This window comes from Vulpes vulpes, chromosome 16 (assembly GCF_048418805.1).
Source record: "Vulpes vulpes isolate BD-2025 chromosome 16, VulVul3, whole genome shotgun sequence".
Classification (NCBI taxonomy): domain Eukaryota; kingdom Metazoa; phylum Chordata; class Mammalia; order Carnivora; family Canidae; genus Vulpes; species Vulpes vulpes.
Window position 1 is genome coordinate 79,183,924 of NC_132795.1, and position 288,358 is coordinate 79,472,281.

The 288,358-nt window shown below is 39.1% G+C and overlaps 1 protein-coding gene across 1 annotated transcript; it reads right to left on the reverse strand.

Moving 5' to 3' along the window:
- Positions 1-40,993: 40,993 nt before the first annotated feature.
- Positions 40,994-208,877, reverse strand: FSHR (follicle stimulating hormone receptor). The gene is made up of 10 exons (XM_025992753.2): positions 208,574-208,877; positions 134,092-134,163; positions 92,481-92,555; positions 90,141-90,215; positions 67,250-67,321; positions 65,984-66,061; positions 61,123-61,191; positions 60,937-61,011; positions 49,038-49,223; positions 40,994-44,694 (listed from the first exon to the last, which is right to left on the reverse strand). The coding sequence occupies exons 1-10, from the start codon at positions 208,723-208,725 to the stop codon at positions 43,473-43,475; spliced, it is 2,076 nt and encodes a 691-aa protein (XP_025848538.1). The 5' UTR covers positions 208,726-208,877; the 3' UTR covers positions 40,994-43,472.
- Between the last annotated feature and the right edge of the window lie 79,481 nt (positions 208,878-288,358).

Genomic DNA, 288,358 nt, shown 5'->3' on the forward strand with positions numbered 1-288,358 from the left:
GAATGTGAATGAACTCTTTGGTAGTCTATTGCCCTCTCTTTTCTAATTTGTTTTTTCTTTTTATCCTTATTCACTTTATTTTGTCATTATTCATTCTCCTAGTTCACTTGGTTTTATTAAAGTGGAAGCTGATTTCGTTTATTTTTAATCTTTCTTTGTCCTTTTCGTAAACTAAAAGTATTTAAGACAATGATTATTCTTCTGACTACTGTGTTAATTTTCTTGTTGGTTCTGATATGCAGTGTAGTTTTTTTTTTTTTTAAATCATTTTCTACATGGTCTGAAATTTAAGTTTGTATTTTCACTTTGAAGCAAGAATTGTTTAAGAAAGATTTTTAAAAACTTCTCTTTTAGTGCATTGGAATCAGAAGATATTGTTTATACTACTTCTACCTTTGGAAATTTATTAACCTTTTGTAACTTAATGATCAACTTTATGGGTCTTAAGTACTTGACAAAAAGACATTATTTATATTGAGTGAATAGAAATTCTATGAGTATTTATATAAAATATCATACAATCCATCAGATTTACTTTATTAGATAAGTTTTTATAACCTTAATTTTCCTTCCTATGTTTGTTTATGGACTGAGATGAGAGTCTGGGACTGATGTGCTCTTTCTCCCCCTACTTCTTTTTAAAACTCCTAGAGATTTTGTTTTATGAGGATTACTCTAGAGCTCATAGATGTTCACATTATCTTCTTTGAGATTGCACCTTTGGCATAAGAAAAATACTATCTTGCCTCTTTGGATCTTTTTGGCCTGAGTCCAATTTTGTGTAATATTCAGGTTATGATTTTTTTTGGGGGGGTGGTATGAATTTGCCTAATTTGTCATTTTAACCTTTCTGAGAATATATATTCAGCATAGACTGCAACTACATGTTGTGATTTGATCTGAATCTTTCTTTCTTACTGTTGGCCTCTGTACTCTGAGTATAAGTTGTTCTTTGTCAATTTTTTTAAGCTTAAGTGATATCCTTTATCTTCAGCATCATTGTGTCTGTGCAACTTATCTTTCCTCTGTTGATGTTTATAATCACACATGGTCACAACATATAACATCATGTTCTGTTATCTTATACTCCTTTTTGTTTTTGTCTTACAATCCATTGAAGCAGTGGAGACTATGCCCCACTAGTTGTGTTATGATTTTTACAGTAATTTCTTGTTTGGATGAAGTTAAGCTTCTACTAAATTGCTTAAGAAAAGTTAACACAGGGGAGCCTGGGTGGCTCAGTTGGTTAAGCATCAGACTCTTGTTTTTGGCTCAGGTCGTGATCTCGGGGTCATGAGATTGAGTGCCACATCTGGCTGCTTGTTCAGTGTGGAGTCTGCTTGAGATTCTCTCTCCCTCTGCCACTCCCTCTCATTCACGTATGTGTCCTTCTGTGCTCTTCCCTACCTCCCTGCCCCCCAACTGAACACTGCTGTGAAGAAGTTTGAGGCCAGGTTGTTTTTACTTTTGAATTTGTGACTGTCTTTTTATGTAACTACCCCCAAAGTTTGCTGTGAAGTCCAGAATTTTTATTAGGATGTATCTTAGTATTGACTGTTAAGAGGCCCTTCTCTTTAGGATACAGTGTAAACTTTCGATAGATAGACTCAAACTTTTTAAGTATATCTTATTGTAGAAATAGACCACCCAAATGAGAACAAACAAAGACTATTTACTTGGAGCTTGCTCTAGAAGAAAGTTGACAACTTGAGTTTCACAGAGACTCAGAGTTGGACAGAGGAATGGGAAAGCTTTATGGTGCGGGGAGAGAAAGGGAAGCCCTCAGGTGTGCCCTGATTGGAAGAGGGTTTAGGCAGGAGGAAACTTAGGTGAACTAACAAGAAGCAGGCATCCTATGTGATGGGCTTGGGGAGCGTATTTGGCTTTCTTTGATGGTTTCTAAATGAGGCAAAAATTGAAGCTGAAAGTTATTAAGTCCTGGTTATTTTGGGCTAATTGCTAAGAGGGTTGTTACTTGTTTTCTGGGCTGCAGAGAGTGAATCAGTTGTATTTTAATGGATAGCCTGGATATTATCCATTTGTTAATGCACTCAATTTTTATTTTTAATTCTTTTAAACTTCCACTTTCTCTTTCATTTCTCATCTTTATATCTCATAAAGTGAGTTCACTGGCATCTTTTTTTTCCCTTTTCATTTTTGCCTTTATTTCTATGATAGCTTTACTTATTTAAAGATTTTATTTATTCATGACAGTCACAGAGAGAGGCAGAGACATAGGCAGAGGAAGAAGCAGGCTTTCTGTGGGGTGCTTGATGCAGGACTTGATCCCAAGACTCCAGGATCATGACCTGAGCCAAAGGCAGATGCTCAATCACTGAGGCACCCAGGTGCCCCTGATGGCTTTATTTTTATTTCTTGTACTTCATTCCTGAATGCTACCAGGCCATATTTAATCTTTTCCTTGTTCCATTTTTTTCCCCGAGCTCTTGTGTTGGTGCTTTGTGCTCCTGTTTAATAGGAGGAATTGCTTTATTAGGTGTTTTAGATTTCCATCAGTTTTTCTTCATGGCAACACGGTTCTGTATTCATTGCCACTTGCTTTTATTGATAATTTCTTTTTTTTTTAACTCTTACATTATCTTACTGTAGGTCCTATGCTTTTAAAAATACTCCACTTGAAAAGTGGCAAGTTATTCTGGACTAACTAAATATGTAAGAGAGGAGCCAAAGCTGATTTGGTTGACTTTTATGATCTAGGATTTTGTGTGTGAGCTAATTTAGACTTTATCCAATAAAGACAGTCTGATCTATGACTTTTTATTCTTTATTTACTATTATTTTTAGTGTAGAACTATTTTCTTGTGATGCCATAGACCTAGACTGAAAACATGATGTGATTCTTTACCAAAGCATCCTGTTTCTGGGGTCTCAAAGTTTAAATATCCCTATCCTTCCTATTACTAACACTTACTACACTAGTACTAGTTAGTTACTACAACATTTACATTGTAGTCTGTGTCCCTCACTGTACATTCCTCACTTGAAGAAATGTATGTTGTCTCACACCTCCTGGAAGTTGTAGCTGAGTCTTCCTCTTCAGAATCTTTTCTGTTCCTTCCTACATGGCCCCTTCTCAGTCAAAACTATTGTTTGAAGCTCTAGGATATTTTGGGGGTGGGGTGGGAGTGAGAGTAGGGACCTGAGGTTTAAACTGTCTCCTGGTTTTTCTGAAAATGGCCTTTATTTTTTGATTTGTTCTTGCCAGTTCTGGATAATTTTGTATCATTTCCAGGAAAAGAAGAGAGAAATATTGATTCTTTATCATCATGTTTAGATAATCATTTCAAGATTGCCCCTTAGGAGACACAGGAAAGCTGACAATCTGGAAGTGACTGGGGCTCTCCCTAGGCATGGCTGACTGAAAAGAAGGGAGCCCATCACTCCTGTGGCCAGATCAGTCCCCCTTTAGTGTGATCTGTGCTTCCTACTTGAGCTGGCATTTTTACATCAGAAGTCTTCATTTAAAAAAAAAAAAAGTCATCTTAACTATAAAGCCTTTAGGGAAAGAAGTTATTATTATTATTATTATTATTATTATTATTATTTACTGTCAATTGGCAGAAGATAGATTGTGAATCAGTGTTAGAGTTAGTATTTGGGGGAGAAATTGGGAAGTAAAGTTTAGACTTTGGTCATGCTTAATGGGTAGCATGTGCTAGAGAACATATTTAAAACTTCTTTTTCCCTTAAATCAACTTTTAAAAAAAATTCCAAATCTGGGCTTATAAGAAAGATTGTATGAGATTGTAATCACTGGGATGTGAATTTGTGTGTGTGAGATTTATTATTTTTTAAAAGAGGCCCCGAGAAGCCACGTGGCCCAGAAAAATGTATCCCTTAGGGACTTCTCTTTCTGCTTGACTTTGAGAGCTCAGCATTGAATCCCTTCAAGCCTGTTCGTTTAGTCTTCAAGATTTTTCTTTCTTTTTTTTATTTTAAAGATTTGATTTTTTTATTTTTTTAAAGATTTTATTTATTTATTCGTGAGAGACACAGAGAGAGAGAGAGGCAGAGACACAGGCAGAGGGAGAAGCAGGCTCCATGCAGGGAGCCTGACGTGGGACTCAATCCCGGGTCACGCCCTGGGCTGAAGGCAGCGCTAAACCACTGAGCCACCCGGGCTGCCCAGTCTTCAAGATTTCTGGAAGCGAGGTAGTGCACTAAGGATGAGTTCTAACCACCAGTTTTGAGGTGCCTATGAGCTATTCTTATTTGACACTCACAGTAGTCTTTTAAATACAAAATTTATGAGAATTTTCTGGCTCTACACCCGCTCTCCTCCCCAGTGACAGACCTGTTGATGATTGATAGTAGCTTTGGAGGTCAATACCATCTATTAAGTTAAAGCCTAAGATATGACAATGAGATTGAGGGATCTCATCAGTCCTGAACTTTTGAATACAACCTCTTTGCTAAGGTGATTGATCAGAGCTGGGGTCTTTGAGTAAGCCTCAGAGTGGGGGAAAGTGATCAATGTACCCAAAAAGGTAACATACTCAACCTTGATCTTCTCTTTTATGGGCTCAGTTTTTTCTTTTATTCTCTGTTGACATGTCTGAGCATTTTTCCTTCAATATTTAGAATTGGGAGGAAGGGAGTAAATAGACTACTTGGATCTTGAAACTTTGTGCAGTTTAGCTTTTATTCAGAGCTATGCACTCACTGCAAGGTGTGCTTAGGAATAAAATGGTATTCTGATTTTCATTCTGCATTCATTCCTTGTGAATACCTCCCTAGAACTTTGTTGGGAAAGGTGGGGATAATTAACAGAGCAAGAGTTAAGTCATTGTCTTGTCCCTGACCATTGTAACATCAGCATAGCATCTGGCACTCCCATTTTAACCTCTTTTTTTTTTTCCATTTTAACCTCTTAAAGTAACCTCACTGGGATGTTATAAAGACCAGGGTCATAGAAGACTGCAGGAATGGTGGGGGGTGGGGGGGGGGAATGCCCACTAGCTGGGAAAGAAAATGGTATAGTAGAACATGGGGCAGTGGACTAGAAGAGCCTATGTGTGAGGATGTGACTAGGGAGGGGCTTGGTGGTCACAGAATATTTTTGAAATTAATGAAAGCTCTCGTGAAAACATAAATGTGCTAGTTTAACAATATTGTTTCCAGTCCTTTAGTGCCTCCCATTGCTTACTGGGAGGATAAAATGTAATCTTTTTAGCCTTGTCTCCTGTCTTGTCATATCTCCACCCTCTTGTAGGCACAATGATATTTAACTCCTTAAGATAATCAAATCCTATATTAAGTCCAGGCCTTGGTATCACATGAACTATGCTGTTTTAGAATGTTTGACTCACTTGGCAAATACCTGCTTACCAGATAGTCCCCCTCCCCTTAAATTGTCACTATAGGGAAATGTACTTTTAAACCCACAAAACTCCGGTGTACAACTAATGTTAAGTTTCTTCGTTTCTATACCTCATCGATCTTAACGTCTTGTTTTGCCTAATGGCAGGAAAAGCTACAGTCTTGTTATGTTAGTCCATTAATCTAGTCACTTCTATGATTTTCTCTAATTGAAGAATTAGTCATTTCAGATACTTCCCCATTTTGGGGGCCACATTTAATTAGTAGGGGTGCTTGCAAGTTGTCACAGCATTTGGGAAAGCATCAAGTCCCTGATATTTAACCATGAGATCCCTGTTTCTGAGATAGCTTTTTGGCTTATCTCTGGTCATGGAATCTATACCTCTGGCTTCTGTCAAGGTGTACCATTTTGCTTGGCTGAGGGGCAAGTTCAAGAGAACTCACCATGTTTTCATACCAACCACTGCAGGGCAGTCTACTACCTGCCCTCTGCTTATATGAGGCTTTTTCTGGTCATGTGACATCCACAGGCATGCAGACTTTTTCTTTCACAGCTAACCCCTGGGAGTCAAATATGTAAATTGGTTCTTTAATTATTCTCATTTTGAAGAATTGTCATGGAATAATCTGATATTCTGCTTCCTTTAAGGTTTTGCTATTGATACTTAAGTCTGGGGTTTTAGAACTCAAATCCTTTTTTCTGAAGTTCAAACACTTGTCAATGAAAGTTTTGTTTTTTAACCTGGTTTGCTCTGACAGACTTAAAAGTCTATTTTGAAATTTAAAAACTGGGACGTCTGGGTGGCTCAGTGGTTGGGTGCCTGCCTTTGGCTCAGGTCGTGATCCCTGGATCTGGGATTGAGTTCTGCATTGGGCTCCCTGTGAGGAGCCTGCTTCTCCCTCTGCCTGTGTCTCTGCCTCTCTGTCTCTCTAATGAATAAATAAATAAATAAATCTTCAAAAAAATTCAAAAACTGAGAATGGACTACTTTATCTTAGTGTTCTTGCTATAAAAATTCTGTTGCTTTTTAAACTATTGAATGTCTCTGTCCAGGGGAGAGTCACAAATGAGATAGTAGACTATGAAGGGAAGTACTTTTTTGAGGGAATGAATCTACCATGGAAGCCTTCCTCAATGTCAGGACCAGATCAAGCCCCCACTGTTACAGGTTGAAATTACATGCTGAGGTGATGTGTATCTCTAATCACAGCAAGGTCCATGTGTGCCACCAAACTGAGTTTCATAAGAAATCTGGGACTGTCTGTCTTGTTCACCACTAAAACCTGAGCTCACAGCGTAAGACTTGGCAGAGAGTAAGTGTTGCACAAATTTTCATTAAACTGTTGAATAATCTGGAGTGAAGGAGGAGATAACTCTAACAGCAGGAGGGTTCTGGTATCAAGGGGTGGGGGTAGATAATGAATGGACAAATGTGGGAAATGGCTGCAAGTAGTTCTTCAAATAGTTGATTGGAGCAGTGATGCTTGAATATTGTTGTGGAACCCATTGGATCTTTGTGCTTTGACTAAATTTTAAGTAGACGTTGAGCTGGGAACCCATTCTGGGATAGTAGTAATATGAACATAATGAACAATGGGGAAAAACACCACCTCTGCATGTGGTTAGCACTATTTGCATCCACCTGGATGCTCTTTACATAATTCTTGCTTATCGCCTCTCCATATTCCCTAGACATGAACTGAATGTAGTTCTGACTCACTACAGAGGGGGGCTCTGTTACCATGGTGAGGACAGGGCTTTGTAAAGTTCTGTGCCTGTCTGTGCTGCACTGGGTTAGAGGTTCCCTACAGAACCAGCAGGCTTGCTTGAAGAAAACAAATAAGTTAAAAATAACAAGCGGGTAATTCACTTTCTCATTTTATCAGGTTGTCAGGAAATTTGTGTGTGTTGTATGCGTTTTTATAATTTGAAAAGCATTTCTGAATCTTTCTTGTCAGAATTGATTATTTTGGGACTTTGAAAGCAATACACTTAGAACAAAACCAAAAAATCCTGACTTGAAAGCAGATGGTGAGATTTCTTACTTGTTTGATTCTCAGGGAATCCTGGCACATTTTTGGCACTCCAGAAAGAGGGATAATGTCATTAGGGTCACTGTCTCAATTTATCTTCTCCAGAGAAGGACACAAGGAAACTGTAAGCAAGGCTTATCTAAATCTCTGCATGACCCAAGCACCAGAAGTTGGTAGAAGGCAATTAGCTTTGCAAATTGACATCAGTGGGGGAAAAAAAAAAACTTTTGTAAGATAGATTCATAGGCCAGAAGGAGACCTTTAAGGCCAGTGACCTAGCTTTCTTCTTTTACAGATGAGGAAACAGACCTAGAGTGAGTTGACTTGTTCAAGGTGACACCATTAACTACTGATAGAGCTGTGATATGATTACTTAAACCTCTGCTCAAACTTGTATTAGCCTACAAACCATATAAGGATATTAAAAATGTAGATGCTGATTCAGGAGATCAGAGACCTAGCCTGAGAATCTGCATTCTCAGATTGCACTTTTATGCACTTTGGTGATACGTTGACAGTCTTGTTTCCTGGGCAATACTGATTTCTTAGGTAGCAGGGACCTAATCCTAACCCATTCCGGACTACCTCTTTCAGACAATATGCTAGGTTAAGGCAAGGAAGAAGGTTCTAGATCAGTCATACACAAGCTCTCACTGGATCATGCTGAGACTGCTCACTAAATAGGGGATGTACTATAAGGTCAGGTTTATGGGCTCTGACTGTTTAGATCTTGCCTTCACCAGATCCTGTCACTGTTTTCTTCTCCCATGGGGCGGGGTCCTGGAAAGATGGGATACCTGTTACTTATGTAAAGAAAAATTGTGAAAGACTCACAATGGATTGTGTGAATCTCTGGAGTCTCCTCTCATTGTCTTTGAGCTGCCTTTTTTTTTTTTTAAATCTAAATTGTGGAACTCTTAAGTGTACTACAAATGATTCTTGTCTATAAAAATGCAAATGAAAAAAATGTAAATAATATGTATCTCATGGAATGCGACTATTGCCAGGTGGATATTGACCATATCTATCTGTAAATTCATTTCAGCATTCCTGATGGTCTATGTGTTTCTTTGAGTTCTCCTTTGAATTGATTGTAACATCATATTGTGTCACTAATAAGTATTTGACACATGCTTATTTTATCTGTGAACAAGAAGTATAGTTTTTATCCTTTCAAAATTATTGCTCTTAAAAAATCACTTAATTTAAATATCTTCTCCAAAAGTGGGGAGATTGAATCTGCTCTTTAATGTGGCAACTTGGGATTTTTATTTTCAACTGTTGTATAACATTTAGTGTCTTACCATCTTATGGAGCCTCAAGGATTCTAAGTTACTGAGGAGACAACTAAAAGAGAAGTAAATTTATCTAGGGACACACAACGAGGATGTGGAAGAGCAAGGACTTTTCCATTTCCTTATTACTACCTTTTGTTTGTGTGTTCACATGCCCCAGGTCTTCAGTATTGGCCTGATCTATGAAAAGGAGTCAAGGAAAATGAGAAAGGTTTGTGCCCTGTCATGGATCTGTTTGTATCTTCTATTGTCTACCTCAGGCCTGTCACCTGCAAAGATGTAGTGTCAACTAAATGTGTCTCTGAAGCTTAATGTCTCCATGCCACTGCCGATGAGCATGGCCGTGGTGACAGTGATAGCGATGATAAAATTTCTTGGAATGAGTACATGCTTTGGAGCCAGGTTGACCTGAGTGTCAATTCTTTTCTGTTATTTACGGGTTGTCCTACCCTTGACAGAATTGCTTATCCTTCCTGGAAATTTTTTTTAATCTGTAAAATGTAGCACAATTTCGTAGAATTATTGCAAGAAATTTGAGATAAGATGAAAAGCACAGTGTAGTTTTTAGCCGTTATTTATCAAATGTTCTTTTCCCTTCACTTTTGTCATAAAATATATTCATTTATATTCAACTCTGTTTACTCAGAAGAGCGTCAACTGCTCAATGACCTTTATTGGACACTTATTATGAATCCAGCCTTGTGGTGAGGACCATGGGACATACAGAAATGTAAACATTCCCATTCCTGCTTTCAATGAATGCACAGCCTAATTAAGGAGAGGGTAGTACCAGACCTCAGACAAATAGACCTCAGTGCGGTAAGGTTTGGAAAAGCAAGGCATCTATGAGCGCTAGGATGGGTGATTGTGGGCACATCATAAACAATGGTGAGGACATGTTAGTGGTGGGAAGGGACATGGTGATGGAAGGGAATTGATAAAACTAGAAAGAGAGGATGGTGCTGGGGGATAGTGGAGCACAGATGGGGGAAGCAGATCTGTGCTGGCCTGGAGAGGACCTTGGGTATTGAGCTAAGCTTGAAGGCTTAATAAACAAGTGACAGCCAGCCCCTGGAGGGTTTGAGCAGAGCAAAGAATGTGCTGTGCAAGTCTAGACTTTGCCTTCTGTAGCTTCTTCCATGGGCTCCCTTTGTTGCTCTTATTCTCCCCACACCACTTCTAGAAGACAGATGTCTTCATGCTACTCTGACACTTCATGCTACTCTGACACTGATTCAGAGGCTGCCTTTGAGGAATTAGGAGGAGGAGGCTGCTGTGAGAAGAAATGACAATTTAAATGCCCCATGGAGGCAGTCCCCTTAGATTTCAGGCACATTACATTTGCTTCTGAGTGTCTACTCTTCTGATTACTTTGAACAGGAAGATGTTATCTGTAATTCTTCATCATAAATCTGTTTAATTTTCTTTTTTTCCTCTGTAGGGACTCAATTTAATGAAAAGGTATAATTTTGACTGCTAAAAAATTGAGCTTCACTGCTCTAGTCAATATTTTTCATTACCATTGTCATTTTTAGAGAAGCCTCTTGATAATGAATTGCATATGAGCCCTTTATAAGGATTTTGACAAAATTCCATTGGAAATCAAGGTAATTTTGATGGGTCAGGGACCAGAAGCCATGGGCTTTGGGTAAAAGCCAATGAGGGCAAACTTTCCTAATATGGACACCTCATGGCCGAGGGCTAGTGTTGGTGTAGGATACGGTATAGTGGGCAGATCATCAGCGCTGTGTACGTGCATTCCTCGGCAAGTAAAGTGGCAGACATTGAGCCTGGAGCAACGGTAGATAGGAAACCTATACCTGAACCAGTTGTGAGGAGGAGATGCCAGGTCTTTTACAGAGATGAGATACAGAATGTAATTGATGTGTGATATTGATGTAAACAAAGCCAGGGTGACTATTAGCCCCTAGAGTGACCAACATGATAATGAAAAATAAAAATAACATACCTATGAGTATCTTGCATACACTAAATTTTTATTCTTATCCATGCTAAAAGGTCAATGTCAATAATCTGATTTATAAGGATAATGACAGATATGGGATTAAAATCCTAATCTTTCTGAGGCCAAAGGACGAGCTCTCCACAGCATGGCACTGCTCTCAAGGAAGACCCTTCTAATGGAAGAGCTCTTAGCTTGAGGTGAAACTATTCTTACCTTGGGATTCAGAGGAGTCCCAAGGAATGGTTTGTACTCTCCAATAATCTGTTTGTATGGGGAGCCAGGGAACTTCTGGAAAAGAATTTCTTGGGAGGAGGATGGGGAGGAATTGAGGGGAGGAAAAGGGAATGAATTAAGTCTTGTAAGCCAGGGTTGGAGTCCTTCAGCTGAAAGGGAGTGCTAGTTTTGAGTATAGTTAGCATGGACGCTCAGCCCATCCTCTCATCCAGTCCTGAAGATATCAGAAAGATAGGGCTAAAAGAAAAGACTGGCCGAGTAATGCCACCAAGGCCACCATATATCATTAGAGGCAAAAGACTTTCACTTTGGGACTTAGTTAGCAAAGTATATATAAAATTCAGGGAGTAGGATTTTTTCCCTGCTTTTTTAGGAAGCTAAGTTGGGACCACAGAGTATTTGGAGTGCCGGTAAATTCTACCAAGATGAGCAACCGTTCTTCTCACATCTGAACTGTCCATCTTGGCAGCGGAAAAAAGCCTTTGGTAGGTACCAGCAGGGACAGCAGGACCCTTGTCAAGGTAGAAATGCTAGATATTGGCAGAAAAAATTGAGAACAACTTTGAATTGGGGGAAAAAAATCTCTTCAGTGGATGTTTAGGTGTTGTATAGTGCCCCCTTCCGGATTGTTTGACTTTCTGAGGTGTGCATCTTTCATTGTCTTTGAACTTGTATGGTTTGAGCACTCTCCATGACCCATATGTGTCTGCCCTGATTCTCCATGATGGTGTAATATATTACTGGTTCCCTTATTAACAAAAATAAAAGTTTTCATACAGATATGTCTTCTATGGGTATGTGACTTATGTTTTTAACCTTAAAAAGTTACCCTTTAATAGCTTCAAATGTTTAGCAAACATACCCAAATATCACAGGTGATGGGTCAAACTTATTCGCATATGAGGGTCCTGGACTGCTAAAGGTGGGGGAAGGAAAGGTTGGACTTTGCTTCTTTGAATTTCTTCTCTGCCTTTTTGGATAATGTTCTCTCCCTTGCTGGGTAGATTTGAAAGGCTTTTGTGATACTTATTTTTATTTATTATTGGGATGGTTGGGTGGAGGATAAAGTGATGCTGGGAAGCAAGAGCCTTGGTGTGGAGCTGAGGGAAGAGTGTGTGTTTTTGAAAGGTTTTGGATTAGAGAGGCACTCTATGAACTGTAGGTATGAGGACAGTGGATGGGAAAGAAAAGGACCTTCAGGAGATCTATCCCCATCCACAGTATTTAATAAACTCAAGTAAAGTTACTTTGAAAACACATTATGGATTACTAGACCATGTCTCTTTAGCTGTGACCCCCTCTCTGAGTATTCCTCTGCATCAGTCATGGTGATATTGGCTATGGTAACACTTGGGATGACATGTCCGTGGTGTGCTTTAGTATAAATAGATTTTTTTAAACTAGGAAAATGAACCTGTTTACCATTCAAAGAGTGATAGTTTGGGGGTCTTGATTAAAACCTAGAAAACGATCCTATTTTCCTTTTAGCATTCCATTCATAATTAACCATTTTCCTCACATTTTAATAGTGCTCCTAGATGATGATGCCATGCAGCAGCAAATTCTGAATATTTGCTATTGCTTTAGGTCATCTAATTACTAATTTTACTGGCCACATCTTACTTGTTATGGATAAGATCTCCAATTTCAATATTGTTCTTTTCTTGGACTAACCAAGAATAAGTGACTAGGACCATTATTTTTTTCTTGGCAAATCTTCTAAGCTACAGAAAACATAACCTTGGTCTCAAAAGTTTCCAAGAGCGTTAGGAATGAGTGACTCAAAAAAGGAGTCCCTTCTCCATCTGAGCACCTCCCTTCCTGACTGCATACTGGGGACCAATTTTTATACTTTTGACAAATAACTATGGATCAAATTTGAGAAGAGATCCTGCTGGTCATCAGAAGCATCTCAAGGTTGGACCATCTCCACCTATCACATATGGCATTCCTACTGTAATAAACATCCTTTGGCTATAAGTAATTATGTGAATTTGGGTAATAATCTCCCTAGGTTTCATTTTACTAGTATGTAAAATGAATGGATGATTTCCAAACTATTTTGGAGCTTTTAATGGATTTGCGGCATAAACAATAGTGATGAAGATCTCCGCATAACTCCACAGTATACCAGAGCCCACTGCAAATCTGGCCATTGTCTTCAAACTTCTGTTTACTAGAATCAGATTAATTAACTTGATAGAGCAGTTCTTCCCACCTGAATACTTTGACTAATTATGGTTTCTCTGTAAAGAAGCCCCAACTGTTCAAATGTTGCCTGGGCCCTTAATGGAAATGTGGGTGCCCATGAAGGCCAAGACCAGTAGGCCGATGGAATGACCCCAGTTATTGGGACCAGCCGTTGGTGCAGGGTAGCACTGGTCACTGTCCCAGAAGTGATTCTGGAGGTAGTTTTGAAGTTCCACAGAACCCAAGTAAAAGATCAAGTAGGCATGGGTGCCTGGGATGGGAGAGAAGAGGCCATAGAGGGTTCAGGAAGAACACAAGCAAAGGGGATAGGCAAGATTCCTCCACTCCCTGTCTTGCTTAGGGACAGGATTGGCTGGAATCAATGATCCAGGACAATCCTGGCTTCCTCAAATGTTCTATTGCAGTCTCTTCAGGTCAGCTATACCCACCTGAAACCTGCGGGCAAGTCCAGATCTCAGTCACCTTGAATAGAATCACAACTTCTTTTTCTAAGCCCTCTGATGGTCACTGAACAATGGCACCGAGACATTGAGATGTGTAAATGTTGTTGGAAAACCAACACTTTCTGGTGATAAAAGAATTGTCTTTCATTTATTGTTCCATCATCTCCAACTCCCAAAAGGGCTTAGCCTTCCAAGAGCACTACATAATTGCCTGCCCCAGTAATAAAGAGGTTATATTCTCTTCCGTTGTGATAGCAACAGAACATTTTTGGAACTTCAGCTTCCCTCTGGCTTCTCCACTGCACTGTGTGTTGGGGGAGGAAGACTGGATCTGACTTTCTTTGCCCAGTTCCTAAAATTCCCCTGTACATTTGCTCCAAAAAAACATAGATGAAGGGTCAAAATCCTGTGCTAACTTGTTGACAGTAAAGTTTCTTTCTGGTTTTGCCTGGAAGCACTTGTAAACCACTTTCCGGGAGAATTAGGGTTTAGTTGCTCCAATTGTCTCAGGCTTTTAGAAACACTTGCCTCTCCCTTAAGTCTTACTTTCCCTGTTTGTTTCCTATATTGGTAGCACCTGCCCTTAATTCAGCTTGCCATTCATCTTTCTGCTGGTCTAACCTTCCAGAACACATTTGTACCATCTCTAGGCCCTTGGGATTCAGCATAAATTTCTTTTGCAATAGAAAGTGGGTGAGTAGGAGTTGGGAGGTGGTGGCCACTGTCCTTCTCTCTTCAGGTTTCTTTTTCTTTCAGGTCCCACCAGAGGAAACAGATACCAAATAACTTAGCATCCAAAATGTGGATGCTTGAGTTGTCAACTGATAATTATTGATAATTACATTTGGAAAGCAAGAACAAACCAGAGCCAGCCCAGGTGAACAGAGATGTATAGTCCCACGCCAGTGGACTAGGCACCTGTACTTGGGCCCTTGGGCTTTTTATTTTTTATTAAAAACTTTATTATTCATGAGAGACACACAGAGAGTGAAGCAGAGACACAGGCAGAGGGAGAAGGAGGCTCCCTGCGGGGAGCCCAACATGGGACTTGGTCCCAGGACCCTGGGATCACAACTTGAGCCAAAGGCAGATGCTGAACCACTGAGCCCCTTTGAGCTTTTTATATGCCATTCTGGCTGTATAGAATGTTCTCCCCCTACCCTCCCTGGTTAGCTCCTGTTCACTCATACTTTAAGTTTTAATCTCCAGTAATGACCTTTCTTTTCCCTGACTCCCAATGCTGAGTTAAATGCCCTGCTTCCGAAACTTCCCCTTTGCTGTCTAGGCCATCAATGCCATATTGTAACGTTCTGTTTACAGTGAGCTCTCTCCCTCATGAGTATGTACCCAGGACACAGGGATTGCACACTATTAACCTTGTTTCTTCAGCATAGCACATAGCTTGGTGGTTGCAGCTAAGTAAATATCCATTGAATATTCAATGAATGCTATGCTGATTTTTTTTTTTTCTCTCCTCTCACCCTTTTCTGGTTCCTTTGGTCTTTCATGTCTCCTATAGTATTTGCCTGTATTTAGTTTTGGCTTCTTTCTTTGGTATTCCCCTCCTTGCCTTTTGTACTTCGGTCAAGCTCATCCTACTCTTTTCTCTTCCCTTTCCTCAGCTCTCACTGTGTCCTGTGTAAGATGGCTCATTTTCTTCTTCTACCTTTTCCTCTCTTAAAATGTGCCAACAGTGAGTAAATGGCTCCTTCTCTGAAAATGCACCTCCATGGGGCACCTGGGTGGCTCAGTTGGTTGAATGTCTGACTCTTGATCTCAGCTCAGGTCTTGATCTCAGGGTTGAGCATTCAGGCCCTGCACTGAGTTCCACACTGCGTGTGGAGCCTACCGAAAAAAGCCAAAACAAAAAAAACCAAAACCCGTCCCAAGAATAAGGGTCCCCATGCTCTGTGACTGTGAAATAAAAGGAATGAGAGCCCAGACCTTGTCAGCTTGGAAGATCTCGGCTGCTATTTTGAGTTGGGGATAACTTACTGGTTTTAGGCATGTCTGTTGATGCATCTTTACCTCTGCTACTGTTCCGCTGCAGCCTGGTGTTTTTAATGCCAGTAAGTTTGAAGCAGGATTGCTGCCAGGAAGATTTCTGTTTGTAACACTAAATTTCTTTTGAATCTTCAGGCATTCTAGATTTGAGACGTAGGTAACATCGTTCCTGGCCTTCTTGGGCATCAATAGTCCCAGACCAAGGGAAAAGGAACTTGTGCGACACATTTCTTCCTTTAAAAAAAGATGAGGCTGGGTTGGAAGGAGGCTATTTTGTAGTAATTCAATTATTTTTGCCCTGTGCTTCTTTTTAGTTCCCACTTTCTAACTTAGTCATTCTCCCTGTGATTTGGGCAATTTTGCTCTTAGCACTTAAATGCTTCCTGCCTTAATTCAGAGTCACAAATCCTATATCTCTGTTAACCTCTGACTTACCTGAGCTTCTTTGCTACCTTATATACTTTAGTTCCAAAAACTAAGAGCTCATCCCTGGTGTACTGGGGCTGGCAGGCCGTGGTCCATGTGAACTAATCTTGTGCATCTCTTCTCAATTCTGCATTTGGTACGTGAAATCTACTCTAAGGGCTGCATTGATACCATGAAAATCCACACCTCGGCAAACTTAGAAGTCAAGGAGTATGTGCATGTGTACGCACATATGCACTTGCCTTGTTATTAAACATTTGCTAGCATTCCACTGACTAAGGCATCAAAATTCTGGCTCTGTGTTGTCCAAAATGGTAGTCACTGGCCATCTGTCGCTATTTTCTATTTAAATTAATTAAAATAAATAAGCTACTTAAAAATAAATGGAGAATTCATTTCTTCCTAGCCACATTTTAACACTCAATAATAACATAGTTTATTATAGTTTATCCAAAGTTTGGATTTTATAAATTAAAAGATTTTAGTAAATGATTTTTAAATAGGTCCCCAAGGGATCCCTGGGTGGCGCAGCGGTTTGGCGCCTGCCTTTGGCCCAGGGCGCGATCCTGGAGACCCGGGATCGAATCCCACATCAGGCTCCCGGTGCATGGAGCCTGCTTCTCCCTCCGCCTGTGTCTCTGCCTCTCTCTCTCTCTCTCTCTCTGTGACTATCATAAATAAATAAAAAATTAAAAAAAAAAATAAATAGGTCCCCAATTAAAACCTTTAATTAACCTCCAAATAACATGGTTTACAGTGACTACTGTATTGGTCAGTGTAGGTATAGAACATTCTCGGATAGCCTTGATTAGCTATTCTGTACCTGTCAGACATATGGGGTCATGGTTCAGCCTGAGGGAATAGGGTTAGAATCAAGTATTAATAGTCCCCACAGTAAATACCAACCCAAGGTACCTTACACTATAATTTGTAGGTTAGGGGTCAGGAAACTTTCTATAAAGGCCATATAGTACATAGTTCACTTTGTAGGCCATAGGGTCCCTATTGTAACTACTCATCTTGGCTGTTGCAGCACAAAAGCACTCATGCATAGAACAGACGTGCTCATTTTTTGGATGTACTACCAAAATTTTGTTTATAAAATAGGCAATAGGCCTGCTTTGGCCTACGGGCCATAGTTTGCCAATCTTTGATCTATCTAACCATCTAGTTTCATTCATGGAACTTTAAACATAAATTTGGAAAAACAAATATGGGTATATCTTAGAGTTTGGAAACTCTTTCTACTTTTAAAACTTTGTAAAATTTCAAACAGGTGGAACTGAAAAGAATAGTGAATCCCCATGTACCCATCCCTCAGTTTCAACAGTTATCAATACAAAGCACATTCTATCTTGAGGCCCTTTATAGACTCTTCTTTAATGAATGATAACATGCTGTGTTAAAATGGGGACCTCTTTATTTATTTATTTAGAAAGGTTTTATTTATTTATTCATGAGAGACAGAGAGAGAGAGAGAGAGAGAGAGAGAGAGGCAGGCAGAGGCACAGGCAGAGGGAGAAGCAGGCTCCATGCAGGGAGCCCGACATGGGACTCAGTCCCGGGTCTCCAGGATCAGGCCCCAGGCTGAAGGTGGTGCTAAACTGCTGAGCCACCAGGCTGCTTTTTTTTTTTTTTTTTTAAAGGTTTTAATTGGGGACCTATTTAAAAATCATTTACTAAAATCTTTTAATTTATAAAATCCAAACTTTGGATATTTCCAAAAATAATCTTACATTATCAGATTAGATACCTGTTTCCCAGGAGTCCCTGATGATCAGTTGTTCCTTTTGAAAGCCTCTCTGCCTCTGCATTGGGTGACCCTCCCCACCTTGGGAATGTGAGGTAGACAGAATCACAGCATGGACTTGCTTGGAATTAAAAACAAAACAGGCTGCATGGATGCTTCTGCTTCTGGGTATTCTCACAACCCATGGGCTGTTCTTGAACAAGCCCCCCAATCCTTGTCACCAGGTAGTGACACAGGCAGATTACAAGGCTCCTGAGAACTCAGGGACTGTTAAAATGCAGAACAGCCTCTCCACCCCTCCCTTTGCCTCCTTCCCCCTTCCCTCTCTACCCTGTCTTGTGCTAGGAGAGTTTCTCAAGGAAGGACTTTCTTTTGGTAAAGAGAATCCTAGCATCAAGATTAGAGTGGGAAAAGACCTTCATGAGCATGTTATTAAAATGCTAAAAACTGGGATCCCTGGGTGGCGCAGCGGTTTGGCGCCTGCCTTTGGCCCAGGGCACGATCCTGGAGACCTGGGATCGAATCCCACGTCGGGCTCCCGGTGCATGGAGCCTGCTTCTCCCTCTGCCTGTGTCTCTGCCTCTCTCTATCTCTCTGTGACTATCATAAAAAAAAAAAAAAAAAAAAAATATTTAAAATGCTAAAAACTAGTCAGCAATGATAAAGAAAAGGAGTTAGAGAAGTGAAGCTGTTTACTCAAGTCACACAGCAGGGTGACAGCAGGGTCTAGACGGTCTCCTGAATCCTAGTTATTCATTGGCAAGGAAGAGATGCCAGGGAGGGGAAGTCTGTTCCAAGCTGACCCTGTTTCTTTCCCCTTTCTGAGTTCTATTCATGTGGGACCTATCTTGCTTTTAACCAGCAACTGGTTGCCAGCTAAGGCATTTAGTTGATGACTACAGATGGTATTAACAGCTTTGGGGGGGGGGGGCGGAAACAGCTTTGGGGAGAAGTGGTTACAATACCAGAGGTATGGCCATAAAAACAACATGCTGATGCTAAGAAATGAGTGTGGCCTTTCCGTTTGTCCTTCCTTTTTGCTCTATCTTCCCACCTGCTGGCTCAAACCAAGCTTTCTGAATGGAAAACCTCCATCCCTCTTCCCACCACATATACTTAGATGCTGCCATAGCGACAGGTGCTGCCATACAGTTTTGTGCTACTGTGGCATAGGCTTCCTGCCCTCAACCTCTGTAACAGCTGTAGCTTTTAGCTGAAATAATGCTTAAGCTTGAACCCAAGTGCGTCCCTCTTTATCTGGACTTGCATTTGAGCAGAAAGTGAGTCCGTGACCGAACTGGGAAACTTGGTGAGGGAGTGATTCCTAGCATCCTATACAGTAAAAATATTCAGCAGATTATGACCTGTCACTGCTCAGAACCCTTCAAAGCCTTCCCATTTCCATTGGAATAGAAGACAGGCTCCTTTACCCGTCCTCAAGGCCCTGCGTGCTGGGCCCTGCCCACTTCTTCATTCTTCCCTCACACACATTTTTCTTTGAAATGGTGGCTTTTAGTTCCCAGGAGGAATTTTTTACACCTACTATTCCTCTGTCTAGAATACTATTCCTTTTGTTTTTTAACTGACTAGTATCTTCTATTTCAGCTCCATGTCACTTCCTCAGGAAAGCTTTCTATAGCAGATTCTAAATTAAGCCATTTTTGTTCAGCTATGTAATAGGAGTTCTCTTTTGTGTTTTTGCTGATGTAATAATTTTCTCGACCTAGACTGTCTGCTCCATGATGAGAAGGATCCAGTAAATATTAGCTAAGTATGTTTTTTTAATTGTTTCATATCTATCCATCTCACTGTAGTTCCCCCCATCCCAATCAGATTATAAACTCTTGGGGGCCCAAGATTTCTATTTCTTCTGTTTCCACCACAGGGCCTGGTACAGGGCACAGTCCACAGTTGGTCACCTGGGACCCTGTTTTTAAAGTACAGAGAAGGGACCTTGGGAATCACAGCTCAGGGAGAGGCTGTTTGTCTAATTTTATAGTTTTCCTACACAGAGTATAGTAGTCAAAAAAAAAAAAAAGATTTGATTTTTTAGAGCATTTTTTTTTTTTTAAGAGCAGCTACAACACAGCAAAACTTAGAAGTACAGAGTTTTCCATATGCCCATTTACCTGGCACTTGCACAGCCTCCCATCAACATCCTCCACCAGAGCAGTTCACTGGTTACGATCGATGAACCTAAACGGACACGTCATTATCACCGGAAGCCCATAGTTCCCGTTAGGGTTCATTCTTGGTGTTCTACATTGTGTGAATCTGGACAAATGTATAATCATTATAGTATCATACAGAGTAGTTTCAGTGCCCTAAAAATCCTGCATTCCATCTGTTCATTATCACTTCCCCCCCAAAACCCTTGTGACCACTGATCTTTTAAACTCTATCTGTAGTTTTGCCTTTTCTAGAATGTTACATAGTTGGAATCAAAGAGAATGTAGCCTTCTCATATTGGTTTCTTTCACTTGTTATCTGTGTAACGTTTTTAATATATATATATATTTAAAGAATTTATTTATTTATTCATGAGAGAGATTGAGAGAGAGAGACAGAGAGAGAGAGAGGTGCATAGGGAAAAGCAGGCTCCACGCAGGAAGCCCGATGTGGGACTTGATCCCAGGACTCCAGGATCACGCCCTGAGCCAAAGGCAGATGCTCAACCGCTGAGCCACCCAGATGTCCCTATTAAGGGATATATTTATATTCCTATATATATATTTAATATATATTTTTTAAAGCTGTAGTATCTCACTCAGCATTTTCTCAATGTATGTTTCATGGAAGGTCCCTGAGTCTCTATGTGAAAAAGTGATTCATGGTCAATTAGGTCGGAAAGCCTGAGTACCCTTTCCTGTTTTGGGAGAGGCAAGTCCACATTGGCATTATTAGCACTGTTTAACCCACTGTATGCCTCAAAGACTTTTCCAGTAAAAGCTATCTAGTCCTTGCCATAGGATGCCATAGGGCTCCATGAAGCCCTTTTGAAACCTAGTCCCTTATTTTACTCCCTCTTCTGTTTGATTCCTCCTCAGGGATGGTGGCTCACTATATTATCTTTACCTCTTCCAAGGGAAATAGTACCAGAAAACTCTTCATAAAGGAATATCTTAGCAGTACCACATGTTCTATGCCAAATTTAACTGTCCACCTGTTGCTGTGGTAACAACACAAACAGCCAAACACTAGATCACACAAACCAGCAGGCAGAACTAGTTTCTTTTAATAAATTCATGGTTGCCTTGGAAAAACTGGGCACACTGATGCTATGTTAATTTAACATCTTGAAGGAATTGTGAAATGATTAAATGCAGAGTCAGTGGCTAAATGGTTACCAGTGATTTATACTTTTGGGGTAGATTGATGTGTGTGTCTGTCCATATCACATGATCATTGGTCATTTGAATATATGTCAAATTAAGTGGAAACTGGCTAGTATCTACCAATGATGTGTAAGTATGATACTGTATTGATATTTCTGTTCAAGTTTGATAACTGGCTTATTCCCACTTCTCATCTAAAGTTGGGACTCCTATATTATGTATTGGCAGTTGCCCCAGGGGATGACATCTGTTGTGTTACACTCCTGAGCACATCTTTTTCCTTCTGTCTGTAATATCCTTCTCCAACTTGACTGAAAAATACTCCTCTCTCCAGAGCCAATCTAACTCTTTGTGGTGAAGCTTTGCTTGACTCCTAACCATCTTCTTCCTACAGAACTTGATCTGAGTTTGTTTTAACTCTCATCATTACACAAATCCTAGTCCTGTGAGGTTGTCCTTTGAGGATAATTACAGTGTCCTGTCTTCCTATCCCAGAAATCAGCTCCATGTCTGGCACATAGTAGGCATTCTGTAAACATTTGAATGAATGAATGAATGAATGAATGAATGAATCAAGTATGTAAGGCCTTAAGAATCAGCAGTTAATATTGAGAACATGAACAAACACAAACCTTGGTCATTATTTCTTAGGCTTAATAAGCATCAATTTGATGGACTACTACCTTCTACTAAGGACAATAAACATAATTTAGACTTTTAGGTTTCTACCTACATGAACAAAATAGGCCCCCACTACTAATTTGCCTCCTAATAACAAAAGCTAGTTATTTCACAGTTTTTTGCTATGGCAAGGTACATGTATGACTGTTGCCTAATTAACTCCATCTACCCTCAGTAGTTCAGAAGTTGTTTATTGATTTACAAAAAGAATTTTAAAGTAAAGCAAGAGTTTTAGGTGTAGGATAACAGTGTAAACATTTGCCTTTTCCTTTTCTGCCATCAAAAAATATGTAAAATTTCAAAATATGTAAAATTTCAAGTATTTCTGTTTATTAGAGATTACTTATAATGGGTGGCACAGGATAAAAAAACTAAAGATTTGAGATGACCGTGATTTAGTTTCACTGAGTTAAGGAGACAAGAGTGAAAAGTTTTTCTTTATGCCTTTCTTCTTCATTCCTATTTTTTTGTTTTTCCTCTTTTCCTACAATAATGTATAAGCCTCATCAGGGCAAGGCTGCTGTCTCTTTTGGTCCCTGCTATATTCTCAGTGCCTAGCAAATGACTGGTGTATAACCGCTTCTCAACGCATTTACATAGAAGGAATAATAGTTGCAAGGTGTCTTCAGAGTAGAAGAGAAGATAGGCCTGAATCAGTCTAGTGGCCTTGGTGAGAAGGAGAAAGGGAAAGGGATGATGAGCGATTAACACAGGTACAGAATTGACTGCCCCAGAAAGTAATGAGATGAGAACATATTAGGAGAGGAAGGAGTTAAAGTAGCGACAAAGTATGGAGCCTGATGAAATTAAATGGTGAACAAAGAGAAATGGAGTTTGGAGGGGAAGTTGCTGATCTGTTTTACGCATGTTGAATTTGAAATTCCAGTGGGAGATAATCAGTAGGCAGTTAAAAATGTGAAACTAGAGCTTAGAATAAAAACCAGGGATGGAGATAGAGATGTGATAGTCAAAGCTACAAATGTGATAGACAGTCAAGATAAAGTGAAAAGAATGTAAAGAGTAGGAGCCTCAAACTAAATCTCTTGGGGGACGCAGCCTTTAGGAGGCATGAGGTGAATAACAACTAGAGGTGTGCTCAGGTGGGCATACAACTAAGGGAGTGTATACAGTTCAAGGAATTGAAGGTAAGCAAGTGTTTTAGGAAGAACACTTGCTTAATGGTGCTAAAGGCTGCAGAAAAGGACTGGAAAAAGGTGATAGAATTTGGCATTTAAACTTAATATGAAGATAGTAGATTTTAAGGAACTGTGAGTGGGCGTAACATATCTCATATTTTTAAGCCTATAGTAGATATTCAATAAAATACTTGTTTCGAAGTAGAATTAGAATTCACCTCCTTTCCAGAAGTAGCTGTTTTTTTTGTTTTGTTTTGTTTTTGTTTTTTTGCTTGACGGGCACTCGGTCAATTCTCAGGAAGCTGCTAAGATTGTAGAGCTCCTTTAGTGAAGTAGAGTCTAGCACTCAGGTCTTCTCAAGTTACGGTTATCTACAGTTGTTCACCATGTGATTCATATGTAGCGTTCTTTTGATGTCTCTGTATGTCAAGATCTAGGCTGCTAAACTAGTCAGTTGGCAGGCTAGATCATTGCCTAATATGAGTCTGATATTGCCTTAATAAATGCCTTTATTGGCATTTACTGGAAAATTCCTTATTTCCTTTGTAAACTATTTCTTGAAGTTTGGAAATAACTGCAAGGGTGGGAGGTGGGTGTGGAAATAAGGCAAAAGGGGTGCAGAGAAAAATCAAAGATGGGCTGCGTAGCCTGCAGTTAGAGGATCTTACCACTAGATGGTGACTTTGTATTGGCCTGATAAACTGCCCATTCACACGGGGAGGCAGAAAGTCAACTAGAGATAGTTGAAAACCCACCACAATGAAACTGAGAAGCTTTTGTGACGTGAAATGACGTGGCCAATGAGCTTTGAAGTAATAAAAGTTGAGGAATTCCAGTGTCCTCCCAGTTCTGCACAGATGGCGATGAGTCGATAATAATTAAGCATCTGGTTGACAAGGGGCAATGTGGGGGAATGGGGAGAAGTTTGGGGAAGTACACAGCCTGCATTCTAGTTCACCTGTTGACCCTTGATGGTGGTATTTGACAAGTCACTTTTAGGGGACTCTTGCTTCACCTATAAAATGGGAGATGCTAATACCTAAGTTGTTAAAGGTGGATTCAGTTTTCTCCAAGATCTGTCCCTGTTTTATCAGTGAAGAGAAACAGAGGTTGAGGTTTAGTGTCCCTTGGAAAAGAGAAGAAAGAAGGGGCTAACGAATCTTGGTCACTATCTTTTTTTTTTTTTTTCAATTCCTAACTTAATTTTTGGTCAGGTAGATGGAGTCTTAGCAGATTTTTTTTTCTCATTGTGAAAACCCTGGGTATGATTTTTTGCCACGGGATAGAAAAGGGGACAGAGGTAAAGGCTGAGAGGCGACATGTTCTATAATGGCTTTGTGGTATATGTGTGTGTGCATGTGAGTCTACTTAGGTCTAGAGCCATACAGAGAAGGAGAAATAGGAAATGTTCAAAATTTCTGCCTATTATTATTGATTGCTCAGGACAGCCTTAGTTATTTTGAATCCTCACAACAACCTGTGGTGGTGGACTTGTGTCCCTGTTTTACATTTGAGGGATTTGTAAGTCTTGTGATGTTTGATATGTTAAAGAGGTATTTTCAATCTCCTCATTATTAAAATGATAGGATTTTTATTTTAGCCTTACTCAGAGGGCCTTGTAGGAGAACTACTTTGGCTGTTTATCCAGAAGTGATTAGGCTTTTAAGCTGATACTATTTCATTAGGAGAAAATCAAGTCTCTAGTAGGGCAAATTTCCAGAAGGCTCAAGTTGAGGCTGCTTTTCCGTTTTCCATAGGATACCTGCAAATGCTAAGTTGCCTTTGGCAGAGAAAAGGAGCTTGATTCTGTCCTCTTTTACCCGGAATTTCTATAATGTCTTCTTCAATGCAGAGTAATTAGTGTTCACCAAAAAGTCATTGAAGAAACTGGACTGTAGCCTTTCTGATACGAGAACCTATGAAAGACTCTTTATTCCAGCCATTGTCTACATCTTTTTATTGGAACAGAATACATAAAATTAGAGTAGACTAGGGTTTGATATAAGGGAGAGAAAGTAATTGATAGAGAGCTTTGGAAGATTGAAAAGGTAACTTAGAAGGTAGATCAGATGAAGGAGGGGACTATGTCCTGGGGCATATGCCTCTGCCACTGAGTCCTTTCAGGAGTTACTGCTTTTGTGCAGTTCTTGATCTCTAGTGCCCCTGGTGAACTTTGATTAAATTAAATGGGTTCTGAAATTCTCTTTTTTGGTTGGAAGATGTCAAGAAAGCTGTGTAGCCTGAGCTACGAGCTGGCAGGTAATCTGGCTCTGCACTCAGTTATTGATACCTTTGTCTTAGAGTGTATTTAAAATAATTGCTCCTGACAAAGTTCTTATTATATGGCCTTAATATACCTGGAATCCCATATGGCTCAGTCTTTGTATGATATTGGCTTTCTTTTCTGAACCCAACTATGGAGATGTCATAGGAAAAAAGATTGGTGGATCTGAACTATTTTCATGAACTGACAGAAAAACTAAGGAATACACCCCCACCTCTGCCACACACACACACCGGGGAAGATGAATGTGTTTGGCTGCCAACGTAGGGGAAATGACAAACTGAAGAGGAAGCCCAGCGACATGACATCCAAAAGATTGGCCAGCAGTGAGATTTCTAGTGTGTCCTTTTTGTTCCCCATGTTACTCTGGTGATCCATTGCCTGGCTTTGCGGGCAGGGAAGCAGCAGTACTAGACGTGGCAGGATGGTGTGAAGGCAGCTCCAGAGCCAAAGTGAGAAGCCAGTAGCTACCACACCTATATGCTCCCTGAACATTTCCACATCTTGCTTTCTTCTGTCCAGTGGGCTAAGTACTTATACCAAAAGACATCTGTGCTTAGGAGAACATGCCTGGAGATAAAGTAATGAGATGTTTCCTAGAGGTCAAGGGAATGCCTGGTGGTGGTAGGGATCAGGGAATGGTTGAATTTAGAGGGCAACCTTTGGGACTCTCTACCTTGAAGACCACCGTCCTTTCATTCATTTGGAGAATAAGCAAGGCCTAAGTTTTTGTTTTTTTTTTAAAAGATTTTATTTATTTATTCATGAGAGACATAGAGAGAGAGGCAGAGACACAGGCTCCCTGCATGGAGCCTGACGTGGGATTCGATCCCGGGTCTCCAGGATCATGCCCTGGGCCAAAGGCAGGCACTAAACCGCTGAGCCACCGGGGCTGCCCAAGCCTAAGTTTTTATAGCTGTTCCAGGTAGATATTCTTTGCAAAAGCAGTTGGTAGTCTTCAGGAAATAAAGGATGAGCTTAAAAGGAAAAATAGACATATGTGAAAAAGTTCTATGAGAGAAGTTTAACGAAATGAGCTAAACCAGAGGAAATAGAATGAATAATAATAATAAATATAGTAGGATATTAAAAAAATAAAGCAAGGAGAAGCAAATATGAATAGGAACCAATTGGAAATATTGAATACCTAAATATAATTGCTGAAATAAGGCACTCAGTGGATCGACTGCATATGATAAATGGATACAGCCAAAGGACCTAGAAACACAGAAGGACTAGAATAAGGAATTTTACCAGAAAGCATAGGAAATGGATGGACAGATGGCAGGTTGAGAGATCTGGAGGACTGATGTAAAAATTCCCCTCAACGGAATCACAGAAGTAGGGAAAAGACGCTTGAATGGGAGGCACATAGAGTGTTGAGCAGGAGAGATGACCTCAGACAGAGATTTCACAGTGGCAGTAAAGGATACGAGAAAGAGAAAATTCTAAAAGCCTTCAAAGATAAAAAAGCCTACCACCCGAAAGGTATGAGAAAATCAAATGATAGTCACACTTTATAGGATCATACTTATATATTGTATAGAATCCTATGTATATAATCAACAGCTATGCTAGTTAGGGGAAGTAGTAAATGAATATCTTCAAAGTGTCAAAGAAAAGACAGTAAAACTATATAAGGAGCAAAATTATTTAAATGTGAGATTGACTTACAGATACTTGGGGGCATATATATGTCTGTCTCCTTGTAATTGCTACCAAGATTTCACTGTGAAAGAACTTCTCAAAGATGTATTCTGGCTAGAAGTGAAATGACTCTGGGAGGAAGTAATTAAACCCAGGAAGAAGGGTAAGTAAGTAATGGGGACAAATACAGCATACACATTATTTTGGGTAAAAAAAAAAAAATGACTATGAAACAAAAATGACTAAATTTGAAATTAGGCCACAATGGATTCACCATTAAATCCCAAAGAATCATGGGATGCCTGGGTGGCTCAGTGGTTGGGCGTCTGCCTTTGGCTCACATCCCAGGATCGAGTCCCACATCAGGCTCCCTGCATGGAGCCTGCTTCTCCCTCTGCCTGTGTCTCTGCCTCTCTTTCTTTCTCTGTCTCTCATGAATGAATAAATAATATCTTTTAAAAAATCTCAAAGAATCAACCTCATGCAGACCAGTTCTCCAGCCACAAAGAAAATGACTTTTCCTTGGAACAAATTCCTAGAAGTAGAAATTCTGAGTTTTAGAATCTGTGCATCTTCAGTTAATAGAGCCAAATGAGTTCTCAAGTTCCACGAATCCCTACCAGTGATTCAGGTTTGGGAGTTTCATTGGAATTGCATTCAGTTTACGTACATTGATTGGGAAGCGGATTGAATGATATCTTTATAAAACGAAAGGTCTCATCGGAGAACATTTTATCTTGGGCTAGGTCTACTCTAAATAAGTTCTATAATCTTTGTGAAAGCCTTGCTGTTAAGTAGTTTGTAGGTTTGGTTGCTATTGTGAGGGTTTCTTCCCCTCTATTGTATTTTCTCATGGTTGCCAAAGGAACATAATCAGAATTCTTTGGTAGACTGTCAAAAAATTGAGATAATTTAATTTACATAAACTAAAATGCAAATCTTGTATGCTGTTTGGTTGGGTTTGATAATTGCTTATGTTTGTGTAACCACCACCCAAAACAAACTATCTGCATCACCGTAGAAAGTTCCCCTTTGCAAACAACACTCTACCCTGAGACCAGCACTTTGGGACTTCTGTCACCACACAGTAGTTTTGCCTGTTCTTGAACTTTATATAAATAAAATTGTACTTACTCCTTTGTGTCTGGCTTCATTCACCTCACGTAATGTTTTTGAGGTTTTTCAATGTGTGATAGTAGTAGTTTATTCATATTTATGGCTGAGTCATATTCCGTTGTTGAAATGTATACCTTTTGATGGAAATAGGGGTTTGGAAACATTTTTTTGTTTTTTATAAATAGGACTGCTATGTTCATTTCTTTTTCTGATGTATTTTACATTTCTTTTGTGTAAATACCTAGAAATGAAATTGCTGGGACATACGGTAGATGTGTTTGTACTTCCTCTCTTTGTTGGACTGTTTATCTTTTTCTTTTTTTGGAGATCTTTATGTATTTTGGATATGAATCCTCTGTCAGTTGTATGTATTGAGAATATTTTCCCCCAGCCTTTGATTTGCCTTTTAATTTTCTTAAGTATTTGAGCAGAAATATTTAATTTCAATCAAATCCAACCTACCAATTTTTTTTTTAAATGATTTGTGCTTTCGGGTCCTGACTACAAAGTCTTAGCTGATTCTAGCATCATAAAGATAATTTTCTATGTTTTATGTAAATAGCTTAATGTCTTAGCTTTTACAAGTTTAAAGTTATATTTCCATTTTTTTATTGCATTTCAGTGATTCTTAACTAATTTTTTTTCTCCATCTGAAGTTTCTCTTTTATACAAGACACAATGACTTAATACTCTGTGCAGTTTGACTGTCTTGCTATTGATTTTTAAGCAATTAAGAAACAGCTGTTTTTAAAAGAGTTAATAGTTGATTACATTGACTTCTGTTTCTGTGACTACCATCCTTTTTAGTACCCTCCCATTGCCGTATGACCTTCTCTTCACAGGTCTGGGATTGTCAACTCTCACAGTCATGGTATTCTGGAAAGTCGACTTTGCCCTCACACTTGAACAACATTGGCAGAAAATAGAGTTTGCATTTTGAAGTTACAGCTGAGTTTTACCAAGTACTGATTTCTGTTAATAATCACACCTTCCTGATTAATTTTCTGTGCCTGACATTCACACCAGGGCCCATACTGGAGCCTGGTTCTGAGTTGTAGCCCTGGCACTAGAGAAATCTGAGTCACGTGACATGGATTGGATTGTTCTGCAACACATCTTTGTTTGTTTCTTTTCCTTAAGGGTGTCTGAATTTGGCTAACTCACTGTCTGCAAAGCTCTAATGTTGCCCACCTAGCTACCTGGGTAAGCTTTTCACATGGACCCACCCCCCGTCCTCAGCACAGTGACTGTTCTTCCTCTACTGTATAAACCCTTGTGTGCCCATTCTCTAAGAGTAAAACAATGAGGAGTAACAGGAGATCAGCTAATTAAATCATGCTGAGTTAGACCCCTTTCCCAAGTATCTCTGTATATCAATTAAACTAATATTTGTGGTGTTTGGGTAGTTCTTGACATTTTTTCCCCCACACATTCCAACACCTATATCCTTTCCAGAATTAGGACCCTGCCCCTATTTCACAATTGCAGAAATTGAGAATCCTAGACATTAAGTGGTTTTCTGAAGGTCACAGAAAGTAGTGAAAAGTTCAACCTTCGAAATAGGTCTTTGGGCATGTTGTTCCTTGCTCTTTCCATCGTAATACATTTGACTGATAGGGTGAAGATTTTAGGTATTGCAGGATACTAGTAGGGATGTGATTCTGGATTATATCCAGAAAATTTATTTTTCTTAAAACTAGGAGTTTGTACCTTTTTTGACCAGCTTCACTCTTTTCTTCCAACTCTCACTCCCTGCCTCTGTCAGCCAGCCAATCTATTCTGTTTCTATGGGTTTGGCTCTTCTAGGTCTCTTATATAAGTGAGATCAGACAGTATTTGTCTTTCTGTCTGATTTCACTCAGCATAATACCTTTAAGATTCATCCATGTTGTCACAAATGACAGGATTGCCTGTTTCTTTCTTTCTTTCTTTTTTTTTTTTTGTGGCTGAATAATCTCTGTGGGTATGTATCAAATTTCTTTATCCGTTCATCGGTACACACTGAAGTTGTTTCCAAGTCTTGACTATTATAAATGCTGCAATGAATAACAGGGTGCATATATCTCTTTTATTTTCTTTGGATATATATCTAGAAGTGGGATTGCTGGATCATATGGCATTCTATTTTTAATTGCTGGATAGAATTCTGTTTTCCATAGTGGTGTACAATTTAGAGTCCCATCAACAGTGCACAGGGGTTCCCTTTCTTCACATCTTCTCCAGCACTTCTTTCCTTCCTTCCTTCCTCTCTTCCCCTCCATTTCCTCCCCCCTTCCCTTCCCCCCTTCCCTTCCTCCCCTGATTTCCCCCCCTTACCTTCCCCCACCCCCCTTCCCTTTGTGCCCCGGTTCTCTTCGCCCTCCCCCCTTCCCTTTCCTTCCTCCTTTCCCCCTTCCCTTTCCTTCCTTCCTGCCCCCCCTCCTCTGAGAACAGGCATTCTGACAGGTGTGAAGTAAAATTTCATCGTGGTTTTGATTTACATTTCCCTGATGATAAGTGATGTTGAACACCTTTTCATGTACCTATTAGCCATTTGAATGTCTTTTTTTGGAAAAATGTTCATTTAGCTCTTTTGCCCATTTTTAACTGGATTACTTGTTTTGATTGAGTTGTATGAGTTCTTTATATCATTTGGATATTAACCGCTTGTTGGATATGTGGTTTGCAAATATTTTCTCTCATTCAGTAGGTTGCCCTTTTATTTTGTTGATCATTATTTTTTTCTGTGGAGAAGGCTTTAGCTCTATAGTTCTACTTGTTTGTTTTTGCTTTGATTTCTTATGCTTTTGGTGGCATAGCCAAAAATTGCCAAGACCAATATCAAAGATGTCTTTCTCTGTTCTATGAGTTTTATGGTTTTAAGTCACATATTCAAGTCTTTTGTTTGTTTTAATTTTTGTGAGTGGTATAAAATAGGGGTCTAGTTTCTGTCTTTTATACACAAATATCTAATTTTTCCCGTACCATTTATTTAAGAGACTACCAAACTAAGTTATTCATGATTTCCTGGTAAATATTAGTTGACCATATGTACATTAGTTTTTTTTTTTCTGAACTCTTAATTCTCCCCCTTTGATTTATGTGTGAGTTTTGTTTTGCCAGTGCCACTGTTTTGATTACTATAGCTTTGTAATACATTTTGAAATCAGAAAGTTTGATGCCTCCAACTTTGTTCTTTTTCAGGGTTGCTTTGGCTATTCAGGTTTTTTGGTGATTACATACCAATGTTAGGATTATTTTTTCTATTTCTATTAAAAAATGCCATTTGAATCTTGATAAAGACTGCACTGAATCTATAGATGGCTTTGGGTAGTAGGGACATTTTAAAAACATAAAATTTCTAATCCATGACTGTGGAATATCATTCCACTTGTGTCTTTTTAAATTTTTCATCAGTGTTTTAAAGTTGTCAGTGTATAGACCTTTTACCATCTTGGTTAATTTTGTTCCTGAGTATTTAGTTGTTTTGGATACTATTGTAAATGGGATTGTTTTCTTTCTTTCTTTCTGGGAAAATTTGTTAGTATATAGAAATACAACTGACTTTTGTATGTTAATTTTTCTATTCTGTAGCTTCACTGAATTCATTGATTAAATCTTTTTTGGTGAAGTCTTTTTTTTTTTTTTTTAATTAATTTTTATTGGTGTTCAATTTACCAACATACAGAAAAACACCCAGTGCTCATCCCGTCAAGTGTCCACCTCAGTGCCCGTCACCCATTCCCCTCCAACACCCGCCCTCCTCCCCCTCCACCACCCCTAGTTCGTTTCCCCGAGTTAGGAGTCTTTATGTTCTGTCTCCCTTCCTGATATTTCTTTTGGTGAAGTCTTTAGGATTTTCTGTAAAATCATGCAAATAGCCAATTTTTCTTCTTCTTTTCCAGTTCTGAATCCTTTATTTTTCTTATCTGATTTCTGTGACTAAGGCATCCACTAGTATGCTTAACAGAAGTGGTAAGAGTGGGTGCACTTGTCTTTTTCTTGATCTTACAGGAAAAGCTTTCAACTTTTACCTATGGGTATGAGGTTACCTGTGGGGTTCTCCTGCATAGTCTTCATTATGTTGAGGTACATTTCTTCTATATCCAATTTGTTAATGTGTTTTTATCATGAATAAATGTTCAATTTTGACATATATATATTTTTTGCATCTGTTGAGATGAATATGAACTTTAATTTTCAATCTATTAATAGGGTGTATCACATTGTTGATCATGTTGAACCATTCTTGCATCCTGGGGATGAATCTCACTTGATCATGTTGTATAATCCTTTCAATATACAATTGAATGGAGTTTTATAGAATTTTGCTGATAATTTTTACATCTGTATTTATCAGGAATATTGTATCCTTATCTGAATTTGGCATCACAGTAATATTAGCCACATAAAATAAATTTGGGAGTGTTCCCTTTCTCAATTTTTTTTGGAAGAGTTAGGGATGACATTAGTTCTTTAAATGTTTGATACATTTCACCAGTGAAACCATCTGGTCATGGGTTTTTCTTTGCTGTGAGAAGCTTGTTGTTGTTATTTTTTAAAATATTTTATTTATTAGAGAGAGAGAGAGGGAGAGAGAGCACATGCAGGTGAAGGGGCAGAGGGAGAGAGAAGCAGGATCCCCACCGAGCAGGGAACCCAGGATGTCTGGATCATGACCTGAGCCAAAGGCAGACGCTTAATGGATTGAGCCACTCAGGTGCCCCTGTTGAGAGTTTTTTTTTTTTTTTAAAGATTTTTATTTATTTATTCATGAGAGATACAGAGAAAGAGAGGCAGAGACAACAGGCAGAGAGAGAAGCAGGCTCCATGGAGGGAGCCCGACGTGGGACTCAGTCCCAGAACTCCAGGATCACAACCTGGGCCAAAGGCAGACGCTAAACCACTGAGCCACCCAGGGATCCCTGTTGAGAGGTTTTTGATTGCTGATTCAATCTCTTATTCATCTATTTAGATTTTCTATTTTATCATGATTCAGTTTTGATAGGTTGTATGTTTATAGGAATTCATCCATTTCTTCTAGTTATCCAGTTTGTTGGCATCTAGTTGTTCATAATTGTGTTTTATGATCCTTTGTGTTTCTGTAGTATTAGTTGCAATGTCTTGTCTTGCATTTATAATTCATTTCTTTGAGTCCTCTCTTTTTCTGGCTTCTGAAGGTAGTCACTTTTGTCGATCTTTTCCAACTTTTGTTAGTCTTCTTAGTTGTTTTCCTGTTTCCTCTTTCATTGAATTGCTCTGGTCTTTAGTCACTTCCTTCTGCTAACTTTGGGCTTAATTCTTTGAGGTGTACAGTTAGGATGTTTGAGATTTTTCTTTTATCTTAATGTAGATATCAATATAAATGTTCCACTTAAGACTGCTTTTGCTGCATCCCATAAGTTTTGATATGTTCTATTTTGATTTGTTTAAAGATAATTTTTTAAAATTTCCATTTTGATTTTTTGATACATTGGTTGTTCAGGAGTATGTAGTTTAACTTCAACATATTTGTGAATTGTTTAGCTGTCTAGTTACTGATTTCTAGTTTCATACTATTGTCATTGGCAGAGATAGCTGATATAATTACTATCCTCTTGAATTTGTGGATACTTGTTTTGAGGCCTGACATCAAATTTATCCAAGAAAATAATCCACGTGTGTTTGAGAAGAATGTGTATTTTGGTACTGTTGGTTGGAATGTTCTGTATATGTCCAAGTCCATTTGCTCTAAGTTTTGTTCAAATCCACAATTTCCTTGTTGATTCTCTGTCTAGATGATGCATTCATTGTTTATTTTTAAAATATTATTTATTTTTTTAAGTAGGCTTCATACCCAGGGTGGAGCCCAGTCTGGGGCTTGAACTCACGACCCTGAGATCAATACCTGAGCTGAGATCAAGAGTTGGACGCTCAACTGATTGAGCCACCCAGGCACCCCAAGTATTAAAATTCTAATTTTTCTTTTTAGTTCTAATAGTATTGGCTTTATATATCCAGGTGCTCCAATGTAGGGTGCATAAATATAATTCCTCTTGACTATTATATAATGACCTTTTTTGGTCCCTTTTAACCATTTTTAGCTTAGTCTATTTTGTCTGCTATAGATATAGTCATGGACTTACTATTGCTATTTTGTTTTCTGACTCTAGTAGATCCTTTATTCCTTCTTGTCTTCCTTTGTGATTTGATGACTTTCGTGGTGATATGCTTTGAGTCCTTTTTCATAAGCTATTTTATCTACTCTAGGTTTTTCCTTTGTGGTTACCATGAGGCTAAAATAAAAGATCTTAAATTTATAACCTATTTTAAGCTGATAACCTGTGCTAGCACACAGAAATACTATTACTCACCCCCCTGCCAATTTTAGGTTACTGATTTTACCATTTATGTATTTTGTTTGTATTGTGTAGCCAATTACAAATTAATAGTTTAATACATGGGACATCTGGGTGGCTCAGCGGTTTAGCGCCTGCCTTCAGCCCAGGGCGTGAACCTGGAGTTCCAGGATTGAGTCCCACATCGGGCTCCCTGCATGGAGCCTGCTTCACCCTCCGCCTGTGTCTCTGGCCTGTGTCTCTGCCTCTCTCTCCCTCTCTGTCTCTCTCTCTCAATCTGTGTCTCTCATGAATAAATAAAATCTTAAAAAAATAGTTTAGTACATTTGTTTAACTTCTAAACTAATTGTTAAGTGAATTATGAGTCACCATTCTATTAGACAACCTAACTCTTTGTATTTGCCATTACCAGTGAGTTTTACACATACAGTCATAGATTTTTACAATGTTAATAAGCATCTTCTTATTACCAGTTGAAGAATGCCCTTTAGCATTTCTTGTAAGGCATGTCTAGTGGTGACGAACTCCTGTATGGATGGAATTGTATGTTCCCTTGTCAGTTTCCTGAACCAGTATCTATAAGAAAAAGATGAATCACCTACATATTTTTGTAATCCTGCTGCTTATCACAATGCCTGCTCCCTAGCAGATGCTAAATCAATTTATGTTGAATAAAAGAGCCATGTTTGAACTGCCTTTTTCATAGATGGAGTAGGCACATCAGAGAAGCAAATGGTGGGACAGCCTTTAAGGTAGAGAGCATAGCACATGCAAGGCATGACAGGCCTGAAAGACAAGGCATATTCCAGAAGGAAAGGTTTGAGAAAGGCAGTAAAATAGGGAGTCAGGGAGCAGTTTTCTGAAGGGGAAGACTTCAGAGGAATGGGGGCAGTCTTGGAAATTTTAAGGATTATGGCTGTATGTTGACAAAGTACATGAAAGTGTAAAGCACTGGGAATGAGTAAGTCAAAGCATTGTGAAGCTGCAGTCCAGCTGTGGGGGATCCATGAAGATGCTGAAGTCCCCGGGAAGGTGCAGGATTGAGGAAAGAAATGGAGACAGGTGCCAAGGGTTTATGATAAACATGGTGGAGGTCAGTTGAAGGGCAGAGAACAGGTCAGTGTGAATGTGTCCCAAGAAAAGATGATAATACTTGCCTGCCACCTGTGTAGGACCAGGATGATTTTTAGGTCTTTTCAATCCAACTGTTGCTCCCCACTGTGATAGCCCCCAAGTAAGGTCAAATCTAGTTAGAACGTAACAAGTAGGTAGTAGTGACTAAGAAGAGAGTCAACCATCGTTCTTCAGTATCCTTCTCGTCACAGCACATCAACACCCTGCAAACAGCAATCTTCAGGCTTTGTGATATACACACTGGGGGTGAAGTTTACCATGGGAAGGACAAGGCAGATCCTGATTATTTGGGCAGGAGGTTTTATAGCCCCAAGTATCAGCACGTTCAGTGCAGGCTTGGGTGGTCATGTCCCCTGGGCCTATGGACTCTGAGACTCCTTATCAGGGCTCTGCGACATGGCTACCGCAGGGTCAGAATAGGACCTCCCACTGTGGTATCAGGGCAGGGACGTAGTTGCCCAGATCTAGATCTATGGGCACCTCTACCCTAATGTTGCTTCATTTGTGAAATGACTGATTCTGGCAGAGAAAGGGGTCCAGGCCATGCAATGATTTTACTCTTCAAAAAAGGTGACTCTTCTATGGATAAACAAAAATACACATAAATTAAAGGTTATTTCTTTCTTGAGGAAATACCACTGAGTTTTGAAATGTGTTAACCACCTTGGCTCATGCCCAAATATGGCCCATGAGTTAGGGCTGTTTTGGGTTAGAGTATACTTCACGGACTTTATCTTCCCTGGTTTTTGCTGAGCTTAGCTGCATTCCTGTCAGGGTGACCATGTGCTTAGGACCAGGAGGAAAAATGATGTTACGGGGAATTAGTAAAATTCCTACTCATCTGAGTGCTGGGCTTTGCTTTGTGATTCCATTTTTCTCGTTTATTTGATTAAATTTATACCATCAAGGCTTCACCATGACCAATGATCACCAGCTTATGAAAATGCACTAGCTGTTCAGCTGCTGGTCCAGTCATACTGTTAGAGGTTTCTGGTAAAGGCTGCTGCCCTTTATTCATGTTAAGACTGGTGTTTGCAATATCTTTCCTTTTATGTAACTCTAGGAAGGGGATGTCTGGAGACTTGAATTCTAGTTTCACTCTGCCTTCTGTTACCTGGGTGACCCCGCATAGACCACTTAACCTCTGAATGGCAATTTCTTCCTTTACAACAAGAGAACCCTTCCTACTTTACAGGAATATTTTGAGGATCCAATGAGCCAATGCAAGTCAAAGTCTTCTAGAACATGTGAAGCCCGCTGAACTTTAAGAGATTATTATCACTGTGGTGTGAACCATTTATCATATCCTTCTCAAAGTGACAGCTCTACCGGAGAGCAGCTTTGCTATTGGGAGGGTGGAGAGATGATGGTAGAACAGGTGAAGGGGGGCTGGGGGAGCCAGGAGGATGAGGTGGAGCACATTGTTAGAGGAAATGAAAAGTGCCTGGAATTCAAGATTTTCTAGTATTCAGTACTAGGATAGGCAATTTATTTACATCAGCTCAGTTAATACTACAATCTTTCAGATATTTTTTCCTCTCACTCCGGCTTGACCTTTTCAGAAGTAAAGAAGACAGAGTAATCTGGCTCCCTCTACTTCTTGTCTGTGTCCCTTACTACATTCTCCCACCCTCTTTTCTCTGTTGCAGGCACACTGACCTTATATTTCTGGAACACAGCATGCTCACCCTAACCTTTTGCACTTGCTGCTCCCTCTGGAACACCCTTCCCTTGATACCTTCATATCTCATTTTCTACTTCTTTTCCTGTCTTTACTCAAAAGTCACTTTTTCGGGGAGGCCTTTAAATTACCTTCTGACATTTTATACCCTACCCTGCTTCCTTGATTTGTGTTTTGTCATTAGCACTCGTCACTGTCTAGGATTCAATATGTGTTATTTAGCTTGTATGTCCTCTTACCTCTGCTAGAATGTAAACTTAACAAGGGCAGAATTTTTGATTATTTACCACTGTGTTTTCAGTGACTTGCATGGTACTTGACTTACAGTAGGCACTTAATAAGTCTTAATGGATGGATGGATGGAAACAGAACTTGTGGGCATCTTCAAAGTTAGTTTTTTTTTTTATTTCCAGAAGTAGCCACAAGTGAAATAATTTATCCTTATACCAAATATTTACATAACTGCAAATGCTAACCATTATAGCTTTTGATTAGACTCTCTCCCACAAGTAATTTCACTCTTGAATTTTGACCTAACCTGTTTATAGAAATACATAGAAGACTAAAGCTGCCTTACAACCTCCAGATATCCTAGGAATACCTGGGCTTACCACACCAGCCAATGCTCCATCAGCTCAAGGTGGATAGAAGTTTTCCTGGGCCATTTCCTGAGGAAACAATACCTTCCCTTTTGGTATTTGGGAGCTTGGGCTGGAAGCATCCCATACTCTACTTGGAACAAATAGAGAGGAGAATTTTGTTGGGATTTCTGAAGGGATGTGTCTTATAAAAGTACTCCCATCACTTTATAGACAGAGGCAGTATATATATATATATTTTTAAGATTTCTTTATTAGAGAGCATGAGCACATGCGAGAGCAGGGTGGGTGGTGGTGGGGAGGAGTGGAGGGAGAGGGAGAGAAGCAGATTCCTTTTTTTTAGCACAGAGCCCAACTCAAGGTGCCATCCCATATGAATCTGAGATCATGACCTGAGCTGAAATCAAGAGTCAGATGCTCAACTGACTAAGCCATCTAGGTGCCCAAGGCAGTGTACTCTTAAAGGTATTTATCAAGTTTTCTTCTCCTCCTTTTCTTCTTCCCCTTTCTCCCCCTCTCTGGAAATCAGGAACATTTAGTCATCTGGGAGATAGATTTTTTTTTAAATATTTTTTTTGAGACAGGAACCCTGTGGTATGGCTTCTGTGAATGAAACTGAATGAAACAACTTAAAACCTTGTCTACCCAAACTTTATCTTCAAGTAACTCATTAATATCTGGGAAGTTTAAATGACCCTAGCTAATGACATGTGAGGGGAAAATCGCCTGAAATTTCACTAAAGGCAGAGCCAAAATGCTCTTTGTAGCTTATGTAGAATCACTAAAAATAAAATTACTTTATATTCTTCTTCTTTTGTGTTTGTTTATAAGGAGTGTTTCAAGATACAAGGGATTCTCTGTTAAGAAAAGGAAGCAAGAGTGTACAAATAGAGTGCTCTTAAAATTTGGGATTTAGTACATTTTTTGAGACCAATGTATACAAGGAGATCCCAGGGGCTGCAGATAATACTATTGGAGAGAATAGAATGTTAGGAAGACTTTGGGTCATGAAGAGGAGTGAGTTTTCCTTACGTTTTCTGATGTCTGAAATGAGGAGCCTTGAAGACCTTCAGAAATATTTTCTTATTGCCCATCCTTTAAACTAGGTCCTGGGGCTCTAGATCATGGTATGCAGGATCCTGGGAAGTCCAGAACATGACATAATGACCAGTGGGCCTTTCTACTGGGATCTAAGTCTGAGCACATTGTTTTCAGTTGAACTCTTTGCAGCAAGTTGAGATGGTTTAAAGACTGAGATGGGAAAGTTCTACCCTAAAAAGATACGACCCGAGCCTGGCCCCCTTCCACATTGCCCCTTTATTTAATTTGTCTTGGCTTTCTCTCTTCTCATGTCATCCCTCTTCCTGTCCTTGTACTTCTTTTTTTCTTCTAACTCTTTGTCCCTTTCATTTAACATATCTTGCCTTGAATGAATATTTCTTAGATAATGTTTGATTCCAGTGGCTTCCTTCAGATCTAAGCAACTTCTAGAGTTTGTTCCAGGGAAGACAGACTAACTTGGGTAGGAGGAGCTTGACTATGGACTATGGGTAGAGGGAGAGAGGAGTGAGGGTCGAGAACATAATACAGGAGATGTGAAGTTGTCCTGTGCTTCCTGACCTTAGCTTCATCTCATAGGCAAGGGTTTGGGTTAAATCGGGTTGTGGGATGAGATTGCCTACCCATCATTCTTTCCACTGAAGCTTCCCCCTTCCACTTTAGCTGGCAGGGCTGTACTTGCACTACAGACGCTAAAGGTGGCAGATTTCATTTTGCTATCTCTTTTGCTTCCAGGATGGTAATCTGGAATAATAGGTAGGAAGAGATGTTTGCTAAAGGTCTTTTGGGAGAAATTTTCATCCCTTTGAAAAGAGAGACAAAGAGAGGGAAAGACCTATCTTCATTTCTAGATTTGGTCTAAATGCATATGGCATCTGGAGTTGCTACAGTTTGCATTTGGTCTGCCTATGGCATCTGGAGTTGCTACAGTTGCTACAGTTTTGCTATCAAGGGAGAATCATGATTGAACACTGCGAGGATGGCAGAGAAAAACATAGAAAGATCCTGGATCCTTGAGACCACTGAGCTGCCCATCCAAGTCTGGAGCATCTTATGTAATTGGCTTTATTGTTTAAGCTATTTTTAGTTGGAATTTCTGCTACCTGAGCTAAAACCATTTAGATGAGAACTAGCAAGCACAACCTCGTGGTTGGGCTTTTATTTTATGCTAACTTTTAGTTTCTTTAATGTCACATATTAAACAGACAAAGCATTCTATTTACGTGGCTTTCTCCAATGCCGTTTACTATCCAGAAGCTGAAAGTTCATTCCTTGATTGTCTTTATAAACTTTCCTAATAAAATACTTAGTGAATCCAAAGCTTATGGCCATCACACTAGAGTAAAAAATTGGTTTCAGTAATCTTTTTCTGATTTTCTAATGAATGGTATATGATGCTGGATGACTAAAGGCAGAGTGTCCATTCTGATAAGATCTACAGAGTATTGGTGATGCAAGTACAGAAGAGCCTTTCTTCTTGTTTGATTACTCCTTCCATGCATCCCTTCCAGAAAAAAAGGTCTGAAAGGTTCTCCATGTTTAACACACACTGAGCTCTGTAATAAAATACAATTTTGCGTGCCATGCCCTCCCTCTCCCACCAGTACTGTTTCTGTATATAGCAAGTTAAAAATTGTATTAATCTGTGTGCCTGGTTCATCACTTCATTCTCCTCACTAAAAGCTTCTGGATGTACTCATTCAGCCTCTATACTGATCCCTCTGAGGAGGATTGTACATTGTCTGACTGCATCTTAGGCAGTGAAAGAGAATCTGGAGTGAAGATGGAGGGGAAGGTAATATGAGGGGTGAGCCAGGATGGGACTGAAGGAATTTGTGGTAGGTAAAAGTTTGAGAGAGCCATGGGAGCAGGTTCAGGTTGAGGTCAGAGCATGGGAGAGAAACTTAGGCAGGGCTGCCAGTCACCCAGTTTACACAAGGATGGCCAAATGAGTTATTGACAGTCAGTGTTCATTCTGAGAGATCAGTACCTGGGCTCTGACAGTTAATAATATTTTGAATATCACCTCTGGAATTATGGGAATTGAAAAATCATTGGGAGATACAGGTCCTCTGTGGTGTTAGAGGTTTGAAATAAAAATTTTATAAAAACAACCTGGGATAACATTTTAATTTCTTTTGGTGTGTGTGTGTGTGTGTGTGTGTGTGTGTGTGTGTGTATTTAAAATCTGAATTAGTACTCTGGGACTGAAGAATTACTCCAGGAAGCACAATCTAGAGGTGTTACCTATATAATCATTTTTTTTTATGGGAAAAGAGTGATTGAGACACTGGACTCCACTGGACTCCAACTGTTTTTATTCAAATACAGGAAATATAGGGTTTTTCCCCTTAAGACTTAAGAGTTTAAAGGACTAAATTTAGCACCCTATAAATATGTTTGCTTTTTTGAGAAAAATCTTATCTCTTACCAGGAAGTGTTGTAGTGATAGAGTGATGGAACAAAAGTCTTATGAGCTTCTCTTGTTGTGTATTTATCTCTAAACATATTCTTGCCTTTCAGAACCACTGTTAAACCAGTGTGTCATCCACAGCTATGTTGTGAAATAATTAATATTGTATCTAAGTTTAAATTTAGCTTCTACTTGCTTGTGATCCAAATTCAGAAACCTATTCCCTTTGGACAAAAACAAGGAAGAAATATAACTGCAGATGGAGCTGGGACAGCCTAATAGTGTGGCAAACTGGTATGCAGACCAGGGAGGAAAATGCTTTCTTTTCATATAGTACTAGACTAGTGTTCTCCAGCAGAAATATAACATGAGCCACAAACATGACCCCCGTATGTAATTTCAAATGTTCTAGTAGCCCTATTTAAAAAATGCAAAAAGAAATAGATGAAGTTAGTTTTAAATACATTTATCTCTATGTATCTGAAGTACTATTGTTCTAATTGGTAGTCAGTATTAAAAATTACTAAAAAACATCCGTTATTTTATTTTTTGGTACTATTTGAAATCCAGTTGCCTTTTGTACTTCTAGCATGTCTGAGTACGAGCTAGCCATATTTTCAGTGCTCAGTAGCCATGTGTAGTCAGGAGGTACTGTACTGACTACCATAGGTCTAGACTATTTCTAAAAAGATAATCATTCTATTTTTCACCTGATGTTCACAACAGATCAAAATGGTACATAGGCAGAGATGATTACTTTTTCTTCTAGCCCTATAAGGACCTCCTTGTTAATGTATCTGGGACCAACTTATGAAATGTTTGCCATAGGGCAAGAAGAGAAAGGATTGGCTTTAACATGGAAAGGGGATACTCAGAAGACTCAAAGCTTTGTGAAGTGGTCATGGCACAGTACTTGAAGATTTTTATGATTGGTATTTATGATCTAGGCTATCCAGATGGTGTCTTTCATGAAAATAGGTATGGAAAGTATAGTTATTTATCAGGAACAATATGGTATAATGGAATGTGTTCTAGATCAAGGGTCAGGAGAACTGGACACTAGTTCAGGTACTGGTCTGAAGGGAGAAAAGCCTGTTAGTATCCATTTTCTTACCTAATTCTTATAATAAGCCTAATGGGTGGGAATTACAACCAACTCCAGTTAACAGAGGAAGAAATGGAGCCTGGAGAGGTGGTGTCTTGACTTATCATAGATTTAGGATAAAATCTCAGTTCTGATTTTAAAGCTGCTATGTTCTTAATATTATAACCTATATGTATGGCATATAGTAGCTTTATCTTTTGTGAATTAGGGTTCACCTAAAGAAACAGAGCAGGCAGGCATGCATGCATGTGTGTGTGTGATAAATATCTGTTACAGGGAATTGACTAATTCAATTTTGGAGATTAGTTACGCAAATCCCTGTAAGGGTGTCATATCTACATTTGATGCTGGAGTCCACAGAAGAGGCAGTGATAAAGGGAAGATGACAAGCATGCTGGAAGCCACAGCATGAGCTGGAACACCATGAGATCAAACCGAGCTCCATTTCCATCTTGTTGCCTCTCACCTTGTTCATAAAAGAATTCTGCAGAAACTAGGGTTCTTCATCATGGAATGAAACACATATACTTGGCCCAGGAGTCAGAGAACCTGAAGGGGAGGATCCAGGGGAAGGTGGAGCCTTGCAGGTCCTGTAGCTGTTTCATAGCAGTGAGCTAAGTCAGCTGATCAGCAACAAAGTGTAAGAGTGACAAAATGGCTAGAGCTTCCCTTGATCACTTTTCCCAAGAATCTTCCCTGTGGCCCACCTTGATGGGAAACACATAAGGGAATTCTGGGTAATGTAGTTCAGTCTATTCAAGTTGACACATAACAAAGCCACCACATAGGTATTGGGTAAATATTTGTTAAATGAATGAATAAATATTGTGCTGCTTCCCTTGGAAGTTCTTTGGAAACCAGAACATCTAATGCCTCTTATAAGCCAAGCCATTTGGAATCAGTCACTTAATCCTTTGAGTCTGTTTGTCTATAAAACTCCCAAGAACAATCCCTGTTTTCCCTATTTAATAGGACTTATATAGAGATCAGTTGAGATGATCTGAACAAAAGCACTGTGAATGTTATAAAGCATAAAACACAGGTAATGTAGTATTATTTTAATTATGAATGTTGTTACTACTTGAGCTTCCTAATTGATCACATGGAGTAATAGTTCCTGAGCAATTTGCCTTTTAGGTGTACCAGGGAGATTAAATTGGATGAAGAATATAGAAGTACTCTGTCAGCTATGCCATAGCATATACTTCAAAGGTGAGACTTCAATTATCATTCAACACTGAGCTACATTTGCACATAATGTTTTAATTCTGGGCTAAATGGCTTAGAGGGACAAGCGTATAATTGGTAACCCTGGGAGCTGGAGGGCAGTGGCCATTTCTCAGATGGGAGTTGTGGGCAGTGGATAAAGTTTCTGTCCTATAAGTCTGAGCCTGGATTTCATAGCAGCCAAACTTGCTCAGCAAGATGAAGAAATCCCTGCGGAAGTTCTTAGTGAAGATGGCATAGAGGAAGGGGTTGGCACAGGAATTGATGGGATAGAACAGGACCAGGAGGATCTTTGACTTGGACACAGTGATGAGGGGCACCTTGAGGGAGGCAGAGATGGCAAAGAAGGAGATGGGTGCCATGCAGAGGAAGTCTGTGAAGATGAGCATGGCCATGCGCTTGGCAATCTTGGTATCACTAGAGGAGGACACGATGTTGGGGTTTCTCACTGTGAGGTAGATGTGAGCATAGCAGCCACAGATGACCACAAAGGCTAGGACATTGAGCACAAGGAGGGACATAACATATAGTTGTGACACGGGGCTGTCAATATCCATGGGCAGACAGATGCTCACCTTCATGTAGCTGCTGATGCCGAAGATGGGAAAGAGCGCAACTGCAAAAGCAAAGATCCAGCCGAGCAGCATGACCCCGGCAGCGTGGCGGAGCTGCACTTTGCACTCTAGCTGCATGGCATGGGTGATGGTGTGCCATCTTTCCAGTGTTATGGCTGTCAGAGTATAGACTGAGAGCTCACTGGCAAATACTGTGAAAAAGCCAGCAGCATCACAGCCTGCTCCAGTTTGCCAGTCAATGGCATAGTTGTGGTACTGGCTTTTGGTGTAGATATCAACTGATGCTATGAGCAGCAGGTAGATTCCAATGCAGAGATCGGCAAAGGCCAGGTTGCACATAAGGAACCGGGGGACTGTGAGTTTGTATTGGCTGGTAATCAGGATCACCAACACAATGATATTCCCTGTGATGGCCAGGATGCTAATAAACCATATCAAGACTCTGAGAATATCATGCCCCATGATATCTTCACATGGATTGAATGCATCTGGCTTAGGGGAGCAAGTCACATCAACCACTTCGTTGCATAAGTCATAGTCAAATTCACTGTACATGTCAAATCCTTTGGCGTAACTGGATTCCTCGTCTTCTGCCAAAGAGATTCTCTGACCCCTAGCCTGAGTCATATCCTCAATTTCTCGTCTTAAAATAGATTTGTTGCAAATCGGATGAAGCTCAGAGCTAGAAAAATACAAAAAAAGGAACAGAATCAGCATCCTGGGTCCGGAATGGCAAATACATCACTGTTTCTGTCCAGGGTAGAAATGATGGGGTTTCTTCCTGAAATTTTTTTTTTCTCTTCTCAGTCTGTCTGCCCTTGAGGCTAAGCTCAAGGGTTAATGGTGCTTACTGTAAATGAACAGAATGACATGTGTATATATTCCTAGAGTTGGATGGCCCACTGGGGAAACCATCTGGCCACAACCTGAATGTGGGAGGAAGGCGCCTGGGACTAGCTAAGCTTTGCTGTTAAGTGCAAATAATTTACAGACCTTATATCTACTCCACCCTTTGCCTTCCCCTTTTCTATTCAGCTATCTGTTAATATGCCTGAGTAGGATATAATGCTATTTCTCTACTCTCTACTCCACTTGCTGGAAGATCTGGACTGTTTTCTAACTGAAATGAGAACTTACTTGCTGCTTTTATCTACATGAAGCAGAGAAGCAGAGTCTATGGTCAGTTCCCAGCCAGGGCCTCTCAGACAGGTGGGATATCTGCTGATTAGCCCAAAAGGTTCCTCAGGATCCCCTTCTCTATTAGCTTACTTGCCAGGAGCCACACTAGGCCTCAGGTATATGTTGGCCTACAAGGTAAATCTGGATTTTGCATATTAAATAGTTACCTACTGAGTGCTGAGAGAGCAAACATAGGAATGCAAGGAAGAGTCTAATTCATTCTCAGATTATAACTCATTCCCTGGAGGAGCTTGGTCTTCTTGGGATCACTTTCCTATCTTGGTTTTTCCTTTAAACTCAAATGTACAAGAGGCCTAGTCAACAGAATAGAGGTATTTTTGGAAGGGATTTGAACAAAAGCCAAATGACAAATCTTCTACCCATATGGATGGTTAGTGCTTGTAAAGACAGGGGGTAATAGTTCTGTTTTGAAGCAAAGGCTAGAGGAAAAGAGATGTTTTACACTGAGTCTCTTCTGGATGGAAAAAATTTCACATAAACACAAACTTTCTCCCACTCTCCCTTCCTGAGAACCAAACCCACAGCAATGTTAAGTGACTTTTTATTTCTCTCAAACCCTAACATGATCTCATATAAGTAGGGAAATGAGTGTTAAATCCTTCAAAGAATTCCCCCTCCATAAAGATAGAGTAGTTGGGGGAGTAGAGGAGGTAAAGTTTGCATTTGATACTGAAGGAGGGGTCCTGGTTAAGTGTTATGACATAAGCGGACTAAACTTTTCCCCATCAACCTCTATGAGAAAAGCCTAGGGAGTGTGCTTTCCTTTCTTTATTCCCTTCTGGGAAGTGAATTGAATTGCCAGGAAGTCATTGTCTCTTGGCCAAAGGGTCTCTCTTTCTCTTTTTTAATCCTGGTGATGCCAAAGATAAGAAAGGATTTAATCCTGGATAATGTGCCATTATTCATTTTAGGGACTGGTTGGGCTTCTCATATCACTCACAGGTTGCATTAAAGGAGCAAAACAATAGTGTACATGTAATTGAAAAAGCCAGAAAAGTCTTTTGGTTTTTGTCCGAGATCTTACCAGAAAAGTGAGGCAAAGCTCAGAGATGGGCCCAGGGAGGACAGGACAATCACTGTGGTCCTTCATCTAACTTGTGACTCCTGAACCCTGTCACTGGATTAGTAGCAGCCCAATTGAAAGAATAGAAAGTAAGTAATCTGGTGCCTACAGATGACAATTCCGTTCAGTAAACTAGATCTGACTTAATCATCTAGAGATCGCTTCACTTCCTGGGGCTTAGTTGGCTTCTGTGAAGATTCTTAATGTTGATAATGCTGCTAACATATTTTAAATATTGATGCTTCCCTTTCCTGAAACAGAAATGACCCAACCACATGAATATAGAAAAGGTAAACAATGTATGTCTCTTAGAAAAGGATAGAAACAAAAATAGAAATGAGGGACAGTAGTCTTGCTTCTGCAATACTTTAGCAAATAATAAGCATCATAAAGAGTTGGGAATTCTTGAACCCAGATAAACCAATGAACGGATTCTTAGGATGTGTGTAGTAGAATGGCCCAGAGGCTGGGCTTTGGAAACGAAGCAGAAGGTTTGGATCTAAGTTTGGTTGGTGTTGGTCAAGTTATTTACTGTCTTTGAGCCTCTGTTTTTGCTTCTGTGAGGAGGGAATAAAAATACTATTGCCTTGGTGAGAATTATATGAAATAAAGTTGGGAAATATCATGGGGCCAGGCAGTGAGAACTCAGTGAATATGAGTAATACCAAGAAGATGACAGTGGTTACTTACTGAGTTTATGTTGGGGTCCAGGCCCTGAGTGGGTACTTAGATGTATATGCCACAGTGCACCAATTTAAAATCTAGTTGTAAAGGAAAGGCCTAAATAAAACTGGCATCACAAAATGAGCAAAATAACATTACAAGCTGAGGGTAGAACTCTCACAAAGAGCTATATGGTTCAAGGACAAATAAGGTGTGTTAATAAGGTCTTTTGGTGAAAGAAAGTCCAGGAGGGCTGTTGACCAAAACCTCACAGTCACAAGGACCTAACATTTACATCTTGGGCATTGTTGCCAAATGAGGATTGGAAGAACAATTGCATCATACAACTTTAAACTTGAATCTCATTACTAAACCACATCTACTAGGGTATACAATGAAATGACATCATTAAAAAAATCTTGTAGTTATCTCACGAATATCATAACTATTTTGTGCTTGTGAGTTTGTTAAATATAAAAACTCAATGCTCACTGCAATTTTTGTTACTCTGTTTTGGCATCTCTTCCTAGGAAAGGGTTAGACCTCTCCTTTGCTGTACCAGACAGGCCCTGATGGTAAATTACAATAGGGACCTAGCAAGGATGAGAGCCAGGTGGTCTGGGGGCAATCAAGGAAGGCTTCAAGTCATGGGACAATGTTAGACACACCTGGAAATTTCTGGTTAGGGGGAACCCTGAAGCTGCCTCTATGTAACCAGAGGGTGGCAAGACCAGAGGAATCTGAGCAATGTAGGTAGGTAACATATTCCTGTAGTGTGTTAGCACTGGGCCAGACAGCATATAACATGCAGTTCTTACAATGATCTTGACAACCTCGGAGATTGGTCCTGAAGGGCATTGAGTTCCAGGGTTTTCTTTGGTAAATTGGTATCTTTCTTGCCCTGGCTGGAATAACTTGTCTGGAATATAAAAGAGGCAAACCTTGCTCTTCCACCTTGTAATCATCAGGAAGAAATTCCTGGGCCCTTGAGCTAATGTGTGAGAAGTGTCCGATTCTGGATTGTTTCTCACTGATACATGGTATTTCTGAAAAGTAGCCCCTTGTCTGCAAATCTTTGGAATGGGTGTGAGTGTGGGCTTCTAGTTACTCTGAAAACATTTTAGGTATATACTGTTCTTTGTTTTGTTTTTATCTTGCTTTTGAGCAGGGGCTAAGTCTACATGGGCGGGTGAATGTGTGTGAAGGTTGTTCAATAGAAGAGACTGTAACATACAGTGAAATGACACAGGGAAGCTCTATGAGTGCTATGGTGCTATACAAGAGTGTGGCAAGGCATCATCTGAGTGTGAGTGAGTGGTATGGACTGTGTTAGTGAGCTCAGGGGAGGGTGCAGGCTTTGAGAACTCCTCCTACCCAGTGCATTCTACATGCCCTGGATCCTTTAAATGTCTGAAACATTGATATGCAATCTCCAAAAGAGTCCATCTCCACTTTCTCTCCAGATCCTCTCTGATTACCTCATCTTTTTTTGCCAGTTGCCTCCTGGGTTTTGTCTCTGTCTGCATTACCCTCTTTTCTGGGCTTCTTCAAATTTGACCAGCCTTGAAAGCCAAAGTGAACAGATGTCCCAATCTGAGTCCTCCCTGTGAGGTGCTAAGATCCAAAGATGGATTAAGGAGTCTTGGAGGGGTTGGGATGTATTGCGTATGTGCGCATCAGTGTCTGGCAGGGCATTTATGCTTCTCCCCTCCAAAATTGACTTGTATGGTCCCTGGAACATGTATAGGTGGCAGAGTGTGGGACTTGAAAAATAAATCCATAAGAAAAAAGGGAAAAATACTCATTAAGTATCAGCTATGAGTAAGGCACTATACTTGGTGTTTTTCATGTTGCCTCATTTAATATTTGGAAGATTATCTACCATTGTGGGTAGCCCTCTGCTGTGAGCCCATTTCAAGAAAATTGGAAACCCTTCACAATACTGAAGTTTTGATTTAGAATATGCCTATGGGCTTTTATCAGGGAGGTCTCTCTAAGTGGATTCACTTCAGGCCACAGATAAATAGAAGTTGCACACCAAGTTCTACATTGGAAAAATTCCCAAGCGGGGCTCAAGGGATGGACATAGGAAGACTCACATTTGCCGTCTCCAGTTTGCAAAGGCACAGCAATGGCTAGGGTAGGTGAGGTTGGCCTCCATGAGGGCGACAAACTTCTCCAGACTGGGAAGCTTTTTCAAGTTGTATGTTGACCTGGCCCGGAACTTCTTGAGATTTTCTAAGCCATAGCTAGGCAGGGAATGGATCCTGGTTCTTGAAATGTCTCTAGAAGTATAAAATGTAAATATAACTTGATTATTATGGACCTAAAATTTTCTGCTTGATTAGCAGGCAAAATGGCAGACACAGTAGTGAGATTCTTACATGGGCGAGGAGGGAGATACCAGTTGATCCAACATACCTCAGTCAGATCAATATGTAGCTACCAGGACATTTGGTTTCCTGGAGGCCTGGCCTTTGTGTTTGAATAGGAGGATGTAGATAACAGGCCTCTCAAGATACCTGGATATACTCTCATCCTGCCTGACCTGGGGCTTAACTTTAGCCATCTCTCCTTCTATGGTCTGTCTTGAAATAGGTATCCACTAATTTACATAGGCTCAAGAGATTAAAGCCATTTCCTCCCCACCATAAAGTCAGCTATAAAAATATTTGTGATGAGCTGGTGTAGAACCTGTGGCCAAATTTTAGAGAAGTAAGAAGGAAAAGCACCATAAGGGGAAGAAGAATCTGGTAGGCAGTAGAGGCACCCTTGGTACAAAGTCAAAGGTGATAGAGAGTGGTGGTAACGACAGCCAGACTAGCCCGTGTATGTACCCTGCTCCCCTACCTATTAGATTTGTGACCTTGGTAAAGTACTGTCATTTCTCCGTGTCTGTTTCCTCAGCCATTAAATAGGAATGGTAATAATCGTAGCTACCCCAGAGGGCTGTTGGGACAACTTAATGATTTCAAAGTACACAAGAAACCTCCCGGCCAATGGACAGCACTTAATGACTGGCAGCAATTCTCAGTAAACTTCTCTGTCTCTCGTACATAGTTATTCTTGCTTTGTAGGAGTCTCTGCCTGAGCAAAGCAGAGGGGATCTACATGAAGGGCCCCCCAAAGTGGACAATTTAATCAGGTCCATATCCCTGGAGGGCTCTGAAGTCCTATTCTTTCTGGCAACTGCACCAGTGACATTGGGTACTTTCTGGCAGCATGACTGGCAGCTGTAACTCCCCAAACAACCAAGACTAGCCAGTGGGAGGAAGGAGCTTTAAATGGTACCAGCTTAGACCTGTTGGGGCCAGCAGGTTAGTGAAGGAGTGCTTCTGATGGGGTGGTGGTAGCAAGTGATGACCAGGTTGGACTCATCTCAGGACCCTTGGATATACATGGCAAAGTAGAATCTTTTAATGTCTGCATTTCTTATAAGTCAAAGCATTGGGTACTCAGAGCAATGAAACTTGGGTGTATGAAAATATTTTTGCTATGCCATATGTTCTCACAGTCTGGTGAAAATTACATTCTCCAAACCTTGTTGTCATTGCATCATTCATTTGCTTTCTCAAAAATCCTTAATACTTCCTGTTATCCAATGAAACCCACCCCTATCGCTTCTCGGCCTTTTGGCTAAGATCAAGCGAAACTCACCCCTAACTGCTTCTCTATTTGTCACCTCCATTTCCCAATTAAACATAAAATAATGACACCAGTACCTGCTACTGACAGCTATTTTCTCATAATCCAATCTGATTTCTTCCCAACCCCTAGAGAAATACTCACCAAGGTCCTATCTTCATTCTAAGCTTCTCGATTTCTGTTATGTTTTACATGTAAAACATTCATTCTTCCTTGATGAGACTTTTTCATGGCATCACATTCTATTTAATTTTTTCTGACATCTTCTTTGACCTGTATTTTGTTATCCTTTCTCCTCTATCTTTCCTTTAAATATTGGAGTTTCTCCAACCTTAAGTCACTTCTGACTGTATATAATTTTCTCAGGTGATCTTACCCACGTCCTTGGTTTCAGATACCAGAGATAGGCTGATGGTTTCTGAATATATATCCCAGCTCAGATCCTACTTCTGAACCCCAGGCCCAGATAATCAGTTGTCCATCAGACCCCGCTATTTTGATGACTTTCAGATATTAAAACTGAATTTACTACCTTCTATGTGGGTATGTTCCTCCTTTTGTTTTTCCCATGTCAGCAAATGACTCCTCCATTTCCCCCTGTCGTTCAAGATGGAAATTGGAAGAAGTCCTTGATTCCTCCCTCTGCCTCAGTTGGACATTGGGTTTTTTTTGTCTTCTTAGGCCTGACTTTACATCTGTTTCAAATCAAATTACTCTTCCACCGCTTTAGTTTAAGTCACCTAGACAAAGTCAATATTCTCATAACTATTCTTGTGACCATGGCATTCCTCAGGGTTCTCCAGGGAAATAGAACCAATAGGATATAAAGAGATAGATTTGTTATGAGAATTGCCTCATGGGATTATGGAGACTGAGAAATTCTGTGACATGCCATCTGTAAGCCGGAGAATTCAGAAAGCTGGTGGTATAATTGAGTCCAAGTCCAAAGGCCTATGAACAGGGAGGCCACTGGTCTAAGTCCCAGTGTGGAAAGCCTCAAGAACCAGGAACTCCAATGTCTGATGGCCAGAGAAGATAGATTTTCCAGCTTCAGATGAAAGCAAGTGAATGTCTTTTCTCTGCCTTTTTGTTGTTTTGGGGCCCTCAACTGATTGAATGATGCCCACCCACATTGGGGAATGAGATCTTCCTTTAGTTAGTCTACTGATTCAAATGCTAATCTCTTCTGGAAACAGTCTCATAGGTAGATCCAGAAATGTTTGGGTACCTTGCTGTCTGGGCATCCCAAATCCCAGTCAAGTTGACAAATAAAAAAAAACATCACAACCATCTCTCTCTCTCCTTCTCTCTCCAATGTAATTTTTACACTGCAGATTGGCATTTTTACAAAATTATAACCGAATCAAATTGTGGCTTCCTGCTTAAAACTCTTCAATGATTGCCCTGGATGTGCTGTGTGGATCATTTGTCCGGTTTCTCTAACATCCGATCTGTGCCCTTCTCTATGCTCTGCACTGCAGGAGGGGTGGCCTCCACAGTTTCCATTTCCTAGATACCACCTTGTCAGTCAGCTTTCAGTTGGGTTCAGCAAATGAAACTGGTTGGAGACTGGAGGGTAAGAGGAGGAGTAAAAGTTAAGGTATTTCTCATCTGTCCTCCACAGTTTATCTAATGACTCCAACTGTCACTAGATCTGCTGAGGATCCAGCTTCTACTCAATTGGTCCTCAAGTCCTAGATTTAGGACTTGGTTGGTTACCTACCAATGCTCATCCCTGGACTGCTTATCCTCTGCTTGATATTTGCACAAATTTACATTTGAGAGGTAGTGGAGGTAATGGTTACCTTTATGTAATACCTATATATATTTCACTTAATCCTTTCCTTGTTAGTTCCAACAGATTTGGTAAACTTGGCATCTGTCATTCAAATACTTCTGTGTGCTTACTGATTTTTCTTTTTAAATATTTTATTTATTTATTCATGAGAGACACAGACAGAGAGAGAGGCAGAGACACGGGCAGAGGGAGAAGCAAGCTCCATGCAGGGAGCCCGACTCAGGACTCGATCCTGGGTCTCCAGGATCACACCCTGGACTGAAGGCGGCGCTAAACCGCTGGGCCACCGGGGCTGCCCTGCTTACTTATTTTTTGCTTGCTTATTCTATCACTACTGAGAGAAGTGCATTAAAATCTCCAACTATGTTTCTGGACTTGTATACTACTACTTTTAGTTTTGTCAGTTTTGTTATACATATTCATATATATGAAAAATTCTAGGTACATACAAATTGAGCAGTTTAAAATTTTCCTGGTGACTTGCATTATATCTAGTAATATTTGTCTCCTAACGCTTTGGATGCTGCTGCTTCACAGGTTTCCTCCCTGACCACCAACTGTTGGAGTATCTGTGAGCTCAGGGCCTAGACTTCTTTCCTCTGTTTTCACTTAATCTGTAGGTTTATTCATCTAGTCTTACAGCTTAAACACCATTTTCTGTTGATGGATCACTTATATTTATCCCTAGACTATCCTTCTCTCCCAAACTGCAGGTTCTTAAATTCAGCTGCCTCCTTAAAATCTCTATTTAGATGTCTAATGGGAAGGCCAAACTTTGGATATTAAAAATCAGACACCTGATTGTCCCCCTAAACCTGCTCCACTTGGCACTTTACCAGTTGTTAATGTAAAAACTTGAAAGGCATGTCTGGCCCCTCTCATACTTCGTATGCAAACCCTCAGCAGAGTATCTTGTCTTTATTTTCCACATATGTCTGGAACTTAACTTCTCACAACATTCATTGCTATCACCATGGGGTAAAAGGTGTGGTGTTCCAAGGTGTCTTTTCTAGTTACTTCCTAAGCATTACAATTTTCAGAGCTGGGGTTCCTGGAAATAAGAGTCTGATCCAAGAGCCTTTGTCCCTGTGCTAAGTCTTCATTCTCTACTGCTCAATGATCCAGCTGTCGTGGCCTGTTCTCCACTTACACTTCCCATTGTTCCAGAGCTTCTCAACATTCTTTTCTGCCCTAGAAAATCTCTTCTAATTTCTGTCTTCACACAATTGCTACACTGACCGTTTCTGCTACTGACACTCACTCTGGTCTCTGTGTCCAATTTCTTGTTTCAACTGGCTTTTCTCCCCCCAACCCCCTCACATGTGAAAGGAAGCAGACTACTCATTTTGTCTAAAACAGTTCAAGGCTCCATCTGAGGAATGAGATGAAGGCATAAAAAAAGTCCTTCAGGAACAATTTAAGCCAGGGCAATCATTACCTGCCATGAACATTTTTCATATTTTTAAAAGCAAGCAATATAAAACAGAGGACTATTTTTTCTAGTTACATTCCCCCCTTGAGTTCAGAATATAAAAAATTCACATTAAATTAAGATTTCTAAAAATAAACAAATTTTTATATCCCATGCTGTGCTCTCTTCTTATCTCAGAGACTGTGGTAGATTAAAGATGACTGCAAATTCTTTACACTCTTCCCATCCAGGGTCTACTTGCCTTCCCTTGAATTCAGGCTGCACTGTGATGTCTTTGGACTATAATAGAGTATGATGAAAGTGTTGCTTTACCAGCTCTGGACCTTGACTTTAAGAGCTCTGACAGCTTCTATATTGGTCTCACAGAGCCCTAAGCTGCCATGGAAGAACTCTGAATGCCCTGAGACAGCCATGCTGGGAAAAGTCTGAGCTGTGTGTAGGGGTCCCAGGGGATGAGACGATCTATGTGTGTGCATGTGTGTGTGTGTGTGTGTGTGTGTGTGTGTGTAGGAAGGGAGGGAGAGAGACAGAAATGAGCACAAATACACAGGGCATGTGAGTGAAGGGGACCACTTGGACATAGATCCCCAGTCACCTGAGCTGACATCATATGGATCAGTGACAAGCCACCCACATTTCTGAAACAAGATTATGAACAAAATGGAATGGTTGTTTTGAGCCACTAAGTTTTAGGACAGTTTTTATGCCATAATAGAGATCCCAGACTCCCACTGAAGTCTCTGTGATTCTATCCATCATTTTTTCCTTGACTGCCATTAAGAGTGCAATAGCATAATATATTCTGTATATTTTATGCCTTTCTCACCACTTACTTTGTTTTACATACTAGCTCTTGGTATTTGCATTTTATTTTCTCTTTGATGGAAGAGGGCTCCTTGCATTCTCAGCAGTGCCTTTCAGGTAGTAAGCACCCAGAAAATTGTTGCTTTGTTTGGAGAGACTCTGGGGAGTGACACTAAACAAGGGTGAGAAAGGAAAAGCTAGGTCACCCTGGCCAACTGTGATGTCCCCTGACTTCTGGCTGTTTCAAAGAATCTCCCACCTTGTGCTATCTCTTCCGTTGTTTTGTATTGCTTGACTCTTCATGTATGTTTATTTTGTCCGCTCAGATTTCAGATGCTCTGAGAGCTGGGATTATTTAAGATACTTTTGGTATTACACATTGTATCTAGCACAGGGCTGGGCTCAGGAAATCTATTTTGTAGATAGTGGTCTGTGGAGCAGAGATGCCTCGTTACCAGAATCCTAGTAGGAATGAGAGGCCAGAGCAAGTCTTACTGGAGAGCCATGCTAAAGGGAGAAGCATGCAAGGCAGACTGAGAGAGGAACTCTGGTTTTCAAGGTTGTTCAGCAAAACAGTGCTTCTGCAGCCGGCTATTACATGTGACTGAGAGTATCAAAGGCACCAAGGGAGGGAGCAACCTTGTGCTAAGTTTACAAGGAGATGGACACGTATGACAGAAGCAGGGGAGTAATATGTTGGGTGGATTGACCTGAATGCCTGGGGGTTAGATTGGGAAGGCTGCCTGGGAAGCTTTGGTGCCTTTCCTCCTGCTACTGTTGCGGAGCTAGCTTGTAGTGCAGATTCCTCCTTCTACAGCTACAAAATACATGAGCTGTTGTCATTAGCTAGAACTAGGTGGCTTCGCAGCTGTGAGGATAAGGCATCTTGTCAGAGTCCTGGGATCCAGATCTTCTGTTGGTGGATGTTGAAAGGAGGGAGTGGTTGGTGGGAGAGAAATGTAGAGTCACTCACAGTTCAGTAAAGCCAGTCTTCAGCAAAGTGGTTCCTGGGTGACAGGTAAGTAAAAGTCTTTATTAGAAGGGTTTACTTAGAGCTTGCTGGATACTTGCTGGAGTGAGTAAACCTAGGACCTGTCAACACTTCCAAGTTTGGGACTGGCAGGAAAATGTTTCTTTGGTACCTCCATGGATTAAGAAAAAACCAGAGAAATTTCTATCAGCAGGGACAAAGATAAGTGGATAGTGTTGAGTGTGGTTTGAGCCTTTACAAATATTCCCACTTTTGCTGTCTGTTCCCCTAAAATTCTCTCTGTCTCTACCTTTTTTCACTGGCTATGATCTTTCTGCACGGACTGGAAACCTAATGTTTGATTTCAATTTCTTCATAAAAGCACCTTTTCTACTTAGGATGCAAATACCTGGGAAGGAGGGATTGAAGTGTGGAGGTAACAAAGTAAGTCTTGAGAACCTTGAGCCTGGCACATAGTAGGTGCCTATAAATCCTTGTTAAGTGCCTTGGAAGTAGAAAGGATTGTAAGTAGGAAGGGAATGAAGTGACTATTGCAGGAAGTCAGGCATAAGCACTCTCTTCCCCACATACTGTCACTTCATCTGTTAAAGTCACTGTATCACATGACAAAGATTTATTGGGCATCTACTCTGTTATTATAGCCGCCTCAGGAAAATTTCTGCAGAGCATGTTGTTCTGGGCAGTAACATTTGTCCCTCGACCAGAATGATACTTGAGGGCAGGCACTGTTTACTTTTAAATCTCTCCATCCCTTACACCTAGCATAGTACCAGATACATAGTAGGTGCTCAATCGACATCTATTAAATGTAGGACATGTACGACCCAATATGCTCAGTGGATAGCTGAGAAGGTTTATTATTGATGTGGTTCTGGGGCTGGTGGGCTGGACAAGTGGGGAGGGCTAGTTGTGAGCTGGTGTTTTTAATCCTTCTCTTTCAGGCTGGTCTAATAACTTTCTTTTTTTAAAGATGTCACTTTGGTTAACATTTCAGCACATGCTATATTTGGCAGTAACTGGTTTTGAGAATTTAAGTCCTGAAAATACTAACAGGAGACATACTGGGATGATGGCTGGCACTAAAGAGATTTGGTCATCCTAAATTGTTTCAACATTGTTAGGGTTCCTGGTTTTGAGACAGAAAGCAAAAAGGAGACAGCTGTCAGTAATAAGGCACTGAGTCAGGAGAGGCAGGAGTTAAATTGCACTCTGTGCCCCATTTAATAAAGTATGTTATAGCCAGTGCCACAAATTTGATTTGAACAATTTCTATTTTTCCAGCAAAGATGTTATTACAGGTCAATCATTTCCATAAGTGAGAGCACATTTCTGGTGTATAGTACACTGACAGATGGCTAGAAGACCTCTCTTTCATGATCCCAGGCGGAATAAAAAGGCAATTTACTATCTATAGGACTGTGGGTACACTGGTAATGGAAGAGAATCATTCTTATACAAATAACTCCGTGTTTGAATCTGAACTATCAAATGAATCTGAGCTATAGCCAAATCAATTTGATAAACCATCAGAATATGATTGTACTGGCTCCAGCCTGCAAAGGCAATGCATTAAATTTTCCCCACAGGAAACAGTTACCCAAGGAAACAGCAATTGCTTGATTGCTTAAAACACACACACACGCACACACACGCACACACACACACACACGCCACAAAACTTGAGTGAATTCAGAATATCAGGTGAAAACTTAAGACGGCCACTGATGTTCAAGGTCGACTCCTGAGGGGGAAATGGATATGCTAGGCTTCGCCTCTGAAACTTAGTGGAGTGTGTGTATGTGTGTGTGTGCACGTGTGTACATGCCCCTGGCTTTGTCCACATCTATTTCTCTTTGTAGTGGAACATCTCACTCTTGTACCCTCAGGTGTTCAGTGATTCCCTGTTTTTCACTCAACTAAAAATTTTCGCCTTCAGTAAAGGAGTTATTGGTTTGGGTTCCCTTCCTTTAACTCTCTTGGAATCCTTTGCATGCATCTCCTGGGGGACAAAGGACTCAATCTATTGGGAAAGCAGGTTCACCATAGTCAGCTTGTGAGGAGATATCCTGGAGACAGGGTGAAGCTTCCCGATTCCCAGCACTGGCTTCTGGAGCAGTAACATCAGCTTTACCTGGCAAGTTATTAGAGATGCAGGCTCTCAGGCTCACTCTTGACCTGGTGAATCAAACTCTGGGGGTGGGGATCTGCATTCCAGGGTTTTATAAGCATGCTAGTGATTATGATGCATGATCAAACTTAGAACCACTCACAGCTGAGCTGCTTATGGCTGAGCTCTACTCTGGAATCGTCTTCTCTTGACGTATCCAAGATTTGCCTCCTCCCCAGGGAGGAGCTTGCAGCTCATGATTATTGATGAAGAAGACTGGCCAAGTGCCTTTACTTAATTTGGTAAAACTTTGAAGGGCCATCGTAATTTCACAGCTCCCATGGAATTAGCTGAGGCTTCTGTTTCAAATCCATTGCAGTTTGACTTCCCTCTTAGTCTGATGGTATTCCCAGCAAGTACTTCCCACATACTCCACTAGCACTCCCCAGTAAGCCTCCTGCATGCAAACATCCATATCACAGTCTTATTTGGGGGAATGGAACCCTGACTCAAGGCACCATCAAAGCCCTTGCCTGAGCAGCTAGCTACTGTGCACTAAGTGGTTTGCCCAATTTGTACTCCTCCTACTCATTAACCTGTAGCATCTGGGGTGGGCCAGTTCTCTGCACACACCAAAACCAGCAGCTCTCAGGTCAGTATTTGGCTGGGGTTGGCACCTCAAGTTGTAGAAGTAAGAAATGGAATAGACCATAGAATCCAAGTTCAGCAAGCAGAGACTTGTAAAGACATCTGCATACTAACCTGAAAGCCCCAGAAAGGGAAGTTTGATGTTAAGGTAATCAATCCTCTTGCCCCTAAAGGGAGAGGAAGAAGGCTAGCACACATTTTCAAAGTTATAGGCTAAGATCATGCACATACATGTATCCTCATGCATTGGGCTGAAAAGACGTGGGCAAGTATTATCACTCTCTACCCTTTTAAGTCATGGCAAGTGCTTCATAATTTCTTTAGTTTTTCTGTAAATGCTATTCACTTCATTCTGGCCAGATATGTTGCTTTGGTAAAAGGTTTGAAAAATGCACCTGTTACTTGAGGACTGCTTGTGGAGCTGCTTGTGAAGGTGACATCCGTCTTCCTGCTGGCATTTGTGGCAGGACTGGCTGGGGGATTTCATGTCCAAGTTCTCCATTAGACACTCAGATGAGACACATGGTGCAGTGCCGCAGCCTGGGGCCTGCTTGTGCACCTGTAGGAGATCTTCTTCTGTGCTCTGTGTACTTATTTACTGGTGTTCTGGGAGTCTGGTGCTCACAATTATTTTCCCTTTCTGTTTGAGTTCACAGCCAATTGTATAAGTTCTTGACATTTGATTAGACATATTTATGTGCTTTAGACAACATGATGTGGTGGGAGTACATGGAACGTAAGGCAGAAGACCTAGTTTCTGGTCCGGACTTTGCCACTTACAGTTCCAGTCTGATGTTCAGCAGGTCATTTTAAATTTCTAGCTCTGGTTTCCTGGATAAGGAGCTAGACTCATCAGATGCAGTCTAATTCAAATGTTCTTTGTATCAGGGTGATTAAGGTGCTATGATTTAATAGTACATCTGGCACAGGTAATATATGAAAACGTATCCCATCATAGGAACATTCAAGATCCTTAGGACTTTCAGGTAAAGGAAATTGATAAACTGCTATTGTGGTGGTCAAAGACATCAACAGCATTGTTTGTTTCTTCCCCCAATACTTGAAGATGAGGAAACATTAAGCATTAGACATTCTATTATGCCTGAGAACTACTTGGTACTTCATCATGACTTACTAGTTTAAGGTTTATATTTAATTATTGTCTGACTCCCTTAGGAGAATATAAGCTTCCTGTGAGGAGACCAAGGCTTAGAGAGGCAAAGGAATGGTTTAAAACCAAGATAGTCTGCTCTGGCCTCTCTACTTTGATCACACTGACATTTCCTTCTCTTGCACGTATTGGCCATCTCAAGGAAGGTATGCTAAAATAACCACTGAACTTTTCAAAGAGGCAAAATCCTACATATGGGTCAAATACATACTCTATCATCAATAATAACCATTTGTGGAGTTTCTCATCTACCGGACACGGTCTTGTTCTAGAGATACATTAGGTTTCAGCCTGAAGGAGAATACAAACTTTTGGGTGAAAAGGAGAAAGTGATGTTGACAGATGGGAGGGAAGGAGAGAAGTAACCACATTTGGGAGCCTATGTTGACTGCCAAATAGGACGTGCAGGCTAGTGGCTCTCAAATGCCTAAATTGACCTTGGGCAGGCCATAGAAAGATCATTTAGTAAAACTTCAGATTTTTTTTTCATATGTTTATTTCTTTGCTCACTATTTCTTCTTGCATCTGACGTCTTACTTTTTGGTTCCTTCCTTCCTACAGTACATTCATCAGTAGATGGGGAGTACATCTTGTTGAGAGCCCAAGAAAACACATTTTAAAAGAGTCGGAGATTGGGGTCCCTGCCACCAATCTAAAGGCTGCAGAGTTCAAGGGAAGAAGAATCACTGTTGGCTGTTGCCACACAGGGAAGAGGTGGCAGCAGGAATGACGCTAGTGGAAGGGCAGGGGCCCATGAAAAGAGAGTCTCTATCTCTTAGAGGGAGAGATAGAGATGAGGAAGCAGCACCAGGAGAAGAGGTGGTGCTGTGGGGCACCGCATGGAACCCAAAAGATCTGGATTGAGGCAAAAGGGATCCAGAAATAGTTGTGTGTGTATATCTTTCAGAGGAAGAAACTCCTGGACATCGAAGATGAGGAAGGAGAACTATGCTTTCCCTTCCAGGGAAGAAATGTATAGTGGCTAAGAGCTTGTGCTCTGAGTCAGACTAATCTAGTGTTAAGTGTAGGCTTCAAAATTTGCATGACCTTGGGTGAGTTAGTTAACCCCTCCCATGAAAGTCAGTTTTTCCTTCTCTAAAATGGGAACAATAGCTCCTACCACAGAGGTTTTATAAGGATTACATTTGAAAGTGCATCTTAAGCTTTTAAAACACTGTCTGGGGCTTGATAAGTGCTCATCAAACATTAGTTGCTGTTATATTATTGTAAGTCAGAGTGTAGGTGAGCCCAAAATTTTCCCTCTAAGTCTTTGTAGATGACACAAATAAAAATTGACCTTAATTGTCAGCCCTATATGGGAAGCTTCTCTGAATTGGAGAAAGTTGACTTCTAACTTGTACATGTTAATCTCCAGCACATGGAAACAGGGGAAGCTACTTACAGAATGACTGGTCCAGAGGCTCCGTGGAAAACATCATTAGGCAATTCTTCCAAATTATTGTTATCACTTAGATTCCTGGGGATGGAGTTGAAGAGAGAAGAAGGGAAACACAAAGCCACATAGATGTTACTGTTGTAAGAGCCATTTCCCTCTAAATGGCCTGGAAGAAGAGACAGGGCTACTTACAGCTCATCTAGTTGGGTTCCGTTGAATGCGCAGTTGTGTATTTCTTGAATGCCGTTCTTATTCAGCCATCTGAAATAAAAGGCCCATTAAAAAACCAATAATGTAAGATGCAAACAATACAGGGGTTTCATAATTGGAAGCACTGGGGCAAGGTCAGACATTGCAGGTTATTGGCATAAATAAAATGCCACCCGTAAGGCTCAGGGACAGGAGTCGGAGGGAGACTGATTTATCACTGTATAACCTCGTGTGATGTTTGAAGTTGGCGTTACATGCATGTGTTACCTATTCAGAGAAGAAACAAAATTAATTTAGAAAAGACCTACTTAGACCTAGCACCTGGCTCCTGTAAGGTCTTCGCACACATCATTAGTGTGCAGAGATGGTGCCATGGGGGGTGGGGGTGGGTTAAGACAAAGATCTTTCCCATCCTGAAAGACTGAAATCATACAATTATTGGACAAGCGTTTATAAGACAAAGGACATTCTGTATCCCCTTTCTGTAAGGCCTTAAGCCTCTCACCCATGCTTACCCGTAGCAGCAGGCCTGACTGTCATCAAAAAGTGATCTAATTAAGCTGTCAGACAACCTGAACATCTCCTGTGACCCGCAGGGACATGGTTATTGGAGGTTTGTGGAGGTGGCTCTGGGTTAAGCCAGAAAGGAAGAGAAATCAATTACAAAGACTCTGGGCTATGGCAGGGCGCAGTAGTGTGAGTGGGAACAGGAGGGGGCTCTGTGGCTGATGGGGGCTGGATGTGGAACAGTCAGCTTGATTGTGCAAAGGACAGTGAACAGGTTTGCCTGGGTAGGGGAGCCCAAGGGCACCTTGGGCCGACAGCTCTGCACTGCTGTGCTCCTGGGTGGATCTGAAAACAAAAATGAAATCTAAGGTCGGGAGAGCTTAGCCTGAAGAGCCTTTGACCACCTGCTCTTGATTTGCTGTCAGGTTCTTTTCCCTGTCAGGCTCAGTGGGTTTACAAATAACAGTGTTTGAAAAGCTGACCCAGAGAGTCTCCTGCACATTCAGGACTCTATTTCCCAGCTTGCAGTGGGTAGGTAGAAACACAATCACAGGATGTCAGCCGTATGTTTTTTTTCTTCTTCCTGAGAACCTGTTTACATAAAGCAATTCAGACAGGAACAAGGTAAATCTTTTTAAAACATTAGCAACCAGTTGGTGGGTTCTGATGGCCAGGAAGTGGCCACGCACCCCTGCATCGCACCTGCTTTGCAACTACCTGCTTGGAACCCCGCTGTCTAGCCTGCTGACAGCTTTGTCAGCCTTTGCCTGGTAGTAAGTTGCTGCAACAGCTGCTCCTAACCTGTGGGATGTAGATCACTGGGATTTTCAATCAAACACAGGGATCAGAAAGCTTTTCCTGTAAAGGGCCAGGTAGGACATCTTAGGTTTTGTGGGCCAAGAGGCAAAATGGAGAAAACTACATGGGTATTTTATATAGGTATTTATAAAACAATGTTGACAAATGTTTTGACCAAACTTAAAATACAATAATAGAGTACAATTTTTCTCTCTTTTTTTTTTTGGTAATAGAGGCTTACTGAAAAGAATGGATTTTTTTTTTCTTTTTTTGGGGGGTAGGATGCCATGTTGCTTAATTTAGGTTCATCGTTAGTGTTCCCCGTCATCAAAATGTTCATTTGTAAAAAACAGTATTAGTTCATAGGCTTGATTTAGCTAACCCTTCATCTAACACAATGGGTATGTAAATCCATGTGGGCTCCACCTGTGTTTCTGTAGAGGAGGTAGTTTTCTCTGTGCATATATTGCCTACAAATAGAGGTTACTATGATTAAATATTATACAGGTGAATTTAAAAGAATTACTGTTTTCGGAGTAGCCTTTGTCTCTATGTATTTTTCTCAATCAATAGATGCCATCATATGGTGAGGGCATAGAAGTTTTTGAAGTCAACAATGGATCATTACACAAAAAAAATCATGTCCGGAACTCTGGCCCTGGGGTTGATATTAAACTGTGGCACTCAAACCACTGACAAAGAGAAGCTGACATTTATTAAGTATACTCTTAGCCTCTTAAGAGACGTAGCGCTGGTTTTAAAACCTGATTGTTCATGACGATGACATCCACCATGATGATAAGGGCAACCTGGGCAAAGCATCAGCTAAAGGATCATGGTTTTCTTTAATCTTTAAGTGTTTGTGGCCTCAGAGGAGGCTCAGGAGGCTTTGAAGCAGTGAGGGTACTGGGGGAACCACCCTATTAAAGCTCACTGGGGCAGGCAAGAAAGATGGAAGCCAATTGAGGAAATGAGGAAATGCTCATGGAGTGAGCCTCTCCTATGTTTGGGATGTGGTGGGAACTGATATACATGGAAATTAATTTTTTTTTCTGAATTGAGGAAATTCTTTTGGCCATAGCTAGATGTTTTCCCCATTTAGACTCTGTAGTTGAAGGGCAGGGGTAGGAAAGGGCTCAGAGACCTCAACATGGTGTACTTTTTTATTGCTCATTTTCTTTTGAGTTACTTTTCAAGTATCTGATAATCCATTGTTATTGGGCTATTTAAAAAATTGTATGTGTGCATGTATATACATGTAAATGTCTGTATATATATGCTAAGTGTATTTTTAAAACGGGGATTCATGATTTTGAAAAATGTCAGTGCATGGAAAACTTCATCAGTCCTCAGTGCCATCTAGCCATGCTTCTTTTTTCTGAGCATTCTTGGATGTCCCTAGTGGGAGAAAGTGCCCCTGTATCCAGATGTTGCCCTCAAACTAAGACCAACTGAAGTCTTAAACTGTGTTAAGTATGAATTTTCCATTTCTATTTTCTATGGATTAAAGGTCATCTGAGGTCAAGAAAAATAGATTTTGTTCTCACAAAAGTGAATTTATCCTTTAGAGATGTGTCTGAGAAGTCCTGCTCTTAAGAAAGCTCTCCTCTCTGGGAGAGTATGTTCTGAATTCTGGAGAGCCACATTCTGAGCAGAAGTCAGGGAAGGGAAGCCATGATCTACATATTTCTTTTGTCGATCTGGCTTTGTGAGACTCTGCCTTAAGTTCTTATTTCCTCAGGTTCTTTGCCTACACTTGGGGAGAGGTAAGACCTTTTTAGGTCAGGATCCTTGCCTTTTGTCTTATGTTCTGGACAAAAAGAATGTCAAAATAGAAAACTGAGAATATTAGCCTACTCCCACTTGATGATATATTTTTATAAAATATTTTGTTAATACATTTGCCACATGATAACATTGAGTAACTTTGAATCGCTATTTTAAAAGCTGTTTAGAGCAAGATTTAAAGAAGCACAGATATCCAGGTATAACTGATGACATTTATCACTAGTCTCTTCCACCACATAGCCTGGCAATCCGTTCACGTTATTTGTGCTCTAACCCCACCAGGCTGATGTTACTCAGGTACTCCCTATTTCCCCCAGACTCCTTCTATCACTCTTCCTCCTTTCTTTTAATGTTCAGGGCCTTGATTGTTTCCCTTGCTTGCCCTTTTCCTGACTACATCCTACTGACCTATGAAAGCCCCATCTTAGACCTCCAGTCTTGGCTACCTTTCCCTCCTTTAACTCTTCCTTCAACACTCACATCACAGGCCAGTCAGAGTAAATTATTCCTTCTTCACTCTTAGGATAATTGCTTTTATTGTGCGCACTTTTCATTCCGTTTATATTTTAACTCATTTCTTTTGCTTTCCCTTTCTCTCACATTTCCCATGCCCCATCGACTCTTTCCAATACACATGCACATAAATTCTGAATATTATGTGTATTAAGTGGAAGGGTTAGGTATTACTCAGTTAAAATTTTTGTGCTAATACTGTGTACTCTGAATACATGCCTTTGATGTTTAAATTTTTTCCTTCATACTTGCAATTCCTCTGCTGGTCTCTTTGAAACATTTCCTATTGTTCTTTCTAATTAATTTACATCAAATACTGTGCTTAGCTTTAATCTTCAACATGTCCTCATCTCTCTACTGTTTCTCCCCCCGACTTCTTTTTTGTACTGCTGGGTAGTCTCTGAATGGTGTGACTGCTTTGGAAAGGGAAATTCTTCTTTGGCTGGAACTTACCTTTTGTACATAATGACATGTTATAAACACACACATTGGTACATATTTAAAGAGTGCAGGAGTTTGTTAAGTGGAAGAATAAAATGCTATCCTTACAGATGCACTGGCAGTTACCAGTTTCCCAAATGCTATCCTGTTTATCTAACTTCCATGGACCCCACAGATACCTGGGTACCCCCAAGCCCTCTATTTCCTGGCCATCTTGGGATGGCCGACTTGGGATGTGTCAACTGCCACGCAGGCCACCAGCACACAGGATTACAAAATAGTCCGTTAATAAGCACAGAGTGCATTTAAAAACATTCCCCAAACCCAAGCTTATTAAAAAACGTGATTTTTCCAAGAAAAGGAGAAGTCATCTCACACCCAGCAAGGGGCTGAGTAGGAGCTGTTAGGCATGGATATGAGGGGAATATCTTCTGAATTCAGCCTCCTTCTTGGTCTTTTTCTTTGGGCAACAAAAGCCTTGCCAGGCAATAACTAGCTTTATTGATGCGTGAGTTATTCTGTCCTTCAGAACAGATGTTGCATCACAGGAGACCATCATTCAAAGAGCAATTTTAAATACTTGAATCGCACCACAGAATCATAAATTATTAACATGACTCCATGTTGTGATTCTGAAATGTAAAGATGGGAAATGAGAGAAAAAATACTGAAGCGGAGAGAAATTTAAATGGTGAAATGCCAAAGTCACCCAAACACAAAAGGAGCATCCTGTTATGAGAAAGATGATTAAATGAGAAACCAAATGTTACTCCACTGGAGTTTTTTCTTTACTTACAAAATCATACTTTCAAAACTCAGCCCCATGAAAGAATTTCTTTCAACCGTGTGGATGTTTATATTATCTTGAATGTCTCTAGAAGAAAGTACAGACATATTAGGTATTTATGCCAGCTCCACACATGTGACCTTCCCACATTTAGTTTCCTGGGCACGGTGTGGTCTTTAGCTGAGGCAGCGTTTAAACAGTTATTGTTCTGAAAGATGATGAATTCAAAGTTAGGAAAACAAATGACATAATTTATCTTCAGTATATCAGTTCCTAAAAATGAAATTGCAGACAATTTCTTACATTCTCTTGTCTCTGAACATTTTATCTAATTTCACCATGTTAAGGTTCTGATAGAGAACCTTATTAATCCTTGCCTGTTCAATATGACAAAGCTGCTAAAGTTGACCTTTCACCTCCACACTGGACTTCATTCACCATATTTGGGGCTTCAGCTTCCTCCCATCTCAATCCCCTTCTCACAGCCGATTTACTCCTGTTCCCCATGAGTCACAAAAAGTTGTATCATGGATTTTTCTCGTCCGGAATGGAGGGATGGAGAAAGTCTCATTTATTTCGTTGTGTCCCTCATCCTCCCATCAAGCTTCCCTGCTGGGTCAGACTTAACAAGTACACTGTAGGTAGAAGTAGTAAACTGACTGGAACAACTTGAGAAATGTTGAGAGCTTCTTTTTCTCTCTGTTTCTCTCTCCCTTTTCTTCCCCCATTTCCTTAGCTCCTTATACCCCTTCCCTACTATTTCCTCTTGGGTCTGTTCAGATTCTTAGAATTTCACTATTGGAAGTAAACTTGGCACTACACATTGCCTTTTCCCCTCCTCTTTGAAAATACAGATGTCTCGAAAAAAAGGCAAATAGATTATCTTGCTAATCTTGCTAACAGTGTGAATTTGTCAGCTGGTTTCTTTATGTCTAGGGTAGTATGAGCATTCAGGAGAGAAGAGGTGAGGGGTAAGACTGGAGTGAAAGGAGGTAATTGTAGGGGGAAGTTATGTAAAGCACTTAGTGAAGAAAGGAGAGACCTTGATTTGCTTCAAGCTGGCTCTGTTGATGATGGTCTTATTGAGGAGACTGCTGACTGTCTCCAAACTGAGCTTAGCTGGCCTTCAGGTAAAACTAAACATGCTTCCTGTTTGCCATCCTACCTCTGCTCACTCAAAGAGACATATTTGGAGGATCTAGACTAAACAATGGATATTATAGGCCAGTGAGCAAGAGATCTACTGAGTAAGTCAACACTCAAGGAAAAACTTACAGTAGAACCTTTTGAAGAGATTGAATCTTGTGAACAGCTGGCAAGTGCTTAATACCTGTGTTGGATATTAACCTAGAGAGGGAGACAAAATGAGAATGAGGGAAAGATGAACCTGGTGATCTTAACAGTTGCTATGGTATAAGCTTTCCAAATTCAAAGTAACAATTTTGAGCTATTAGAAAAACCTTCCAGAAAATCCCATAATACACCTGACTCATGCTTTTTCTATTTTAAGCTTGTAACCAAGGTCTAGCAAGGTACTGATGCCTTAGAGAAAAGAAACTTAAACTTTAGGTACAATGCACTCTATATATGTCTATATCTATATATAAATTTTAAGATATGTTAACATGACCCAAAAGCAACTTGTAATTAGATAATAAAATGTTCCTAAATCATCTCTTGTTTCCCACCTTCTCATACTCTTTGGAGAATTGCCCCTTCCCCAATGCAACTGATTCTGTTGAGATCAGAGCATGAAGTTCCATGCTTTTGAACTCCAGTTTATACATATAAGCTAATCCTGGTCAATCAGATTATCTCTGGGTTAGAGCTGAATCCACTGATGCTATCACCCTTAAGAGATACTTTATAAATTTCTATAGCTGAAATCTATAATGGATCCTTCCCAAAGCCTGCTTCTTTTGGCCTGGGTTCCGCAGGAAGCAGAAACTGAGATGAAGCCTGGCCTGTAGGTGGTATTTTTGATAATAAGTTTAGAGAGTTTGTGACATCAGTAATGAAACAGGGTAGAAAGATAATCAATACAGATAAGTTGTTGAATTGGCCACTGCTACTGGTTATTGGTCCTTAATGCCAAAGACTTGATTTAGGAGACCTTTTTTCCGAAAAAAAAAAAAAAAAAAGATTTTTTTGTTTGTTTATTCATGAGAGAGACACAGAGAGAGAGGCAGAGACACAGGCAGAGGGAGAAGCAGGCCCCATGCAGGGAGTCTGATGTGGGACTCGATCCTGGGACTCTGGGATCACGCCCCAAGCCAAAAGCAGGTGCCAAACCACTGAGCGACCTAGGGATCCCAATTTAGGAGACTTTCAAAATGGATTTCAGAACTGTTGTCCTGAATGGGGAGAAAAGGAAGCATTTCTTTATGGACTTCTATTTCCTACTGGTCAAATGTGCTCCCATGGTGTTAATTCCCTACTTGTGGCTTGCATGCCCAGTGGGTGAGGAGACCCAGGATAGGAAATGAGAGGTCTACAAGGCCAGGCTAGGTGCTATCCAGTTGTACCTCCATTAAGCTGCTTGAAATTTGGGTGGAACTGGCTGTTACAGCAGTGGTAAGGGTTTTCAAGGCACATGAGAGTTGTTGACACTCTGATCCTCAGCATTTCCTTTTGTCTTGTGAGCTACTCAGAATACTTCTAATATCTCCTCATCACCATTCTTTTTTTTTTTTTAAGGTTGCCTTTTTAAAAAAATATTTATTTATCCACGAGAGACACAGAGAAAGAGAGGCAGAGACAGAAGGAGAAGCATGCAGGGAGCCGGACGTGGGACTCAATCCTGGGTCCCCAGGATCAGGCCCTGGGCCGAAGGTGGTGCTAAACCACTGAGCCACCCGGGCTGCCCCTGCTGAGCCACCCAGGCTGCCCTCATCACCATTCTTTTTTTCTATGTGGCTTACCTAAGCCAGAGTTGGTCTTGGCCACTTGAAATCTAAAGAATCTTCACTGGTACAGTCATCATTGTGCAAAATCATGTATCGTTTTGGGTTTATGATTCTAGAGTAGACTGTGGTATCTTTGCCTCCATATTCAGAGTCCATGAATTCTGCTCATGGCTTCTCTAATGGCTCTCAGATGTTTTGTTCCCTTTTGGTTCTCAATGATCCACATAGATTCCATCTTGGTCAATTCTTTTGATTACTCAACAGCCCTTGATATGGTCTTCTTCTGTTTTGATCAGTTCCTGTTCTTTTAATTTTACCTTTTCCAAAATATTATATCAATGCAATTATATATTATGCAACTTCCTGAACCTGGCTTCTTTCACAAAGTATAATGTGTTTGAGATTCTTCCATTATATTGTGTGTATCAGTAGTTAATTGCTTTTCTCTTTTATTGCTGAGTAGTATTCCAATGCATTATCCATTCACCAGTTGAAGGACATGTAGGTTTCCAGTTTTTGTGATAGTTTTAAAAAGCTGCTTTAAACATCTGTGGTGGTTGGTGGTGTGTGTGCACACATGCATGAATGTGTGCATGTAAAAGAGGGGGAGAGAGAGGTTTTTCTTTTTCTTGGATAAATACCTATGAGTAGGATTTCTAGGTTGTATGGTAAGTATATGTTTAACTTTACTAGAAACTGCCAAACTGTTTTCCAAAGTGGCTGCACCATTATGCATTGCCATCAGCAATGTATGAGAGTTCTAGTTGTTCCACGTCCTTTGGTTATGTTAAAAATACTCTTTGAATATAAAAGTAATACATGCTTATTGTGGGAATTATGGAAAACATGGAAACGTTTACAGAAGAAAGTAAAAGTCCCCTCTAGTTTGTCTACCCAGATATAGCGTCTGCTAATACTGGGTGTTTGATGTTTCTACCAAAACAAAGTTGCTTTCCATAATCTTTGGGATTCTACTCCAGCTACACAGAAACCTTGCCATAGATAAGTATATACTAGCTTGACACAACCCTATTCCACACTTGTTATTTAATCATACCCATTCTTCTGCTATTTTTAGATCTCATGTGTCTATGTACTATTGCCTTAATGAGATATCAAAGCAAGGACCATATTTAATATTCTCTGACAGTCTATACTATGTGCAGATTTAGAATGTAGTATGTGCTCATAAAATAATGAGCTAATTGGTTGATGTTTCTAAAACATTTCTTGAATCTGTCACCAAGAATGTATAAAAATCCTTATTCAGTTAATTTACTTGTCCGATATCACTGCTATCTGGAGTAATTAATCTTAAACAGAGGCAGGGAAGTCTGGAGGCCAGGAATCAGTACCAGAACCTATGTGCCAACTCTGTCATGAACTAGACACAACACATTTTATCTCTCCAGACTGGAAAGGATGTGGAGTGCATGAATATCAGGGTAGGCATTCTCTCAGACACCTTTGTGCCCTGCTTCACATCCTCTTGGTCCATCTTTTACTTTAGCCGTTACCATAGCAACTAGCTACCTACAGACTTAACTTGGCAGATACTGGTTGCAGCTATACTGATTGTCTCATTTTTCTGCCCTGGGCTTCTCTGCCACCTCTGAGTGCAACACTTAAAGGAATCTGTTCTACCATTCAGAGGCATGTACGAACCAGGAAGTGCAAGGGAGTTAATAATGCCCCATAGGGCAACTTTTGACCAGTGGTGAACTCCCCTCTTCCATTCTTTGGGCGAAGAATTCTGAAAATATTCTAAATGATACTTAAGAGAGACTCTAGCATGACTGAACCCCAATTTCCTGGTGATGATGAACCAATAATAAATTCCTGAATTGGCTTTCCCACTTTGTTTTCTTGTCCTTAGTCATCCAATCTCTTTCCTTGGGTTTGGGTATAAAAACAAAGTACTCATATATAAGTCCTTCCTCAGGCGTGTTTTAGAGCACCTGGGCTTAGACAAATACCAGCTTGCACTGAATCTCACATTTACATAGATTCCCTGATGGTTGCTATTACCCTTTACTCCAAATCTGTCTCCAGTTGCCGCCCAGCTTGCCCTGTTTCTCTTCCTTCCTTTACTGTAAAGTATCTAGAAAGAGTTCTCTGCATCTGTTGTCTTTCATTTTCTTGTATCCCATTTCTCTTCAACCTCCTCCAAGTTTTTTTCATGCCACATCTCTCCACCAAAACTACTTTGTCGTGTGCCAAATGCATCAATCCATAACTGATAAATCTAATGAGCGATTTAAATTCTCATTCTTTAAACATCTTTCAGGAGAATTGAATACTCTTTGCCAATCTCCCTTTCTGTTAGTTTCTAGCATTTCTCACTCTCCCTTGTTCTTCCTCTTACTCCTTTTTATTTTACTTTTTGACTCCTCCTCTTCGATCTTTACTCTGAGCCGTTTGTCTTTTTTCTTTATAATCTTGTTAGAAAATCTTATTTCCCATGGATTTAAGTACTATCAGTATGGTGACAATTCATAGGTTCATACTTGACTTCTGACAGCTATAGTTTATCTCCAATTAAAGTTTACTTTATATATTCTTCTAAATGTCTCATTTGACATAACAAACTAAATATGTTCCCTCACCCCTTCTGCCAAACTACTCCTCAATTCTTCCTCATAAATAGCCCTACTATCTGTCAATTGTTTATTACAAATGTGACAGTTAAACTTGATTTTCTTCACCCTCATTCCCCAATATCAATGCATCTCAAAGTCCTCTTCAATTTCATTTCCAAGAGATTTCTTGATTTCATACAGTTTCTTCCATCATTACCAATACCATTCTAGGACAAACCACCACTCTCTTTCCTTTAGATCTCTGCAATAGGCTCCTGCTTCCATACACATAGTCTTGTCCTTTTCTTTTTCTTTCTTTTAAAGATTTTATTTATTCATGAGAGGCAGAGGCATAGGCAGAGGGAGAAGCAGGCTCCCAGCAGGGGGGCCCAATATGGGACTCAATCCCAGGAACCCAGGATCATGACCTGAGTCAAAGACAGACACTCAACCACTGAGCCACCCAGGTGCCCTAGTCCTTTTCTAACCCATTCTTCATACAGCATCCAGAGCATTCTTTTTTTTTTTTTTTAATGTAAATCAGATTGCTTTAGTCTACTGCTTTTCTTTAGTTCATTTCCATTATAGAATTTATATTTCTTAGTACTTACTCTTGGACCTTATTTATTTCATTCCATCCTCCCAATACACTTTAGCACCAGTAGCTTTCATTCAGTTCCTCAGATATTCTAAATTCTTCCCTGTTTCCAGGAAGACCCTGTTCCCAGGCTCTATATGGGAGGCTCACCACCCACTCCTTACTTCGTCCCCCTCAACTGATACTTCAGGGGTCAGTTGCAAATGTCATTGTTTTAGTGAAGATCTCCCTGACTCCCAATTGAAATTAAGGCCCCTGATTTCTTCCCAGTATATTCATGTTGTCTTTAGCATTTTTTCTTTATAGCACCCATCAAAATTCTAAACTATACATTTTGTGTTTATTATCAGTTTCTTCAACTAGATTGTAAATGGCATGAATGCAAAAATCATATTTTTCCTGAAGATTCAATGTTGGCACAGTGGTTGGCACATATAATGTGCTTGATGTTTATCAGGCCATGTAATATGCTACGTGCTGTCAGAGATAAAAGAAATCATAAAAGAAATCATTCACTACCCGTGTTCATGACACCTAATGGATTTAACATTATATGGACAGCAACCTGGCTCACTCTCTTAATGAATGAGTATGACTTTTACAGTATTGAGTGAGGGAAGAATTTGATTGTCAATGAGAATGGTACATTATTTAATATCAATAGCGTGAGCTTCTGAAGCCACAATACTTAAGGGATATCTATAAATGTCTATAGTTGCACATTGAAATCCTTGGTTTTTATAGAAAATACACAGCAAAATGACTAAAATGATTCCAGTAGTGCTAGGTTTAAGACACTTAAGAAGATCTAGTGACCATCTAGTGAGATGGATTGTTGGTGATAGCTCCATAGCTAAGACTCTCCATAACCCCAAAATAACTCAGGAAATGGAGTTCGGATGAACACTTAGTTTTCAATTCATTTTTCCCCTTTGATCAATAAATTCATGTCTGATGGAGGCTGGAAGTGGGTAATCACCTAGGAGCTCTGTGTCTCAATGGGTTTGCTTTGGTCAAATGACTGTTTGCTGCAAAATTATTTTGATTCACTCAACTGTGGTTTATCTTGGAAAACAGGTAAGGGCCTGAGGGTAAAATGTCAGCAAATTTAAGTTCTGCAAAAGGATCTTCTAAAGAAAAGCTTACAGTTATCCCCTCTCAACAGCAAGTTTCACATTCTGAGCAGGCGTTAACACCTTTTATGCCAAACTGTTACTAATCTTTAGGTTACAGTAATGAAAATGGGCACTGTTTCTGTCAGGTTAAACTTAGTGAGGTCTCTTCTATTGCTGGGAACAATTCCCACTATGTGCTGCCATGTAACAAAATAATACACTTGCTTTTTAGTAGACATGCTGCCAAACAAGCACTGTAGTTGCCTTTTATGAACAAGTGACCTCACAGCTCTCAGATTCATTGTTGTAAACATCATTAATGCTTTTATTAATCTTTAAGAGTGCTGGTAAGTTGTTTCCTCTAACACTGTATATTTTCTTACTTGCATTCCTTTGGACCATATGCCTTCCTTCCATACAACCTCTGTCCCATCAAAGAGAGGACACCGAAGACCATCCCCTGGCTTCAGAGAGCTTGCAGGTGAATTGAATTCAGGCTAGTACAGATGAAATACTCAGACTGGTCTAGTGCTAAACTGTAGGTTATTTATTGTGCATCTTAAAAGTTCAGAGGAGGAGAGAACAATGTGGATTGAACAGTCAGGGAAGACTTCTTGTTGGAAGGAAAGAAAACTAGATTTCTGAGTGAGTATAGACCTTTATTGGCCTGAACAAGAGAAGTGAATGCAAGTAGCTTGACCACAGGAGGAGTATGGGGGAACAGAGGAAGATGAAACTGAAGGTGAAGGAGGAGGCAGTGTCTCAAGGACCTTTCCAACTACGTAGGGGAACGTGGACTTGATGGGTAAGTGACTGGAAGTCAATTTAAGGTGCTGAAAGGGGAAGTAAGACTTGAGGACTCTCTGAGCAGAGGTGGCCAATGTTTTCACTATCCCATAAAAATGGAGCTTAATAGTAGTGGTCAGAACAAACCCTATGCATAACTTACTGAACTGAGAAAAGTCAGGAAGGAAAAACCCTCTCCATCACACATGCTAACCAAGAATACAGTTCTTTATTCCACCTCAAATCCACTATGGCAGGGAATGATAGCAATTCTAAGGCTGTGCGAATCAGCTCTTTTAATTTGTGAACTGAGGCTGAAACAGAGTTCATGTCAGGGACTGGAGGGCCCATTGAGATGGTTTACGCAAATTGAATTTAGGAAGGGTATACTGTCGATTTTGTGTTCAGGTTGAGGGTCTTTAATTTTTGCCAAAGCCCATTTTCTAGAAGTTAAGGCTGAGTGTTTGAACTTGAACTCCTTTTTCTACCTTCTAATTGGTTTTCCAAGATAGAGAATTTGTTTGCACCTAATTTGAGTCTTACCCCTCCCTTTTATATTTTTAATTACATTCTTTAATCTCCTAGGTGAAATGAACTTCTTTCTCCTGACCACTCTGAGGGACGATAGTTATCCAATGATGGACAAGGAGAGTAGTCTGTGCTTAATATGTGTGAAGACTTCTTATCTTGAGCTCACTGATGCTGAGATTTCTACTAAATGCAGACCCTTACCAATTGGGAATTTGTATCTTTACATATGTCAGCACTGTATGAGATGCTAGCTAATGTGTACTCTGAATCACTAAATAAAGATTGGTTAGATGTAGAATCCCACCATCTTGGAGTTAGATGGCAGTGTGTAAGAAGTTGTGGTACAATGAAAAGGGATTTGTACTTAAGATTACATATCCTGGGCTTGCATGCCTTTCCTCTTACCAGCTGGATGATACTGAATACCTCACTTGATTTTTTAGAGCCTCAGTTTCTCTGTACAATGACTTTGTGTAAGAAATTACATGAGACAGAGAAAGCCTAGTTTCCTGCCTCTCCCATCTCATACCTTCGAAACCAGGTCCATTTAACTCATATTCAGCTTAAACTCACCTCAATGGAAAATAGACTCCTTATCAATAAGGGGGGAATTTAATGAGCCCAACTGCATGGTTTTAAAGAGCTCAGCCCTGTTAATGTGGCTGTATATTCTGTTTGACCTTAATAATCAGGCTCTGGTCCTATTCTTAGGGCATAGAGCAAAGGTTTTGAAACTAGCATCTCCAATGCTAGAGGATCTGGATTCAAGTCTTGCCTATAACACTTTTTAAGATGTGTGGCCTTAAGAGCATTAGCTGAAGTCTCTAGGACTCTGATCCTTCCTCTTGTACCCAGGGAAATGATAAGATATACCTACAGGAAAGTTTAGCACTGTGTTCAGGCACCATTCTTGGTCTTGCTCCAGCCTTGTATTCCAGTTGAATGGAGACCCTGCATGATTTCCAAGTTCCCCTAGGACCTGGACCATGTCTTGCTTTTTTCTAGTTCTCTTGGGTACTGAAATGCCATTTGCATGTCCAGCCAGATCAGTGTTGTCCCTGTGGGACAATGTTGTCCCTGTGGGATGTCCATGACTCTAGAGCAGGTTCATCTGTTATCTGCTGCCCAAGGCTCCTTGTGCTCTTTTTTTTTTTTTTTTTAATTTTTTTTTTTTTATTTATTTATGATAGTCACAGAGAGAGAGAGAGGCAGAGACACAGGCGGAGGGAGAAGCAGGCTCCATGCACCGGGAGCCCGACGTGGGACTCGATCCCGGGTCTCCAGGATCGCGCCCTGGGCCAAAGGCAGGCGCCAAACCACTGCGCCACCCAGGGATCCCTCCTTGTGCTCTTTTGCAACACCAGAAAGCCACAGCTAATTTCCCAGATTCTTCTTGCCCCCTTTCTCTAATTTCCTTTGGCTACTTATGGTAAATGTGCCTCAGTCAACCTTCTTGCCTTTCTGATTCAGTTTAGTTTCTGGGTCCTGATTATATTATTATCTAGAGGTTTGTTGGTCATCTCAAGGAAAATTACTGAGAAGAGTTGACAAAATTGAAGGCTTAGACATTTTTAACCAAAATACAAGTGATCCAAATTGGTTGCTATTTTCTGTGATAACAAATGACTTCAGAAATAATGATACAGAGCAGATAATTTTTTAAATTAGAGACATTTGATTTGTCTCTCTTAGGGAAAGGTGATGTATTAATAATGAGGAGGAAAACAATGCATTTGAAAGAAATCTATGATATGTAGAGACCATTTAGAAGAAAAGAATAGAAATAGTTAATTTATTATTGAAAGTAATGCCTGTCATCATTCATGAAAACTCTCATATTACACATTTAAAAAAATGGAAATACAACTTTCTAACCTGTTTGAGTTTTTTCATTGGATTTTGAGCACACTCACTGAAAGTATAAAACTGCAATATCTTCCAGGTAGTTCGTAGGAACATCTGATTGACATTAGGAAAGAAGATTTACTAGCTGAATTTCATAAACACATTAGTGTAAAAGTGTAGGGTTGAACCACTGAGTATGATGACTCAGGGAGTGTAGCTATAGACTTGTCTTCCATGCAATCTACTTATTTTCATGATATTTGTTATCAGATTTAACAGCCACTGCCGCTGTTTTTCCAATGTTAAACTAAAGATTAAAAAATAACGAAGTACATCCTATGACATTGCTTTCTCTCAAATATTTTTATTATAATTAGAGTAGATAGGCTTTCTGTGCCATATAAAATGTTACGCAATGAGACAAGATGTAAATATAAAAGAATGTCATTTATTCATCTTTGTTTCATGATCTAAAGTATTTTTTGTGTATATTTAGTAATGTACACGTCAAGGCAATAAGGATGTGTCCTTGCGTTTTATTTCCTCCCCGATGGGGTGAAGATTCAAGACCATATTGTCCAATGTATAGTGTATTTTGCTTGGGAAGAGAAGCCTGTAATTCTGAAGGGCTGTCAGGTGGAAATGGTAATAGATTTGTGTTGTGTTGCTCTACATAGGTACAGGATTAATAATAATAATGGTCAACATTTATTGAACATTTCCTATGCACCAGGCACCACACTAAGCACTTAACATCGATTGTTTTATTTATTCCTCTTTTCTACCTTAGGAAACAGGTATCATTACCATCCTCATATCAGAATGGAGGAGGCTCAGCTGATAGAGCTCCAGTAAGTTTCACAAAGCCGCACATAAGGAAGGCAGAGCTAAAGGTTGAATTCACATCTTTCTGACTCTAAAAGTTTGTGCTATTAACATTATCAGGCTTAGCATAATGACTGATAGTCATTCATTATGAAAGTTACCCACAGAGGAATGAATGGATTGTATCACTAAACACTTGGTTCTTTACCTCTGTAGAGGTGTCCAACTAAATGCCCGGAAGGGTTTCTTCATGAGTGGTGTGACTGTAATTTATAATAAATATTTCATGCTTGTCCCCCCTCCTTGTGCAGAACTTCTGGGTTGGTGAACATGTGGAGATTTGGGGAGAGTGGTGGGCATATAAGCCTTGAATCTTTTCCTTACCCTTGCCCTATGCATCTCCTGAGTTCTATTTCTTTCTAATAAGCTGGTAATCTAGTAAGAAAAATGTTTCTCTGAGTTTGATAAGCCACAAAGCAAGTTAGCTGAACCCAACGAGGGATCATTGTGTCTAGTGAAGTTTGGCTCACTTTCTGCTTCCATCTTTAGAGCTCTGAGGGTGCCCTCTTTAGATTACCACCTTGAGAGGTAGGGTAAGAGACTGAATAACTCTTCTGCAATTGTTTAGAATATGTTAGCCCCAGAATAAGATTCTTGCTCTCAGCTCAGCAATTGACCTTGACACATATCCATATCTGTATAGAAAGAAATCATGTGGTCTAGTGGCAAACTGAATCAAGGGAACTAAACTGAAGATAAATATTAGACAAAACAGGCCTGCATGTAAAAAATTAAAGTTTACGATGGGCTAATGTGCAGCTAGCTCTCACTGTTGATGTTATTTGTAGTTTTAATTTAGAGCTTTGTATCCGTGGTAAGGGCATATTTCAGTGTAAGAGGATATCCAAGCTGGTTTTGCCTGAGATACCAAGGGATGAGAGATGCTACATTCTGGTTGCTTGGTTCTTAACTTCTCATGAAAATTGAACAGGAAAATGCTGTAGAGATCTTACGAGAAGGGTTTCTGGGGATGATTGTGAATATACCCTTCCCAGCCCTCTCTATGAGGAACTGTGGACGTTGCCTGCTGCTTCACATAGGTTGAGAAAATGACTTGAAGACCATGTTGCAGGTTTCTTAGCAGTCTCCTCCTACTTGGGGGACATAGTGACCAGTTTCTGACTTGGGCCAAGTGAGAGGCTGGCTAAAGTAGCAATAGACCAGAGGACTGCTATTTGGGAAGTAACAGAAGTCCTAAGGGTGGGTTATGCAGTCACAGTTCTGACCCAGACTTCTCTCTTTCAGAGGACGGACTGGAAAAGATCTTTGCCTTATACTTATGTAGCACATACGATTGACAAAGCTAATGCATGTTATCTTGTTTGACCTGACAGTGAGTTTCTGAGATGAGCATAATTATGATTTTTGTCTTAGAGATAAGGGAGGCAGCGCTCACAGTGTAAAAAAGAGACAAGGGCAGCCCTGGTGGCTCAGCGGTTTAGCGCCACCTTCAGCCCATGGCCTGGTCCTGGAAACCCGAGATCGAGTCCCATGTCAGGCTCCCTGCATGGAGCCTGCTTCTCCCTCTGCCTGTGTCTCTGTCTCTCTGTCTGTCTGTCTCTCTCTCTCTCTCTGTGTCTCATGAATAAATAAACAAAATATTTTTTAAAAATTACAAGAAAAAGTCATCACTTAAAAACAAACAAACAAACAAACAAAAACAACCCTCCCCCAAGAAACCCCCAAAAGACCAAAAACACTCGTATTTCTAGATTCAAACCAGAAAGAATCATGGTTAAAACTTAGCAACTACCTTAAGTGTTAGGCAACGTTGTAAAGGCCTTCCTGTATTGAAGTCCTTTAGTCCTGCCCACACTCTAGAAAAAAAGGTAGTATTATTAGCTATATTCTATAGATAACTGAAACTTTCAAAAGTTGTTTCCTCGACTTGTCTGCTAGAAAGCAGAAGAAATGGCAGGTGAACATGGCATTCTGGCTCCTTTGCCTTTACTGTGATGTTCTTTCCATTATAGCACATTGGCTACATAAGGACTTTTAAAATCTAAAGATCTCTCTAGGTTAGATTCACTGCCAACAAAGCATCGCCAAATGAAAAGCTTTTGGGACCTTCTTAGATGCCAATGTAAGAATGATTTTATTCAAACTACCGATTTGTGGCAAGCAGTTACTATTAAAATGCATAGGGGAGTCGCAAAAGAGTTAATATTTTAAACAGTTTGCACCCTTCCTCGCAACTCATTTCTAACATTAATTATTTAGGAAGCTATTTCTTAGGTACACTTCAACTTAGCCTGAGTAGATGATCACAAGTTCCAAATGGCAAACATTAATAAGGTGTCCGTGTTGTGCTCAGAACACTGAGTATGTCCTGTTGGCTTCATCCATGCTCTACACCTTCCCCGCCGTGGTGTGCCAGAAAGTGGCATAACTGGGCTGGAGTCAGACATTCCTGGCTTCTGTTCTATCAAGTACATAATCTCTGAGTTTGAAATCCTCATTTGTAAATTGAGAAAAATACATGCATACTAGTTTTGAGAGGTGGGAAGATGAGATGAATAGGTGTTCAATAAGTATCACTATCCCTATTTCTTGTGTCCCCCTATCATTTTGTAATCCCATTTTGTGAGTTTTGGCAATTCAGTCATCATCTGTGAACCTCAAATTTACGACCTGTAAAATGGAACTATCAAAATATCTCACAGGGCTTTTGTAAGACTGTATTACTTAATACCAAGTGCAATCGCTTTTTAAGTTAGGATTCCTGTTACCCACCCCCATACCATCCATAAGGGCCTCTTCAAGTAAGCAAGTCTTGCTCTTGTTGCTGCTTTAAGCTTTAAAAGCAATCCTATACCCTGTTTCATCTTCTCCCTTTCTTTTCCTTCTTCTCAACAGCTTTTAGAGAGAGGAACATTGTTTTTCTCTTCCTTGTGTTTAAGGCTCAGAAGGGTCTGGTTGCTTGCCTACAGGTTCTCACTGGCAGGACCCAGGCTGGAACATGGGTCTATGGCTCTTCTTGGTGTCTTGGCAAGTGAATCTGTGTTCACTTGGCTCCAGTGGTTTGTTCTTTGTCCAGAGAGACCTTGATGGGTGATCTTTATTAGGAGGCTCACCTGATTTCTTCCCTGCATCCCACCAAATATCCTGCTCTCTTCCTTGCACTGCTATCTTTAAAACCCAAACTGGTAAAGGAGGAGCTCCCCACTACTTGAATGCAACATTTTTTGCAGGGTGTTTGCAATGGGTAAACACATGATTAAACCACAGTAGAACATTTTTGTAATGTCTACTGGAGATGAAAATATTCTTCCTTAGAGCATTTGTCACTTCAGTGTTCACACTCTGGAATGTCCTAATACATTCCTCTGAACACAGCAGCTGCTTCCCTTCCATTACCCAAACAGACAGTTTAAAACTCAGACCTGCATTTTCATTAAGGGCCTACTATGTGCAAACCCTGTGTGCCCTGTGGGTGCCCAGAGATTAATTAAACACAGCCCTTACTCTGGATTTTCTGACACCAGAATCAGATGGTGACCTCTCCCATCACTTCATTGTTCCCAGTCCTGAGCCACCTGATCTGCTTGCTGGCTGGTGAGTCCCCTGGGCTGCATTGCTTCTGTACTCATGCCTGGGGAGGACATCTTACCAGAGGGACATGTCAAGAGTTTGGGAGCAGGGCCATTCTGCTAGAACATGCCTGTGTTTGCATGTTTTTGTTCTTAGCTGACAACCTATGAACACACATTGTGAAAGAGAAAGATGAGGTAAATGAGAGCAGTAAGGAAAAAATGGGTCCCTCAACAAGGATTAGAGGGAGATAAAAACCAGGTGCATGAGGCCTGCACAGCAAGCATCCTCTAAAAGAAAAAAATGCAGAGTTGAGTGCATTTTTTGTGCCCTGATCTGGGGATTTAGCTATAAGGACAACCTGGTCCCCACCTTGAGAGTAGCACAGAATCTCATAACTAGACTTCTCTTGTGTTGTCCTCCCTCCTGTTCTTGTCCTGCCTGTCCTGCCCAGTGTCCTCTGCATTTTCCGGCTTCCAGGGGCTGCTCCCAATCCTTAGGGAAATTCCTGTGTTAGCTCTAATCTCTTAATGTGTGGCCTCCCCTAGGGATAATTGCAAATCTAGAAGAGTCTGCAAAAGATAAAAACACTCTTTAAACCTCCCAACATTGAGTCTGCAGTGGTGGAAGATAAGGCAGCAGTTCATTCTTTATGGAGGTGGGGCCTTGCCTGATGCCCTTCAGGTTTGCCATTGGAGTTGTCTCTCCTGCATGTGCCTGAGGGAGCCCTTGCCAGGGATCTGGCCCTCCCAAGCCAGCTCCAGAGACTGCCAGGCGCTGTCTGCTGACTCCCACTTCTGGTGTCTCCTGGCTTTTGCTGAGGCTGGCTGCACTCATGCGTGAGGGACTGAAGTGGTTTCATCCTATGGGATGCATCCTATGGCCGTCCTTTAGTTCCAAGAGTTGAGTTTCTGCTGTTACTAACTTAAGAGTAAATCTATAGCTGGTTTAAGTTCTTAACGTACCAGAAGGATCTCAGCATTTAAAAGGTCTACACGAATTCTGTGTGGAAGAGGAGCCTGATCTGGGAAATACAGTGTTTGGCAGGATGCTGTATTTTCCTTTCTGGTAGAGAGAATTTCTCCTTCCATACAAGGTTCTTCATGCTGAATCTGAATATGCTGAACTACGGACCGGCAGTGACACTGGAAGCCCCAGATTTGTGAATATATAGTTTAGACACTAAGCACTTGAGAGAAGAGACTTAGAGGACGTAGAGTCCATTTTCCTCTTTTCTTTTTAACCTCTTGAAGCATATTATTTTCATTTTGTGGATGAAGAAACTGATCCTAAAAGGATCAGTCCTCATTATCAGGGGGAAATGGGAACCATTGAGGAAGAATAGGGACGGAGCTTCACGCAACTCATCTGGGACCTGTTTCTCTCTGAACCCTCTCTAGACTTTTCTTTACATCTGACTTCTGGTGATGACATTCAGGCTTCATTTAAAAATTAATGAGGTAAGGACATGCTTACCTCACAAGAAGGTATAGACTATGAAAATATAATTCAGAGACTCTGCCAGTAGATTGAGTATGGTTACCTAAGTGCTTTGGAGTGGATCCCATGGGACTTATCTCTCCCTCTAGAAATCTCCAAACCTGGAGTCTATCTTTATCAATTCTTGGGTTTCACACTGCCTTCTCTAGGCCTCTCTTACAAAAATGGAAATTCCTCTAGAAAGAAGAACATCACGACCCCAACATGTTGATGTACACTGATGGATCAAGTAATAGTCTTGCTGATGGAAAGACAAGTTGCTTGTAGGAGAAAACACAGTCAACAGGTTAGAGGAATGAGGAGAAGAGGTGAGCAGTATGAAAACCTCACCTTCTTGATGATCAGGCCTTTGGTCAAGAGAAGGTTCTTGCCCTCCTTGAGCTGCCATGCTCAGGCAGCAACCTCACCCTGAACATCATTTCAGAAGAAAAATCTGACCCTATTTTCCTAGCATTGACAATGGCAGCAAAGTTGCCTCAGCTAGACACCTAACTGATAAAAGCAACTGTATAATTTCCATTGTGCCCATTTTTGTAGTCACGATGACATCCTTAGATCCTTACAACACTGACAGCCAGGGAGATAGCTAATAATTCCTTTCCAATAATCACCAGCCCCTGTGTAAAAGGACTTCTGGCCCCATATGCAGGATGGTTCTATGTGGGAAGTACTTAGGCGAGGCATGGGGGAAGGAAGACTTTGTGGGTTATTAGAGTTGAGGGGCAAAAATCACCATCATCACTTGGGTCCATGTCTGACCTAGAATTAAATCACATAGCAATGATTCTTTTTAGAACTGTGTCCCTTGTTGAACATGTCTCCCCAGTCCTCCAGGTGCCACCATTACTGTACCCTGGAATTATAGCAGCTGCCCCTTAGAAGGTCTCCCTTGAGTGTATAGTCTGTACCTACTGGCCAATCTACAGTCCAAATAATTGTCATCTTTTTGCTCTGCTGCTCAAAATCTTAGAGCTTACTCTTTAGTAGTAGGCCTGAATTCCCCTCTCTTAATTTCTTTTTTCGAATCTTACCAAACCCAGTCTATCCTAATGCAGTTCTACTCCTCAGTGTGTAGCTTCTTTTGAGTTGGGACTTAGTTTCTTCCCCTCCTCTGCCTACTTCATGGTCTTTTCACCTTATATGCATTTGCTCATCTCTTCCCACCCCTCCCTGTCACAGGAAGTCCCTCTTTTCTGTCTTTCCAAATTTTATTTATCCCTTAGGTTGCAGCTAAGTGCTCTGATTACTGCAGCCCAAAGTATTGGGTCAGTCCTCTCATTTATGACCAGTACCACACAGCTCTACAGATGTGTTGCTCCCAGCGATTAATGGATGCCAGCTAACCTTTCTCCACCAAAGACTGAGCAGCTTGAGAGCTGTCCACAGATGTCTCCTATATTTCTCACAAGGCCATGCCCTCCATCCTTTTTCAACCACCCCCTTTATAAACTATTACTCTCTACTTGGCCTGCATTATCTTTCTTTATACCACTAACAACACCTACCATTATCCAGCATTGTTTCTTCTACTAGAATATAAGTTCCATAAGGGCAGAGGCTTCATCTATCTTGCCATCCTTTGTATACCCAATAACTGCTACAAAGCCTAGAATATAGTAGGACTTCAGTAAATGATTGTTGACTGATTGAATGAATGAGTTTTTATTTATTGGCCAATTCATATCCGAAGTGATGGAGGAGAAAAGGGGAGAACCAATCCTTTCCACTATGTATGTGGCTGCCATACTTCTAAAACTGAACCCTCAGATGGTCCTTTTCCCATCAGAAAAGAGAGCCAAACTTGGCTGTACACCCATAATACTCCAATTCATAGAAGTATTGCACATTCCTGTCAGGAGAGCCCTGTAATCAGGGTCTATAGGCAAGTCCAGCTTACTGCTACAAAATGCATGGACTTTTACTACGCGGCCTACTTCATGGATTGCTGTGAGGTTCAAATGCAAGAAAGTATAACAAAAAGTGTTAAATTGTAAATCAAAATAAAAATGGGAAGCATTAGTTGACCAGCTGGTGGTGTGAAGAACTGGAATTAATTTTTATGGAGATGGCAAGGGATATTGTGGACAACGAGTATTGAAAATAAACATTAAAAGGCAGAGTTAGGAGCTCTCCAGTAGAACACTGAAAGATAATGGCAGTTTTGCTTGTTTGGAAGACCTTTCTAGATACGTCAGAAGTTCAGTCAGAAGGATGCTTTTTTCCTTTGAGAAGCAAAAATGATGTATTTCCACATTTGAATACTGGTCAGTGGATCCTTTCCGAAAGAAAAAGTTAAAAAAGCTTTCAAAAACGTTAGGAATATTGATGGGGGTGGAATATCCCACCATCATCACTATTGTCATCAGCATCTCAAATGAATCCTTGCCAATGATCTTGAAAGGTAGATATTACTTTATTTTCTTTCTTTCTTTCTTTTTTTTTAATTTAAGCATAGGGGAGAACTGTGGAACAAAGATAGATGAAGTCACTTACGTGGACTCTCTTAGCTAGTAAATGACAGGGTCAAGAACTTAATAAGAATTGTTAACACTTATTAAGAATTGTCTAAACATCAGTCTTTGTTCTTAGTGACTTCTTTAATATAATACAAAGATGCAGGTTAATGTTATTCCTGGCTTATAGAAAGGAAGACTGAGATTGAGAAATAAAACCATTCCTTAAGGTCACACAACTAGGAAGGGCAGGAGCCAAGACCTAAGCCTAGACAGGTGGCTCTGGAGCCCATGTACTTCTACACTACTCTGTGCTGCTGCCTGAGTCCCTAGTATCTGTTCTTTGAGATGTCCAACATATGGTTCAACTTTTATAATCAGAGAAGCTATTTTCATTACTCCTACTAAATAAAATGAGGGAGGAATACAGAACAGAAAGTGAGGGATTTAAGGGAAGGATGGGGAAGAAACAGCCTGAGTTGCTTAGGTGAGTTCTAATGAAGACTCTCCTGGAATTATTCCTGGCTGGAGAAAGCAGATGGTGTGGCTGCTGTTAACAGGGATCCTAAGGAGGGTCTAACAAGCCTGCCTGTGAGTAGAAGATGGTTGTCAGTTGGGGAGGGGCCCTACCCAGCTGTGTGAAGGGTTTGCTAAAATGGAATTAGGGCTTATTGAGAAGTAAAGAGCAACATCCAGCTGCCTGAGAATTACATTGACAGGATGCAAAGGCAAGAGAATATTGTGTAAACCTTATTTACAGATCAATAGATAATCTTTCATACACAAAAGGTCAGCTCCAGGAAGGCAGAGCAGTAAAGAAATATAGCCTGCAAATACAATATTGACTTAAAATATGCACCCAGATGAATCCTTTGATGTATATTCTTCTAGTCAAAGTACATTTCTTTATTCATGAGTTTTTTCTAACCAATTTAGGTTCCTCAGTGAGGTATGAAGGCAGTGATGAAGAATGTTGATTTCTAGTTGTCTTGAATTCTGTGCCATCAAATGACGAGCATGAAATGGAATCAATGCTGAAAATTTCAGAACATTTCTGTGTGTGTGTGTGTGTGTGTGTGTGTGGCAATTAGGATGCTCAAGTCAAATGGAAACTTACCCCTAACCCCTTGTAATTTCCTGCTTTCGTGGCTGTGATAATAAACATTTATCCTGGCTTCAGGAAAATAAACAACTATTCAATCCTCCTGGTTCCCTCTGGATTCCTTCATCCATTTTGTGTTTCTCCTTTGCCTTGAAGCAAGTAGTTCATCATCCCAAAGAGTATCTGAAATCGTTGCCATCCACCTCTACCTGGCTGCTGGATTGTAAGGCCATTTATGACTGCTGCTCAGACACAAATAAGCATGGAAGGAAAAGGAAGCTTTACTGGGCTTTGTTTCCATTATAGACTCTTTCAGATTAGAGGTCCAACTAATTTAGATCCCTTATCAGTATGGAAACTTTTTCAAAGGGCCACAGTCTGAGCCCTGAATAGAAGTATTGCTGGTAGAAGTGCCTCTGGAGTGCAGAGTTGATATGGTTCCCAGGGTCACCATATGCCACATCTGAAGGAAGAAAAGCCCACTCTTGAAAAGCCCACTCTTGGCAATAAGTCAAAAGACTTAAGATGGACAACTCTTCCTCTTAACTTCCTGGTGGAGATCAGCAAGGCAGTGGATGTGAAAGAACTTTACACACTGTAGAATTATATAAATATTTTTTTCAGAGTAATAAAGGAGGATACTTTGACAATGACACAGTTCCTCCAAACTGCATACAAATTCTTTTCTCAAATGCGCTGAGAACAGTAACCTCCTCTTATGAAAGGATGTGGCTGGAATGGGTCACCTACAGCTTTGTCTAGACTGGTCGGGGAGCCAGGCGGGACTGGGGACTGACTATTCAACCCTTCAGAGTGAGCAAAGGACACAAAGCAGAGGCTGGATTGATGACTGATGGCATAGATTTTAGCTTCTTTCAGCATCAAAGTCATAGCCTGGCCCCTCTATTTGGTCAAAGTTTCCATTCCTCCCCCCCCAGGGCTATTCCTTCTATGCCCACATCTTCCCAGTTCCTCCCCAGGTCTAATCCCCTAGAGGGAAGGCTGAGGGTCCTCATTAATACGAGTGAATGGTGTTGACCACAAAGTGTGGCCCAATGATGGGTCTAATTCTGGATCTCTTGATTTAAAACTTGGCAATGATTCCTCATACCTTATTCACCTACTCCCAGCCCACCGTTCTGACTACTATTCATGCTGTTATTATCAAGGGCTATGGAATATGCATGTGAAGGGATGGTTTTCTTCTTGGCTCTGTTCTCTGTAGGAGTACTTTTCACTTCACCTATGAGTGGCCGTCATCCTGCATGCCCTAATGTGATTTTATTCTGTTATTGAAGATTCTATGGCTCCCATATTCCACTCAGACTCTTTTTAAGTGTAAAGGGAGAGAAAGAAGGGAAGATGACAGTTGGGAAAGAAAGCAAAAAGGATTGAAAGAAGCCAACTGGGTAGTAGGCACTAATAATTTTCTTTGTATAATTATTATTTCTTCTTCTTTTTCTTTCTTTCTTTCTCTCTCTCTTTCTTTCTATTTCTTTCTTTCTTCTTTCTTTCTTCTTTCTTTCTTTCTTTCTTTCTTTCTTTCTTTCTTTCTTCCTTCCTTCCTTCCTTCCTTCCTTCCTTCCTTCCTTCCTTCCTTCCTTTCATGGAGCAGTACAGAAAAAAAATTATATATGATGGCAGAAGGTACTGGATTCCAGGTGGGATACTGATATTTATTAGGTAGATAGCAAAGTTTTCTAAGCCTCCGTTTTCTTATCTGTAAATAGGGTAAGATTATGTCTGTAAAAAACATTTTGAAAATTGTTTTTCAATATACAAACTATAAATAACTATACAAACAAGAATGCCTGGGTGGCTCAGTCAGTTAAGTGTCTGACTCTTGATTTTGGCTCAAGTTGTGATCTCAGGGTTGTGAGATCAAGCCCTGCATTGGGCTCCATACTGGGCATAGAGCTTGCCCAAGATTTTCTCGCCCCCTCTGCCCCTCCCCCTTCCTGCTTCTGTGCTCTTTCTTTCTTTCTTTCTTTCTTTCTTTCTTTCTTTCTTTCTTTCTTTTTCTTTCTTTCTTTCTGTCTTTCTGTCTTTCTTTCTTTCTTTCTGATGAAGTTATAGGCTTTTTTAAAAAAATTCTAAGACCGATGCCTTTTTTGTTATGCCATATTTCTTCCACTGTTATGTGTCTAATCCAGGTTTGCCTCTGCAGACAGTATAGCAAAATCCATTTGGGGAGCCAAGCCTCCCAAGTCTGAAACTAGAAGAGGTCATAACCCTGACTTCTGAGCATGACTGCCTACACTTGTGGGGCATAGTGCAAAATGAAATGCAGGGCTCTTTGTTAAAAACATGTTTAAGCATTTCAAGACAGTAACAGCAGGGAATTAAACGCAGTGGGGGGCCCTCTGGGTATGGGGTGCTTTTGAGCATCAAGCCCTATGTGACTGCAAGGGCAGTGAAACTAGCCCTGCCTCTGACAGTAACTCAGGAATTGACAACCTTGATTATTTCTCAGATCCTTTCCAGGGCTCCTGTCAGGGAGAGGAAGTTCCATGTCATAGACTCTGTTCTGTTATATCTTTTATTCCCTTAGTCACTCAGAACTCACTGTATTGTATACAATGGCCGAGTGTTGCTCATTGTACCTACTAACTCCAGTTCTTATGGATAAAAATTGAGGATTAGTCAAAGTATCACTAGCAGCTACTACTAATATGAGCATTCACCATGTGACAGGCATAGTGTAAAACTTTTTACATACTTTAAAATGGTTATAAAGATGTCCTCTATTCTCTATCCTTCCTTGCATTGACACACCTTATTTTGTGACTTTGCAGCTTTTTCCATAAAAAAAAAAATAAAGTCTATTTCTTTACCTCTTGAATCAAGGCTGGCCCCATGAGTTCCTTTGGCTAATAAAATGCTCCAGAAGAGACAGTGTACTAGTTCAGGGTGTAGATCTCAAGAGGCTTAAAAGTTTTAGCTCTCTGTTGGGACCCCAAGACCCCAAGACTGCCATTAGAACAAGTCTTTGTTAGCCTACTGAAATGAGCATCACTTTGTGGAGACCTGTCATCTCAACTGAGACTATCTGCAGCAGCCAGCCACCAGTTGATCTGCCACCAAACTGTAGTTACTTAAGTGAGCTTAGCTAAGGCCTGGCGAAGAGTCCAGGCCGCAGATCCATTCCACAGATCAACTCAGACAGGTGAGAGGCAATAAATAGCTGTTGCTTTAAACCTTTTTTTTTGGCAGGGGTGGGGTTGATACATTATTATGTTATAGGTAACAGATATACATCTATCATTACTATTATTTCCATTCTTGTGACAGGGAAATAAACTTTGAGAGATTAAGTTCTAGCCTATGAAAAGTAGCTAGTGAAGGGGCTTAGTGTGACTTCTAGCCCAACTTTTGTTTTTTTTTTAAGATTTATTTATTTATTTATTTATTCATGACACACACACACACACACACACAGAGGGCGGGGGGGGGAGGGAGAAGCAGGCTCCATGCAGGGAGCCCGATGTGGGACTCGATCCCGGGTCTCCAGGATCACGCTCTGGGCTGAAGGCGGTGCTAAACCTCTGAGCCACCGGGCTGCCCTACTTCTAGCCCAACTTCTTATGTGGCATTTTATGGGGTCCTATCCTAGTACTCTGGGCTCTGTCAGGCACTCAGCTATTTTGAAAGCCATTTAAATGGAAGAAGCAGGGTTTTTGCTGACGGGGCAGGCCCAAAGGATGGAGCTCAAACACTAGGAATCTCTCTGCTGATACAATACCATGTCTATTATTAACTAAAACTCACAAAATAAATCACTGTAATGTATCAAAGAAAAAATGCATATGTGCAGAACAAAAGAGATGATGTCTTTGAGGTCGAGGTCACAGCTAAATGCTAGCACAAATTCTGGCTGCATCTTATTAACACTAAATTATGACTGAGTTCTGCAAGAGGTCCATGTGACAATTCCATTAATGCAAATGGCATGGCTTATGATGTCTGTTTTGTAAATGAAAATAAAAATGCAATTATATTAGTGGAACTCACTTATTAAGCTAAAATAAAATCCGCCGGGGATTCCCGGGTGGCTTAGCGGTTTAGCACCTGCCTTTGGCCCAGGGCATGATCCTGGAGTCCTGGAATCAAGTCCCACATTGGGCTCCCTGCATGGAGCCTGCTTTTCCCTCTGCCTCTCTCTATCTCTCATGAATAAATAAATAAAATCTTTTTAAAAAATCCACCAGCAAGTGTTAATCCACATCTTTTATAAAAAACTGTTGCTCCCCGGAGTAGCAAGTGGACATTTTACTAAAACAGGAATACACAATTTGTTTATAGAGGGGGCACCAGAATATCTATAAAAGTTCTTACAAATATCGTAGGTTGGGAAGGCTCTGAAAGGCATCAGGGTCGATGTATAGCAGGTTGTTGGCCTTTTCAATTCTACTGCAAAACAGAAGAACATGCACATGAACTAACATTAAGAAATGCTGTAGTATTTTTCACATTATACAAAGAGTATATCAGTCATTCACCTACTTATCCATCTATCCATCCATCATTTTAACAAAAAGTTGAGACTGCATGCAGTGCTTTTACTACACCAAACTGTACACACTAAGTATTAACCCATTTTTCTCCCATAACTAATGTCCTCTTGCAACCTGTTAATCATAGCCAAACAAAGCACTGGTTGACTGGGTCCTTTTCACTCAGTACACTGCATCTTGAAACCAGTAAGTGTCTGAGGAGGCAAAGAGGGCAGGGATGAGACTTAGGGAAAAAAAAAAGGAAAGAGGCAAAGGAAAACAAAGGTCACGTGAAAAGCAGTGGACATCTCTGATTTTAACCAGCACAGTAGCTGGGAATGTGCTGGTGATTTCCTTCCAGCTATAGACAGGTTGCTCTCACAGTTCCTGAAATGTGGTGACTTCTGCCCTTGTTGGCTTTTTCTGTGTCCTGATCAATAGTCTGGAGGTGAGCATGTTCACATTTGGATTCCAACAGAGAGAGGCTGCCCTTTCCTCATCTTGCTGGATCAATGTATATTTGCAGAGATGCTCTGTGTTAATTACTTCCTCCCTGTTTCATTAGCTTTTATGTTGCAGTAACCTGTAGCTACCCAGATCCAAGTGCCAGGTAATTAATTATTTTAAGTACAGTCAGTGCTACATGGGGGTGAGCACCTCTCTGTGCGGGGAAGAGATGAAAGAGCCATTCCATTAGCTCCACTGCACAGTGAACCACAGAGAAGGATGCTTGCTTGATTCTGTCCAGAGGGCTGGCTGTCCTTTGGTTCATTTCTTTGACATTCCCTGTGGGTTCTGAGACCCTGGTCAAAACTCTTTTCCCAACTAAGATAAGGAGAGACCAAACAGAAGAAAGGAAGGAAGGAACAGGAAGGCAATGGGGGAGAGCCAGGGAAAGCATCGTTTACAGAGGCTTAATGGTATTGAGCAATAATGCAGGTGGGAGGCAGAATGGGAGAAGGAAGGAAAAGGGAAGGGTAGTCTGCTAGTATGGACAGACCAAGTGCCATTTCTAAACAAATATATGAATTATGTGAATGTGTATATGTATATATAAGCTTGGCAAATGCTAAGATATTAAAAAAATAATGTTAGGATTTATTTTCAAGTCCTTATCCTGCTGTGGGTTTAGATTAGTCTTGCAGCTTCTCTGTGTCTTTCATCCTCATCTGTAACATTAAGAACGTGGTTTGGTGGCTTTCCTAACTATGTTCTGTGGGAATTTTGTGAGATATTAATATATGCCCTAGAAGAAGAAATCTTTTCAATGATAGTGGTTGAAAAATCCTTAATAAAATATCCTCCTTGGAGATTCTAAGTATGTATTTGCATGTTACAGATTCTGAGTTTTCCTATAGTAAGTGAATCTATTTTTATTTGCCCAGTGTTTCCTAATCTTATTTGACCCTAGAGTTGTTTACCTTTTTAAAAAATAAAACAATAATTTCCTGAGTGTTTAATGATAAACAGAATATACTTTGGAAAAATTGGGACCAGATAGTCCCCAGTCTCTTCTGCCTTGACATTTTATGATTCTATGAATTAATTTATTGTAATTATAGGCTGGTGTGAAACAGAAATGTATCTGTATGAATACTGACAGGTGTGTAAAATGTGAATGCCAAAAAGAGAAAGCAAATTGGGTTGTAATAAGGAACCAAGGATCGTTATGACATACTGACTCTATGCCAGTTGATGTGTTAGGTCTAATTTATATATACCTCCTTTATTCATCACAGTGATCCTATTATTATTATTCTCATTTTACAGATAAGAAAACTAAGTCTTGGAATGATTTTGTATGTTGGCCAAGATTTTACGGTGATATATGGTATAGGCAATATTCAGGTGAGGATTGCCTATCTTTATATCATGTGGGGTTTGTTTTGGACTTTAACTCTGGAATAATTTTAAATGAGAGGATGAGATGGAGGTATCTTCAGTTGCAAAACAAGGTCCTTGGGTCTACCATTGAAAAAAATCTGGGGCGGAGGGAGCAGGACAAGACTAGGTTCTGGGCTGGTACCAGGATGGCCAGGCAGAGAGACACAACCATGCCTTTTGGGCAAACTTTGACAATTTCTAGAGATTAGAGACTAGAGCAGAGAGCCTTCCAGGGATGTACACAAAATTTAAGGCTATTGCCAACAATCATGAGCAAACCCCACAGGATCTTGCTTACATTTCATGTAATTTGGACAGGTTGGAGAACACGTTTGCCTCTATCACTTCCAAGACTTCATTCTGTGAGATCTCTCTGCAAACAAACAAACAACAAACTGTAATTTAAGTCAGTTCAGTTATACTCCACAGATGGATTTAGGGCTCATCATAGAGCCCCCTGCCTACAATGATTCCTGAGACACACACAACTCTATTCCTTCCCTCAAGGGAGTCAGCTATAATAATGAGGCAAAGCTAACATATGAGATGCTAATACTTATAGAACAAGAGAATAAGCTTAAGGTGATGGCTCAGTTAGTTTATAGGTTATTCAGTCTACAGATGTAGCAACTGAGGCCCAGAAATGGAAAGAGAATCAATTAAAGATATTTACAGAATATACAGGATGAAGATAAACTTTAAGTTCCTTAGATCCTGCAGAGGTCAGCAAACTTTTTCTGCAGGGCTAGATGGTAATATCTTTTGGCTTTGTGGGTCATTTGATTTCTGTCACAACTGCTCAATTGATAATGCAATGCAAAAATAGCTGTAGATAACAACTAAGTGTATGAGTATGATTGTCCAATAAAACTTTATCTATAAAAATAGGTGGCAGGGTGGATTTGTGCCATGGGCTCTAGCTCAGTGATGTTGCTCTACACCATGGAGTCAAGTTCTTCTCTCTGCTAATCTAGCTTTGGGAGATGAGAACCTCAATTCAGTCTTTTTTAAAAGGAGCATGACTTTAAATACCTTCTCCCTCCGTACCATTACCTAAGTAGGGGTTGTTACTGCAGGGCCCTTGGTCTGAATGTCTTGACCTAAAATACCCAGAAAAGATCTTTCAGGTCTCAGTTTTTTTTTTCTTGCTGGAGTAATTTGAGGACAGTGGAGAGTGAAGTCCACTATGCCAAAGCCCAGAGCTTGAGAAGATAGAGGGTGGCTTAATCACTTAATGTTTATAAAGTGGCTCACAGATGAAACGTGCTATTATTAGGCCTCCAGAGGAAGGCTCATGCAGCTTTAATGTGGCAGCTGAGAGTGTCTCAGGAAATCTCATAGGCAGCATGCATTCTAATTGGCTGAGGCAGAAGCACAGTCGGCTGGCCTGGGTTTTAGCTGAAGAGCTCTAGAAAGGCTCTTGATCAGGGACAAGCCTGGAGGGCAGAGCATGGAGGAAGTTTTAAAGGGGAGATGTGATTATGAGCAGCAGCCATCTCAGTGAGGGGGGGCTGGTGACATCTGGAGCTTGTCAACTCAGTGGTAGTGGGTCACTTCTCACAGGCCCCTAGGAGTGAGAGAAAAGAGCCTTCTTATTCTATGATAGCATTTTTTCATGATTTACCTCGTAAACTTATATATTCACAATTTTTATAGTTGAACCATAGGTAAGGGTGGGGTGTGTGTGTATGTGAGATAGAACACGTTGGCCATTTATTTTTCTCCTCTGTCCTATAAGTGGAAAGAATACTGGGAGCTACAGGAATGGGGAAGAGTAGGAAAGGGGTGTTAGACCTAGAAAAAGAAAAAGATGTTAATTTGAACACTTAAAGGAATCGAATGAAAAGGTTGTATAGGGGAAGGGTAAGTCATGGAAGAAGAACCACATGATAGACAGGGCTTAAATCCAAATGGGGCCATGTCTTCCAAAAATGATTTCTAGGTTCACTTGCTGCGACCAGTAGGTTTGGTTCAGTACTTATCTCAGCCTAATATTACCTAAAAGGTAGATATTTCTCCTTTCGTTAATTCATGTGCTGAGAGTTTCCTATCTGGATTCCCTCCTTCCCTCCCTCCCTTCTTTCATTTTATCAAGCAGAACTACAAATTATTAGAATGAACAAACCAAAGAACACTTCTAAATTATTTCAGAAGGTAGTTCATATTTTATAGTATCAACTTAAAATATAGGACAGGGTAGGGGGTTGTGTAGGGGGAGGGGGAGCCTTTGGCTGGATAAGGTTTGAGGGAAAGTGAACAGGAGTGGAAAAGCACATCACCGAGAAGTTCGGAGATCTTGTTTCAGTCCGACCTAGTGCCATCTCTAGTTATTTCTATTATCATTTATTACATATCTATATTTACCAACTACTCCATATACACTGTCTCTAATCCTTTTGACATGCCTGCATTTTGATCTCCATGTTAATAAAGAGCCACCTCTGACTGATTGCAGGGCTGGAACACTTTCTTTTACACATCCTGCTTCCCAGGCCACCTTGGGCCCAGTGTTTCCACTCCTGTGTATTTACTCAAGGTAAATAAAAATGTATGCCTTCCCAAAGACTTGTAGACAAATGTTCATTGCAGCTTTATTTGTAATAATCCAAAGCTGAGGACAACCCAATGGATACACTATAGAATATCCATATGATGAAATACTCATCAATAAAATGGAATAAACTGTGGATACAACATGGTTGAATTTTTTAAAAATTATTTCAAGTAAAAGAATGCATACTGTATAATTCCACTTATATGAGGTACTAAAACAGGAAAAACTAATTTATGATGACAGAAATCAGAGTAATTGTCACCTGGGGCCTGGGATGGATGTTGCTGACAGAGAGAGGTAAGGGGAAACTTTCTGGGGTGATGAAAATGTTCTGTATCAAGACTGGAGAAATAGTAACATGAGTATACATACTTGTCTAACTTTTTAAACTTAAAATGAGTGCATTCAGGGGCCCCTGGGTGGCTCAGTCAGTTAAATATCTGACTTCTGCTCAGGTCATGAACTTGGGGTCCTGGGATTGAGCTCCTTGTCAAGTTCTGTGTTCAGTGGGAGAATCTGCTTGTCCTTCTCCCTCTGTCCCTCCCCCTACAGCGCTCTTTCTCAAATAAAATCTTTTTTAAAATGGGTACATTTATTGTGTATAGAACATAAGTTATTTGAAAGGTGACTTTTATGCAAGGGAAGGAGAGGAAATTCCTTTTTGTTTGTGTTTTGAGAACTCTGAATTAAGAGAATTAAAAGAAGAATCTCGATCATATTGTTTGGCTGGAGGGTGGTGTTCAAATCCTAGTTCTATCCTGGTGATTTTGAATAAGCATCCTTCCCCTCTTGTCCATTGCTGCCCCTCATCTGCAAAGTGAGTAGTTGGACTGAGGCATAGTTTCTCAACTCTGACTGTATGTTAGAATCTTCTGGTGGACCTTAAAAAAATTTCCAAAGCCTCGGTCCACACCAATGAGTTGGATTTTAGTCCGGAGTGGGACTCTGGTATTATTATTTTTTCTCCCTTTAATTCTCCAAGCAATGGTGATTCTCATATGTGGGAAAGATTGAAAACTGCTGGGTTAGATGATCATTAAGGTCCCTTTTAGATCTATGGATTTTATCTTAAAGTTTGCTTCAGGAACAAGAAGGGCCAATTTTCCCTTGGTTATTGAGACAATAAATTAGACAAATAAGGTTCTTGGAACACAAGATAATGAGAGATAATGAGGCAAAATAGTAGGAAGATAAACCAGAGATATAACCTGGAATCAGGAGTAAAACAGAGGAGGCACTAGTTAGGTTTAGTTTTTCATAAGTTAAAAAATTTAAACAAAAAGTCACAACATTTCAGATGTTAAATGTGTAGCAAGAGCTACTATGGAAAGTATATAAGAATGTTTGTTTAATACTGATAATTGATAGTATTTTTTATTGTGCATAGCTTCTCTTAATTTTTAGTGTACTATTTTTAATTAGTGCAGTCAGTCCTATCTCCAGTGAGGTTTAACAAAGGTTACCTGAGTTGACTAAGATAACACACAATTGTGAGGATCATTAAATTGGTCTTTGAAGGGAGGATGTGGAATTTTTACATCCAAAAACCTTGTATAATTAAGAAACCATTCTTTGTCTCAATAGCTTCAGTTAAGAATTTTCTTTGCAATTGTGACAAATCATTGCAATTGGCACAATTCCAGTGGTTGATGGCATTTTTGTAGGCAACAGGTAAAGGGTTTGTGAGGCAACAGGTAAAGGGATGTGATAGATTAGCTGTCTCAAAGTGTGGTCTTGTGGCCTAAAGTATTTTCGTAATAATTCTAAAATATTTTTTCACTCTCCTCTTTGAGGATACAGTGGAGTACAAGGATTATTCGATTATTATTATGTAATATGGCAACAGCTATAATGCGGAAGCAGATATGAGATTCCATCTGTCTTCTAGTAAGCCAGATATTGAACATTTTTGCAAATAGGTAAGTCCATGGTACTGTACACACTATTTTTTTGGGAAAAGATGGTTATTTTGCACAACTATTATTTGTGTTAACATGTAGGGATTTATTCTCTTAAAAATGGACTGACAAAATGTTTCCCACTTTTTAACTTCTAGTATGGTAAATGTTGGTTGCTATAACCCACATAAAATCTCTTTGGTGTCTTTAATAACTGTTAAGAGTGTAAAGAGATCTTAAAAACAGAAAGTTTGGGAACTGTTCAATGTAGACACTGAATGCAGCCTTTCTTAGGTGAAGAGATCTTGACTCTCTGGAAAGCTTATTTCTAGAGCTGAGGCTTTACTACTTTTCTAGGATAGTGCTTCTCAATTGTTCATGCACAGATGAAATCACCTGGGAATCTTGTTCAAATGCTTCTCCATGGGAAGATCTTGAGTGAGGCTGGAGGTTCTGCATTTCTAATATCTCAGGTGATGGGGATGGTACTGGTTTTGAGTACAAGGCTCTTTAGAAGTGTGGTAGTAACACCCCACCAGACTTTTCTCTACATCACACACATGGTTACATGTGAGAAGCATGATGGAGGAATTCGATTAAGCCAAGGAGAGTGAGGCACTTGATTTTAAAAACCCTGTATCCCCAGTGGAAAGTCTCCCCTTTCTCTCTCATTGAAATTTTCCTAACTTTTAATTCTCACAAGACTTCTTTGATTTGCTATAGTTAAAATAATTACATTGTTTTGTCATTGCTCATTTTTTTTTGGCAGGGCTGTGTGGTCATTGTCTAATTCCCCAACTTGACTTTGAATTTCTGATGGTATCTTATTCATCTATCTTCGTATCTTTAGCATCTAGTGGTAAGTTGGCATATAATAGGTACTTAATAAATATTTAGTGTATAAATGGAGGAAAAGTAGTCTTCAGCTCCAGGAATGGCATCTGCAAAGGGGACGACGCTTGTCTTCAGTCTTTATCCATCCCTTTTCTGTAGGCAGCATGCCCAAATTTCAGCCGAGGCTAGCTTGTCTGTGAGTTAGGCATTTGTCCCAGGGAGTTTCACATGTAATACACAGCATAGAAGGGGCATATATATGTATTTGGTCTGCCATGCTAGTAGCTTCTGAATGCCTCAAACTCTACTTCTCTGGGTCAAAGCATTTCCCAGCTCCCTGTGGCTTCCAGATGAAGTCTTTGAATTGACAAAACACCCATGGAGGAGGAAACAGCAGAGATGACTGGTATGATTCTATGATTGGGGGTTAGAGAAGTTGACTTTTAAGGTCTCTTCTGGGCATGCAATTCCATGTTTACTTGAAGAAAGGGGAGATGTGCTTGTACGAGATCCTAGGGGTTTTCAGGGCCTTGTCTCTGGAGTGAGTTTCTGAGATACAAATTCTACTCTAGATTTGCATTCTTCTGGTCAGTAGAGTGGTATTTATATACAGGTACACTTGATGGAAGGGAGTGGGGTGTTCAGTAGGAACTTTAGGGAATGAATGTGCATATAGAATTCAGTCAAGTCTAGCTTAAAACTTCGGACTATCATGGAAAGGTATTAATTTGTCAACCATTTTTGCTTGATTACTTGTCAAATGCTGGGACTGTTTGATTCAGAGCAGAATTGCTATGGGTTTACAGGATAAGGAAGAACTAAAAAACTGTCACCAGGGGCACCTGGGTGGCTCAGTGGTTGAGCATCTGCCTTTGGCTCAGGTAGTGATCCTGGGATCCACGGAGTCCTGCACTGGGCTCCCCGCAGGGAGCCTGCTTCTCCTTCTGCCTTTGTCTCGGCCTCTCTCTCTCTCTTTCTCTTTCATGAATGAATGAATGAATGAATAAATAAATAGAATCTTTAGAAAACCCGTCATCAGAAGTCTCAGTGACATCTATGAATAGGGATGTAATAAGACATTAAATACCCACAGAGACTTCTTTGTTGTTTTCTTTTCCTCCCCCCAATGTAGGAGATATTCTCCAACTGGGACTGCCTTTTCTTTTCCCTCCTCCTCTGACTTTCCACAGAGGATTTTCCTCTAATACATCCAAAATACCCTTTCCTAACTGGGCACATTAGGGGATTCGATTGCATTAAAGTATTTTTAATATTCGCTAAATCAAATTTCTTTTGTTTTTAATAACCTCAGACTAAATTTAGTTGACTGTCTTCCTTCTCTGAGTCCCTGTGGCCTGGGACCCCCACATACATACTCTGCTGTAGCCCTCACCTACTGTATTGAATTTGCATTCTAGTTTGTCTCCTTCACTAGACAAAGAGGACAGTGACATTGCCTTTTATCTTAGTATTCCTGCTACCAGCCAAATGTTTGCTGAATGAATGAATTATCTTTGAAAGATTATAAAAGATTTTCTACCTTGGCTGTTGCACAAGAAAGCTGTGTTCTTGAAAACTTGCAGTAAACAGAGTATTTACAAATCAAATTGTGTATTAGCACAGGAAGGAAGCTTCTTGTTTAGCAGAACATTGGAGTGAATATTTAAAAGAGTTCAGAATGAATTCAACAAATGTTCAACAGATTTTGATTAAGCAACTTTTGTGTTTCAGGCACTAGGCTGAGTGCTGGGGATCTAAAACATGAATAAAATTTGTCCTAGGTTTTGGCAATCATCTCTAAGTAAGTCTAGCATTCTAGGCTTTCTTTTAACTGGGTACTATCTTTATTTAATGGGCTAAGTCTGAGTAACTAGAAAAAATAAAAAGGATGGTTGGTATGTTGCATTTGAATATAGCTGCAGGTATATGAATAATATACTTTTACATATAGTACATATACTATAATTACATATGTATTACTCATTAAATGTTAAATATGATTATACATAATCTACACAATACATATATACATATGGATATGTATAAATATATAACATATATACGCATATGTGTATATATGTGTGTGTATATACACACATAGATGTCTGTACACACATACATACATATTATGTGGTTTTCTATATTTCTATCCTATATTTACTCCCCAAGTTCTTCTGGAAATGTGAATTATAATTTTAAAAATTATAGGACAGGGCAGGTGAAAATTCCAGTGAAAATGCATTGCAGAGAATTTCATAATGATCTCCAAATACATACTTAATCCTCTCATTTAGAATTTCCTTCAGGTCAGATCCAGAGGCTAAAAGAGAGACCTGAGTCTGAATCCTGCCTCCATTTCTTACTAGTTGTGTAACTGTGGGCAAGTTACAGAGTCTCACTGAGCTTCAGTTTCCTTGTATGTAAAGTGGAGTAATGACTGCTTTAGAGGGTTGTCGAAGGGACAAAAATAAGATTGTATGTGTGAAAGCATAATGTTCGTTACATGGTAAATTCCAGGTGTCACCATACCTGCCAGACAGCCTGTCTTCTTGTGGAGTTTAGGACTGAATTCCTCTGCAACTGGGAGATACTGAGCTAGCCAACCAGTGTGCTGGGGAAAATGATGCTAGCTAGCAAAGGTCCTAGGAACAGTTCTCTCAACCCCATCTACAGATTAGATTCTTAAACCAGGTGATATATAGCATTACCCTAATCTTGATTCTGAGTTTTTTCCACAGAGACCTACCATCTGGTCTGTTTTTGGCCTTCAAAAAAGAGTGGGCAGTGCATGAAGGTGCCCCAATAAGGACGTCTCTGTCACTGAAGGCATAACCTAAAAAGGATATTGTTCCCTTTGGGACAGGGTCAATACAGAATGCAACTTATTGTCAGTGTGTGGTAAGGACATTGCCAAAGGGCTCCTCTCCCTTACTCAGTGACAGCAGGTAGATGCCTTCCTTTCCAGATATGTCGCATCTGCTTCCTTCCCCTGGGCTTGGTGAGTCTTTCTAAAGATGCTCTAACTATGTCCTCCAGATGAGACAGATTAAAGAACTCTCCATGATTCGATCTGAGACAATTAAATACAACTCACTCTCAAATACATCAACGGCAAATGATTGTGTCCATTATTAGTTTTGTTTTGATTTAAAATGTTGAGTAATTATATTTTGAAGTAATGTATTTCCCTCACTTCCCACAGCAGATGAGGAAAAGGACTAAAATCACAATCATAATAGCTTACTTTGTTTATTATGTACAAAATAGTTTATTATGTAGCTAATAGTTTGTTATGTACTTGTTTGCCAATTTTTCTGTGCTTCAAATCTATTAAATTGCTTAATGATCATAACAACCCTATGAGGTAAGTATCACTCCTAGTCCCTTTACAGAAGAGGAAAAAGAGGCATATAGAGGTTAAACAATTTCCCCAATTACTACAGAGCCAGTAAGTAAAGTTAACCTTGGATATGATCATGGGGCCTCAAAAGGGTGGCAGAAATCAGATAGGCCATATTTACAGTGAGTTGGAAAATTATTTCCACTTAAGAAAATCCTGTTGGAGTAGAAATCCTTTTGGGAGTGATTTGCCTATAAAACAACTGAATACTCCTCCATCCCTCCATGCTGTGTTGTACTAGAGTTCTGGTAAGGCAATATATCAATGTGCAAATTCACCTTTCATAGATAGTCTCAAAGCAGTGACTCATATGATAAGTGCTTTTTTAGTATATTCTCTATGCAAGTGTAGAGTATATAAAAAGCAAGAACTGTCTCCCAAGAATAAGCAATTTAATTGGAGGGAAGCAACATGCATGAGACATTGCGAGTGCAAAGTCAACAGAATAGAAGTGGAGGAAAGTGTGAGAAGGATGCCCAACACAGAGCAATGCAGAACAGAGTGGAGAGGAGGGAATCAATACATTTTATTCTTTTTCCTCATATACCATATTTTCTCTCTCATGCCCTCTGAATGTCAGCATTTTTGAGACTCTGTCCTTGTATTTCTCAAGCTTTCCCTGTTAGGTCCTCTCCATTGATGTTTCACATGTTATTGGGACATATTTCTCTCTTAGACCAGAGTCCATGTATACAACTACCAAATCCATATTCTACTATATGTTCTGTGAGCACTGCATGGACAACTAGTCTAGAGCAGGCTTCTCCTTTTCTTCCCCCAACTCTCCTCTCTTTCCCAATTAGTAACTCTAGCCAGTAGCTTTGTCATCCCTACTGGTTCACTAGACCAAACCCATGCTTTAAATGTTGGGGTCACCTCTAACTCCTCTTCAACATTTAATAGATCCTAAGTCCTCTCAATTTCTTTTTTTCTGTGTTTCTTGCAAATGTTTTCACTCTCCACCATCATTATTGTAATTATGGCCCTTTGCAATTTCAGCTAGACCACTAGTTATTAACAGTCATGTGATGACTCAGGAGTGGTTTGATGTGGGTCATGAGTCCTCTTTTTGCAAACAATTAAGTGGCCCAGTGATTTGCTTAAAATTTTGGGGTAAATCCAAGGTTATGTATATAATATACAAGAAAATAAAAATGGTTGGCTAATGGAGACAAAGGTGGAGTAAAAAGTGATGCCCTAGGAGTTCATCTCTGCCTGAATACAGGAGGGTAGCTAGTACTTAGGCATGGGAACCATGAGGATTCTTCTTTGTGAAAGCAAATGGAATTAAGAGAGTGATAAAAAAAAAAGAGAAGGGGGAGAAAGAGAGAGGAAAGGGGAAGAGATTTTCTGGAGGGAGAATGATATTAGAGCTAGAAGTTTTAAAAAAAGATAGATAACTTCTTTTTTATTCTGTATACCTATTGGGAATTGTTTAAACAGGAATTTATTGAGTTCTAAGTGATGGAAGACAAGGGGTTGGGAAGGTAAAAGGGAGTGGAGACTGTGTGTAGAGAAGAAAGGGAAGGGGTGTTGATTGGGTCACTTGGCTTCAGTGTAGTTTGCCAGATTCAGCAGAGGCAAAAGAAAGGGGGGAGGTAGGAAGGTAGGTCGTGCTTCTGACAGATAAGCCATGATAAATTATCTGTAGAATTGGGGCACATGGAAGTTTGAGCTGTGTAACTCAAGGCTGCAACCATAATAATGATAGTGATGGTAATTAACCTTTATTACATACTGTTGTGTAGCAGGTATAGTGTGAAATGCTCTACATGGGTAATCTCACTAATGACCTTGTTTTATTAAGGCTCTGCTGAATTGTATTTGTCGTAGTTTTCATACACATGTGAATGGCAGTGTGGACCTGGAAGACAGACCTGAATTAAAATTCTGCCTCTATCATTGCCAGTTGTGTGAGCTTAGACAAGTCAACTAACTCCTATGAGACTTAGTCCAGTGGGCATCATTATAACTACATTTTGGGTTTTAATGAAAACTATGGGTATAGTACATGGCATGAAAGAGCTTTTTAGCTGTCTATCAAAATCTATTTTTTCTCTCTTATTTTTGAGTGTATAGCTAGATTACATTTTCTGGCTAATTTTGCTGCTAGTCATAGCCTTGTGTGGAGAAGTTTCCTTCCATGGAATGTGAGCAGAAGTGTTTTATGCAACTGTAGGCCTGGCCCATAGCTCCTCATGTGTGTTCCTCCATGTTCTGTCTCCTGCCATCCAACTTATCTGGAGATGCCCAGGCCAACCTTGGAAGCCATGATTAAAGATGGTGAAGCTACTGTTGCCCCAGCATCCCTTTAAAAAAAGATTTTATTTATTTATTCATGAGAGGCAGAGACATAGGCAGAGGGAGAAGCAGGCTCCTTGCAGGGAGCCTGGTATGGCACTCGATCCCAGGACCCTGGGATGATGCCCTGAGCCAAAAGCAGGCACTCAACCACCGAGGCACCCAGGCGTCCCTGCCCTGGCATCCTAAATAAAGGGCTGAGGAACACTACTCTGGATTACTAGGTGACAAAGAAAGAAACTTATTCTTAAAGCCCCTGACATTTTGGAATTTGTTGTCCTCTATCCATTCTATTACCAGACTCTAGCACCCTACATGGTATCTAGTAGGTTTGCCCAACAAATGCTCCTCCTATCAGGGCATGTATTGGTTTTCCATCTACCATCTGGTGAAAAACTGGGTATATATGCTAAGTGTTTAAATTTTTGTTGGCTGTTTAATTAGAAGTCATGTAGGAGTATTGCTTGGCCATACTGGAGAAGACAAACACCTCAAAAATTCCCCTCAATATTAAGTCTCTATTTGATCTCATTTACCAGAGACCTTTATTAAGCCCAGTGATACAGTATTTACTACCTGTGATGGAGTTTGGATGGCCTGTTACTGTGAGCGCACCAGATGGCTGCTCCTTCTTGAATTATAATCCCTTGGTTTTTTCTTTTCTTTTTCAATTATGTCATGAAAGAAGAAATACCAGCATGACAGAAAGAACAACTTTTTAACAATGGGGACTACTAAATCCATTAGCACACAGACCCTGGGAGGGGTGTTCAGATTAAGAAATTTGAACCTCTAGCTCTCTAAACTCCAACAATGTGGAACTGCATGAAGCAAGGTCTCTTGAATGGGAAAGAGGAAGTCCTTCATCGCTTTGTCAAATCATCGGAACTCTGAGACCCGTCTCCTGTAGTAAGATGTTGATAAGGCCCTCTGTACCTAAGTATATTTCATACTCAATTCTTTGTAGTTGGTCGGGCTATTGAAGATCATATGAATAATGTATGTCATGCAGGAGGAAAAAAAAAACACAGTGTTATGCAAAGGTTATGCTGCTTACCATTATTTTTTATTACTTCACTGGAGTCAGGAGACCTAGGTTCTAGTCTTGACTCTGCTGCTAATTAACCACTCTGCTTGAGTCAAATCAGTTACCTTCTCTGGGCCTTTGTTCCTCATCTATAAAACAACACTGTTGATCCAGATGATCTCGTGGGTCCCTTCTAGCCCTAGAATTCAGTGATTTTAATTATTTCTGTGATTCTGTTATTAAAAGGCAGCCAGCCACATCGTCAGCAGTCCTGCATGACAGCTGGCTTCTGTTTCTAACAAGCTGGGGTGAAGGGCTCCACGGAGCTTCCTTCTTAAGGCACCTTAAGCTCTGTGGGGTAGCCAGCAAGGGCCATTCTTTCTGATCTTGGGACAAGGGGAGAAGGTACCTCTAGTCTGAGCTGTTATTCTCCTGAAGATGGTCCTTGTTTTATTGTCAGCCCCGTAAGCCAGTGTTGAATTTCTCCTTTTCATGTATCCTGAATCTTTTACCAAAAGAAACACTAAATATGTTGGTGCATGTGTGTGTGTGCGTGCACGCATGTGTGAGACAATTATTACAGGCTCTCCTGTACACTTCTGCCACCGTACAGCACCCCAAAAGCTTCCTTGATAATTATCTCTGGGATCTATTATACCTTTTTTTGTTTGCTACCCTTCCCATACCTATAACATAATTTGCCCTTCCCCAATGGCTCTCCTCTTCCTTCCAGTCTCTGTTTTCACTCTGTAATTCATAATTACTCTCCGTTTTATGCCCCACCATTTTCCACCTCATTAACTCTTATTCTTGGCATAAAAGTGCCTCCTTTATGGGATACAGTGAAGGAACAAGAAGGAATTCACATTTGGCCACTTCTGAATTTGAGTTGGATTGATTCTTATTTTCGCCTTTGGAATGCACAAATGTAGCACCCCTAAAAGCATCCTGCATGGAAAACTGGTACCATCCTGCCCTTTGCTACATTTTCAGAATTTCTTTGAATTCTGAAATTTAGGGTCCCATTTTTACTGACTACATATTTCATTGATTTTATTCATTTTCTGAGCAGATTTCTCCATCTTACATCAAATGGCAGTTGAAAGCACTACTCTAGGGCTACCTTTGCCACATGTTGGTACTGAAAGTGTCCCTATTTTTACAGCAAAGGGCTGTATAGTCAGGAAAAAGGAAGTAAGTCTTGAAAAAGAGATTCCTATTTTATAAGACTTTGGAGACTTTGCCACTGCCTGGAGAAAAATGCCATCATTTTAGAAAGTTGAGGAGGAGAATGGACTATCTTTTGATCGGAGTCTGATTTAGCCGGTTAAGGGCACCCAAGATTTTGAGAACCATCAACCTAGTTCAGTATATATTCAGGCCTTTTCTATGCCTTGGAAACCTTTGTTTAAACAAAAACTTAGCAGCAAAACAAATAATGATGGGATTATTCCTGTTGAGGTCTAGGATGTTGGCTGTGGGGCAGAAGAAAAGAATGCATATTTCCCCTCTCTCTTTAGCAACTTCTGGGGGAATTTTTGTACTCCCATGCATGTCTGTAATTTGTGAAATGCACATTTGTCCTTTACTAATATAACATCTGGTAACAAGATCTTGTTAGGAAGATGTCTTTTAGAGAATGTTTTTTGTTTTGTAGTATGCCTAAAAGGAGAATTTTACGGTATCAGCAAAGGAAGGAAGGCAGGCCCTTGAGTGGTTATCTTTTAGATTTTCATGTCCTACACATGCATCCTTTCTTTTTTTTCCTGGAGTAACAAAGGAACAAGAAGCTCTATTTACACAGGTAATTAATAACTGAGCTGGTCTAGGTGAAGATGTTCTTTATGATAAGAGTGCATTTTCATTCATCTACTTAAGCATTTTTTTGCTAAGGCTGTAGACACTGAGTCAAGGCTAACTAGGAAAAGGGATATGTATGTTAGGAACTAGGCAACAGAGCTGGTATTGTAGACCCATACAAGTACTCATAGATTCATCTAGGCTGTGTGAAGCTGGCAAAGTTATTTAAATTCTCTGAGCCTCTGGGGCACCTGGGTGGCTCAGGGGTTGAGTGCCTTTGGCTCAGGTCATGATCCTGGGGTCCTGGGATTAAGTCCCACATCAGGCTCCCTGTGGAGAGTCTACTCCTCCCTCTGTCTGCATCTCTGCCTCTCTCTGTATGTCTTTTGTGAATAAATAAAATCTTAAAAAAAAATCTGAGCCTCAGTTTCTTCATACCTGAAGTGAGGACAATAGTATTTACCGACAAAACTTTGTGAGGACTAACTACTAAATAATTACATGTTAAGTATCTAAAGCATAGTAAGTATTAAAGAAATGTTTATTATTATTTTGTTCTAGAGTTTAGTGACTATAAATCCCTGGAGGTCAAGGACTTTGTTAAATTCATAGCTTGTAACCTCTGCACCCGGCAGGCACTCCACAAATGTGTGCTGACTGGACAGATGACATCCACAGGATTTGAAATCCTTTGCCTTACATTGATTAAAGTAAACTTTACCCTCACACCTAAGTAGCAGAGCAGGAAGGAAACTCACCAATTTTAAAGGCAACCTTTATAGTTTTCTCCAAGGAAGCCTTCTCTAATCCTTGGAATTAAGACATTTGCTTTCCTCTGAGCTTCCCCAGCACATTCCTTGTGTCTTTATCAGAGTATTTTATATTGTTGAACTTGTAGTTACTTTGGCTGTGCGTCTGTCTGTAGGCTCCCAAGGGCTGGATCTATGGCCACTGTCACATTCTCAATAGTACTGAACCTATCCCATCATACACAGAGGGATTTCAATTCTTTTGAGCTGGAGGGAACAGACGTTAACAGTGCTTTAGTATTTTTGGCACCAAATCTCAAATTCCTCTGTAGACCTCTTCTTCAGACACACTGAAGAGAATACAATTTCTGCCTTTGAGGAGCTTCTAATCTAATATGAAATTGTAACATTGTCTTCAGTGCAACTGATTCCAGAGCTTCCTGTTGAACAAGTGATTGTTGATTGTCTAAACTGGTGTGAAAGAAGGAAAAGCTGTCATCTCATGAGGAAGGAAGAATAAGTACAGAAAGGTTTGGTGATTTGCCTAAGGCCATATACCAAGTTAGAGAAGTGGAAGCTAGGACTGCCAACTCTCATCTCACAATGCAGCATCTTTGCGTTAATGATCTCAAACCTAATTTTTAGCTATGAATAGTCCCCTCCTTCCTGCCTGTCCGTGATACTTTTTTTCCCTTTTCCCCTAAAAATGTAAGTTTTCGGAAGAAAAGAAATACATTCTGACCAAATGTGCTTTTGGTAAAAATTCTAGGGCCAATTTATTACATCAAGTCCTGTTTTAGATTTCAGAATTCATTTGAATATATTAGTTGCACAATTTGTATATTTTCCTCTGTCACCAACCACAAGCAATTTCCCCCTTTTTAGGATCATTGTATCTTTAAATGTAAGACATAAGACACAAGAATTACCATAGCAACTTGCTTTCCAATTAGACTGCAATTGCTGACAATCAATACGATCAGACAAGGTCAGTGACGGAATATGCTCTGCAGTATTTAAAGGGAGCTGGGGAGGTGCAGGGACAATGAGGAAATGAGAAAATTATTGGAAAATCTTTCCCTAGAGTTGAGAGTGAATCCTTTATTGCCTGCTGCTTCTGGAACCTAAGGAGATATCGTATAGTAGCAAGAGTTTATAATCTGCCAACAAGAACAAGGGAACAGAGGCAGAGAGATGCTCACTTTTTTCTTTCTTCTAGTTCCCAAAACTTAACAGGACTGAAAATCACCAACTTGAAAGGGAGGATAAATAATAGGAGAAAGGCGGGTGTTAATGAAGAGGCAAATGCAGGGGAGCTCTTTCAGCTCAGGGAAGGGAGGGTATTTGAGAGTGAATGGGACAGCCCACAACCAGGTTTGCCTAGTGGCTCATGAGAGCAGAGCTTGGGTCCAGGCATCATAGGAAGGTAGTTGGCCTTAAGCCCTGCATCATCTGAGCCTGAAGTTTCAGTGACTTCCTGCCCGCTACCCTTCCCTGTAATAGTCTCTGCTTTAAAGACAACTCATTCACCTCAAAGTGTCTGTTTCTGAAAACTGATGACAATCTTGATTGAGGAGGAGGGCATCGCATTGATTGGGGATGATGGAACGCATAGCTGAAGTATTCTGGGACACAATGGAACACACAGCTCAGGTAATTTCAGGCATAACAGAGCACATAGCTGAAGTACTTTTGGAGCCTTTGGGAATTTCTGGAGCCCCTTAAATCATATTTGTGACCTACTGTGATTTCATAGAAGGCTCCAGGACCTTACCCAGTCAAGGAAAAGATGAAATGAGGTCATTGTTCTAGTGGCCAAATTATAGATGCAGCTCAAACATAAGGTAGCATTGTGGAAAGCAAACATAAAGTCACGCTCTCTGGGAGCATTTGTGTTGAGGAGACAAGACCCAAGGTCCAGAGCACTCAAATGTTTAATGTCCAGGGAAGCTTGGACTAAATTTCTGCCTGATGCTCCCTTTCCCTCTCCCTTCCCCCTTCCCCAGTCGTTCTTTGCTTGAGAACTGAGTACGTGGAAGCCAATTCTAAGATGGGAGAGGATGAGAATGGGCTCCTGAGAGCTGGTGAGTTGAGGCCGTGTGTTACCAGAGTATTAGAGCATCACCTGATGCCAGCAAGATCCTGAGTATTTAAGGAGAGCTAACATGCTAAACCTGTGGTTAGCATTCCCAAGTATGTCTCCTCCAAAGTCTCTGTGGCCCTTGAAACATCTTTATTAAAAAAAAAAAAGATTTATTCATTTACTTTGGGGGGGGGGGGAAGAAGGTGAGAGAGAGAATCTCAAGCAGGTTCTCCACTGAGCCAGGAGCCTGACATGGGGCTCAATCTCATGACCCTGAGATCATGACCTTAGCTAAAACCAAGAGTTGGCTGCTTCACCGATTGAGCCACCCAGGTCTCCCTTGAGACATCTTCAGAACAAAACCATGTCTATAGGATCAACAGCCTTGGTTTTAGGTTCCTGCTTTGTTACAGTGATAGGACATGGGACGGACTCTTTACAAATCTTATGTGTGAAGTAAGTAAACAATTCTCGCATCTACTTCATATCATCAAAATCAAAATTAAGTGATATTGGTGAAAGGATGTGGTAAACAGTAAAGCATTAAACACATAACCATGTTTTTGAAGTGATTAGAAGGACTATCACTGCTGTTATTACTATTATTTTTCTTTGAGGATAACCCCACTCCATGCCTCATTCTGTACTCCTTTTCCTCCTTTCCATTAGGCCTTTTCTCCTTACTGTTAGAGATAAAACTCATAACCAATCTAACAAATTGACCGGAAGCTATCACTATACATCTAGTATTTCTATCCTCCAGAGAAATAGTGAAATTTAACATATAACATGATGCTGGGAGGTAGAATTTAGGCAGGAATGATGAATGTGAGAAGCTGTATTAACTTAAAATTCTATTTTGTGGGGATGACCCCCTCCAGTGCCCCTGACCTAAAGCTGCAGATGGGGTACTACTTTTACTTATACAGGTAGCTATTCAGTGTGAAACTTGACATGTTTTTAGTGTCTTCAAGCATTCATACTGGTCTTTATAGGCTTTATATTCTATACAAAGCATTGCTCTTTTAGAACACGGGGTGGCTATATTAAAGATAAACTGTATTCTAATATGTTGCTGGAAAGACAAATCACAGGATTATAGGAAGGGGGAGAGGGCAGAAAAAAGTAACAATATCCTAAGGAGGTTCTTATATGCAACTTGGTTCTGTTGGCATGGCTTTCTCAAGGGCTTAATTTGATTTCACACTGCCTTTCATTTTCAAAGGGTTGTTACCAGTGACAGAAGGGACCAAGGAGAAGGAGAACTTTATATACATTAACATCATGCCCTTCCAAGGTGCAGAGCCATGGGGTGTAACTCCTTACCAATACCACCAGGAAATCATTTTGGATCACAGAGAACTTCGTAGTGATGCCTATGTTGACTTTAACCACTCCTTTACCCTACTTACCCCAAATGGGATTTCAGGCTGTGCATGTACCCTGAATTCTAGTCCTCTATCAAAATGTGTTAATCATATTAGAAAATTAGAGAACTACAGAATTTCCCAGTGAAAGGATGAAAGCATCTTAGAAATCATCTATTTCAACTTCTTTTGGAATCTAAGACCACAAGAGAGTGACTGTTCTGTAGCTGCTCTAGATTACATGGGTGCTGGTGGTTTGTATTTCTGAGCATCAGCTTTGGTATATATATATATATATATATATATATATATATATATTTATTATTAATTCAGGAGAGACACGGGGGGGGGGGGGGCGGGGGCAGAGGGGCAGAGACACAGGCAGAAGGAGAAGCAGGCTCCTTGCAGGGAGCCGGAAGTGGGACTCGATCCCGGGTCTCCAGGATCATGCCCTGGGCCGAAGGCAGCGCTAAACCACTGAGCCAACTGGGCTGCTCAGCTTTGCATTTTAATAAAGGATTGCAATTTTTAAACCATGAGTAAGATGAGCATTTCAAGCACCCTGGCAGGCAAGTAGGAGAGATCTTAGAGCAAATAGGGCTTTAGATATTTCTTAGTTCACAAAATGTAGAACTTGATGCATCCTGTTTCAGGTGAACATCACCAGCAAGTTCAGGCATGTAGCTTTAATTTTAAAAGTTGAGCAACACTTATTTTCCTCCCATTCTCAATCTCATCCTACCACCTACAGTCAGTGCAGACAGGTAGATAGAGATTATATATGCTAGATTGCAAAGGTAAACATGTTACCATGTATTTAAGAATCTCTGCTGTGGACATTAAAAACCTACTTACCCATTTATATTAAATAGACTTTCAACAAGGTTAATTGCTATTCATATTTCCTACCAGAACTATATCTCAAAATTGTCATGAGAGAAACAGTGGCTGATGTTTTGCTGCTCAAGAAAATTATTTCCTCCTTCTTCAGGGGTGTGAAACTTATTATCACCAAAGAAGAATTTACTGTTCTTGACCTTTATTTCGTCATCTCTACTCATCCTTTCTTTTCATTATTTGTATATTTAGTCTCTACCCTATACTTAAACATGTTGAAACTTTGAATGTCCCCCAAAGATATACTCAAAAAGGCTTGTAGACTCTCTTGCTAAGCATTCTTGCTACCAGCCATCAGTTCAACATTATTTTACTTTGATATCTCAGCTTCTCAAAAGCTGGTTAAACACTTAAACTCTATATTCTCTTATGGTTCCGGGAGTCTAAAATATGATTCTTGCTAATGCTTGTCCTCCCAAAACAAAGGCCTTATAAATGCGACCTGCTTAGGAGCTAGTGGAAGGGAAAGCTGGAATGGGATTTGTACTGCTAGAGAATGGGGAAGGATGGAGAAAGATGGAACCAACATGAAAGCCAAACTTAGAAGGGGAGCAACCAGATAGTCCTCTGCCCAATCTTTGAATCATCTTCTCTCAAATAGTACCTTTCTGTAAACTAGTAAAGCCAGTTTAATGCTATTTTCTAAACAGGGAAAAGGATCAGGAGTCAGAAGAACTATGTTTAAGTTTTCTATAAAATAGCTGTTGCCCCTTTGGCTACTAACTTAAATGTGGGCTGAGTATTCTCATGATTCATGTGAAGATGTTAATACCTATTTATTACTTTTCTAGGATGCTGTGAGGATCAACTTAGTAACATGTGCTGAATGGATAAGTGAACAGTAGGTAGAAAAGTGCTTTGAAAAGTTAACTATATTTTTTAAAGGTAAAGTATAAAACTAAAGCAGTCATAATATTACCTGGCTTTGGACTAGCTACGGTGGTATGAATCATCTAGTTTGTGATTGGACTTAATTACTACTATTAGATCCATTATCCCAACCCCACCTTCTCATCCCATAATTTTAAGATACCTGTTTCTGTTTTAAATTCTCAGCTATCCTCACATATAAACGACAGGATTTAGCTTGTTCAGTTTTTGGTATTGAATGCATTCTTTCATGTTTAGATATTGTTTATGTGGGATAAGCCCCAGTTTGTCAAGGCAGAAGGTAATCTAAACTAGATCTTCCATTAAGATGTTGTTACCTCCCTCTAACCTCTTCCTGTTTTCAAAGGAGAGCCAGGAGAGGGTAATAGACTATTACAGAGAATGGAAGAGTAATGTTGGGAGTTCCAGCTATTAAGGAAATCAGAGAGGAGGGCTTCCTTACCTTCAAATTCATAGGAATGTTGGATAAACATTTACAAAATAGCTAATTGAGAAACAATGAAAGTGACTCCACCTCCCAACCTGGTCAAAATGGTCAATGTACAGAGGAACCAAAGAACCAAGGAAAAATTCTAATTAGCTTAATAACTGGGTCTTGGAGCTTCAAAACCCACTTGGGAAGATGAGCCCAAATTGCACATTTGTTTTTGAGAGGCACTAGAGCTTAATTACCTGCATAAAGTCAAGAGTTAGGAAAAGTGCACATAGAGAAATGGGGACTCTAAGATTGCACTTCATGACTGAGGAAATCATCAAAGAAGTGGCCTAGGCCCTGGGTAGAAATGGTCACCTGCAAATATTTAATGCCAGGCCAATGACATATGATTATGTGAATGAGAATTCATACCATCCACTGGGTTCAGTGAACTCAAGCCAAGAAATTAATAGAAAGATCATAACAAAACTGGAGAAAATGAAAATGCTCGACGGCAGCAAATGAGAAACTATGTGTTTGGGTGTTTCTATATCTAGAGCATAGGGCTCCAACTGAACACACCTCATCCCTTCTAAGATGGGCTGAGGGTAAATGCTATAAATCATACAAAGAACACACTAGAGAGAATATTTATACCTCAATGACTAAGGATTAAAATAAGACACTAAGTGATTTAATAAGCATACTTGAAATGTCTAAAGATAAATGTCTGGAAGTCTTAAGATATAACAGGAAAGTGTGGAAAAGGACAATGTTTTAAAAAGAACTACTGTGCGATGCCTGGTGGCTCAGTGGTTGAGTGTCTGCCTTCTGTTCAGGGAGTGATCCTGGGATCAAGTCCTGCATGGGGCTCCCCACAGTGAGCCTACTTCTCCCTCTGCCTATGTCTCTGCCTCTGTATGTGTATGTCTCATGAATAAATAAAATCTAAAAAAAAAAAACTGAAAAATACTGATACAAGAGCATGCAATCAAGATTATTAAAAACTCAGTAGATGGATCAAGTAATGGACTAGATTATTGAAAAACAAAGGGAATGAATTGGAAAATAGATGAGGCAATCACTCATAATGTAGCTCCCAGACAAAAAGATGGAAACAGCAATGCTAAGTGAAGAGACATGCAGAATTGTATAAGAAGTTACATAAATCTAATGGTAGATTCAGAAGAATGATGAAGAAAGAATGATGAAGAGGGTAGAGATAACAATGAAAGCTTTTCCAGAGTTGATAAAAGAGGAAATTTTGAGGAAACCACTAAGCCACAAGCATAAAAAATTAAAAAAAAATCCTTACTCAACAGTGAAACTATAGACAATATCTTAGAAATTATCAGAGAGGAAAGACAGACTAGCAGAAAGTAGGCTGACACAAACTTCACAGAAGCAATAATACATAGTAGAAGATAATAGAGTTCTTTGCTGAGTAGAAATTCTGGTCAACCCAGGTTTATAAATTCACCTAGACTATAAAGAATTCAGGAGGGGGCAGAGAAAACTTTTTCAGACACATAGAGAATGAAGAAAGCTTAGAAGTCTTAAATGTGAAGAACAATTTAAACAATTTTCATCAATAAGAAAATGAAACCCAGAAGAACCAGAGTTTAAGAACAAAATCCTTGGAAAAATGTTAGTAATGCTAAAAAAAAATTAAAAAATTAAATTAAAAATGGGAAGTATTTTTTTTTTAAAGTGCTAGACAAAAATGACATGGAAAATTGCAAGGAGGAGACCAGAATTAAAGCATTTGGAGGTTCTTGCGGTCAGGTGGAGCAAAACAATGTTATTAATTTGGGAGTTTGATAAATGTCTTAAAAATGGTAAAGTAATAATAAAATAATCTGAATAGAACATCCAAATTCCAGAACAGTAGAGAGGAAAAAGAGAGACTAAAGAAATTGTATGGTGACTTTTCAAGCACTAATAGGAAAGGTTTTATTATATGTGCATATATGTGTGTATGTGCTGGATGCTGAATATTTTTCATAGCTTACAAATCTATTTTCATTTAATCCTGTGTGTGTGTGTGTGTGTGTGTGTGTGTATGATGTATATGTTGTAAATGAAAGCAAAGTTTCAACACATAGATAGACCTAGAATGACAAATTTTCTAGGTTATTCCTTTTGTAGCAAGTACAGTTGTATATACTGCTACAGTTATCAGATTATCTCTGAGAAACCAGGCTGCAGGTACAGGCACTTCTAGGGGACCTTTTACATGTTATTTTCTGGGCAGTTTTTGAAGGAGCCCAAGATATGCCATTTTGTGTGTTGCCAGGCCCTGACATCTTTTATATCAACTTTCCTCTAATGATAGTTAACATCCATTAATAAAGACAGCATATCACAGATCCCCTTTCAAAAAGGACTCTGTCTAGAACGCTTTCCATACTCAGCCTTCATGGAGGCAAGTTCAAAAAGGAAAATGATTCTCTACTCTCTCATCTTCCTTCCAAAATGATTAACAAAATTGTACTTTCCTTGTTTAAGAGACTGTTCAGTGTTTTCTTGTTGTTTTTTGTTTTTCCTTCCGTATTCTGTAAAGTTTTATGTTCAAACTAGAAGTGAAATATTCTTTTCAAGTTCCTACTTTTCTCCCAAACTGATCGTTTTTACATATTGCAGTCATGGATGAGTTCTGGTCTTTCTGAATTCTGGTCTTGCCCTTGTCTTTAATACTTTAACAGCCATCTATATCCTCCGAAACATTTTTTCAGCATACAGCTATGTAAAAAAAAGTAGGTTACAAAAGAACATGTGTAGTATAATCTCATTTTAATTTTTCAATCTCGTTTTAATGAAAAAAATGTGTGTCAGCAGAGGAAAAAATTGTAGAAGGCCGTCCACCAAAATGTTAACATTGGGTATATCATTGTTGAATTACATAAACTTATTGTTGTTTTTAACTTTCTCCATTGTTTAATGTTTTTTTTCCAACAGCAAGCCTGCATTGCTTTTATAGTCAGAAAAGGTTTCTATCCTAATTATTAAAAACAGAAAACTAAACCATTTTCATCAGACTGCATTCCTGGTTGCACTGCTTGGGTGATTCTATAGGTTGCCAAAAGAAGGGAGACAGTATGTAAGTACACAGAGCCTTTGAAACAATATATGCTGTGGTTTGAGAAGCTACTTGAAAAGCAGTTGTTGCCAACTCTGTTTCTCCTATTCAGTTGCAGTTAGGTTTATTTTAGGAATAAGCCCACTTCTGTGGTGGTCATTGAGCTGTCATAGAATGGAAAACCAACATGAAAGTTGAATATCTTATAGAATGCTACACCTCAGACCAGTGCAGTAAGTCTTAGAATTCTGAAGCACTCCTTATCCCCCTTATCTTGTTATAATATTTCTCCCTTGCTATCCCTCAGAATTTATCTTACTCTATAAAAAAAACCTTGATTTTTAAAAAGTTTTAAATTTAAATTCCAGTTAAGGTACAGTGTGTTATTAGTTTCAGTCTGTAACATAGTGATTCAATAATTCTATTCATCACCTGGTGCTCATCTCAGCAAGTGCACTCCTTTATCTCCATCACCGAGTTACATGATTTTTAAGAAGTTTATTGCCCATTGTCTATCTCCTGTTCCAAGAATCTAAACTCCTCAAAGGCAAGCTCCTTCGTCTCTTTGGTCAATGTTGTCTTTCCAGTGTCCGGTGCACTGCGAGTGCTCATTAAATACATGCTGAAGGCAGGAGTACACACTAAATGGTTACATAAATAGGGAGAGAGCAGTGGTAACACTGAAGGCTGGGCAACAGTAGAAATGGGAAGGTAAGAAAGGGGGATAACATGGATACGGGGACCTGAGGAGCCTAGTCTGGCTGTCACAGACGATATTTGGAGGTGAGTAGTATCAAAGCTGGGTGGTTGGGCTGGAGAGAAATGCTAAAAGGGATTTGAAAGTAAAAAGGAGCAATTCAAAATAAGGAGTGAGCACACTCAGGGGATGTGCTGAGAACAGTGAAGATTTCCTAACATGGTATTAAGTTAGGGCTCTGCCACTGAAATGGAGGGAATAGTCTCTTTCCTTGATTTACTATAAAGGAAAAGTGGATACTGGTATAAAATTCAGAATAAGAATGGGTGATGGTTTCTTTCATTGTCTGTCTGTGATAATATTACCTGAGTCAAACACTCAGGGTTTAAAGGCTTTGCATTTGAAATCATTTTCAATTCAAACCACTGGCTATGCAAGACAGCTATACTCGTGCAGAAACAGAACATTTAAGGAGATACAGACCTTTTTATTTAGCTTCTCTGAAACTCTAATTAAATGAAATGGATCTGTGCCTCATGCTTAGCTCTGATTTTTTTCATACAATGCATTTGAAAGGCATACCGTGGATATGTATTTGAGCATTTTGGTGATGCTAATTTGTGATGAGTGCGGATAGAAATGAAATTCACTCAGTATAAAATGTTTACATGCTACAGTGAGCACGCCTTTGCTGTTTCTGAAGAGACAGCATGCCTTTTGCTTAGTCCACCTTCTGAGGGTGACATGTCAGGGAGTTCCTCCTGCCATGGAGAAATCTTGTTACACTGGAAAATGGAAATTGTAATTAGGATGGGCAGAAGAGATCTGTCTTTTTTCTAGAATGTGCATGTCTTTTAAATGATTTCCAAGGTTCATGAAAAACTGTTTTAGTCCTCATATTATCTTGGATTAATGGCCCTAGAGGATTTTGTTTTATTTTTTAAATTTTTCAATTATTCAAAGGAATACCCAAGATGGTAGAAACGATTGCAATAAAATAATCTAGAATTGAAAGAGAATCTAGTCTGAGGAGTCCTAGACTGGGGAATGTATTTTTCCTTGAGATTAACCTTTGACATCCTTGCTTGAAGGGAAGGGGTAGACTTCCTCAACCTAAAAGGAGGGTCTAATCATGAGACATTTAAGAAGTGAAGAGGAAGAAAACATACTGGAGAAATGGTGCAATGATAGTGGCTTAAAGTACATTAACCACTTTCCCACCATGTCATAGCAATTGATTTTGGAAATATTTCCAGGATGTTGGCAAGGCAAGCATATTTTATATTGTGGACTCTAGAGCTGGTGCTTTTGAAATGTTTCCTTCCCAAGCTTTGCTCAGTGGCCTGATTCTAGGACATTTAACTTTTGAATTAAAGATGATCATCTATTAAGAGTGAGAATCAGGCCAGATTAGATATCAATAGGGACACGAGGAGATTTTGAGTACCAAAGAAGGAATGATAGAACAAGTAAAGTGTTCAAGTAGTTTAGATAATCCTAAAATAGGGTTATCAGAGCAGTGTGGTAAGTCTCAAAAAGGGCAGGGGCAATTTGACAAAGAGGGAGTTAAAATTTATCAATGCTTTTTATAAAGACCTGAAAAATTCATTGCCATCAACATGGCCACAAAACCCACCAATGTGTTTGTTACTATATCTTTTGAAGCCTTTCAAAAGACCTAGTTTTGCTTTTAATAATATAGTAGTCAACATTGGAATGACAATTTTCTTTTTTTAATGGCTTTAAATGTGGCATATTAAGCTGGAAAGAACCAAATGGATCTGTAAGTTTGGTTATCCCTGGACTCTGGGAGAGAAGCTGAAACAGGTTAGGATGAAAAACACAGAGATAATGAGGAAGGACTGAGGAAGGGGCATATTTAGTTTAGAGAAATCCTGCCATTTGCATTAAGTATAAGATTACCAAGAAGCAGAGACTGGCTATTGTGTTGTGTCGCCCATGGGCTCATTGACCAGCTATAGTCTATTTCTTATCCTGACATGGACAACATTTTATGAAAAAAAGGCAGAATAGATCATATCTTAGAGCATTTAAAAAGCCATACCAAACTTTCTCATCTCCCTATAATAGAGAAAACTAGACTCGAGAAAGTAAGCATTTGCTTGATTTTTCTCAGAGGAATCGGGAAAACACAATTGTTCTTTGGGTAGGAGCAGAATAAAATATTCTCCTTTCTGACTTCATTCCTGCACAAGTTCAGGAGAGCACTAAAGAACTTTTACTTTGTTCTCTGGAGGGAGAATTACTTGGAGCTAGGACATGTGGTTGTACCAGATTATCCCACTTGTGGTTTGTCATGTCTATCTGCGCTTCTGACTGGGTTGTAGTAGTAGTAGTAGTACATATTTATTATTTACACCATGAATGTAATCTACAAAATTGGAGAAATTGGACAGTGAAGTCCCTGAAGTGATTTTATATGTGCCCTAATCTGACACTGTAATTGGGGTGAGAAAAGACGATATGTATAAATCTCCCATTTCCTTTGATTCTCCATAAACCCAGCCTAAGGGACATCTACTCTGTGGAGAGCTGACCTCTTTAACAGTGGCTCCTTTAAAAAAAAACAAGAGTGGCTCCTCCAAATCAGTGACACTAAGCAGTTTTAAATGTAATTTGTGTCTGTCTATTGTACACAGACCATTACACTATCAGGACATTGATGGATAAGCACCTAGCATCTTATGTATAGGATCATGGATGGGACATAAAAGAAGTTAATATCCTAGTGAATTCAGGTGAAGTGCATGGAGCTTCTTTTCTTCCCCATTTGGAACTTTCAGAGCTCAGTGGGAGCCCATTGTACATAATGTGATCAAAGGACAAAGACTGTGGAAGCCTGCGGAAGCCTGCAGACCTCTTTAGAGAGACGTCAGATCCCCAGTATGACTTTGAATCTAATTCATTCATATCTGCCACTCAGAAAATTTTCCCCTCTTCCCTTTGATTATGGAAATCCTACTGTCTCCATAAAAGGTTCCCTGGTTTTTCTGTTCTACACTGGTCTAACTCCCATCAATTTGAACTGCTTTCAGCACCCAAGGTCTGGACAGCAACATTTAGAGGCTACTTCTGGTTTATGTCCTCTGTTTCATATGAATTCCTCTTATTTCTATAATTACATTACAAACTCCTTAAAAGTACTTTTTAAAAAAAGTTCTTACCTATTTATTTGAGAAAGCAAGAGAGCATGAGCAACTGGGAGGGTAGAGGAAGAGAGAGAAAGCAGACTCTCAGCTGAGCAGGGAGTGCCATGAGGGGCTTGATCCCAGGACCCTGACAACATGAACTGAGCTGAAGGGATATGCTTAACCTTTTAGCCATCCAGGTGCCCACATCACAAAGTTCTTGAGGGTTAGAACGAAATCTGATTTTTCTTTCAGGTCCTAATATGGAAGACTGACTGAAAGAAGAATGGATAGATAGTTTGATAAAAGGAGCTTAGGAACTTCTAATAGGAATGAAGCTGAGAGTTTGTGATGTGTTGTTCTTTCTGATTATACAAAGTCATAAGCAGGTGGGGGGAGATTCTCATTTCCAGTTGGTGAGGAGCACCTATTCTGTTTATTACTGTTCCCTCCAGGAAGTCTCTCACCCTCCCACCTTCCCTCATTTCTTTTATACACCACACTTAAAATTAGAGGCATAACCTTGTTCAAGAATGTGCAAAACAGGAACATGGTAATGAACTCTTGTTGCTGCTATAAACTTGATGAATGGCTTGTAGAGGAAGGGCATTAAATGGCAATCTCAGTCCAGTGATTAGCTCTGCAGAATTCCTCCCTTGGAACTCACACAGACCAGCATAGCTTTCACTCTACTCTAGGTTTCCTATGAGCCCCACTGGTTGTGCCACGAATATTTTTGGGTCTTGGCTGGAGAGGGAAAGGAGGAAAGAAGCCTTCTTTGTTTCCTTCCAATGTTCTCACTGCTTTCTTCCATCTCACTTCCCTGAACTTTACTCAGAACTCTAGCTGTGTTTCTTCTGCATGAAACCTTTGGCGCTATCCTGACCTGCACTTTCTCTTTGATCTTTGCCCATTTAATATCGCCAGGACATAAGTATTCATATTTAGCCCCCTACTTTTTTGCCTGAGATGCAAGTTTTCCCAGGTGAATCATATAATGGGTTTGCTCATGAAATAGTTGTGTGAGAGTTGTGTTTTTCAGTGTCTAGCTGTGTTTATAGAGCACCAACAAAGGGACTTTCAGAAACTGAGACAATACTTTGATGAGTGACTAGTTATACTAAAAAATGAGTATTATTTTAGCTGTTAAATTTGATCTGACAGTGACAGAGTAAGATAACTTTGTCCCATTATCTATTATTTGATTATAGCAATGGAGCATGTGTTTTTTGTATCTTGTTCCATACTTTTCTCTAATTGTGCCATTTGTGCTTTATTGATAACTACTCTAGAGCAGGTACTGTGCAGGATCCATTTCTCTCAGATCCTCCTTCATACAGTGCCTTACACAGGACTAGTATTTTTTCGATCTTGTTATTCCATATGGAACATGGATCAGCAGTGTTGGCCTTACCTGGGAGCTGGTTAGCACTATAGAATCTCAGGTTCTACCCAGACCGCCTTAGTCAGACTCTCCACATTTGATCTTCAAGTAATCTGTGCACATTAAGATCTCAGATGCTATGGCGTAGGAGATACTTAGCAGGGACTCATAAAATGCTCATTGCATTTAATTAAAAGAAACATCCTCTCTTGCAGAGATGAAATCCTATATCTTAGCTAAGAAGTTCTTGTTGAACCTAGGAAAAGAGATGCTATTTCTGTGCTTTAGTGTGCCCAGTAGCCCTATACCATATGTCCTGTCACTCTGTCAGATGTATTGGGACTATTAGAAATTATTTGTGTCTCAGAAACTTAAATATTTCAGAATAGGCTTCTATTTCAAGAGATTTGTGTGCTCCTGTCCCTTTGATGTAGATGACATCAGAAGTCCTCTATATGTGGAGAGTTGCAGACAGAAAGCAGACTCTTTTGGCAGATCCTATTGGTCCACTGTGTCTACTGTATTCATTTGTTCATTCCTTCAGCCAATAAAGAGTAGCCAGCCTATGTGAAAAAAAAAAAAAAAAGAAGTTCTTGTTGAGTCTACTTGTTACTAGGATGTTGATTCCAAGGAGAGCAGAGAAAAGTAGGCAAAAATAGGAAGAAAATGAGTCTATAAATGGAGTTGACTTAATTTTTTTCCTTTAAAAATAATGTTTAAATGATATAACTTTGGACAATTTTTAATAACATAACATACCTGATTGGAACATTGATTCTTTGGCTTGAAAAGACAAGTTTTGCACTTGGAGTTTCACTATTTGGATCAGATATCTGTCCACTTCTAGGGCATTTTTCTTTATTGCCAAGTGCTCAGTACTGAGTGGGAAATAGGAGAACACTGAGCAGAAACACCTGCATATGAAGGTATGTACTTGACAGAAATACAAGGGTTACTTTTTTCTTCTGAGCTGGACTCTTTTTATATCCTGGACTGAAGGGACCATAAGACTCTTAAGATGTAATTTCTCTTTAATAAAGGAGAGGCAGCATTACAACCAGGAAAACATTATATGGAAAAAGTGCACAGAATGTGGCATGGGAAGATCTCACCTGCATGACCTGCTAGCTGTTGAACTTAGACCAATTGCCAGACTTCTCTGAACTTCATTTTCTCCCCTGTGGGATGCACACAAATACTTGCCTCCATTGCCACTGAAGAGTGGCATGGGAGATTAAGTGAGATATATGTATATGAGGCATTTTGAAATTATAAAATAGGTAACAAATGTAAAAATATTCAAACTACTACTGCCACAAGTAGAATAAATGAGAGCTCTGTGAATTTGTGTAGGTCTACTCTTTTCCATTAGAGAGAAAGAGTATCATTCTCCTGTATCATATGTGATCTGGAGTACCCTTCTTGTACTCATACATACTATAGAATAATAAATTACTGGGTAAGCATTGGAGTCAGAATGCCTGGGTTCAAATCCCAGCTCTATCACTTATATGTGATGTTGGGCAAATTACATACCCTTCTTGGCTTCAATCTCCTCACTGTAAAACTGGGATGATAATTAAATAAGTGAATGCATGTAAAATGGCCTATCTCAGTTTATGACAAAATAATAATTGAACAAGTGATAGTGATTGTTGTTGTTGATCACTGTGGGAACTCCTTGAAAGCAGGTACTGTGTATCTTTGTCTTGATTGCTCAGAACATCTAATAGTGACTGGCCCATAAGCTTCATCAAATCACTCTCTCATCTAATTAACATGTGTATTGTGGCTCAAGAAGAATTTGAGGAATTATTGACTGATGGATGGATTATACTTCTCTAGGTTTGCTTGGTCTGAGTTTCCCTCAAATAGAATAAACACAACAGCACATATACCAGTCAGAAGGTGTTGCCGGCTTGAGGAAGCTCATTAACTCTACAAGCCTCATCCTCACAGGTGTTCAGGGAGTGATGGAATTCACAATCATTTACTCTGTGAACCCTGATAAATCACTTGATAGATTAGCTACTGTCATCCATCAGCCTGCACTTGTCTTGAGTACTTGACTAAAGTCTATAAATCTCTTCCCTTTAAAAAGGCCCAACCGCTGATCTCTGATTTGGCTTCATTTCCTTGAAGTTAGTATGGAACTTATTCTCTACTCAGGATTTTTTTCTTATGGAAGTTGGTGCTACAGTAAGCCACCATCCTGTTGCCCCCAAAAGCAAATGTCTGCTTTATCAAATGAGAAGTCCTATCTTCAGGGTCTTGCTTGGTTGGACTGAGAAGTTGCACGTATGTATGAAAAGTAGGGAAGACAATATAGAGAAAGGTATAATAAAAGGGCACACTTGAAACAGATACATAAAGACTGGCACCTCAATTTTTAACATTCACTAAAGGAAAAAAAAAACAGCTTGAGTTCTCCTTCTGGTCAGTGAGTGAGTGAGGGAGCCCATCCTCAGCAGATGGAGTCTTGAAAGCATTAATGTCAGTCTAATTACAGGAAGCTTATCCTTCCTTCAAATTTCAGTTCATGTACACATGGGCCTTGCAGTCTAAACAAGTAAGCCAATCTGGATATGATTTTTTCGTGAATTAAAGCAAATCTCCCAAAGCACATGTGCCACATTGACTAAAATTGCACCATTAGCAGTTTAATCCTCCGAAATAGGTATTAGCTACTTCATGTCTTTTTTAAATAGGCAAATTGTCTTGGAAGATCCAATTTATTAACTCCTTGAATTTTAGTGGTAGTACTTTCTTTGGATACCCTTATTTTTACTGGGAAAGAATAATAAAAAGGATTAAAATACTGAGACCCTATTTGGGGAAAATGTTCTGAAAGACTGGGAAAGAATCCAAGGGGTAGAGATGGCAAATTCACAAACTTCACCTGCTGTTATCCTTCTATTGTGCCCAGCCCTGTGCTTGGTGCTTTGAAAGAATAGGAGAAGAGAGAAAGGCAAAATCAGTAGTCATTGTGTAGTTGAGCTGAGTACCATGGATGGGAAGCAGAGCAAATGGTCTCTCTTTATTATTCATACCTTGCATTTGTATGCACTTTTAACTTTTCAAAGCACGCTCACATCCAAGTGCAAATTGCATGTTTATAAAACACTTGGCATCAACAACTGCTATCTCCATGCCCAGACTCTCAGGCCCACTGGGATGGTTAACTTCTACTTTATTCATTTAGGCCCCTTTGGCATTTATCCCTCTTATGCTTTTCCTCTCAGCCTGTTTAACTTCTGGAATGGTCTGAACTATAAAAACACATCTCTGATCATTTGATTTCCATGTAGGCTGGCCAGGGTGGAGCCAAGCACCACAGGAGAGGTTTATGAAGTATAAGACTCAGGTAGTTTATTTGTTGGGGGATGGGCAGACAAGTGGGTCCATATTCTATTTGAGTCTTTTACTGTTTAAAGCATCTTATTAAGTCATAAACGGTCCAGATGGATGTGGTTCTGATGGGCATGGGCTAAATGAGGAAATAAAAATAAGTAGTTTGTGCATTGATTGGAACTTGCATTTAGATTGCATCTTTTTTATTTTAATACCATTCTATTAAAAAAAAAAAAAAAAGCCTAGCAGGAATCTCCAGGGCAGAGCCAGGAGGCTATTTTTAACTTGAGTATTATGCTGTCTTAATTGTATCTTCTCTAGTAGACACAAACATTGAGTTACTGGCAGAGAGGGGAAAAAAAAGCCCTGTTCATTTTCTGGTATATCTGTGAGCACATTTGGAACATAACATAACACATTTGAAAGTCCCTCCCACAACTTGCCTTGTCAAGAAAGGTCAGAAGGGCAAATATGGCTAAAGCAGAAGTCTTACAAGATAGAGAAGATGATACTGCTTGGCTCTTGATTAGAAAATAGAAGAAAATTGCATTTGACAGCAAGCCGGAAAAGCCTTGTTTTAGTAACCTCTGTCAAGTCTTGCTACCTGGAATGGGAGTCTTAGCTGCTGAATGAGAGATGCCAAGTGGAGGTCACCAGGACCATGAATGCCTTGAAGTGTCCAGTGGGTGGAGGATCTTAGAGATGGAATATATAAATGACAGCATATCCATGCTTTCCCAAGCAAGCGAGTATCTGTAATACACATCTTTATTACTATATGGTAATTCACAATCCTGCAGACTAAATGCCTGTATCTTTTTCTCTATCTCCAACCCAAATTTATATGTTGAAGCCCTAATCCCCAGTGTGGTGGTATTTGGAAGTGGGAATTTGGGGAAGTAATTGCATGAAGTCGTGGAAGTAGAGATCTTAGGATGGTGTTAGTGCCCATAGAATGGGATGAAGAGACCAGCGCTCTCTTGAGGCCATGTGGGGATAAAGTGAGAAGGCAGTTATCTATAAGCCAAAAACTGGATTCTCACCCAAACTGCCCATATTGGTACTCTGATCTTGGACTTCTATCCTCCATAACTGTGAGATACAAATCTTATTTAATCCATCTAGTTGTATTTTATTATATCAGCTCAAGCAGACTAAGACAAATTTTTTTTCCAGTATTCCCTCCTATATTTTCATCTATATTTTTCCAGTATTCCCTTCCAGCATAGAAACTACACTATCTTCATGAATAAAGCATAAGGGACTGAGATGTGGAGAGTTAAAAATGAATACTGTGTTGGGGGAATCCATAAAATCAGTACATCTCAGTAACTCTGTTTCCCCTATTACACTTCCTCTCCCCCCAACATATAAAGAAATCAAAGCAAAACCAAAATAGGCAAAAACCTAAGCATATAAATATGAAGATAATAAATTATTCTCTTTCTGAGCTGGACAGCCATTAGATATTGTAGAGTTTATTTTAAGGACCCACCTAGAAACAGTTGAAATAAGGGGACTTAATAGGATTACTAAAACCACATCAACCCAAAATGTGTCAAAAACCCAGCTTCTTGTATTCTTGGTTGAAGCAATAAATACAACAAAAATACTTATTTTTAGAATATTTATGGAGAACAGGAAATGAGACAAGGACTTTAACCTTCTAGACACTAACTCATGTGTGACCTGGGTCAATTATGACAACTTAATTGGCCTAATCTTACAGTTCCCAACTGCTGACTTAGTTAATTTGCAATTTAACAGGGAGTTCAGTTTGTAAACCCTTGGACCTAAGCCAGTCTCATCAAGAGCTTTACCCAGAAATGGGTTGGCACACTGGAAATTGAAGGCAAAAAATGCTGCAAGAAGAGGTTTATTCCCTTCTATGATTGTCCCATTAGAAAATGACTCTGTGTTCTGGTTTATGGAAGTTCCAAGCACTCTGGTATAGAAATTCTCTCTTCTACTTATAAATGGGATCAAAGAAAGCTTTCACAGCCATAATATTTCCCTTGGTCACTCTTATATTTTAGTAGAATGATTCTGGAAAATGGTAGATACCAACAAAAAAGAAGCCTTGGGTAGCAGAAAGGACCAGACTACCTTGGGTTCAAATGCTAACTTTACCATGAAAGGACCTTCTGATGCTGTTTAGTTGCTTAACCTTGCTGAATGTTAGTATTCCTGCTTATAAAGTGCAGATGAATGGAGATGTAATATCTAAAACTAGACCCAAATAGGTACTAAATAATTGTTTCTTTAAAAGCAACTTTAGGGACCCCTTGGTGGCTCAGTGGTTGAGCATCTGCCTTTGGCTTAGGGTGTGATCCTGGAGTTCCCGGATCAGGTCCCACATTGGGCTCCTTGCAGGGAGCCTGCTTTTCCCTCTGCCTGTGTCTCTGTGTCTCTCATGAATAAATAAATTAAAATCTTTAAAAAAAATAAAAAGCAACTTTATTGTAGTGTAGAGTGACAAATAATAATATGCACTCGTTAACTGTTCCAGTTTTTAGAAGTGGATATATTTTGTAACAACCACCACAATCAAGATATAGAACATCTTTAACAGCCTAGAAAGTTCCGTGTTCCCCTACCCAAACAATCTCTACTATCACTGTTGGCCCCATGCAGCTACTGATCTGATTTCTGGCACCACAGTAGATTTTCTTTTTTGGGGATTTCATATAAATAGAATCATATGGTGTATATTCTTTTGCATCTGGCTTTCTGTTTTACTTGGTATATTGCTTTTGAGATTTATCCGTGTTGTTGTATTAGCAGTTGTATTTTGGAGTAGTAGTTTGCCATGTGGGGAGAACACAATTTGTTTACCTCCTGACCTGGTGATGAGTCTGGGGTTCTCCGTTTTGAGCTATATGAATAAATCTGTTAGGAACATTCTTCAACAAGTCTTTGGGGTAGACATATGTTTTCATTTCTCTTGGGGAAATGTATTATAAGAAACTGTCAAACTCTTTTCTAAAAAGATTGTACCATTTTGCATTCTCACCAGATGTGTATGAGAATCTCAGTTGTTCCATAACCGATCAATACCTACTATTATCTACAAATAGAGACGAAAATCCTTAACAAAATACTGACAAAAGTCTGTGTGTGAATGATACTTAAAAAAATGCAAATTAAATCATTGAATTGGTTGTTGACAATAACCCATTTAATTCCCATGATCAACTATGACACTCAAACTTGTCCCCATAACCTCTAAGGTACTCTACGGTCTCACCCCCAGCTGCTGCTTTGACCTCATCTCCTTCCACCCACCTTTTGTTTGTTCTTCAGCCACAATGTGTAGACACACTACATAGGTTTATGTTCCTTCTACAAACTGGATTAAGACTTAAATATCATCCACCTCAGGACCTTCTTTTTTTAAAGATTTTTTTTATTTATTCATGAGAGACACGGAGAGAAGGCAGAGACATAGAAGGAGAAGCAGACTCCCTACAGGGAGCCCGATGTGGGACTCAATCCCAGAACTCTGGGATCACGCCCTGAGCCAAGGCAGACCCTCAACCGCTGAGCCACCCAGGCGTCTCCACCTCAGGACCTTCAACAGTGAATATACCTTAGAATCATCAAGGGAGCATTAAAAAAATGATCAGTTCTTGGCCCCACCCTAGACAAATGAAAAATCCCTGGAAATGATAGGCCTGTAGATTATTTTAAGAGCCCATCAGGGGATTCTAAAATGCAATCTGAGATGAGAACCACTGAACCTCATTTATCCTTTTCATGCCCAGGGTTCATATCCTTCTTCCCATTCAGGGGTCTAACTCTTCCAACACTGGCCTCCAGTTGTTAACCTGTTAGCCTAGTGCATCATCAGCCTACACCTCCCTTGCTTTACTCCAGTAGGTGGGACTCAATTCTTCTTTGCCTATTAACTCAGAAACACAGACGTCTAGGGTAGGAACCAACATATCTTATCTAACAAGGAGGTGCCCAGGGAGGCAAAGCAGATTGGAGCTCAGATTTCTAGCAGTATAGTTTTGGGTGCCTGATTTTGTTTCCTTTTATGTGTGTTTAAGTGAGCCCAAAGAAATGAGAAATTGAAGGATCCTCAACTTTGTTTTTTTTGTTTGTTTGTTTGTTTGTTTTTTTAGCATATTTGCACCAGTTCTCATTTAATAAATTTCTTCTTCTAGAAGTCCCTCTGTTAAGTTAACTTTTCTTTCCCCAGTGATCTGGGGGTGGAGGCTGAAGTGTTAGACTAGTGTTCTCATTTTTATATGTAAATAAATCACTTGATTATATTTTTTGTCCTTATGTTATCATGAATATTTCAAATGAATTTTATATGGTTCATATTTATGGCTTGGGAGCTATTTCACATTTTGGCTCATTGCCGTCTCATCTGCATATACCATATCTCAGCTGATGTTGATTGGTCTCATTTACATATTCATCATGCTCCTATTTTCAAAGATATTTTGTTATAAACTGGCTTTTCTTCCCCCTCCAGTGTTATAATAGCACGTAGATGTGTTTTTAAATTGCACTCATTTCCATACATAATTTTTCTGGTTACCATAAATCACCACCTTGTCACCTACTCCCCCCACCCCATTCAGTGTAATCTTCACACTTTATACCAAGCTGACATATGGCTCTGAAGTAATTAAAGACAATGTAAACAGTTTACAGTGCACTTTTGCAAAGCCACTTCACATTGCAGAGAGTTTAATGGTTGCTTTTCCCCCAGACACTCCCAAAGCAGTGAAGAGTAGGGAGGTTTGAGATAGCGATGCTGACTAAAGCTATGGTGTGAGCAGCGATCATTTCATTTCTAAGAAAGACTTCTTTCTCTTTGGACTCCTTATAGAAGCAGAGGTGCTGGGTTGATGAAAGAGGAATCACAGGCATGGGTTGGGCAAAGTAACAGGATTCTTTAAATCATTCTGAAAGGACGAAGAAGGAAGAATCAAACAAATCCTCAATCACCCAGGCCACAGAGACTTGTCTCTTGGGGTTGAGAACAGGACTAATTTTCTTTTTCAACATTAGTTGTTTGCCCACCCACTAGCATCTGGTCTCTACTATTTTTCCAGCAGTGGCCTCAGGGTTTGTTAGTGGTTCTCCCTCTCCCACTCCCAAGTCCATGTGGTTGGGGTGAGTATTTTCAGCTCTAAGAATGGAACCCATTAGCCAGGCCACAACCACTTGGAGCAATGGCCTTCCCTTAGTTGTAGTGGTTGGTCCAGGAATGGTTGTGTGATCTGAACGAGTCATTCTAAATCTTAAGGCTTTTATGAGCTTGAGCGAAAAAAGAAAAAAGGTCGAGTCTTTCAAGGAACTCAGGAGATGCACAAGCAGAAGTGCTGCTGGTGTCTTGCCACCAGGCTAGGATGAAAGGCTGAAGCTAACATAGTTTAAGGGAGACCTGAGTGAGATGGAGAGGCTAAGTCCTAAGGGCATGGGACCTGAGTAGAGCTGTTTCTAAAGCCATTCCTCCTCTCTGACCATCATATTAAATGAGCCATTAAATTTTCTGCTTTTCCTTAAGCTTTCTGAGGTTTATTTTTCTTTGGTCTCTCAAAATAGAAAGTGTCCTAACAAATACGATGTTTGTATTACTTACTTTGAACATATTATCTTGTGCATTTTTGTCCTGTATTACATTTTAAACTATAACTATGTAAGTGCCTAGATCATAGTAGATTCTCAGCCAGTGTTCTTATGCTTATCAACTCCTACATTATCACTATCATTTATATTATTTAGTATTTTTGTTTCTGAATGTCTTGTTTTCCCAATTAATCATATTTGTTGATGCATTTTTATTCATACATCTATCAGTTACTTATTGTGCAAGGCACCAAGGATCCAATACTGAGTAAAAGCAAACATGTCCTTGGACAGTACAATAGGGGAGCTTGAAATTAAATGATCACATAAATAAGTGTAATATTGCTAAAATGAAAGACAGCGCAGAGACTAGTGATGGCAAAGTGTATGTAGTAGGGGGTCTTGCCGTAGTTGGAGAGGTCAGGAAGGGATTTTCTAGGCTAATGACAGTGGCATGGGAATCTGAAGGATGGGTAGGAGTCAACTAAATTAAAAGCCAGAGTGGAAAAGATTTTCTAGTCAGGAGGAACAGCATGAACCAACTAAGGCTCACAGTAGGCAGATAACACAGTACATTTTGTGAACTGATAAAAGGCTAATCCAGCAAAGGACAGACTATGAGAGGATCTCATTTCTTTTTCTTTCTTTCTTTCTTTCTTTCTTTCTTTCTTTCTTTCTTTCTTTCTCTTTCTTTCTTTCTTTCTTCTTTTTTTTTGTGTGTTAAGAGCAGTGGTAAAGCATGGCATGTGTGTGTATGTAACAGAACATATGTGGAAGGTAACATGATTAGATAGGAATTTAGAAAATGTCACACTGGTTGCCATGTGGAGAATGCATAGGAGTGAGTGCGGAGCTTGCTGGTAGATAGGGCAGCGCAAGTAGATAACCATTGCAATTATCTAGGGAAATACTACTGTATCTGGAGAAGGAGGTAAGTGGACAGATTAGAGGTATAGCAAGGAGATAAAAGCAGTAGGACTTGGTGTTGTACTTTAATAAAAAGTTATACTCTGACCTCACCTTTAAAGAACAGTCAAGGGATCTGGAAAAATTGTAAATTCTAAATACAATCTGATAAATGTCCTATTGATAGTATGGACACAAGATCATGGTTTGGAAGCACTGGGAAAGTCTTGCAAAGGCTTTACAGAGGCATAAACTTTTAATCTGGACCCTGGAGGACTAGCAGGATTTCTTTTCCAATTTCAAGTGAAGTTTTAGGCAGAGGGCCAGCATCTACATGAGATGAGTGTGAAAGTATATTTAATAATGAATTAATTCACCTGTAACTATTGTTTGATCCTGCTATGTACCAAGCATTGTCCAAAGAGCCAGTCATCACACTCTAAATAAGTATGATGCCTGGTAATGATAATGCTTGGAAAATGGCAAATTTTCTGTCTGATGAGACTGTGGGGAATGCAGTACACATGGTGGAAATATAAAAGGCTTTGTGTTTTGTGCCAGGCACTTAAGACTAAATCCTATGGCAGTGAGACTCCTTCCAGTTTCTTCTGCAAGAGAGTTTGGGCAGTGTGGGTCTGGCAGCAGGGAGCTAGGGAGACTGGAGCTGGGGTAGGTGTGACAGCCTCATGTAACAGGCTGTCTAGGTGTTGATGAGACTTCAGACCTAAGAGCATGTGATCGCAGCAGGAGTGAGAGAAGGGCTGGATTCCAGGGATGTTTTTAAGAAAGAGTCAATAGGACTGGAAAAGGATTTGGGTATAACAGATAGAAAGTGAAGGGATATTTTGAACTTTCCTGTTTGGGAATCTAGGCAGGTGGTAATGTTGGGCAAAATGGAAAGATGAGAAATTTAAGCTTAAAGACAATGAGCTAGTCTGGATATATTAAACTTGAGGCACTAGTAGTGTGATTAGGTAGAGATGTTTAGGAGTTTATTTCAAAACAAGAATTATGGCCTCAAAAGAGAGATGGGAGTGCAGTGAAGGTCCAGGAGCCCTCATAGTAAGATATCTTTTGATAAATAATATAAAAAGGAAAAATACAAAAAGAGAAAAATATAAAAAGGAAAATGGCCGAAATGGAGCCCTGGAATATCTGAATATTTGAGAGGCAGCTGACGAACAAGAAAGTTGGAAAGAACTGTCTATGGAGTAGTCTGGGAGTCTAGCAGAGTGGACAGAAGGGTGTGGTGTCACTGAAGTTAAAAAGGGAATAACTATTAGGAAGAATGGCAGGAATAGTCAATGACATCAAAAGCTGCGTGTAAGTTAAGTACAAAGAACACAAAGTAGAAGTCACGAGATCTGGCAGTTCCATCATTGTGTTGGGATCTTTCATAGAATAACTACATGGTGTTAGAGAATTTATGGTCCAATAGCAAGAGGGCTGGCTGAGGCGTGAGGGAAAGGAAAGGACAAGGGGGCAGTTCACAAGAGTGGGAGTGGCAAGAAAGAGGAGAGGTAAAACTGCCACACATGCAGAATGAATGAAAGGGATTTTATGATTCATGGAGAGGGAGATATTGAAGAGGAAGCCAATACTTACTAAGTTCAGGAAACTGACTAAAAACCAGATGAAGAACAGAAATACAGGGGGTAGGTCAGGAAAGGAGATGAGAACTCATCACTGACGAAGAACAGAAGGTGAGACAATGGATGAAGGGAAGCATAGAGACTGAAGGGTACAGTCTATTTAGAGTTCAGTTCGGTGCCTGGCCTTCTATTACAGAATGTTTTTGAAGCCTTAGGACATAAAAAGTGTTGGGGAAAAAAAAGAGATTGCTTTAATTTTATTTCAGGCATCTCACTGTGTCAGTATGGGCTGATTAATAAAGATGTGAGCTAGAAATGGACAAGCTGTGTTTGAGGAAGTTAAGGTGTTTTTGAGCCAGCTGCCCTGTCTCTGGGATTATTGTATCAGCTCAGGTTTTTTTTTTTTTTTTTTTTTTTTTTTTTTATCAGCTCAGTTTAACGATTTATGTCACTACTGGAAGGTCCCGTCTGATGCTGAACACCCAATAAGGAGTCAATTACACCTGCTGGATTGAATTTGCTTAAGGTTGGTTATTTGTAGTATCTGGTCTTTCTGTCTTTAGAACAATATCTATGCACTTATAGGGCTGCATGGGGACAAGGCATATCTGATAAGTGACATTTTGTTCATGTCCCTTCCAGACAGGGCAATGGCTAACCCATCCAGGAATACATCTTGAGCAGAAAGCTCTCCAATCCTATTGGATCTTTGTTTCCTTTGGTGAGCCCGGCTCCAAAGAGTGCCCCATCTCTCAATTCCTGTGAGCATCGACTGTCCTCAAAAAGGTAAACCTGGAAGACGACAGGTTTTAAACTGGGCTCTCATCCAACTGAGGATCCTTACACTTAGAAATTAGAGATCACAGAAGTCATCTCCTTCTTTTAAAACTCCTTCCTTAACCCACAGATGGGGAAACCAAGGCCCCAAGAAATACACTGATTTATTCAAGGGCACACAGTAAGTTTATATTAAAGTTAGCTCTCCGAAGTAGGATTCTGAACATCGTCTTCCAAGCAGGTGATGTAATTGCTGGGACAGATTGCCACTCTTTCTGCTTTATGTTTCCTTCATTAATGGATTTCTTTCTTGCTTCCTCAGACTTCAACAAGTATTTTTAAACGAGGGTGAAAGAACTGAGAGAAAAAATTGAGTGGCTTTAAGAAAGAGAAATGCATGTGACCTGGGGGGTTGCTTTCTTCTTACAATGAAAAAAAAATTGTTCCCTTCTGTGTAATCCATCTATCTGTTGCTATATTTATTGGTGTTTAAGTTCTGGCCGCCACTGTGGTGAAGAAAAGATTTTCCTGGCCCTTGAGGCCTGGGAGATGGGATCAAGAGCCTTCAAAGGAAGAGTGGGTTACTTTAAACATGGCAGATTTTATTCTGCTTTTTCCTACTGTGCCTCATTTTGCAAAAAGCCTACTTGGGGAGACCCCTCCATTAAACTAGTTCAGTAAGGAGTGAATGTTTGCATTAGCAAAGGAGTCTTCTCTTCAAAGGAAATCTCCTTCAGTGCTCTGAACTTTCCTAATGCTTTTAAATGTTGATAAATCAGTTACCACTTGTCAGCATGGCTTGGAAGAGAGAAGTCTGGAGAATCTCAAACACAAATGTTAGGCCCTGCTGTCAATTAAAAATTAATCAGAAATAATAATATCCCTGAAAAAGAATGAGTATCAGCAGAGAAAATTGGCTTTGGTTTATAAAAGTTACACTCACAGGTACTTCGGAGCAACACTTTAGAGAAGAAAAAGTGAGGATTGCTTAGATTGATCTTATGTTCATTTCAACAGCTGCACTCTGAAAGATTGCCCGTTATTAGGAAAGAAAAATGGGATGGGTTTTCTGGCTTCTAAGCACAGACCACCACCCTGGATGTGATGTGAGGCTGCTGCCCACAGCCCGGTTGAGGCACTCACACACACTCACATTGTCAGGTACGTACATTTTCTCCAGGTCCCCAAATCCAGAAAATGCTCCTTTTGGGATGACTCGAAGCTTGGTGAGGACAAACCTCCTGAAAAAAGAGTGAACATAAAATATCACAGCCTGTTCTTTCACTGATGGGCCTAATGTATAATATCAGTCAACAGCCAACATACACTAAGTGTAGTCATTTTAGTAGTTGTTGCAATTGCTTTTACATGATCTCTCTTCATCCTCACCACAAAACAGTGACCCTCATTTTGCATAAGAAGAAACAGGTTTAGTGAGGTTAACAGATTTGCCCAGGGTCACTTGGCTGATCAAAGGCAGAGCTGGAATATGAACCCTCTCATCAGTGCTCCATGTTGCCCCCTGTAGCCTTCTGCGAGGTCCATTCTCTTTTTATACACCAACCCCCCAAACCTCTTCTCTTATTATCATTCTTAGTTGACCTTGCTTCCTATTTCAAAGAGAAAATGAACCCAGTACAAGAGAACGGTGTTCATGCCCTCCCGTGACTTGCAGCCATTAAATCATCTGCACCTGTGCTTGTACACCCTTGCCTTCCCTCTCATTACCATGCATGACTGGGACTTTGGACCTGGCTAAGAACAGCCCCTCCAATCCATATCAGACCTCTTCTCTCTTCTAGTAGAAGTAACCACTATAGCAATTTTCCCCCTTCTTGCGTACATTTTATTTGGCTATTTTTGCTTTTCTACTGGATCCTGCCCATCACTGTACAAACATGCCATAATTTATTTCATCAAAAACAAAACAAAACAACCCTCTACCCTTAACCTCAGCCACCTTCAGTTTTTGCGGTTTTCTTCTACTTGAAATATTTGTCTAATCCTGCCTCCAAATTTCTTCCAATGGCTCCTCATCTCAGTCAGGAAAACCCCACAGTATATACAGTGATGTGTGGGACCCTCTGGCAACTTCCTACTCACCCTTTCCATGGACCCTCTACCCCCCATTTTGATAGCTTTCCCCTTATCCTGTTCTCATTGCAGTACTCTCTCTCGCTTGTTCTTGGACTTGCCAGGTTCCTTCTTGCCTGTGTTTCTACCATTTGCAATTCTCTCTGCCTCGAGCGCTCTTCTCTCAGATATCTTCATGGAAGCCCCATGGCTTCCTCCTTAGCCTGCTGTTTGCTCAAATGTCACTTGCTTAGTGATACTTTTTCTTACCATCCTATTTAAAATGACAGTCTCCCCAACTTAGGCCCTGGCCCCCTTTCCTGCTCAGATTTTTTCTTCACAGCACTCTGACATGTTGTATATTAATTTTTTTAATGTATTTGTGTATTTATCTCTAACCTATAACTAGAATACAAACTCTGTGAGGGCAGGAATTTTTGCTACTGTATACCAAATGCCCTGGAACATTGCCTGGTATATGACAAGTACTGAAAATTTTTTTCTTAAATGGCTATTAATCAGTCTAAGAGTTCTAATCTTGAGGGTGGACTTATAAGTGATCCTTCTGGAATCTCTACAATAGTGAAACACTGAGGATTTGGGTAGTTGTGCAAACCTTCATTGCTTCAATTTCCTGTTACTGATGTTAGTGAAACTCCTGTTACAGATAAAGTTATTCACGCAAACAGTTGTTTATTTTAACTGCCTTTGGCTGTCATGTGCACCAGCTCTATGGGGAGGAAGCATGGGAGAAAATCTTAAGCTCTGGAGGAGTTTATATATGAGGAAAGGTAAGGTCAGAAACTTTGGAATCACCAGAAAATTGTTGTGGGATACAGTTGATGTAATAATAACTATAAATATTATGCAAGTATCAAAGTGAGAAAGACTCCAAAGGACATATATATATATTAAAAAAAATTGGAAGAATTGGATGATTTTGAGCCTGGGTCTTAAAACCATCAGGTCATACTAAAGACATAGTCTATAGGAAACCATTTAGATAAAAAGGGATCTCAATTAGGATGGGGGCAATGTGTCTGGAAGAGTGTCAACTTCTAGAACTCCTATCTGAAAAGAATCAAGGTCAAGGTACTTATTTAATCTTAGTTAACACAGACAAGTTCCTTTTGTTCCTATTTATTACAAGACAGAGAATAATGAAAACAAACTAGAAAAAAGCAAATAATAAGTCAACTACATAGTGCTTTTTAATTCAGCCCTAGTAGCAGACACATTTTCTAAAATTTCAACACCTATCCCTGTACTAAATGTTTCAAACTTATTAACATAATTAAATCTTATTTTGAAGATTAAAAGTCTTGACTTCCGTTTCTTGAAATGTTATAAACTAGATAACCTGAAGATATTTCCACTAAAAATTACCCAGGAGTCTTCTATAAGTCATAACAAATATTGTTTTAATTGGGCAGTTGAACTTACAAGGAAGTATGAGAAAATCCTGAGGGGCTCAAAGTTAAGCAACTGAATACCAGTTGGAACCCTGAGGGTAAACTGAAGGCAAAGTATTTAGGGAGGAGGTCAATTTCTGACTTGGTAGCCAAGTGCTTTGTGTTTTGATGCTAAGGTGTTGGGTGAGATGAGATAGAGAAGATGAAATGCAAAGATTTATTTCTGTGTGCTATTTCATGCAGTCTAACAAAAAAAAAAAAGATGCAGAAAATGGAAGACAGCCAATTCTTAATGAAATAATGTCTGGAATTTTCTGTAATTTATGAAAGACATAAATCCTCAGATTTAGAAATCTCAATTCCTAGGAAGGGAAACAAAAATAAATCTACTGCTAGATACCTGTGAATTGAAACTGTGGAACCAAAGAAGAAACTTTAAAGATATTTTATCCGCAAGGAAAAATAATTAGAAAACTTCGTAAAAATATCTTCAAAATTATTAGAGAATATAACTGCCAGTTTAGAATTTTAAGCATACAAATGTGAGGATAAAATAAAGACCCTTTTAGACAAATTTGATTAGTCACTAATGAAATTTTAGCAAAGGAATTCCTTTAGAGAAACAAGAAAATTTAACCTAGTAGGAAGGCATATACACACACAAAAAAAACAAAGAATAGTGAACAGAGAAATTAGTGTGCCTTATTGAATATAAGTAGATTTTAATAATGTTTGGGAAACTTACCTATTCAATAAAGAACACTGGAAAAAGTACTGACCGAGAACTAGGTCACAAAGCAAATTAGGATAGAACAAATAACTTTGTTTGACATGGTGCATTTAAATTAGAAATTTAAATTAAATTAAAAATCAGTTATAAGGGAAAATAATTAACAGCTGCCCTCCCCACCACACGTGTACAAACATCTAGAAAGTCAAAACTGAATCAAACCAAAACAACCCCCCCCCCAACTCTTTTAAGTCAACGCAGGCCAAAGAAGAAATTACATAATAATTAGTAATTGTTTGGAATTGAACTGTAATGAAAATACAACATGAAACTTCATGGGATGCACCTAAACCACTACATACAGAGAAATTAATAGCTTTAAATCTTTATACCCAAAAAGGAAACAAATAAGATGGAAAAGGCACAAGCTACCTTTCCAACATAGGAAACTAGTGAAGGAACAACAGAACAGTGAAACAGAAAACTAGTAAGTCAATATTTATTCAACTTTTGGCTGGAACTTAAGGTACAAACTTAATATGAAAATTGGGGAAATAAGGGACTGTTGATAGAGATGTTTTGAGAAGATGAACACTCAGCTGGACATTACAACTTGATGTATAGATGGAGTTTGTTTATTCTATTCTAGTTTCACTTATTATAAGGTTAAGTTTCTTCATAAGTTTGTTGCTAACATGGGTAAGGAGCTTTCTTAGAATACTGAAAGGTGGGCAGCCCTGGTGGCTCAGTGGTTTAGCACCGCCTGCAGCCTGGGGTGTGATCCTAGAGTCCCGGGATCAGGTCCCACGTCGGGCTCCCTGCGTGGAGCCTGCTTCTCCCTCTGTCTGTGCCTCTGCCTCTCTCTCTCTCTGTGTCTCTCATGAATAAATAAAATCTTAAAAAAAAATAAAATCTTAAAAAAAAGAATACTGAAAGGCTTATTAGAATAGTTTCAAGAATTTTGACTTACAACTTTAAAAATGACTGTTAATGGAAAAGTGCATTTATCTGACTATTGGAGGAAACCATTTATCACTTAAAATTGCAAGCTCTACTTATGTGTTTATTTTGACCAACTACTTTCTCATAATTGATTCATCATGATTTTACTGATATAGCTCTAATTAACTAATAAAATTGTGTTCAGATTTTTTTAAAATCAGGAATATTAGTAAAGGCATTATTTTTGATGAATTTTCATTTTAGAAATTTAAAGAAACAAGAATCTAACAGACTAACTTCATTCTATTTTTAAAAAGAATTTTATTTATTTATTCATGAGAGACAGAGAGGCAGAGACATAGGCAGAGGGAGAAGCAGGCTCTATGCAGGGATCCTGAAGTGGGACTTGATCCCATGATCCTGGGATCACCACCTAAGCCAAAGGCAGATGCTTAACCACTGAGCCACCCAGGTGCCCCTAACAGATTAACTTTAAAACATATTTCAAAATTTAACTGTGCCTTGAGAGAAAAAAAAAATAAAGAGAATACAGAAAAAAATAATAAAGATAAGAGTAGGAATTAATGATTATAATAAAGAAGATCAATAAAATAAATTAATTTTTAAGAAAGATCAATAGAATAAATATCTGTTCACTTTCATCAAGAAAAAAAAGTCATAAAAAATGGTGCTTACGACATTAGTTGACACAATGTTGCATTTTTTTCAGGTGTACAACATAGGGATTCAACAACTCTATATGTTTTGCTGTACAAACCATAAATGTAGCTCCCACCTGTCACCATAAAACACTATTACAATACAACTGACTATAGTCTCTATGCTGTACCTTTCATCCCAAAGACTTACATATTTCATAACTGGAAACCTATATCTCCTACTCTCCTTCACTCATTTTTCCTTTCCCCTATTCCCCTCCCTTCTGACGACCATTAGTTCTCTATATATATCGATCTGTTTTTACTTTTTTTTGTTCATTTGTTTTTTACATTCTACATATAAGTGAAATTATATGGCATTTATTTTTCTCTGACTTAATTTCATTTAGTATAATATTCTCTAGGTCCATCCATGTTGTCACAAATAGCAAAAGTCCTATCATTTTTTTAATGTCTGAGTAATACTCCATAGTGTCTGTGCATGTGTGTAATATGTGTGTGTGTGTGGGGGGGGGAAATTCGTGCACACACACATATTTATACACATATGCATCCATTTTTCCCACATATTTTCTACAGTGGCTGTACCAGTTTATATTTTCAGCAACAGTGTGCAAGGGTTCCTTTTTCTCCATATCCTCAAAAGTACTGTTACTGCTTGTGTTTTTGATTCTAGCCATTTGGACAGGTGTGAGGTGATACTTCATTGTGGTTTTGGTTTGCATTTCTCTGATGCTTTAGTGATGCTGAGCATCTTTTCATGTCTTTGGATAAAAGTCTATTCGTGTCTTATGTCCATTTTTTAATTTGATTATTTATTTTTGGTGTTGTATAGGTTTTTAAATATATTTTGGATATTAACTCCTCTTTGCATATATCATTTGCAAATATCTTCTCCCATTCAATAGGTTGCCTTTTAATTTTGTTGATGGTTTCCTTCAATAAGCAGGCTTTAAATTAGAGGGCCCTAGGAACAATTTTAAAATATTAAATTTGAAGAATCTGACAGTATGGATAATTTTCCTAGAGATATATATTTACCAAAGTTGATTAATGAAGATAGAGAAAAACTGAATAAATCTAAAACTGTTAATAAGTTGGGCTGGTATTTTAAAGTCTATCCACACAAAAATAAAGTCAGAATCATATGATTTTAGAAGTAAATTATGTCTTTTTAGAATAATAGAAAATCTCAATATTATACAAACTATTCCAGAAAATAGCAAAGAGGGAATTCTCTACAACCCATTTTCTGTGGCTAGTATAATATCAGAAATAACACCAGACAGGGACAATAAAAGAGCAGAAAGATTAGGCCAATTTCACTTACTAATGTAAAGGGAAAAAATCTGAGATAATATAGTGACAATATGTACTCAATAGAAGCTAAATAATATAATGCTGCCAATTTATGTCCTGGAATTCAAAGGTTGCTAAATATTATAAAACTCTATTAAGATTTCCACATTGGGAAAGGAAAAGAGGCATAGAAAATATATTTTATAAAAGTTTACTCATGATAAAACCTTTTGACAAATAAGGGAAGGGAGGAATATTCCTAATCTGTAAGGGGTAAAAATCTATCAAACACTACAATAAATACCACACTCAATGGTGAAATGTTAGATATATTCTATTTAAAATTAGGAATGAGGCAAGGATGCTTGCCAATACTTCTTCCATTCATTATTGTGCTTGATGTACTAGCCTAGACAATAAGAGAAGAAAAAAAAAGATATCAGTATTATTGATGAAAAGCTGTCATTATCTATAGGTAACATTATTGTCTATATACACAAAAAAGAACTCATCTTCAATCTGAGAGATCAGCAGAACTAATAAAAAAGTCTAATAAGGTAGCTGGCAGTATAATTAGTGCACAAAAATAATTTGCATTCTTATTTCGAAGTATATAAATTATTATGACCATAACATTTATATAATAAAAATAATTTTAAAAAGACTTAGGGTCATATGGAGAATAATGAAATACTTAGCTGAAAAACATTTTAAAAAAACAAACCATGAAAAAACAAACAAACAACCAAACCCTGATCAAACAGAAATGCCACATTTATAAATGGGAAGTCTCAATATTGTGAAGTATTGGTTTTAATCCACGTTAATATATGAACTAAATAAATATGACACATCTGAGATGCAATAGTTTTTTGTTTTGGTATGTACGTATGGAAATTGATTAGCTGACTATTACTTATAAGGAAGAGCAAATTTCAAAGAACAGCTAAAACAGTTTTGAAGAGGTAAAACAAGGTTAGGGGAGTGGGCATGCCAGGCAATGTAATTTTTAGAAAGCTAAAGTGATTAATTAAAATGCTGTGATATTGACAGGGATTAAGAAATAGGCCAGTGGAAGAGAATAAAGAGCACATTTATAAATCATAAACAAAAGGAAATGGCAAATGACAACATAGCACTAAAAATTAGTGAAGGAAAATGTGGATTAATCAACAAGGGGTGCTGGAACTGTTGATTATCCTTGTAGAAAAAGATAACACTTTTGCTTATTATCATATTAAAATCTCAATTCCAGGCTTACTAAAGATCTAAATGGGAAAAGTCAAAAGTTTAGAACTTTTAAATGAAATATAACATTCTATTCAGAATGCTCTTTTTTTCAGAATACTTTTATTTTTACTTATTTATTATCAGTATCTTTTTTTTTTTTTTTTTTTTAGTAGGCTCCATATCCAGTATGGAGCCCAGTGTGGGGCTCTAACTCACAATCCTGAGATCAAGACCTGAGTCCTGATCAAAAGTCAGATGCTTAACTGACTGAGCCACCCAGGTGCCCCCTGTTCAGAATACTTTTTAAAAGGACACAAAACAATAAAAAAAGTACCAAAAAATAAAAAATAAAAAGGACACAAAAACTGCACACCAAAATTGAAAAGTTGAGATATTTGGTTATATTAATTAAATTTAACCTTTCTGCTAAAGGTAAAGATAAGCTATAGACTAGGGAAAGATATTTGTAACACATAAAACTAACACAGCGTTTGTATCAGAATATGAAGAACTTTCAAAATAATGCAAATACAACACAGTAGAAACATTGTCAAAAGATATGAACGGCAATTTGTATAAGAGGAAATGCAAACAACAATAAACATGTGAAAAGACGCTCAACTTCATTAGTAATCAGGAAAATGCAAATTTAAACAATAATGAGATACCATTACACATCATCATGTTGGCAAGCATTAAAAGGAAAACTTCACAGTAACGCTGCTGGTGAGGCAGTAGAAAAACAGGGCATTTTCTACACTCATGATGGAAGGGTAATTTACTACAAGTACTTTGAGTAGCCACAGGGCAATATGTGTTAGACAGAAATGCCTTTGAAGTGAGCTATTCCATGTCTCTCTGCCATATGTGTACCTGGAGATAGGTAAAAGATTAATTACCGCAACATAATTTATGACAGTAAAGAAACTGGAAACGAATGTCCATAAACAAAAGAATGAATAAATATTAATAAAGTATTGTATATTGACACAGTGCTAAATTCCAAAGCAGTAAAAAAAAAAAAAAATGAACTGACTAGTGCATGAAACTATCTGGATAAATCCCCAAAGAGAAAAAAGGTGTGTATACACAAACACACACACACACACACACACACACACACATATATATATTACAATAGGTACAGTATGTGATTTTGTTAATAAAGGTTAACATGCAAATTAATACAATATATTGTTGCATATGAATCCTATCTTTTGTTTCTATATTTTTCATGTTTTGACAACTTGGGGTTTTGCTGACTCTGGAGCTAATTCCTAGAGATGGCAAACAGCTGGCCTAGGAGTGTGCCTTTCATATGCAAATTAACCAGTCCAGAGTCTTTAGGGCCAACTACCTCCTTTTAGGAGCCCTTCCCCTCTCTCTTCCAGCACCAATTACCCCAGGGCAGCCTTACACCCCAGAGTCCTTGAAAATTATTTAAACCAGAAGAACCTAAACCTGCTTACCCTGTTTCATCCATGGAAGCCACAATAAAAACTCCTGACATGTTTTCCCTTCTGCCTCCTGGTGCTTCCCCAGGGAAGTGTGGGCTCTGTGAGTGTAACAGTATCTTTTCAATATTACTCCTCTCCTGATCTGTTGGCCTCACCATTTCTGAATAATAATAAAACTTGTATTTTAAAACATACTTAGAGATACACATATCTTTATCAAAAGGAAAATTCTGAGAACAATCAACACCAAAATAGGCACAGTATTACCTCTATAACGAGGAAAAGGAGTGGGGTGCAGCCATATCTAAAATATTTCATATTTTTTAAAAAAGATCTGAATGATTAAGACCAAATGTTTTGATTCAGCAAAGCTGAGTATCTTATTGAGTGTTGATTATATTATTCTCTATACTTCATACTTGAAATATTTCATGATTTTTCAAGATTGAAATCTTAGCCATGTCCAAAGCATCATTTATTTGTTTTTAAACAGAGGGAGCAATTCAAAAGTATCATCATATTGTTCTTGTCAGATGGCACCTTTCCTCTGTAAGGGGGCATAAAGTGTCTGAATGATTTCTGTAAAAAATGCACAATTCATCAAAACGGCTCTGAAAAGAAAATTTTCTTCACTATATTGCAGGTTATTTAATGTCTCTTCCGTGATAAATGGAGTAGGTGGGATTTACTTTTTTTCTTCCTTGAAATTGGGAAGCTTTAGGATTCCCTTGAACTCTGTCTCTGTTAGAAGCAATTCATATCTTGGGCAGTCCATTCACCCTTGGCCAAATTTAATTTCCCTTTTTGGCTTAAAGGAGAATGGTTTAAAAGATCCTATAAAAAGCTTTCTGGCAGCCTGGAAAACAGCCAATATTCTTTTTGAGAAAGCTGCCTTTTTATGATGGCCCAAGTGTAAATGACACGGGGCTCTGTGTTCTTTGAATTTCACACAAGTTTAAAAATTAAAGTGAGAACAGCTTGGCAAAGGATATACAAAAAGAAATTGATCATCTTCCTGACCTCAAAATGCCAAGAGTTTTTGAGCTTCACACTCTTTAGATCAAACTCTTACCCTAATTAACTTTCTGGGAATGTGTTTGAGAAAACTATCCAAAGAGGTAGATTGAACTAAATGAGCAAATCATCTGGAAAAAATAGATTTTAAGTAACTTGATTTGGCTGTTTACCATGATCCAGCAGACAACTCTACCACTGTCCAAATTACGTGTGCATCTAATTGGTTGCATTTCTCATTTTGTTACACGTGGGTCTTGAGGACAGGGGGGCAGGAAATAGCAAGACGGAAGAGTTGGGAAGGTAGGAAGGGGTGGTTTTCATTTCATTTGACTTTAAATTACTTTGTTTTTCTAGAACCTCTTCACATTTTGGCATCAGTCTTAACTGCCTAGATGTGAGGTGTTCTGTAAATACAGGGAAGTGGGTTCAGCTGGCATTAGCCCTTCACCCACCTTCAGGCTTTATAAGCGAATGCCAAGGATTCACTGAGGGCTGCAAAGTCTCCCATGAGGATTTCTTGGGATAGAAGTGTCACTGTTCTTTGTGTCCTTCTCCCATGGTGTAGAGGGTGTGCTTGTCCTTCATCTTAAGCCAAATGTAGGAAGTAATAGGACCAGTTAAGGGTGTTGACATGCATTTCCTGCAATTTGGGGAGTTAGACTGGAACACGATTCCGGTCTGACCTCTAAAAGTAGGTATCCAGCTGCTTTTGGAGAGAGATGTAGTTTTATAGACAACAGTGTGAGTTTCCCATGAGCCAGACCTAGGGCCAGCAGAAGAGAGCTGGACTGCTCACCCTGAGGAAGATGGGCTTGCCTGAATAGTGAACTGATCCCAAAAGAGAGCCCCAAGTGTAGGCTGCTGGAAGCCAGTGGGAGGAGGAATTGTTCTTCAGAAGATGGAGCCCTCCAGCGTGAGGGAGGTCCCATCCATGTGATCTCCAGTGAGAATAAGAATTGGCATTTGAATATCTGCCTCACCCAGAGGGTCCCAAAGCCAGATGGCCACTGTGGTATCAGAGTAGGATCCAGTTCCTTTCCCTCCAGCTTCCCTCCCTCCTAGGCCCAACCCAGGTGAAACTAGGAAAAGTGACACCTGGACAGGAAGGAGAATAAAGAGGAAAAAGGAAACTCTTCCTTCCTCAGTCGGGGAAGCAGTCTGTAGGACTGGACTTTCATTTCATTTATGAGGGACATCTATGATTGCCCACCCCAAATTTCATCTGTGGTGAGGAAAAATGAGTCAGAGAGTGGTTTTGCGTTGGCAGGGGTAGTGAAGAAGAAAGTTACTTTCCAGTTGGACCCTACTGAATCCATCTTGATAGATGGATTTTCCCCCAAGTCATCCTGTGTATAATTTATTTGTGAGAGAAAAAGTATTAGGAACTTAAATAGGGCAAGGCATGGAGAGGCATGGAAAATATTCTTATTCCTCCTTTCTGTCCTTTGTTAGCTCTTATTACATAGGCTGATGATGGGCAATTTAGGACAGCGTGGATAATTTGGTTCTCCCTTTTGGCACAGTTTGTGATAGCCAAGAAACATTTTCTGCTCAGGGCCCAGCCACAGTAATTGTCTACATAACACCAGAACGGCTGGCTACAGGAGGGGAGATGCAGTTGTCTTCAGTTTCCATAGACCATCTATTCAGTTAAACTTCCAGATAATCTTTCTGATGTAGACCCTGCCACATACCATTGTGTCAAATCATGATGTACAATGTTTTCTTTAGGAGAAAAAGTTTGTTTACAAGATAGAAGCTCCTGAGGCAAGCACCACTCCAAATCCAGCTCCAGTGACACCTCCTTGTCCCCTGAGTCTGTCTGATTTCCCCTCAGCAACCTCCCCAGAGTGGTGATTCTTCACTTTTATCATCTTCCACTGAACAGGGCTTTCTAATAGCTATTTTGAATCTGCTCTCCTTTTTTCCCCCCCATTTATGTCCCCTTATCTCAACATCTGTGCTGGGCTGATAAAAAGGATGTAGGCGCTACTACTAACTGTATATCACTGCTGACTTTATCTCCTCCTCTGCACAACCTCTACACCAAGGTTGTGGAGACCTTTTTTTTTCTGGCTCCCTCCTCCCTTGTTTGCATTGAGTGGTTATGGAATTACTTTCTATACCACATTTTATCACCTGTTCACTTTCATTTTATCACCTGTTCACTTGCATCCTCTTACCTGAATCTGATACCTGATTTATAGCCCATTTATTTGAAAGCTCAGGATGAGGAAGCAACATGATGAAGAAAAAAGATCATTAGGGTAAAAAATTAGAAATCTGGGCTGTATTCTGGCTCTGCTATAGATATGTAAATGACTGAGAAAAGTCAAATCCCTTCTGTAAAGTGAGGGGGCTGGACCAGGTGATCTCTAAGGCCCTATAAGATAAATTTTACAGGGTGGTTATATAGTAGAATCTTCAAGTGGTCTCCCGTTTCAGTCATATTCTGTCTTAAAGCAAAAGAGATAATTTTATGTTAAGCACTCAATGTGGAATAAAGCCCATCCTAAGGGGTTACTGAATAATTGCTAGCCCTCCTTTTTCTCTAGTCAAGGTCAAAAGCACTTGAGCTTACCCTTTCCTTCCCACCCCTCTGCCACCACCCAGGCCAGAACATCCTCCCTTCTATGAACCCTCATGCTGCAACCTTGGCTGTGACCTAGAACAGGTTGTCCTCCTCTTTTCTCTACTGTCCAATCTGTATCATCTACCATGATCAAAATACTCCTCCTAAACACTACTTGCCATGATACTCTGCTACTGAAAAGCAAGACAAAAGGAAAAAAAACCAAAAATTAAAAACACACAAAGCCCCTTCAAGTGCTTGACAATACCTTTAGGAATCTTAACTAGTCATCCATCTGAGGCACTCCACTACCTATCTCCATTTCCTTTTCAGTGAAATATTCTATTTCCAGCGGTGAGCTCAGATCTAGCCATGCCCTCATCATAAATAAACTGCTCTGTTGTATTTTTACTAAAATCTAAGTCTATATCCTACCTCCCTAAGTATATGGAGTGGTTCTATAGAATAGGAACTATGCCATTTGTCTCTATTCCAAAGAGCCTAGTTGGTACTTTGCATATTTCAGGTATTAATACATATCGTGGATTGAGGAATGATGTTTACACTGCCAATAGCTTTAAGGTGAAGGCATATGAGCATCTCATACTCTGAATAACATAATATTTGTCCTTTGGAGTTATTCCAGCTATATCAATCAGATTTGTTCAAAATAAAATCTAGAGCATACATGAGTGATGAGAAGGAATCTAGCTTTCTAGGAATTTATTTAATAGACTTTTGGTGAAGAATATATAAAGGATTTTTCAGGATATTGTAGAACAGTTGGTATAAAGTAAAAACTGCAAATTATTGGCCCATGAACGGAATCTAGCTCAAGACATGTTTTGTTTACCCCACACAATATTTTAAGGAAATTTGACTTGGTTGCCAGCATTTTAAATTGTGAAAGTTCATCTAAAATTACAGATTTATGGCTTCTCTTGAAGATTAAGAGGATCTAGTAATACTGGCCTACTTTCCCACATAATTACAACTGGCTACAGTTAAGTGATGGCTGATGCCTTAGACATGACATAAGCTACTGGTTGGTTAAACTCCTTCCTGGTCTACTCTTGTGTCTTGTGCCTCAAGACTTTGAGTTTGGGATTTCTGGTATCTGAAAAAGTAGTCTGAATGGGCTTGAAATCTTTAGAAACGGGTGGTTCTCAACCTTGGAGGCATATTAGAATCACCTATAGGCAGCCCGGGTGGCTCAGTGGTTTAGCGCCGCCTTCCGCCCAGGGCATGATCCTGGAGGCCCAGGATCGAGTCCCACGTCGGGTCCCTGCATGGAGCCTGCTTCTCCCTTTGCCTGTGTCTCTGCCTCTCTCTGTGTGTCTCTCATGAATAAATAGATAAAATTAAAAAAAAAAAAAGAATCACCTAGGGGAGTTTTAACATACTCCCCTAAACTTCACCCTGTGGTGACAGGGGGAGGCACAGTCAGGCATTCTTATTTTAAAAGGCCCCCCCAACCCCGCCCCAGGTTATTTCATGCATGGTGAAGATTGAGAACACTTGCTTTAGAGGGAGGCTACAAACCAGCAGCAGCAGCAGCAGCAAGTTTCTCTGATGAATAGTTAGGGAGTTGGCAACTACCTGTGGGCATGATGGGAAAGGTTTTTAGAAAGCTGCTTTTATTCCCAATCCCCCTCCTCTCATCATAAGGTTGAGGCATACTCTAAACAGTTCCTTATAATCTAGGAGTTCTTTATAATCTACATGGACACATCATCATGATCCATTGGAAAGCAACACAAATAGGATGTGTGCACATTCTTTTGGAGACTTCCTTCTTTAGTCAGTGGAACTTAAGTTTTTGGTACTGGGACTGGATCAGGTGGACTCTACCTCAGAAAGTGTGTAATGCAGTGAATAAGAGTAATGTTAATCATATGAGACCACTGAACAGGATTGAGACAAGCCAGAGAGGGGAATCCAATGTAAGGGACTAAAGGCAGATCTTGAAATTCAGAAAATATCTATTTGTTCTTTTGACAAATATTTATTGTGTTCAGGCTTATTGTGTTCTGACACTGTTTCAGGCCCTGATGACATTATGGTAAAAAAGACAAAGTGTTTGGCTGAATGAGTTTATGTTCCAGATAGGAAAATAAGGAACGGGAAATGATTGCGAAAAAGGTACAGTTGCTTGAAATGAGAGGAAGGTCAATTACGTATAAATTTACAGGATAAAGGAGAAACATTAATTTGTTTGTTTATTTAAAGATTTTTAAAAAATTTATTCCTGAGAGAGACAGAGGCAGAGATATAGAGGGAAAAGCAGGTTCCCTGTAGGGAGCCAACTGGGGGACTCGATCTCAGGACCCCAGGATCACAACCTGAGCTGAAGGCAGATGCTCAATCACTCAGCCACCAGGCATCCCAGGAGAAACATTACTTTAAAATTTCCATGCATACCTATGCATAGGTAGACAGGAGGGGAGGATAGGGAAGAGAGAGGGAGAGATAGACACAGACCTATGTATGGTTACAAATTATTTATTGATCACCTACATGACACACATTAGGTTTATGAAAAAAAATGGTGGTAAGAAAGATGCATTTCATGCTCTATCAATTTTAATTCTATCGACAGAGATATATATGTCATGTAATAATTACAGTATGGTTTGTGTAGTGATGATAGTGGTCATACTTAGTGTTTGCTGTGTGAGATCCTATGCTAAAGATTTCATTTGCATTATCTAGTATCCTCAGAACCACCTTAAAAAGCAATTATACTTGCATGTACTCACAGACGAGGGCCTGAGTTAAGAGTGGTTTAGTAACTTGATCAAGCATACAGCTAGTAGGTGGCAAACCAGATTGTTGAATTCAAGTCTGGTCCCCAAAGACCATGCTTACTCGCTCTCTATTGACATACAAAGTTATGTTTCAGGCGTATAGCATACCAATTCAATAATTCTATTACTCAGTGGTCACCCCAACAAACGTAGCCCCCACCCGTCACCAGACAATGTTATTACGATATTATTGACTGTATAGTGTATTTCATCTCTGTGACTTATTTGTTTTATGACTGGAAGTTTGTCATACCTTACCTTAACCTATTTTTCCCATCCTCCCAACCCCCCTCTCCTCTGGCAACTATCAGTTCTCTATATTTAGGATTCTGTGTTTGTTTCATTGTTATTATTCTTAGAATCTACATATAAGTAAAATCATATAGTATTTATCTTTCTCTGACTTCTCTCACTTAGCATAATGGCCTCTAGGTCCATTCACATTGTCCCCTGGCAAGATCTCATTCCTTTTTTATGGCTAAGTAATAGTCCTTTGTATATTTATATGACATCTTCTTTATTCATTCATCTATTGATGGACACTTGGGCTGCTTCCAAAATTTGGCAATAATGCTGCAATGAATGTAAGGGTGCATATATCTTTTCAAATTAGTGCCTTTTCTTTGAGTAAATACCTAGTAGTGGAATTATTGGATTGTACGCTATTTCTGTTCTTTTGAGGAACCTCCATACTGTTTTCCTCACTGGCTGCACAAATTTATATTCCCATTAACAGTACATGAGAGCTCCTTTTTTCTACATTCTTGCCAACACTAGTTCTTTCTTGTCATTTTAATTCTAGCCATTCTCAGAAGTGTAAAATGGTATTTCATTGTGGTTTTGCTTTGCATTTCTCTGATGTTTAGTGACACTGAGCATCTTTTCATGTGTCTGCTGGCTATCTGTATGTCTTCTTTGGAAAAACTATTCAGGTTTACCTGTCCATCTTTAAATAGGATTATTTGAGGGGGGGGGTTGGTGTTGAGTTGAGTTCTAGGAGTTCTTTATACATTTTTATGTTAACCCCTTACTGGATATATCATTTGTAAATATCTTTTCCCTTTTATGGTAGGTTGCTTTTTCATTTTGTTGATGGTTTCCTTTGCTGTGTGAAGCTTTTTATTTTGGTATAGTCACAGTAGTTTATTTTGGTTTTGTTTCCTCTGAGGAGACATATTCATAAATAGATTGCTAAGGCTAATATCTGAAAGATTACTGCTTATGTTTTCCTTTAAGAGTTTTATGGCTTCAGGTCTCACATTTAAGTCTTTAATTCATTTTGAGTCTATTTTTGTGTATGATATAAGGAAATGGTCCAATTTCTTTCTTTCTTTCTTTTTTTTTTTTTTTTTTTTTTGCATGCAATTGTCCAGATTTCCTAGCACCATTTATTGAAAAACCATCTTTTCCCCAATGTGTATTCTTGGCTCCTTTGTCAAAGATGACTTGACCATATACACATGAGTTTATTTTTGGGCTTTCTATACTGTTCTGTTGATCCATGTGTCTTCTGTGCCAGTACCACAGTACCACACTGTTGTGATTACTACAGCTTTGTAGTCTATCTTGAAGTATAAGATTGTTCTTCCTTGTTACAATTGCTGTAGCAATTGGGATCTTTTGCAGTTCCATTAAAATTTGGGGATTATTTCTATTTTGGTGAAAAATGCTGTTGATATTTTGATAGAGATTGTATTTAATCAATAGACTGCTTTGGGAAGTGTGGACATATTAACAATATTCTTTCAATTTATGAGAATGGTATATTTTTCCATTTGGGTTATCTCCAACTTTTCTCATCAATGTCTTACAATTTTTAGAGCAGGCGGCTTTCACCACCTCAGTTAAACTCATTCTTACATATTTGATTCTTTTTGTTGCAATTGTAAATGGGATTGTTTTTAACTTCTCTTTCTGTTACTTTGTTATTAGTGTACAAAAGTATAACAGATTTCTATATATTAAATGTGTATCCTGCCACTTTACTGAATTCATTTATTCTAATAGTCTTTTGGTGGTGCCTTTAATGTTTTCTATATATAATATCATGTCATCAGCAAATAGTGACAGTTTTACTTCTTTCTTACCAATTTGGATAATTTTTATTTCTTTTTCTTGTCTGATTGCTGCAGCTAGTACTTCCAGTACTATGTTGAATAAAAGTGGTGAGAATGGTTATCCTTGTCTTATTCCTATCTTCGGAGAAAAGCTTTTAGTTTTTCACCATTGAGTATAATGTCAGGTGTGGGTTTTCCATATATGGCCTTTATTATATTGAAGGATGTTCCCTCTAAACTGGCTTTGTTGAGAATTTTTATCATGAATGGATGTTACATGTTGTCAAATATTTTTCTGCATGCAATACATCTCAATAGATCAGATAGTTTTATGCTGCTTCTTGTTAATATGATATGTTACATCAATTTGCAAGTATTGAACCACCTTTTCATCCTCAGGGCAAATCCCACTTGATTATGATGAATGATTCAGTTGATCATTGAAAGATTGTTGAATGACTATTGAATTCAGTCTGTAAATATTTCATTGAGAATTTTTGCATTTATGTTCATCGAAGACACTGGCCTATAGCTTTCTTTCTTTCTTTCTTTCTTTCTTTCTTTCTTTCTTTCTTTCTTTCTTTTTTTCTTTCTTTCTTTTTTTTTTGTAGTATCTTTGTCTGGTTTTGGTATCAGGGTTTTGTGGGCAGGGCTGGTGAGGTTTTAATGAGAGTATGAGTTTTAAAGTGGGATAAATGAGAGCAAAACAGGTCTGGGGCTTAGATATTGATCTAAAAAGCAGTAAAAGTGGTAAGCAAATCCAAAGTGGGGAAACTGTGCTAGGAGTAAATAGAGAACACAAACCTCAAAAAAGTGAAAAGAGATTTTACCACAAAATTCTCTGATGGCTGGTCTTACTAAATTAATTCTACATTGGGTTTTTGTTACTTTAGATTCTGGATTTTTGCTCTGGATACAATTCACAGCTGCCTTTACTCTGTCAGAGTGAATAAACAGAATTCCACTTTAATGACTCACTAGGGTCTCAGTATCTGATAACATGGCAAATAGATTTTTGCCTCTGAAGCCGTTCTTTTGGTCCCTTTGGTTAATGTCAACCTGACTTAACTGTGATTTTTATTGACAACATTTAGCTCAAAATGCAATAATGAAAGGTGACTGTCACATAAAGGTCAGTTTGGGGCTACTTCTGCTCAGATATAGAAGGATTAACTTGGGATAAATCTCCTGAAATCTGTGTGCTCTGACTGTGACAATCACTGAGAATGAAATCACAGGAACACTGTAAGAGAAGCTGATCACTGCTCCATGAACCAAAGATAAATTTAAGTCTTTTGTAATGCACTTTAAACCAATTTCCATTTTCTATTTAGAAGTTTCACACATTTAATCAGAAAGCATATGTGTTGAATAATTATCTTTTACTCACTGTGTGCAGTGCAAATGTCGAATGTTCATATGAACTCTGTTAGAGACAAATAGAAACTATTTAAAATAGATTCAGAGAAAAGCAAATAAGACACTGCTCAGAAGGTAACCTGTCTCCAATCACTCCTAAGATAATACATATTATTTATTATAGAATTTTGAAGAATGATTTATTTAGTCTTTAAGGTGATAAGCTGATAATAACTAAACCTAATCCTGAAGAGCAACATGAATTTTGACAGAGGGAGAGGTTTTGTGAAAAATTTAATTTCCTCTGTGGGGGCGAGAAGAAAGCATAATTTAGCATTGTTTCTTTTAAATGTGGATCAGAGATTTTACTAGAAATCAAGAAAATCTCTTCTTTGTGTCAGAAGAATATAAAGTAATACTAAGTACAATTTATGCTTCTCTAAATACCAACTGCTAGCCTGGAGCTGATCCTGGATAAAGAGTTCACATGCTGTAAAAGAAGCAAAATGTAATTTGTCTATAATACTTAATTGGTAGAAATAAACAGTAATGGTCAACAGAAACACAAGGACTTTTTCCTTCTTTAAGAAATACTGAAATCTATAAATGATAATTTCTAGAATGACTGTAGCAAAGCAACAGCTTTGCAACAATGTTATAATAGTATTGATACTTTGTATTTAACAAAAAGACTCTGTTGCCCATTTCTGGAACACTGGTATATTTCATGTTACTCCAAGATTGAAATCTGTGTCTCCACAACTTGACATTTTCGATTTTGAAAACACCTATTGATCTAAGAAATAAATGTTCCTGTTAAACAGGATCTTTGCACTAATTGAAGACCAAAACTTGCTGGTCGGATGCATACCCACACAGCCTCCACCAGACTTTTCTGGTTCTGAACTGTGCAAAAGACATGATTCCTTGGCTAAGAAAAGTGAGGAGAAGGGACAGTGAACTAACATTTATTGAGGACTCAATAGGTACAGCCATTCATTGCTCAAGGCTGTTAGCCACATGATATTCTTACTTTTAATTCTCCCTGCAGTGTAACAAAATAAGTTTTTTTAAAAATTAATACATAGTACAAATGAGTGTGTGTGTGTGTGTGTGTGTGTGTGTGTGTGTGTGTAATTCTATGTATAGGCCTATGTAAACCACCCCTAATGGTTCCACCTAGGGGTAACCACCCCTAATGGTTCCTGTGTTTAATGAAACACTGTCATTTTTGGAGGGTTATCTCAGAAGACTATGGCAACTTTGGAGTTGCGTTGTATGGCGGCTGTTAATACAGGGAGAGCATGAGCAGGATTTTTAAGCTCTCTGTTCTAAGTTTGGTATTTGGTCAACCTCTGAATTCTCCAAGCAGAGCACATAAACCAATGGTGGCTAATTTTTTACAGGAAGAATCCAGATTCCTTTGAGCATCTAATGAAAGGTTTTTGGATCATTTGTTTTTATTGAGTTTTGAGAATTCTTAAATGTTTTGGATACAAGTCCTTTATCAGGCATATGATTTGCAAATTTATTGGGATTACCACTATAATTAGGATACAGAACTGTTTCATCACCAAAAATTCCCTCTGCTGCTCCTTTGAAGTCATGTATGACTTCCTGCACCCCGACTTCCAAGCCCAGGCAACTACTGATCTGTGTTCTGCTGTTACGTTTTTGCCTTTCTAAAATGTCATATAAATGGCATCATACAGTATAGGACCTTTTGAGAGTGGCTTTTTTTTTTTTGGTCAAAATAGTTCATTTGATATTCCTTTATTTGTTGTGAGGGCAGCTATTCTTTTTTTATTGCTGAGTAGTATTTCATTATAGGACTATATTGGCAGTTTACTCATTCACCTATTGAAGGGTGTTTGAATTGTTTCCATTTTTGGATAATGAATAGAGCTACTATAAACACTAATGTGCAGAGTTTTGTATAAATATGCATTTTCATTTTTCTGCGATAAATACCTAGGAATTAAATTGCTGGATTACATGGCAAATGTAAATTTAACTGTATGAGAAACCCCCAAACCATTTTCCAGAGCAGCGTTAGCATTTTGTCTTCTCACTTGCGGAATATGAGAGTTCCAAGTACTCTGCAACCTTGTAAGCACTTGGTAGTATTAGTTTTATTTTGTTTTTAGCTGTTCCAGGAAGTATAAAGTTTTATCATACTGAGGTTTAATTATTTCCTTAATGGCTACTGTTGTTGAACATCTCTTCATGTGCTTATTTGTCATTGGTATACCTTCTTTGGTGAAATGTTCAAATTTTTATCCAACTTTTTTTGTTGTTTTCTTTCTGTGGAGCTCTGAGATATTAAAAAGATATTGTGAATTCCTGCTGTTTCTAAGATAGATAGTTTGCAAATATTTTCTCTCAAATCTTTCATTCTCTGGACAGTGTCTTACACAGAGTAAAAGTTCTTAATTTTGATGAAGTCCAATTGATTTTTTTTAAGGGTAGTGCTTAATGTCATGTCTGAAACCTTTGCTGAGTGTTCTACTATGAATGGATATTAGATTATTTTCAAATGCTTGTTTATGTATTAATTAAAATAATCTTGTTTTTCTTCTTTAGTCTTTTAATTAGAGCCTGTGGATTGCATTGTTTGATCTTCAAATACTAAAGCAGTCTTGCAGTCTTGGGATAAACCCCACTTGGTCATTGTGTATAGTTCTTACTATATATTGCTGGATTTGATTTGCTAGTATGTTGTCAAAGATTTTTCAGAAGTGTTTGAGGGATTTTGGTCTATAGTTTTCTTCTATTGTACTTTATTTACTTTTCATATCAGAGTAATGCTAGTTTCATAAAATGAGTTGGAAATGTCAATTAGATCCAGTTGGCTGATGATATTGTTCCTTCTTCTATATCCTTATTGATGTTCTATCTACTTGTTCTTTTGAATACTTAAAAAGGAGTTGAAGCCTCCATATGTAGTTTAGATTTGTCCATTTCTAATTTCAGTTGTGTCAGCTTTTGCTTCATGTATTTTTGAAGCAATGCTGTTAGGTGTATATACATTTAAAATTAAGTCTTGACCCTTTGTCATTATGTAATGTCTCCTGTTATTTCGGGTAGTTTTCTTTGCTACCAAGTCTGGTAGTAATATAGCCACTCCAGATTTCTTTTGATTAGTGTTTGCATAATATATTTTTTGTCATCCTTTTATTCTTGACTTTCCTATAACATTAGAGATGGTCCCTGACTTAGGATGGTTCAACTTAATTATTTTTCAATTTTATAATTGTGCAAAAACAATATGCATTCAATAGAAATTATACTTCGAAGTTTGAATTTTGATCTTTTTCCAGGGTAGCAAAATGTAGTACATGAATGAAAATAATTATAATGAAATGTGATGAATGCAGTGATAGAAAGAAGTATAGAATATTAAGGAAAAAGCAAAGATTGGACACTTGATCCAGTCTTGGAGTGATAGGGTCAGGAGAGATAGAGATGGTTTTCTGGAGGAAGTGATGCTCAAGTGGAGTCCTAAAGAGTGAGTACAATGAAACCAGTTAAAAGGGAGCAAAGGAAAGAGAGAGATTTTAAGCAAAGGGAAACATTTCAGGGAGGTGGGAACTAGTACACCATCTTCAGCAAAAACAGGTGCCAGACTTTGGAAGACCTATGTGCCGGTTTATGTAGATTATATTTTTGCATTTGAATGCTGGAGGAGGGCCCAAAATAGAATACAGTAGAAGAAAAGGGATTAAGAGGAGGGAATAATGTGTGAGTGTGTGTGTGTACACACATATGTATCTCCTCCTCCTCCTCCTACTACTACTACACACACACACACACACACACCAGCAGGACTTGATGTACCATTTGAATACATGGAGTGTGAGATGGAGAAGAATCATGGATATCCTATATTGTTTAGAAGGTACCTCTGTGAGAGCTGCCTGTTTATTGTGGGTTGAATTGTGTTCCCCAAACAAGATAGAAGTTTTAATATTTTGAAAATAGGATTTTTCAGATGTAATCAAGTTAAGATGAGAGGCCTCCATCAAATATGACTGATGCCCTTATAAGAAAGTAGAGACAAAGGGGAGAGAATGACATGTGAAGACATAGAGACACTCAGAAGACAGCTGCCTGAAGACAGAAGCAAAGATTGGAGTGATGTATCTATATGCCAAGGATTGCCAAAAAGTGCTTGTTACCACTAGAAGCTAGGAAAGAGCTTCCTGAGACCCCTTGGAGGAATATATACTGTAGATACCCAAATTTCAGACTTGTAACCTCCAGACCTGTGAGAGAATAAATTTTTTTCTGTTCTACTCTGCCAGTTTGTAGTACATTTTATGGCAGCCCCATTGAAGCTAAGACAGTGTCTAGTGGGCAGTTAGCTGTCCAAATCCAAAGCTAGGGGAGGGAAAGAAGTTGTAGAGATGTGTATTTATAAGCACTAATAATAAAAATGGTAATAGCTATTTCTTCTCTGTGAAAGGCTCTGTTCTAAGTCTTTTACATAAATAAACTCATGTAATCTTCACAACAAACCCATTAGGGATTTGTTACCTATCGCAAATTTTTAAATTAGTAAGCCAAAATACAGAAGGTTCGAGTGACTTGACTAAAGTCATATAGCTAGAAAGTGATAGTTCCAGAACTCAATTGTAGTGACTCCCAGCTCTAGCGTCCATGCTCTGGATACTTTGCCTTTCTGTGTGTTGAAGTTAATTGAAATGAAAGAGAGTGTGCAATTATACTCTGTGGCAGACATTGAGTTCTAGCTAATCAAAATCCAGAAATTCACAACTTCTTTCTTCCTTGATTTCTTCGATTTCAGAGGCTACAACAAACTAAAACACTCTACTGCTTAGCTATTCTTGCAGCTTAAGGTAGCCATGTAAGACATTTCTTGTGATAGTGCTTAAGGATTCCCCTTCTGAAAATAAAAATTAACATCCCAAGTGTAGAAAGTAGTGTTTCTCCCATCACCCTGCTCCAGTCTCCCTTCCTGGAAGATAGCAAAAAGTGGCAAGCACATCAGTGAGATGTGGTAAGATAAGAACTCTCAAGTACACTTTGGATTTGATTATTGGGAGGTCATTCATGACCTTCCAAGGAAAGATTTCTGTGAACTGTTAGAGAAAACATTCAGATTGTACTGAATTGAAAAAAGATGTGGCAATGTTTTTTTGTTGTTGTTGTAGTTGTTTTGTTTTGTTTTTTAAGATGTGGCAATGTTAAGGAAGCAAAGACAACAAGCCTAAAATCTTTCAAAAATTTTGAATGATTTGGGAAGAGATGTTGGAGGATAGCTAGAGGAAGAGGGAAAGTCAAAGGAGAGCTCCCCTTCCCTCTTTGTGAGAGACACAAACATGTTTAGTCAGGGAAGGATCACGTTTGGGTATGTGTGGTATAGTGAGATCCCTTCAAAGTGGGAGTGGATGGGGGTGAAAGATGTTAGAAGAGGGGCTGATCTTGAACATGACTGAAGGACCGTTGTCCAGCAAGACTAGAAAAAATAAAATAGAGAAAGGAGATATTGTAGTTAATTCTCAGGTAAGAGAACGAGTTATTGAGGGGAAAGATAAGGCAGATACACTTAATTTTCTATATACTAAATTATACAGGGGGCAAGGCCACTGACTTCAATGGTTGAGTGGAATTTTAAAAAGGCATGTGAGGAGAGTGAGTAATAAGGATTGGCTTCTGGATTAAGAAAATGGATAAAACAGCTAACCAAGGACAGCTAAGCATGATGTGTAGTTAGAGAGGAGCACATGTAGTCCAGGACTGTATTTTTGTTGTTTTATTGGCCATTTGCCCATGTGTGTGCATTTCTACTCTTAGTGCACAGTCTCTTGGACACAGAGGTGAAAAGTTTGAGTTGTGGCAGTTAGCTAGAGCCATCCTCTTTCATGGACTCTCTTTCCTTTGGTTCTTTCCTGGGGAGATGTGGGGATAGGATGGGGTGCAAAGAGCTAAGAATTCTGATGAGAGAATAAAGTAAAAATCCAACCAGATCTGGATAGAAAAGGGAGGAAGGCTAAGAGGTAGGTGATATCGTGGAGGAAAGTTAAAGGGTCATGTGGTTGGAGTTCATCCAGGAGGTCAGAATCAAGAAGTGTGCTGAGAGCTGGTAAGATAGGAGGCTGTGGGATTAAATGCCAACTGTGATGGGCCAACTCTGGATAATAAATGAAATGAAGATGTGCCCTGGAAATGACTGTAGAAGCAAAATGAGGGTCTTCAGAGTTATCGAGCAAATAGGAGGTTAATTGTTGAATGAGTCAGCTACATGGACATGGAAATCTAAGATGATGTATCAAGTAGTATAGCTCAAAATCTTATGTCAAGTTTATCGGATGTAACAGAATATTATAGATTTGTCATGTTAATTCCAGCATATAAATATTTCCACAAAAATCCCCATGATTATTAGGCTCTCTGCCTTCTAAATCATTGGTCAGACAGAGAAAGGACAGAAAGGCATGTAGGGATCATATTGTAAAGCTTTTGTTCTAGGTCATTGTTGATCTACTTTGGTTTTCCTCATTGCTTCCCTAAGGAGCCTTTTCAGACAGCATTTTTCCTCCTAATCTTCCTCTCTTGCTCTTCTCATTCTCATGAAATTTTAATACCATAGATATACTATATATCTGTTCATGTACTATATGTGTATCTGTTCTTTATACATAAAAGGAGTAAAAACTGCTTCTCCTCACCCTGCCAAGAACACATTTTTGCCTCCTCAGGAGTAATATCATCCCATTGAGAAGAAATGTTCAAGGTAAAAGAGGAAATAAGGGCCACTGAGGAATTATATGGAAGGATTGATACTGAAATGTTGGCATGGCTCCTCTAATTGTCAGGTCCTTTTCTCTGTAGAAATTACAAGATCATACATCAACTCAGGCTCACATAAAATGTAGGACTTGTAATTCTAACAACAGGGTTAAATGACAGGATTTAGAGACAAAGATAACACCTGCTTTAGGTAAGACCATATAGGTCCACTTCTGCCCACCGTTTGCAAAGTTGCAAAATCAGAAACTGCTTTGTAGAGCCCCTTGTGACAAGAATGGATGTCAGCACTGATCTTGGGGCAGGGGCCAAGTAGTACCTAACAATCTCAGGACAGAGGGCACATTCTGAGATGGCATCCCCACAGTACTGTTGGCCTGCCCCTAACGGCTGGCTTGTCAGTTGAGAGAGGCTCTGCTCCTGTCTTGTTAAATGATGGTGAAATGGGGATAGCAGGAGTTTCTAAGTCAGTGTATCTATTAGTGGAATAATAATCTACATAATGGCCAGGATTTCCCTCTCGTGGTGTTCACGAAAGCCCACACTCACCACTACCGAGGATGCAATTTGGAATTAAGACAGGTCAGTTCCAAGTTAGATGAGCAGGGAACACCAAGAACTGTCTTTTTCTTTTAGAGTGAACGGAGTACCCACTGGTTTCCCCCCAAGTCCAAATGCCATGGGTTATTTTAAGTAGGGCAAGCTATGCTTTTCTTATCCCTTAAAGATATATTGAAAGAACTTAGCATTATTATGGCAATTTCAGTTTGCAAAAGCTGGGGGCGGGGGGGACATGAGAGTATCGGTGATCACACCAGGGAGGAGAATAATATTAAAATAAAATGCAGACCAGATTTGAAGATCCCTACAATAGATAAAACTGGGTAAACCACATAAGTGAAACTTAATCTAGAGTATTTTGTGAATGTAAGTGAAAGTTAGGTTATTTCTTATAAGTGCTTTTGATAATCATAAAGGACACTTAAGTCATCTTCTTAAAATGATAGAAGGTGATCACTTTTAACCAATGCCCTGCCAGTATGGAAATCTCCATTGCAATAACCAATGGTCGTAAAGGTTTAATTATGTCTTCATTTTCATGTTGTAGGCCACCCTGTGATGTCATACTAGTTTCAGGTATGAAGTATCTCTGTTTGTGAGCACTTTGCTCAATAAAATAGTGATGTTGAGTAAAGCCCTCTGAATTTTCTTTTGACAACAGAAAAGAATAAATCCTCACATGAAGAAAGCAAGCCCTCAAATGGAGGAACATTAGAGTAGATGTAATGCCCGATGACCCCTCAAAGAAAAGAGGGGTCCCCTCAGTCCCTGAGGCTGGCAATTTGGATTTCTCCCATGTCCCAGCAGGCCAATACAATTAACAGGCACACTTGGACTTTCTGGTCAGCCATTGATATTTCCTTCCAGTGCAGACAGAGAATTGCGCTGAGTAGATATGGGTGGTGCTAGGGAGAGGCTGCCTGGGTCAGAATTCTTTGTGAAGGATGAAAGGGACAGAAGCTTGGAGGTTCCTTTGTTGGTCAGAGTTCAAAACAAGTCACCACAGAAAGTTGCCCTGAGAGCCATTCTGCTTCCATTCTCTTTTACATCCATCAAGGCTTTTCTTTTACATAGAAAAAGGGGAAACGTTTAAGAAAGAGAAATGTTTCTGTTCAGTCTTTGCCTTCTAGTTAAGCTTTAACCTTGACGGAAGCAAGTCAATTTGCAAAGTTAGTAAGGGGAAAAAGGTTTGCAGAAAGATACTGTGTTCCAAAGGGCACATGACGTGGTCTCGGATTGGTGAATTCCTTGCATATGAGGAAGACTGGAGCAACTTCAGCTTGGTCTTTTTGCTCCTGTCTCCCTCTGACTGTCGTCCTCAAAGAAGTAAAGTATAAAGAGAGGGAGCAGTCACCAGGCAGTCCAGCTGGTCCAGCTCTGCTTGACTCCCAGGTACCTGAAGCTCCTCAGGTCATGGTGCAGGAGATGAAGAGAAGAAAGAATACATCTGTAGCAGAGACCAGCTTTCCAAAAACTACTTGGGGCATGTGGAGGGTGAGAAGGGTTTGGCAGTGGAGATTGCAGAGTTAAAATTTAGTAAATTCAGATAACAGATAGAAATACCCACTTTTAGTAGGAAAATTCACAGATACAAAGATATTGCAGGGGGGTGGGGACCATCAATCCTACATGGGGTTAGGGCAGGAGATTGGGGTTTGGGACCAGTCACAATTTGTGCTTCTCAAAGAATTAAAGAGTAACACAAAGCATAAAGATTGAGTGTATTTTTACTAGTGCAACCTGGTTTATCTGAATTCCAAGAATAGCCTTGAAAAGAAAACAAAAACACCCAACAGAACAAACCAAAATGTCCAAACCAAATCAAACCAAACCAAACAGAAAACAAGAACAGCCAATACTGAAAGAGCAGGTGCAGTTTTCTCCTCTTCACCTTTTTGTGCTGGGGGAAGTGCTACTAGTATTTATATGTCTTCTTCATGATTTGTTGGCAAACCCCTCCTTAGCTTCCTCTACCAATTGCTGCACCCCCAGTACTGACTTACTCCTGAGACTGGCTGCCCTATTTCCTAATTTCAGTGGAAGGGCTGTGGTCCCAAGAAACCTCATTTTAACTCACTTCATGCATTAGAAAACCAGACACTTTCCCTTTTGTGCTTAAAAAACAAAAGGTGGCCATTAAACGTTAAAAGTCAGGAGGCTGAGAAAAAAAAAATCAATGGAAAAGATTTAAATAAGAAAAACAATGGAAGTTTCTGCTTTCTTAGAGACCTGAGGCTCTGCAAGCTGACTCTCCTCCTTGCCTGTTGGTTCCCAGTCCCCACGTGTCCCATCTTAGTCTCAACACTGATACATGCAGTCTTGCAGGACAAAGCACTGCTGTCCTTGCGAGCTGTGCTCCCCTGGCAGCCAGCTGGGAGCTGCCAGACTCAAGGCCACCAGGCAGACAAACAAAACCCTGGAGGAGGTGTGTCTGGATGGACTGACCTTGATTCACCATATGGGGCTGGCTGGATCTTCCAAGTGAAGGTGGGAGTTGGAGAACACTAACTCAGAAGAGTTACATGGCAAGCTGAGGATACTCCTCCCTAGCAGCATTTAGCAGGCTAGACCTTAGTGCTAAAGAGAACTGTGAAGCTTTTAGCAAACCACATAACCCCTCCAGATCTCATTTTTCTCCTCTGTAAAATGGGCATATGATCATTTGCTCTGCCTTCTGACCAGGTCATTAGGAAGACTAAATGAAGCATTATTTAGTAACTACTAAATACCACACAGGTGTTTATAGAGATGCCTTCCTAGTGTGATTTCAGGAGTTTGTAAAGATAAGGCTCTCCACCTGTCCACTTCTCCTTTCTGAGCCCTAGAGCTTAAAATAGCTTGAAAGGGAAACAAGTCTTCATGTTTAACAAAGAAATGCTATCTGAAGTGCACATACTCCAGGGAGAAGATGTGCAAGGACACATTTACACAGGAATGAATGACTGCATCACAGATGTCTGGAGAGGCAGATTTGATACGGGGAGGGAAAGAGAGTGCTCCTGAAGTTGGCTCAAGGATAAGGATGTGGGTGCATAGGGAAGGATAGAGATGAGGGGAAGACAAGATTCTGAGGATAAATGTCACCAATTTTACAATTTGGCTTGAGGCTGATCCTGCCACTCAGGGCTTTTTTTCAGACATACAGATTGAAATTATCAAGAAAAAAAGAAAGAAATGGTTTATCCCATCCTGCTCTTTGGGAGCTTTTATGCTGTGTAAAGAGGCATTGTATTAAACTCTACCAAACCTCAGGCCCATTGGCATTGAGCAACATTCTTGACACCAAATCTTTTCACTGGCCGTTACTCACATTTTGCTCATTAGGACTCACCCAGATAAATAACCTCAATATAGTTAATTCTCTGAGACATTTCTTGCTTCATCATTTTACCTCTCCTTGAATCTGGAGCTTCCCAACTCATGTGCCACCTCACACTGATGGGTACGAGGCTGCTATGTGCGTGTAGAATGGTGACTCTTTTGACTCTCTGGGCAGTGTGTGGGGTCCAGGGCAGGTTCTCAGCTAAAGCACTATTGCCACCGACCACAATGAGCCATTCGTGTGTTATTCTGTATGTGCCATGATGTGTGCCATGACATTCTGTTATGCCGTGATGTGAAAAAAAAAAAAAAAAGGAAAGCATCACTCTAATCCATTTTCTAACTGTAGAAAGAAAAATGAGCCAAAGAAAAATTTCTAAATGCAAATCCTACTCTGTCATTGCCATTCAATGACTCCTTATTACCCATAAAATCAAGTTCAGACTCCTCAGAATGACAGTTGTGAATGCGTCCTTTTCGATCTGGCTCTCCTTCATCCCCCAGGCCCCAGTTCTGATCACCTCAAGCTGCTTGCTTTTTCCTGAATGTGTCATGCTACTCTTATCTGTTTTTTTTTTTTCTCAAATATTGTTCCCTCTGCTCCCTTCCTAGTTCTCAAGAGATTTCTTGACTTTAAAAATCCTCTCCAGTATCACTTCATCAGAGTGGATATCTTTGACCTCTGACCTTCTTAGGCTCCTCTAGGCCTTTTTTCTTCTGGAGTACACATACTGCCATGTACATACCCATAGTACAGCCCTTGTCTTACTCTTGTGATCATTTGCTAACCTGGCTGCTTACCCCATTATAATTAACCCCTGGAGGGCAGGCTCTGTATTCATTCATCTTGTATTTTAAAAATAATAGGTGTTTAGTGAGTATTTATTGGAGAATAATCGATCCATCTGGGATGGTACAAGAGAAAACTATTGAGTTTTCAAATGAAAACTGACCAACAATGGTTAATCACAAAATTCTTAATAATAATTACTATCTTTTTTTGTTGGGAATCTACTGTGTGGCAAAGACTGTACGGGAGTCTTTATATGCCTGCTTTGTTGTCCACTTGATAACCCTGCAAAGGAAGAACAACTAACCCCAATTTTATAGGGGAGGAAAATGAGGTTGGGAAGCAGCTAGGTGACGTGTTCAAGTTCACACAATTATTTAGCAGCAGAGTTGAGTTTCAAGCAAGGTACTTTTGACTCCAAAGATGGAGCTCTTTCTTCTCCCTGCCCTAGCAATGTATATTGAGATATATTTTTGAGTACACATTCCTTACCTGGATACATCAATACGTACCAGAATGTGAATGTATTTGCTTTCCAAGTCTCATATGCCTTTTGTCTTTCTCGATCCTTGCTCTGCTCCATTCTGACCACTGAACCCCATCTTAGGACTTTGGTATTTTCCGATCTGGTTGTAAAGCAGGGAGATGGCTGGGGGTGGGGGGGATCATTAAATGTTGACAATGCCCTGTCCATAATTCTCCTGCCAAGAACCCATTACATAAAAGCTGAGCATGGAGGTTTTCAGAAATGGGAGCAAAACAAAGTGAGGTGTATCATAGAGGGGCAATAAAGAGACCTGTGCAATTAGTGGCATGTGTGGCATTTGAGAACACTGAGACTGAGTAGGAATAGAATGGCAAGTCGTGGCCTGAAGGAGATAACTGTGTTGGGGAGAATGATGATGAGGGGCATATATGAAGAGTTAAGAGAGTCAAAATGTTAGATACCTAACTGGAGATGGGCCATTGAAAAGTCATGCATGCATTCATTCTGTAAACATTTATAAGCCATCATGTTCCAGGAAGGGAACAAAGGGATAGTTATAAAAGTTGGCAAGGAAGGGAAAATGGGACAAATCTAGGTTTAGATACATAGACCAGGCAGTGAGAGCTGGTCAAATAAAGGGAAAACCACCTGCCATGGAAAGTTTCCTGCACCTGTCACAGTCCTGTACAGCTCAATATCAGTTTTTTCAAGAAGCCCCTCTGATTCCTCAGAAATGCATTGCTTTCTCCTTCATTTCTCTCCATGTCGGGGAGATGAGAGGCAACTGTGCCACATTAAGAAAATGAAAATCAAAATTCAAATTAGGAAAAGGATAAGGTATTCTTCAGTAAAAAAAAATAAATAAAATTTCCCCAGTTCTAGGAGATATGTTTAGGTGGGACCAGAGTTAAGGAGTAAAAAAAAGGATGAAAAGAACAGGATGTTAGGATGACCACATGGGCCAAACAGGTGACAGATCACCTCAGATTACCTGACAGGTGGGTCATGACAGGTGTAAGAACAGGCTAAGAAGAGTGCATTTGGGAGCAGGGTTTACATGTTGATGGTTTGCAGAGTAAGTCAAGAGTTCTCATGTTTATGTGTGCTTCACCCTTACAACTGATTTAATCCTTTTAGTAACCTGTGAAGTAGGAACAATTTCCATCCTTATTTCATAGGTCAAAAAACTGAGGAACAGAACAAATAGCTTTTGGGAAGTGGCAGCCCCAATATCTGAAAACAGGTGCTCTGGCCCTAATGCCAACTTGTAACCACTTAATATGCCTTCATATGCTTCTGCTCATTAAATTCCCTACTGTAGCTGTGACGCTTAAATTGTAAGTTATTTATTTCTAGGTGAGTTTATGACATTCATCAGGATCCCATAAGAATAAATTAGCTGGCACAGTTGAAGGAAAATAGAATGGATGGAAGTTCAACATCCAGTTAGTTGTTAGTTGACTGCATATTTGCCACCCTCTAGATTTTCAACCTCTTTAGGATCAAGGGTCTTCTTTTCTGTCTTATAGCAGATGGTATAGATCTTTGCATAAAGCAGGTGATCATAAATGCCTATCAGCCAGCTCAGTTTTAGCACTTCTGTACCATTTCTTTTTTTTTTTTTTAAGATTTTATTTATTTATTCATGACAGACACAGAGAGAGAGAGAGGCAGAGACGCAGGCAGAGAGAGAAGCAGGCTCCATGCAGGGAGCCCGACGTGGGACTCGATCCTGGGTCTCCAGGATCACACCCCAGGCTGAAGGTGGCACCAAACTGCTGGGCCACCTGGGCTGCCCAGTTCTGTACCGTTTCCAATCAAACGAGGGTTCCTCAAAGACAGAAGCTCCTCTGCTACCCTCCCATGTGTGGGGTGGTTGCCAGGAGACAGCTGCCCGGCCAGGCACAACATGTACAGCCCCCAGCATGCTGGTGGGGCTAACGTACTGGCTTGGACTTAAGTCGAAGAGTCACCCAGCCAGGGATGATGCAGGAAGGAGAAATAGGTTTTTGTCATGTTAAGGAACTGCCATTTGGCTAGGTTGCTCTTAGCAGCAGTCTAGCCTGCCCTTGTGAATACACAGTGATTTCTTTAAATTAAAAAAAAAAAAAAAAAAAAGGAGTCCTGAGTCTTGTTTCACGTATAGCCTTTGGCCATGGAACTTAACCAGAGGCAGAACCAACCCCTGGGGACCTGTCTTGTCCTGATTAGTTGTCGCCATCTTGTCCTCATGTCTTTAGGACACGCGGGAGCCCATGTTCTGAATGTGTGAGCGAAAGGCAGCCCCGGAACGCCTCTCTGACAAAGGGCCTTTGTATAACCAGCCATTATTTTATCCCTTCCCAGTGCCTGTTCTGCCTCTTGTTCTTTTTCGGCCGGCCCTGTGAGGAAAACAGGTGAGGGGAATTTTTGTTTTAATCCACTGTCCATTCTTCTCCCCAGGTGTTTTTGCCTTTAAAATGCCTTTGGTCTTTGAATTCAGACCGATCATAGTTTTTGCTGGAAGAATAATCATCTACTTGCAGCTCAGCTGGTCACTTTATTTCTCTGGCCAGCCAGGGAAAGTATTATTATTAGACAATTTCTCTTCTCTCTGAGGGGAAAGAGCAATGATCTGTTCCTCTGTTCAGGCCTCAAAAGAAGGTGAAAAATGTACTTTTTCTGGTGGCTTTTGTGTCTGAACATCCCACACAGTGGAGGAGGAGGCAGGTTTATTGATTGAGATCATATCTGATGAGGCCTCTCCTGGTACAGCTCTGCAGCTGGTGCTTTCCATGGCTCCTCAGCAAGTGTGCGTTATGAGCTTTCGCAGAAGGCTCCAGGAACCATAACGGGAGCATTGGCAGGGAAAAATCTCCATATTCTCTATCCACTCCTGCTGAGCTCGGATTCTGCAATGTGTCTTGTTTAGTTTAGTTTTGGCTTTTTTTCCCCCTTACTAATGATTACTTACACCTGAACAGTACATTGTCTTTACAGAATGGTTCTATGTGGATCATCCCAATGGATTCTCATAACAGCTCTGTAAAACAAGTGGGGAAGGCACAATTACCCCCACTTTATGGAAGAGGAAAGTGAGGAAACATCGTTTACTTGGGTAATATAGCTGTCAAGTGATAGGGTAGCAACGAGAATCTTGTAAACATTCTTTTCACTTCCTTGTGTCACTTGTAGAAAAATGAGATCAATGCCTTGGTTATGTGTGTGCGCACGCGCTTCCTTTAATTGAAGACCTCAGGTTCATTAAAGAGAAAATTCCCATTCTAATCATTACATTTTCATTCATAAAACCGCAAGCAGGGACTCCCCAAAGTGCTTCAGGATAAAGTAAGTGCATTTTAAGAAGAAGGTGAAATTGCATAAGGGAAATGTAACTTTTTTCTTATAAAATATGTACAAAAATATTTATGGATAAGATAATTATGTCTGGGGTTGTTTTTAAAATAAGATGGTGGAGGAGGTTGCGGAGGAAGGTGGTAGACCTAGATAAAACAGGATTGGCCATTTATTAATTGTTGACGCTGAGTCTTAGGGACATTGGGGTTCTTATGTTAGTTTGTGCACATTTTTGAACATTTAAACATTTTCATGACAAAATGCTAAATATATAAAGATGCACTGTTGGTGGAGGAGCCCCTGCCTTTGGAATCCTCAAGCAGAAATAGAAGATCACTTGGTGAATGTGTTAGGCAGAACACTGCATAAGAGATCCCCAACAATCATTAGAACCAAATGCTGACTGGCATTGGATTTTTATTTCAGTGAGAGAAACTTCCTAATACTCAACTACATAAAGGGGATGGTAAATCCTTCTTGCCCCTATAAGCTTGTATTACTGTTGTTTTTTATTTTTTTTACTTAATTTTTCAAGTTGCGCCGAGGTATTTTGATGAGACAGTAGTGCTGTGTGTTTGAAAGTTTCATTAATGCAAAATGGGCCATTAGGGATCTAGCCCCGGAAATTTTTATTCCTGAGACAAAATCCAAATGCCCAGTTGGGAGAAAAGCAGTCAGAGGAGAAGAGAAAAGCCTCCAGGAGTGTTAGAGGGAAAGAAAACAGGCTAGTTGGTAGATCCTGTTTGAGCAGCAGGAAGGAGGGGCTGCAGGACAGCGCTGTGGGAGCTGTGACCTGAGAGGGGAGGTGAGAGGATACAGTTCAGAAAGGGTGCCCTTCTCCGCCAGCCTTAACTACCGGTGACCTTGAGGGGATGCCAACACCTCCAGACGTGTGATGCTGGCAGCTCCCAGAGCCAGTTCTGCCTGACAAGGCTAAGCCTTTTTAACACATTGTTTATTCCGCCGGCAAAATATGGGTTGGAGATCTCCGTGCAGATGGCCTTACGTGGCTCTGCGCAAGTCTGGTAGGCATCAGGGGGTGAGAGGCTGAGCCCTAAGAAAAGTACATTCTGAGCCCCTGTGAGTTCTTGTCTCCTCAGTGCCAAAATGGAAAAGAATGATTATTTATGAAAATAGTTCATCCAGCAATATCCCTACCTTATGTTCCAGGGAGCTGTGGATTTGCACAGACAGGGAGAGAACTGATGTTAGCTCAGCAGGTCAGGAGACCAGATTTAAATCGAAAACCATTCAAGTCTTTTTGTTTGTTTTCCTTTTGCCTATATATTGTGTGTGTGTATATATATAAATATGTATTTTTTTCTTCTCCCCTTTAACTCCAGGATGACTAAATACGACCTGTGAGAACACAAGTTTGTTTCTCCTCCTCGTCCCCCACCTAGTTTTTTTTAGATTTTATTTATTTATTCATGAGACACACACACACACACAGAGACAGACAGACAGACAGACAGACACAGGCAGAGCAGGCTCCATGCAGGGAGCCCGACGTGGGACTCGATCCCGGGTCTCCAGGATCAGGCCCTGGGCTGAAGGCAGCGCTAAACCGCTGAGCCCCCCGGACTTCCCCACCATGTAGTTATAATTGAATGGAATAGTTCTGTTAGAGATGTGGCGGCTGGTTTTCCTATTTTGACAATGATATTCTGTAGGAGGTGGTTTCTGAAATAAAACTGTGCAGAAAAGGATTCCAGGACACACTGAGGGAAGCCTACAAGCTCAGGTACACAGGGCTGGACACGTTGGTAGCAAACTCTGCATTTCCACTGATGACATGTAAAGTGCCTTAAACCTTTCACACCCATCATCTCCCATCATTCTCAAGTCATCTGGGAGCTGTCTCAAGTAAGTCTTTACCCCCATTTAGAAGAAGGGGGTAAGTCTTTACCCCCATTTAGATTAAGGCTTAGAGAGATGGGGGGAAAAAAGGCTTAGAGAGATGGCAGACTTGGGTAAGTGCTCATTTTTTACCAGATTCCAGATCCCATCAGCAAAGCACGCTGTTATTCCAATCAGCAGGATGGTTATACTCTCATGCCTCTCTCACTGCAGGCTTGCTTTCCAGCAAAGCCATCTTTTTACTTCCCTCCTTGGTTACCAGAAGGTGACACAGAGACCACTGTGCCCATGAATAACTCTGGAACCCTAGCATCACCACACTGCCAGTACAGCCACCTGCATTTAGGGAAGCTTTGCTGAGTCTCACATCACAGGGCTGAGTGCTATCTAAATGCTAAACGTGATGACTGGGGATAATCAATTCTGTATCCTGGGGAGCCCCTGTGGACTCAAACATCCATTCTAGACCAAGACAGTATTCTCTTAATGCATCGCTTTGACATAACATGTCAGAAGCACCGTGTTATATTTTCCTTTGTTTATGAATCACAGTTGTCTTTGGGGAAGTGCTTTAGAGGAAAAAAAATCAACGAGAAGGTTTGCACGTTAGCTTGGAGTCCCATGTTCAAACTTTGGCTCCAGTACTTAACAGCTGTGTGACCTTAGGTAAGTGAGTTACTGTTTCAGAGTCTCAGCTGCCACAACTATAAAAAAAAAATAAAAAATAAAAATAAAGTAAGAAGCCTCAGAGGGTTACTGTGGTACTAAAAAGGAACTATGCGTGTGAAAATATCTTGGAAAGTGAACTAAGGTAATAGTGACAATCACAATACGTTATACTATTGAAGAAGTAAGAATTTGGGATGGTTTCTCTCTCACTTGGCCTTAGGGAGCCTGGGGCATCCTCAATGCTAATAAAAGCAGAGATTTGGGCAGAGGAGGAGCATTAAAAATATACTAGGCTCAACTGAATATTGTTACAATGATCAAACAAGTCTTTGTCTTAAAAACAATGTAATGGAATGAGGATCTTTTGCAAGTTAAAAAGATGTACAGAAAAAGTATTATTACCTGATGCTAAAACACAAAGGACTAGAATTTGGTTAAAAAGTTGATTTGATCTCTTTTCTGCCTTTAGAGAATGATCCAATGTTAGCCTGATTCTTAGTGGACAGCACGTGCTAGGAAAGCAGTTAGTTTCCTCACACCCCAAACTGATGAAGAGAAAAAAACACCTGACTTATATGAAGAAGGGTAGATAAAAAGACTTGGCCACAGCATGACCTTTCACAGGGTCTAACCAGCACATGTGGAGGGTTAAGAGCAGAGAGAGATCATTGCAGCTTTATGCACCTCCCTGATACCTCTAGATATGCTTTCAACACCAACTTTGAACCTAGCACTCTGTGCATGTGCCATATGACAGTCACCTGTGATAGTTATTATGATCTCACACAAGGTCAAAGAGGTACGGTAATCATTCACCCCACATATACTTACTCAGCACTTTCTAATGTGCCAGACACTATTCTAGGTTAGTGAAAAGAGGGAAAAGCAGGGCTGGCAATGGTCCTGATTTGTGTGGACTATGCAATCTGGTGGTGATGGTAGCTTGGGTTCAATACTAGGGTGAAAACGAACATAGTGCTGTTACTAAGAAGATGAGAGAAATGGCAAGGTGAAGCTTCTCCTAAAGGTGGTTTACTTCAGGCAATCATTATTAATGGCTAGGATTTGAAGCTAGGGAGCCACATGCCACTAGAGACAAAATCCCCTTAAATCGTGCTGTATTATATCACTAAAAGGGTAAAGAAACCATGCTCTTAGGATCTGCTGCTCACGTTGTCCCATTAGTAAGAATCTGCTTTTAACTCTTTAGTTTTTTTTCACTCACTGAGCTGATTGATAGAAGCCCTGGCTTATGCCCAGTTTGAGGGCTAAAATAATTGAATATGGTATAGTTGCTGCCCTCAGGAACCCTTTGTCTGGGGATGAAGAGAAAACTAATTTGGTGTGATAAGTGCAATGAGATGGGTACGGGAGTGGCTCTAGGACCCTAGAAGAAAGGTCAGTTCATGGAACTGTGGGGCCTTCAAGACTCTTCTGGGCAGCCTGGGTGGCTCAACAGTTTAGCGCTGCCTTCAGCCAAGGGCCAGATCCTGGAGACCCAGGATCGAGTCCCACGTCGGGCTCCCTGCATGGAGCCTGCTTCTCCCTCTGCCTGTGTCTCTGCCCCTCTCTCTCCCTGTGTCTCTCATGAATAAATAAATAAGATCTTTAAAAAAAAAAGACTCTTCTGAGAGGCAGGATGCCTGGGTGGCTCAGTGGTTGAGTATCTGCCTTTGGCTTGGGTCATGATCCTGTACCACATCAGGCTCCCTGTAGGGAGCCTGCTGCTCCCTCTGCCTATGTCTCTGCTTCTCTCTCAATCTGTCTCATAAAAAAAAAAAAAAGAAAGAAAAGAAAGAAAGAAAGAAAGAAAGAAAGAAAGAAAGAAAGAAAAGAAAAAAAGACTCTTCTGAGAGGCAGTAAATCTGTGTCAAATCCTATAGGTTGCATTTGTGCTACAATAAAAATGGTAATCAAGGCAGAGGAGGGAGGGACAAGACTTGTTGGCAGATGAATCATCTTATACCAATACCTGCAAATAAGAGGAAACGTGGCATTTGCCAGGAGTGGTAGCAGACTCCTCATGGGCAGAGAGAAGAGTGAGGAGTTGGCAGGAATGGAGGCTGTGTATGAGCACTGTCCAGTCAGAAGGCCCTTGTTAAGCCATACTGGAGGCTTTAGGGAGCCCTGAGAAGTATCAAGTGTGGGAGTAAGATGATCAAAGCTGAGTTTCGAAGCTCCCTTCACTGCTTTGTGGAGAGAGAGACAGAGAGATGAGACTGAGGCAGGACAAGATGATGGGTTTGAAGGCTCTGACAAGTGTGTTGCCCAGAAGCAACATGATGAGATCAAGGCCATGCCTTTAGAGTGAGACAGGTCCAGGGTCTCGGTCTTGGCTATGCTACTTACATGCTGTGTGTGCATCCTCTGAACTTGAGTTTGTCTGTAAAATGAGGGTAAAATAGTGATTCTATTGAGGTTGTGAAGAGGATTAAATGAAATAATGTAAATGCGTGTAAAGTTCTTGGCGCAGTACCTGACACACACTTAAGTACTTGATAAGTGATAGCTGAAAAAGTAAGCCAGAGTTTTTTCATGACCTCCAGTTACATGAGCAATAGGTTTTTATTCATCCATGTTCTGCTACCATATGTGTTAGAGTAATGCTCTGAGTTCAAGACTGTGGTCTCGTTGCCTAATACCTGCTTGCTTTGCTTCAATCAGAAGCCAAAACAGACAAGAGAACAGTCTCCCTGCCCTGTACTATTTCTGCCCAAGATTGATAAGGGTGGAAGCATTTTCAGTCTGGCTAGTTCCAAGAAGAAGAAAAACACATGAAAAAGTAAAGCTGGAGAGTGGGAAGGTTTGTTTCCCGTTTTCCCAGGCCACCACGTAAAGCATGGCCTGGGCACTTCGTGAGCACCTAGTGCTAGCTAGGATTGCTGTCATCAGCTTGGTCAGAGTTTGGAGGCTGCCAGCCCAGAATTGGGCCAAGAAAATTGGTTGATGGGAGAAATTGACTTTAATTTTACGTGAAAGTAATTTTACTACTTAGAGTGCAAGTATGGGAGTATGTAGCTTCTGTGTATAATACCCTTCCAGGGTTCTGGGATGATTTTGGCAGATCAAAGCAACCTCCTCTCTCCCTCCTCCTCCCTGCCCCCCCCCCCACCTTTGCATGTCTGATAGGCCATTGAGGGAACTTCCCTGAATGGGACATACCACCTAACACCTTCAATCTGGTAGGACTTGCTCTGGCTCTGAGTATCTGCATAATAGTCTACTGGTGACAAAGTGGAAGCAAAGAAAAATTAGTTTATATGTGAGTGGTCATTTTACCTTCTCTGGAATCCAATCTGATTCATATAAATGAAAGTTGCTTCTGTTTACCTATGCTGAAGGCTGATCAGAGATCTAAAGAGTATTTTATTCCCCATAACTGGGATGTCCTTATTGGAAGAATTGGCCAGTGCAGCTGAGGAAGAAAAAAGGTTCAGTGATACTAACAACCTGATACATGTGTAACAATGAATTAGATTGAGTATGGAACCAAGGAAAAGTACTTTAACTTCTTCACTCCCAGCTGTCTTTCTGTGTTTCAAATTTCTTATAGGCACCCATCTCTACCTTCACTGTTTATTTTGCTTAACTATTCTTTTTTTTTTTAAAGAAGGTTTTATTTATTTATTCATGAGAGACACACACACAGAGGCAGAGACACAGGCAGACGGAGAAGCAGACTCCCTGTGGGAGCCTGATGTGGGACTTGATCCCAGAACCCTGGAATCATGACCTGAGCCAAAGGCAGATGCTCAACCACTGAGCCACCTAGGTGCCCCTTGCTTGGCTATTCTTGAGAGTAAATTATTTCATCCCAACTTTCACCTGGTCTCATCCTCACATTTTTATTCACTGCTTTGGGCTCTATTTTGCCTCACAGCAATGCTCACCCATTATAGCAAAGAGCTCGAAAACCCAGTGCAAGGGATAGTTAGAGCATTATTTTAGGGAATGATAAAGTGGAACTTAGCAAATAACTTCTGAACACTGGACTAGGAACTAGGGTGACATACGGGTGTTGAGATCCAGATGACTTTAACACTTACAGATTTAGAACTGTTGAGGCCTAGCTGTTGAGTAGGTGTGCAAAATGCCAGCTGTAATGATTGGGGAGTGAGAGACTGGGGCAAGAAGTCCAAGACTTTAGAATTTGCTTTTTACTACAGTATGATTTATTTCTATTACGTTGAAGTTTGAAGAAATTTAAGCTACATATATTAGAGGATGTTCCATAAGCAAATAATACATTGTTTGGCCAGACAAAAAAAAAAAAACACCTTTAAAAATTTTTGTTTTTGTTTATTTTTGTTTTTATTTTTTGGTCCTCTCAATCACCTTCTCTTCTCTACAAAGTTCCATGTTGGAAACTTGAAATATTTTCTTAATTTCCCTTTCAAATCCACTAACTCAAATTATGCATACCTGCACAGTTTAGTTCCTTTTTGTTGCAACGGCAAATGTTTTGATTTGTTTTGTTTGTAAAAAAATCTGTTAGCATTGAATTATCTTACGGGATTCTTGTGCTAATATTAATCAAACATTTATAATAAACTGTCACTGAAATTCTGGGTGCCATACATTATCGTTGGACACTCTTTTTGCAGCTGTTAGGATTATAAGAGGTGATTTTCAACCTAAAACAAGTGGACAGAAGTATACGAATGGAGCAAAGAGCCCACACTCTAGGTTTGTGTCTCATTTCTTAGAGTTGTGTGAACCATCGTGTTGCACACTCTCTCTGACCCTTGGTTTCCCCATCTGCAGACTGAGACTAACGAGAGTCTCTCCATCATAGGGTCGCTGTGAGGATTAAATGAGAGAGTGATGATGGGACAGTGCAGTGGCAGGCACATGGAGAGGCCCAGAAATGGCAGCTCTTTGGAGAAGAAGGAAATAGAATTCTTTATACTAGGTACAGAATTTCATTTTCTAAATCGGGATGGTAGTGGAATTCATTATGAATCAAAATTTGGGGGAAATGTATTGTGGCTCCCTGAGGATGAATACTGATGAATTCTGGTTTCTGTGTTTGGACACAATGGCCTTTTGTGGTTAACTGACTCTTTAACATAACTCAGGGGGAGAATCTGGCACTTTGAATTCTATAGATGCAGGGATGTAATAATATGTCTTCAAAGAGCTAGAATTTGTTGGTTTAAGTAACAATAGCATTCTAGCAGTTTGTAGAATCAAGAGGTACTGCGCTATTATTGAAACAGGATGGATTTGGAGCCACACACACATTCTGGGGTCAGACCCTGGCTCAGTAACACACCGGTTACACCATGGGCAAATTATACAGCATTCCTGAGCCTTATTCACTTCTATACCAAGAGACCGTATTTCCAGCTCTCTTACAGGAGTTATTTTAAAAGCACTTAGGACAGTTGCTGACCTATATAGCAGGTGCTGGGCAAATCTTGGATTTTTTCTACTCTGCTTCTACATTTTAAATTCCAAACCAATGGTATATGGGTACAAATTAACCGGGTATTAGAATATGAAAGCAAAATGCATTGCAATGTATCAGGAGGACATTGGTGAATTGGGGTTTTTCTTCTTGGCTTACTACATAAGCAAGAATGGGAAGTCCTTGTGAGGCTTCCAGACAGTGAGTGATAATGAACCGAATCATTCTACTTTTCACGGTCATCCTTTGAAGGAAGACTTGCTGAAGTGTTTGACAAGTTATTCTGGTGAAGTTCTTGTGTGTTGGGGTCTAGGGACTATATGTCCATAGGTCAGACATGGTGCTCAGCGGTTTACATGACCTACCTTTGGTCTTCACAACAACCTTGGGTTTGGATTCTATTTTCATCATTTATAAAGTGAGCAAATCGTTTAACCTCTCTGACCTCCAGTTTTTTATTAGTTCAGAATGATAACTTCTATCTTACTGCTGTGGTTCAAATGTTTGTGTCCCTTCCAAATTTTCTTGTTGAAATTCTAACACCCATGGTGATGATATTTGGTAGTGAGACCTTTGGGAAGTGATTAGATCATGAGAGGGGAGCTCTCATGGATGGGATTAGTGCCCTTAAAGAGGAGATCCCAGAAAGTTCTTTTGCCACTTCCACCATGGGAGGTTACAGTGAGATTGTGCTGTCATCTCATCTGTGGACCAGCAAGCAGGCTCTCCTCAGACACTGAATCTTCTGGCACATTGATCTTGGACTTCTCAGCCTTCAGAACTGAGAGGTGAATGTCTGTTGTTAATAATTCACCCAGTCTCTGGTTTTAGTATTGTTCTAGCAACCCAAATGTCCAAACTAAGATGCTTGGACATTGTGAGAACCAGATGGGATAATGCCTGTCACAGTGCTCTGTAAATGTTAACTAGTGTTAAGAAGTAGAAGAATTCTCAGGAACAGAAATCTGGATTTGTTCTGAGGTCTCTAAAAGTCCTTAGTGCTGAACATTGCTGTCATTGAGAGCAGCACAGGGAGGGGACTAGTTATTTTGGGGGTACATATTATTCCAGATACTCTGTAAGGGCTTTTGCGTACCTGGCTGAGGTTCTGGGTATCAATGATAATCCCCTAGGTAACTTTGTCTTTTGTAATTTCTAAGTTATTCTGAATGCCTCAGTGCTATGAAAAGAGCAGCTCAGGGACAGAGGTGCATGGATAGCAACCCAAACTCCTCCAACGTGGAAGTTCATCATACGAAGACAGAGGACCACCACATCAAAATTTTCAAGTCTTGCATCTTTAATAACAAAGATCTTTTTTTCTTAAGAAAAAGATCCATAAAGTGGCATCTCTTTTCTGTATTATCCTTTCATGATCTGTGTCTTCAGGATGAAAATGAATACCCTTTCTCTTGAACATGATTCCTTTCCAGTTATTCATTTATTTGAGAAAATTTTCATCCAAAGCCCTTCAATCAGATCTCTTTCTGATTTCCCCTCTCCAGTGCCTGCTTAGGCAACATTCATGCCTCTGTAAATTCTCCTAACTAAGGAATCAGAGCCCTTGCTGTAGCTTATTTTCTTTTATCCACTTCTTGGTGCTTTAAAAATCCTGGCATTGATGGTATGAGAGGTGAACTCTTTCTTTCTCAGCTTTGGGATAAAATATGCTTTGCCTAAAGCATGCTCTGAGCATTTTCCTTTGTACCTTCAAGATGGAAAGAAAGAGTTGAGAATAGACTGACAGACCCATGTGGGCATGTTCTTGGCTTACACAGGAATGAGCAGGTGCCTTACTGATTATGCTGACAGAACTGTCACCCTCCAACTGCAGGGATGGGGGATGGCCCTGGCTTCCTCTAGGAATGGATCCACAGGGTTACTATAAGCTTTTGAAACAGTGAGCCAGCTTCCATGGTTATGACGGTTGGAGTTGTCTTTGACTTGTCTCTTGCTTTCAACCCCGTTACTCAGAAGTCTGATTGCTTCTTCCTTGGAAAATTCTGTTGGATTCACCCTTTCTTCTCCATTTCTAGTTTTGTTCTGGTCAAGAGTCTTATTCACCTCGTGACTGAAGAGCCTCTGCTCTGTTTCCTTCTCACCAGTTTGTCCCTTTTCTAATTTGTTTTGGACACTTAATTCAAAGAAAGACTCTGAAAACATGACTTCCTGCTCCTGCTCTAGGACCCACAATGGCTTCCCATTGCCTGTTATAGTGAATCTACAATCCTTTATGTCTCCTTTAAAGTCCCTCCTGGTGAAGAGGACTCGTTTCTGCTAAAGACTAAGATCCAAAATTTGAGGCTCCGTTCTTAGCTTTGCCAAATTCTGGTCCTAGATCTTTGGGAAGGTCCCCTCACCTCTCTGGATCTCAACTTCTACATTTATAAAGTGAAGGATGTAGTAGATATGTTAGAGTCTATCTGCCTCTCCCATTATCAACCTATTCTCTAAGAACTGTACTTCTTTTTCCTCATTTCCATCAATCTCTCCCTCCCTCTCTTTTTCTCTGTCTTCTTCCTTTTTTCACATTTTGATTTGTGGTTAGAAAAAAGCCCAGAGCATGACAAATTTTAGTGACTTATTTACTTGGGTAATGTAGTAATATAGAGAGAGACTCTATCTTCTGTATCATGTCTGTAAAACTAAAAGGAGTCATGCCCTCCAAGCAGTCATGCCCTATTGCTGTTTGGGGGAGAGGGTGGAAAAGGAGAGAGGGGATTTGTAGAGGCACTGGGACTTTGCCAAGGGGGAGGACAAAGCAAAGAGGAAGGATACAGAACGTTGATGATAAAAGGAACAGACCTACTAGTTAACTTCAGGGAAGAGAGAGTCTTCCCTGCATCATCACTAGAAAAGAGGGTACATGGTTTATATTAGTAGCTAGAAGGAACTTATTTAGCTATTTGGAGGCATTTTTAAAAGCTAATCTTGAAGTATAATGTAATCATCCAGAGCTCTTCAGTTTTGTTTTTTAAGCATAAGATTTTAGTGTTAACATTCTAAGAGCAAGGGACAGACAGAAGTTTAGCCTGGACAGCATCAGAAAATAAGAACATAACACCCAAATCAAATCTTTAGACTGTGGAATTATTTTTCAATGGATAAAGATCTGTTTGGCTAGGTCTGTCTCATAGTCTTCACCCCCCCCCCCCCCCACACACACACAAGGCTGTTTCTGCTGCATTCTTCCGCATCTGGAGAAGCAACTTCATTTTTCTAGTTGTGTAGGTTCATGACCCTGTAACCATCTTTGACACTGTTTTTCCTTACACCTCATATTCAGTTTGTCAGTGATCTTACTGTCTCTGCCTCAAAATAAGCCCAGAATCTGACCCTTTCTCATTATCTCTACCATTCCCACTTTCAGAGGAGGCATCATTCCCTCTCATATGGATTATTGTAATAGCCTCATAACTAGTCTTCCTGATTCTGTCTTGACATCCTTCAGTCTCCTTTTTTTTTTTTTAGAATAGGTTAAATTTTTTTAAAATTTAAATTCAATTTGCCAACATATAACACCAATGCTCATCACATCACGTGTCCTCCTTAATGCCCGTCACCCAGTTAGTTGCCCACTCCTCACCGACCTCCTCTCTGGCAACCCTTCCTTTGTTTTCCAGAGTCAGGAGTCTCTCATGGTTTGTCTTTGTTTTTTTTTTTTTTTTTTTTTTTTTTTTTTTTTTTTTTTTTGGTTTGTCTTTGTCTCCAATTTTTCCCCTCTCAGTTTCCCCTCCTTCCCTTATGGTCCCTTTCATTATTTTTTATATTCCACATATGAGTGAAACCCTGATAATTGTCTTTCTCTGACTATTCAGTCTCTTCTCACAAAAGTAGTTCTGTGAGAGCTGGAATTGGATCACATATCTCCCATGGCTTGCCATCCCACCCTGAATAAGAGCCAGTGTCCTTAAAAGGGTCAACATGTCCTTCATTGCAAACTTTGCTGTGACTCTCTGACCTTATTTTACGCTATTATCTTTTCCAGTCACTCTGACCTTTTTTGCCATCCCTTGTACATGCAGGTGTGTCCCTGCCTAGGGTCCTTGCCCCTACTGGCTCTACTCCTTCAGTCCTCTTCCCTAAGATGTTCCTGTATTTCAATCCTTCACCCTCTTTAGGTCTTGACTCAATTGGTTCCTTCCTGAAGTGCTTTCTGGCCAGTGTATTTACCACTTCTGACCTTTCCTACTTCCTTTCCCTGTTTTATTTTTCTTAGAATGCACCACCATCTAGCGTAATTTACATCTAACTTACTTTTCATGTTCATTATCAGTCATCTACTATGAAATATAAGCTTAATAAGAGCTTTTTATGTCTTTTTTTCAGTCTTGTTATCTGCTGTATCTCTAGCATACAGAGCATCGTCTGACACACAGTAGGCAATTGGTAGGTTCCGTTGAATGAATGGGTGAACTGGTGGTCACCAAGCTTTGCTTCCTTCTTTCTTTAGAAAATGATATTCGGCTACTTGAAGAATTTAAAGTCATCTACTGCCTCTAATTTGCCGGACTGTTGGGTTTGAATATTAGGCTTAAACAAAGAAAGCCAGGAACAATCACACACAGACGTTTGAAGTGGCCCTCACTCTGTCTTTCCACTAGCTATAGTGGTGTGGATGAACTGTTGCTAACAGACCTAAAGACTAGGAAATGGCAGATGACTGGTAACTTGTTAACCTCTTTGCCTCTCCATCTGGGGCAAGGTCTAGAGAGCAAATGGTCAATAAGAGGACCCTGGTCCTTCAGCTTATTCCTGCTGCCACTTAATCATGACAAGCCAAAAGAAAGTGGCTAGAAAAAAAGAGGTAGGATTTTCACTATGTGTGGGAGATTCCTAGAATCACAGATGACAAAGCTGTAAAGGGTTTCTAGAAGCAGCAGTGTGAGGAGGACAGTGAACAGACATGAAGCTGATTTAAATATTACATGATTGAACAACCTCAATAACAATTCATGCCAGGGCTCCATCCTGTTTTCTTTCTGTTTAGTGGAGATGAACATGACTTTGGCAATCACTGTGTTTAGTTCTGTTACTTTATAGAGAAGTAAACTGAGGCTCAGAAATGTTAGATGATTTTCCTAGGTTATACAATTTCTCCTAGGTTCTATAATAAAGTGCCATTGGGATGAGAACCAGAACCCAGGCCTCCTGCCTCCAGCCCCTAGGATCATTTTACTACTCTTTGATTTTTCTTGTTCTATGAAATACGGCACAGGAAGTGGAACTTGAGGGTTATAGGGAAGGCCTGCAAGCCTGCCCCACAGGGTGGTATCCATCCTTTATCTCTGCTTTCTGTATTCACCAGAGAGAGAGAAAGTCTACCTCTGTCAAGCTGGGAGAGAAACGGTGAGCAATATAGGATGATCTGGGTAAACTTTATAGGAAAGAAAGGTGGGGAAAGGTGGAAAGTAATGATCTTGGGTGAAAAAGATCATGGAAATATCAGAGTATTTAAAAGAACATAGATAAGATGTTGCAAGAAATATGCACCTTGGGGAAAAGAGAAAATAAGAAATGGAATGGAACAAGTATACACATTTAAGTTACCTGTATTAATTAAAAACTGATTTTCAATAATGTTCTCTCTTATTTCTGAAACACTTTGCTTCTCCCTCAACAAAAACCACTACACACACACACACACACACACACACACACACACACACACACACACTTCATCTTCCCTTATCTAAATTATTCAAGGTGCAGGTCTACTGCCATCTACACCATGAAGCCTTCCTTCTCTGATCCATCATGTCATCTGCAAATGCTGCCTGTAGTATCTTCTTTCTTTGAATTCCCACAGGACTTTTATCTCTTGTGGCACCTGTGATTTGTACATGGCTTACTCAGATGCTGACTTGTTAACTTCCTAAACTCAGATCTGTGTCTGGTTAGTCTTTTTGTGCTTCACAGTAACTACTTCATTGCATGCTTAAAAGATATTTGTTTATGTTTTTAAAAAGTATTAATTTATTCATGAGAGGCAGAGACATAGGCAGAGGGAGAAGCAGGCTCCCTGTGGGGAGCTGGATGCGGGACTTGATCCCGACCCTGGGATCACGCCTTGAGCCAAAGGCAGATGCTCAACCGCTGAACCACCCAGGCATCCCAAAAGATACTTGTTAAATGAATGAATGGAAACATTTTATTAAAGTAATAATAATAAAATTAAAAGTATTTAAAGAGGATATTAAACACACATATGAACAAATGAAACGATAGCTAACATCTTGAAAAACACTGCACTAAAAGCTATACTATGCACAAAAGAAAGGAACCCAAAATCACAAGTAAAGATGAAAGAATGGCAGGAACCTAAATCCTACAGAATGTTCTACCAAGAAGACTTTCCATCTGCATTCAGGACAAGAGCTATGATCAACCTGCTGCTACTGTAACACAGATAACAGGAGAACACAGAAGTAACAGACTCCTATTTGACTGCTACCTTCTTTATAAGGGAGAATAGTCCTGGAAAGTGTTGAATAGTCTTTTGTTGTATCGGAAGTGAAGTTTAGTATATGAGAGGAGGGAAAGGGAAGAGCGAGCTGCTTCAGTTGAGTTTCTACTTCCAGACAGAAAAGAGTAGCGTCTCAAGGCTCTGGAAAGACTTGGGTAAATGAAGAGGAAACTCTTTGATCTTTGAAGAATTATGAACAAGGTGATATCAGAAGACTGGAGAGTAACAAGTAACGATCCTTTTTTTTTCCAGGAAGATGGAAAAAGGGTATAGAAACTACAGACCAGAAAACATCAATTCCAGTAATAATTTCCTCTAGTATTGGCAATATAGAGTTGGGTGAGGTACTTATAAATAAGCAGATAAACAAAACTGAAAATTATTAGAAAATAGAATCGTTAGAAAATGAATCCAAATTCATGAAGAATGTGACATGACAGTCCTAATTTCATGTTCTTATGTAGGTAAAGCACCTGAATCTTCTAGAAAATTCATCTATTTCCTTCTTACTTTGACTCATGTGTTTCAAACTCAGCTCAAATTCATGTCCCAAACTTTACCTTTATCTTTACCCTACCCATCCTCTGCCAGTCTGCTCCTCACATAACCCAGTAAATGACACTACCGTCCACTTAGTTGCAAATCCTGGACTTGGGTGTTATTGTGCAACTGGCCTCTTCCTTACACCTCATATCAAATCCATCATTCACATTTGAGGATTCTGAGTCCTTATTTGCCTCTCTGTATCTATAGCCATCCCCGATGGCTTGATTCCTGTCTGATTCCCAGTGAGCAGAGACTGCTAAATAGCTACAAAACCGTATGTAATGAGTTCTGTTTGTTCAGAATCTAACAAGCTCATATGGTCAGAACTAGAGTAGTGAATAATTAGAATCACTTGGGTTGTTCTGATTTCAATAGGATGATTAGAATACCTCTATGTGCAGGGCTCAGTGGAGACGTTTGGTTACTCTTCACTGATGGGAACGCAAAATTCAGAGGTGAGCAGGACTTTGGTAGGCAGGGCAGGGAAATAATGCCATGTCAGGATTCCTGGTCCATCTGGAGGTGAGGGCATAGCATGGTATCCAGCATTGACTAGGGTCTCAGTCCTAAGGTATTCATCAAACATTTTCAACGTTATGGGGCTATGCTTTGGAATGTAAGGGATAGATAAATATAAATACAAAATTGTGTACTATTTTAAAGAAGGCTTTGCTTTATGGCATTCCCAGAAATTAGAACCTTGAAATATCTACAAGGCTCTGTACAATATGTCTGGCAGATCTACCAAGGTCTAACTTCAGGTAACCCAAGAGTTGTGAAATTTGGATGTTTTCAAGTGTTTTAAAAAAGGAGGTTGGAACAGGTTTATAACTTTAAGTTCTCATTAGAGGAAATAATTATCCTTTCTTATCTTTCTCCATTTTTCTTAAAAAGGTACTCTCCTTTCTTAAAATTCTTATTTAAACTATATTATAAACTCTCTTCCTCTACTCCCCGTGATGGCTTAAAATGATTAGGAGTCTTGGGGTTTTGCTTCTTGGGTCCAATCCTGGGTAGGCTACTCGGGCAAATTACTTAATTGCTTTATGCCTAATTGCTTTATCTGCAAGTGAGCATAATAGCAGGCCCAGCCTACTTGGTTACTCTGAGGAATAAATGAGATGATATAGTGAAATACTTGGAGCACATAGTAGGTACTCCGTACATGTAAACCCAATTATTTATTTATGTTGTTATGATGTCTAGAGCCTCAGCTCTCTCCCACTTTGCTATTGTCTTTGCAAAGTCATTTAACTTCAGTCTTCTCAAAAGCCAGGAGGACTCTGGATCATTCCGAGTTCTGGCTTTGATTTGCTGGTGATTAGGACACCTTGACTTTCCTTCTGTTTTCATGATAGCTACTCGGCCAGTCAGTCCAGAGAAGCTCAATTCAGTTCATTCCAATCTGATCAAATCCAATTCAGTTCAACTCATCAATTGAGTTTAGTGCAATTCATTCGTTTCATGTATTTAACAACATCTCCAGAGGTCTAAGTCATGCATAATGCTTGACAGACCTAAATCAGACAGAAATAAGGCATGGAAATCCTTGTTTTTGAGGGTTTTGCAAATGTGAATGCTTTCTGTAGCTTCACATCTTTCTTAGTGGAGAGAAAATAAGAAAGAGATTATCCCTTTAGGGGCTTAAAGGTCTTTAAACAATCTTGAGGTAAATAACATGTAGCCAAGATCCAATTGCTGGGAAATGCAGTTCTGATATCTAAGTGGTTCTAATTATTCTCTACTCAAGGGGTGGGGGCTGGTTCCTAAAGGTTGACAAATCTTCCCTGGAGGCTGCAGCAGACAAGTTACTCAACTTTGCTGAAAATAGGAGGGTGGCTGTTGCTGGGCTCAAAAAGCAAAATAAACAAAGACTGGGCTTTTCTATTTACTCAGAAGAAATTGATTTTCCCTGGAGTGTCACTTACCCCATAATGATTATTGGAAGGGAGACAACTTAGAGTAAAATAAAGACAAAATTAGATGGGTTACGGATCAGTAGCTAATTTTGACTGCTCGTCTTGAAAGCAGAGTTAGAAAAATACAGTAAATGAGGAAGCAGGATATATGAAACATCTTTATATTTTTCTCTAATCACTCATTCATTCATTTCATCTCTCTTTTTTTTAAGTTGAGGGTCAACAGACAAAATGGTAGATTCAGGTTAATTCTAGAGAAAGTTGTCTAGATCTAACTGGAGCCTATTTGCTTATTGTGTAAAAGAATAAATTAACCTAATGTTTAAATAAGTTTCTCTGAAGGAATTATTTATTTTAGGAACATGTGGCTTTAGATGCAAAAATCTTTCAGGCATAATATGATCTCAGCTGTTCGCCACTCCAGGCACTTGAAACAAATAAATGAATAAAAAACTAATTCTCTTTGAAAAAGGCTTCAAGTGACTTAAGTAATTTGTATTTCTCAACTACAAACTAAAGCAGGGTCTAATCTGTTCTACATTCAGTTATGGACATTTTTGAAGCCTTTTATTGCAACCCAATAATTTTCTATGAACTGCACCTTAGTCCTTTTTACCCAAACTTCCACAGATTGTTAAAAGAGAACTTCATTTTCTTCCTGTTAGATAATATTTCTTGAATTTGAAGATCTAGAATGGAAATGCTCCAATTCCCACCCCTCTACACACACACACACCTGAGTATACTCCTGGCACATTTCTAGAAACAAAATTGATTTAGAAGCAAATACTATTTCCTTCAGGAGAAGAAAGTCTTTGATTTGCTGCTGTGTGCCTAGCTCTCCAGGTGTTCTTTCTACCCACCATGCATTCTCCTTTAATGCACCATATACTTAAAGCTTTTTTAAAAATCCAGCATACTTCTCACTTTTTTCAAGAAAGTGCCCTATGTGTAATCCCAAACATAGGGATTTCTCCCTTCAAAGAGCTTATATAGTACTCAAATTTTGTTCTGCTTATTCTATCCTTATGTCATCACATGATAAACTGAAAAGCCTTCTTCTGTTTTTGTTTTGTTTTGTTTTGTTTTTGTTTTTGTTTTTGTGAATATGTATGTGTGTGTGTGTGTGTCTGTTCTCTTTAGCTATGTTAAGAGTTCGTGTGTCAGGGCTGTATCTTTGGCTTTTCTATCCCAGCAAATGGCTGTGTTCACAGAAAGTGTTCAATAAAGGTGTGTTGCTGGAGTAGCAGGATGTGAATGATGTACTGCGTGGTTTAGGGTCTCAGTGATTTTTCTGTGAAGATGCTGAACTCAGGATTTTGATATTCTTTTGGCTTGTTTTCCATCTGGGACCATTGCACACTCTCTCTTGCTGAAATTACTTAAGTCAAATGGTCAGGACTGTAAATACACAGGGAGAAGGTCATTTTGTCTCTATTCTGCTCAGGAGAAAATAAATCGGTTCTTTTCCTGTGATCTAACAAACTGAAGCAGACCTGGAAAGCATCCTTTCAGCTGTAATTCTATTTCTACCTGTTTTGTACACCATATCACAGTTTTTAAGAAATAGTGAGGCCTGGTAGGAAGATCAGTTGTTAGTGGCCTTACTTTGCAGGTAATAGAGCCATTACCATTCACCAAACCAATATTTAGGACATGCGTACTGAATTATTTAAAACTAATAATGAACATGAAAAACATTAAAGTAAAAAATGGGATGAAAAACTTCATTGTAATAACATTTATTTCCCCCGGCTTGCCCAACTGTTCCCTTTGTTCAAGGTCACACAAAGAACCTCAGAGATGATAATCCTGAATACCCGACTGCTTTCTTGCTTCCATCAACAGCCCACTCCCCCTCTGTTTTGCTTGGTCAAGAACATAGTGGTGAAATTTGACTTTGAGCATGACAGAGTGGGGAGCTATGCTGATCTACTCTGTAGTGAAACTGGTGCAAATTATTAAAACAAAGAAAAACAACAATAACAAATATTCAAAAACTTTGGAAATGCTCTTAATAGCAAAGGGCAAAGAAGGAAATATCTATTTAAGAAAACCTATGAAAAAGGCAAGAGACTGGAGCATTTAAACCAAAAAAACTTCTTCTCTCTCCTCTTCTCTTCTGTCCCATCTCAGAAAGGTAGAGACTTTACTCCAGACTCTTAAAGCCAAGAACATAGGATTTCTTCTCTTTCCAGCTGTAGGGCCCTCTTCCCCAGAGGAGCAGGACTTCAGTATATCTTATTCTGCCTCCAGATGTCTGCTGCTGAGTTTTTGTCCAGGCAAATGCAGTTAAGATGTTGGGGCTTTTTTCTTCTTGCCAAACCACACTTGTGAATCAGAGGGCTCTGTCTTGGGTGTAGCCTGATGAGAATCCTGGGGCCCCAAAAGCTCTCGCCTGGGCTCATGAGATGGTGGTTCTATGGTAGAAGAATCAAACTGAGAGGATCTTAGGCTGCTACCCTACCTTCCACCAAGTGCTTAACTCCTAGAATAAGGATCTCAAAGAGAAGTTGCCATTGAATCCACTCCTGGTTTCAGAGCCATGGCTGAGATTTTGCCTAGGGAGGTAGGGGGAAAGCGGACTGCAAAACAGATATCTGGTATTTTCTTCCCAAAGGAATGGACTATATTTGCAGCAGAGCATGAGGTTTAAGCCTAAGAGCATTTTTAAAAACAGTAGAGGTGTGGTAAAAGGCAATTGGGAGATTCATGGATCTAATAAGTATCTAATGTAGACTGGCTAGTTTGCAGGACAGAACTAGGAAAATAAGACAGCTGGAAGAAGCCCTCTTGAGGTCAGAACAAATATCAAACACTGACCTCAGAAGTGATTTATCTGAGGGAGCCACAATTTGATTAGTCTGTAAAGAAACCTAGGTCTCCAGGGGATTGTTGAAAATGATAACACTGTCTGCCTGCAAGTAGTATAGGTTAACATCTTGATGTGGTCAGGGAAAAGTGAACGAGAACCCTACCAGTACCACTTTCTTCCCAGGGTGACTGTGGTATATGCAAAGCTGTGCCTCCCTGAGAACACTGGGGTCTTTGATTAAAATAACCCAGTCAGTCACTAAATAAATAAACAAATAGCAAGTCATGGTGGGAGAATCAGTACCCAGAATACTATAAATATGTTTACTAAAATATTAACTTCCCACAAATCATGAGGCATGCAAAGAAACGGGAAAGTATGACCCTTATACTGGAATATAAGGCAAGTAATGGAAATTGATTCTGAGAGTAACAAGATGCCAAATTTTTTTTTTAAAACTTTATTTATTAATGATAGTCATACAGAGAGAAAGAGAGAGGCAGAGACACAGGCAGAGGGAGAAGCAGGCTCCATGCGCCGGGAGCCTGATGTGGGATTCGATCCCGGGTCTCCAGGATCGCGCCCTGGGCCAAAGGCAGGCGCCAAACCGCTGCGCCACCCAGGGATCCCAAGATGCCAAATTTAACAGAAAAAGATTTCAAAGTCATTTATAAATGACTATTGTAAATATGTTCAAAAAAGTAAAAGAAAGCATGATTAAATCAATAAAGTACAATGACAATATTGCATTAAATTGAGAATATTAATAACGAGAAATTATTTTAAAATACATGAATTAGAGTTCAACAGTACAATTGAATTTTTTTTTAAAAATAAGAGGACCTCCACAGTAGATTTAAATCTGCAGACAAATTAGAAAAAATAGATCAATAGAGAGTATTCAAGCCAAAGAACAGAGAGAAAGAAGAATGAAGAAAAATGAAGAGAACCTTAAAGCAATATGAGCCAAAAGAAGGGGCACCAATATGTGTGTAATGAGAGTACCAGAAAAAGAGAGAAAGGAGAAGAAAAAACATTTAAAGAAATAATAGGTAAGAATTTCCCAAATTTATTGAAAAACAATATCCCATACAGTTAGTAAGCTCAATAAACTCCAGTAAGATATACACAAGGAGACCTGTAAACAGATACTTTACAGTAAAAATGTTTAAAGTCAAAGAAAATGAGAAAAATCCTGAAAACAAAAGAAAAATGACATTACTTGCAACAGAACCTCAATAAAACTAGAAGTTCACCCCTCATCAGAAACAATGGAGGGCCTGGGATGGTAGTATGACACATTTAAAGTGCTCAGAGGAAGAAAACAGGTCAACCAAGAGTACTACATCTATAAAAGCTATCTTGCAAAAATGAAAGCAAAATAAAGATTTTCTAAGATAAATAAAAACAGAAAATTTGTTGCTAGCAGACCTGCCTTACAAAATACTAAAGCAATTTATTCAGGCTGAAGCAAGTGGCCCCAGATGGTAATTCAAACCCACACAAACAAACAAAGCACTAGTAAAGGCAATTATGTAATTATAAAAGATTGTACAAATGCATATTTTTTCTTTTTTTCTTTTAACTGGTAGGAGATAGAGCTATATAGGTGTAACATTTTCTCTCTCATTCTTGCTTTCACACTGGAATTTAGCATAAACCCAAAGCTGATTCTGATAAGGGATATATGGTAAACTTTAGAGTAATTGCTTTAAAAATATCTCAAACACAGTGAAGAATGGGATGCCTGGGGTGGCTCAGGGGTTGAGCATCTGCCTTCAGCTCAGGGTGTGATCCCAGAGTCCCAGGATTGAGTCCTGCATCAGGCTCCCCACAGAGAGCTTGCTTCTCCCTCTACCTATGTATCTGCCTCTCTGGGTCTCTCATGAATAAATAAATAAAGTTTAAAAAACAGTGAAAGAAATTATTAAAGAAATTAATATGCTATCTTAGAAAAGGTCCACTTAATGTGAAAGAAAATTGTGAAGGATGAATAGAGGAACAAAAAAGACATATAGAAAACAAAAACTCAAATAACAAATGTAAATCCAACTACATCAATAATATTAATGTGAATAAAGTAAACAACCTAATTATAAGACAGAGATTGTCAAATTGGATTTAAAAAACATGATCTCACTATATCTTCTAAAGGACAAACATTATATTCAAAGACAAAAATAGATTGAAAATACAAGGATTGGAAAAGATATATCTCGTAAAGAGCAGCCTCAGGAAAGCTGGAGTGGCTACACTAATACCAGGTAAGTGACTTTAAAACAGACAAAAAATTTTCGTAGGCATAAAGAGGGATATTTTACGAGGATAATAGTGTCAATTATCAGGAAGATATACAAGTATAAACATATATACACTTAATAAGATGGCATCAAAAGACATGAAGTGAAACTGACAGAAATTAAGGGAGAAATAGAAGATTCAATGAAAATAGCTGAAGACTTCAACACCCTACTTTCAATCATGGATAGAAAAACTAGATAGATCAACAACTGTATAGGACACTTGAACACCCTATTAAAAATTAGATCTAAAAGACATGTCCAGAACACTCAACCGCAATAGGTACAGATTCTTCTCCAGTGCACATAGAACATTCTTCAGAGTAGGTAAGACGGTAGGCCAAAAAAAAAAAAAATCTTCAATACATTGATCAGTTAGAAATAAAGTATGTTGTCCAACCACAGTGGAAAGAAAGGTGAAATCAGTAGCAGGAAAAAAAATTGAGAACTCACAAATATGCCGAAATTGAAGACTGTATTACTATTCCCAAGTAAAAAGGGAAACAGAAAATACTTTGAGAGGAATGAATGAAACTCATGAGATGCATCCTAGGGCAATGCATATGGGGAAATTTATAGCTGTAAATGCCTATATTAAAAAAGACATTCAATCAATAACCTTCCATCTTAAGGCACTGGAGAAAGAAGAGCAATCTAAACCTAAATTGAGAAGCAAGAAAATAATAAAAAGTACAGCAGAAATTTATGAAAGGGAGAATAGGAAAAAAAATGAAACCTAAAGTCGATTCTTTGAAGATTAAAAAAAGGGCAAAATTCAGTTAGAATAACGAAGAAGAAAGAGGAGATTCATATTCAGTTAGAATAACCAAGAAGAAAAGAGAGGAGATTCATATTACTAGACTCAGAAATGAAGGAAGGGACGTTACTAAAGGGGCATTGACTTTATGGAAACAATAAGGAATGCTATGGATAAGTGTATGAACATCAACAAATTAGGTAACAGAATAATTGGGAAATTTGTAAGAAACATGCAACTCCTGAAACTGACTCAATAGGAAATAGAAAATACAAACAGATCTATATCAAGTTAAGAGTTTTGAGTTAGTAATTAAAAAAAAAAGAACCCCAAAGAATATTCCATACCCAGATGGCTTCACTATTGAGTTCTACCAAATACTTAAGGATTAATACCAATTATTGATAAAATCTACTAAAAAATTTGAAGAGAACATTTCCCAACTCATTCTATGAGTCATGTATTACCTTCATATCAATACCAGTCAGATATCACAAGAAGAGATCTACAGATCAATATGTCAAAGGAATGTGGACATAAAAATCCTCAACAACATACTATCAAATCAAATCCATGTAAAAAGAATTATATATGATAATTAAGTAGGGTTTTCCCAAAAATACACATTTGGTTTAACATCCCAATGTTATAATGTCATACCTCATATTGATAGGATAAGAAAGATTATACGTTTCAACTGATACATAAAAAAGTTTTTGATGAAATCCAACATCCATTTTTGATAAAAAAAAAAATTCACAACAAACTAGAAATAGAAGGGAACCTCCTCAACAAGATAGAGGGCATCTATGAAAAATCTACAGCTAATATGCTTAATGGTAAAAAACTAGATGGTTTTCCCTAAGATCAGAAACAAGACAAGGATGTGTACTCTTGTTACCTCTACTTAAAATTGTACTGAAGATTCTAGGTGGGGCAAGTAGGCAATAAAAAGGAATAGAGACAGAGTAGAAAGGAAGAAATGAAAAATATTTCCATTCACAGATGACATGTTCTTGTATATGGAAAATCCTATAGAATCAACTAAAAACCTCTTAGAACTAACACATATTAAGTAAGGTTACAGGTTACAAGATTAATATACAAAATTCAGTTGTATTTTTTTAAATTCAGTTGTATTTTTATATACTTGTAATGAACAAACTGAAAAAATTAAAACAATTTCATTCATTAAAGTATCAAAAAGAAAAAACAGTAAATTTAATAAAAGTGTAAAATGTATAGCTTTAAAACTATAAAACGTCATTGAAAGAAATCATAGAAGACCAAATAAATGGAAAATCATCATGCTTATGAATCCGAAGACTTCACATCATTAAGATGGCAATATTCTCAAACTAAGCTACAGATATAGTGTAATCCCTTATCAGAATCTCAGCTGATTGCTTTGTAGAAATTTACATGCTGATTTTAAAATTCATATGGAAATGCATACCAAGCAATTGGGCAAAATAACATTGGAAGACTCATACTTCCTGATATGAAAACTTATTAGAAAGCAAAACTGAGCATGACTAAACATGATAGTGTGGTACTTACATGAGGATAAACATACCCATCAATGGAACAGAACTGAGTATAAATAAATACACAGCTCTATGGTCAACTAATTTTCAACAAAGGTGCTAAGACCATTCAATAAGGAAAGAGTAGTCTTTTCAACAAATTGTGCTGGGACAACTGGATGTCTACTTGCAAAAAAATGAAATTGGACACTTACCTAATAGCATATACAAAAATTAATTCCAAATGGATCAAAGGTGTGCATGTAAGAGCTAATACTGTAAAACTCTCAGAAGAAAACATAGGAATAAATCCTTGTGATCCTGAGTTTGGCAAGCGATTTTTGGATATGGACATGATGCCAGAAGAGCACAGATAATAAATTTTTAAAAATATATATTGGATTTTATAAAAATTTTAAAAAAACATTGTACTTCAAAGGACACTGTTAAGAAAGTGAAAAGACAATTCACAAAATGGGCCAAATGTGCAAATTATATATCTGACTGGGGACTTGTTTCTGGAATGTACAAGGAGCTCTCACAGCTCAATAAGGAAAAGACAACCCAATAAAAAAATGGGCAAAGAATCTGTATAGATATTCAGTAGCAAAGAGATACAAAAGGCATATAAAAATATGTGCAACATCACTCCTTATAAGAGAAATACAAATCAAAACCACAATGGGCTATCACTTCCTACTTACTAAGATGGCTAGAATAAAAGATGCCAGATAACAGTAAGAGTTGATGAGGATGTGGAGAAATAGGCACTTCATACACTATTCTAGAGGAATGTAGAATGAGTCAGCCTCCTTGGAAAACAGGTGGTTCCCTAATATATTAAACATCAAGTTACCATACGACTCAACTATTCCACTTCTAGCTATATACCAAGAGAAATGAAAACACATGTCCACACAAAAACCTATACACAAATATTTAAAGTAGCATTATTTATAATAGCCAAGAGGTAAATAATCCAAATGTTCATCAACAGACAAATGATTAAACAAAATGCGGTATATCTATACAAAGGAAGATTTTTTCGCCATAAGAAGAATAGAGTATTGATACCTGTTAGAACTGGAATGAACCATGAAAATAATATGCTAAGTGAAAGAAGCCAGTCACAAAGACCTCATATAATTCCATTCACATGAAAGTTCATAATACAGAAATTTAGAGTCAGAAAATAGGTGGTTGCTCAGGTCTGGGTGGAAGAGGCTAGGTCGGAGAGTAATAGATGAAGGATAAAGGATTGTCTTTGAGGTGACAAAAATGTTTTGGAATTGACTATGATGATGGTTGCACATATCGGTGAGTATACTAAAAACCACTGAAATGTATGCTTTGAAATACTTGTGTGCTTGTGTTTTATCTTAATAAAGGTGTTTTTCAAAAGCAGGTGAAGGTAGAAGGAAAATAGCAATAGAATTTTAATGTTATATTATCTAGATGTGTCCCCTTGGGTGTGAGGGGATGTAGAGGTGGTAGTGGAGGGTTGTCTGTCCTTTGTGGGAGTAGAGAGGTATGTTTCATCAGGAAACCAGACATAGAAATTTGTATATTGTAGATTTAAAGTTTTTGGTTTTGGAAATAGAGGCTAGATAATACCTTTAATTACCCACATGAACTTAGGCAAGTCATTTCATCTTGCTTGGCCTCATTTTTCATTCCTAAAACAAGGAGAGAGAGAGAGGAAGTGTATCCTCTCTAAAGTTCATCTAGCATAAAAATTCTCTGATTTGAAAAGCAAAGTAGATTTGCACAGGTGAAGACTTGACAGATATAGAATTTTATTTTATTTCTTTAAAGATATTATTTATTTGAGAGAGAGTGTATGAGAAAGAGCACAAGCAGAGGGGATGGGCAGAGGGAGAGGGGGAAGCCGACTCCTGCTGAGCAGGGAGCCTGACTAGCAACTCCATCCCAGGGCTCTGGGATCACGACCTGAGATGAAAGCAGATGGCTAACTGAGCCACCCAAGTGCCCTGACAGACATAGAATTTTAAAAAGAGAGTAAATAGTTTTTTGGGCTCTACCACATATATTGGGTTGTATTTACTACCTTTCTCAACTCTCTAGCTCCTCTGGATATATATGGAGGCCTATTTGCCTAAGTGTAATCTTGGTTAGCTACATCTTATTAAATCAGTTTCCTAAAATGTATTCTATGGAACACTTAAGGGTTATGTAAAATTGGAATGCTTCTGAGAGCCTTTAATATGTTATATGCAATGTGAATCTTTAGGATGAGGATATAGCATGCAGTTTTCACATATCTATTTGATCATGGAAGACTTTTTAAAATTTGTTTTTCCTTGAGTATCTTTAAAAAAGTAGGGTTATGTGTAATATACATTGAAAAATGCTAGAGCAGAGGGCTAGCCTTCGAAAGCTCAAGATACTTCTCTTCCAAGAGGATTTTATATTTCAACTCCAGAATCTTAGAAAATAAGAAAATTATGAAGACTCTCAGGATTAACTGATTAATTGTAGCATGCAACAAGTAGTGAGGGAGATATTTTGGGTAAACTGAGCCAGCGTGGTGCTTCTCAAATCATATTACATAAGATGTGGACTAGTTAGAGCAACTTGCCCTAGACTTCAAAACACATCCCAGATGAGACAACAGAAGTATAGTCCTCAAATCTAGAAGAAATCTTAGAAAAGAGGCTGTGAGGTCATATGAGATCACTTAGGAATTTTTTTTTTTTTAACTCTGTGGAGCTTTTGTAACATCATCAGCAAGGTTCATCATTATTATATGAGGACAATTTAGGGAGTATCTACAGAGCTCTCCAAGCTTTTGTTGAGCACTCCATTTTCACATAGCATTCACTTTTGTTAAGCCTCTACAGCTACAGGAGATCATCTACTTAACCTGCTGACAGTTAATTATTTCTGAGGGACTGTCTTCATAGAAAATGTGTAAGGGGCAACAGAGAGTGGAGTTAGCCCTGCCAATCACCTCTCCCACAGGCACACACAAATCGCTCAAACGGCTCTTGACCATTATTAGACAACTTCTAGTTATTTTGCAATTTATCGCTGGAAATGGCCATTGACATTTACTTTTCAATCCTCCTTCTATTTATTTATGACCTTGCTCATTCATCTTCTGTCGGGTATGTCCTCTCTCTTGAGTAGTCATTGAGTACCCAACCCTGGATGGCTATAGGAGAGAGGTGGAATGCTGGCCCTCGGAGGGCTTATCGTATTTGAGAGACAAGATAATATGTAAGTTTTACATTACGGATAACTCCAGAATTGTGCATTTTTAAACTCAGATAAAGAGTTTAGATTATTTTGCTTTAGAAGTTCAGAGCACAGGGGGTCCTCTTTGTCTTTCTTCAAGGTTAGTAGAAAGACTGGGCATCTTTAAATTAGATTTATAATATTAGGAATATTAATTTCAGTTATGACACTGAGAAGCTAAATAACTTTGGGTTAGTTCTTCAATTACATTTTCTTTATTTCCAAAATGGGAACAATAATAGCTACCGTACAACACTGTTGGGTGAAATATTATGAGAAGTAAACAGCATGGTGATCTATGTAAGGCTTGCTAGATGTTTGTTGCATTGTGTGTTTCCTCCTAGTTTTTATTTGCTGTAAGGAAATTTCATTTATTCATTCATGTATGTATTCTTTAAAAATATTTATTATTTATTTATTTTGGAGAGAGACCGAGCGACCTTGCAGGCAGAGGGGCAGAGGGAGAAGGAGAGATAGAATCTTAAGCAGATTTCCTGCTGAACATGGAGCCTGACATGGGGCTTGATCCCAGGAACCTGAGATCATGACCCAAGCTGAAATCAAGATTCAGTCACTTAATCAACTGAGCCACCCAGGTGCCCCTATTCATTCATGTATGTATTGAACATTTTTTTTTTTATGAAAAAAAAGAAAAGGGTACTATGCTAGAGAATTGCTGTTATAGCAGAGTGGTCAGGAAGACCTCTCTAAGGAGGTAGCATTTTGGTAGACCCTGGAAAGCTGAATATAATGAAGGGGGGGAGGAAGAAAAATGAAGGGGCGGCGGAAGACATTATAGACAACAAAATGCAAGTGAAAAAAGACTTAAGGTGAGAAAGAGCTTGGTGTATATAGGAAGAGCAGAGAGGGGCCGTGGGTAGCTAAGATTAGTGGTGATGTGCATGTTGTACATGATATGCACTATGCCTGTGGAAAGACAGGTGGAGGTCAATTATCAAGTACCTTGTAGGCATGGCGAAGTATGGAAGCTCCAACAAGGAAGGGATTTTGTCTGTTTCACTCAATATTGGATCTCTAGCACCTAGAACAGTGCCTGTCATGGAAGGTAATCTGAAACACAGGTTGAATACTCTTTAAAACTTTATCTAGTTGCTATGTGAGGACTGGATTGTAACTTTGAATGGAACGGAACCAGGGGATGGAAGAAGTAGGGACTCTTGCAGTAGTTCAGGCGAGAGTCAGTGGTAGTTTGAAGTAGAGTGCTAGTAGGGAAGATAAGAAGTGGAGACATATGTGCTATGTTTTAGGGGTCAGATCTCCAGAATTTAGTATCAGATTGGATTTGGGCATGCTGGGGGAATTGGTGATACATGCATTTCTATAGACGATGGAGTTTGGGGATTATGAGAGATTTAGCAGAGGGCGATTAATTGTACTATTTTGTACATGTTTAGTTTTGAGATGCCAGTAAGTGATGCAAATGGTGATGTCAAGATTTTAGCTGGGTATCATTTGTCTGGTACTTCATGAAGAGGTCAGGCACAGCATATACATTTTGATTTTACATGAGGTGATATTTAAAGCCATGGACTGGACGAGATCCGTGCAGAGAGTACAGATGCACCAGAGAAGATGTCCAGATAAGGCCTGGGAGTTCCAACACTTAAAGATGGGGTAGCAGTAAAGAACTGAGCACACACCAAGGTCTGGCATGAGATATGGGAGGAATGTTAGTGTGGTGTCACAGATGCTAGAATTTACTAGAGAAAACTGTTCCAAGCAAGAGAAGGGTCAACTGTATGGAGTATTCCTGAGAGGCATTTAACATGTGGATGGGAGAGAGACCATTGCATCTGGCACCTGATTTTTGTGGCATTCCTCTTATATTCAAATTTTTATATTTTATTTGAAAAAAAATGGTATAACCACAGTATAAAACACACTGAAAATAAAGAGAAGTTCATTGGTACCTGTGACAAGAAAATTTTCAGTGGTTCCTATGGGAAGAGAGACAGATTGCGTGGGTTGAAAAAGGAGGGAGGATTCCTGAGGAGAGATGGCATAGTAAACAAATAACTAAATAACTATTTGTTTCTTCTTCAAGTCCCACTGAGAAGATGGTAAGCATTTTCTTCTTAAAGGTATAAAGCCACAAAGCCTCCTAGATGCTGGTTAGAAAGGTAGACTTTCAGGGCCCAGTCCAGCCTCACTGCCCCAGAATCTGAATTTTCCCAATATATTCTTCTGATTTGCTTATACATTAAAGTTTGAGAAGTACTGACTCGGCAGATTCTAGACAATGGACTCCTAAACCGATGTGATTTACCCTGTACAATTCCCTAAAACACTCAGGAATTGGAGACATTGGTGTCCCTAGAAGTGGGAGTGGGAAGGAAATAGGGTCAGGTGTCTAAAATAAGGAAGATTGGTAGAAAGATGAGTCAGCCTTACTTCCTGCTTGGAGCAGTCAGGTAAGTGCTTCTGTTCACCTGAGCAAAACGACAAAGGTTAATTCTTTAGAGAGAGTAGAATTGATAGCTTCTGGACAGGAGGACCCCAGAGAATACTTATGACAGCTGAATGCTGAGACCCTAGTCCTTTTCCTTAGCTACCAGAATGCTGCTATAGGGCTTCACCTTTTGGGTAGGAGCTTGGGAAAGTCTTATCCAGGGAATTTGACCAACCCAAGAGGGAGATTTAGATACTGACTCAGCCATTTGTTTCCCTCCCTCCCTCCCTCCCTCCCTCCCTCCCTCCCTTCCTTCCTTCCTTCCTTCCTTCCTTCCTTCCTTCCTTCCTTCCTTCCTTCCTTCCCCTTTGCTGTTTTTGCTCTTCCCCTGGAATCTTACTGGAGAGCTCTGCTTCCAGGGCTACTTTGTAATTTTCCTATCTGGCTATCATAACTGTTTGTTCTTTTTTCCGTTGTCTCTATTATTTGTTTGGAGGAATCAGATGCCATTCCAAAACTGTATGTTCTTATTGAAGGAGGTCAACAGATTTTCACAACCAGGGTCCTGATAAGCAATTTTGCTACTGTATGTAGAATTTTAGGTGGTCTCTTTGCTGTTCACCATATTCTCATACTTGCTTTCGTTGCCTTTTCAGTTTGTTTTCTAAATTAAAAAAAGGTGTTTCTTGTTGCATTTTCCACTGTCTCTCCCCCACTCCCAATATATTTACTTACAGAAATTCTGCACAACTTGCTCACAAGACAAACACCAATTAAATGAAGGTTTCTTCCATTCCTGCCTTGACCACAAATTAGCTTTGGTGCGTATGTGGCAGTGGCAAGGGTGTGGACTGACTCTTAATACTTGCTCAGGCATTATCTGATGATGTCATGATCATTCTTTTTTCATTCAGTTTGTTTTCTGTTTCTAAAGCTAACATAGGTATGCAAAATGGTTTTAAATTTACACAAAAAGAAAATTGCTTACAAGTTCAAGAGCACTGAAGGATTCCTTCTTAGTGTCCCCCTTTTGCCAAAGTTGAAATTTTTAGGTTGTGTCATTTTCAGAAGAGACATCTGGGCTTTGTTGAGACTAAGTCTATGTGATTATTACCAGATTTCAGACACTCAGCTTCTCTGGGGGAAGGCTGGTATACACAGTCTGCTGATTCATATACTCCTTTAACCTACTCTCTCCTGGTGGCCACATAATAGTATTCATGAGCACAGCCGCTTTGGGGAAAATTATAAAGTTGGCAAAGAAAACAGTGCAGATTAAGTTTTCCCTTTTGGTGCCATTTTCCACCTTCCGTATTATTCTCTTCTATCTCAATTCAAAGGACCTGATCCCTTGTATTTACACAATTTGAAAACTTCCAGTCACATTTAAAATGGACATCTGTCAGTTAAACCTTACCATAAATTTGCTGGTGTTCTTTTGTCATTCTCTTTTATTTGAGGTCCATGTTCTCCTTGTAAAACAAAGCAAGGATTTTCTGACCTTTTAGAGATTAGACTGTTGTGGAAGTGGTCCTGCATAACTCCTGAAATCAACCCTAGGTGGTCAAAAGGGCAAATCTAGATGGGTCAGACAGATGCCCATCTTTGCACCAACTTGCCTCTGGCATCAAACAGGCAAGCACCTTCTAATGTGAAGGTGGCTTTTACTGGGCATCGATATCTTCCAGTTTGCACAATCTATGATTTCAGGTTGCAAGTTACAATTAATTGTCGAATGATCGAGTTTGCCAATGACTATTCTGGGCTCCCAGAGGGGATTTTGATTTTGGTGAAAGGGAGGAAAAATAGTATTGTCATTATTTCTTTGATGTTATTTGCTTTGAGCAATTCCACGAGAATAGGCACCATGCCTCTTCTGTTGATTTCTTTTTCCTGAGAGCCCAGTATAGTGCCTTGCACAAATATAATCAAATATTTGCCAGAGAAAGAAAGCTTCATGAAAAATAAGCATCTTTGCTTTGGTCTCAAAATCTGAATAATTGTGAAATAATATACTTGATGTTGGAGAAGATAGTAGTATTTGGGTAAAGGATTAAAAGACGAATCTGGGAATACAAATTAATGGATGAAGCAAAGAGTTAAGGAGATGAAAAATAAAAGAGGATAGGAGAGTTAATCTGAGGCCAAATATGGAAGACCTTAATGTCAAACTTAGGACTTTTGTCCTGAATCTGGGTATTAGAGCCAACAGGGGAATGAAATGAGAGCACGAGCTCAGAGCAAAGAGCTAGGAGGGCAGAAGGCTGCAAGTATGGTAACCTATTCAGAAGCTGGTACTGGGAGATGGTGAGAACACATGCGTAAAGGCAAGCCTGTCTTCCAGGGATGTGATCAATCATCTGAACCAAAATTCAGCAGACTTTATCAGAAGAGATGGAGTATTTAAAAACTGAGGCCACTCCTGAAAAGTCTAATGCTCCAGGCTGTGGCCCTTCCATATGATGAGGCTTTCTTTTTTATGCCCTTCTTGTTTTGGGAGGACCATGGATGACATGTTCCATACCTTCTGTCAGCCCTTATTTATTGAGTTATAGTCATTGTTGGAGATGGGATTTCCCACAAATCTTTGTTTAAAACTCATTGCCAAACTGAAAACAAGAGAGAGAATTATCTGTGTGAAGTTTCCTGTGGTTCATTTCAAAACAAAACTTTCTACTGAGCCTAAAGGAACCCTGTTCAACCTGTGCCCCCCAAAACCCCACAACTGAAATCGCAGGACTTTAGAAATTACACACCTGCTGGACTCTGAGACCTAGAAAAAGCTTGCTGGCTTTGGGAAGTTTGGTGCCTATAGATGTTTTTCAAATCAAAGCCTTTTAGAATTGAATGAAACTTTAGCATCATTTTTCTTCAAGCTTCTACCAATCTCCTGATGACTTTTCTTTTTGATACCCTCTATTAATCGATCTCTTCATGTCACTTAAACTTAGATGAGCATTTTGGGCTCCTATTTTTTAGAGGTTTTCATCAAGCTTGGCATTAGGAAGATAGAAAAATTGGCTCATGCTGTTTATTTTCCACTATTTCTGACATAGGATTCTGTGATAGTTCAGTGTTAGCTCTTGCTGAAAAGGTCTGGGGAGAAGGGATAAAAGAATGGACTCAAGCTTCTCCGAAGACTAAAAATATCATTGAGTTCAAGGCTATGGCAAGGGTTGGTTACTTTATTCTTTTTCTTTTTTGGGGGCAAGGGGGCTTCACTTGAAATTTTTCAGATCAGTTGGCATATCCCATATGAAAGAACAAGGTAATGGCATGTTCAGGTCAGAGACACAAAACATGCTCTGAGATACCTCAGGGGGAGGTCAGATTAAGAACAAACATCCAGATCTCATTATAATCCGATTCTAAGCAATTAAAAATAATTACTCTCTTTCCTAGCTGACCTTGTGGGATATATAAGCTAGAGTCTAGTCTAAATAAAGCTAAATTGGAGAGTTGAAATCTAACAGCTTAAAAATATATAGTTCAATCAACCACAGTGACTAGATAACCCAATTAGTGGCTTTGGGGAAAGATAATCAAAAGTTAAATGAATTTCCCATTTAATGTCAACATGTCTTACTTCTGAAGCTTAGGCTTCTTTGGTAGAAGACTTGGGTGAGGAAGGCCACCTTTACCTTTAGGGTAAACAAGGGACTTTATCATCACCAAGCTAGTGGAATTTTGCTGTCTCAAACCTCTACTCTTCAATTGCTGATAATGACTCTGTAAATTACAGCTCTCAGCCAATTCTCAGGGTAGAGTTCATCTTGTATTTGAAAGGATTCTTTCCTTGCGATATAATTTCTACTTTTTCCCTTTAAAGGTACCACACTGTATAGCTCTCCCTTTAGTCATTTTTTGGATTCCTCCATGGGGAATATAAATCTTCCTTACCCCCAGCCCAATTAAATTCCAAATGTTGGACATACACATACCATTTCTCACTAAAGCAAGTACAAGATTTTGTTTCAAGAGAAAGGATTATGTATGCATTAGCATGAAAACTGTGCTGTTTGTTTCTTTAAAAGAAATATCTAAACAAGACAGTAGGAACCTCCGGATATGGGCACCAGGGGCAATCTGCACAGTGGGGTGTTTGGTTTTGATATCCAGATAGAACTACAGTAATCAAAGTACATCTGGGGAACACAGGAAACCTCACATTCAGTGTTTAGAATCTGACCTTAATTGGCAAAAATTATATTTCTTTGAACATTGATGCCTGGCTTAAAGTGATTTTGTTTAGGCAATGTCATTTATCTTTTCAATATTCTTGTTAGATACGGAGAGGCAAGTATTATTACTTATGTCAGGAGAATTGAGTGATGTACTTAGAATACAGAATGTTCAACTTTTAACTTAGGAGACTTTGTTTCTGATCTTTGTATCTTTCTGAATAAATTAATGGATTCTAGAATGACATACAGGCATTTTCTTAAAACAAACACATAAAAAAGACAAGGGAAATAAGAAAACTATCAAATCCTATAGTAGTTCACCACAGGGAGAGCAATAATCATCTTTTATAAGAATCTTTTCCTTAGTACTGAGGAGCGGAGCAAATAAACAGATGTAATTCCCCCTGATTTATTGTATCATTTGTTCTACATGTAATTGAGGGCCAAGAACATACATTGCATTGAACCAGGAACAATAAAGAATAAAAAAGAAATTTTCATTGCAGTGGAGGAAATAGGACACACATGAAAAAATAAGGACAAAGGAAGATGAAGTGTGAAATGAACTGTACTAGCATTTAGATTAAATACAGATGAAGTAGTCAGAGAAGACTTCATCAAGGAGGCAACCTTGGAGCAAGATGATGATAATAAGTAGGTTGGATTTCAAGAAGCAAGAAGGAAGAAACTGAGCATAGTATAGACAGAAGGCATAACATGAAGACACAGGGAAGCAGAAATGCACAAACAGAGCTTAAGAGTGAGTCTGAGCTTTGCAGAGTTGAGAGCTCCTGTTGGCAAGCAGTGAGAAGCAGTTAGAAAAATGAGCCATCGGGTGATTTGAGTGGGGAAATCATAACATGGTGGCAATGGAATTTTATAGAGAAAGATTCAACCACAGTGTGCAGGCTGATTTAGAGAGGAGAGAGAAATTGGTTGAAAGGGATAGAGTAGGACGTAATTATACAATCCTGGCTTTAGTTGTTCAGGGTCCAAACAGATGATGGCAGTAAAGAAAGAATACGTAATGGGGTGCCTGGGTGGCTCAGTTGGTTGAGCATCTGAATCTTGGTTTTGGCTCAGGTCATGATCTTAGGGTCTTGAGATCAAGCCCTGCTGCCCTGCTTTGGGCTCTGTGCTTAGCAGGGAATCTTCTTGAGATTCTCTCCCTCCCTCTGCCCCTCCCCTGTTGCATGCTCTCTCTCTCTCTCAAAAGAAATAAAATACTTAAAAAAAAAAAGAATTACTGGTAGTAATATGAAGAGAGTTTGTAAAACTGATTGGATGTGGGTAGTCAAGAAAGTGAGCCATCAATACTCAACAAATCAGAGTCAGGAGTGGTTTTACCAGTTTTATCTTTCCTTTCTTTACTTCAGTATAAGTAATAACTAGTTTCGAGTTTCCATGTGGCTATAATCTTTAAAACTTTCTTCTTCATGAGAACATACTACATACTTAAACAGCAGCTTTCCAGGCACAAAGCACTGAAAACCCCAGCCAAAGGTTTGTCTCCAGCTGATACTGAGCACTGGAATGGGAGTCAGGAGTTTCAGGCTACAGTTCAGACTCGACAAGGGATTCATTCTGGTGGCTGGGGTTGAATAGACCAGACTGTGGATTAGTCTTTCTGAAAATGTATTCTACAGAATATTAATCCCAGAATATGCTTTTAGAGAAAAAAAATTACACAATTAAACTTGTTTACAAACATCAGAAGCCCTATTTCCCTTTTGAAGATCACAGAACTTTATTGGCACAACAAAAGTCATCTGTTTTGCCATACAGTGCTGATAACATCCCTCCAAACTAAGGAAAAACTAGAGTAGCTCCTAGCTAAACAATAATCTAGGATTCTGGAAATAAGGTGAGTGATCTAAACCAAAGCAGCAAAACAAGAAATATAAGCCAAAGGGATAAAATAAAACAAAAAGTATATAAAAGTAGGTAATTAAAAGTAAGGCTGGTCATTTGAGATTACAAGGAGATACAGGAACTTGATATTGAGGAAAGGTGTCAATACAGGCAGCCTATGGTAAAATCTCAATACAGATCTCTCTGTGTCAATGGAGACCACCAGTATATGTTTTTCTCCTCTTCATATTATGGTCATCTGACCCTGCTGAAGAAAAAGATAGCTGCACCTGTACTGTCACTTAGAGCTAAAATTTCAGATTTTGAATGGGTGTTCGCATTCTCCTTAGAAATTGTAACTCCAGGAAGAATAAAGCAAGATCAAAGTGTCCTTTCTAGATCCACTGACTGCCTCCAATTGAAATGGAGTTTCTAGGGTAAGTCAGAAATCAAAATTCCTTTGACTGTGGTCAGAATGAAACTTCCCTGAGTTCTTGGCAAATATTGAAAGCCTAAAAGAACACATTTTCTCACTCAGAAAATAAGTGCACAGAGAGTAAGTGCTCCAGCCACTGGAGGGAGGCAGAAATTATTCTTATGTAAGTGGGAGATTATAAACTATTTCAGAGTTACAAAGATCTCTATATTACTTGTTGAAAGCATTCTCATACCTATTGATTCACTTGGTCATCATGAATGCCCTCTGTGGTATTTTTTTTCCTAGTGTTTTACAGATGACAACAGCAACAACAGCCATCACCACTACCTGAGAGGCATTGCCCTGGGTGTTAGGTATTCATTGTCCCATATAGTCCTCATGGCAACTTTTTGAGAAAGGCTTATATTACAATTTCCATTAAACACCCAAAAGCCCATGTGGTACAGCAAAAAACAATGTCATAGCCTGGGTTTGAAACTCAGTCTCTTGGATTCTGAAGACTATACTATACCATCTCTGACTTGTCAAAAACTGTAAAAGGCCTGCTTGTGAACATTACCTTGGAATTCCCTCCATTCCTGACCCAGCTCACCTAGTTTAGTACTTTCTCTATGGTGCCATGTTTCAGGCTGCCTCAACCCTACTTAAGTCAATAAGATTTAGCTGGTTTTAGCTATAGTCTAAATGAGAAGTGGGTAATCTTTAGCCTGTGGGTCAAGGTGGGCCTGCCCTCTGTTTTTCTATGGCTCATGAGCTAAGACTACTTTTCACCTTTTACATTAAAAAAAAATCAAGACTATTTTGTGATATGCAACTGTTATACAAAATTCAAATTTCAGGGGCAAAAATAAAGTTTTGTTTGAACACAGCCATGCTTATTCACTTACGTTTTGTCTGTGGCAGTTTTCCTACAACTGTGACTGTTGAGTAGTTGCAGTAGAAACTTATGGCCCATAAAGCTTAAAGTATTTATTAGTGGCTCTTAACTGAAAAACTGCTGACCTCTGGGCGAATTCTAAGGGACATTTTTGTTTGTTTGAAGAGCAACAAATGGAGGGAGTCAGAGGCTTTCATTATATACAGCATAGAGAAGAGGTAGGAACACAGGCTCAAGTTTGGATCCCAGCTCTGCCATCCAGGAGCCACAGGGCTGACAGTATCCAGATTATTGAATATTTGGGCTCTTTGATTTGCCTCATTTGAAAAATAGAACATTGACACCAAACTTGCAGTTCTGTTGTGAACTTTTAATAAGGTTTTATGTGTAAAGCTTCAGGCAAATGGTATTGACCCTTCAAGTAAATGGAATCTACTTGCCTGTTGGTGGTACCTTCCTGTTGCTTTAGTGTTAATATGTTCACGTGGCTGGGGAATTAGAAATCTCTAGTGATAGCTGGTATATATATAAAATGAAAGTGCTGCAAGGTAGATGGATTGATAGGATAAATTATACATGGTAAGATGTAGCAATTGTTTTCCCCTGGGTGAATCTGACAAACAATGATGCTGTGCTGTGTTGATGGATTAAGCAGTTATACTCAATGGAGCCCTGCTATTCCACCCACCTCCACCTGATATGATCATCATTAAAGCCAATACCCAAATACAGAAGGCTGCAATGTGAGTTAGAAATTCTTAGCCATTTCATCTCTCCTCTGCCAGTGTTGCAGATAAACCCAATCCAATCCCTTTAAAAAACAAAAATAAATAAAAGTAATTGTGCTTTCATTTTAACTCAACATCTGAATTCTAGTTCACTTGGCATTTTATCTGCTCTTCCATGATGAGCAAACCTCAAAAATATCCTCAAATAATTTTTTTTTTTTACATCTAACAACAAAAGCAATGTTTATCTTCTTTTCCTCTATATGCCCAGAAGATTGCAAAGCTAAACTCTACAGTGGCCCAATTCACACTCTATTACTGAGTATGTAGAAAAAAGAATTTTCTCGAGACTAAATATCTGGGGACATCTGGGTGGCTCAGTGGTTGGGCATCTGCCTTCGGCCCAGGGCATGATCCTGGAGACCTGGGATAGAGTCCCATATCGGGCTTCCTGCATGGAGCCTGCTTCTTTCTCTGCCTGTGTCTCTGATGAATAAATAAATAAAATCTTAAAAAAAAAAAAGACTAAATATCTGGGAGAACTTTAGTCCTCAAAACTCCCAAGCAACTGTATTCATTCCCAGGAGGGTTGGTGAGCAGGGAGGGAATGCCAGTGACAGGCAAATTCTTTCTTCTCCTTCTTCTTTTTAAAAAGATTTTATCCATTTATTTGAGAGAGAGAGTGAGAGAGAGCTTAAGTAGGGGAGTGGCAGCGGGAGATGGAGAAGCAGGATCCCCACCAAGCAGGGAGCCCAATGCAGGGCTTGACCCAGGACCCCGTAACCATGACTGAGCCAAAGGCAGAAGCTTAACTGACCAAGTCACCCAGGTGTCCCTCCTCTTCTTAGTTTTATGCAACTTTGTCCTCTGTGTATATACACTTAAGCAAAGGGTTCACCCAGAGCTAGCCTCTGTCAAGCGTGACAAACACACTTTCTCCTATAATCTCCTTCTAGGTTGCAAAGTGCTGTTGAGCAGAGACATGTTTTAGTCATTGATGTTAGGATGAATTATTTTTAAAAAATCATACTCCCCTCCCACACTATACACACATACTCCCTGAGGTTTGGGGTTTGAGAATGGATTTTCTTCTTTTCCTTCCCCCCTACTTCCCTCCTTTTCTTTCTTTCTTCATGTTTTCTCAGAGACTGGAAAAAAAATCTCTTCTCATAAAGAGATGTCAGAAAATAGATGGCCTAGTGCAGAAGGGGGTTTGGGATGGATGAATATCACTCTAAAATTAAATCTTGTTAGGGGTTGTCTGCTCTAGCAGTTAGTTGGCACTGCTTGGCTCATCGGAAAACATCAGAAGTAGAGAGGTAGAAATGGTTATGTTTGTGAGGGAGCTCTATCTTTTAGTATGAACAACAACCCAACCAAAAAAGCTGTATTAAAGCCCTTTAGAAGTGAGGAACCTGAGGTTCAGAGGGGTTAAACAATTATTCAAAGTTGCTTAGGAGCAAGTGACTTCTTACAAGATTTCAGGTGCATTGACCTTCTCCTGTTTTTGTAATGACTTAATAGACCAGACTGTGCATAGGCACATTCTTCCCCATAATCAGGAATAGTTGTCTCATTGGAAACAGTGTAGACAAAATGCAGAGCTGACTGGTTAGCCACGTCTGGATAGACAGGACTTGAGATGTCCAGGGGAAAAGGATCAAGCATAAATAACCAGTGTGTAACCATGGAAAGTCACTACCATGTTTGAGTGTAGCTCTGGTAATTGTGAACTAAAAAGAGGACCATACTCTGTAGTCAAATTTAAGAGTCATCCTTGGCTTTATGAGACCAAGAGTGAAACAGACCTCCAGAATAGTGGCTTCTATTTAAAATCCTTGTAATAAATACAGTGACTAAATCTGCAACTTCTGAGCCTAACAACTTGCTAGTTCTTAGGGGGAAGTAGTAATTGGACAATCAGAATTAAGGTTTGGGGGAAAGAACATAGACTATGAGTCAAAAGGCTTGATTTCTAGTTTTGGCTGTTCCTTGACTCTGTAAGAGTTTGGACAAATCTCTTGACTCTCCAGACCCCAGATTCCTCATTTGCAAAATGAAGAAATAGAGTGAAATGATGTCTAAAATCTTGTTCAACATTCAGTCTATAAACTTCCTATTAAAATAACCAGTGAAATTCTAACATTGTGAATTGTATTTCCCAGCTATATGAAAGAGTATGCTGTATTTTTCCTGCTCACTCTGTCTCCCCTTTTCTTTCTTCCATTTTCCACACTTCGTCCTCTCTCCTCCAGCCCCTTTTCCCCAGGAAACAGAACCTCAGTTCGGGTATTATTTCCTGATGCCTCCAAAGCAACAGTGATTCATGCCTTCTTGAAATTCATTGTCCTTAGGAGACTTGCTGTATATGCCACTTAACTCACAACTGTCTTTCTGCCTCCAGTTCCAGGTCTTCAAAGTTTCCACTCTTTCTTAGTTTTACTTTTCTGGTTTCACCAAAGACCGTATGGAAGCCAAGAGCAAATATGTTGAAAAGACTCAAATATCTTCTTTTTCTCTTTGCTTTCCCCACTGCCCTTTCCTGGCGGCTGCTGAGACAAACTCTCACTAAGATCTTGGGAGAGCTGCAAGCAGGGTGTTAGGCTGGGGGAGTTTGTTTTACTTAACTATTTCTGCCCTAACCAAAGGCTTATCAGTCTAAATGTGAAAATAGTAATAGCACACAACTCACAAATGCCAGCCCCACCATTGTTCCCGCTGCCTCTGATACTCACAGTTCGACGGCATTCCTGGGCAGGTCAGAGGGAATTTCTGTCACCTTGCTCTCTTGGCAGAGGAAAACCCTGTGAGAGCAGTGACAGATCCGATGATGACATCCTGAGCCTAAGCTCAGGAATGCCAGCAAGAAGACCAGGAGCAAGGCCATACTTATTCATCCATCCACCTGCTTTCTTCCTGCATCTGCAGAGAAAAATCTCCACAGATTTCAGAAGCTCCACACAGCGCCCTTATGAGAAGAGATCTGCCGGGGTCACATGACCCACCAGGGGATGTGTGTGTGTGTGGCCACTTTCAGACAAATAGCAAAATTCTTGTGTGCCAGTAGTGACTTCCGGGGCAAGATAAGCTACGCCCTTATCCTTCTCTATTGGATTTCTTCCACCCTGACCCAAGGAAGCCAGCAAATAGAACTTTGATGTGTGTCTGGAATTATTTACATTAATTATACTGTAGAAGTGTCCCTGCTGATCACTATTCTCTTTTCAAGAAAGCAACATGATTGACTTTCTCCAGAAAAGACATGACTCACATATGATGTGAAAAACCAGTAAGAATGTCACTTAGTGAGGGGTGGGGACCCATTTCCAGTCTTGGCATCCACATCTTTCTTCCTCCCATAAAACTGAAACTTCTGGGTTGTAGTCACAAGTCCTCTTTCTTGCCCTAACTAATAACTAAAAATGGTGTTGCTTAGAAGACAGGTGGGTGGGCTAGACAGGTGGGCTTAGAAGACAGGTGCCCTGGGCAGATATCCCCAGGTAGCAGGCACCTCTGAGGGGGCGTCCACAGAGAGAATTGACTTCTCTGAGTGATTTGAGGAACGGGCTGGGCTGTCTTTTCAGTTGAATTTAGGGGACATTAGCAGTGCACCCTCTGTTGTGGATCCTTTCAGGCTTCTCTCATTTTCAGGCTCAGAAGATTGCCTCTGCCTTTGGGACATTGGCACAAATGAATTTATCTAACCTGTGCTTTTAAGTGCATTTTAAATGGCCCCTGTAGGTGAGAGTCCTGGCACTTTGGCATTCTCAGTTGGCTTGATGGTACAGGATCTGGAAATGTTTGGTAACGTTTTCAGTAAAGTGGCCTTCTACTTCCAGCTCCAGAATCTATGATGATGATTATTTATTTATTTATTTATTTATTTATTTATTTATTTATTTATATTTTTTAAAGATTTTATTCATGAGAGACAAAGGCAGAGACATAGGCAGAGGGAGAAGCAGGCTCCATGCAGGGAGCCTGATGTGGGACTCGATCCCGGGTCTCCAGAAACATGCCCTGAGCCAAAGGCAGATACTCAACCGCTGAGCCACCCAGGTGTTCCCTCTCTGATGATTTAAAGGCAGAATATTCTCTAAGATCCTGTGTACAATTTATTACTTGCTAAAATTAGTTTCAACACTATCTTTAAGTAATTAGTTGCATAAGATTGAGTTAGGTGAAAATACTAAACATGTATATATTTTTCCTTCTCCTCCCTCCCTCTCCCCTACCTCATTGAAGAAAAATGACTTACAATGAAAGGATTAAATTATCTTTAAGGGAAAAACAGGAGCAAGTGACTTTTAGGGTGAAATTGTCCCCTAGCTTTTTCTGGGAGCAACTGATTCATTTTAATTCCAGTACTGGAAGATCAGGGTAGTATTTATGTGGACTTTCTATGGATCTAGTTTTGCCTAACACGAATAGTTAAATTATTATACTCAACAATCGATCCACAGAATAATAGTCTTTCAGGTATGGAAGGGCTTAAATGCAATCACCCAACTAATGCTTAAGGTTACTCTAAAATATTCACAGTAATTTAAAGGGATTTACCTACCTATGCTTGACTAACTCCAGTGACAAAAAAACCCAAAAACTCATTACCATTTGAAACTCCCACCCATACCCCTGCCTGACAAATCTCCACTTAGATTTGTAGAACTCCAATTGTAATTAAATTAGACCTTCTATAACGACCACAAATCTTTTTAAAATTGCAATTTTGATTTTAAAACTGTCATATTCATAACTCCTAGAAATATAACTATAAATAAATATAACTTATTAAGCAAAATAATAGAATAGAACCATGCCACTGTATCTATTTACTTGGTCCTTTCAATTTTCTCTGATGTTTCTATGCCTGGAAGTGACCACTAATGTGAATTTTGTATTTAATATTTTTAAAAATTTTATCACCAAAGTATGCATCTGTAAACAATGTATTATGTGATTTTGCTTGTTTTCTAATTTTATACAAATCATATCAGCCTTTAAGTAGTGTTTTGTTACTTGCCGTTTTAAACTAATTTGACATTTTTTCTTTTCATATTTTTAAGTTTAAATTCAATTAATTAACATATAACTTATTATTAGTTTCAGAGGTAGAGGTCAGTGACCCATCAGTCTTATATAATACCCAGTGTTCATTACATCACATGCCCTCCTTAATGTCCATCACCCAGTTACCCCATCTTCTCCTTCCCCTCTGGCAACCCTCAGTTTCCCATGGTTAAGAGTCTCTTATGGTTTGTCTCCCTTTCTGATTTTGTCTCCTTTTATTTTTCCCTCCCTTCCCCTGTGATCCTCTGTTTTGTTCTAACTATATTTTTAAGAACCACCCATTTAGGGTAGCCCTGGTGGCTCAGCGGTTGAGCGCCGCCTTCAGTCCAGAGAGTGATCCTGGAGACCCAGGATGGAGTCCCAGGTCAGGCTCCCTGCATGGAGCCTGTTCATCCCTCTGCCTGTGTCTCTGCCCCCCTACCCCCGCCCTGTCTCTCATGAATAAATAAATAAATAAAATCTTAAAAAACAATACAACTATTAAAAAAGAACCACCCATTTACTGTGTTATATGTAGCTGTAGTTAATTATTTTTCATTACCTATAATATTCCATTGTACGAATTTGCTACAATTTATGTCTTCATTTTTATATGATCTCTCTCCTATGGTCAGAAAAATATTCTGTTTTTTTTTTCTAAAAATTTTATAGTTTTGCCCTGCACATTTAAGTCTTTAATGTGTTTGATAGTGATAATCGTGTGTAGTATATGAATCAGGAACTGAGTTGAAGTGTTATCCAATGACACAGGGTTTTTATTCACATGAGTAAACAATTATCCCAGAACCATTTATTGAATAGGCCCCTTTCCCCTCTTATCTGTAAAAAATATTTGTCTCATATATCAGTAACTATTTTGCATTGATTTGTGTTTAAGCTCTTTTATAGTCCATTGGCCTTTTTATCTACCACCTGTGCTATACTTAATTACTTGAAATTTAAGTTTTGATATGTTTTGATATATATTGTAAGAAAATACCTTTCTCTTATTTCTTATAGTAGTATCTTGCCTATTTTGGACCTTGCTTATTCCATATGAGTTTTAGAATCAGCTTATTGAATTTCTTGAAAAAACTCTGATAGAGTTTTCTTTGGAATTATGTTAACTGTATAGATTAATTTTGAGAAAAATCATCACCTTGAAGATATTAAGTCTTCCTAATTGTGGTTTATTACCATCTTTCTGGGGCCTTCATTGGTGTCTTTCAATAAAGTTTGATACTTTCTCTATAAAGGTCTTAATATCTTAAAGTTATTTCTAGGTAACATTTACATGTCTTTTGCTATTGTAAATAATACCAATATTTAAAATAACACTTAATGTTGGTTATCACATTGTGAAAATGCAATTGACTTTGGAATATTTATCTTATACCTAATTGCTTTGCTACATTTCTATATAGAATATCAGTCACATCTAAACAATCACATATATATAATAGGTGTATTATATATGTAATAGGTATATATGAGTCTATTTCTTCTTTAATTTCTTCCTTCCTCCCTCCATGTTCTTCTTTCTCTCTCTCCTTCCCTCTGCTTTTAGTATTTTCTTTGAAATATTTTTAAGACAATTTTATATTTGTCCCTTTTTATTGAAGTGCAATTGACACACAGTGTTACATTAGTTTCAGGTGTATGACATGATTCAACAACTCTGTATGTCATACCATGCTTACCATAGTTGTAGCTGCTATCCTTGACAACACTTGTTAGCTTTTGTCTTTTTGATACCAGCCATTCTGATAGGTATAAGGTGATATCTCATGGTGGTTTTGATTTGAATGATTATTAGTAATGCTGAGCATATTTTCATATATTTATTGTGTATGTATGTCTTCTTTGGGAAAAGATCTAGTCAATTCCTCACCCATGTTTTTTAATTGGATTGTTTCTTTGGTGTTGGGTTTTATAAGTTTTTAAAAAATATATTTTGGATATTATCTTCTTATTGAATATATCACTTACAAATGCATTCTCCCATTCAGTACAGTGCCTTTTCATTTTTATGGCTTTCTTTGCTGCACAAAAGTTTTTTTATTTTGACATAGTCCCAATATTGTATTTTTGCCTTTGTTTCCTTTATCTGAGAAGAGTTACCTAGAAAAATGTTGCTAAGGCTGATGTCAAACAGATAGATTACTGCCTATGGTTTCATCCAGGAGTTTTATGGTTTGGGATCTCATATTTAGGTCTTTAATATGTTTTGAGTTTATTTTTGTGTACGGTGTTAGAAAGTAGTCCAGCTTCATTCTTTTACATGTAGGTGTCCAATTTTCCCAATACCATTTATTGAATAGACTTTTCCTCCATAACATATCCTCTTTTATCATAGATGACCATAGAAGTGTGAGTTTATTTCTGGGATCTCTATTCTGTTCCATTGTTTTATGTGTTTATTGTGAGCCAGGATCATACTGTTTTGATTATTATAGCTTTGTAGTATAGCTTGAAACCTGGAATTGTGATACTTCTAGCTATGTTCTTTTTTCTCAAGATTGTTTTGACTATTTGGGGTCTTTTGCAGTGTTTCCTATACTTTTAAGACTAGTTCCTTCTAGTTCTGTGAAAAATGTTACTGATAGTTTGATAGGGACTGCACTGAATCCATAGATTGCTTCGGGTAGTGTGTATATTTTAGCAACATTAATTCTTCTAATCCATGATCATAGTATATATTTCATTTGTATCATCTTCAGTTTCTTTCATTAGTGTTTTATACTTTCCAGTGTACTGATCTTTCACCTCTTTATTCTTTTTGGTGCAACTGTGAATGGAATTGTTTTCTTAGCTTCTTTTTCTGTTACTTCATTAGTAGTGTATAGAAACACAACATATTTCTATATATTAATTTTGTCCTCCAAATTTATCAAATTCATTTATTAGTTTTAATAGTTTTTGAGCTTTTAGGATTTTTCTATATATATTATCATGTCATCTTCAGATAGTGACAGTTTTACCTTACCAATTTGGATGCTTTCTCCCCCCTCCTCCTCTCTCTCTCTTTCTTTCTCTCTCTTTTTTCTTTGGTCTGATTTCTGTGACTAAGATTTCTGGTTCTATCTTGAATTAAAGTGGTGAGAATGGACATCCTTGTCTTTTTCCTGATAGAAGAAAAGCTCTCAGCTTTTCACCATTGAGAATGATGGTAAGTATGGGTTTTTCATATGTGACTTTTATTATGCTGAGTTATGTTCCCTCTAAACCCACTTTGTTGAGAATTTTTATCATGAATGGGTGTTAAAATTTGTCAAATACTTTCTCTGGGCCTATTGAGATGTTCATATTATTTTATCCTTCATTTTGTTAATGTTGTGCATCCTATTGATGTGTGAATATTGAACCATCCTTGAATCCCTGTAATAAATCTCATTTGATCATAGTAAATGATTCTTTTAATGTATTGTTGAATGTGCTTTGCTAACATTTTGTTGAGGATTTTGCATCTATGTTCATCATAGATATTGGACTGTAGTTTTCTCTTCTGGTAGTGTCTTTGTCTGATTTTGGTATTAATGTTATCAATATTTTAGTATTCTCTTTAAAATTATTTTATTTTATTTTTAAAAGATTTTATTTATTTATTCATGAGGGACACACAGAGAGAGAGAGACAGAGACATAGGCAGAGAGAGAATCAGGCTCCCTGAGGGGAGCCCAATGTGGGACTTGATCCTGGGAATCTGGGATCATGCCCTGAGCCAAAGGCAGATGCTCAACCACTGAGCCACCCAGATGTCCCTCTTTAAAAGTATTTTAAAACAATATCATACCTTTTAAAAATCTTAAAAAAAAATCTTGTACTGTGTATTTCTGTCCATTTTTTAATATTGACCAACACAGCCAGAATTTTCTCTATTTTATTAATCCTTTCAAAAGACTTACTTTTGTGGGGATCCCTGGGTGGCTCGGTGGTTTAGTGCCTGCTTTTGCTGATGTCCTTATTTTCTTTCTACAATTTTTGTTCTTATTTCTCTCCATTTTTGGTTTGCTCTGTTTTTTTTTTTTTTTTTCCTCCTATTTGATGTCAGCTCATTAGTTTTCCAGTCTTCTTCTAATATATACACTTGGGCTGTAAATTTCTCTGTAATCCTTGTCTTAGCTCTATTCTACAAATACTATTAGGTAAATTTTTCCTTATAGCTTAGTTCTAAATATTTTTCAATTTTCAATTTGATTTCTACTTTGGCACATAAGTAAATGAGATGCACTCTTTTAAAATTTATGAACTACTAGAAAGATTTAATTTTATCTCTTTGTTATTGACCTCTAATGTAATTGTATAATAGAGAATGTGGTCTATGTTGGTTTTTTCCCTCAAATGTGTTGTTACTTGTTTTATGACTTAGAATAGATGATTTTTGTAAATATTCAGTGTGAACGTGAGAAGAACCAATATTCTCTATTTACTTATTGACAAGTTCTATATTTGTCCCATAAGTCCAAAATATTCTATATATTTACTAACATTTTAAGTTTTAATTTATCTAGTTGAGGAATTTCAGTTGATATTTCATGGGATGGCAAAACTTGTCCCTGTATCCTATCAATTTTTCTTCATGTATTTTTTTTTTAAAGATTTTATTTATTCACGAGAGACACCGAGAGAAAGAGAGGCAGAGACACAGGCAGAGGAAGAAGCAGCAGGGTCCAGGCAGGAAGCCCCATGCGGGACTCCATCCAGGGACCCCAGGATCACGCCCTGAGCCAAAAGCAGACCCTGAATCACTGAGCCACCCAGGCATCCCTCTTCATGTATTTAAATGCTGTTTGGGGCTTGTAAGTTAAGAGTGGTATACCCGTTTTTTTTTTTTTTTTTTTTTTTTTTTTTAAGATTCTATTTCTTTATTGATGAGAGACAGAGAGAGAGAGAAAGGCAGAGACATAGGCAAAGAGAGAAGCAGGCTCCACGCAGGGAGCCCAATGTGGGACTCGATCCCGGGACCCTAGGATCACACCCTGGGCCAAAGGCAGGCGCTCAACTGCTGAGCCACCCGGGCGTCCTGAGTGGTATACCTGTTGAGTTGAAACTTCTATCACTTTATAGCATCTTACTATATTCATAATATTTTCTGTTAGGGCCAGTTTTATCTGATATTAATATAAATATACCAGCTTCTCACTTGACAAATATTTTTTAGTATATTTTTTCTACCTTTGTGCTTTCAACCTTTATGTCATTATGTTTTAGGCATATCTGTTATAACTACTTATCAACTGGATTTTGTGTTTTAATCCATTCTTAAAATCTCAAGAGATAACCTTAATAATTTAATATTTATTTTAGTGATCAGCCTATATGGATTTTTTCCTACCATGTAACTTTCTCTTTTGTTCTAATTTTATATCTTCCATTTTCTCTCGTCTTTTTTTGAAATTTGTGTGTTTGCTTTCTTTATTACTGTTGTTTTATTTCATTGTCTTATTATATTCTGTTCCATATATAATTTTGGATATTACATATTCTCCTTACAACTTTTAGTACTTCCAAATTTTTATCTTATGCCTATAGTTTTACTTAAAAAGTTTAATTTTATCAATATCCCTAATGCCCTCCTGAAAAATGCAGGGATTTTAAATGTTTAAGCCTACTCATGGGCTAGATAAAATGTAATTATTTTTGCCCAATATTTTAGTTCTATCATTATTATTTATCCTTATTATCTTATGAATTTAATACTTGCTTAGATTCTCTGCCACTTTGGACCATGTCATTGGAGCTCCAAGGGAGTCTGTTTTATTCTCACTTGCCTTTGTGGATACTGTGTTAGAAAGCTTTGAGAAGCATTGCTTATGACCAAATATAATCTCTTTTGAAAGATAAGCCTTAAAATAGTTGAAGACAGCTATTTTCAGTGATAAGCTGGCAAATGTTTCACAATCAACTTTCTAGAAATAAAAAAATCCTTATTTGTTGTATTTGTTAATTCTGTGGTATAAATTCTCCTACTATAGATTATATCAAGCTACCAGAGTGATAGCAGTCAGTAAATACCTGTAAAGTACCTGAACATCTATTCACTTGATATATTTTTTTTAAAGACTTTATTTATTTATTCATGAGCGGCACAGAGAGAGAGAGAGAGAGAGACAGAGACACAAGCAGAAGGAAGCAGGCTCCCTGCAAGGAGCCCAACGTGGGACTCAATCCCGGGTCTTCAGGATTATACCCTGGGCTGAAGGCAGCGCTAAACCACTGAGCCATCCGGGCTGCCCTATTCACCTGCTTTTATGAGCTGGTAAGAGATGGTCCTAGCACATCCCTGGCTATTTTGTACCTCTTGAATCGTCTTCTTGTCAGGGTAATCCCTTATTCAGCATAGCTTTGCATGTGCTGCAGTTTATCCAGATCTTCACTTTAGAAAAATCTCCAACATGGGCTGCTTTACCTCAGTGGCTGAAGCCTAAAGTGCTGTTCTGGGTTGTTTAGCACCATCATGAGTTCTTTGAGCCCTATGAATATCTGGGCAGAAAGGAAATGTTTTAGGGTGTGAATATATATGGCATGGTCTCAGAAGCAGCTATCTGGTTTGTACTCTTCTAAAGTGAAGAGAAATGGCTACTTATATCTTAATCAGAGGAGTGAGCATAACAGTTGTGGCAGCAATGTTTGGCAGTGGTATTGGAGACAGAAGGGAAAGTCCCCCTCTAATACAAAATGGAGTTAGATGTGGAAAATGAGACTTTAACAGCTTACCAGGAGATTAGTGGTGATAAACCTGAATTAAATGACTTATTACTGGGTGTTCAGTCCTTAAAAATGGTGTGGAATACAGATCTTTTCCTACTACAGTAAATCTCCTACTTGACCTTTGTCATCCTTTTAATCACGTCACTAGCTTCCCTCATTTTTTCTTTCATGTATTCTGTTTCATGAAGAGCTGTCTTTTGAGGTCATTTGCTGGTTCTTCCTTTTATCAGAGGACTTTGTATTTGACACTGCCTTTGGGTTGTCCAGATTTCCCTGTAGATTTTCTAGAGATCAAGAATTATGTAAACATCAGGTGATGATAATTATGATTACAACTTGTCTCAGGGATGGACTCAGAAATTCTTTTAGGAATTTCTTAGGAACTCAAGGTCCCTTTTAGCTTCCTGATTTAATAAGTTAAAGTTTCTCAAATCTCAAAGACCTTAATCTCAAAGATGAGTTAGTAGCCTGCCTTTGCACCATTAGACTGGAGGACTAAGTACAGTTTCTTCAAGCAGATTTACACTATGGTCTCCCACAATTATGTACAATTCTTTGCTGAGGAAGGTTTTGTCACAGGTTAGAAATTTGAAATGGCAGATAAATTGGAAGAGCTAATTGCCAAGCCAATTTTCTTTTCGGAGCATTCATGTGAAGATAGAGTCTCGGGGGTCAGTGGGAGAATATGTTAGAAAGATGTCCTTATGATGGAGAAAGTAGCCACATAAATAATGAAGTCCTACAAGCAAAATTATAAAGTGAGGTGAGGTAGAAATATTTGTACTAGAGACTCTTCTGCTAAAAGAGAACTAGATATAAATATAAGATGATATTGTTTCCTCTTTTATGTATGCAGTTAGATTTTGATGCTTAATTACCAACCCCAAATCATCATGTCTTAAGACAACCATTTATTCTATTCATGGTTCTGGGAATTAACCCTTTGGTCTGGGTCCTGTTGAGTAGTTCTGGGTTTGCCCCAGTTCATTCATATGTCTGTAGTTAGCTATAGGGACAAGTGGGGCCGCAATGGCCCAAGATGGCTTCAGGTGGGGTCTCTTAGCTCTGATCCACATAATCACTCATTCCCCAGAAGGACAGCTTGCTGGTATTCACATGGTGACAGTTCAAGAAGTTCAGAACTGGCACACCATACCCTCTATTGCGATCTGTTGGTCATGCCAATTCACAGGGCCAGATCAGCTTCAAGGGCTGGGGAAATAAGACTTGTCCTCTTAATGACAGGAACACAAAGTGATGTGCACACAGGAGTGGAAATAATTGCAGCCACTTTTGCCATCATTTACCGCAGGCACCTAAACATTTAGAGAGGACATTATTGCCTATGCTAGGTAATTTTTTTTTCCTTATTGTTTTCCAAAGTACAGATTAGGTCAACTAATAGGGATACTGGCAATGATAACATTGCAGATTCAATTTTCAGCTTTTAGTAGTTTGTTCAAGTTTTAAGCATGTTGTTATCCCAAGAGAGAAAATAGTGTTGGCTGGCCTTTTTAAAACTATGATGTTATAAAATGACCAAAGATATTCCCTCTTCAGAAATCATATTTGGTAGTTGTTTGTTTTTTAAAAAACAAATTACTTTTCTCCTTTTATACATCATTGTGCTGTGATTTCAGTTGTTGATGTGACTCCAGTGTAGCCTTGCTATAATATTACAGGCCTTAGTGAAGTATGCTATGAGATTCACGGCAGGAATACAAATTCTATGTGATAGGAAAAGAGCATGAATGTATAGCTGGTGAATTTTCACTAAAACATGGTAATCTTTGAATACTAAATCTTGCTTAGCAACATCCTTGAGTCCACTTTGTCAATATTACAATGTTAATTATAGTTTCTGTTATACTTATTTTTTAAACATTAGGCTTTGTTTTTTTGATATTTTACTGTTCTGTAATATAATTTGTAGTGAGAATTATATGGGATTATTTAAGCAAAGTACAGCATTACATATGGGCCTAGGATAACAGTTCTGCAACCAGTCATACATGACCTGCTGGGCCATGGTACCCATTTTGCATATGGAGACAGGACATTTAGGCCACAATAATAATGAACCCTCTTGGATTGAGCAGTGCACAACTTGCACAACTGCACCTGGTAGCCCTGTACTGGGGACTCTGAGTGAGTGCCAGTGAGGAGTGTTTGACTTGGTGAGGATAAGCTTCTTGGACACTGGCAGAAACTGAGAAGAGACACTTGATAGAGCACTCAGAGAAAGGGGAGGTGATGCATCCTTTAGGATTCCATGCAGCCAATTGTCTGTATTTCCTATAATTAAGGCCAGCAAAGAAAGGAGCAGTAGACTGTGGTTGGGAGACCTGGGCTTTGGTCATAGCTTTGTCACTACTGTGGGATCTCGGGAGATTTTAAGTCATGTGGAAGTTAATTTCTTCTCAAAAATGTGAATGTGAACATGTAACTTATGGAGCTCTTGTGAGGACAGGAGAGACACATGTGCAAGCGCTGGACATGAGTCTGGGGGGGAATGTGTGATGTTCTCTTCATAGCTATTGTGGTGAAAGGGGAGAAAAATAAACTGCGTATCACTAGAAGAGCAAATCTTTTTAGTGACAAATTTCCAGTTTGTTTATGTGGTGAAGTGGCTTGTGGACAGCTTTGGTCACAAGATTGTTTAAACCTGCATGCCTCCTCCTTAAACCCTGCCTGAGCCAGTCACCACAATTATGCCATTGGCAACAGGAGGCTTCATTGACCCTGGTTTCCCCTTTTAGATTCTTTCTCGCAGTCAGGACTTGGGGAGTTCAAGGCTGAGTGTGGGCAGAGAGATGATGTACCCTCCCTGACTTATCCTTGACTGCTTCGGATAACAAATGAAGTGTACGGTCAAATTTATATCAACAAAAATGTTACTATGATAGATGGAGAGGCATTTTTGTAACTTGATGGGCAAGTTGGTGCTGCTTTTGAGTGAACAAAGTAGATTTTAAAATCCTATATTACTAAGTTTCTCATAGAGACAAATAAAAAGGCTTCATCTCTTTTAAAAACAAAATGGAGAAAATCCGGGCAGCCCGGGTGGCTCAGAGGTTCAGCACCTGCCTTCAGCCCAGGGTGTGATCCTGGAGGCCTGGGATCGACTCCCATGTCGGGCTCCCTGCATGGGGCCTGCTTCTCCCCTGCCTCTCTCTCTCTCTGTGTATCTCCCATGAATAAATAAATAAAATCTTTTTTTTAAAAATGGGGAAAAGCCAAATCCCATTTTAGTTACTGCAAATGATCTTTGTGTCATGGTTTTGACGGCTAACATTTCTAGGTTTTACAGTAAAGGCAGACATTGAAAGGGAGCATGCTTAGGAAAAAGGGCATGTGAATCTAGAGCCCAAGCTTCCTGTGTTCATACCAGACAGAGGCTCAGGAGACAGGGTGATGGTGGCGGTATGGAGTCCCTGGTTGGATCACAGGAAGTTTCGTGAGAAAGTTAAGGTAAATGAATGTTCTCAGGAATGCTGGTAGGTAAACCAGTAAGATTATAAATATACACCTGTTATCTACCAACATAAGCCCTAGGAGTTGGTGTATACCAAAGACACTGCCCCTTCACTTGAGGAGGTAAAACATTTAATTACAGTAATGTGAATATAGCATTCTTCAAAAAATTTCTAAAATTTGAATATACTTGACATACAACATTACATTAGGTTTAGGTGTACAACATAGTAATTTGACACATTTATCTCTAATGCTATCCTCACCACAAGCGTACAGTGTTAATGTGATACCCCTGACTATATTCCCTATGGTGTACATCTCTTCCCCATGATTTATGGATTCCATAACCGGAAGCCTATATCTCCTATTCTCCTTCACTCATTTTTCCCATCCGCATAGCCCCCTTCCTCTGGAAACCACCAGTTCTCTGATTTATAGTTTTAATTCTGCTTTTGTTTTTATTAATTTGTTTTTTAGATTCCACGTATGAATGAGGCTATATGGTATTTGCTTTATTCAGTCTGACTCAGCGTAATATCCTCTAGGTCCATCCAAATTGTTGCACATTGCACAATCTCATCCTTTTTAAAGGACCTAATATTCCATTGTGTGATATACTACATCTTCTTTATCCAGTCATCTCTCAGTGGACACTTAAGTTGCTTGCACAAGTTGGCTATTGTAAATAGTGCTAAAATAAACATAAGCCAACATATATATTTTCAAATTAATGCTTTCATTTCTTTGGGTAAATACCCAATAATGGAAATATTGGATCATGTGATATTTCTATTTAAAATTTTTTTTAAAGATTTTATTTATTTATGCATGAGAGACACAGAGAGAGAGAGAGGCAGAGACACAGGCCGAGGGAGAAGCAGGCTCCCTGCAGGGAGCCCGACACGGGACTCGATCCTGGGTCCCCAGGATCAGGCCCTGGGCTCAAGGCAGAGGCTAAACCGCTGAGCCACCAGGGCTGCCCTATTTTAAAATTTTTTGAGGAACATATTTCCTTGGTGTTTTCCATATTGATTGCTTCAATTTACATTTCCACTAACAGTGTAAGAGGTTTCTTTCTCTCTACAACCTCATCAATATTTTTTGTGATTCTCTTGTTTTTGATTTTAGCCAATCTGAATATCACATTGTGATTTTGATTTGCATTTCCCTAATGATTAGTGGTGGTGAGTATCTTTTCATGTGTTGGCCAATTGCATGTGCTTGGAAAAATGTCTGCTGAGGTACTCTGCCCATTTTTAAAACAGGTGGTTTATTTCTTTGATGTTAAACTGTATACATTTTTTTGGATTTTAACCCCCTAGTGGATATATTATTTGCAAATGTCTCCTCACATTCAATAGTTGCCTTTTTGTTTTGTTGATGGTTTCCTTTGCTATTGCAAAATCTTTTTATTTTGATGTAGACCCAATGGTTTATTTTTGCTTTTGTTTTCCTTGCCTGAGAAGGCATATCTAGAAAATGTTGCTGTGGCTCATGTTAGAGAAGTTACTGCCTTTGCTGTCTTCTAGGATTTTAATGGCTTCAGGTTTCACATTTAGGTCTTTGATCCATTTTGAGTTTATTTTTGTGTATGGTGTTAGAAAGTAGTCCAGTTTCATTTTTTTACCTGTGACTGTCCAATTTTCCCATTACAATGTATCAAAGAGACTCTCTTTTTTCCCACTGTGTATTTTTGCTTCCTTTGTCATAGATAATTGATCATATAAGTGTGTGTTTATTTATGGGATCTCTGTTCTATTGTTCTGTGTGCCAGTGCCATACTGTTTTAATTCCTATGGCTTTGGATTATGTCTTAAAATCTGGAATGATGATACCTTCAGCTTTCTTTTTCTCAGGATCACTTTGGCTATTCAGTGTCTTTTTGGTTTCATACAAATTTTAGCATTATTCTAGTATTGTGAAAAATGCTATTGATCACTTGATAGGGATTACATTGAATCCATGGATTGTTTCGGTAGTATGGACATTTCAGCAATATCAATTGTTCTTCACTTCACAGGAATGTAATCAAGAATTAAAAGATAGCGTTAATACTCAGTTTCAAATTATGTATGTTTTAGTGCTTGAGGAAACAATGATTTTAAGATGAGTCTGCATAGCTGCAGATTAGGCAATTTTCTGAGTTACCTGGTTCTTGCACCCACTTATACATCTCAGTCAAACCCTAATTAAACAAAATATTTTAAATATCTGTATTTAGGTATATGCAGTTTATACACACCCTTGAAACATAACAGCATTTTAGGGTAGGGCTGCTGTTTAGGAAAGCATGAGTGCCAGTTGCCAGCAATACAGCATTGAAAGCTGGATACCCAAGGCCTATTTTCTATTTTCATTCTTTGGAATGAAGAAAAATAATACTGACATTCCATTATTTATGAACATGGTTAAAGAAAAGAGAAGCAGTGAAATTTCACTGCCTTCAAAAAATAATTTATTTTGACTCCACGTAGGGCCGCATGCCTTAGCCTCACAGCGATATCCCCTTCCCTGCAGATACCTCGGGCAACCCCAGTGGTGTGATATTTTGATGCTTTCTAGGGCAATGGAAAGAGCCAGCAGGCAGGACCTGGTCATCAGTGTTTACTGGGCTTGGGAGGCAACTGATTACTTGATCAGGAATGTCTTGAGGGCCTGCTTTGTGCCTTGCACCATGGAATGCTGAGTGCTATGGGGAAAACTGAGGTATAAAGTGGAGACTGTCCTCAAGGGAATTGCTGACTCATAGGATTGATAAGAGTAAGGCATATAAAAATAGAGACCCATTTATAAGACATAGAGTGTCATCTACTAAATTGTTCAGAATTTAGATATAGGCTATAAGAAGTTTCTGCTTATTTTGTGCTAACTTTTCACTAGATCCCAGGCTAAATATTTATATAATTTCTTATCCTTATACCAACCCAGTAAGGCAGCTCTGATTATTGTCATTTTATGGATGGAAAAACTAAGACTTAGAGAAGCTAAGTGAATCTGCCCGAGGTCATACAGCCGATAATGGTAAGTCCAGAACTGAAGTGCAAGTGCAGTAGCTCCAAAGCCAGTGATCCTCTGCTTAGGAGCAGCATTGCTCTGGAAAGGGGGTAGATAGCCCAGGATGGAACCAGAAGCGTCAGGCTGAGGCTGGTTGACTGGCCAGCTGACAGTGTGATCTCTGTTGGACTGTGCTCAACTGTCCTTCCAGGCAAGAGGGGCTCCTCCCTCTGTTGCTTTGGTGACCATGGAAGGCCATGGTCCCTCACTTGTTTCTGCCATATGGTCTTGCTTAATCATGTCAACTTCCTTGTGGCCAAATTATCTGCACTAATGCTACATTTTTATTTCTGTGGCTCTGATACAGCTGAAAATAGCTTAGTTTTAATGCCAGTGTTTGCAGTGAGTTTTTTTTTTTAGACATTTAATTCATCATGTAAACTAGGACAAATTTGAGAGTAAAAGGAAACTCTGTTATAAGTATGCCAGGACTATCCTGGGCATTCATAGTTTATGATCACCCTACCAATATGGGATTGAGGTGTATAATTGACATGGAAATAAGATCTGCATTACTCAGACATGAACATCTTCAAAACAGGGAACAGCCATACAGAAGTGAATTTCCTCTACCATAGCAATGGTTATCTCCAGGCTGAATGTGAACTATGTCTGTCAACCTTTACTTACACCTACTAAGCCAAGGCAGCTCTGATTTATCATGTCAGAGTGACATTGTTATGTGGAAACCTCTTGCTTACTGCTGAAGTTAGTGAATTTGGGCTGTTCTAACGTACAACAATTAAAGAACTTATTCTTGAAGGCCTTTGAATATTTTTGCTTAAAATTTATAAACTGGACTGTAACCAGAGATGATGGAGTTTCTCTTAACAGGTAATGTAACTGAAGACATTATATAAATCTGGAAAATAACACATATTGCTGGTCTGGGGCTCTAAAGAAGAGGGCTGAGGAATGGGGAAGGAGAAAGGAAGTAAGGAAAGGAGGAAGAGAGGGAGGAGAGTCCAGGTGGCTTTAAGCCAACAAAATCCAGGAATATCTTCCAGTTTGACCATGGATTTGTAACCTAGACCCCTCCTCCTTTCAATCCCTGACCTTCTTGTCATTTGTTCTCTTTGGACTGACAAATGAGTGTTGATTTGTGACAGTATCATTGATCAAATGACATGTTGTCTTGTGTTATGTCTGGTAATAAAGAAACATAAAAATGTTTCTTGGATTAACTTGACAGTATCAATTTAGAAAGTAGCTTCCCATCCAAAATCTTTCTGGGATTGACAGAAAATTTCCTTTGTCTAAAACCTGAGTGTTTTTTTTATTACTAATGCCAAAAATAATACTTGTTCTGAGACCAGGCTCCTCAGTATCTAACTACCCTTAGTGCAGGGGAGGAGGGTTTCTAGAGATATCCTTGATAAAGTCAACATTTCTTTGGGGCCTCTTATTTTATGTTTTAAATCCATGTAAATTTTATATTGGTTTACAATACCCATGTTTTCGTGGCTTTACTATCAAATTTTCTAAAATATTTTTAATAAGAGCCACAGGCAAAGACAACATGCCACTTTTATTTGGCTCTATTGCATTACCTCTGGCATCACACCACATCCTCCATTTTGAGAGCGAGAGAATAGAAAACTACCAACAGCAGCTGACAGCAGGGAGGAATTCATTATTTTTGGAGTCATACGTCTAGAATTTTGATTGTAAAAGTCAAATAAAAACCTGGACTTTATTTCAAAACTTTTTTTCCCCTCCAAACACTTCAGAAGACCAGAAACAGAGTATGAGATAAAGAAGTTACTCTGACAGTGTTACTGCACACAGAATGGATGTGCCAAGAGGCAACAAATAGAGAATTATCCTACTGCAATCATACTGACCCGGTATAATCTGAAGTAGCTCTTTTCTTCCACATGGCTCCATCACCCCTACATGTTCATTGGCTTTTATCTGAAGGGTGGTTTAAAATTTGGGATTTCAGGATACAGTAAGGCTAAAGTAAAAGTGGTATTTTATGTGACTTGAAATTTGCCTTTCTCTTTTTCTTGATGGAGATGTGTTTTTCCTTCTTTGAAGTAGAGAGAAATGGGTATGAATTTTGGTATACTTGAAGCAGACTTAAAAAACCAATATACTGGGATCCCTGGGTGGCACAGCCGTTTGGTGCCTGCCTTTGGCGCAGGGCACGATCCTGGAGACCCGGGATCGAATCCCACGTCAGGCTCCTGGTGCATGGAGCCTGCTTCTCCCTCTGCCTGTGTCTCTGCCTCTCTCTCTCTCTCTCTGTTTGACTATCAAAAATTAAAAAAAAAAAAACAAAAAAAAAACCAAAAAAAATATACTTTCAAACAGTTTTGACTTCATGATAAAAACACAGTTACCCTCAAGATGAACCTGTCAAATTAATAAACATAATATAGGACTTTCCTATACCTTACTGTCAGCATCCTAAAATCAATAACAACAAATAGAAAACAACAACAAAACATGAATGACATCCCTAAAACCAAAATAAAACACAGTAAAGCTGAAAATGTTGATCACATTAAAATAAAAAAATTGATTTTAGAAAACATTTCTCTATTTCTTTTGCATTTTAAATAAATGTGTTGATGTAGATATTCAAATTTATTTTTCACAGTGGAATCCTTCTGCACTTATTTAGTCACTGGAATTTAGTCTTGTCACAGGAAAGATTTTCGTCCTAAGAATGCATCATACCATTCCCACTGTCTGCTCTGAGGATGATTGAAAACTCCAATGTCATATCAGCTATATGAATGCGCTATTCACTGCTCACTGTACTGAGTCTCTCCTATGTTTTAGGCCCTGGGCTTGCTGCTCAATAATTGAAAATGAATGAGACACACTCCGTTTCTTCTAATACCATAGTTTGGAGTAGAAAAAGTTAAGGGGTGCTGGACTGTGTTAGGTTAACTTGGCCAAATCTGAGAACTACAGCTAATTTCCCCAGGCAACTTTGCCTGGCTGCTCTTTCAAACAAACAAATAAACCCAAAAACAAAAAACAAAAAGCTTGCATGCATTTTGGCTGACAGAAATGCAGCAGACTCTCTTGCTTTTAGAAGATTTTGTTGTCAACTGTGGCAATGGACAGATATAGAAGTATCTGGTAGGTTCCAGTTTGTTCTCTCCATTCCTCCACAGCCACCTCGTCTTCAAACAGTGGCTGTTGGCCCACTACCAGGTGCTTGGCTGGGGACCCATCAAGTCTGCAGCTTTGCAGAGGCAACTTCTTCCTCAGAGGGGGACAGTTTCCAGAGGCTTCTTCATGAGTTCTCCCTTTGTGGTCCAACTTTGGTGACTTGGATTTTTCTTTAGGCTCCTATTGATCCTCTCATACTTTGACTGTTTGAGTAGTGACTATTGTTGTAACTGTTCACGTTCCCCTTCCAGATCATCTCTTTCCAAGCTCCTTGCCTATTTGTGTAGCCTAATTCATATAATAAACCCCTTTTTCCCCATGGTACTGGAGTGGATCTGCTTTCCTGTATGAATCCTGTTTAAACCACTGCAAGAGGATGTTGTAATGAGAGCAGGTAGTAGGCACAAAGGAAGATGAGAAAGGAATGGTGTCTCACCCAAATTGGGTGGTACCTCAGGCATAGTCCAGAAGGTTACCTGAGTGGACTGGCCTGGGAAAGTAGGGTGAGGTATTCCATAGAGATGGCATACAACATTTTGGGGCTGCAAGTAATTCTGTACAATCAGATCATAAGTTACATGTTGTAAGGTATAGTGGGAGGAAAGGTTGGAGGGAGGAGACAGGAGCCAGATCATAAAATCCTTTCATGCCTGGCCAAGGGGTCTGTCCTATGGATAATATGGAACTCTGGAGTACTTTTAAGCAAGGAAAGGATCAATGAGATTTATTTTGTAAAAATTCTCTGGCAGTTATGTAAAAGCTGTTGGGAAAGAATCAAGACTAGAAGTGAGAGGACCCAGAAGGAGGCTTTTGCATCAGTCCAAGTTAAAATACAAACAAAACAATCTGGGCTCATTAGTGCAGGGGAAGAGCAATTTGAGAGAAAGAGGGAGCATCACTCTATAACGGGCTGAAGGAAAAGGTTTGTGAAAAGCTGAGAAGGAAGAGTCAGAGCAGTTAAGGGGGAATTAGAAATGAGTGAGTGCAAAAGGGAGGGGAGGCCATGAAGAGAGCAAAGTGGTCAAGAGTGTAATGAAATCTGAAGAATAGAAAATAACCCATTTTTTAAAATCACATAGATATCATTGGTAACCATAGGCGAAGGAGTTCTAGTTATGCTTGTTTTATTACTAGCCTTATGGACGCTGAGAAAATTCTATTGCATGTGTAGTGAACTTCTGTAGTTAAGGGAACAAAGCGTTCTTAGCCCCAGTGATCACCTAATTTCCCTCATGCACAGAGTTTACATCCAAACATAGGAGAAAATGCACTGATTAAGGTCTCAGGCTCCACCACCCCTCTTACCCCTCAAGAGAAGTCAATTTGGACTCCTATAAGTGGTAAGCCATTTAAAACCTGTCAGTAACTTGTCAATAACTTGAATAATGATGAGAGAGAAGTGGGAAGAGAGATGGCTTTTCCTAAATCTGATGCTTGCTTTATTTTTGCCTCTTCGATCAAAAATCATGTTTTCCAGTTTCTCTGAGTGAGCCATCATCTTTCTTCATGAGACATAATGGGGGGTGATTCTTCCTCAGTGTCTGCTGTAGAAATTCTGGCTGCTGCCATTGGCCCAGGTGACCCAAAGGAGAAGTTAAAGCCACTTGGCCATGTTGATGGGAAAGATCACAGAGGCTGAAACCCAGAATATAATCATTCTCTTCCTTACTAGTAGATGAAAGTATTGTATAATACTGTCTTTGCTCCTTTTTGACATTCAGCTCACAGAGATTCATGTTTTCATTTGCATTTTCCTAATGTCTTAACAAATGTTAACTTGTTTGCTTTTTTTAGATTTCTTCATTTACTTAATAAAGAGTGGGATAAACCACAGTAGGCATGAAGTTACCCATGTCTCGTAGAGGCTGTGACAAAGGCATGGTTTCTGCTATGTCATTGCCCATTGCTCTAGGTTAGCCAGTGGCTTGCTACACAGGTGGAACAATGGAGGCACCAAATTCTTTCCTCTTACACAGATAGAATACACACTTGGAAATTACTATTTATATTTTTACCTCCTACTGGTGAAAGACAGCCCTCTTAATCTGCCTACCATCCCTTCACCCTCCCAATAGACATGCCTACTAGATTTTAAGAGCTTTGAAGACAGAGACTATGCTTTGTTTACCTGGATCTCCAATTCCAGGCATTGCGTCTGGCATATATAAATAATAAATGTAGCTGGAAAGTCCCATTTATTTTGCTCCTGAAATGAGTGCAAACTAGTCATGTTTCTTGTTCTAAATTTTAGGAGTCGATCTTTCTCCCAAGTTTCTCTACCAGGTGGGACCCCCAATGAATGCTTACATGTTCTGCAAAGTCATTTGTTACTTTGTCCACCACGTCAGCCTGAAACCATTGTGCTCCCAAATGCCACATTATCATGTTGCCTTATAATGTTACCTCATAGTTCATTTCTGCAGATTTCTAGAGCTCTTCATTAAGGATGGGCACTGTCTCTTCCATTAGGTATTCAAAAGCACAGCTAACACCAGGCTCATCTAAAGATTGTTGGTGGAATAGTGGAAGGACAGCTCCAAATTTAGTATGCACCGTTACAACCATTGGCTACTTCTGGGACCCCTGGCACACATCCCTGAGCCTGTAGAGGGTTTTATTTCCCTCTCTAATACAAATAAATACACATTCGTTTCAGGGAACTTTAGAAAAGTCAGTTGAAATAGTCAGCAATATATTTCCCCAAGTCTGAGATACTCAACTTTAAATCAAGCCATTTAAGGAGAGTATCAATTATCAATTCTACTTTAGAACAATTATCTGAATATTTCAGGTCCCAGTCTGGCTTACGATAAATGCAACCAAGTTACCCAACCAAAAATATGCAAACTTGGGCCTATGATCTGCATTCACATTTGTGGGAAGATCAGTTTTCTCTGAGAACAATTCTTGGCATTAGTATTTACATTTTCTTTGTGTAAAGGAAAGGTCTGCCCTACTGGTTTCTCCCAAACCAAGGAAGCTGGCTTCAAAAGATACTAACAATTTCTAAATAGAAGTTTTCCCATTAAAATAAAATGAAAATATTTAAAGCTTGTCTTTATTGGTACCAAATTATATAAGTATTTGTTAGTAAATGGAATTTAGGGTCCTTTGATTAAAAAAAATACCTTTTATGTTTGCATTTTAAACCAATGGCAAATAGAGCAAATGGCAATAGAGAAGTTAATCTAAAATTCTGCATCATCAGCAGTAATGTTGTTGTTACTATTTGTAAGATGTTCCAGCATTATATTTTAATAGAAATGCAAAGTGCCTCTTGATTCTTCCTTTGTTCTTGTGCATTCTCTTTTCTCTGTAGTTATAGTAATGTGGGAATCTCCTGCTGCTACAAAGTGGGTTTGTGTATTGCTTGGATAAGGTAGTGTGTTTTAATGAGAACAGCATGAACCAGTAGCCCAGGAATCATGGGTTTGCATTCTGGATCTATAATTTCTTTCAGTGAGGTCCGGCAAGTCAATTCATTATGCTACAGTTTCTTTACCTATTCAGAGGGTGATGAGGCTTGTCTCATTACAAGGTCAGATCTAACAAGCTAATGTAGGGCTCAGGTCTGTTGTTTTCCTTACTGATAGATCTTTCATGGAGAGACCTGGGCACTGGGAACAAGAGCATGAATGTTGATGTGACTTAAACAGAAATTGGGGATGTGTTGAGGGTCCGAAGTGCTGAGGATGGAGTTTCTGGGTGTATTCGAGAAATGACTATAGTACTTAGGATTTTCAGTAGTGGAGAATCCTTCAAGGAGCTCAACCACTCTCTATGCACTGGATGTTGGGAAATTAGGAGCCATCATCCATGTTTTTCAAGCTAGAACCCATGGACAGATGTCTCATAAGAGAATTTTTTAAAGTTTGTGTTGCATCTCAGTGATATTCTGATAAATTAACAGACATTCTGAATCATTTTAAGATCATAACATTCCAAGAACCACCACATAATTTCTATGTGGACATTTGCATTTGTTTTTAAATTTTTTTTTTTTTTACTAGAGGAAGGTCAAATGACATCAGAGAGTGATGCACTAATAAGGATTTCACAGGAAGAAATGTGATGGGAGAGCTGAACCATCAGAGGGCCCAAGGGCTATATGCATATCACACTTAAAACCATAAGCTCTGGGGCGGGCAATCTCAAACTGCACAGATACCCACTACAGAATCCATCTTTGAATAAGCCAAACTGTCACTGCTCATTCACTGTAAGCAGCGCTAGACACATGAAACGAGACCTGCTTCTGGCAATCAGGGTTTATTTAATGAAAATTTCAATAATGTTACAATCATAACCACCTTTTCAAGCAAACAAGACAGCATTACAGAGTTATCAAATGACACTTAATTAAAATTGACACTTGAAGATTGTTTGTTGGCAGCATTTTGGAAACATGTGAAGTCTATTTATTGTGAACCAGCGAGCAAGGCCTTGAAATAATTAATAACATACTCATGCTAACAGGCATTATCTGAATTACTGAAGCCAGAATACACGTGATAAAAAATTATTAAATGCAAAATCTGGGGGAAATACATCGCAATACAAGCATCCATTCAAAAACTGGAAAGAACTCAAATTCAAAAGCTCACCTTACACATAAAGGAACTAGAGAAAAAGCAACAAATGGACCCCACCCCCAGCAGAAGAAGACAGTTAATTAAAATTCGAGCAGAACTAAATGAAATCGAGACCAAAAGAACTGTGGAACAGATCAACAGAACCAGGAGTTGGTTCTTTGAAAGAATTAATAAGATAGATAAACCATTAGCCAACCTTATTAAAAAAAAAGAGAGAGAAGACTCAAATTAATAAAATCATGAATGAGAAAGGAGAGATCACTACCAACACCAAGGAAATACAAACGATTTAAAAAACATATTATGAACAGCTGTACGCCAATAAATTAGGAAATCTAGAAGAAATGGACGCATTCCTGGAAAGCCACAAACTACCAAAACTGGAGCAGGAAGAAATAGAAAACCTGAACAGGCCAATAACCAGGGAGGAAATTGAAGCAGTCATCAAAAACCACCCAAGACACAAGAGTCCAGGGCCAGATGGCTTCCCAGGGGAATTCTATCAAATGTTTAAAGAAGAAACCATACCTATTCTACTAAAGCTGTTTGGAAAGATAGAAAGAGATGGAGTACTTCCAAATTCCTTCTATGAGGCCAGCATCACCTTAATTCCGAAACCAGACAAAGACCCCACCAAAAAGGAGAATTACAGACCAATATCCCTGATGAACACGGATGCAAAAATTCTCAACAAGATACTAGCCAATAGGATCCAACAATGCATGAAGAAAATTATTCACCATAACCAGGTAGGATTTATCCCCGGGACACAAGGCTGGTTCAACACTCGTAAAACAATCAATGTGATTCATCATATCAGCAAGAGAAAAACCAAGAACCATATGATCCTCTCATTAGATGCAGAAAAAGCATTTGACAAAATACAGCATCCATTCCTGATCAAAACTCTTCAGAGTGTAGGGATAGAGGGAACATTCCTCAACATCTTAAAAGCCATCTACGAAAAGCCCACAGCAAATATCATTCCCAGTGGGGAAGCACTGGGAGCCTTTCCCCTAAGATCAGGAACAAGACAGGGATGTCACTCTCACCACTGCTATTCAACATAGTACTGGAAGTCCTCGCCTCAGCAATCAGACAACAAAAAGACATTAAAGGCATTCAAATTGGCAAAGAAGAAGTCAAACTCTCCCTCTTCACCGATGACATGATACTCTACATAGAAAACCCAAAAGTCTCCACCCCAAGATTGCTAGAACTCATACAGCAATTTGGTAGCGTGGCAGGATACAAAATCAGTGCCCAGAAATCAGTGGCATTTCTATACACTAACAAGGAGACTGAAGAAAGAGAAATTAAGGAGTCAATCCCATTTACAATTGCACCCAAAAGCATAAGATACCTAGGAATAAACCTAACCAAAGAGGTAAAGGATCTATACCCTAAAAACTATAGAACACTTCTGAAAGAGACTGAGGAAGACACAAAGAGATGGAAAAATATTCCATGCTCATGGATTGGCAGGATTAATATTGTGAAAATGTCAATGTTACCCAGGGCAATTTACATGTTTAATGCAATCCCTATCAAAATACCATGGACTTTCTTCAGAGAGTTAGAACAAATTATTTTAAGATTTGTGTGGAATCAGAAAAGACCCCGAAGAGCCAGGGGAATTTTAAAAAAGAAAACCATAGCTGGGGGCATCACAATGCCAGATTTCAGGTCGTACTACAAAGCTGTGGTCATCAAGACAGTGTGGTACTGGCACAAAAGCAGACACATAGATCAATGGAACAGAAGAGAGAACCCAGAAGTGGACCCTGAAATGTATGGTCAACTAATATTCGATAAAGGAGGAAAGACTATCCATTGGAAGAAAGACAGTCTCTTCAATAAATGGTGCTGGGAAAATTGGACATCCACATGCAGAAGAATGAAACTGGACCACTCTCTTTCACCATACACAAAGATAAACTCAAAATGGATGAGAGATCTAAATGTGAGACAAGAGTCCATCAAAATCATAGAAGAAAACACAGACAACACCCTTTTTGAACTTGGCCACAGTAACTTCTTGCAAGATACATCCACAAAGGCAAAAGAAACAAAAGCAAAAATGAACTATTGGGACTTCATCAAGATAAGAAGCTTTTGCACAGCAAATGATACAGTCAACAAAACTAAAAGACAACCTACAGAATGGGAGAAGATATTTGCAAATGACATATCAGATAAAGGGCTAGTTTCCAAAATCTGTAAAGAACTTATTCAACTCCACACCAAAGAAACAAACAATCCAATCATGAAATGGGCAAAAGACATGAAGAGAAATCTCACAGAGGAAGACATGGACATGGCCAACATGCACAAGAGAAAATGCTCTGCATCACTTGCCATCAGGGAAATACAAATCAAAACCACAATGAGATACCACCTCACACCAGTGAGAATGGGGAAAATGAACAAGGCAGGAAACAACAAATGTTGGAGAGGATGTGGAGAAAAGGGAACCCTCTTACACTGTTGGTGGGAATGTGAACTGGTGCAGCCACTCTGGAAAACTGTGTGGAGGTTCCTCAAAGAGTTAAAAATAGAGCTGCCCTATGACCCAGCAATTGCACTGTTGGCGATTTACCCCAAAGATTCAGATGCAATGAAACGTCGGGACACCTGCACCCCGATGTTTCTAGCAGCAATGTCCACAATAGCCAAACTGTGGAAGGGGCCTCGGTGTCCATCGAAAGATGAATGGATAAAGAAGATGTGGTCTATGTATACAGTGGAATATTCCTCAGCCATTAGAAACGACAAATACCCACCATTTGCTTCAACGTGGATGGAACTGGAGGGTATTATGCTGAGTGAAATAAGTCAATCGGAGAAGGACAAACAGTGTATGTTCTCATTCATTTGGGGAATATAAATAATAGTGAAAGGGAATATAAAGGAAGGGAAAAGAAATGTTGGGAAATATCAGGAAGGGAGACAGAACATAAAGACTCCTAACTCTGGGAAACGAACTAGGGGTGGTGGAAGGGGAGGAGGGCGGGTGTTGGAGGGGAATGGGTGACGGGCACTGAGGCGGACACTTGACGGGATGAGCACTGGGTGTTTTTCTGTATGTTGGTAAATTGAACACCAATAAAAATTAATTTAAAAAATAAAAATAAAAAAATAAATTCCATGCAAAAAAATAAAAAAATAAAACAATATTAAAAAAAAAAAGTAAAACCTGACCTGAGCTTCCTCTTTCTCCTATTAAAACCCACATTGATGGTCTAGTTTCAGCGGAACAACACCCTTCATCACTTTAGTTATTAAATGTTTTTAATATATATGTTTGGTTTTGGTTTCATGATTTTAGAAGGGAGTTATATCTAGTTTTATATTCACATTTTAATAAAATTGTGATAAAAGTAAACAAGTCAGTACCAGAGGTACACAGGATATTTTTTTGTCTTAAAGGAGTCTGTGCATCATTCAAATTTGAGAGACATTGTTATAGGGGTTAAGTGCATAGAGTTTGAAATCAGACCTGGGTTCAAATATGAGCTTTGGCACTTTAAACATATGTGTGTAATTTATCTGAGTTGTACTTCATTTTCCTGACTTGTTAATAGGGTTATAATATAATAATAATTATAACAACAACAATAATACCTTCATCATGGGGTTAGTGTGAGCAATAAAAAATGGTTTTTAAGATTATGATCTCTGGGACATAGTATGTTAGCCATTATCACCATTATGATCATCATTATAATCATCAATATCATTCATTTTTAAACTTTAAGGGACCCAAGAGATGGCTAAACCAGTCAAGGAGATGAGTTGCTGGAGGAAAAGCTGCTGGGAGCCATTACTATTAAGGCTAGTAAGTCTCTTAAGGATTGCTGGGCTGGAGCAGCCTCAGTAACCCCCCTAGGGAGTAGCTTTCACCAAAGTAGCAGCCAGGTCTCCAGAAGCAGGTGAAGTTGTCAGTCTGGTAAGAGTTCGTTACCTGGAGGTATCACCCCTCTGTAACAATCCTAGAGCGTGAATCACCTTTGAGAAAGAAAGCCATGGTTCAGTCTCTGTTGTCTCTTTGACTATTGCTTCCAGAACTTCCTTGATGTGCTCAGCATGGCTGCCTGCCCTGTGTTCTCATAGTTACCCCTTGCACCTGACCCTTCATATAGTTTTGCTGATTTTTCTCAGATTATGTCTGTTGTGGCCATTGAAGGGACATTCAGCCTCATGTATTATTAGGTTGTCTGGGACTCCTATGGCTGTCTTTCCTTGTGGGTTCCCCCAAATCCAAATAAGAGAAACCAGAGACTTTCTATGGCAATGAGATAGCAAGTGGTAGCATTTCATAGTATAAATTCTATTCTACTGTTCTCCTTCTTTAGTGTTTGGAGGTTTGTGGAAATATATCTGAGTTAAAGAACTAACAGAAGTCCTGATTTTGGGTCATCCAATGGGGTTCCCTCAACTCTAGGTTCCCCCCTGCAGTTGTTGGATCACAGGTTTATCTGGTTTGGTTTAGGCATCTGAGAGCTACTGACTGGCGCTTCAGGGATGGGCAGTGGACACCAGTGGGTAAATCTGACTTGGAGAGAAAGGAGGCAGGAGCCTGTAAGGATAATGGAAGAGAAGAAAGAAGGCAGGCTGTTTCAGCTTTGGGACCTCACAGAATGTCTGCTGCATGATGGATTTTTTAAAAAACCATTTGCAAAGCTGGCTGAACTTCCATAGAAAGCCAATCTAATTCCTTATCATGTGATCTGCTGCAAGCTTTGCTGATCTGGATACCTGGTTTGAGTTGCATTAGTATGTAGTATACATATCCCTCTCTTCCCAAATCTACAAACCCCTCTGGACAGCTTTCCCCACTTCTTTTTTCCTAGTGCATCTCAAAGCCTTTCTGTGATCCCAGAGAGCATGAATTATTCACTATATATAGCATCAGGCTTCAAAGTGTACTTTTTAAAAAAGTAAAACTGCCTAAACCACCCAATGCGTTGCCTCTACCTTCATGCTCATTAGCTGGACAGCATATTTAGAATCATTACTCCCCTTCCTTCCTGGCTAGCTCGCTGCTCATGTGGGGTTTCTTCCCAACTCACCTGACCTCAAAAAGGTAACAGGACCTCATTCTGTCCTATCTCAGGTATGACCTGTCCAAGGCTATAGCTTATGTATATAGTCCTGTTCCATGTTAATAAATCTCATCATTTACATTTTAAAGTAAAGGAAAGATCACAGCTGGAAAGATGTCCTATCTTTCTCACAGTGTCTGCTCAGCTGCAAATTCAACTGACAGAGGTATTGACCACCAATCCTCGTGCCTTCAGCGTTTATTAAGATTTAGGAAGCACCCATAGCTGAGGTCTGCATTCCAGCACTACCCTCAACTAAGTGAATGACTTTCCACTGCTAGTGTAACTTCCTGAGCCTCAGGTTCCTCATCTGAAACAGGATACGTACCCAGCAGTATGGTGGGAGTTAGAGACTTCATGCATACCTAGCACTTAAGCATAAAGTTCTTAATAAGTGGTGTAAATAATTTATTTAATCAATGGCAGTTGTTTACTTATGATCTATGGTCTAGGTAAATGACCTCTTGACCCCTGCTCCAGCAGTTGCAGCTATGCCATATACATCAGGTGTTAGGAACTCAGGCTCTGATATTTGTCAGATTTGAGTTCAAATCCTATCTTGGACACTTGGCCCTGTGACTTTGGGCAATTAATTTTACCTGTGAATCACTTCACCTCTCTAAGCTTATTTCCATATATGTGAAATGGGGACCACAGAAGTGCCAGCTCAATTTTTTTGGGGGGATGATTGAATGAGATATTTGGATATAAAGCATTTAGTCCAGGGCTTGACATAATACGTTTTAAAATTACAACTTAAAATTGCATTTTATATTATACATTTTTATATTGCAACTCATATGCATTGTCTGGCCATTTTTTATTTTCACCACTACTTAGAAAAAAGGTTGAAATAAATGTTGAAGGAGGAGAGAAATGGCCACAGGCGAAGTGATCTGGTGTTTTCCAGAACAATTTATTTTTTTCCTCATTTTATTGTGAAGAGTTTAATATATACAAAATAAAAATGTAACATCTATGAAGTATGAATCAGAATACTAAAAAAATCACCAGGGAAAATACCATGAGGAATAAAAAGTTACCTAAACCCTTGAAACTTCTATGAATTTTCCTGATTCTGATTCCTTGCCTTCCCTCAGAGGTAATCTCTGTCTTCATTTTTATTGTCTTTTCTTCCTACTGTTATGGAAGTAGGAATATGTATGTATGCATTCTTAATGTATTGTTTAGTTTTGCTTCATTTTGGGCTTTATGAAAATAATAACATATTCTCTCAATTACTATCAAATTTGCTTTTCTCATTCAGCATTAAAAAAAAAAAAAAGATTTACTTATTTATTTTTTAAAAAGCTAGGGAGCCAGGGAAGGGGCAGAGGGAGAGAGAGAGAATCTCAAGCAGATTCCCGGATGAGCACGGAGCCTCAGGCAGGGCTGATCCCATGACCCTGAGATCATGACCTGAGCTAAAATCAAGAGTGGAACACTTAACTGAGTGAGCCACTCCAGAGTCCCTCATTCAGCATTTGTTTTTAAAATTCATTCTTGTTGTGTGGAGCTGCTAGGTTGTTTATTATTATTATTTCGTAGTTTTCCATTAAATTAAAGTGCAGAGGGATGCCACTCAACACATTGGTTGAGTGTCTGCCTTGGCTCAGGCCTTGATCCCAGGATCCGGTATCGACTCCCACATCGGGCTCCTTGTAAGGAGCCTGCTTCTCTCTGTCTCTGCCTCTCTCTCTGTGTGTCTCTCACGAATAAATAAATAAATAAAATCTTAAAAAAAATTTAAAGTGCAGAAGAGTGTACAACTAAGTTAATCTTTCACTTATCAGTGGATATTTGAATTGTTTCCAGATTTTTTTCTGTTAGGAACAGAGTTGCCATGAAAGTAAACCTTGCCATATGTATTTGCTATGATTCCCTAATTATACTGTCTAGTACGGTAGCCACTAGTCACTTCTGGCTACTGAGAACTTGAAATGTGGCCTGTCTGAATTGACAGGTATATAAGTATAAAATATAAGTAGTAAAAGTACAAGTATAAAAATGGATTAAAATGTAAGTATAAAATACACGCCAGATTTTAAAGATTTAATACAAATAATGTAAAATATCAAGTTAACATTTTTTTATATTGATTTCAGGTTGAACCAAGATTTTGGATATGTTGTTTTAAATAAAATATATTAAATATCTTACTAAGAATAATTTCACCTTGGGACACCTGGGAGGCTCAATTGGTTAAGCCTCTGCCTTTGGCTCCTCTCATGATCTCCCAGTCCTGGGATTGAGCTCCTCATCAGGTTCCCTGCTCAGACAGGAGCCTGCTTCTCTCTGTCCTTTTGCCCCCTTTTGCCCACCTCGCCCTCACTTGTGCTCTAGGGCTGTCTTGCACTCTGCACTGTCTCTCTCAGATAAATAAAAAAAAAATCTTAAAAAAAAAAAGAATAGGTTCACCTTGTTAAAAAAAACTGTAACATGGCTATAGGAAAAATTTACATATGTAGCTAGCATTTAATTTCTATTGGACAGCATTACTTTAGAGTATAATTAGGATATTCTTCGAAGTGGGACTTCTGGGTCATAGGGTTGTGTTCATCAACTTTACAAGATATCATTTGTACTTTGAATTGGTTGTACTGAAGTCATTGTGCTGTTATTGAACAACAAGATTGATAGCTAGTTTTAATAGGTAATAGCTGGTTATCCATCATAGTAACACCTAGAAAGGTGCAAGAGAAGTGTGAAAAAAATCTGAATTTCCATTATTGGCGTATAATCTTCATTGCTCCACATTTTTGTCATAATTGGTATGGTCAGATTTTTGAATTTTTGTTATATTAGTGATTGTGAATCATATTTCCTTAATTTTGCAGTTCTCTGATTACTATTTAGGATGAATATTTTCTGACCTATTTATTAGTCATTGGCTTTTCTTCTGAGAAATGCTTGTTAATATCTTGTGAAGATTTTTATTTGTGGTTGTATGCCTTTTCCTTATTGATTTTTTGAAGCTATTTTTAAAAACTTTTGTTCTGATTTTTTTTCACAGGTTATGGCTTCTATTTTCATTTTCTTCCTGGAATCTTTTGATGAATAAAAGTTCTTAATGCAGTTATTAAAGTTAGTTAGGTCTAGTAAAATATTTTCTTTTTATGGTCAGCCCTTGCTTCACTACCTTGAAGTCATAGAAATAAATTTTGATGTTTTGCCTCTTACATGTAAGTTTTCAATCCATTATGAATTGATTTGTGTGTTTTGTGACCTTAGAGATAGAATTTCAATTTTTCTGTATGGCTAACCATTTTTTTCTAGCATCATTTATTAAACAGTTCTTCATTTCCCTACTTGTAATGCTACATCCATCAATATGGCAAATTACATCTATGTAAGACTGTTTCTGGGTTCTCTTTTCTGTTCTATTATATTTGCCTATCTTCACACTAATTCTCATTATTTTATTTATTATAGCTTTATAATAAATCTTTTTCTCTGATATTGCAGGACTTCCCTTCTTTGAGTATTGGCTCTTCTTGGCTTTTGGTCTAACATAGACATTTTAGAATTAGTGTGTTGAATTTCTTTTAAAAATTTCTTGGGATTTTGATGAAACTGCAAACTATAGGTCTCCTTAGGTATAATTTGCATGTGTTCATGATATTTAGTGTTCCAATCCAAAATAATTGTGTATCACTAACCTCATTATTTATTTAATTACTCATTTATTTAATTATTCAATGCATTTGTTAGTTGTATTCTTAGGTAAAATACATATGCTTACATTACTGTTAATATTCAGAATGTCTTTTAAGAACTGCATTTTCAACTGCTTTTGGTATAGAAAAATTCAGTTAATTTTATACCACTCTTTAATTATATTTCAAAACTCTTATAAAAGCTAACATTTTGTTTATAGATTCTTTTCTGATTTTCATTGTAGGTAATTATACAATTCTTGAATAATGAGATTTTGTGTCTTTCAGCCAGTCCTTCCATATCTTACTTTTTATTCTTACTAAAATCATTAAGACCTTCAATATAATGCTTAATAGAATATGTTTAGGGACGCCTGGGTGGCTGGGTGGTTGAATGTCTGCCGTTGGCTCAGGGCATGATCCCCGTCCCGGGATCAAGTCCGACAGGGAGTTCTCTGTGGGGAGCCTGCTTCTCCCTCTGCCTATATCTCTGCCTCTCTCTCTGTGTTTCTCATGAATAAATAAATAAAATCTTTTTTTCTATAAATTTATTTTTTATTGGTGTTCAATTTGCCAACATATAGAATAACACCCAGGGCTCATCCCGTCAAGTGCCCACCTCAGTGCCTGTCACCCAGTCACTCCCCACCTCCCCACCCACCTCCCCTTCCACCACCCCTAGTTCATTTCCCAGAGTTAGGAGTCTCTCATGTTCTGTTTCCCTTTCTGATATTTCCCACTCATTTTTTCTCCTTTCCCCTTTATTCCCTTTCACTATTTTTTATATTCCCCAAATGAATGAGACCATATAATGTTAATAAAATCTTTAAAAAAAAAAAAAAACAGGGGTCCCTGGGTGGCGCAGTGGTTTAGCGCCTGCCTTTGGCCCAGGGCGCGATGCTGGAGACCCGGGACTGAATCCCACGTCAGGCTCCCGGTGCATGGAGCCTGCTTCTCCCTCTGCCTATGTCTCTGTCTCTCTCTCTCTGTGTGACTATCATAAATAAAAATATATATATATATTTAACAGTGAGCATGCCTACCTTCTTTCTGATTTTAAAAGATAGTTCCACTGTTTGAATATTCCAGTGGATATTTTGTAGGTCTTTGGTGGACACCCTTAATGAGGCTAAAGGACACTAAGGTTTTTTTGCCATTTTCCTGGAAACTTTAATTAGCAACGGATGTTGAATTTTTATTAAATGGTTTTCTGCATTTTTAATATAATTGTTTGATTTTCCTCTTTTAATGTTAATATAGTAAATACTGTAATAGATTTTCTAAAGTCATATTAGTTTTGCATCCCTGTGTTAAATGCAATTTGATTGTTACAAGATTTCATTTTTAAACACCGTGGAAAATTATTTGCTATTACTCTGTTTAAGATTTTTGCATCTATGTCCAGTCCTTATTTTGCCTAATGTGTAAACTGCATTTGATGCATTTGGCCATTCTGATTTTCTTTTCTTTTTTTTTTTTTCCATTCTGATTTTCTTCTGCATGTGTGATCACTCTTCTGTCAGCAATGTTGGTTCCTCCTTAGCTTTCTGACTCTCATTGTGGGTTGACCCCCCCGCCCCCCATCCCAAACTCAATCCTTGGACTCTTCCCTTTTCTATCTACTCATTCCCTTGGTGATCTCATCTAGTCTTACAGCTTTAAAAACCATTTATATCCTGATGGCTGTCAAATGTATACCTTTTGCCTGTACCACTCCTCTGAACTCCAGACTCATATACCCAGGTGCTTATATGATCTCTCTTCTAAATGTCTAACTGACATCCAGAGGTTGATACATCTAAAACTGAGCTGCTATGCCTCCCACAGCTCTCCGCTTTTGATTTCATCCTTCCAGTTGTTCAGACTGAAAAACTTTGGAGGCTTGCTTGACTCTAATACCCTGCATCCAACTTGTCACACATGCCCTTGGTTCTGCCTCAAAATAAAAACCAGAATATGGCCATTTATTTCTTACCATTTTGGCTACTACCACTGAATTCCAAACCACTGTGATCTCACTGAGTTATTGCAGTGGCCTCCTGACTTGTCCTCTTGTATCTGTTTGCCTGTTCCATCTATTCATAATATAACAGTAATATTATTAAAATGCAAATCAGATAAAATCCTCTTGCAATATTATCCTTTCTCATTCACAGTAAAAGGTAAAATTTCTTAGAGTGGCCTAGTTGGCCATCCCTCTTTGGCTCATCTCCTACTACTCCCACCATTCTCTCCCTCAGGGGTATTTTGCTGGGACTACAGACAAATGGTCTACCTTATTGGAACAATAGAGGCATAAATTGACCTCAGACTTTCTTAATTTTCTGTTTCATCTGCCTAGAATGCTTTCCCTCCAGAAACCACACTACTCCCTCCATCACTTCCTTCTGGTCTTTACTCAAGTGTTCTTTCTCAGGGAGGTTTGCTCTGGCCTATCTGTCTGAAATTGATATTCTATCCGCTCTAATTTCCCTGCTTCATTTCCAGTTTTATTGTTTTCCTCCTTATTATTTATCATCTAATATACTATTGACTTTATTTACTTAGGTAATGTCTTCTTCTAGGAGAATATAAGCTCCATAACATCTCTGTTAACATAAGTATTCCATGTAAGCTTGAAAATAAAGTGTTAGTGCAACATTTTTCATATTATTTACTATTGAAGCTTGTTAATAGTGGTATTTAAATCTTTTTTTATGGGTACTGATTTTTGGCCTGCTTGATCAGTAAATCACTCAGAGATGATTTAATACCTGACACAGATTGATAGATTTGTCAGTTTTTCCTCACAGTCCTTTCAGCTTTAGTTTTACATGTTTTGGTTTATTTTAGAGCAATAAAAATCTAGAATTATTACATTCTCCAGGAAACTTAAACTTTTTTTTCCATTATGGTATGATCTTCTTTAATTCCAGTTTCAGACATAGAGAAATAGAGAGATATATGATTATAAATATATTTGTGCTAAGGCCTATTTTGACTGGTATGATTTAGATGTACCAGATATCTCTGGCTAATATTTGCCTAGTGTATTTATTTCTTCTTTTTATCCTCAGTATTTCTCTGTCTTTATGTGTGAGTCTTGTTTCATCTAAAAGGCATATATTGCTTGATTTTTTTGTAATCAAGTCTGACAGTTGATGCCATTTACCCACAGATCTCAGTCCATTCTCATTTATTATAATATCTGAAGTTATTTTGATTTATTTTTACTATCTCCTTTTCAACATTCTATTTGTTCCACTCTCTTTGCTAAGACTTTCCTCCTTTCTTGGTTCCTTTTGAATTGATTGAGCCCTGCCTCCCCCGCCCCCCCACTCCATTAGCCACCATTATCCATCCCTCCTCATATGCCTATTTGATCTACTTCTATTTTTCATTTTTGAAATTTTAACATTTCAAAGAGTGTTACTTCTTTGTAACAATCCATATTTAATATACGTAAACCTAAATGTAATTGAGCTTTACTCTCCTTCAAAAATATAAAAGCCTTAGAATAATTTTCTATATATTATAAGATAAATTTGTAGAAATAATACATGGACTGTATGACAGATATGAAGGGGTAAGAAAGCTCCTCAGCTTGTATACTCACTCACTCTTTCCTGTATTTTTCTCTATAGAATTTATAATCATCTGATTTTATTCATTTATTTATGGCCTGCTTTTTCTATACTAACATGCAAATTCCACAGGTATAAGCATTTTTTACTCTTTGTGTTCCCTGGATCAAATAGCAACTGCTTCAATAGGTGCTCACCAAATATTGTTAAATGGATGAATGCTTGAATGGCAAACACACACTCCAAACTTACATCACATTGCTGCTTTGCTTTTTAATACTCTTATTTGTTTTTACACTCACTAATTATCTTACTATTTTAAAAGTAATGTTTATTATTATTTTGCTTATTTTGTACAATAACTGTTTACTTAAATCCACATGCTTAGTATTTTACTTTAGCCACTATTCATCCTTAGGATAATTTCTCTTTGATTTTGAATAGCAATTTTTGTTAAGTGTAGGTCTGTAGGTGGCATACTCATTTTTTGTTTTGTTTTGTTTTATGTGAATATATTTTTATTTTATTTCTGTCTTAAAAGATACTTTTTAATAGGATACAAATGTAGATTGACAGTTCTCACACAGTTTAAAAGTATTTGAAGATACTCTTCCTCAACTTTCTGACTGTTCCCATCAAAAAGTTAGATGTCAATCAAAATGTTGTTCCTTGTACCTAGCCTGACTTTTTTCTGTGGTTGCACTTAACACCCTCTCTTTATCTTTGCTGTAATTTGATTGCATTGTAACTAAAAATGGATTTTTTTTTACTCTTTTTGGGGTTTAATGACTTCCCAAATCTGAGAGTTCATGTCTATCATAGATTCTGGGAGACTCAGACATTATTTCTTTGAATATTATCCATTCCTCATTGTTCTTTCTTACTTCCTTCTGCCACAGCACTTAGATAAGTGTTCGTCTACTGCACATGTTCTTAACCTCTCTTTTCTATTTTCAATCTCTGTTTCATTCTGTTCAGTTTCATTATATCTGCCTTCCAGTCAGCTTCTTTACAAAGATGTCTATTCTAGTGTTTAGCCCTACAGTTGCATTTTTTATTTCAGTGATCATCATATCTTTCAATCCTAAGAGATGTATCTGAATCTTTATCAAAATATTTAGTTGATTTTTTATAATCTCCTGATATTTATTATTTTTGTGTCTGCTTTTATTTCTTAAATGTAAAGTCTGTGCCTCCGATTTTCTTTATTTGTACTTATACTGGCTTCCATTATTTGTAAAAATGTAAGGATCCCATGCTGAAGTGTTTTCCTCCTGAGAGATGTGCCTTTGAGTCTTAAGGCATCTAGGCATGCTACTACAGAACCAGGTTTACTTTAAAGTTTCCAGGTTGTGGTTTCTTCAGCTGAAAAAAGAAAGTACAAATTCAAACTCAAATTCATGTGGATCTCAGGATTCACAGCAAAGGACATGGCACATCCTTGTTTTTTAGCCTCTACTGGGTGGGTTTTCTTCTGATTCACTACATATACTCCTTCCTGAAGCGCTTGCTTTGTGTGGAGTGATCTAAGGTCCAGTGTCCTGTTCTGCACATGCACAAACTTCATTTACCTTCCCCTCATCTGCAGATGCTCCAACCCAAATGGATCTCTGGATGTGTCATGGGTATGCTACAGCTACAGTGCTGACTAATCTTCCCAGACTCACATTCCCATTTTTTTCTGAGCTTCATTTACTTTATTCTAGGTTTATTCATTAAATTATAAAGGCCCTTAAATGATATTTTGTCTAATATTTTGACATTTTTGTAACCAGCATATTGTAGGATTTCCAATCTGTTATATTGGTGGAAATCAAAGTGTGGAATAAGCTTGTGTGATAGGCTTTCCTGGAGACATATTGTCATCTACCAGGACAGGAGGAGAGTAAGATAATTAGTCCTGTCTATATGCTCTGTGACCATGAGATCATGGAGACCAGACCAGATTGTTTGGTGTCTTCCCTCAGTCCTGTGACTTGGAATCTTTTGTACCTTCAATCGCTCTTCTACGTAATGCACTCCTCTGTGGCTCCACATGAGATATTATGTGGTATCTGGAGTTAAGCAATGATCTTGATAATTCCTGTTGATTCAAAAGCTTACTACATGAGGTGCCTGGGTGACCCAGTTGGTTAAGCAACTGACTTTTGATTTTGGCTCAAGTCATGATCTCAGGGTCTTGGGGTCTAGCCTCGCATTGGGATCTGCACTCAGCCCAGATTCTGCTTGTCTCTTTCCCTTTCTTCCTCCTCCCACTCTCTCTCTCTCTCTCTCTCAAATAAATAAATCTTCAAAAAAAAAAAAAACAAACAAAGAAGGTTTATTACATTTTAAAGCAGCCAGTACTCTAGGAGCCCCGAAGAGGTGGTTGTTTCTTCTTTACAGTTCAGGAGCTATGTTTTTTTTTTCCCCCGTTCATCTGAAAAGATTATAGCCCACCAGAGAGTATACTATGAGCATCAAAAAGTGTGAAATTCATATTTTATTGCTTCACAAATGGCTATCCTAGTTTATCTTTATTGTCTCCTTCCTCTATCTTAACATTAGAAAAAGTTTTCAGTTAAATGTGGGGTTTTAGTAATGTTTTAGGTAAGCACTTCCCCTGGCAACTACTGGACATCATATCCTTTCTCTAGGGCCCAGCTTGGTGAGGTTTTAGAATGAGGCCAAACTGATCAGAAGGCCATGGTGGCTGAGCTGACCATTCAAGACAAGAACGTAGCCAGTAGACTAAGAGAAGTGCCAGAGAAGCCATAGTCCTTTATCTGTGATGTCTGAGACTTGTGTTTAAAAGCAGGTATTCAAGATAAAGTCAGAATCTTTAGAAAAATGCATGTAAAGTAAAGCAAACTAAGAACTCTTAGCTTAGTCCAGGTATTAATTCTGTATTGGAAAAATCAATTGTGCTTTATTTACTGAGCTCCTCAAAAGATCAGTTCCAGTTTCTCTGATCGAGGATAGTAAAAAAAAGTTTACAACTGTGAAGATCATAGAGGAAGATGGAAGAGTTATAACACATAAGGCAGATAATCATGTAATGAGACACTGAACTTAGATAAACATAGAAAAACCATAAGAATTCCTTTTGCTTGAGCAATTTCAATTTCTATCACTGTATTTTACATTTTATTTGGTTCTTTTCAAATCTGTATTATTCTCTTTACATGTTTTTGAATATTTTTATTTCTGTGATTTGAAAATACTCATTTTGGGTATGTATTTGATATTCCAATTGAAGTTTTGAGGAGGATCTGATTTTGCTGACTCATTTATGAGAGACTGTCAACTCATTTATTCCGTAATTGGGATTTGAGCTCATTTTGGAGGGTGTTTATCTGTAGAAATCCTGTGTGACTTGAATTGAGGATGTATCCCTATGGGGTAGTTTTTAATTTGTCTGTGTCTGTCACTTGAGAAGCGTTATTGGTCTAAGACAAATTTTATGCTAATTCCCTGGCCTTCCCTGCTGAGTTCTTTGGGATGCCCCTGCTGAAGTGAGACAGGAACTTGTCTGTGTGGAAGGAGAGAGAAGAAGCTGGACAGAGTGCTGTGGGAGTCACAAACAAAATGGGAAACCAGCAGGAGACAACACTTCTCTGATGATGTGCTGGCACTTTGACATTGCCTGCAGGAGATGCCCAACCAAAATGCCTGCTATAGCAGCATTGCTGACTGTATTTCTGGTTGCACAGATCCTAGGCATTGTTCACAAAGCCTCAATTTGACCCAGCTGTCAGACAACCACCCAGTCCCTATCAGTTGGCTTTGGCAAGAAATCCTGGCATATTCAAATTATACAGTAAAAGTCTCTCCCTGTCTTCTTCCATTCCCCTGGATAACTCTGTGTGTCCACTTATTTGTTCCTGAAAGGTAGATGAAGGGGTGCATTTGCTTTTTCTAGTAGCCCATCCTAAAAGGGCAGGTCGAGGGGTTAAAAATGTTTGCATAGTTAATGTGTGCTTATGTTTTTGGAACACATCTTCTTCTTTTACTCTTCCACTCTCTGCTTTTCAGCCTGACTCCCAGATCTGTCTTAGTGGGTTATATTTGCAATGGTCAGAGTTGCAGCTGTCCAAGGCAAACAGACGAAGCTGTGTTTGAACAAGCTGCATGGTCACACCCTGTTGCAGAAATGGCTGCAGTCCATGGATGTTGCTTCCTCAGAAGTTATTGCTGCTGCCCAATCCTCAATGACAATTGAGCTCATGTGAGAATTTTTTCCCAGATGTGGTATGGGACCAGGAAATAGCTGAAGTTGTGTAGGTATCCACCAGCCAGCTTTATAACTTAGGGATTCTTCCACCTGCAGAGCTGCTTTTAAGCTCAAGGGAGGTAAATACCCATAACTTATCTAAGCGTTGATTGTCAGATGTTCATTGAGTCACAAAAATATCTCAACATTCAGATAAATATTTTGGTGGTGGGTATCATGGTATGTGGGGATAGGAGAACAGAAGAGAAGGCATTCTCTTTCACTGGCTTCCATGCTTTGCTTTCATGTGTGCTGTGCTTCTACTTCCTCAATCATCCAGTGCCACAGTATTTTAGCAGGAAGAGAGTTTAATTTTTTATCTTTTATATAAGAAATCTTAATTCTGGTACACAGAAGAATACATAAGATAGAGGCAAGACTAATTATAGATACTAAGTAAGCAAGTAGCTTGTGAGTCATAGAGGAAACTCATGGATTATTTGTCAGTAACCTGTCAGACACAGTAGACCTAGCTAGAATAAATGAAACATCTGTGTGTTGAACATACGTCAAAAGGATGGAACACACAAGAGGGTAATTTATTGATAGAAGATAATGGAAGGCTAGGTAAATGTTAAATATCCCAAATCACAGGTCACACGACCTCTGGATTGATAGCTATATCATGTCTGACCTGGTTACATACATCTGTGCCAGCTTGTGTGTCCTTTTCCAAGGCATACAGTTTTCCTGCTTAGAATGTTATTGGCTGTTTACTGTTACAGTCAGGAGTAGTTGTCCCTGTGTCTTTACAATAGAAGCAGCTCTGTCTGTATATCTTCCTTGTTCACCCTCCACTCTAGTTCCCATAAACTTAGTGTTGCCCAGAAAGCGGGGTGGTGGAGAAAGGGGAGAAGGGAAAGGAGAAAGCAAAAGAAAGATGAGGAAAAGTAGGGCATTTGATCATTGTGTAGCTCAGGATTGAGGAAGTGTGGAGCTTCCCTGTTTGTGCCCTCTCCTAGGTGTATTAAATTACTCTCATCTCTTTCTCATTGTTTATCATTGTATGATTCAGTTTGGTCTCTGAGTCTTTATGTTCTATGTTTTCTGGAATAGACTGCTGGTAGTGTACTTGGAGGATACCGAGTTAGAAGCTACTAAAGCCAGTGTTCCCACTTAACATATAAAACTTCAGGCCAATAGAGGTCAAGGGAGGTGCTTTGATCTCCTAGAGAGTTAGTAATTGTTTGGAAGACTGATAGAATGCACACAAATGCCTTTGTATCTCTTTACATGGGTTCTCTGCTTCCCAAGATCTTTGGGCACATGCCCTGAATTTGAGTTATTACTGAAAAAATTCAGTTGTTCAAGTTCCCCTTTAAGCCAAAGCCTTTAGAGAGAGCTGCAAAGGTGCGAGCAGTCTCTGAGCATAAGCATAGACTGGGTCCTGAGGACTTTGGCTGAGCATAGGGCAGACAGAAGGACATGTGTGCCAGCCACTCTGTGCCCACAAACAAGCACCACCTGAAGGTGCCTGCAGAACAGATCAGGTGAAGAAAACCCATTCCTTTCAGCACCACTGAGGAATGGAATGGAGATACTCTCTTCAGTGGGGAACTCTTCAAAGGGTATGGAAAAGCACAGGTTAAATTTAAGGAGGAAGGAAGGCACTCTACCCCTAGATCACCTCAGCCTTGATTCTTCTATGTGTCCACACTTCTTCATGCCCTCTTAGTTGGCATCACTGATGCCTTCTGCCTCCAGTGTCAGAATGCTGCAGTAGCTGATGAGCCCCATTCATCATCTTGCCTCCACACTTATGATCACCTGCCTGCCTACTCACTGCCTTCTATCCCTAGGCCACTTGCTGGTGCCATAAATGAGATGATCAAAACAGATTCTCTATCTTCAGAGTTATGCCTGAGGTTGGGAAGGAGGTGAACAAGTGACTTCATAAACTCTAAAGAGTACTAGAGAAGAGGGCTGCACTTTGTGACTTCCAAACCTACTTTATAGGGTTTAGGAGTACTCTTATTATAAGGAGCTGTCAGTATCTCCCATGGAACTCCAAATTGCCAACAAGTTGGCTCATTGGGAATCCCTGAACTTCTACCTTAGTTTTCCTGCTTATTGCTCTACTTTTTGTTGGATATTGAGCCTTTGTCTGATCATCATGCTACTTACCCTGGACTCTGCAGTGCAGCTTACAGTTCTCTGAATTTTTCTTTTTTCTCAGCTAAGGTCCTATATTGATAGACCAATCATTTGTACCTCTTTGACTTGGAGTTTTGCCTCCTGCTCCTGGCGCTGTATTAACCTCTGCTGGCAACATGACCTTTGACATTATTTACCTAGAGGGGCCACTCTGCTAGCTGGGCTGCCTCTGTACCAGATCAACTTCTGAGATGCCAGCATAATCCCTCCCTTCCTCCCCAATTTTGACACTTCACCTTCAAAGTACTTCTCTAATGTATCTCATTGTGTACACACAGAAAACATATTTCTTTAGTAGGTTCTCTGTTTTTCCTAAAGATAAACTTTGCCCATTCACCAGGGTGGTCTACTCACTACTGTGCCTCTTTTGCCCCTGCTTCCTAATTCCCCATGTATAGGTACACACCACATGTGTTTAGTGGCCTTTAAAGCTGTGGTGTCTTATTTCTCCAGTTCCACTGTAGACTTAACCAAATGCATCGACCACACATTATGCCCAACATAGTCTCCTGCTGACTTTCTGAAATACAGCCTCAGAGGTTAGAGAAGTAGGTCATGGCCACTTTTTAACTAGGATTAACTCTATTGCTTGCCTTACACACAGTGGGGGCCATGTGGTCCATGAAGATTATTCAGAAATGTCAATCTCTAGTTCTTATCCCCCAATTCAAAGATGCAGATTATGTATCTGCTGTTAGTTTGCCCCTATTTTGTTCATCCAAGTAGAATACGGGCAGAAAGTTGGTCTTAGTAAGAAAAGGCCATTGCTCCTCACAGCTTCTCTTCTTTATTTGCTAGCCCCTAAATGATAATTTTAAAGTACACTTTCATTACTCTTTCTTCTCTATTTCATCAGTAAGGAATTTAGGGTGAGAGCTGCAGGATCAGATAACGAGGACACTGGGAGTTCCATAAGGTTAAACGCCTCAGGTGTTAAGGTTGTGGACATGAGCTATATAAGTCTGTTCATGCCTGCTCTGTCCAGGTTAGCATAGACTCGTGGGTCTTTGGTGGGGGTTGGCCGTACTGATGCTATCTTTTCTGAGGAAACCATCCCTACCACTATAGTCTGTGATCCCAGTAGAACTTCCCATCCTAGCACTTAGCCTTGCTGGCCATTAGAACGAACATGTGACCAAGATCAGCAATCTCTGTATATTGCCTTATAGTATCCATAGTGCCTAGTTGAACTAGAGAGCGGAACCCTGCCTCTAAGTTCCTGGACTAGAAAAAGTATGAGCTGAGGTCCAACTCTCCTGCCTTAGGGGGAACCATTGCCTATAGCAGGGAAGAGTGAAATCAGAGACAATCAGAATTGAGAGATTGATGTACAAGGAGATGATTGTGCCAATGTTAACTTCTTGTTTTAGCTCTCCATGTCCCAGAGCTGCTCTTATTCCTTTAGCTGTACTCTTGTTTCTGTGAGCCTGTTCAGTTAAACAGGGCAATAAGCTCCTTTTAGCGTAAGCTAGTTTGTGTTCAGTTTCTGTTATTTATGTACAGATTCCTAAAAAACCAGAAATTAGTCATTAGAGGTGAAGCATTACAAATATCCAGCCCCAGAATTCTGAACTGGTTGATTTTAGGAAGAGTATCTTTTTAGGATGGTTATTACCTAGGCTGGGAAATTGGAATTACTGCTATGTAATCTCACAGCAGATGGTTGAATGATTTTCTGCCATCTTTTAGGGTCATAGACCAATTGTACATATCAGGACAGGATCTGTAAGGACTTGGAAGGTGAATATAGGGATAGCAGGAGGAATAACCACTCTTATGGTTATCAAGGGGCTCTCATAAAGTGAAAAGTCTTAGGACCAGCTGACATGACTCAAAACATAAAAGGAACAGTGTTCACTAATGTTCCAATGAGCCTTTCTACTTGCCATCAGAATCTTTCTTGGTCATCTTCAAGCTCCACTTCCTGCACAGTCTTTCCCAACTACTCTAGCCCAGTGATTCATTTCTTCATGTAATCATTCAAATATTTATTTAGCACTTACTGCATGCCAGAAATTGGGCAAGGTGCCAGATGGTTCTACTGACCCTACTGTTACTAGGACATGATTTGCTAGTAACATACTTTATTTATTAAAGTTGTCATTTAAAAACAACTAAAAAAAATAAAACTATAAGTCATAACCTAAACCTATGGCAGCTCATCAAGGTCACGTGATTTTCCCATAAGAGGAACCACAAAGAGCAAGATACACATTCATCAACATTAATTGAGTGCATGCTATGCAAATTTGATATGATTTCTGCCTTTGAGCAGTTCATAGATTCCTGGGAGGATTGTTAAGTCAACACAGTGGGATCATGGTGGATTATCAGGAAAACCAGCTGCTGGGTTCCCTTTATAGGGATTATATTTTCATTCTTTCTTGAAACCAGATCAGGCCAGAGGAAACTATGATATATTCTGATTATTTGGACAAGTACCAAAGCTACAAAATCACCTTGTGAATGGGATGAAACCTTTTTACTGTTGAGTAAAATTCCTCTGTGGGGGTTGGTATATTCACATTACATCCCTTACTTCTCTGTGCTCTTAGAATACGATTACTGAGAGTCAACTATAATCATTAGATGAATTTGTAAGTTTATGATTTCTTTCATTCATTCATAAACTCATGCTATGTAGCAAGCTGTGTACCAGGTGAAATCAGAGGCAGGGTAGAGCTGAGAGTGAGTAAACTTAAATTGTAGATACTGTTTGGCACTGAGTGATTGTATGATCTTTGGTGAGTCATGAAAACACTCTACATCTCAATTTCTGTATTTGTAGAATGGGGATTACAAGATGATCCAGGAATATAAATGAAATAAATACCTATGAGTCCATAGTTATATAAATAAAAGATCAGATAAGTAAATGAGGAAAAAGGAGTAAAGAGAAATATTCTGAAAATACATGTAGAAGAAATTAGGGAAATAAGATCACCATTAGGTAATTGCTGCAGTTAAGATCCACAGGTGAATGTTAAAAACAGTGAGCAAAACTTTAAGGAGAAACAATATTTGCATAGCCTCAAAGTATCTCCTCCAGATATTTATTAAATGCTGTGGTGGTTCTAACACTTATACATATTATTTTGCCATTCCTCCTTCCAGGAGCATAATTCCCCTTTGCTTGAATGTTGGCTGGACTCAGACTCACTTTACCAAAGAATATGGAGAGGGAAAAATACCACTTTGCATTGGAGAAACCTGGCATATCCGACCTTAACCCCTAGATCAAGGTTAACATCAGCAGTAACAAGTTATATTGATATCATTTACCTCATATGATGTAGTGAAAAGGGCACCTTGTTTCTGTGATATCTGTGGTATCCTCCCTCCCCAAACCCATAACCCCAATCTAAGCATGAGAAAATAGACCAAATTGGGAGGGGGAGAACGGGGTACTCTATAAATACCTGGCCAGTATTCTTCAAATGTGTCACAGTCATGAAGAATAAAGAAAAACTGAGAAACAACCATAGACTGGAAAAGTTTAAGGAGAGTAAATGCTTAATGGTATGTTGGGGTGGATATTGGAACAAAAAAAAGTATTCTGTAATACAAAGTTTTGTGAAATCCGAATAGAGTTTATAGTTGAGAATATTGCACAAAAATTAATTTCTTAGTTTTGACAAGTGTACCTTGGTAAAATGTTAACATTGGGAGAAAGCAGGGTAAAGGATCTATATGAATTCTTGGAGCTATTTTTGCAACTTTTCTGTAAAATATATAATTACGTCAAAATAAAAAAATTTAAAACTGTACCTCACAAAATTGTTTAAAGAACTGCAATAATTGAGGGATCCCTGGGTGGCGCAGCGGTTTGGCGCCTGCCTTTGGCCCGGGGCGCGATCCTGGAGACCTGGGATCGAATCCCACGTCGGGCTCCCAGTGCATGGAGCCTGCTTCTCCCTCTGCCTATGTCTCTGCTTCTCTCTCTCTCACTGTGTGCCTATCATAAATAAATAAAATTTAAAAAAAAGAACTACAATAATTGAAAATAACGTAAAAAAATATGGAGTACTGTACTTGTGTAAAATACAAATTTTCTTTTTATATCTGGGGGAACAGAAATAATAGAGATAGTTGCTGGCTAGCACAGGAGATGAAGGAGAATATTTTAAGTGACTTTTTAAAAGATTCTAAATCAGTGTCTAACTCCTACTTGTTGGAACATCAGCTTCATGAAGGAAGAGCATTTTGTTTCGTTCAGGGCTGGTTTCCAAGCTCTAGAACAGTGCTTAGCACAGAGAGGGCTTGATAAGCATTGTTGAATGAATGAATGAATGAATGCTGTTTTCCATATTGGTCATGAAGTGAAGTAGAGTTGGAATGTGTTGACAGTAGTGAGAAGAGATTATAAACCCTAAATAGTGATTACGATGTGGGAGACTAATCCGAATCCCAGCCTGTTTAGTAGGGATCAGGGGTAAGACTGAAGACAGAGCAACAGAGGGTTCTCAAGAGGTGAGGGAGAAGGTGAGGGAGATATCTTGGGAGAACCAGTTAAAAGCACCCAGGAGGGAAAGAGCAGCTAAAGTACAGAACTTGAGGTGAATGAGGAGGGTCTGGAGCAGCTCTCAGAGCCTTTAACCTTTTCCAAAAGTTTAGGACTGTTCCTTACCATGGTCTTAGTTCCTTTGAATAGTTGCCTGAATGTAAATAAAGTCCCCTTGTTCCTGCTAGGGAGGGATGTGCCCACGTACACGACACCCTTAATCCCAGAACAGTTAGAATTATGGATTTCTGCCCTCAAATTTTAGTTCCAGTTTTTTAAAAAAATATTTTTATTTATTCATGAGAGACACAGAGAGAGAGGCAGAGTCACAGACAGAAGGAGAAGCAGGCTCCATGCAGGGAGCACGACGTGGGACTCGATCCCCGGACTCCAGGATCATGCCCTGGGCGGAAGGCAGACGCTAAACCGCTGAGCCACCCAGGGATCCCCAAGTTCCAGTTTTTGAATGAAGCATTTTATAAACTCACTTGGGGAGAGGCAGAGAGTATATTTCACGTGCCTTGGTGTAGTTGTCTGAATTATACAGACCGATGTGACTTTCAGAGTTGGGATGTGTGGTTGTGTGGTTTACATAGCTAAGCAAAGCAAAGTATAGATCGAGGCAGGCAATTCTTTAATTACAGGGAACTTTTAAACTGTGTTTTCTAGCAGCCACTGCTTCCCAGGGCGGGGGAGCACATTCCACAGGGCAACCACTTGTTGGGCCACGTTGCAGTGTTACTTGGTGAAGGAGACCCTGTCCCCCACAGAGCCCATAACAAGGCCCTAAGGAGTGTTGGTGCAATTACCTGAGGCACCACAGAGCATAGAGACGCCTGCATGTCTTTCCCAACTCATGTAACACAGGAAAATTAGTTCTTTCTTTGCCTTTTTCAGATTGATTTGATTTCTCCTAAATTTCCCAGGCTGAGCTCTATAACATGGGCTAAGGCTAGCTTCTAGGCCAATGACCACTACCGTCTAGTTGTAGTTTCCTATAGAAAGTTAGTTTTTCCCAGAGTTGGTAGCTCAGCTGTTTTATATCATAATGGGGTAGAAAAATGGCAGGCAGGCTGTCAAACCTGATGCAAATGCTATTTTATAAAAAGTGGTTTAAATTGGCTGAAGCTGTTTTTAGACTGATCAGTTAAAAAAATATGTAGGGCATCTTTCTGACTTGCAGAAACATAGCTCCCAAGAATTAGATTTTTCATTATATACTTTGGAAGAGGTTTGTAGGCGGGCATAGGATCCTCATGAAAACTAGATGAGGATTTGTTAATGTGGGAATATGTAAATTCGATTCAGCCTGCCCTCAATTAATAAGAAGGGACTTGTGAGCCAAGTGGGGAGAAAGGGAAAGCGATACTAGATACTAGAATGAATATACTTGCATCCTCTGAAAAGCTTTGTTCTTGGTTTCCCCAGGGCTATTCTGAGTTGCAGGAATTTTGCCCTAAGACACCACAGGTAGATTCCTTTAGCTCCTTGGTATTATAGTTACTCTCATTTTCAGCAGGAACAAAAGAGGGAAGTGGTATTTTGACCCTTGATAAAGGGATTTCAGGAGTAGCGGCTAGCAACTGGGGGAAGTTAACTTTATGAGTTCAGTGAAGACAGTTCCCTTGAGATGAGCCAAACCAGAAACTCAGAATTTCACTAAGAAACTTTGGAGTTTGTGCTTTATATTGATAGTCTGGGCTGCCCAAATGCCTTTCTTCTATTCAAATCCTTGCTCTCAGCCATGTTTTTTTTTTTTGTTTTTTGTTTTTTTTTTTCTGGCTTAGGGCCAGTCTAGTATCTAATGTTTTTTAGTAGGCTCCGTGCCCAGCAGGGAGCCCAAATCAGGGTATGAACTCATAACCCTGAGATCAAGACCTGGGCTGAAAAGTCAGATGCTTTAACCAACTAAGCCACCAAGTGCCTCTCGGGGCCAGTCTAGACATAGTAAGTGTGCTGACCCTGCCCACCCAGAAGACGTCACAGCACAAAATGTGGTTGCTGCCTCTCCTCTCTCATTGTGCATTTAGGCTCTTTGAAGCCCATCTCTGGTATTACTAGATGAGACATCATATCCAACACACTCGATCACATTTGATAAAACATAAAGTAGATATTGGGAATGTATGTGAAAATGAGGAATATGTAAAGAGCTACCTTTGCATCTCCTCCTCCTGCTGACTATCAATAATTCTAGTTAAGTTTAGGAGTGACTAGGTGGCTGAGTCAGTTAAGCATCCAACTCTTGATTATGGTTCAGGTCATGATCTCAGGGTCATGAGATCAAGCTGCACATCTGACTCAGTGCTCAGCAGGGAATCTGCTTAAGATTCTTTCTTCTTTTCCCTCTGGTCCTCTTCCCCCCTCCCTGCGCTCTTTCTTTCTCTAAAATAAATAGATAATTTAAAAAAATTCTAGTTAAGCATATTCAGTATTTCTCTTTCTTCCCCAGATTTACTCTAAGACTTAGAGGATAAGGGATTGGGGAAGTGGAGTGAGGAGGAACAGAAGGTGATAATTAGATTTTGAGGGGTGCCTTCAGGTGGTGTTGAGAAGAGATCCGATAGCAGGTACAATGCATGCAATTCCTGCCATGGAGAAGGAGAGAGATTTTAGGAAGTATTGAAGTTCACTCAAGTTATTTTCGTGGTATTAAGTGTTAGGGAAAAATAAGAATTGTACCTGAATTATTATTTTTTTTTAAATTTTGGTTGAGTGGTCCATGTACTTTGACTACAATTCCATTTTGGTATCCAACCATATGAATCCACAGTGTTATAAGCACTATATTTGGTTCAACCACTTGGCCAATCCATGTGTATTGTTGAGTGTCTATTCTCTACCTTCTATGAGACAAGTAGGATTTGTTGTTTGAGCCCTGGAGGAATCTACTTGGGAAAATAAAAGATAGGAAATTTTATAGAAATGTTAGTTCTTTACTATGTTGGTTGTTTACTATGGTGGAAAACCCATATTACAACAAGAGAGAGGCTAAATCACACAAAAACTTTAATAGTAACTGTTTCTTGCCACAGGTAATTTCATTTTTGTTTGGCTTTGCAATGTATCTGAACTCTGGCCATCTCCTTCCTGGCCTTTCTTATAATATTCCAGCACTCTTGTTTGCCACATTTAGGTTATTTTCCTCTCTTGATCTTGTACATCTTCCTTAATTCTGACTCCTTGCCTTTGCTCAGGGTTTCACCATCACTTAGAGACATCCTGTTATCATTCCCTTGTCTATTTGCATCCTACCCATGATTCATGGGAAGATACAGGGTCTGAAGGTGTATGAAACTTTTTCAGGTTCCCAAATTCACCAGGATCTACCTGTATTCATTGTATTCCCTTTTCAAGTGTTAGTTTACTTTATGCAGCTTAGTAATTAGACTTGGAGAGATGGAGGAACTCTTAGAGAGTATATCTGACCAGCTCCATTTGATTTTTCAGATGATGCAACTGAAGTTACAGCGATAGGATGTTACTAACATTGGGAATATATGTTAACGTTTATAAGCTAAAAATTACTACAAAAATAGCAAGTATTATTCTTGTAGTGGCAAAGTTATATCTGGGAGTCAAATCCTCTGACTCCTTCCTGCTTTATCCATTATTTCAAGCAGCCTCTACTAAATTGCTATCTGCCCAGTGTGAGTTGGGAAATCAAAATTTAGATGGAACCATCATGTGGCACCCACAATGTTCCAGGTACATTTGTTATAAATACTCTGTGAGATAATATATCACGCTCATTTTTACAAATGAGGACACTAGGCCTCAGAGAGGTTAAAACATTTGCCTAAGAATGTACAGAAAGCAATAGAAGCAATATGCAAATGTAGATCTGCCCAACTCAAAAGCTTGTGTGTTTTCTCTTTTCTCCATTTTTCGGTAAGCTCCATGCCCTGTGCAGAGCCCAACACAGAGCTCAAACTCAAAACCGTGAAATTAAGACCCGAGTGGAGATCAAGAGTCAGACACGCAACCGAGCAAGCCATGCAGGTGCCCTATGTTTTCTCCTTCCTTCTTACTCTGTTCTTTTAGGCAGAGATGGGTTCTTTTCTCTTTTGATTCCTCAACACTTATTCTGTCTTTGGCCACAGTGTATGATCAATCATGATGTTCTGCTTCGTTGATGGCTAAGTCCCCCATGGGAAGTCTCTCTGAACTTTGTCTTTTTCAATGGGTAATTTCCAAGGATGATCCATCCCACAAACTATTTTCTAATGATCCACAATCATTGAAATAAATCATTGGTTAAAAAGAGCTTCATATGCAATGGCTTTCTAAAGAAAGATGTGAGAATTTGGCTAAGAATTTTGAAGTCTTCAGCTGAAAGTTAACTCTTGAAATATATAAGACAATTCAGCTTATTTTTTAATGGGTGAATTCTGCATGATGATTGCCAAGAACAAAAATGAAATCTGAGGCTGTCACAACCCAAACTGATGTGAAGAGTTGCTTCTTGCCATATCACCAGATAGTAGATGCTGACAGGAACTCTCCTGGACAACACATAGATAGCAGTGTTCTGGGTACAGTGGGCTTTGGCCAACTAAAGAGGTTCTCATATTTCCAATGTCCATTCTCTTTCTGTCTCTCAGAGTATTCTCTTATTGAGCCTACACATTTTTTCTTTGGGCCTACTCAGCTGGCTTCATGAGATGCCACCTTATGCTGAGGCAGCCCTAAAAATGTATTAATGCTACACTTCTAGGGTAAATCTGTTCTTTAAGAGAACTAGTAGATACATAATGCTTTCAGGCCTAAAGAATGAATATAATTTAGGATTCCTAGTGGTATGAAAGGCTGGTGGAAAAGTTGTTGTTGGCTGAGTATCCATACATATGAAGTGGGGGAAAGGAGGGAGTGTATTTTTTTAATTCCTTTTAGGTCTACGGTAGTAGCAATTGAATGCCATGTATTGAAAATGTACCCTAATTTGTAAGAGGTAGAAGGGCTGTGAGCTGAAGAGATAAGGAGAAAATTTCTAAGTTAAGGAGGTTCATGTTAAGACCAAAGTCATTTTGCATTACGGCCCTCTCTCCTCTATAAGGTCCCACTACAGGCATTACTCTTTGTGGCTGTGGGTACGTTTATGCCTTTGCCATTTGTTTCCTTCTGTATCACTCCTGTTGATTCAGCAGCAGCCCCGTATTCACCTGGCCTCCACCCAGCATTCCTGTATTTTCTTTCATTCTTATTCTGGCAACTACTTTGAGTGATTTAATCTCAAATGGTAATCTACACATTCAAAGATGACCCTCAGGCATACACTGTACATAAGAGGGTAGCCTTCATCCAATTTTACCTGTCACTACCTATCCTTTTCATCTAATGATGTGAGAGTCTATTTGCCAAACAATTGCAGTTTGGACTGTGGTTCTGAAGAATGTCATTGGCAGATAGGTTTATACAGCCTCTGGGGATAGCATCTCTTGCTGGCTCTCCTAATGCTCCCATGTGTATTCTTTTCACTGCCAAAGTGTTCTCCCATTCATCTGAACCATCAACTTTCCCAATAACCTGTCTTTTAAAATAGCAGCCATTGTCTTTCTGTGTCCCCTGAGGATAGAAATGCTAAAAAAAAAGGAAAAAAAAAAAAAAGGCTTTCTGTTTCTATAGTGCACAGCTACTGAGAGAAGAGTTCTTGAGCAGACCACATCTATTTCTAAAGTGGTGTTACAGAACCCTGACTAATTACAGCAAGGGCAGGAGGGGCAGTCTGATGGCCAATTCCAGTGCATTTTCATCCTGTAGGTTGGAGGGTTTGTTCAGTTGATGTCTGTCACAAACCACTTATTCATGTCTCCTGGTGTTCTCTGCAATGTCTTGGCTGCTGAGGGACTCTGGAGTAATTTAAGACCTATTCTTGCCCTTAAAGAGTTTACAATCAAGCCATCCATTCAAGATTATGTATGATATACCTCTTATGTATATTGACACATTGTGTCAGGGCATTAAGTAGTGTCGTTGGGTAGTTACAATACAGTAAGATTAGTTTTATACAAAACATTACACAATGTCATATGCAAAAAATGACACGAGTACACTATAAATGTTTAGAGGCAAGGATTATGTAACTGTTCCACAAATATACCAGAGTTGCTCTTATTTTTTCTTTCCCATCCTCAATTTTGCTCCCCTTTTCATCTTCAAGTAATGTCATTTTAGCCAATAAAACTAAAATATCAATCTTTTATTTACCTCTTTTGCCTCCACTTTCCCAGCCAGATTTGTCAATTCTATATGATAACATCTCACAAAATATGCCTTTCCTTCTCTTCACTGCCCCTACCCTCTTCCTCAAGTGCATCTCTTTTCATTTGCAATTTGGGTTCTTGCAATAATTTCTACGTGATTGATCTGGATATAGCTGCTTCTTCATCTAATTCATACTCTACACTGCTATCAGAGTTACAATTCTGATTTTATTTGACTTTTATTTCTTTAATTGTTCATAGGAAAAATGTTCAACTATAGAAGCATGACATATAAAGACCTATACCAGCGACTAGCATTCTTTTTTCTATAGAAAGTAAGTAAATATTTTAGGCTTTGTGGGCACTATAGTCATTGTCACAACTACTCACCTTTGCCATTATAGTGCAAAGCAGCCACAGATGATACACAAACAAACAATTGGGCATTGCTGGGTACCAAAAAAAGCTTATTTATGGACACTGATAGTTTAATTTCATAGAATTTACATGTAATAGTATCCTTCATAAGAAAGATAAAAGAAACAATATCATTCTTTTGATTTTTTTTTAACAAGCTAAAAATGTAAAAGCTATTCTTAGTTTATGAGCTGTACAAAACAAATGGTTGGCCGGATTTGGTCCACAAACCAAACCATGGCCCTTCTTTGTCTCCCTGATGTCTCATTACCTCCACTCCTTTATCTTCTCTCCAGTCCTTTGCTTCTGCTGCAACTGACTATTCACCTGTTTAAGTACATGTTACATTCTTTCATACTTCTCTTTCTGTGATTTTTTTTTTTTGACATTTGACTGTCCTTGAGTAAGAGTATTCAATACTGGATCTTAGGGAATTTTTTTCATATCCTTGAAACCAGACCATGGAGCATTTGTACTTCATTTTCCAGAAAGTTATGCCCCTGTGAACATTCAATATTATCTCCCAAATTATCAAGAACAGTGAAGGGCTGATATTTTATGCTGTTTGTGTGGTAACTTGCTTTATAATGGGAGCACCTTATAATGTGATATAGTATATCATAATAAGATCTTAATTCACAAATTTCAACACCTTATGTTAATATTCATTTTGTACTTAAACCTTTTCTTTTAGAAATGAATTAGGTGGTCTCTTATAGTGTATTTTACTACCTTTCAATAAAGGCTAAAAAGTAGTCTAATGACAGAAAACAAATGCTAAGTTATACTCTATGGTGTACATTAGTGTCTTTAGCTCTTTGTAAAGCTAATGAACGACCAAATCACCTTTGCAAAGTGGTTGGTACTGTGAAATACATGGGTTTCTGGGTTGTTATCCAGCCATTGGAACCAATTTTAAATGTAGAAACATGTAGATTCTGTCCAGCCTCATTGATGTCTGATGATACTACTTAATATTTATATCATAAAGGTGCCCTTTTTAAGTACAGTGTGTTACAATACAATGTTTTTATGTTGTCAAATCTCTAGAAAATATGCTGGATCGGAGGAGGGGCAAGATGGCTGGAGTTGGGTCCCCAAGTCACCTGTCCCCACCAAATTACCTAGATAACCTTCAAATCATCCTGAAAATCTACGAATTCGGCCTGAGATTTAAAGAGAGACCAACTGGAATGCTACAGTGAGAAGAGTTCGCGCTTCTATCAAGGTAGGAAGACGGGGAAAAAGACATAAAGAAACAAAAGGCCTCCAAGGGGGAGGGGCCCCGAGGAGCCGGGCTGAGGCCGGGGTGAGTGTCCCCAGGACAGGAGAGCCCCGACCCGGAGGAGCAGGAGCTGCACCGACCTTCCCGGGGGGGGGGGAAGGGGCCCGCAGGGAGTTAGAGCAGGACCCAGGAGGGCGGGGATGCCCTCGGGCTCCCTGGGACACTAACAGGCACCTGCGCCCCGGGAGATGCGCCGAGCTCCCTAAGGGCTGCAGCGCGCACAGCGGGACCCGGAGCAGCTCGGAGGGGCTCGGGTGGCGGCTCCGCGGAGGGGGCTGCGGGGCGGGAGCGCGGATCCAACAGCGCAGGCCCCGGAGCACAGGGCGCCGGGACACAGCCCAGGATCCGGCCTCCCCCCGGGACAGGCAGAGGCCAGGAGGGCCCAGGACAGCGAAGACGCTCCTGCCCGGAGCTGAGCAGATCAATGGCCCCGCCCCGGAGCCTCCAGGCCCTGCAGACGGAGAGCCCCGGAGCTACTGCGGGGACTGACTCCAGGGCTGCAGAGCTGGCCCCGCCACTGTGGCTGTTCCTCCTAGGGCCCCACGGGGTAAACAACCCCCACTGAGCCCTGCACCAGGCAGGGGGCAGAGCAGCTCCCCCAAGTGCTAACACCTGAAAACCAGCACAACAGGCCCCTCCCCCAGAAGACCAGCTAGAGGGACCAGTCCCAGGGGAAGTCAAGGGACTTAAAATATACAGAATCAGAAGATACTCCCACGTGTTTTTTTTTTCTTTTTGATTTGTTTCCTTCCCCCACCCTTTTTCCCCTTTCTTTCTCTTTTTTTTCTTTTCTTTTATTCTTCCTTTCTTTTTTCTTTTTCCTTTTTCTCTTTTCTTTCCTTCTTTCTCTCCTCTCTTTTTCTCCTTTTCCCAATACAACTTGCTTCTGGCCACTCTGCATTGAGCACAAGGACTAGAAAGAAAACCTCACCTCAAAAGAAAGAATCAGAAACAGTCCTCTCTCCCACAGAGTTACAAAATCTGGATTACAATTCAATGTCAAAAAGCCAATTCAGAAGCACTATTATACAGCTACTGGTGGCTCTAGAAAAAAGCATAAAGGACTCAAGAGACTTCATGACTGCAGAATTTAGAGCTAATCAGGCAGAAATTAAAAATCAATTGAATGAGATGCAATCCAAACTAGAAGTCCTAACGACGAGGGTTAATGAGGTGGAAGAACAAGTGAGTGACATAGAAGACAAGTTGATGGCAAAGAGGGAAACTGAGGAAAAAAGAGACAAACAATTAAAAGACCATGAATATAGATTAAGGGAAATAAACGACAGCCTGAGGAAGAAAAACCTACGTTTAATTGGGGATCCCAAGGGCGCCGAAAGGGCCAGAGGGCCAGAATATGTATTTGAACAAATCCTAGCTGAAAACTTTCCTAATCTGGGAAGGGAAACAGGCATTCAGATCCAGGAAATAGAGAGATCCCCCCCTAACATTAATAAAAACCATTCAACACCTCGACATCTAATAGTTAAGCTTGCAAATTCTAAAGATAAAGAGAAGATCCTTAAAGCAGTAAGAGACAAGAAATCCCTGACTTTTATGGGGAGGAATATTAGGGTAACAGCAGACCTCTCCACGGAGACCCCGCAGGCCAAAAAGGGCTGGCAGGATATATTCAGGGTCCTAAATGAGAAGAACATGCAACCAAGAATACTTTATCCAGCAAGGCTCTCATTCAGAATGGAAGGAGAGATAAAGAGCTTCCAAGACAGGCAGGAACTGAAAGAATATGTGACCTCCAAACCAGCTCTGCAAGAAATTTTAAGGAGGACGCTTAAAATTCCCCTTTAAGAAGAAGTTCAGTGGAACAATCCACAAAAACAAGGACTGAATAGATATCATGGTGACACTAAACTCATATCTGTCAATAGTAACTCTGAACGTGAACAGGCTTAATGACCCCATCAAAAGGCGCAGGGTTTCAGACTGGGTAAAAAGGCAGGACCCATCTATTTGCTGTCTACAAGAGACTCATTTTAGACAGAAGGACACCTACAGCCTGAAAATAAAAGGTTGGAGAACCATTTACCATTCGAATGGTCCTCAAAATTAAGCAGGGGTAGCCATCCTTATATCAGATAAATTAAAATTTACCCCGAAGACTGTAGTGAGAGATGAAGAGGGACATTATATCATACTTAAAGGATCTATCCAACAAGAGGACTTAACAATCCTCAATATATATGCCCCGAATGTGGGAGCTGCCAAATATACCAATCAATTAATAACCAAAGTGAAGAAATACTTACATAATAATACACTTACACATGGTGACTTCAATCTAGCTCTTTCTATACTCGATAGGTTTTCTAAGCACAACATCTCCAAAGAAACGAGAGCTTTAAATGATACACTGGACCAGATGGATTTCACAGATATCTACAGAACTTTACATCCAAACTCAACTGAATACACATTTTTCTCAAGTGCACATGGAACTTTCTCCAGAATAGACCACATACTGGGTCACAAATCAGGTCTGAACTGATACCAAAAGATGGGATCGTCCCCTGCATATTCTCAGACCATAATGCCTTGAAATTAGAACTAAATCACAACAAGAAGTTTGGAAGGACCTCGAGCACGTGGAGGTTAAGGACCATCCTGCTAAAAGATGAGAGGGTCAACCAGGAAATTAAGGAAGAATTAAAAAGATTCATGGAAACTAATGAGAATGAAGATACAACTGTTCAAAATCTTTGAGATGCAGCAAAAGCAGTCCTAAGGGGGAAATACATCACAATACAAGCATCCATTCAAAAACTGGAAAGACTCAAATACAAAAGCTAAACTAACACCTAAAGGAGCTAGAGAAAAAAACAGTAAATAGATTCTACACCCAGCAGAAGAAGAGAGTTAATAAAGATTCGAGCAGAACTCAATGAAATCGAGACCAGAAGAACTGTGGAACAGATTAAAAGAACCAGAAGTTGGTTCTTTGAAAGAATTAATAAGATAGATAAACCATTAGCCAGCCTTATTACAAAGAAGAGAGAGAAGACTCAAATTAATAAAATCATGAATGAGAAAGGAGAGATCACTACCAACACCAAGGAAATACAAACGATTTTAAAAACATATTATGAACAGGTATACGCCAATAAATTAGGCAATCTAGAGGAAATGGACGCATTCCTGGAGAGCCACAAACTACCAAAACTGGAACAGGAAGAAATAGAAAACCTGAACAGGCCAATGACCAGGGAGAAAATTGAAGCCATCATCAAAAACCTCCCAAGACACAAAAGTCCAGGGCCAGATGGCTTCCCAGGGGAATTCTATCAAACGTATAAAGAAGAAACCATACCTATTCTACTAAAGCTGTTTGGAAAGATAGAAAGAGATGGAGTACTTCCAAATTCCTTCTGTGAGGCCAGCATCACCTTAATTCCAAAACCAAAGACCCCACCGAAAAGGAGAATTACAGACCAATATCCCTGATGAACATGGATGCAAAAATTCTCAACAAGATACTAGCCAATAGGATCCAACAATACATTAAGAAAATTATTCACCATGACCAAGTAGGATTTATCCCCAGGACACAAGGCTGGTTCAACACTCGTAAAACAATCAATGTGATTCATCATATCAGCAAGAGAAAAACCAAGAACCATATGATCCTCTCATTAGATGCAGAGAAAGCATTTGACAAAATACAGCATCCATTCCTGATCAAAACTCTTCAGAGTGTAGGGACAGAGGGAACATTCCTCAACATCTTAAAAGCCATCTACGAAAAGCCCACAGCAAATATCATTCTCAGTGGGGAAGCACTGGGAGCCTTTCCCCTAAGATCAGGAACAAGACAGGGATGTCCACTCTCCCCACTGCTATTCAACATAGTACTGGAAGTCCTCGCCTCAGCAATCAGACAACAAAAAGACATTAAAGGCATTCAAATTGGCAAAGAAGAAGTCAAACTCTCCCTCTTCACCGATGACATGATACTCTACATAGAAAACCCAAAAGTCTCCACCCCAAGATTGCTAGAACTCATACAGCAATTTGGTAGCGTGGCAGGATACAAAATCAGTGCCCAGAAATCAGTGGCATTTCTATACACTAACAAGGAGACTGAAGAAAGAGAAATTAAGGAGTCAATCCCATTTACAATTGCACCCAAAAGCATAAGATACCTAGGAATAAACCTAACCAAAGAGGTAAAGGATCTATACCCTAAAAACTATAGAACACTTCTGAAAGAAATTGAGGAAGACACAAAGAGATGGAAAAATATTCCATGCTCATGGATTGGCAGAATTAATATTGTGAAAATGTCAATGTTACCCAGGGCAATTTACACGTTTAATGCAATCCCTATCAAAATACCATGGACTTTCTTCAGAGAGTTAGAACAAATTATTTTAAGATTTGTGTGGAATCAGAAAAGACCCCGATTAGCCAGGGGAATTTTAAAAAAGAAAACCATAGCTGGGGGCATCACAATGCCAGATTTCAGGTCGTACTACAAAGCTGTGGTCATCAAGACAGTGTGGTACTGGCACACAAACAGACACATAGATCAATGGAACAGAATAGAGAACCCAGAAGTGGACCCTGAACTTTATGGTCAACTAATATTCGATAAAGGAGGAAAGACTATCCATTGGAAGAAAGACAGTCTCTTCAATGAATGGTGCTGGGAAAATTGGACATCCACATGCAGAAGAATGAAACTAGACCACTCTCTTCACCATACACAAAGATAAACTCAAAATGGATGAAAGATCTAAATGTGAGGCAAGATTACATCAAAATCCTAGAGGAGAACACCCTGGCAACACCCTTTTTGAACTCAGCCACAGTAACTTCTTGCAAGATACATCCGTGAAGGCAAAAGAAACAGAAGCAAAAATGAACTATTGGGACTTCATCAAGATAAGAAGCTTTTGCACAGCAAAGGATACAGTCAACAAAACTAAAAGACAACCTACAGAATGGGAGAAGGTATTTGCAAATGACGTATCAGATAAAGGGCTAGTTTCCAAAATCTATAAAGAACTTATTCAACTCAACACCAGAGAAACAAACAATCCAATCATGAAATGGGCAAAAGAAATGAAGAGAAATCTCACAGAGGAAGACATGGACATGGCCTACACGCACATGAGAAAATGCTCTGCATCACTTGCCATCAGGGAAATACAAATCAAAACCACAATGAGATACCACCTCACACCAGTGAGAATGGGGAACATTAACAAGGCAGGAAACCACAAATGTTGGAGAGGATGCGGAGAAAAGGGAACCCTCCTGCACTGTTGGTGGGAATGTGAACTGGTGCAGCCACTCTGGAAAACTGGGTGGAGGTTCCTCAAAGAGTTAAAAATAGACCTGCCCTAGGACCCAGCAATTGCACTGCTGGGGATATACCCCAAAGATACAGATGCAGTGAGACGCTGGGACACCTGCACCCCTGTGTTTCTAGCAGCAATGTCCACAATAGCCAAACTGTGGAAGGAGCCTCGGTGTCCATCAAAAGATGAATGGATAAAGAAGATGTGGTTTATGTATACAGTGGAATATTACTCAGCCATTAGAAACGACAAATACCCACCATTTGCTTCAATGTGGATGGAACTGGAGGGTATTATGCTGGGTGAAGTAAGTCAATCGGAGAAGGACAAACATTATATGTTCTCATTCATTTGGGGAATGTAAATAAAAGTGAAAGGGAATATAAGGGAAGGGAGAAGAAATGTGTAGGAAATATCAGAAAGGGAGACAGAACATAAAGACTCCTAACTGTGGGAAACGAACTAGGGGTGGTGGAAGGGGAGGAGGGCGGGGGGTGGGGGTGAATGGGTGACGGGCACTGGGGGGGGGTGTGACGGGATGAGCACTGGGTGGTATTCTGTATGTTGGTAAATTGAATACCAATAAAAAATAAATTTATTTTTTAAAAAAAGGAGGATTACACCCCCCCCACAAAAAGAAAATATGCTGGATCTAGTGGATCATATTACCCATTCTGAATCAGATGAAACTTTAAAATGTCTTAATATAATATAGCATTAGTTATCCATGCTACCATAAGAATTTACCACCAAATTAGTACTTAGTTGGTGAGAAGTCAGGGTGTTACTGGATCCTCTGCTGAGATCCACCAAGGCCAAACTCAAGGTATGAGCAAGGCTATATCCCTAACTGGTGGATCAGAGGAGGAAACTGTTTCCAAGTTCATTCAGATTTTTGGCTGAATTCAGTTCCTTGCACTTGTAGAACTGAGATTTCTTTTTCCTTGCTGGTTTTGAGTCAAAGACTGGTATTTGCTTCCAGAAGCCCATGCTTTCCGAATGGCCCCACACATGGCAGGTTGAGCCCTTTTCCTACTTCTCACTACTTCTCTCTTTGCCTCCAGGCAGAGACCACTCTCTCCTTGTGAGGGCTCTTGTGATTAGATTTGGCCACCTAGATAATTGAGAAAAACCTCCCTATTTTAATGTTAATAACCTTGATTACATTTGCAAAGTTCCCCTTTCTGTGTAGTACAACATAATCCAGAGTCCAGGGATCAAGGCATGGACACCTTTGGAGTGCCATTCTGCTTACAAATATTTTTACTATTTTATTTCTTGGTGGCTGGAAAATTTATTAGGTTAACAGAAATAATTAAACAATAACATGAAAATAACTGTTTTATTTATTATGGAATAAAGATCTCCACATTACTGCCTTTATCACCTCCATAAACTCTATTTCAGACTTCTGTCTCTGATGTAGAAGAGGTAATGAGCAGGCATGACAATAGGTACCAAGGGTTAGTTTATAGAAGCTTCTGGTTGGTCAATGTTCATCTCAAAGGCTAGAAGCAACCCTAGAAATAGAGCTTTTTTCCAAGTTTTTTCCTTTTCTGCTATCACAAGGATGGAATGAGAGAATCCTCTAGCAAATGAAAAATTGACTTCTAGCTAACTTAGGTATAATAGTAACTAACATTATGTCATTTGTATTTACGAGGCTGTTTAACTCTTCACATACACGGTTGTTTTTGACATTCACAACAATTTCGTGACATAGACATTCTGTCCGATATTATACAGCTAAAGAGACATTAAAGAAGTTCAGTGATAAGCCCAAGGCTTCTAAGTGGCAAAGCTAAGATTTTTTAAAAATCAGATGAAAAGGCTCTGAAAGACAGGAAAAAAAAGTGCTTATTGAAGTTTATGCATGAAAATATTGTGAGAGTTTATAAGGCTTCTTACCAAAAAGAGCAATCTTCTGCCCCTATCACTCCCATTTCACCTCCCAAAGACAATTGCTTCCAGTTGTTTTATTTGCCTCCCTTCATAACTTTATATAACATGTGTATACTACTATTTCTTGATTTTTCAGTTTTAGTACTTGCCTTTGGAAGATGAGAATTTAAGTCTTTCATTGCCTTGCCTCACTTCTTAAAACAAATCCCATTTTTTTCCATCTTGTCATTTTGGACATCTTTTGGGGCATTTTTGTCTCACTGTTTCTTCTCTTCTATCCTCTCAATTGAATTTTTATTTGCACACTATCAGTTTTAATTCCCAGGTTTTGCTTATTTCATCTGAATGCTGCTTTTGCATATTGTCAATTCTATGAAGATATTAATGATATATTTATATATGTATATATTTTTTCCCCAAGTTTTCTCTGTTTTGACTTCTGCTTTTCAAGTTGTTTTTTATTAGCTTTCTGCCAATTTCTGTCTCTCTGCTCATATTTAAGATAATGGAAGCTCTGTTGGGAGGACTGGTTACTTGTGGACTTTCTTGGATGGTGTCATAATGGGGAATCATCAGTTTTGTAGCTTGGACATTTTCTCTGGGGCTGGCCAGATTTCTAAGACTAAAAGCATTCTGAGGACTTGGTAAGGAAAGAGAACTTCCAGTGGTGGTAGTGGTAGGTATTTCAAGATTATATATGTAGACTTTCACATTTTCTCCCTTTTCTTCATATCACATTCCTATTTTTACTACTGCTTTCTGTCCTCTAGAGTAGAGACCCTCTGTTTTCTTCTCCAGGGAATAAGTCTCTAATCTTCTGATGGAGTATACATGTTCACTGAATCTGAGAGATGACCTTGGGATTTAAGTGCTGTGTAAGCAGACTTTGATCTGTTTGTCTCGTTTGGAGCCACATCTTTACATCCACCCTCAGAGGTGACAGGATGCCCTTGCTAAGATTTTTGTAGGGTTCTGCACTATAAATCAAATAGCTGCTCACTTGCGTTCTCTACTTAATTTAGGATTCAGCATTTGGGGTTTACTCTTGAACATCTGCCTTCCAACTTCTATAATGTTGTAGCTATTGCCTTCCCTCCTTGTATTTGTGAGATTATACTTTTTAAAAAGTTGTTTTTCTATCATCTCAGTATGTTGTAAAAGGGAACAGAGGTAAACACTTGTGCGTACTCTGCCATCCGCCATCTCTCACTGGTGTCTGTGCCAATTGCGTTATTGATTTGGGTGTGTTGTCCTGTCAGGGCCTATTCAGTTGACATTGGCAGTTTGAATTGTTCATTCAGATGAGCAAATAAGAATCAAGGGTAAGAGCAATACACAAGGGCCTGACTTACTCCAGGGTCTCATGGAGTACACTGGTGTTGGGTATAGATTTTTCAGATGCAAATATCAACACCTGCTATTCTTTCCCCAACAGTAGCCTTCAGAAGCAGTTCTAATGCTGCCACTTAGCTCAGCTCAGCGAAGGCTCCTACAAGAAGTGTGTAAATTGTGGTTGAGTGCCCTCTAGACTCTTCAAGGAAAAGGACCAGAGACATGTCTTTCTAATTGTGTCCCCTCAAGAAAGAAGAAATCCAATTACCTGCACAAATCCAAGCATTAAAGGAACATACCTAGGTTTTTATCTCCTCTGCAGTAACTGTGCCATTGACAAGTTACCAGGGATTTCTGAAGGCAGATGGGAAACAAATGTTACAGTAATAGGCGGCAGACTGTGCTTTAATTTGAAAACTCTTAGTTCTCTTGAATTGTGCTTTTCCTTGAACTGACCAGTTATTTGGTAACTACTCACGAAGCACTAGCTTTAGGCCAGAGTATGAGGCTCATGGTGTCAGAACTCAAAAGACATGTGGGGTAGTAACTACCACAGCGCTTGGCATTTCTTCAAACTATTGACCTCAATAAATATTTGTTAAAGTGAAAATGTAGTCATTTCTTTCAAATAGTCTGTTCATCAAACAGCAAGGCAAAGGCATTTTGTGAGAGCACACAGAAGAAGCTTCAGGTAGGTCAGAAACCTAGAGTACTAATCAGGTGAAAATTGATTGTTAACCTGACTTCCCTCCTATGCATGCCTGAAAAATTTGACCAATTTAAGGGGAAAGTAAATAATTGCCTCGGAAAATGTTGTGCAAAATATTCAAGGCATTGAATGCTGTTTGGTATGGCTGGACATATCAGGACTGCATATTCGGCATCCCAAATAATTCTGTAAATAAACAAGAAAAAAGTCTGGATCCTAAGGCCCTCATGTCTAAGTTGGATATTTTCTCTTTTGTTTCTCCGTGCAATAAGGATATAAACTTGGGCAATAAAGATATAAACTTTGGCTTGCAAGTATTGTATATAAGGTAATTCTGAATAAACTGTTTTGACTAGAGTAGCTAAATTGTTCAGTCAAAAAGCCACTTCTATAACAGGTTTGGGTGACACATTAAATCGGGAATGCCTTAGTTTCATATATGATGAAATGGATGTATTCACCCAGTTATCTTGTCATCATGTGAATACAGTAGTAATCTGGGGATCAATTTATAAAATTAATGTAAAACACTCAAGGAATTTTGTACCATGTATCCTTTCCTGATAAGTTTAGTCTTGAAAAATAAATGCTATCATTCAAAGGGAAATATTTAAACTGTTTCAATATGTGTGGCAGGTACAGTTGACTTAGCCACAAACTCACCTTTCTACTGGTGGTACATTTCCCAGACCCTCTTTTCCATTGATCTCAAGGGAGGTTCTGTCAATAGGAGACCTTCATGGAGTATTAGAAGGCAAGAGGGCAGTAGAAGCCACAGAAGTAGCAGTAGGGTCACGGTTCTTGTTTAGTACCTTCATTGGCATCAGCAACAAGTGTAGTCCCTTGGGTTCCTACAAAGGCATTAGCAGCTTCTTGATCTGTGCAGTCAGTGTTTTTTGTGTTTTTTGTGTTTTTTGCTTCCTGAGAACTTCCAGTACTTCTCTAACTAATATCTTGCACTAAATCTCTTTCTCCATGGCTATGTAGATAGGTTTCTGTTTACCTCCTTGGGCACTGACTAATAAAGAACAGAATTCCTTAAAACTAAAATTGGAATTTTCCTGTGCCTTTTGATTAAGTGTTCCATGATTTCTAGATGTTGGCCTTATGCTCTGGTTTCTCTACCTCTTAGTTTTCTGGGGAAATTGGTTTAGTCTTATTTGGAGGTAATTTCTATAACTATATAGATATTATTTCCATATAATCAAATAGTCTTCAACCTTATATGAATATACCACATTTTATTTATCTACCTTTCTATTATTAGTGTATGATATTATATATTTAAATGGTATGTGGGTATGTGTTATATATAATATATAACACAAAAATATATATTATATATTTAAATGTTCTTGATTTAGTTATCTATTGTAGCATGTTCACCCAAAACCTAGTGGCTTAGGAAAACATTTTATCTCTGTTTCTGTAGATCAGGAATCTGGTGTGGCTTAGCTGAGTCATTTGTCTCAAGGTCTCTATCAAGACTGCAGTCAAAGTGTTAGCTGGTGCATGGTCTCATTTGAAAGCTTAGCAAGCAGAGGACCTGCTTTCAACATGTGGTTTTCGATAGGATTCAGTTCCTCATGGGCTGTTGGACTAAAGGTCTAAATTCCTCACTAGTTGTTATTCAGAAGCTGAGTACTCATTCCTCATCACATGTATTTGTCAATAGGGGAACTCACAACATGGTTTGGTGCCTGGCCTTATCTTAGAAAACAGGAGGGAAGAAGAGAAGAGGAAAGAGGAGAGGAGATAGAGAAAGAGAGAGAGAGAGAGGAAGGGGGATTGAAAGAGAGAGAGGCTCATAGTCTTTATAATCTCATTCAGCAGTAAAATCCCATCACTTTTTCCATATTCTGTTTGGTAGAAGCAGGTCACTACATCCAGCCCACACACAAAGAGAGAGGAACTACACAAGCACATGAATACAAGAAGCTGAGGATCATTTGGATCCATTTCAGAAGATGCCAGGCAGATCACTATTCTAAAGAAACACTAGATTCCTTGATTTTTGCTTCAGTGCTTAGGAAAATATTGATGATAGTTGGGCTTGTATATAGTATAGAGACAGCAGAATTATTTAGTTTCAGTGACTATGCATATAAACTTACAAGCAGTAGTAACAGGCAGCCAAACAAATTAACCCACCTGCCTTTTCATTCTGGAATATATATTTATTTCTTGAGATTGTAATTAACACATTGGTTACTAATTATATATTATATGAAATCACCACATAAATGAATCATCTTAGCTGTTACTAGCTTATCTGAGAGGTTTTTTTTCTTTAGTTATAAAGAGGATTTTAGGATCTTCAAGTCAGCCTCCACTCTGGAATCATGCCCTAATGGCCACAGAAATGGAAAACACTCCACCTGCAGACTTTGAGATAAAATAATCCCCATTTCCAGGGGGTGTGGAAATGTCTGCTTTTGATGGGATTTTTCAAAATTGCATCATGCTTGCACTTCAGTTTCTCCCCCAAATCTTGATAAATAGCGAAGTGCTCTCTTTGGATAGGGGCAAGTTTCCGCTGTTAAAGACATCTGTACAGCGACCCTGTACTATCTCTTACAAGTCCTGCCAATGCTTTTATCATTTCAAATCTAAAAAAGGCTTAAAGAGGCTTCGTTAAAACCCTCTCTATGAAAAGTCAAAATCCTTCAATAAGTCAGAATGAGATGCAGCTATATAAAGACACGGCAGTTACATTATTTTCCAGGTAGGGAATGTATTGGCTATGCTGTACCACATTACATTTGAAGAAGAAAGTTTTATATAAATCTGAAATATCAAGCATATCAGCACACAGATTTTAAATATACGCATTAAAACATTTGGTGCAAGACTTTGCCCTGCATGAAAGCAGAGATAGATTACCCAGGTGGTGAGATTTGAAGAGCAATAGGAAAACCAATATACCCTAGACAGACTCTAAATCCACTTTGACTCTGATACCTGGTATTCTGTTATTTAAGAGCCACTGCTATGGATCAACGCATTGTTCCCTTTCCAAATGCAAATGCCTCTGTAAAGAAAAACATGTAATTAATTTTCAGAACTCAGTACCTTTGGATAAACTAATTAATTTCTTTTCATAGGACTGTGCTTGATGGATGGCAGAAGGTAGGGGGAAGGAATCTCAGTACCTTCCTCAGGCAAGTGGATGGAGAGTGAGCATCACAAGGCAGTTAAGTCATTGGGAGCAGATGGCACACTGGAGGGGGATAAGAAAACCCCATGAATCAAATATTTATTTGTGTGTCAGATACTGTGTAAAGTATGACATATACCTTATATAATCTGATCCCCACACCTCCCTTGCATGGTTAGAAGTGGCAGAGCTGGGATTCAGCCTCAGCTCTGACTCTAAATACAGTACCCTTTTAATCACACTTCCTCAGAATAACTCCAAAATTTAAAGTGGGAAGCCCCAAAGATAGAATTGGCAACTTACTTTCTTAAGTGTATGTATGGTGAAAGAGAGAGCCATCCTACACTGGGAATGAGATGCCTCTTACTGTGTTGAAAGAGATCACATTTGGATCCATTTCTCGGTCCCATGGAAGATGTTTGTTTGGTTATCTTAGAATTTTTGTCTTGCATGCTTCAGGCCATTTGGCATAGATGGCTGAAGGGAGCTGTGAGGGACTGCATTTGCTTATATGATTCCTTCTCTTCCTGCAAATGTCAGACCAAACTACATTCTCAGAGGCAGAAGCAAACAATAATTGATGTTCATATTAGTAACCCTAAAACATCAAGAAAATGTCAAATTGTGTTCAGTGTCTCTCTATATATAAGAAGACAAAAATATGCATCCTATTTTTCAGAGACATTTTTAATGTGTTTATTTTTTTCTAAGTTTTGGTGTCTAAATCCATTAGTGTCAATTCATTCCTTGACATGTTGCTTAATTTTTAAAAATGACTAAGTGGTGTTTGGAGTGATTCTCATCCTCAAGGATTTCTACTCTTATTTATTCAATGTATTTATTAAGGACCTACTGGATGTTGGGTAGAAGTCTAGAGGCTACATAGAAAGCACTGAGCAAAATCATATAGATTAATAAGACTTAAAAAAAGATAGGATAATTTACATACTTCTAGTACTATAGGATTCCAGGGAGAAGGGAAAACATGGAAAAGAAGCTTTTGGGAACTCTGCACTTGGCCAAATAAAGGCAGATTTTAATTTCCAGAAGGGTTTAAACTTTAATTTTAAAAAATTAAAATTGTTGTCTGGATTACATGTCTTTCTCCCTAAGGATACCAGCCTAATATCTACAATCCATCCATCCATCCATCCATCCATCCATCCATCCATCCATCCAACAAATGCTTAAGGTCCTGCCATATGCAGGATAATGGCTTGGGTCTTGTTAATACAATGACGAACGAAAGAGCAGACCCTGACCCTCATGGGAAAATTTACATGTTGCAATGTTGGTTTACATGTTGCTAAAGAGGAAAATAAAGCATTATATGATAGCATACATATTGAAAGACCTCTCTTGGAGATGACATTCATGCTTGAAACCAGACACATGAGAAAGAGAAAGGCAACTGAAGATATGAGAGGAACATTGCTAGCTCAGCATTCACCCTTCACAGGGGCCAAAGGTGAGGATGAGATGGCATGTTTAATAATGGAAACAAGGCTGGCATGACAGATGCATTGTGAGGGAGGATGGCAAGCATGTGGGGTGGGAGACGTGGGCAGGATTTAGCTTGTCCAGTGCCTTGTAAGCCACAGCGAAGAGCTTGAGTTTTATTCTAAACCCGAAGGAAGCACGAATTGATTTTAAGCAGGGGGTGATTCAACTTATGTTTATAAATGTCATTTTGGCTGCTTTGTGGAGAATGGCTTGGAGAAGAGGGTGAGAAACTATGAGGAGGCTTTAGGGATAGACCATTCACAGGCTTTGCGCTTGGCCAAAGTAGCAGATCATAAACCTGGAGTCAGTAGCACTAACTTGCTTTCTTTTGCCTGAAACACTTACTCCTCTTTTGGTTTAGAGACACTGCATCAACTCTACCATGGCAGATAACCTTTCTCTAAGGACCACTCTGACTCAGTTGACTGTTGAAGCCAGTATCCAGTTTAACTCAAAGTGGGGTCTTTTTTTTTCTAGCTGTTGAGTGGTCTCTTCTTTTCCTTCTTTTCGTTATTGTTGCTACTGCTATTGTTGCTATCCTCTCCTAGCCTTCCTTGATTCCTCTAGGCAATCTTTGTTATTTCATGCCACAACTACTCTCCCATATTCCAGCTCAAAGAAGAAGCTTTTCATATACTTAATCTTGTTAATCAAGTCAAAATTTACATACTGTCCACAGTATGTACTATGTAGAGAGTAGAAGAATAGAAGAAATGGTTCTCCTATGATAAAGGCGATTATATCATGCTCAACATTTAACAATATATATAACATTAATATAACATAATATAACATTAATATAACACAAGGTGACTGCTAAGTGTGAGAATTATGATTGCCAAGGGCGTGTGAGTTCAATTGATGTTGAGGAGGTAACATCCCAGGTCAGAGAAGGAGGCAGTTGTTCCAGGTTGGAGGAAAGTTTGCCTTGAATTGGCTTACCATGCTCAGGGGCCCATTTCACAGCCTATAGGTAGAGTGAGTCCTGCCCTTCCTTCAGAGTAGAGAGAGGAATAGATGTCAAGGATACAGACTCCCTAGGCTGTATAGATCTATTTGACTGTCATGACAAAACACCATAAACTGAGTGGCTTAAAAAAGACATTTTCTTACAGTTGTTGAATTTCCAAAAAAGTCCAAGATCAGGATGTCACCATGGTCAGTTTCTAATGAGACCTCTCTACCTAGCTTTGCAGACGACCATCTTTTCATTGTGTCCACACATAGCAGAAAGAGAGAGAGCAAGAGAGCAAGCTCTCTGGTATTTCTTCTTATTCCAGTTCTAATTCCATCATGAGGGCCACCCCCTCATGACTTCATCTAAGGCTAATTACCTCCTATCGGCCCTACCTCCAAATACCATCACATTGGGTTTTAGATCTGCAATATATAAATTTTAGGGGATGCAAGTTTATAACAGATTGTATCAAGTCTTCCTGGAATATGTTATCACAACCTTTTATGCTTCCCTTTCATAGGATGTATAAAATATGCATACATATCATGTGATTATATATTATATGATATAAAGTGTGTGTGTGTGTGTGTGTGTGTGTGTGTATATATATATATATATATATATATATATATATATATAAATTTTGTGTATGTCTCTTCTATGAGACCAGGCTCCATAAACACAGGGACTGAGTCCTTTGCTCATTATTTTATCTCTGTTTAAATGATAGGTAGCTGGGCAGCCCAGGTGGCTCAGCGGTTTAGCGCCACCTTCAGCCCAGGGTGTGATCCTGGAGACCTGGGATCAAGTTTCCTGAGTGGAGCCTGCTTCTCCCTCTGCCTGTGTCTCTGCCTCTCTCTCTCTCTCTCTCTCTCTCTCTCTCTCTGTGTGTGTGTGTCTCTCATGAGTAAATAAATAAAAATCTTTTAAAAAAAATAAATGATAGGTAGCCAACACATATCGACTTAATGAATATGTTTAAATTTGAAATATGGTATAAATTTATATTTAAGCATTTTGTGATTTACACGTTGAGATTCTGCAATATTTAACTTTTTACAATGGAATATATTGTAATGCGTGTAATACATGCTAAGAGAATACATGTAATGCATGCTAAGAAACTTCGAAAACATTGACCTATAGAGTTACCTGAGTGCCTCTCTGTAAAGTCCTCTATCTATCATTTGCATTATGGGCAAACTGACAGAAATTTATAGTGTTACATAAAACCTTCTGTGGCTTATATTTGATAGCTTTTATTACAAAAATAACTTTCAATGCTTTGGGCCCAGAAATCCTAGCTAGGAACCTGGGACTTCTTATAATCTTGTCACAATCTACCCTCTGGTTTTGTCACCTATTTTCCTTCAGTCTCTTGGCTCCACAACTGTTTACCAGTTTGTTTCAAAAACCTGCCCTGTATCTTGGCCCCTGTTACCTTCCTAGCCTCATTGATTGCATTCTGTGCTGAGCTTTTCCCAAGGCTTTATATATATATATAAAATCCTATTTAATTCTTTATTTTTTTTTAAAATTTTTATTTATTTATGATAGGGACACAGTGAGAGAGAGAGAGAGAGAGAGAGAGAGAAGCAGGCTCCATGCACCGGGAGCCCGACGTGGGACTCGACCCTGGGTCTCCAGGATCGCGCCCTGGGCCAAAGGCAGGCGCCAAACCACTGCGCCACCCAGGGATCCCCTATTTAATTCTTTAAAGGATCCTAAGAGGTAGGTATTATTTTACAAATTATAGCTGAAGAAATTGGGGGTCAGAGAAGTAAAATAACTTGCCTAAAATGACCCAATAAGTGGCAAACTCAAGTCCCTATCCCAAAGCCCATAATTCCCAACGTGATACCTTCACTTCTGAAAGGCTCTCCCAAATTTACCTAAATTTTCAATGCTTAACTTGGGTTGTACTTCCTCTTTATCTCTTCAGTTGATTGAATCATTCCTTTTAACATCAAAAATAGCTACTGTTTGTTGAGTGCCTACTATATGGTAACTTCTGTTAAGCTCACATATAAATTATTTTATTTAATCTCTCATTGACCTTATGAAATTAGTATAACATTATTGTAGATGAGAAGCTGGAATCTGATAGAGTATCTTGTTCAAGGTCACAGATCTATAATATTTCAAAGAAGGGATTCAAACCCCTATATATATGGCTCTAGAGCCAAAGTTTTAACCTGCTTGTCATAATCTCCAGCTTTAAAAGTATCACTTTCTAGTTATGGGAAAATGTATTAATGTGAATAATTTGAATGAAGTTATGCTGATTAAAAATAATGACAAAGTGCAACCAACATAAACAATGCAGACCCACATAAAGGAGTATAAACTGCAGCTGTATTAGTCTCCTATGCCTGCTGCAACTAATTACCACAAATTTAGTGGCTTAACACAACACAATTTTATAATCCTACAACTCTGGAGGTCAGAAGTCCTAAAATCATGGTTTCAGCAGGGCTGCATTCCTTCTCAAGTCTCCGGAAGGGAATCTGTTTTCTTGTCTTTTCCAGTTTTTGCATGCTGTCTGCATTCATTGGCTTATAGGCCCTTCTTCCATCTTCAAAGTCAGGATTGTAGCATCTTCCAGTCTTTATCTCTGACTCTTAAAACTCTCTCTTATAAGGACTCTTGTGATTTTATTGGGCCTCTCTGGTTAATTCAAGATAATTTCCACATGTCAAGATCTTCCATTTAATCAAAAGTCCCTTTTGACAGATCAGATAATTAGGTCATGGACATTTTGGGGGGGGGGCATTATTCAGTTTACCACAGTGGTGGTGGTATGCAGGACCTTTGGCTATCAGGGGCTGGCGAGAGGGGGATAAGGACTGATTTTTTTGGACCCATACTATTGGTATTTTTGTTTTAAGGAAAGGCAGAGAGTAATGTTTAATCCAAAGGAAAAATGTCTGATGGTGAGATTTCAGGCACCTGCAGCATTTAAAAAAATTTAATAGGTAAATAATTTCCCATTGTACTAACGCAAAACATCAGCCTAGGAAAATTACCACAGAAATTTCTCAGCAATTTCTTACTAAGGATAAGTGTGGTAATCAAATATCCTCTTTGTGAATCTCTTCAATCCCATTGAAGTGTTATGAGTGGAGACATGGTCAGATAGCAGGGCAGGATAGGCCTAGAGTTCCTTCAGCTGAAATGAGCACACCTCTTTTCTAGGTGGTATAGAGATGGCATCCAGGTACCTGACTTGATTATCTGGGTTTTCACTGCAAATGGGTTAAAGGACTGAAACTAAATTTGTGTTTGGTTGAATATCATTCCATTGCTCCATTCCATATGATTCATTGAAATGGAGAAATGTTTCTTTTATTTTTTTAAGATTTATTTACTTATTAAAGTGAGACAGAGAGCATGAGCAGGGGTGGGGGGGTGGGGGGGTGGAGGGAAGGGGCAGAGGGGGAAGCTCCCTGCTCAGCAGGGAGCCCAGGGCAATGCAATGCTCCATCCCAGGACCCTGAGATCATGACCTGAGTTGAAGGCAGAAATTTAACTGACTGAGCCACCCAGGTGCCCCTGGGGGAACATTTCTGAAGACAATGCAGGGAAAAGGGATGTCCTCCAGGAAAGAAGAGAAAAGGCTGCAGAAAGACCAGTAGTTCTGAGTAGGGGAGTCAATGGAGCATGCGATTTTTTTCACCTTTAAAGAGGCACCACTTCCATGATCTTCTCTTTGTCCCTTTTTCCTCTTTAACATCATAATCTATGGTGGTGGCCCATGGTACAGGTGCTTGGGACAGGAAAGGTAAGAGATGGAGAAGGATTGACAATGTGTATTGATCACATGACTTAGAAGTCAAATGGTTAAAGTGGAAACACAGTTGCTACAAATCAGATTGTTATCCTGGATGTACCATGGCATCTGTATTTCCACATGAACAATACCTTTGAGAGCTGGGCTCTAAACTTGGTTTTGCTCTTCCGCTCCCAGTTCTGCAGTACAGTCAAGATTCCACAGCACAGACGGACTGCAGAACGTTGAATTTTTTTTTTAAATCTTACTGAAGTATGGTTGACATATAAAAAGTGGTTTGATTACCATACTTTTATCCCAGGTGGGGAATTACTGAGAAATTTCTGTAGGAATTTTTTTTAGGTTGGTGTTTGTGTTATTATAATAGGAAATTACTTACCTATTGAATTGTACACATTTAATGAGTATAATTTCATGAGTTTTGGGATAAGTATACACCCACGAAACCATCATCACTACCAAAGCTGCAAATATATTTATCACCTCCCAAAGTTTCCTTCTTTTCCTAGTAGTAGTAGTAGTAGTAGTAGTAGAACACGTAACATAATATCTACCTTCTTAGCAAATTTTAAGTATATAATACAATATTGTTAGCTCTGGGCATTATGCTGTGTAGTAGATATCCAAAACTTATTTATCTCATATAAGTAAATGCTGGATTTCTTAAGGCTGTTAGACTAGCACTCAGAGCAAAGATATAGATGTAACTCTAGCATCTTGCAAATAGAAATGCAAATTTCTATTAAAGTAAAGAAAGTGAATAGTGGGCATTTGCAGAGTAACCTGAAGGAAGTAAATATCTTTAGTGAGAGAATTTTAAAATAGTTAATCCAACTATAAGGTATTTTGTGAGTTATCTGGTTAATTGCAGTTTATATCTTGTGTGTATATATATGTCTTTATATACACATGTAGTGAACTGGTTAAAACACCAATTCTTGAGGAATGTTGGCTTAACAAGATGTATTTAAGTTTCAAGATGTTACATGTTAACACTTTACGCTCTGGGGAAAAAAATTGAAGCTACTCTTTCAACATTAGATCTGCCTCAGCCTGCATAACCTCTCCTTTGCATATTTACCTTATCCAAGCTGACATCCACACTGATGTGTTAGTGCCAACGTAACCCCCATTTCAAGAGAATTTGCTTTTAAAAAGAGTTTGAAGTAAATGATACTTTCTACTGTAACTAATACAGAATTGCAGGCAAAATTAGAGAACATATTTGGAAAAAAGGGATTTCCTCCTACAAATAACCACCACTTTTTTTTTTAACCACCACATTTTATAGTCTGGTATCCCAATTCCCCTTACCATGAAAAGGAATTTAAATGCCGCTCATTTCTCTCTCAGTGTAATGTCTACGTATTTTTTTCTAAAGTCCCAATGTCTGGAACACATACAAACCTATTAACAGTTGACTTGGGGATGGACTTCCAAAGGTTGGTTGGCCATCATTTCCCAGTGTTAGGGCCAGGGCTGAATCAGCAGCATAACACCCTACAAGCCCTGGAACATCTGGAACAACAGCAGAGGTGTAAAGGCAATAATTTTTCATGGCCAGATCTCAGACTAATTCAAACACAAACAAATTCAATCTGATGATAAATTCACTTGGCTCTTGCTCTTGTGTTGGAAGCATCAAGTCCCTGCCAGCACAACCAGTATGGCTGAAAGGAGAAAGTTGAAACAGCATTTAGATGGTACTAATACGGCTGCAATATAATCCTTTCCCTGGTTTCAAGTCTCTGCCTGCCAGGGCTCTTGGCCACCATCCCAGGGCTTAATTGCATTTTGCAAGTAGCCGTAGTGCACTTGCCACTCTATCTCCCTAACTAATTTCAGGCACAATCCTCATATTCAATTCAGTAAAAAGGAACTGCAATACCTCTGACAGAAAAATGGAAGTGTTACAAAGATTGGCTCAATTAAGGGAATAGCTGGTTTGGAGAGTAAAATAGGTGGACAAATCATAGCCTTGAAGTCTAGAATTCTATTTTTTTAATGAAAGCAACATAAAGGAAATGGTTAAGATTTGAGACATTAGTAATGTCTCAAATGATAAGATTTGAGACATTGCTACTATTTATTGTTGATATATATTTTCAAGTGAACTGGATTTTAATTGGAATTTGGCCTTCAAGTAATTGAGGGGCAATGAGGCTTAGTGGAATAAGCACTGGTTTCATTCTGGAGACCACTGGCTGTAGGCCAGATGAATGGTTTGGATCTCACCTGTGCTAGTTACTAAATGCATGCACTTGAAGAAGCCACTTGAAATTGCTGTATCTCCATTTTCTCATCAACATATCAAGGATAAGAAAATATTTCCCTTTCTATTTTTTTTTTAGGATTTAAAGCCTTATATTAAAATGTAACTAGTGACTCTTTCCAGTAAGTAGTTCTAGTAAAATAAATGGATATTTAGCAACCACAGCCATCTGTAAAGTTGTGAGGAAGGCTGGAGGAAGGTGACAAAAAGCATGAGTTTTGTGAATGTCAACATTATAAACAAAAAGAATGCATTGGACATTTGACCTCCTTGAGCTAATTCTAATTAGAATAGGCAACCCCATATTTCCCTTAGGCTACAGTGCAGTGGGAAGGGAGTTGCTCATATACCAACTGACATCTACTGAGCTCTTACAGTGTGCTTGATGCTAAGCTAGCCATTGTGGGTATTATACAACGTTCTAGTCTCTGTCCTTAAGGAGACCACAACCCAGATGAAGAAGCAAGACCCAAATATCATGGGAATTGGACAAGAAAATATATACATACAAGGTGTTAAATACATATTTTAAAGGCAGTATGAAGTCCTAAGAGGAAGGAAAGAAAAAGAAAATAACAGTTTGAAGAGGTTTCTGGATTTGAATAGGGCCTATGAGGTAGGTTAGAAATAGGGAAAAGGTTAGATGTTTCAGGAGAGGGGAACATAACCAATTAAAGTAAAGAGGAAGGAATAAGGATGATGAAAAGACAGGTGGCTATGTTAAGTAAAATGTGATTCATAAACCTTGTCACAGCTCTGGTGTAAGCAGATATGTTACTCACCAAAAAGGCATCATGCATTTAAAACCCACACCAAACAGTAACTCATATAACTCGGAAATGTCTGATTCTTTCTAAAAGACAGCAGGGACTGTGGATAAACAAAGCTAAACTGAAAATGATGAGAACAAATGTAGAAGAACACACGAAAATAAAAGGACCAAATTTAATAAGGGCTGGAATCGGGTGTCAAAGTCAAAATAGAGAATCCAGAGTTTGAAATCAAGGAGATTAGGCCAAACAAGAGCAGAATCTCTAGAGAGAGAGGGTTAAGAGGGCCCTGACCTTAGTCTCCAAGGCCAGGTAGTCATGAACATTTGCTTCTATGAGCCAGTAGAAGACTTTCGAGTCTGACTTAAAGGAGCCTGGGATGGGGGATTGGATGGGAGGCCATTAGATCGATAATAACTCTCAGTAATTCTGTATTGCAATCCTGTTCCCCTAAGATCCTAGTCAAAGGAAGAAAATCTTATGCCCAAAGAACCACAGAAACTGAAAGAGGTCATAAGTCAGCCTACTTGTTTTATTTGAGATAAATTGCCAATACTAATAAATTTGGAGGACTCTGGGGAAAATTGACTCCTTAGGCGGGAAGAAAAAAATCATTAAAATCAATTTGATGTTTGAAATGTCAGATTCTGACTTCCAATAGTTATATAGAGAATGTTCGTTGTAAAGGATGAAATAGTAAAGTATTTGAGATAATGGGAGAAACTTAGGTAAAATTGACTTTTCAAAGCAAATCCCCTAGAACAAGTATCTACAGGATAGTCTCTTACAGATTTAGGAATTCTCTTTGCAACTTTTTCCAAAGAGACCAACATTCCCACATGGGATATCATTGCAAAGGTAATGGTTGTAGTGTCTGTGGTATTCTTGTAACAACTTCAGCCTGAAGACCAGTTTTGACAGAAACAAAAAGGGGAAAACAAGCAGGAAACTAGTTACAAAGGCCATCACCTTAAAGAACTTTATTAACAAGTTTAGAGAAGTCAGGTCAGAGTCTATGAATTAGACTGTTGCATAAAAAAATGATATGGATTAATTAATCTCATTAACCCTTTAGTTTTGGTACCTCTGGTTCTGTCTTAGCTTACCAGAAAAAAAAAAAAAGAAAAAAGAAATTATGAGCAGACAACAGAGCAAATTGAATTAGTATGTGAAAAAAATCTAGATGCTTACCGCATGCCTTAAACCAAAATAAATTCCAGATGGACTGAAATTTTAAATATAAATAACAGAAGCTTGAGAGGACTTGAAGAAATAGTGAATAATTACACTTGGTAAAGGAGAACTGCCTAGGCATAGCCCCAGCACAAAACTCAAAAGGGAAAATATTGATAGATCTGATAACAAAAAATGTTAGATTTGGTAAGGCAATTAAACCCACAGATCCAACTAAATGACAAATCACTATTTGGAAAAGAATTCACAATACATTTGACAGATAAAGGTTTAACTTTCTTAATACAGAAAGAAAGTTTGCAGGTCAGTAAGAGATGCCAACTCCAAAAGAGAAATGAAATAACCATCAAAAAGCATGTTCATCATCACTAGTGATGAGATAAATTCTAATCTGATGAACAATAAAAAAAGATATTTCAGCTTTGAGATTATAAAAGAGAAATACCCAGAGTTGATAAGGGTATGGGAAAGAGACAATCTTATACACTAAAATAACAATGGTTAAATTTTATTTAATACATTCTACATGTGTCAGACCCCATTTTACATTTCTATGTTTATTTTCACATTTAATCTTCAGAATAACTCTATGAAATAAGTTTCATTATGTTACCTATTTTTCAGATGTGGAAATTGAGACTTACAGGGGTTCAGTAAGTTGCCCAGCACCTTCAAACAGGGGTCATTAAGATTTAAACCCAGCATCTACCAAAGAGGCCGTAGTGTTATTCATCATTATGAGCCTGTCTCCATTTAAAGGGAATATAAATTAATAATACCTCTCTGGCAGATAGTTTGACAAAAAACACTTTAATTGCAAAATGTTTTTGTGCTTTTACCTAAGCATTCCTCTTTTAGGACTACAATAAATGATGTGAGAAGGGTGCAAAATTATATGCTTGATGGTATTTGTTACAGTATGGCTTGCAGTAAGATGACAACTCAAATATCAAAGATACAGGAAGTAACAAAGTAAATTTAAGGGACATCTATACAGAAATATTAAGCATATATTAAAAATGAACATGTATAAATCTATTTAGGGTCAGGGAAATACGCTTTATTTGAGTTCAAAAGGCCTAGTAAAACAGGTTATGTTTACTTTGCCGTCAAGTCCTATTACACGCCCTTTTATGGTAACGATACTCTTCTTATTACCCTTAAAGAGATCCCTCTATGTGCTGAGTATTTATGACCAAAATAGAAAAGTATTTCCATTTTCATGGTACTTGCATTCTAGTGGGGCAGACAATTAACAAGAATGAAAAGAAAAACATAGAGTATATTACAGTGTAAAGAGAAAAAAAAATAAAGCATATGCAATGTTGGTGGGAGGGTGACAACTGAAATTTAAGTGGGATGACCAGAAAAGACCTCACAGAGAAGAGGACTTTTTAGCAAACAGCACATATCCCATGAGGAAATTGAAATACAGAGTCATGAAGTAATGCCCTTGAGACCGGATACCTAGTTACCAGAAGATGCAGAACAGAAGCACCCTGATTTCATTATGCTCTAAACAAAAACTTCAGAGTTGTATTTACCATTATTAATAGTAATTATGGGTAGTGAGACATGTTAATTTTACAAAAAAGCACTGTGTTTCCTGATGTTTGAGATGCATTAGTGTCTTTCAGTGATGATTTGTGTGACCATAATATTGGTAAAGAAATAAAAGAGCAGCCTGTTAGAAATCTTAGACAATTTTTGAATGGATGTGAAGGCTCACTAGACCTGACTCATTTGTCTGGCCTCTGCTGTAGTGATTGTGCTTCAGTTCAACGCTGGTTCTCACAATGATAACCTTTAGTTCCCAGACATGGCATCTCTAAAGTGAGTTCTCCTCCAGACCACCTATACAACGGTACCACCATTATCCAAGCCCCTGGATCTTTCCTTTTCTCTCTCTCTCTGTACTTCTCAGGTCCTACATTCAATTGATGGCCAAAGCTAATAGGTTTTACCTTCATAATTTCCTTGCAGATGTCCTCTTCTTTGGTGTCATGGCTATGGCACCAGATTTAAGCTTTAATTCTCTCTCTCCAGGAGACCACCTTCAGGATTGTAGCTGGATTTAATCAAACCCAGTCAGCTCATTCCTCTGATCAAACCCTTTCAGTGGACACTCCAATTCCTATTTAAGGTAAGTGCAAATTATTTATCCTGTCATTCCTGGCTAGAAGTGACTGACTTTTCTCATTTTTTACTTTCATTTGTGCATGTTTTATAGTCCAGCCATGACACAGATAGTAATGCTCACCAAAGAACCTAACTTTCTCTACACTTCTCAGCTCTTGCAATTAAGTAGGACATATGGCTAGTTCTGGTTAATTGGCTGTTAGCAGAAAAGACATGTGTCTCTTCTGTGCCAGAGCAGAGGAACAGGTGTGAATTCTCCATGCTTCTTTATTCTCCTGAATCAATAAGGAAAGCTGTACATTTCAGACCATGCAGCTACAAAATGGTG

Bases quoted from the DNA above. Each gene is read 5' to 3' on its own strand.
- FSHR (XM_025992753.2), bottom strand. From the start codon at position 208,725: ATGGCCTTGCTCCTGGTCTTCTTGCTGGCATTCCTGAGCTTAGGCTCA. The intron at 49,224-60,936 runs GTAAGTAGCTTC...TTATACTTCTAG, and splicing joins GCCTCTGGACCAGTCATTCT to AGACATTTCAAGAACCAGGA. The intron at 44,695-49,037 runs GTGAGTCTTCCT...GTATTTTTCTAG, and splicing joins GCAAACTGGAGACGGCAAAT to CTCTGAGCTTCATCCGATTT.